We start from the raw sequence: 288358 nt of genomic DNA, 5'->3' as shown, positions 1-288358 counted from the left end.
AGAGTCCACGTACTGGCCACCTCTTCTATCAGGCTCTCACGCTCTGGACCACTATACACCTGCTCTAATCACCCCAGGGCCAGGGACCAGACGACTCAGGGCGGCCCCTACACCCCAGACCTCACTGAAATTATCCGCACTAGCCAATCCGACGTCTGCTCATCCTGCCTCGCCGGATCTTCCCCTACAGAAGCCACAGTAAACACTCCTGCGTACATTTCCCCCTTTTGTTCCCTCTGCCTCCCGCCCGACCCTGCTTCTTTCTTGTGGGCCTGCATGGCATGGCGTGCTCCTGCCTCTTGGGATCTGTGAGTAACAGACCATCTTTTCAAGGGCAATCATCTCCTGAGCTGTTGGTCTCACTATACCTGAATAATAATAAAACCTACGTTTTAAAAGACTTTTGCCTCTGCTCCTGGACCCCGACCTCCCTCAAGGCTACCACGTACCTTCTTTCTATAAAATAAAGCTTGCTATTAAGAATTCCTATAAGGACCTGCTCTGCTACCCACTCTCAAAAGCTCAAGGTTAGTCTAAACTTCAACAGCTCTCCAAGTGTGGTCCCCAGACCAGCAGCAGCGTCACCTGGGACCTTGCTAGAAATGCTGATTCTTGGGCTGCACCCCATACCTACTGAATCAGAAACTCTCACGATGGGCCCCAGAAATCTGAAGTTTTAACAAGTCCTCAGGGGATACGGATGCTCTGGTCCAAACTCTACCCTGTCGTACAAAGCCCACCATGATCTCGGTTACATTTTCCATCACTCCCATCAGCATCCACTACCCCAGCCTCTGCCCCAGTAAACAGCCTGCCCACTGGCCAAGCACCCCTGCACCCTGCATCTGGTGTGTCTCTGTTCCCCCACATCTACCTGCTTCACGCCTGCTCAACATCTTTGTAACTCAGCTCACCTGCTCTAGAACGGTGACTCCCAAACCCACTGTGTCAGAATACCAAGGAGCTTTGAAAACCTGTGAGTGGCCCAGGCCCCACTTGGGCCTCAAGGGCTGAGACCCTCATAGTCTTGCCATTGTCTGTACCCCATCACCTAGCCTGCATCCACAGCAATCAGTATATGTGTGCTGAGCAGTGGACGGACGTGCAAACAGGTGGCCAGGCTCAGAGGAGTGGCTGAGGGGGAGGATGTCTTACCTCCAGTACCTGCAGGCAACGGATGAGAGCGTCCATCACCACAGAGGGCTCAGTGGCGGCCTTCTCCCTGATGATCACTGAGGCCAGCATCTTCCGCATGTCAGGACCTGCCCCAGCAGCGTCCGTTTTGGTTGACTCGCTGTCCATGATGTTGAGGAGGTTTGTGACTTGCTGGAAGGTACCTGAGACAAAGGTGGCACAGGTGTGATGCCGAGATGACCATGACAGGGCTTGTTCCTTGTGCTCTGGTCTCCCTGATACTTGCACAGCTCTAGCTCTACCTGGGGCATGATTGGGCAGGGACCTGCCTATCCACTGTACAGATGGAGAAACTGAGATCTTGACCAGGACTTGCCCTCCAGGAGTTAGTGGCCGAAATGAGGCAAGAGTGCAGGGAGGGGGTGACTTTCTTACCACTGTCGTCTGGTTCCAGAGGTTCCAGGTCCTCTGTCTCCTCTGACACGTCCTCATTTGACTCTGTTGATGCTTCTGCCATCTCTTCCTCAAGCTCTTTTGAGATAATAAGATTTGTAAAATACTTGGTGTGTCATCCCACCATAAGACGACCCCCCATGAGTCACACCCTGCATAACCCCCTTCCCTAGAGTGTGGGAGGAACCCGTGACTTGGTTGGACCCATATTCTAGCCAATAGAATATGGCAAAAGTGATGGGAACCTCCCATCATGTGATCACTGCCATGATTACATTACGTCATATAAGACTCCATCTTAGCAGACTGGAGAGAGATTCTCATGCTGGCCTTGAAAAGTAAACAGTGGTGATATAAACTGCCTATGGAGGGGGCTATATCACAAGGAACTGAGGGCCTCAGTCCTACAACTACAAGGAACTGGATTCTGCCAACAGCCACACGAGCTTGGAAGAGGACCAAGCTCCAGAAAGGACGCAGCCCAGACAACATCTTGAGTGCAGCCTTTGAAACCCTAAATAAATGACCCCGCTAAGCCAAGCCTAGACTCCTGACCACGCAAACTGTGGCATAATAAACAGGTGTTATTTTAAGCCATTACATTTAGGTAATTTGTCACACAGTGATTGATAGCTACACTTGGTTAGGAACGGCCTTTCCTCCCTCTTTTCTGGACACTGAAGACTAATGATTAATGAGAAATCCCCCTCAGCAGGTCTCATCGCTCCTCTCAAGGGGCTCTCTGAACATCAGCAGCTTCTCAACGGCTGACAAACATCAACACAGACGTCAACACAGAGGCTTAAGAGCTCCCGGATCCTTTTTCCTCCTGTCCCAAGTTCCTCAAACTCCATCCCAGGGCCCTTCACCATCCTGTGCTCCCTTCCTCCTGGGAATCCTTTAAGGAACAAGTCTGGGACCTAAATACTGACCTTTTCTCAGAGTTCTCTCCTGGATGGAACAAAAATACACCACAAGAAAAAGCTCCGTTCTCTGCCTGATACACATCAATGGTAATGTGGACAATGGCAGGTTGGGTTGACAAAGGAGTGAGACCTTCGGGCTCCTCAGTCGTAACTCAGACAGGGAACAGGTTCCCTGACAGGGTGGGAGGGTTTCACTAGAATCATCACCGTTGGGTCCCAGACCCTTGGAACTCTCAGATCCAACTGTCTCCCTGAGCTCTGTGAACCCAGGGCTTTGAGGAGTGCACAGGGCCCTGGGATTTCAAAAACCCACATTATTTTGCTAATCAACATTTCTGTCACCCACATGTGGGGTGAGGTATGGTGGCCTGTTTGGGGAAAGGAAATGGAGGGGGGGATTCACAGCCAAGTCCCCTGGGGACATAGTCATAGGAGCCCAAGGTGGGGAGGTGTGATCCGGGCAGCTGGAGGAGAAGGGGGTGACAGAGGGGTCCTGAGAAGAGGATTTCTCTTCCCCAAGGCCTGGACAGCTTGCAGGATGGGGCAGTGTGGCCCTACTGACAGCCACTACATTTAGGTAATTTGTCACACAGCTATTGATGGCTACACTTGGTTAGGAAGGGCCTTTTCTCCCTCTTTTCTGGACACTGAAAATTAATGATTAATGAGAAATCCCCCTTGGCAGGTCTCATCGCTCCTCTCAAGGGGCTCTCTCAACATCAGCAGCTTCTTAAGGGCTGACAAACATCAACACAGACGTCAACACTGAGGGATAAAAGCTCCCAGATCCTTTTTCCTCCTGAAGATAAAGAATTTCAAAGAAAGACAGGGCAGTGACCCTGTTTCCCTGAACCAAAAGTGGGGCTCAAAGGATTTCTCTGTCAGTTGTAGCTGTGAGAGACAGTCCCGATCAACAGTCTGAGCAATAAAATAATGAATTTCTAGGCATCACAGGACAACAGATCAAGACCCAGAGCCACCTAGGTCTAAGACTGCTTAAATAAAATTCCCACGTAATTTCCCATTGTGCACACTGCCAAGAGGGAGCTCCGCAGCCCCTGCTTGTCACCTCTCATACCCCGGAGCTCATGACCCTCAGAAGCCCACTTCTACTTCACTGATCCCGGTGGTTAGAAAACGAGCTTCCTCTATGCAGCGCCAAACTCTCATCCTCACAAAATTCACGCATTTTTCCTCAGTCTGCCCTTTGAAGACGTGTAAACCATGATGGAACAGACACCAGAAGGCAGTTATAACATGCCCCTTCTTTCACAGTCCCCTTGGCTCTCCCTCCCACTCCCTTCTGGGCCTTCTTTTCTCTTTCAAAGATTACTCAGTGAAATGGCTGCAATTCCATCCCACAGACTCTAACTGTGTGCCTGCACCGTGCAGCTAAGCTTGGCTCTCCATGTTGTGGTGGCTACAGAGGTGGGTAGGACACATCATTGTCCTCTGAGAGTCAGAAGACACAGCACATGAAAGGTTGTGGACTTGGAGTCAGAAGTGAATGTATCAGTTAGCCGTTGCTGTGTAACAAGCTACCTCAAAATTGAATGACTGAAAACAATGGTTTATTATTGTTCACAAGTCTATGGGTCAGCCAGGTGGTTCCATTGATCTGGGCTGTGTCCAGTCAAACATAACTGGAGTCACTCATGCATCTGTGGTAGCCAGTGGGTTAGATGAGGGTTGGCTGGTCTAAGACGGCCTCACACACATGCTTAGCAGTTGGCTTCCTATTGGCTGAAGTGACTAGGGTGATCAGGAACCATGTCTCCCATCATGCAGCAGGGCTGGCCCAGGTTGTTCCCAGAGCATCTGGGGAGGTTTCCAGGAGAGCGGGCAGACACACCAAGGCATCTCAGGGCCTAGGCCTGAACTGTACCTTTCACCTCTGCCACCTTCTAACAGCCAAGGGAGGTCACAGGCAAGTCCGGACTCAAGGGGTGGGGATATAGACTCCCCTCTTGATAGAAGAGCTGCAATGTGACATTGTGAAGAACATGGCTAGCAGAAGGGGTGGAGGAAGGGGTCCTTTTTTATTATTATTACATACATGGTGGGTGTAAGCCATGGCCAAAAGTGGGGTGCTCCAAATACGTTATCTAGAGAGGATGCTAAGAGGATGAGATCCAGGAGAATGAAGTGGGTTCTGCTTGGTTTTCCAAATGAAAATACTTTTTTCTGAGCATGGCAGTAATATAGGACTCACGTACAGCGCACTCATAAACTCAGCCACACTTGGTGCTGTCGCTCAACGGAGCTTCCCACATCTGCTTCTACGGGAACCAACCTGAAAACAAGAAAACACGGTATTCGTAGAAACCTGTGAGCTTAAGTGCATGGAAGGGCCAGAAAGAAAGTGGAAAAAATGGAAATAGACTATGTATACAGTGAACACATTTGGGGGTACCTTACCGGCTCACAAGGCTCCCGCTTCCCTGACCCCCGGAGTCACAGTTACGGGGTCCTGGTGGCCATGTTTTCCGTCTATAATCCCTCCCCCGCTGCTCCTGATTGGACAAGGAGTGGACACCTGATCCAGCTGGACCAATCAAGTTCTTTCTCACAGGAATTTGGAACTCTGGGCAAGAGAGAATGCAGTCAGTCCCCTGTGAGATCTTGGGGATGAAGGTTCCCGGGACTGAGGAGCGGGGAAGGCCGAGAGGAGAGGGAGCCCTAAAGCCGGCGCCCACAGCATGCAGGGACGGGAGGGGGCCAGAGAGGCTCCACTCAGCTCAGCTCCTCTGGAGGCTCGGCTGTGAGCCTCTCACCCTTAGGAAGCACGTCTCCTTACAAAATGACCTCTTTTTTTGCTTAAGATATCCCAAGTTGGGTTCTCTTACTTGTAAACAAGAGGGTGTAGAAACTAGGAACACAAAGGTGCACAGGAGCATGAACTGGGGGAGGTCAGAGCAGCTCGGGGTCCCTGGGGGTTGGGGGGGTGAGGGGTGGAGTAGCAGGGAGACGTGGGCAGTGAGGCTGGGAGACGGTCCCTGGGTGGGCTGGGAAGGACCTTGAAGGAGGGGGGAATCACGAATCAACATGGGGCTCAGAGGTGTGGGATGGAACTGGTGTAAACGGCTTGTGTTCCAAAAGCCACCTAGGGAAGGAATAAATTGGGCTGGGGTCAGGAGAAATCCTAGCTAGCCATGACCCCAGCTCCAATTTGAAGCCCACACATCTGAAAGTTCTACATGTAACACAAAGCAAAAAACAAACCAACAAATGTGTGGACAAAATTAAAGAACAAGTGGAAGAAAAAAATGCACGTGACAGGAGGGTATTTTCAGTGATTCAGTAAGCACTCAACAAAGCATCAGGGGCAGGCTTCCCTGGTGGCGCGGTGGTTGAGAGTCCGCCTGCTGATGCAGGGGACACGGGTTTGTGCCCCGGTCCGAGAAGATCCCACATGCCGCGGAGCGGCTGGGCCCGTGAGCCATGGCCACTGAGCCTGCGCGTCCGGAGCCTGTGCTCCGCAACGGGAGAGGCCACAACAGGGAGAGGCCCGTGTACTGCAAAAAAAAAAAAAAAAACCCAATAAAAAGAAACAAAGCGGGGCTTCCCTGGTGGCGCAGTGGTTGAGAGTCCGCCTGCCGATGCAGGGGACGCGGGTTCGTGCCCCGGTCTGGGAGGATCCCACGTGCCGCGGAGCGGCTGGGCCCGTGAGCCATGGCCGCTGGGCCTGTGCGTCCGGAGCCTGTGCTCCGCAGCGGGAGAGGCCACAACAGTGAGAGGCCCACATAACGCAAAAAAAAAAAAAAAAAAAAAAAAAAAGAAACAAAGCATCAGGGGCTTCCCTGGTGGCTCACTGGTTAAGAATCGCCTGCCAATGCAGGGGACACAGCTCGAGCCCTGGTCCGGGAAGATCCCACATGCCGCAGAGCAACTAAGCCCGTGTGCCACAACTACTGAGCCTGCGCTCTAGAGCCTGCGAGCCACAACTACTGAAGCCTGCGCGCCTAGAGCCCATGCTCCGCAAGAAGAGAAGCCTCCACAATAAGAAGACCGTGCACCGCAGCAAAGAGTAGCCGCCTTTCGCCACACCCTAGAGAAAGCCCACGCACAGCAGCAAAGACCCAAAGCAGCCTAAATAAATAAATAAATGTATTAAAAAAATAAAAATAAAGGGAAGGAAAACAAGAAAAAAGTTTTAAAAAATCATCAGGGTAATACACCCCACAGGAAAACAGGCAAAGGATATTCTCCAAAAAAGAAATACAAATGGCTCATGAGCTTGAAAAAAAAACCAACCTTTAATAATAATAACAGGCAATTAAAAACAAAATCCCACTTTTGCCTTTGAAACCGATACTTAGTTTTTTCAAGGTAACACTTTATACTGAAGGGAGTGTGAGAACCTGGCTCCCTCATCCTTGATTGAACCTCTCTGGCACAGTTTGGGAATATCTCAAACCATTTGCCCAAGGAAACCGTGCATCAGTGCCCCACCCAGATCCCTGTGTTCTTATCTCTTAGTGCACAGGGCCTGACCTCCAACACCACACCTGCATTTCTCTCCCGTGGGATCTCTCTGGGTTCTAAAGCCCTCCTTGCCTGCTCTTGTGGCTGACTGGAAGTGCAGGGAAATTAATACCACCTGGGAGCAGCCAATCACCTACAGGGGCAAGTGCTCAGATCCCCAAGGGCCTTGCCCCTCCGGTCTGGGTAAGTCTGGCATGTTTTCTGCACTGGCTCCCAGTGTCAACCAGCAGGATTCAGTTCCCACTGCCCACAGAGAGCTGCCTTCTTTTTTTTTTTTTTTTTTTTGCAGTACGCGGGCCTCTCACTGTTGTGGCCTCTCCCATTGCGGAGCACAGGCTCCGGACGTGCAGGCCCAACGGCCATGGCTCACGGGCCCAGCCGCTCCGCAGCATGTGGGATCTTCCTGGACCAGGGCACAAACCCGTGTCCCCTGCATCGGCAGGCGGACTCTCAACCACTGTGCCACCAGGGAAGCCTGAGAGCTGCCTTCTTGATAGTCATCACTCCCCATCCTACTCCCCACTCCCCTTCAGGGTTTCCTTCACTTCCCAGATAAACTCCTTGCCTGTGGATCCTCACCTTAAAGGAACCGAAACAGACAACCATTGATTTGTTGTAAGGCACTTTCCCATGGAAATAGTCATGAATATGTACAAAGACTTAGCTACTAGGATATTCGGTGAAGTCTTTTTTCTAAAAGAAAATAAAAGTGAATACACCAGGAAGTAGTGGTTAAATAAATCCTGGTATATTCATGCAATAGAATATTCCTTGGCCACTTAAAACACATTACATATTATACAAAGACCTGGAGAGAACATTCACAATAGGATGAAGTGAAGGAAGAATGTTAGAAAACACTAGATATATTTGGTATCTTTGCAATAGTTTATAACTACATACATTTGCCAAAATATTTACTAACTGTGGTTATTTGCAGGGAACATGGTTAATGGTGAATTTATTTCCTTGTGTGTGTATGTGTACACCTCTATATTTTTCAAATTTTCTGTCAGAATCATGCATTACTTTTGTAGTAAGAACATGTAGTTTAACAATAAATAAATGCAACACCCATGAAGACACCACCTAATAATATAATTTATATGAATTTATTAATATGTTTTTAGTTATTACATCAGAGAAAATATACTTGCCAGTCTCTGTAATTTAGGCTTTTGTCAAACTCAGATCCATTTGGCTCAAGCACTGATTATCTGCTCAGGCATATCACCCATCAATTTTATACATCATTCTTTCCCCCCCAAGTCAGAAATCTATACCATTCACTCATATCATATCAAGTACAAGGAATAAACATTTCCTTACTGAAATGCACAAAGTGACATCTGGGAAGCATGAGCATAATTTAGAACCAGCCATTATTGGTGAAGGAATCTATCACAACCATCTACAGATGCCAGAAGATGAGGTTACAACTCATCAGGGGGTGGGGCGGGAGCGGTGGTGGGAAGTGGTGGCTCCCAAACAGGTCCCATTTCTGAGTAGGTAAAGTACTGCAGATTGAAGGAGGGACCTATCCAACCCTCTTTGCAAGTCATTTGAAAGATGACAAGTGTAGTCCAGATTAAAGACGCTGGAGGGAGCAGAAAAGATATTTAAATATCTCTACCTATATGTGTGACTAACGGTTAGATCATTTTTATTTTTTAAAACACGCTCTGGGGTGTTATTTTCTGGCAAAGTATTTCTTGAATAAGCATAACATGAATTTAACCTGACTCTTTTTGCAAGTTTCCAACCCAGTTCTCAGTGTGCCTTGGATTTATGAGATTTCTTCACTCGCTCTTTTTTCCTGAAGCATTTCCGGAAGGCAAAGGCACAGCCCTTAAAGATGATGAAGATGACTGTCAGTACGACCGCCAGGAGGAAGCCGATCACATCCAAAGAGTAGTACTGGTACCAGGTGAGGTCATGCGCCGCAGGGCGCAGGTGTGGCGCCCCCTTGTGCCTCATCACAAACTCCACCCAGAATACAGCCAGGTCTAGAGGCTCCATGGGGCGGTCCTTGTGAAGGTTAGAGAGGCGCATGATGTTTTCCTTATAGCTGAACACACAAAGACAGTTATGTGAATGCCTGGAACACCAACAGTAGTGAACCATCCTCTCTCTATGCTTGCTTCCAGTTAGGAACGCTACCAGATTTTCCAAACTTGGCAGAGTTTCTATTGTAACCAGAAAAGAAAACACACACTAAATATTCTTTATCGAAAGAAAGAAAGAAAGAAAGAAAGGAGGGAAGGAGGGAGGGAGGGAGGGAAGAAAGAAAGAAAGAAAGAAAGAAAGAAAGAAAGAAAGAAAACTGGAAGCCAAAATTATAATTTTAAATTATTTGAAACTTGCTTCCTACTTTTCTTCTTTTCTTTTGAGTGATATCTTTGTAGGCAGTTGATCATACTTTTTTGGTAACAAGATAAAGAAATAAAGGAAAGGTCATCTCAGAAATTATTAATGATTTCCCATTCAATGAGACTGTAAACAATCACTTCTAGCCAAAGTAAAACCACTTTTAAGTGCCATCTCCAAGACAGTGCTATACTTTCAATTCAACTGTTGAAACATCAAACCTCCAAGTGCTAAATTTTGCATGAGGCAGTGTCTTTGCAGCCTGTTAAAGAAAAATGGATTCCTGTTTATTTTGGACTGTGTTGATAGCTGAGTCAGAATATCCAAATCCAAAATGGGTTAGATACTTCAACCCTTAGTATGGATGCACTAAAAGAGGAAGGAGAAGGAGGAGGAGGAGAAGGAGGAGGAGGAGGACAAGAAGAAGGCAAGGGAAAGAAAAGAGAGAAGAAAGAGAAAAGTGAGACGCTTATTCAGGAGCAGTTATGATCATTGCTTTTCTTGAATATGTCCATCATTTTATTTGGATACATTATTATAATGTACTATTAATATTTGGCCATAAATTCTGTTAAACATCTTCCTTGTATATAACTCTTCTCTTATAAAATAGATTTTCTTGGACTTTCATTCATTCATTCAATATTTATTGAGCACCTGATATGGCCTGGTTGTATAATCTGATGTTGGAAATTTTTCCACTTCTTTTTATTTGATGTAGGTCCAGTCCCAGCTTAGAGTGTTGGGAACATGGAGATTCACAATCGGAGATGGCTCAGAAATGCATAGATGAAGTTAGTCAGTAACTTAAGCTGACTGATTAGTGTTTTTTTTTTTTAATGATAATGTACCAGAGAACTTCTACCAAGTCATTTTTAGGTTACAAGTAGTTGTCCATACCACTGAATGAAAGGTCAAAATTACATCCCTAATATGAGCCTCAAGCGTGAGTTTCCAGCATATGGAAAGAAATCGGGCTTTAATTGTGATATGTGAGCAGCACCACCCGATGCTGACATGCTGGGCTGCCAGAAGCCAATTGGAATGATGTATAAGAACCACACCAACTGCTCTGGGAAGGTTGTTGCTGACACTGTGAGCACTTTACCCTGGGGTTATGTAGACAATTCTTTTTATTCACAGGCATCACACACATGCGAGCACCATCATTTCTAGCACTTTTTCCTTGTCCAGGCTCGGTGTCCCCCTGTGTAGTGTGTCCTCCCATCTGAACACACTCCAGTCTTTTCACATCTGTCCTCCTTCAAAATGAAGCAAGTATGGGTGAAGGCTCCTGACACTGTCATAGATACATACACACATGCATGTGCACACGCACATACATAATTGATTATTGGATGAAACCACTCCTGGCAATCACTTCTTCTCCTAAGGTTTTGATCAGCCTATCACTTGTAGCAATACAATAAAGTTCATGCAGAGATAATTTGATCTGGTGGCTTTTTGCCTTTTGAATTGTTTTCATAGCCACATTTGAACAAACTTGACTTTGCTTTTATTATAAGCCTTTGTCATATCACATCACACACACACACACACACACACACACACACTAATAAACCTCATGGACAACATTTCTCACAGATTTCAGTGCTCGGAAAAGCCTTACCTTTAAGCACCTGGTTTGTTTTTATCTTACGGATGCTATGTTTCTTGTAATGGAATACTTCTCTCTTTGCAGGAACTTATAGATCAGACATCTATTATATTGACACTGTTTTTTTTAATTGGAGTTTTAAGTATACCAGGGGAAATAATATTTTAAATCACTTCTGTGATAAATTCCATAGGAATTAAAACATCTTTTTCTAAAAGGAATAATAATAACCCCAATCATCTTACTTATAAATTAGATCTTGATGTATTTGTTTTCACATCTGAATATTTATTGTGAAGCGATGGCCAAAATATAAGTAGTATTCCTTGGTAACTTCTCTCTTACCTTTTGTCACTGATGACAGTTTTCAGGGCCTTTTCTAAATCTTCTGAACTCATTTCCAGGATGTTCAAGGTTACTCCAGCTCCCCGGGTCTCCATGCGCTTCGCATTGTCCATCTGGTCACCAAACAAGGGCATCATCACCATCGGAACACCATTACATATTCCTTCATAAACACCATGGGAGCCGGAATGTGTGATAAAGGCCCGAGTCTTTGGGTGACCTGAGAAGCAAAACAGGGAGGGATGCCAGCAGTCAAGCTACTGAGTTTCACAACCTGACATCGTCTAGGTTCTGAAAGCACTCTCAGGACCCAGTGCCATCCACACGTGGCCCTTGCAGAAATGTGCAGAAGAAAATGTGAGTTGAAATGTCCTATTGGGTAAAAAGCTACGTGAGATACATTGGCCATAATATTTTCCAGCTAAACAATTCTTTAGAATAGCCCTGCCTGAGCCACTTTCTTAATTTAACCTTGGTTTGACCTACACATCAAATCCTCCCCACATACCAAGCAGATCATTTTGTGGCAGCCACTTGACAAGTTTTGTATTCTTCGCAAGATTCGGTGGTGGAGTCCCAGTGTACCGCCACAGGACCTTGCAGAAGCAAAAACACAAAAAAACAAAAAACAAAAAAAACCCAAAGTTTAGGAACATAATGTGATTTTTAAAACAAAGCAAGACATCTGCTATAGTAGCTAGAAAGTGGAGTCTCTGAATGAATATAACCTTGGCAAGGGTGGGAGGTATAGAGACTAAGAAGGCTTCTGGGGATGTGTAACATTCTGTGTCTTGTTCTAGAGGCTTGATTCCACGGGTATGTTCACTTTGTGAACTTGTGAACATTTATCAAGCTCTACATTTACGATTTTTGCACTTCTCTGCACTTCAAGGGAAAGTTTACTTAACAAAACGAGTGGCCATAGAACTATTAAAGCAGAAATATAAGAAACAAATCCAGCGTTCTAAGCAACAGCTTTTTGGAGAAATATTCTTATGCAATATGAAGAAACACTATCCTGCCCATTTTATTTTTAAAAATAAATTCTAATATACTTTTGAGTCACTTAGAGAGAAAGAGACCTCCTCGTGAAGTGGATCATGTTTTAACAGAGTAGTTGAGAGTGAAATTGCAAAAAAAGAACAACTTTGGATTAATAATTGGGAAGTGGCAGGGAAACCCAAGCCTAAAGCCCAACTCATAGAATTAATTTAGGTACTGAAAGCCTGGGGTTAGAACTCTTGTGAAGACAGATGAAAAGAAATCGTGTAGAATCTTCTTACTGTCTGAGGTATTTTGCCCAAAGCATCAGCAATTTCCGTAGCTTTCTGCTCTGGAATCTCTGAGATCATTGAGCCCAAAGAGAAGACCACAATACCATGTTCTCCAGAAGCATTTACATAGGCTTCAAATTCCTAGGACCAGAAGAGAAATTTCCAGTTAAACTTTTTTCTCATATTCTTTGGCGATAGCATACATTCAGCTATGAATCAGGTATCTTCCTCTTAAGAATGTGATTAAAGGAGTGTGTGTTTGTGTGTGTGTGTGTGTGTGTGTGTGATAGAGACACAAAGCATTAGTGTGTGTTAGAGCATCCCTCCCTCCCTAACTGCCTTCCATCCCACAGAAGGAAGGCTTCCTGCTTACAGAGTTATCACTTCGGTTCTTCTTTAAGATACAGAATCCAGGTAATGTGCCAAGTTTCCAAAAGAAAAGTGATCTGAGGTAAGACCAGATCCGCTTCCCCAGGGCTTCAGGCAGCTGGGAAAGTCTGGGAGGAAAGCAGGCCTTTAAGGGTGGGTGGGGCTGAAGCAGAGGGTTGAAGACAACAGGGAGGAGGGAAGAGAGGGAAAGGGGCATCCTGGAGAGAGGAGAGAGCCTTCCAGCAGATTCTGTGGAAGGAAACATTGGAGGAGAGGAACACTGTCCAAAGAGGACTTCGGAAAGATTTCCACGGACATTAAAGCTCTCGTATTGCCTGTCTAAGAAAATCTACAGTAAAGACCTGTATTACTTTTCAAGGTTTCTAGAATATTCTTTTATATTGAAAGAATGAATGGAGTCAAAGCCGAAAGCTACAGACAGCATTAAGGATTAGACTCACGATTAAGGAAAAAGCCTCAAAGAGCAAAAACATCCTTTCACAGCTCTTGCTTCCCTGCAGCCTATGGCAGTTTCCCATATGGCAGCCAAACACACTTGGATAATTAAATATCATATTCATGTCAACTCAGTGTTGAAATTCAACCCGTCAACCATGCATTTTTCCGCCTTTCCTGGAGAAGAGTTTCTAAAGAGTTTAAGTGAACTTGCCTGCTTGAGCAAGAAGAGTATACAGAAGTTTATTTGAATCTTTCTTTGCTGGTTCCTTAATGTACTGTAGAAAGTAAACTAGGTATGAAAAATACAAAATAGGGGACAGGAACTCTTGCCGAGTGTGTCCCAGCGATCTGAGTCCCTTCTGTGGAGTTCAGAGAAGGTCAAGGGCATGTGAGTAAACCCTGACTACCAAAGCCACTGGTGGGAAGGAGAAACAGGCAGAATCTTCACCCACCCAGCATATGACCCTCACAGAGTGCTCATGTCCTGTTCCAGAAGCTGATTCCTTATATCACTATGTCCATCACTGTCATCCAAGGAAGGCTGCAAATGTAAGGCTGCTCCATTGTCTCAGGAGGCATCCAACAAGGATCATCCGCAGGCGTTACGGCATTGGCTATTTAAGGACAAACCTCAAGATGAGGCAATGGGACTTTTTGAAGAAACTTCTGGGCCAGATGACACAAGGAATAAGGAATGAAGAACAGAGAGAGGGCTACATGCTAAGCCCTCTGCAGATTACACCAGCTTGTTGCCCTCTGCATGTGAGATAGCATCATTCAAAAATGAGGGGCTGAATTGATTCAAAGTCCTTCCCTTTGCCAACGGCGTCCTATTGCCATTAAGTCGAATTGTTTTTTAAGAAGGAATAATTTTTTTCTCTTTGGCCGCGCTGTGCGGCTTGTGGGACCTCAGTTCCCCAACCAGGGATTGAACCCAGGCCCTCGGCAGTGAAAGTACAGAGTCCTAACCACTGGACCGCCAGGGAATTCCCAAGGAGTAATTTTGTCAATCAAGTGAGTTTTGGTATATTTGAACTGTACACCGTGATTGATTTTCCAGTTAACAATGAATCTTACAACCACTAGAACACGAGCAATCTGTGGTTCCCTTGAATAAAGCAGGAAAACAGGATTTTAGAAAATGTCTGTGTGTATGCGGTGAGAATCAGAGACGGCAGGTATCCCAACTAGTAAATACAGATTCTAGTTTACCACCTGGCAAAGACCCTTCCCTAAAGTAATAGGGAATAGACTTAGAGACGGATGTCAAACAAAAGCTCTGAAAGGATGCAACAAAATGAGAAGAACAGCAGCATTAGCCATTAGCATTAGAACCTGGAGATGAGTGGTGGGTGTGTTTCAGGAAGAGAGGAAGGAAGCTCCTAGATTCAGCCCTCGACAATCATCTTAGCTCAGCCTGATCTGCTCCTAAACTTCAGAGCCAATGCCAGAGTGCTCCAGGCTTCAGGAAATACATGCACACACACCTGCATGCACACACATGCAGGGGCACACACATACACAGTGGGAATCCACTTAAAGGAAATACAGCAAGGCATAAGTAGGGCAATTTTCCCCAACTGTCAGTTATTAATGATCTAATTAACTCCCTGAGAGTCTCCAGATGGTTTTATATGTCTCCAAAGAGTGCCAAGGGCATTAGTGAGACTGTGTGATGTGGTTGGCTTTGCCCAGAACTGCGGGGTTTCCTGGGACTTGCAGTGTTAAAAACCAGAACAGTCCTGGACAAACCAGGATGCTGGCTACCCTGGATGTGAGCTAGGAGACTTCAGACGGGCTCAGCACACATGATTTTCAGAGACGGCTGCCAAGCTTGATTCCAAGCATGCCGGTAAAGCCACTGACCAGCCCTATTGCCAGCCCATCCCACTGTCTAGTCTGCCCCCACCAGCCTCAGGCCCTGTTCTAGGCCCCTGGCTCCTGGCAGCTGTCTTGGCCTTTCCCATTGGGCTCATCTGAAAGGTCAGAGAGCGGGTATCATCCTCCCCGCCGACCACGCTGAATTTCCTAAATTTCCTAGGACCTTCCCTCCTTCATGAAACCCACTCTCACTTTAACCTTGTCTAGAAAGGGCCAACGTCCCCTCCTTCCATACCCTTCCACAGCCACTCAGCCACAGTAGGATATGATTAACACAGAAGGAACGTGCAGGGCCATAAACACCCAAAGTTAGGTAATATCACTTGGCTGGAGTTTAAATGCCATGAAAGTCCGTTTACAGATCACAGAAGGGCAAGCTGCACAGCTTGTGTTATCATGGCCAGTGTCGATTCTGGTCCAGTACAGGATTCAGTAATGGTAAGGTCTACCTCCTACTTGGCAAAACTTCCCCTAAACCTTGCCCCGATTTCACAGTCTCTGGAATGGCCAAAGAGCGAAGCCACGTGTTGACTGAAATAAACCTCGACCCCCTACCTCTTATGCCATTCCAAAAAAATAAGGCTCCCCGAAACAAAAAGACTTGCCTACTCCAAGGAAGCTTTTAATATAAAAATCCTGACTTTTGCTGCAAGTTTAGTATGTTTAGTTCCAGGCTTTTATTAGATTTTTCCTTCCCAAATGCCTTTTGTTTTGCAAGAAGCCTCGTGAAACCCTTACTTGGTTGGAAACATGTTGCTTTCTCATTATACATTCAGAGCCACTTACAAACATTGCAGGCTTTCCCCGGTCAGCACTCTTTCTTTTCCTCGTCATCTTCAAGTATGTTCTCACCCATCTTCTGTTTGGCTGTTTTCCTCACAACTAATGTGGATGTATGGATGTCATCTCTGTATCTCTACATGTCTGTAAAGATGATCTCTCACCCTGAGAGGGGACTGACATCTTGGAATTCTTGAGTTTCATGCCTTTTCTCTCGACACTGTTCTATCATCTTTATTCTTTCAGACACCCCAAAGGTATGGCCAACACCAGGCTGTGCTTTCTCTATGGACTCTCATTACCAAATGAAGATTTTATCTTTATTCTTGAAAAGTTCTGGACCTTTACCAATAGCATTGGGAGTAGGATGGTCCCCACTGGAGGGAGGGAAGCGCAGAGTAACATTCTTTAATTAATAAAAAGGAAAAAAGATAACAGCAACGTGACAAACCAGCAAAAATCAAGAAAAGGGGAGATGACAAAGCAAAATAAAAATAAACTGGAAGAATTATAATCAAATCTATCAACTGTTAAGTACAAACAGGAAAAATTCAACTATTTAAGGAATCTGCCTGACTAGGTTAAGAATATCAGCTCCATGTTGTTTAAAGAGAAAGAAGAAGGTTGACGATATGGAGTAGTAAAGAGGCACTAGAGAAGTGTAGACAAAAATAATGCAGGAATGGTGATATTAATATCCAAAAAAGTGGAATTTCAAATTAAAAGCATTTAAAATAGGACAAGGAGAGCTACTATTTGGTACAACTTACAGAGACATTCTCACACCTAAGCTTATTTGCCCCAAACAAGGCAGCAACCAATACATACCCACTACAATTCACCACTTAGACAAATTTACAGGGGAAGAAATATATCAATAAATGATATAAAAATATGATATCAAGAAAGGTAGTTGATAAAGTTCTGCAGCCTCTCCCATTAAACATCCAAAATAAAGAAGGAAATCATTTAAATAAATAAAGACTGTTTGCCAAAAACCAATGGCAAACTTAACACAGAGCAATGAAATGAAAATCTCACTTGGATGTGCTGGCTAGCTTTCTTTCCTTTGACCTGAGATACGCCCATTGGTTTGATGATATTTCACCCCTTCCTTTTCCTCTGTCTGAAAGAGAATCATTAATGGTTTTCTATACTCTTAGGTTTTCTCATCTTGCCTTCAGAAAATCAACACCACCTCCTTCTTTCTTCACCAGACCACCCCATCAGACACAAATGTGTCCAACGGGCCATTTCTCAGAATCTTATTGCCATAGGACCTTTGAGGGATTACCAGATCTCTCTCCACATTACAGGGGCGGAATCAGAGCCCCACTCTGGAGACTCTGTCTTGCAGCAGTGAGGTGGAGGCATCCACCTGACACTTGATTTCTCCTGGTTTTCTTCCCACTGCCCAGAGTTTCTCCTGGCTGTGACAATTACATGATCATTTAAAATATGAATCATGTCAGGGGCACACTGGAAATAAGATTCATCACTCTCCAAGGGTGATGATAGCCCCTTAGTAGGAGCCAGACTCGGCACCTGGAAAGTGCCTGACCTACCAGCAGATCCTCAACCAATACTTGAAAAACAAATGAATGCACGCCCACTGAACTGTCATCTTCTTGAAGAATCCTTCCCAAACCCCCTTTTGAAGGAGCCCCTCCTGCTATTCTCTATCTCCTCTGTGGAGACTTGGAAGAGGATGTGAATGCTACTTTTCTGCATACTTGCAATGGTGTAGGGGAAAAAAATTTACATATAAACATTTAAGAGAGATGCATGAACTTTCTGCCCATTGTCAGAACCTGGCTATCTGGTGATTTGCTTAGTAGAGGAGATGGAACTGCAGGATTCAGCCTATCAGAATATCTAGAAATGGACCTTTAATCAGGAACATAAAGGCAATTTTCCCTGCTGGGATCTATAGATATCAAAAAATTATTTCAGCCATCTTGACTCCTGTGAGCCTGACCCAGTCACAGGCAAAGTGCATGAAGCACAATTTTGTTCTCTGCAAGGAACCCTGAACCCAGCATGCTGTGCTTATGGCATTTAAATGGTGTTGCATCTAATTGATTGTTATCTGCTGGAGCACACAGAATAAAGTGGCCAAAATACACTTTCCTGAAGTATCTGATAAACGAAATAACCCAGAAGATGATACCAAAGACAGCTATAAATTACAACTCAGGCCTAGGAGACTGGTGAGATAGAAATCAACGAGAGAGGACATTTGAGACTATCTCAGCATGCTCATTCAGCATCTGTGGCAAGCTCATCTACCCAAAGCACTTGCCAGACTACAGGCATCTAAAGTTCCCACTCGGGGCTTCCCTGGTGGTGCAGTGGTTGAGAGTCCGCCTGCCGATGCAGGGGACACGTGTTCATGCCCCGGTCCGGGAAGATCCCACATGCCGCGGAGTGGCTGGGCCCGTGAGCCATGGCCGCTGAGCCTGCGAGTCCGGAGTCTGTGCTCCGCAACGGGAGAGCCCACAACAGTGAGAGACCCGCGTACCGCAAAAAATAAATAAATAAATAAATAAATAAATAAAAATAAAGTTCCCACTCAAATACACACCTGAGATAGTGGCTTTTTGCTAGCGCAGTTAATCCCACCAATAAAAACTGTATTGGGCATGATGGGCCTTGGGTAATTATTTACAAAGTCACTTCTGAGAAGCCAGATAGATGCATAGCTCATAAGGTCCTGGATAGTCACGTCTTTCTGAAGGACTTCCGAGGCAAGTGGTGCGTACTGGGAATAAACCACACTGCACAGAAAGCTCTCTGACAAGGCAATGAGTATGTTCTTCACGCGCTGCAGGAAGGTCATGCGATCTGAGTTAAAGGACAGAGGCCTGGGCACATAGGACGGTGGGTTGGGGCACTGGGTACCCTGGAAGTCCAGGCTGCACGGCAGTCCGTTCAAGAAGAACACGGCAGGCACAGCCAGGTACTGGGCCACGATGGGGCCGCAGGGAAGGAAAGGGTCAGTCAATACAGCATCAAAGCTGCCTTCTGTCAGGGAGGACATCAACTCCTTGTTGTGCAGTAAATGGGAGCAGGCGGAAAACAGTAGAGCTGAGTCATCTTTGACTTTCTTGTATATTTTGACCACGCGCTGCAGAAAAGGATCGTTCTCGAAAACATTACGCCCAAGGTTTACAAAAGCCACTTCCAAGTCCTCCCTGCGGAATGGCACGGGATACCTCTTCAAGGTGTAAGATGCCCCTTCTTTAATGTACAGGGAGGCGTCGGGTGCGAGGACCACTATATCATGTCCCTTGTGCTGCAGCTGCTGGACGATCCTGATCAAACTCAGCCAGTGGCTGCCGTCTATGGGGACCACCAACAGCTTCCCACCCTGCGTCAGGGCAGGGCCAAGCGCACACAGCAGCAGGCCCAGGATGAGTGGACGTGGACCCTGGGACCCTGCTGTCATGGTGCCCCTGCCGTTGCTACCAAGACTGTCACCTGCCGGAGGTCTGCCCTCTCCCACTTACACAGCGCAAGAACCAAACTGCACAGCAAGTTAATGTTTGATTATTTCACATGACGATCCCTGTCAGTCAGCTAGTAGTACCTGGAAGTTTACTTTTAGAGATAAAGAGGGCAGAACTGGACTAGGTCTCTTCATAGGCAACAACAGTTTAACTGGCTGGAATTCCTTAACAATCACTTGAATCACATATTTTTATATCTTTGTTGGAGTATAATTGCTTTACAATCGTGTGTTAGTTTCTGCTTTATATCAAAGTGAATCAGCTATACATCTACATATATCCCTATATCTCCTCCCTCTTGCATCTCCCTCCCACCCTCCTTATCCCACCCCTCTAGGTGGTCGCAAAGCACAGAGCTGATCTCCCTGTGCTATGTGGCTGCTTCCCACTAGCTCTCTATTTTACATTTGGTCGTGTGTATACGTCCATGCCACTCTCTCACTTCATCCCAGCTTACCCTTCCCCCTCCCCGTGTCCACAAGTCCATTCTCTACGTCTGCGTCTTTATTCCTGTCCTGCCCCTAGGTTCTTCAGAACCATTTTTTTTTTAGATTCCATATATATGTGTTAGCATACGGTATTTGTTTTTCTCTTTCTGACTTAGTTCACTCTGTATGACAGACTCCAAGTCCGTGCACCTCGCTACAAATAACTCGATTTCATTTCTTTTTATGGCTGAGTAATATTCCATTGCCTGTTTGTGCCACATCTTCTTTATCCATTCATCTGTTGATGGACATTTAGGTTGCTTCCATGTCCTGGCTATTGTAAATAGTGCTACAGTGAACATTGTGGTACATGACTCTTTTTGAATTATGGTTTTCTCAGGGTATATGCCCAGTAGTGGGATTGCTGGTCGTATGGTAGCTCTATTTTTAGTTTTTTTTTTGTTTTTTTTTTTTTTTTTTGCGGTAGGCGGGCCTCTCACTGCTGTGGCCTCTCCCCCTGCAGAGCACAGGCTCCGGACGCGCAGGCTCAGCAGCCATGGCTCACGGGCCCAGCCGCTCTGCGGCATGTGGGATCCTCCCAGACCGGGGCACGAACCCGTGTCCCCTGCATCGGCAGGCGGACTCTCAACCACTGCGCCACCAGGGAAGCCCTATTTTTAGTTTTTTAAGTTACCTCCATGCTGTTCTCCATAGTGGCTATATCAATTTACATTCCCATCAGCAGTGCAGGAGAGTTCCCTTTTCTCCATACCCTCTCCAGCATTTATTTTTTGTAGATTTTTTGATGATGGCCATTCTCACCAGTGTGAGGTGATACCTCATTGTAGTTCTGATTTGCATTTCTCTAATGATTAGTGATGTTAAGCATCCTTTCATGTGTTTGTTGGCAATCTGTATATCTTCTTTGGAGAAATGTCTGTTTAGGTCTTCTGCCCATTTTGGGGTTGAGTGTTAGCTTCAGGTGTACAGCAAAGCAATTCAGTATATATATATATATATATATATATATATATATATATTCTTTTTCAGATTCTTTTCCATTATAGGTTATTACAAAATACTGAATATAGTTCCCTGTGCTATACAGTAGGTCCTTGTTGGTTATCTATTTTATATATAGTAGTGTGTATGTGTTAATCCAGCACTCCTAATTTATCCCTCCCCCGCTGTCCCCTTTGGTAAACATAAATTTGTTTTCTACATCTGAGTCTGTTTCTATTTTGTAAATAAGTTCATTTGTATTATTTTGTAGACTCCATATATAAGTGATATCATATGATATTTGTCTTTCTCTGTCTGACTTACCTCACTCTGTATGATGATCTCTAGTTGCATCCATGTTGCTGCAAATGGCATTCTTTCATTCTTTTTTATGGCTGAGTAATAGTCCATTGTGAGATAGATAGATAGATAGATAGATATACCCAGCCACCGCATCATTTTTTGATTCATTCATCCAGCCAACATCTATTGATTCCGGCACAGTACTGGGCTTGGAGTCTCCAGCAGAAACCAAACAGATGCGTCTCCCACCTCCCCAGAATTCATGCTCCATCTAGAGAGACAGACTGACAATCTAAACAAATAAACAGACACATCAGAGGTTGTGACCTAGCAGGCTAAGTAGGAAATGAATGCTGCTGGAGTAGAGAATGATGGGAAAGGAAGCCCAACTCAAGTCTGTGTGCACAGAAGGCCTTTCTTAGGGCAGATCTATATCCATTCAGGGAGGCAGTGAGAGAGCACTCGATAAATAAGAAACCAAAAGAGATCAGGCAGCAAAAGGTCAACTGTGCTCATCACACAGGCCCAATGTCTAGGGGAAAGAAGACACTCTGGGAAATTCTGATGATCAGTTGAAGGCGAAGGGGCAAGATGAACAAAACTACTAAGAGGAATACATATCTATTGAGCATATGCTATGTGCCAGGTATGACGCTTAGTACTTTACAACACATCTTAGGTAAACCCCAAGAACTGTGCTGTAAAAGCTGATACTCTTATTCCCATTTTACAAACAAAGACACTGAGGCTCAGAGAGATGGAGTGATTTGCCAAAGTCCTGTATTTACTAAGTGGCAGATCTGAGACCCAGGCCCTGGGTGTAGAAGCCTGGAAGCACTGCCTCTTAACCACAACTCCCCACGGCCTCAAGCAGGGCCCAGACAACAGTATTAAGACTGAGATGGAAATGGACAACAAACCAGAAGACAGAAGTAGAGCTGTAATCGCCACAGTCATTACCCAATCAAAATAAATGGAGAGAAGGCAGATGGCAGGACTTTGGGATTAAGTAGAATGTATTCCCACAGCAATACCCGGCACTAGCTGGTGCTCCAAAGATCGGGCGAAGGGTCAGGGAGCCAAGTATGGTAGTTGCTGAATAGAAGTGCCCCTCCCCAAGAAAGGGCAAATCGGAGTGCAGACAGAACTGAGCACCTCGCTCTTTCCTTTTGGGATCCGTTGTTGTCTGACACAACCCCAGGATGAAAGCACAGAGCCCGAAGTTTTCACTATGGACATCACTGGCCCATCACTGGCCCATCACTCTCCCATCCTTGTGGGTCTGTTAGGAGGTTCATGGAGAAACTGCTAACTTAAACTGATGTCCTGTTCACAGGGCCCCCCTCATCCTGGTACTTAGCGTAGTTACTTAGAGTCCCTTTTTCCTGTACCACCATCCTTCCTCCGCAGACCTCCAGTCTTGTGTGTGCTTACGTATGGGTGAACATGTGTGCACGTGCTCACACTCATGTACTCTGAAGCTCCCTGCCCTCCCTGCCCTGCCCAGACACTCAGCAATTCTCCAGGACCAAGATTCTGGGTGAACAGAAAAGAGGTAGCAATGCTTTTGCTCATTGGTGTGTGCTTATCTGCCATTCTGAAACTCATAGTCCAGTTTGAACAGTAAGGGCAGTAATTCTTCCAAAGTCTCAATGTTGTGAGAGTTCATTTGTAGATCACACAGAGCAAAGGGGCTCTAAGTACACACAGTCACCCCAGTAATGATTTTGTGGCTTTCCTGCACAATGCAGAAACTCAGAAATTTTTGAGGCCTCTGTGCCCTTGGATGGTTTGGGATCGTGGCTCTGCCCATGACCAGGAAATGTTCTTTACCATTATGAATAGCAGACAATCCACACACTGTCAAGAATTATGACCAAGAACCACAACTAAGCAATTCGATAAAGCTCCTGCCCTGAAACCTGTGAAGATCTGACACTCAAAATCCATTGTTAATTCCCCCACTCATCAAATATTTATGGGAAGTCTTGGCCCTCCCAGCACCATGCTAGGAGCTGGGGCCAGAAACCCAAGTTAGAAACGGTCTGTGCCTGTCAAGAGGGCTCTGGTGGACAAACAACCAGGCAATTACAGGGCAGAGTAAGATGTGCCCTGGTGGGGGAGCATGGGTGACCAAGAAAACTGAGCAGGCCAGTGATGTAGTCTTGCTTTAGGGGCTACTGAAGAGTGGGGCGTCTGCAAGAGCATTCCTGAAACCCATTGGAAGGTGATTTCTTTTAAAGCTGAAACCAATAGTTAAGAAACCCACCACTCCACAGACTCCTAGTTCTTTTGATGGAATCAGATTGGAGCTGCTTGCTACTAAACTAAAAGGGCTACATAAACAAGTCCTTTGCCCTCTGGATAATCTGTGGGACCCTGCAGGGGGAAACAAAGCCATCTTCCTTAAATCTCTGTAGCATTTTGCTTTATTCTGCCTTGTACCCCTTAGCATTCTGCCTATCTGTCTCTGCTACTAGACTCTCTCTGTGTCTCTGCCTCTGTCTATGTATCTATCTATTCACATATATATATATACACATATATGTCCACAGGTTCAGCTTTGGAACCACTCTCTCACGCAGGTGGCCGTCCATGGTTTTGCAGACAGTAAGACTCAGTAAATGTCTCTGTATGGATGTGACACCCCTTCTCCCTTTGCTCTAGGCCCCATGTCCAAGCAAGAAAGTGCCGAATCCGAATCATTCTACCACTGTTTCTCAGACCCACCTGCCATGGTCCTGCTTCAGGGCCTCAACCCCCAAGCCCCCTAATCCCTACCTGTCCCTTTTGGTTCCCTGCATCAGCTGTCCCCACGCCACCACCACCCCTGAAACCTTGGTCAACAGATCCCTAGGGCCCGGCATAGAATTCAGACTCCTCAGCCTTGCCCTCAGAACCCCCTGGGACGGACTCCAGCTCACTCCTCCTCTCCAGCCCTTCTGCTTGACCCCTCCCTCTGCCCCTTTCCCTCCTGCCATTCTGGATCACTTAACCCCCCCAAAACACACCTTGTATTTTTCCATATTGCTTTGTGTACACCAGACTGCTTCCTACTACTGTTTATTGCGTGCTTAGCAAATGCCAAGTTCAGGTCTTCAGTCTCTCCAGGTGATATGGAGTCAGCAGTTTGTCATGATGAAATGGTGCACCCTTTTGGATCCACTACCCTTCGTGATGAAATGTTGAGAGTTCATTGGTTAATCATTTCCTCTTAGAACTAAGTGACCTTTATTGGTGGTGCCTCACCATTTATGAAAGCAAAGAATATAGAGTCAGGGAGAGAGTAAGGAGGAGGTGGAAAGAAGTCAGATGTCAAAAAGAAAATCATGGTTATGACACAGCAGTTTGAGCAGAAGTAATCGTTGAACCCCAAGTTTACCCACAGCACTATAAACATAGCCAAACAAGCTTTAGTCACTTTGATATACTAGACGAGGTGTTCACAAACTATGGGCCAGAGCCCCCTGGGGATCCCCAAGATTTCATCAGAGAATTTCGCAAAGTTAAAACTATTTCCATGATAATGATATTTGACTTTCATGTACAGTAGAATTTCCCAGTGGCTACATGACACGTGATATAGCAATACATTGAATGTAGAAGCAGATATAAAAATCTAGCTCTCTGTTAAGCTCTCTGTTAAGATGAAAAAAATGTGAAATGAAACCACTCTTCATAAAATTTCTTTGGCTTGAAAACTAGTTATTTTTCCATAAAAATATGATTTATGTTAGCATGTAATGGGTTTATCGTTATTAAATTGACTAATTAACTTTGACTGTTTTAATTTTTAATGGAGTAAGTACTGACAGATATAACCCACATAAAATCAAGAGGGTCCTGAAGCCAAAAAGTTGGAGAAATGCTGTCCTAGACGAATGATACCACTGTCCTTCAGCCCAGGGTCGGACTAAACTCACTCCTGTTGCTCTATCCCTACCTCAGGCCGAGGGGAACCCTGACGTAAACCCTATTTTAAGGAAAGCATCTCCTAAGGCATTCAGAGCCACTGCCCCTATTTGGAGACCACAGGTCAGCTGAGGGCCGGGTGGGCGGAGCAAATAGGTGGGCGGGGCCTCCACGCCTGCGTGAAACACGTCACAGAGCGCCTCGTGGGGAGAGCATTCCGGGATGTGGCCTCAGCCAGTGAGACGTGGGCCTCGTCATAAGGGGTGGGCCTCGTCACAAGGGGCACCCCCTCCGGGCAGCCTGGCCTGGTGGGCACTCTGGCCCGTGCCCCAGGGCTGACGGCCGCACCGCTCACCCTGTCCCTGGCCTGCAGGCTGTGCCCGGCCGTCCAGCATGGTGGACTACTACGAGGTGCTGGGCGTGCCCCGCCAGGCCTCGATCGAGGCCATCAGGAAGGCGTACCGCAAGCTGGCGCTCAAGTGGCACCCGGACAAAAACCCTGAGAACAAGGAGGAGGTGGAGAGGAGATTCAGACAAGTGGCCCAGGCCTACGAGGTGTTGTCAGACGCCGAGAAGAGGGACGTCTACGACCGATACGAGGAGGCGGGAGTGGAGGGCGGCTGGGGCGGCAGGCCCTTCGGGGACCCCTTCGAGGGCGTCTTCACCTTCCGCGACCCGGCCGACATCTTCAGGGAGTTCTTCGGCGGCCGGGACCCGTTTTTGCCTCACTTCTTCAGAGACCCGCTTGAGAACATTTTGGGCGGTCGGAGGAACTCCCGGGGAAGCAGACGCAGAGGGTCCGCACCGATTTTCTCCACCTTCAGTGAATTTCCAGCATTTGGAGGCGGTTTTTCTTCCTTTGATACAGGATTTACCTCCTTTGGTTCCCTGGGGAATGGGGATCTTTCTTCCTTCTCCATGTCTTGTAGTGGTGGGACGGGCAACTTCAAATCCACGTCGACTTCCTCCGAAATCATTCATGGCAAGAAGATCACCACCAAGAGAATCATTGAGAATGGCCAAGAAAGGATAGAGGTGGAAGAAGATGGAGAGTTAAAGTCCGTGATAATAAATGGCAAAGAGCAGTTGCTACGCCTTGACACCAAGTGATTCCGGTCCACGTTTAATTCAGAGCACATTTTGAGGAAGAGCAGGACGTTCTTTTTTTTTTTTTTTTTTTTTTTTTTAAGATTGCAAGCGAACTCTACTTTCAAAACAACTGTACTCAAGAATTTAGAAACAGTTCAAGGCGATGCCTATTTGTTGTTGTTGGGACCACAGAATGGGACCTCTGTTTTTCTTTAAAACTGTGGTAAATATCTGTATGCACTTTGCTATTTATTAAACATCCCAAGGCTGACAGTGATTATTTCATGGTACTAAGACAGAACGTTCACCACCGCACTTTGAACCTTGCCTTTCAATTTTGTTTGAAGTGTGAGCCAAGTAGCTCGCTCTGAAGTTAACATTGTGAAGATAAATACATTTACTTCAGTTTTTTAGCACAAAGTAGTAAGAGATTTGAATATATGAATAATACTCCTGGCTTACAGATGGTTTTTAGTTCTACATAATGCTGGTGACATAGTAAGAGTTGACTGTTTAAAAATAGCGGTAAACCTAGACTTTTTAAAAACAGGGAAACCTGGCATAGGCGATGTATTAGTTTCCTATGGCTGCTGTAACAAATTACCACAAACTTAGTGGCTTGAAACAGTGTCTGTTTATTCTCTTAGAGATCTGGAGGTCGGAAGTCTGAAATTGGTTTCATTGGATTGAAGTCAGTGTTAGCAGGGAGCGTGTTCCCTCCAAAGGCTTAGGCAAAATATTTAAATTCCTCATGGTTACCATTAGTTAATAGGATCCTTAGGACACTATTAAGATAACTTGACTTAAACAGTAATTAAAAAAAAAAAACAGTGGTGATGACTCAAAAACTATTCAATTGTTAGCTGTACCCAAACTGGTTCTACAACTATGAATGCTGGAAATGTAAAAAAGCATTTCCATAAGGCTACACAAAACTATCCCATTGCCATGTGTATGATGTATTTCATTTCAAGTTAGATTGACAAAAGCCAGAAATACTGGAAGGATTGGAATAGTGGAAAGTTTGGAATATTGATTGAGTGATGAAACACACACACATCTGAGAGGATAGCTTTCTGTTGGCACAATTTATGTCCCCAAAGGGGGCATGGTTACCTTAGGATAGTCCACTGCAAAATATTCCATCCTCCTTGGTCATCTCTCAAGGAAAGGTTTGCGTAAGGCATGAGAGCAAAAAGACAACTGAACTGGACAGACTAAAACTGCAGCATGTTCTTAGTTCTTTACCGAAAAGTCATGTGACCTGAGCATATTGTTAACAAACTTAGAATATATGAGATGGAGTTTGGATACCCTTTGGTCCTTTAAAGTCCAATCCGCATGGAATGACATGCAAAAAATACACAGCAGGGACACAGGATTCAGCCACCACTCTCCTACAGGGACACGCGGAGTCTGTTAAAACCAAATAAACAGTCACTAGGGCTTCCCTGGTGGCGCAGTGGTTGAGAGTCCGCCTGCCGATGCAGGGGACGCGGGTTCGTGCCCCGGTCTGGGAGGATCCCACGTGCCGCGGAGCGGCTGGGCCTGTGAGCCATGGCCGCTGAGCCTGCGCGTCCGGAGCCTGTGCTCCACAGCGGGAGAGGCCACAGCAGGGAGAGGCCTGCGTACCGCCAAAAACAAAAAACAAAAAACAGTCACTGAAGTACCTCAGCAGTGCTGCTTATATACTCTGTACAAGCAGGATCAGAATAAAACAGACTACTTGGGCTTTTCAAAAATGAGTTCATTTGCTTGCCAGGCAAGGGAACACACTGTTGAAGACATTCATGGTTGTTGAGGGAGCTGGAAGTGATGGGGAGCAGGGAGAGAAGGGATGTTAGGAGTTTTGAAGTGATAGGAAGGAAGGTGCACAGTTTCATGGTGCTTATGCTAATTAAGGGTAGAAAATTACCATTCTGGATAGAGCAAAATAAGTGCATTTGTATACAAATGGTTAAAATAAGTCCCCATTGTTCAGTGGTCAGGTAAGTCTTCAGTTGAATCCAGTAAGAGTCAGGCACACCAAGATGACACAGAGGTCTTAGATCTTCAACCACTCTGGGTAGTTAGAATAGTTGAGGGCAAAGACAGCATTCAGTTTTGATATATCCTGGATTAGTACTGCTAAGTGGAAAGTTTCCCTTTTGCAGAAATAGAAAACATTTAAGGAATTTTCAGGGAATTCCCTGGTGGTCTAGTGGTTAGGCACTTTCACTGCCATGGCCCCGGTTCAATCCCTGGTCAGGGAATTAAGATCCCTGCAAGCTGTGAGGCGTGGCCAAAAAATTTTTTTCAAAACTGAAAATCTTTTTTAAATGTCTTGACTCAAAAAATCACACTGCTGTAGGCCTGTATATAAGTATTCCTCTTTTATGGAAAGGTTTGAATGGGTTTCAGAGTGGAAGAAAAGCATTTCCTCTGGTGCGAAAGTGACGTCTCAAGTCCCCTGCGTTGGATTCCCTCCATGGAATCACCAGCACCACCCCACAGAACACACCAGGAGGGAAAAGTGTGTTCCTGTGAGCTCCAAGAGACCTGGGGACCTGTAGTCGGCAGAATCCAGATAGACACTTCCCCGCTGGAGTGCCACACGTAACCAGTTCTAGTTTAGCTTATCTCACACAACAGAAAGTATTTGAAAGAAAGAATACTCTCTTCAAATAACCGTTAAGGATCAGTCTTCTTTCCCCTGTGATTCCATTCTTCTGTCTCCAAACAGGGAGGAAGTTCCTCTTCATCTTGGGCAATCATTCACCCAAATGCTTACTTGTCAGGAATTTCTAATTCCACTTTCTCAGTAAACACAGATTCATTTCCTCTTCTCCTACTCTCCTTTGAACCCTTTCTGTATAATTTCAGTGACCACCAATGAGCATACACAGCAATCTAATGTGACTACACTCTGGGAAAGAGTCAACGACCTCATTAATGAAATAGTCTATTCTCCATCTTTAACCCATGCAGCTGAATTTTGGACTTATTAGTAACTTACAGAACTCTTCCCTCCTATTAATATGCAACTTGTAGAATACCCAATCAGAAATAAGCTTTGTTAAGGTGGAGCTCTCTAAGGAAAGCTCCTTATTTGTTTTTTTGTTTTTGTTTTTGTTTTCCACTTAGTGGATGAGAATACTTAATGTAAAATCAGGGAGAATGCTTCATTTGAGGTATCTATATTTGGCAAAATAAAGAGGAACTCTTTACCTTGGAACTTTATGAAAACAAAACCATTTGTTGAAAATGAGTATATTCATATTATGGGAGGGGCAGTAACTAACTTGAAGGAAGCAAAAGAGTGAATTTCTTTAATGCATATTGAAAGCAGTAAAGATCATAATTGATAATGCAAAAAGTAAAATCAGTGTGGAAGTATGCTCTTCCAGAGATCATCTCCCAGAATGCGTCAGAAAAATAGAGTAGTTAGGATTGAAGAGCAACATGAGAGCAACAGAGCCTGGAAAGTAGAAATCTGTGGGTGACAGATGTTCCCCAAGAAGAGATCAGAACAAAATTTCAATAACTTAGAGGAAAACTTTCAAGTTTTCAATAAGATCTGGGTTTAACTTTAGGCTGATGGTGTGTGGTAGGCAGAAAAATGGCCCTGCAAAGAAGTTCACATTCTAATCTCTGGAAGCAGTGAATATGTTGCCTTACATGGCAAAGAGACTTTGTAGATATGATTAAGTTAAGGGTCTTGCCATAGGGAGATTACCATGGATTATCTGGGTAGTTTCAACCTAACCCCACGGGCCCTTATAAGTGAGAGGGAGGCAAGAATGTCAGAGATCTGGAGATGCTGTACTGCATTTACATGGAAGTGGAAAAGTACCAGAGAATTCCCAAATTAACAACAAATAAAATTGTTTATAAAAAAAAGGAAAAAGGAAACACAAAAAGAATGAGCTTATACTAAATAGAAGGAATAAAATAATTATATCGTGTGAATGAACAGAATTCTTACATCAAAAGAAATAGATTGGATGGAGTTTTTTTTATATTTTTTAAATTTTTAAGTAAAGTTTTAAATAAAGTTTTCAAGTTAAAAGAGATAGACTTCACATACATGGTCAAGTTACTTTTTTCAAGGGTTCAAAGAATATTCAATAGGGACAGTCATTTCAAGAAATGGTGCTGGGAAAACTAAATATCCAAATGTAAAAAATGAATTTGTACTCTTACAGGTGTCATATAAAAAACTAACTCAAAATGGGTCAAGGATCTAAAACTATAAAACTCTTAGAAGAAGACATAGGACAAAACTTCACAACATTGAATTTGGAGAAGATTTCTTGAAAATTACACCAAAGGCATAGTTAATGAAAAATAACAAATTGCTGATAGTTTTGGTTTTCTTTTCGCGGGGGGACATGCCACACAGCATGAGGGAACTTAGTTCCCTGACCAGGGATCAACCCCATGCACCCTGCAGTGGAAACGCAGAGTCTTAACCACTGGACCGCCAGGGAAGTCCCTAAAAAATTAACAAATTGGACTTCATGAAACAATTTTAAATGTGTACATCAAAACATATTATCACAGAGTTAAAAGGCAGACCATAGAATGGGAGAAAATATTTGCAAATCATATATTTGATAAGGGATGAATATCCAGAATATATAGAGAACTCGTAAAACTCAAAAACAACAAAAAGACCTGATTCAAAAATGGGCAAAGGACTTAGACATTTCTTGAAATATGTGCAAATGACCAATAAGCACATGAAAAGATGCTCAACATCATTAATCATTAGGGAAATGCAAATCAAAACTACAATGAGATGTCACCTCACACCCATTAGGATGGCTATCATTTAAAAAAATACAAAAAGCAAACAAAACAAAGCAAAAAATACAGAAAACATGCCTGGCAGAGGACGTGGAGAAACTGAAACCCTCGTGTACTGTTGGTGGGAATGTAAAATGGTGCAGCCATTGTGGAAAACAGTATGGCAGCTCCTCAGAAAATTAAAAATAGAACTACCAGATGATCCAGCAATTCCACTTCTGGGTATATACCCAAAAGAATTGAAAGCAGCATCTCAAAGAGATAATTGTATGCCCATGTTCATAGCAGCATTATTCACAAGAGCCAGAAGGTGAAAGCAAATTGTGTCCATTGGCAGTTGAAACGCAAAATGTGGTCTGTCTATACAATGGAATATTATTCAGACATAAAAAGGAAGGAAATTCTGACATATACGACAACATGAATGAACCTGGAGGACATGATGCTAAGTGAAATAAGTCAGTATCAAAAAGACACATACTATATGATTCCACTTATATGAGGTACCTAGAGTAGTCAGATTCATAGAGACAGAGTAAAATGGTGATTGCCAGGGACTAGGGAGTTGGGCAAATGAGGAGATGTTGTTTAAGGGACGTAGAGTTTCAGTTTTTCAAGATGAAGAGCTCTGGAGTTTTGTTGCACAACAATGTGAGTATAATTAACACTACTAAACCATACCTTAAAAAATGGTTAAGATGGTAAATCTTATATTAGGGGTGTTTGACCACAATTAAACATTTTTAAGAAGCAAACTTTATGAAGAAAACACAGCAGTCATAAACCTATGTGCACCAATCTAGCAGCTATATGTTTAAAGTAAAAACTACTAAAATTCCATATGTAAATTGGCCAAAATTCAGTTAAATGGGAAAATAATTTCAGACACCATTTTCAGATTTGGGTACAGTGAGGTTTTTTTTTTAAATAAAAAATTGAAAATATACATTTTTTGTTTTATCTATGGAACATTTACAAACGTTGATCATATGCTGTCTGATATAGTAGCCACTAGCTACACATGACTATTGAGCACTTGAAATGTGCATAGCCCAAACTGATATGTGCTGTAAGTGTGAAATACATACCAGATTTTGAAGACTTAGTATGAAATTTAAACATGTGAACTATCTCATTAATAACTTTATATTGAGGCAAGTGGGCAAGATGTCAGATTGGAAGGAACTTGAGCTCACTTCCTGCTGCAGGCACAGCAGCATTACAATTTACAGAGCAAATATTGAAGAGAAAGACCTGAAGACTAGCAGAAAAGATCTTCTACAACTAAATATATAAAGAAGAAACCACAAAAAGATGTGTAGGAGAGGTGGAGACAAGGTAGAGTCAAGACCCATACCCTTGGGTGGATGACCCACAAATGGGGGACAATTACAATTGCAGAGGTTCTCCCTAAGGACTGAAGGATATGAGCCTACATTGGGCTTCCCAGCCTGGGGGTCCTGAACCAGGAAGGAGAGCTTCCAGAACATTGGGCTTTGAAGGCCAGTAGGGCTTACTTTCCAGAGAGCCAGGGAGCTGTAGGATATAGCGACTCCACTCTCAACGGATGCACACAAAATCTCACATATACTAGGACCCAGGGCAGAAGCAGTAATCTGAAAGGAGCCTGGTTCAGACCTGCCTGCTGATCTTGGAAAGCCTCCCAGAGAGGCAGGAGGCAACAGGAGATCATCCTGGGGATATACATACTGGCAGCAGCTCTGTTGGGGAGCTCCGTTCTACCACGGTAACATTGTGCTGGCAAGTGACATTTTGGAATCTTCCCTCTAGCTTATTAGCATTGGGACCCAGCCCCACCCACCAGCCTGTCAACACCAGTACTAGGATGCCTCAGGCCAAGTAGCTAGTTGAGTGGAGCCACAGGCCCATCCACTAGTAGGCCAGCTTCCTTAGGACCCCCTGAGCTCGCAGCCACCTGGGACGTGGCCCCATCCACCAGAAGGCCCAGGATCTGGCCCTGTCCACCAGAGGGCCCAGGACATGGACTCTCCTACCAGTGCATTAGCACTAGCCCAGGGACACCCTGGGCCTCACCCCACCCTCCAGCATACTGATACCAGTTCCAGGACCCTCAGGCCCTGCAGCCAGAGACTCCAGGATCTGGCTCCACCTACCAGTGGACCAGCATTAGGTATATGCATAGATATATATGGCCCCAACATAGGAGAACCTAAATACAAAAAGCAAATATTAACAGACATAAAAAGAGAAGTTGACAGTAAACAACAATTTTAGAGTACTTTAAAACCCCACATACATCAATGGATGCATCATTCAGACAAAATCAATAAGGAAACACTGGCCTTAAACAACACATTAAGCCAGGTAGACTTAATAGATATAGATAGAACATTCCATTCAAAAGCAACAGAATACACATTCTTTTCAAGGGCACATGGAACATTCTACAGGGTAGATCACACATTAGGCCACAAAACAAGTCTCAGTAAACTTAAGAAGACTGAAATCATATCAAGCACCTTTTCCAACCATGATGCTATGAAACCAGAAATCAACTACAAGGAAAAAATTGCAAAAAACACAAACACATGAAGGCTAAACAATGTGCTACTAAACAACCAACGGGTCATTGAAGAAATCAAAGAGGAAATAAAAAAATACCTGGAGATAAATGAAAACAAAAACACAACAATCCAAAATCTATGGGAAACAGCAAAAGTAGTTCTAAGAGGGAAGTTTAGAGCAATACAAGTGTACCTCAGGAAATAAGAAAAATCTCAAATAAACAACCTAACCTTACACCTAAAGTAACTAAAGAGAATAAACAAACCCCAAAGTTAGTATAAAAAAAAATAAAGATCAGGGCAGAAATTTAAAAGATCAATGAAACTAAGAACTGATTCTTTGAAAAGATAAACAAAATTGGTAAACCTTCAGCCAGACTCATCAAGAAAAAAGAGAGAGGTCCCAAATAAATAAAATCAGACATGAGAAAGAGGAAGTCACAACAAACACCATAAAATATATAAAGGATCATAAGAGATTATTGTGAACAATTATATGCCAATAAAATGGACAACCTGGAAGACATGGACAGATTCCTAGAAATGTACAATCTCCCAAGACTGAACCAGGAAGAAATAGAAAATATGAACAGACCAATTACCAATAATGAAATTGAATCAGTAATAAAATACTCCCAAGAAATTGAAGTCCAGGACCAAATGGCTTCACAGGTGAATTCTACCAAACATTTAGAGAAGAGTTAACACTATCCTTTTCAAACTATTCCAAAAAATAGGAGAGGAAGGAATGCTTCTTAACTCATGCTATGAGGCCAGCATCACCCTGATACCAAAACTAGAAAAAGATATCACACACACACACACACACACACACACACACACACATACATTACAGACCAATGCCACTGATGAACATAGATGCAAAAATCTCAACAAAATATTAGCAAACCGAACTCAGTGGTACATTAAAAAGATCATACACCACAATCAAGTGGGATTTATCCCAGGGATGCATGGATTGTTCAATAGCTGCAAATCAGTCAATGTGATACACCACATTAACAAACTGAAGATTAAAAGTCATATGATCCTCTCAATAGATGTGGGAAAATCTTTTGACAAAATTTAACATCCATTTATTAAAAAAAAAAAAAACTCCACAAAGTGGGTATAGTGGTAAAATACGTCAGACTAATAAAGGCCGTATATGACAAGCCCACAACTAACACCATACTCAGTGGTGAAAAGCTGAAAGCATTTCCTCTAAGATCAAGAACAAGACTCTTGCCACTTTTAATAAACATAATATTATAAGTCCTGGCCACGGCAATCAGACAAGAAAAAGAAATAAAAGGAATCCAAATTGGAAAGGAATAAGTAAAACTGTCATTCTTTACAGATGACATGACACTCACTATACATAGAAAAGCCTAAAGGCACGATCAAAAACTACTAGAACTCATCAGTGAACTGGGTAAAGTTGTGGGACACAAAACTATTATACAGAAATCTGTTGCATTTCTATACACTGACAATGAACTATCCAAAAAAAGAAATTAATGATACAATTTTATTTTCAATCACATCAAAAAAGAATGAAATACCTAGGAATAAATCTAACTAAGGAGGTAAAACATCTATACTAGGAAAACTGTAAGACACTGATGAAAGAAATTGAAAATGACACAGATGGAAAGATACACTGTGCTCATGGATTGGAAGAATTAATATTGTTAAAATGACCATACAACCCAAGGCAAACTACAGATTCAACACAATACCTATTAAAACACCAAGAGCATTTTTCACAGAATGAGAACAAATAATTCTAAAATTTGTATGGAAACAGAAAAGACCCTGAATAACCGAAAAAAAAAAAAATCTTGAGAGAGAAGAACAGAACTGGAGCAGCAACAAGGACGGACCTAGAGATTATCATACTAAGTGAAGTTATGTCAGACAGAGAAAGACAATAATCATGTGATAGTACTTATATGTGGAATCTAAAAAAATGATACAAATGAACTTATTTACAATACAGAAACAGACACAGAAAAGAAACCTATGGTTACCAAAGGGGAAGGAGAGGGGAGGGTTAAATTAGGAGCTTGGGATTAACAGATACACATCACTATATATAAAATAGATACATAGCAAGTTCTTACTGTATAACACAGAGAACTGTATTCAATACCTTGTAATAATCTATAATGGAAAAGAATTGGAAAAAGAATATATATCTGAATAACTTTGCTGTACAACAGAAATTAACACAACATTGTAAATTAACTACCCTTCAAATTTTAAAAAGAGAAGAACTGGAGGCATCATGCTCCCTGGTTTCAAACTATACTACAAAGCTACAGTGATCAAAACAGTATGGTACTTCAGTCTATGATTGAAGGCAATTTGTGGGATGATACACATAGAGGAAACACCATGTAAAAAACTCCTTCTTGCTGTTAATGTTAGTGTATGGTAGCTGTGAGTGCTGCTCCAACTATGTTTGCAACTGTACATGCCAAATCTAATAGCCCAGAAACCATCACAAATGAACTTCCCTTGATGGAAAGAATAATTATGATCCCAGTGAGGGCTAAAAAAGAAAGATAAAGAAGCCAAACACAACTGGTAGAATCTGGACATGTAAGTAATAAAAACTGGGGATTATTTAAAGTGCTCATTTGGAAAAATGAAAATATGGTCATATTCTCCACTGCTATTATTTCATTTTTTAAAAAAAAAAACATGTTATTTTTTTTTTACTATTTATTTTATTTATTTATTTTTGGCTGCATTGGGTCTTTGTTGCTGCGCGTGGACTTTCTCTAGTTGCGGCGAGCAAGGGCTACTCTTCATTGTAGTTCGTGGGCTTCTCATTGTGGTGGCTTCTCTTGTTGCGGAGCACTGGCTCTAGGTGCGTGAGTTTCAGTAGTTGTAGCACGAGGGCTCAGTAGTTGTGGCTCATGGGCTCTAGAGCACAGGCTCAGTAGTTGTGGTGCATGGGCTTAGTTGCTCTGCGGCATGTGGGATCTTCCCAGACCAGGGCTTGAACCCATGTCCCCTGCATTGGCAGGTGGATTCTTAACCACTGTGCTACTAGGGAAGCCACCCCCGCTATTATTTTAAATAAAAATGTTGAGAATCACACACACACAAAAACAGGATGGTACTGGCACAAAAACGGACGCATAGATCAATGCAACAGAATATAGAGAAGAAATAAACCCACACTTATATGGGCAATTAATCTATGACAAAGTCAGTAAGAATATACAATGAGGGGAAGACAGCCTCTTCAGTAAATGGTGTTGGGAAAACATGACTACATACAAAAGATCAAAGTGGATTACTCTCTCATACCATGCACAAAAATAAATTCAAAATAGATTAAAGACTTAAATGTAAGACCTGAAACCATAAAAATTCTAGAAGAAAACACAGGCAGTATGCTCTTTAACTTCAATATTAGTAATTTTTTTGGATATGTCTCCTCAAGCAAGGGAAACAAAAGCAAAATAAACAAATGGGACTATAACAAACTAAAATCTTTTTTTTCATGTAATAATGTATATTTTAATATCAGATTGGTGTAGTGATTTAGAACAATAAACATTACACAGTGAAAAATTTATCATAAACTAAATGCAATAACAAGAGGAAACAAATGCTTATGTACACATTACCAAGGTATTTACAGTAAATTATAGTGTAGAGTTCCATCAGCATATTTGTGTACAAAGCTGCTAATGTGAACACTGAAAGAAATCTGTCATGTAGCTCTTTCATCTTGATTTAATAAAGTTTGTACAGTATCAAATAATATCAAAAGTCTAAAAAAATGCAGTGAGTTTTTATATCATGTTTATAAATTATTGTTTATATACCATAAAAAAATAAGGTCAAGAGTGCAGTTTTAAAAAAAGTAGAAATTGTTATTCTTGGTAAGAACTAGAAAAATGTATTGTCCCAAATAAGAAGCAATCTAAAGGCTTATACAGTTTCTTAGGCATTTTCCTTTAACTCTCATACAACCTTGGTTACCGTATCCTATAAGATAAACCAACACAAATGGAGTGAGATAATCTTTTTATTAAAATAATAAAAGACACAGATCTAGTAATGAGAAACACTGAAAGTAAATATAATGATAGGTCTCCCCCAAAATGAATTAAATGACTTTTTGCTTACAGGAATGAATGGGCTATCACTGAATGTGATAAAACTTGGGAAATTTCAAAGCATTTCTAAAAATTTTAATCTTTTTCAAGTTTTTAGGTATAACTGGCAATGGTGCATACATCCCAGGATTATGAAACTTTCTCGTATAATATAACTAAGACAAAATGTGACTTAAAGGTGCTAAATCATATCACAGAAAATAAAGATTAAGGATCCAGTAATTAAAAGGCAGCAGTATAGAAACCAGTCAAGAAGAAGCAGACAGACAGAACACAACTCTGTGTCTTAATTGGCACTTACCACAGTAACTAGTTATATTTTGACAAATTCTAGAACAAATGCCTATATTGAAATACGTGTGATACATGAACCATTTATATAAGAAACTGAAAGGGTAAAATTACTGGCTTATAAAACAAATTAAATTTAGAGAAAAGAAAAAAATAAAAGGAATGTGAAGAAAAATCTTACTTTTAAACTTACTGTGGGATCAAAATATTGACAGAGCTGTATCAGTCAAGAGCGGTCTTCCTGCTGCTGAGACAGGCAGGCAGCTGAGCCTGGTGCACCACTACCCCTCCTCTCTCCAAATGCTACTATGTAACTGGTGCTTTGTTTGTAGGACACTGAGCAATAGAGGCTTTTTTTTTTGTTTTTTACTGAATGGAGTAAGTTCCTTGGTTGGGTTAACATATATAGACTGCCCAAGACAATAAAAACTTCACCATTACATTAGGTTAATGGGGAATGAAGGCCTTCCTAGTTCTGACAGGAGAAAAGGGTTGGCTGCTGAAGACAGTATGCGTGCTCTGTAGGCTACATACGTACATACTTAATAATTAATCACCTTCAGTAGAAGATTAAAAATTGATGGCTAGGGTGGGAGGGAGGGAGACGCAAGAGGGAGGAGATATGGGGATATACGTATATGTATAACTGATTCACTTTGTTATAAAGTGGAAACTAACACACCACTGTAAAGCAATTAGACTCCAATAAAGATGTTAAAAAAAAATCAATGGCTATGGATGCTTGTGCAGAATCTTCCCTCCCTCTGACAAATTTCACAGGTAATCTCTTCTATTACTCTGTCTTCTAGGGCCTGTTCAGGGCACTCATGTGCCTGCTTGAAAGTGTAGCTTCTCTTTTTGAAGATGCTATTAAATGTTTTCATTGGCTGCGGTTGTGCAAAACCATTTCGGAAGGGAAGTTCCATGGAACTCATGTTGTTCCTGCTTTGCTTGAGGCTGGGTGCCTGCGATCCACAGTGATGGTCGTGGATGCACAGCGATGCAGTGGAGGAGCGCCACGCCTTCTGGTAGCTGTCCAGTTCCTCCGACAGGTCTGCAGACATCTCCTTGTCTCTCGGTGAAAACAGTTCATAATGAGGAGGATCAAACTCTTCTTGAAATCCAGTTTTCTTAAAAGCAGTTTTGCAAGCCATGACCTTTTTTCGAGGCTGTTTCACTTGTACTAAAATAGAAATAATGAGAAGGACCAAGACAATCCCTGACGCAATGCCAACAACTGTTCCGTGAGTTTCAGTGATTTGTTCAAACAGTCCTGTTTTTTTTCTTTTCTTTACAATGATTTTCATCCCAAGGGTATGCACAGTTTTGAACCCCATTACAGACTAAAGAATTATTGATGCACATGTTGCTATGGCAAAAGAAAGTGCTGTCTGTGCAGGGAGGCTCCACAAAGGAAGTAAAAAGCATTCTGAACGTGCTAAGCCGACTACCTTCATCAGCCCACATCCGTATCACCCCAACTCCTGTTTTAAGCATTACATCATGGGCCACAGTGCCGCAAAACTTGGCCTTCAGATTTTCAATAGAACTGCTCCCATAGTAGACTGCAACAAAGTTTCTCTTGCATTCATCTGAGTGCTCCATTTGATAATCTAGGAACCTCAGATAAATCTTATCTTTTGGAGTAGCTTTAATCGTCCACACGCAATCAACTGCTTGGCCGGGTTTTGTTTTCTCCCCTTGTTCTACCCGACTCAACGTACTATTCCGTCAGCTCCTGACAATTCAAACTGGCCATCTCCTAGGTAAGTAAAGTCTGGATCTGGAATAAACGAATATTTTGCTAGAAATCGCAGTCCTTCAAGTTCTTCACCAGAACTGAACTTAATCCACATGAATCTCCCTGTTGATCTAATTAATGGATCAACACGTGCATGAGAAACCAAATGGCCCGCTCCAACTTCCAAGTGATCAAACCGACATTCAAATGATGGTTCTAATACAATAACGTTCATCCAAGGTCAGCTGTGTTTTTTGACGTGGAGCAGCTTCCAACATGTAGATACAGCCCTTGTTTGGTGGATATGAGTCAGGATAATCTGGTGAAGCAAAATGACCTCCGTTGCTGGTTCGAACCCAAAGGCCACGCTGGGTTGCAGGAATGTGCTTGATTCCAATATTTTGTCCATCTTGGGTCTTTGGGGCCACAGCAATCCCTTCCACTACAAGTATCGTTATTCACCACACAGGACGGAGCACAGCTGCTCCAGGGCCATGATCCCGAGCTACCCGGCGCTTCGCTGCGGGGCCGAGGAGGCGGCGGCGGCAGCCCCGCTCCATCCCCATCGCCCGCCACCAGGTTGCTCCCCGAGGGGTAGGGCTCAGGTCCTGCGGCCCGCCATGCCCGAGCCTCCCGCGGGCTCTTGCGCTGCCCCAGCCCCGCGACGGGCGCCGCCGCCTTGCTCCGCGGCGCTCCGTCCCATCGACCGCCTCGGAGCCGGGGAGCGCGGACCGGAGGGACCTGACCTGCGCCGTCCGCCGCGGCGCAGACCCCGCCCAAGTTCAGACTAAAATCTTTTGAACAACAAAGGAAATTAGTAACAAAAGGAAAAGGCCACTTACCGAATGGGAGAAGATATTTGCAAATGATGTATCTGATAAGGGGTTACTATCCAAAATACGGAAAGAAAACATACAAGTCAACAACAACAACGACAACAAATAACATGATTAAAAATCGGCAAAGGACTCAAATAGACATTTTTCCAGAGAAGACATACAGATGGCCAATAGGCACATGAAAAGATTCTCAACATCATTAATCATCAAGGAAATGCAAATCAAAACCACAATAAGATTATCACTGCACACCTGTCAGAATGGCTATTATCAAAAAGACAAGAAGTAACAAGCGTTGGTGAGGATATAGAGAAAAGGGAATCCTCTTACATTGTTGGTGCAAACGCAAATTGGGGAAGCCACTATAGAAAACAACAGGAAACGTCCTCAAAAAGTTAAAAATAGAAACCCCATACGATCCAGCATTTCTACTTCTGGGCACTTATCCAAAGAAAGGAAAGCACCAATTAGAAAATATATATGCATCCATATGTTCACTGCAGCATTACTTACAATAGACAAGAATACTGGCTATTGCATATTACTCAGCCATAAAAAAGAATGGAATCTTGTTTTTGCGACAACATGGATGGACCTGGGGCTATTATGCTTAGTGAAATAAGTCAGATAGAGAAAGATAAATACTGTATGATTTCACTTACATGTGGAAAATAAAAGGCAAAGCAAATGAACAACATGAACAACTATAACAAAACAGAAACAGACTCATAGATACAGAGAACAAACAGGTAGTTGATAGAGTGGAGGGGAGTAGGGGAAGAAGAGAAATGGATGGGAGGGATTAAGATACAAACTTCAGGGCTTCCCTGGTGGCGCAGTGGTTGAGAGTCCGCCTGCCGATGCAGGGGACACGGGTTCGTGCCCCGGTCCTGGAAGATCCCACATGCTGCAGAGCGGCTGGGCCCGTGAGCCATGGCCCCTGAGCCTGTGCGTCCGGAGCCTGTGCTCCACAACGGGAGAGGCCACAACAGTGAGAGGCCCTCATACCGCAAAAAAAAAAAAAAAAAAAGATACAAACTTCAGTTGCAAAATATATGTCACAGGTAAGAAATTAGAGTGTGAGAAATACTGTCAACAGTTATGTAATATCTTTCTACGGTGACTATCATAGCCTGATTTACTGTAGTGATTATTTTGAAGTGTATGGAAGTACTGAATCACTATGTAGTGTGATAGGAGCTAACATAGTGCTATAGGTCAATTATACTTCAAAAAGAAACAAGCTTATAGACATAGAAATTCGATTTGTGGCCACCAGAAGCGTGGAATGGGGGGAGGGGGAATTGGATGAAGGCGGTCAAAGGGTACAAACTCCCAGTTGTAAGAGAAATAAGTGCCAGGGATGTAATGTACAACATGGTAAAGATAATTAGCACTGCTCTATGTTATCTATGAAAGTCGCTGAGAGTAAATTCTAAGAGCTCTCACCCTAAGGAAAAAAAAATTTTCTGTTCCTTTAATTTTGTATCTATATACGATGACGGGTGATCACTAAACCTATTGCGGTAAGCATCTCATGGTCTAGGTAAGTCAATCACTATGCTGTCCACCTTAAGCTTATACAGTGCTGCATGTCAATTATATCTCAATAAAACTGGAAGAAACAATGGCAAATGAGTACCTGAAAAATTTTTTATATTGAGTATATGTTTAATGGATCATGTTTTTGATATATTTGATTCAATAAAATATATTATTAAAATTAATTTTAACCCTCATTTTGCTTTTTGTAATATGTCTACTAAAAAGCTTTCAATTATATATGTGGCTTGCATTATATTTCTATTGGATAATTCTGCACTAGACCATAAAGAAAACCTATTAAGAAAATTTTTAAAGCAATGACCCCAAAAGAAACATTCTCTGATTATAATTCAAAATCATCAGAGAAAAATAAGAGAAAGATGGCTACAAAAAATCTTAACTATATGGGAATTAAGAAACAACCTTGTTTAAATAAATAGATAGCCACTGACTCAAAGAGGAAATCAATAATGTAAATTTAAGGGAAAAAAATGAGAGCAACTCGTACCAAAATCTAAGGATTCAAGAAAATGTTTTATGTACGACCTTCAATTCTTCATTATTAAGAAAACATAAAGGAACTTAATGCTTACCTAAGGAAATTAGAAAAACAGCTATAACATAAATCAAGGGATACAGGGATGATAGCATTAATAAAAACAATAAGCTGCAGTTAATGAAATAGAAAACAAAAATAGTAAAAAGAATAAGCAAATCCAAAAGTTATTTCTTTGAGAAGACCAATAATATAATTCAACCCATCATAAGCTTTAAGAAGGAGAAGGAACAAAAATATTAAAACTTTAGACTTTAATCTTTCATATTTTGAGAAGAATTTCCATAAACATTTAAAGGAGTCATATCTAAGGGTAAACCAAACCAAATAAATAAGAATGACAAAATCTCAAAGTAAAAAAAAAGCTAGTGGAACAAAAAAGATAATGCTGTGCTTACAATGTATAAATCTTGAGAATTTCAGTGTAAATGATCTTTCATGTACCAAATAAATTGGCACAAACATATCTACATGCCTCCAAATGACATGCCTCCAGATGACATACCTTGTCTTGCTTGGCACCTTTTAAATAATGATAATAGATAATATTTGTGTGCTCTCTGTGACAGTATTAAGGTCAGAATGGTTAGGTCACCCACCCAAGGTCATTCAGCTATAAAATGGTAGTGAGGATTTGAACCAATGCAGTCTACTCTAGAGAATATATTCACACAGAAAAAGTAAAAAGAAAAGAGCGGCAATTGTTTTTTAAATGCCTCCCTACTTTCCCTTTTTACAAATCTAATAGATACATACATATTTTATAATTGGTCAAATGCATTGCATATAGGAAGAAAAAACAAGTAGAATAGATCCTTTATGGTGTGAGCAAAAAAGAAAAATGAAGTTAGAGTCCTGTGCAATAACATATACTACATTAATAAAAAGAGATACAAAAGTAAGAATACAAAAACTATAAGAGATCTAAAGTCATGGAAGTTAATATAAATTCAGTGACTATTACATAAAAGGGCAAAAGAGATGGCTAACTCAGTGGATTAAGAAACAAATCTGGCCCCCAAGAGTCCTGTTTCAATTAAACCCAAATATTCAGGGTTAACCTAAGAAGACTCTGAAAGGATGGGGAAAGCAGTAGTTCCTGTCATGGAAACTCGGGGTGGGGTGGCTTTGGCCGGGGTAGGTTTGGTGATGTGGTCAGCCCCTCCTAACAAACCCTTCCTCTTTGAGACTCATTTCTTAGCATCACTGTCCCCACCTTCACTGAGCTTATAGGCTCAGTTTTACCACCTCTCTAGCCCCTGCCACTATCCTTCGATGCCCTCAGTGTCCCAAGTAGAAGACCTATCTGACATGCCATCAAGTTCAGGTACATCCCCACATTTTACTCCAGACACCAACTCCTGGTCAGAAGACTTCTCATCAGCACAGCTCCATCTCTGAAAAGTTGGACTCAATTATTTCTTTGCCTGATCAGAGAGACCCCAACTTCTCTCTCTGGCATTGTCTCACTTCCACTTAATTTTTCGACCCCTCTGAAACTTCTGCTTCCTTTTGGTGTTTAGGTCTCCTGTGACCACACCTCCGTCCCTTCCAAGACAAAACCACTAAGAACTATCAGGTTAACAAATGTAATTTGGGACTTCCCTGGTGGAGCAGTGGTTAAGAATCCGCCTGCCAGTGCAGGGGACATGGGTTCAAGCCCTGGTCTGGGAAGATCCCATATGCCGCGGAGCAACTAAGCCCATGCACCACAACTACTGAGCCTGTGCTCTAGAGCCCGTGAGCCACAACTACTGAGCCCGCATGCCACAACTACTGAAACCCATGCACCTAGAGCCCGTGCTCCGCAACAAGAGAAGCCACCACAATGAGAAGCCCGCGCACCACAACGAAGTGTAGCCCCCACTTGCCGCAACTAGAGAAAGCCAGTGCACAGCAACGAAGACCCAATGCAGCCAAAAATAAGCAAATTAATTAATTAATTAAAAAAAAAAAACAACAACAACAAAAAAGCCAGACTTGTAAAAAAAACAACAAAAAAGAAGTGTTTAAAAAGATTTTTATAACAAATGTAATTTGCCAGCTCTTTCTTCCTTCTTGAACACCCTCAAGCAAAAACCCCTGATGGATGGATTCACAGCTCAAGTTCTCTGCTCCTACTCAGCTGGAGAAAATTGCACAACTGTTACGAATGTGCCTTTACTAAAGGGCGATCACGGTTGAATCACACCATTGCTTGTCAGTCCTATTATGGACCCTCACCCCTTCCTCTCATTCCTCTCAAAGACCATCGCAAACCTTTACTGCACTACTGGAGGCACTTTAACAATTTATCTCACCAAAGACTGTTAGAAGGAGAATGAGAGGTGGAAATCTTTTTTTTTTTTTTTTTTTTTTTTTTTTTTTTGCGGTACGCAGGCCTCTCTCACTGTTGTGGCCTCTCCCATTGTGGAGCACAGGCCCCGGACGCGCAGGCTCAGCAGCCATGGCTCACGGGCCCAGTCGCTCCGCGGCACGTGGGATCTTCCCGGACCGGGGCATGAACCCGTGTCCCCTGCATCGGCAGGCGGACTCTCAACCACTGTGCCACCAGGGAAGCCCGGCGGAAATCTTTGAAAAGATCAGTAGATAAATAAGCACCTGCAAGTAAGTTTTTTAAAAAACTGTGCTCCACTTGGAACATTGATTGAATAAAAGCACCAATACAGACCTGAGATAATGGTTTCCTGTTGGCACAGTTGATACCCCCAATGAAGACCATGTTGGGCATGATTGGCCGGGGGTAGTCCATCACAAAGTCTCCTCTGAACAGCCAAATGGATGCAGAGCCAAAAATATCCACCAGCGACACCTCTCTGTGAAGAAGCTCAGAGGCCATACGTGCATAAGGAGTGAAAGAAACTTGGCAAATGTACTTGAGAGTCAAAGGGTAGAGCATGTTCTTGATCCTTTGGAAGAATGTCATGTGGTCTGAATTCATTGTTAGTAACCTAGGAACATATGAAAAAGGGTTTGGGCACGCTGTGCCCTCAATATCTAAGTCACATGGAATGGAACGCAAAAAATACACAGCCGGAATCGACAGGTACTTAGCCAGCACCGCTCCGCACGGGTAAACAGGGTCTGTTAAAACCACATCAAAGGAACTGGCATTCAGGTGCCTGATCAGGTCCTTGTTATACAATAGTTCCTCACAAAACCTTTGAAAGACCAAAGACACATTTTTCAAAGAGGCCATAACTTCCAAAAACAGTGTTAGAAAATGTATTCTTTCAAAAAGCAGATGAATCTTGCCTGTCATGATGTAATCCAATTCATCCTGGGTGTATGGAACGGCATAGGTTTTCATGGTGAAAAAGTCCTCTGCCTTGATGTGTATATTCACCTCAGGAGAAAGGACCACTGCCTGGTGGCCTCTGGCATGGAGCTCCCGCACGGCCTCCCGCATGCTGAGCCAGTGGCTGCCCTCCATGGGGACCACCAGCACCTTCCCAGCCTCGGCCCATTGCCCGACGCACAGGCAGAGCAAGAGGCCAGGGAGCACCTGCCAGGGAAGCTGCAGTCCCAGGGACATCTCTGCAGAAGCCCAAAGCAGCTGACTTTCCGTTCAGGCTGTGCCGCCTGCATTTGTTTTCTTTATCTTATCATCAGGCCACTTAAGCAAAATGGCATGTAACTGGAAGGCAGTGCCCCCTCATTACATTAATCATTACAGAATAAGTCTATCCCTGTGTTTCATCACCTCTGCCTTCACCCAGGGAAAGACCACTCCCCCTTATCTTGGAAAAACTCATCTGACTCTGCTGCTCCCTCTGGGGAGCATTCTAGTTCACTCTCTTGTTTTTCATCCAATGCCCAAAACAAGGCTGTGCCCGTGCATTCCCTTTGATCGCCTCCTATTTCTCTGTTAACCATGTTCTATGGGGCTGTGACTGAGCTCTGCGGGGTCACCTATGCCCTAGTCCCAGCCAGAACCTCTCTGCTGGATGTGGCCTTATTTGATAACTCTTTCAACTCTTTCCCCCAATCATGGGTGAACACAGAGCACATCCAGGAAAATATATAGCATTGCCAAGACAGCTTTCTCTCAGCGGGGAGGGGATGCCGGCTGTCCGTTTTGTTCCCATTCCACATGGGGACACCTCTTGCAACGTTCAGGGCAGAGTCTATTGAAGTGGCTGTCAGCTATGGAAATATCTGGAGGAATTCCGGAGGAAGGACAGCAGAAGGGTTGGTTGAGAATTCTGTATCTACCTCACGGAATAGGGGTTGCCGTTATCTAAGGCGTCAATGGACAAGGCAACCCTTAGCAATGACAGAGTGGAGTCAGAGAGTGCCGTCCCCTGGCCTCGGAGCAGGCTCTCTGAATTCCTCTTCTGATGCTGGAGGCTCCAGTCTTCTGCTACTCTGTTTAGGGACTGGGGTGTACATTAATCTGGGCCTTTGTTACATCTTATAGTTTATGTTCAGATTCTGCTCCAAGGTCATTTACAGTCCTAAGTCCTGATAAGGACAGATTCCTCCAGAACGGAGGGGCTCCATAATTTGTGGGACCTTCTGAGGTGGGGCCCATGAGTCTGGCCCTGCTACAGAGACTGATGCCCACACGTGCTCAGCAAGACTGACATCTCCGTGTCCCGTCTGCCCTGGGGATGGTGCGGGAGGGCTCCTTGGGCTGCCCAGCTCTCTCTCTCTCACTGAGCACGCTCTTCTACATCCATGGCTTCTGCCATAGCGACATCCTGTCGCAGGCTGCAGGACCAGCCAGGCTGAGGCTTCCCTTTCGGAGAAAGTTACCCCCATTAGGGATCCGCCACTGAGCAACGCGTGCACACCAAGACGCCTCCTGTGTCATACCAGCTGCCACTGTGCAGGGAGCGTTTGCTTCAACCGTCCTTGGAGGCTGTGAGTCCAGGGTCCTGCTTCTCTTATTTCCCCTCCAACAGCAACATCTATGCTCTCTTTTTCTGGCTCCTCTTTCTCTCCCAGCCACATCACTAACTGCATGTTTTCCCCAAGGCTCAATTTCTGTCCTCGACTCCCAGGTTAGATCCTATCGTTTCTGTCCCCCATTCATTTCCACAAACAGCCATGCAGAATTTCTTGAGAGTGTAGGATCAAGGCTGCTCATGTGCTACTTTCAGGGTATAAGGAAGGATATGCTAGGGAAGGGAGCAGGGCCGCCGGGAGGGTGGGACTTCAAGTTTGGTTTTGCTGCTGCAGCTGCTGTCAGTGTTGTTGGCAAGAGAAGCTGCTGTTTGGGTTTCCAGCCACCAGTGAATCTAGCGACACCCTATCTGGTGGCAGAAGCAGCAAGTTAGGAGAGTTGTACCCCCTTCATTCTGCTAAGAACTCAGTAGCCCCTGTTACTGGTCTGGCTCTAACTGCAATGGACACCTGTCAGTGAGTATCCAGGGCAACATTCTGGCTTTCCTCACTGTGATCAGCTGCCGTGTGTTTGCCACTCAACCTAATACAGATGCTATAAGCCAAGGAAGGATACACAGTGCACTTCGGGGATTGGAAAGTGTGGTGGTGTTTTCTCTGCTCCAGTTAGAGGTATCAATCTAGACTAGAATAAAATAAATGAAGAGGCATACAACATCCCACGTGGGAAGATTTAACATTGCAACACTCTTGATTTTGCCCCCAATTAAGCTATAGATGTAATGGCAGGCCAAGCAAAATCTCCCTGGGATTTGTAATATGACCAAAAATATATATATTTTTCAATTCACCTAGAAGCATTTCTATCAGTCCAATGCTCCCACACATAATGATTATAATCCCTTGGGAAATTTTTTTTTTTTTTGCCCCTGCCACACGGCTCGTGGTATTGACTGGGGATCAAACCCTGCCCCAGCAGTGGGAGCTCCAGGTCCTAACCATTGGACCACCAGGGAATTCCCGGGAAATATTTCTTTTTGAAAGGCTATCTGAAGGCACTGGAGAGCAAGCCAAAGCAGTGGAGGTTGAAAGGGAGGAAGGAGACAGCAGATGGCATAGGAGCCCCAGGGTGGCCAAGAGCCAAAGGAGAGCTTCCCCGCTCATCAGAGCGCCCAACTCTCCTACTCTGCCCTCGCCCGATGCACCAGCTCCTACCTCTCAACAGGGAGAATATCCACAACCCATCTGTGCCCATGTGGCCAGAAAGTAGCCAGCACCTCAGTCAGCCCATCACCCCCAGGGAGCCGGCATCACCCTGGGGCAGTGGACTTGACAAGCCCCTAATGTCTCCACCAAGCTGTGGTGTGTTTCCTTGGCAACCCTGCATCGTCCTTGGAAGCTGTGCGTCCATGGTCCCGGTTCTCTTATTTCCCCTCCAACAGCAACATCTATGCTCTCTTTTTCTGTCCCAGCCACATAACTGCAGGTTTTCCCCAAGGCTCAGTTTCTGACCTCTACTCTCAGCTTACATCCTATCATATCTGTCAAGCAGATTACCGGGCACTGGTCACCAATCCCAGAGCAGGACACCAACTACCTGGAGAATAGCAAAGATCATCACTATGCCAGCCACCAGGAATAGAAGTACAAACACCTCTGCCCACTGCATGTCGGTATCTGAGTCGCCAAGAAGAACACAGTGCAGTCACACACTGGACGGGACAACACTTTAGTTATGTAGAGAAGACACAGAGCAAGATCAGCTCCAACAGTGGGCATCAGTCTTCCATGGCCACTCCGTCTCCCCTGATGCCTGATGCAAGGCAATTTGCCTACATGCATCCCCCCTGTGCCGCGGTGGAAAGACCCCATCCCCTCTCCGAGGAGGACAGATATAACAGTAGGGTTGGCCAAGTGCCATAAGATGCACGCACTTCAAACAAAGACAAAAGAGAAGTCATTGAAACTGAAACAGGGAAAGATACTCCCACACAAGGTGATAAGCCCAGCATAGGCTCTTGGTAAGGAAGAGTTCTAAGCCAAGGCCCATTCTTATGCCACCAAGTGAGGGCCAAAACACTGCATGCATGAGACTGCCTTTCCCAACACAAATTTTTATGGCTTTATGCAAGAGGGCAAGCCATATTTGGTGCTTTGATGGGCCCCACCTGCACAGAGGCATGGACATGGCAGGAAGCATTCCTAACAGCAAGAGAACTGTATACCTTGGGAAACTCATGAAGCATACAAGCGCAGGAAGCAGGAGGCTGAAAACGGAGAGGGCTGTATTCACCTCTAGGGCTGCTGTAACAAAGTGCCCCAAACTGGGTGACTTAGAACAACAGAAATTTATTGTCTCACATTCTGAAGGCACAGTCCAAATCAAGGTGTCAGCAAGGCCATGCTCCCTCTGAAGGAGAATCTTTCCTTGCCTCTTCCAGCTTCTGGTGTTTGCCTGCAACCTTGGTCTTCCTTGGCTTACAGGTGCATCACTCTTCCCATCTTCCCCCTGGGTCTTTACATTATCTTCTTTCTGTGCATGTCTGTCTCTGTGGCTAAATCTCTTTTCATAAGGACACTGGTCATATTGGATTAGGGTCAACCCAAATGACCTCATTTAACTTGACTACCTCTGTAAACACACTGTGTCCAAATAAGCTCATATTCTGAGGTGCTAAGGGTTAGGATTACAACATATCTTTTTCGAGGGGGCCACAACTCAACCTATAACTAGGGACCACAAGCTGGGGGCTTGAGCTTCATCCCGAAGTCTCGGGCAACAACTAAAGTTGTTGTGGCCTGGCCAAGTTTGTGTTTTTTAAAAGTCTCTTTTGCAAAAGAAGTAGGGAATAGTTCAGAGGGGTCACCCTGGACCCCAGGTGTCATATTCAGAGGCTGTTTGTGTGAGGTGAGGGCCTGAATCAAAGTTGCAGGAGCACTGGAGACAGAACAGATGTGAGAGGCAGTACAGGAAGCATCTGCTAGGGGGCGCTCACAGAGGACAGCGCATGAAGGATGGGTCCAGAGAAGGCAGGGACAGGGCTGCAGAGGGCATCCCGCACTGCCCAGGGGAGGATGGTCTGGATCTGGAAGTTGTGCGTAGACTGGGCACTAGAAAGGGGTTCTTAGCTATGGGTGAAATATGTCAGCCCCTGAACTATTCCCCCAAACCAATTAAAATATCTGTGAGTATTGGGGTGAGGGCAGGAACACACCTGCAGAGGAGTGAGACTGTTCTTGTCCCATTAAAGGGCTCTCTCCCATTCTACATTAATGCAGTGGCATTTTACTTAGACGTTGGTGTCATCTGATCTCTACTTGCACTTCTTGTACTTGGAGCCCCTGGGGAGAGCTGGACCCCTGGGAGGATGGTGGTACCTTCACAGAGATGCGGGCCCTGGGGAGAAGCAGGGCTGTGGGGAGGGAGGAGCCTGTGTTCCTCGTGCCTGTGAGGATATGTCCAAGCTAGTTGGCTTCACGGATCTGGAGCAGCGGAGGGGCCTGGATTCCACGGATGGACTTGGAACCATCAGGATATGGTGGTGATTGAAGCCAGGGGTGTGGGTGAGGTCACCCCAAAAAAGGCCAGAAATAGAAAGCGACATCTCTCGAGCTTGACCCCTGAGAGATGGTATTCCCCACTGCCACTCTCATAAAGCTAAACAGAAAAACTAAAACTATTTAAACTTTTTGAAGAAGACATAGGACCAAATCTTCATACCTTAGGGTAGGCAAAGATTTCTTAGGACACAAAAAGTACAAACTATTAAAAAATTGACTCGTCGGACTTTATCAAAATTTAAAACTTTTGCTCTTTGAAAGACATTATTTTAAAAATATAATATAAACCACACACCAGGAGAAAACATCAGCAAAACATGTACCTGACAAAGGACTTGTATCCTGAACATATAAAGAACTCTTACAGCTCAAAAAGAAGAAGACAACTACCCCAATAAAAATGAGCAGAGGATTTGAAGGGACACTTTTCTTTTTAAAGATATGCATGTGATCAGTAAGCACATGAAAAGACATTCATCAGCAGCAGTCATAAAGAAATGCAAATTAGGGAGTCCCTGGTGGCCTAGTGGTTAGGATTCGGCGCTTTCACTGCTGTGGCCAAGGTTCAATCCCTGGTCCGGGACCTGAGATACCGCAAGCCGTGCAGTGTGACCAAAAAAGAAGGAAGGAAAGAAAGAAAGAAATGAAAATTAAAGCCACAGTGAAATTCTACTATGCATCCACAAGAGTGGTTAAGATATAAAAAACTGATAATAGCAAGTGTCAGCAAGAATGTAGGGGCAGGAATGTAAAATAGTACAATTACTTTAAAAAGCAGTTTGGCTGTTTCTTATAAAGTTTACATACACCCACCATATGACCCAGCAATCCTGCTTCTAAGTATCTACCCAAGAAATACAAAACGATTCACTCACATAAACACAAGTACTCAAATATTCATAGCAGCTTTTTTCCATTCATATTTGTATAATTCCATTCAGATGAAACTCTAGAAAAGATTATTCTAATCTCGGTGACAGATACCGGATCAGTGGTTGCCTAAGGTCTAGGGAAGGTGTTGGTTGACTGGGATAGAACACAAAGCCAGTTACTGGAGTGATGGAAGTGTCCCATATCCTGACTGTGGTGACAGTTACATGGGTATATAAAATTATAACTCAGAAATGTACAGTTAAAATGGTGCATTTTGTTATATGTAAATAATACCTCAATAGCATTAATTATTTTAAAAATAGGATAAATTGAAAAGATACAGTGCAATGGCAAAAGAATAAAACTTTCCAGAGCTGATAAAGACCAAAATCTACCACGGAAAGACATATATATTCTAAGAAACATTAATAGAAAAATACCGGACTTCCCTGGAGGTCCAGTGGTTAAGACTGCGCTTCCACTGCAGGAGGCTTGGGTTTGACCCCTGGTCAGGGAAATAAGATCCCACATGCCACGTGGTGCAGCCAAAAAATAATAAAAATTTAAAAAGGAGACGGCTGCCCTTAAAAAAAAAAGAGAGAGAGAGAGAAAGAAAAATACCCATAGCTAATAGTATTTCTTTCACTTGCTGGGGAATTTGTTAAATTTCAAGTTTAAATTTAAAAGCATCTATGAGTAACACAATAGGGAAAAAATACCTAAAAGAGAACAAAGATCAAAGACTTCAAATACAAAATGCTTATAAGTCCCAAAATGATTGCCTTAAAAGTTGACAGATCATCCTTTCCTGGGGACATTCCTATTTAGTACCCACCCACATTTTCTTAAAATAAACTCAGATTAGGACACAGAGAAATCTATATGATAATAGATTCATAAGATAAACTAGCAATGAAAAACCTGACATCTAAATTGAAAACATCTTTAATTTGTCCAGTGTGGAAGGTCATTAGGAAGTGACTCATCCCAGCGACCTCCCCTGGACTTCAGGTGAGGCTCCGCGTGAGCTGCTCTGGGATAGAACATGTGACCTAGACCTCAACCGATTAGCACATATCATCCCTTCGGCCACAGTGATTAGAGCAGAGATGGACATGTCACTTAATGAGACCCAGTGAGGCAGAAGAACTTTACTAGGAATGCTGGGAAAAGGACTCTGGCTAGAGCCCCAGGTGCTTGGGTATCATGACACCCAGAAGGATATCATCAGAAGCAGATACAAGAATTAAAGGTGAAAAATGGGTCCTGGTGTCATGGTTTCATCCCTGGAGCAAGCCACACCTAATCAGTATACCCTGAGATTTTCCCAGTATTTGAGCCAATAAAATTGCAAGCAATGAAAAGCCTTCCAACAAATTCACTGAGTCAAGAATATGGTGGGGTTAACCGAAGAGCTAATATAATCAGAGGCTGCATCAGTTATATTCATTGAGGGAGGTCAGCTCCAGCTCTCTTCTTCACTGGTAAAACAACTTAATTTTTTTAAAAAGATAAACAGTTAATGAGAGAAATGCAAATTAAGATAACCTTGAGTTTTTTCACCTATTGGATTGGCAAAAACTTAAAGTCTGAAGATAAGTGTGAGCAAGAATTTGAAGAAAAGGGTAAATGCTCTGCAGGTGTGTTCCTGTCCTCACCCCAATACTCACAGATATTTTAATTGGTTTGGGGGAATAGTTCAGGGGCTGAAATATTTCACCCATAGCTAAGAACCCCTTTCTAGTGCCCAGTCTATGCACAACTTCCAGATCCAGACCATCCTCCCCTGGGCAAATTTCACTGCATATAACTTCCACAAAGGTCACAGGCAAGGTGCTTCCCAGGAGTTTCCAGTCTGCACAGGTAGGCAGATAGGGGAAAGGTTAGGCCCTTGGCCTCTAAAAGCTCTATGTCTGGACTCATTGTACATAAATGTTCATAGCAGCATTAGTCATAATAGCTAAAATAGTGAAAACAGCCCAAATGTCCATCAACTGATGAACAGATGAATAGATATGCATACCCATACAAAGGAATATTATTCAGCCATAAAAAGGAGTGAAATACCAATACATTCTACAAAACGAATGAACCCTGAAAAGTAGATGAAAGAAGCCAGTCACAAAGAACCATGTATTGTACGATTCCATTCTTCTGAAATACAGTAAGTTCCCTACATACGAACCTTCAAGTTGCGAACTTTCAAAGATGAGAAGGTGCGTTTGCATGTCCAATCACATAAGTTAGTTCGTGTGTCTGGCATACATTGTCACATGCATGTATCCCCTACAAGTGGTTGTGCTTTTGTGTACTTTACTGTACGGTACTGTATAACATACAGTAGTACAGTATCTTTATTTCAAACCCAGGATGTGAGTGAGTGAAATGGCACCTTGCCCTCCGTCTCCTATTGCTGTCAATCCTTCAGCTCTACCATCTCCCACCTCCTCTCCCTCCTCCAGTCAGTACCTCTTCTTGCCTCTTCACTCGATGCCCACCCCTGGATGCCAGCTGCTATACTGTACTACTGTACTTTCAAGGTACTATATAAGATTAAAATTTTTTTCTTTATTTTTGTGCTTGTTTTTTATGTATTATTTGTGTGGAAAGTATTATAAACCTATTACAGTACAGTATTATATAGCCGATTGTGTTAGTTGGGTACCTAGGCTAACTATGCTGGACTTATGAACAATTTGGACATATGAATGCACTCTCAGAAAGGAGCTCCTTTGAATGTAGGGGACTTACTGTATCTGGAACAGGCAAATCCATAGAGACAAAAAGTAGATTAGTGGTTGCCAGGGGCTGGAGAAGAGGGGGAGTGACTGCCAAGGGACATGGGGTGTCCTTTTGGAGTGAGGATGTGACCTAGAATTAGACAACGATGATGATTATTCCTATCTTCGAATATACTAAAGACCATTGATTGTATATTTTAAAAGGGTGAATTATGTTGTAATTTTTTTTAAAAAAGAATGTCTGCATTGGAATCCTGTCTTCCCCACTTACCAGAGCTGTGACCATAGGCAACTCGCTCAACCTCTCTGTGCCTCGGTTTCATTATCTGCAAAACGGGGCTAATAACAATGTCAACCCATGTTGGCTTTTGTTATATTTAATTTCTAAACTCTCCCTAAGGGGACTCTATCCATCTGAGGGTTAAATAATTCATAGGAGCCTCCCAACAAGCGGAGAGTATTGACATCTGATCATGTTGTTTTGAAAAGAGCCTGATCTCATCGTTACTGTTAATATTGTGAGGGTTGGAAATAATCGTACTGGGAAATACCTAGCACCACGCAGTTATGGCAGTTACAGCTGTCACTGATTCTTTCCCACACACCTGGCATTCTACATGCATTATCATTTATGATCTGGAAAAGAGCTGTGTGTGGTGCTACTATTTTATCCCTATTTAACCTATTTAGAAACAGTGGTTCTTACCCAAGGTGATGTCGCTGCTAAGTGTCAGAGCTGGGGTATTTACTGGCATGAAAAATCTAAAACATTTACTTTCTGGCCCTTTACATAAAGTTTGCCTGATATAACATCTTGAATATACATGAACAAAATAATATGTTCTCTGCTCCAAAAACACTTAAATTCACTTTTAGCACATGTATGATGGTAAGTGCTTAATTATTTTTATTCCAAAAAAATTTCCTCGTAAGAATGGGGTGCTTTATACAAGTCTGTACATTCTACAGCCCAACCAATATTTTGATTCTCGTTTTCTTGCATTCAGTCATGCTAAATAAATCCAAACATTATCACCTGTGTGTGTGTGTGTGTGTGTGTGTGTGTACCCAGTCTGGGTGAAACTTCCTCAGCTGTATGAGGATCCAGGGGTCCCCAGTGGGCAAGGCAAGGTGAACAGAGGCCCTTATAAAATGCTGTCCTAGCCAGACTTGATTCATGCTCTAAGTAGTAGGAGTTACATAAGCAGAGTGACCATAACATATATTCACTGAGTACATAATCCATCTGTAACCTCTCCTTAGTTCGAAGGGAAAAGTAAGACCCCCAATATGTGAGAGAATATGACTATATTATAAAATGTACTGAGCCTTATAAGCAGCCAGATCAATAGATAAAAATAAATAGGACTTCCCTAATAAAATAATAGGCTGAGATAAGCATTTCATCTGGATTTAGAGACTCTGCATTTGCCAGGAATATTACTCCTGTATTTGAAAATACCTTTTCAATTGCAAGTGATTGAACTCCAATTCAAACTGTCTGGACCAACTATTCAACATTATTCATAAACTATTGAATAATTGTTATTGAACTAATGACTCAATGATGTTTTGAAGGTATATTTTTCAGTGAAACAAAATAAGAGGTATGAATATGAGAGGTTATTGTTTGCAGACGATATTGTATACCTAAAAAAACTTACAAACTACTAAGAGTAATTAGGAGTATGGCTAGATCAAGATAGATGTGCAAATGCAAAGCTATACTTTAATTTCCACTACAAAATAGAAATGAAAATATACTCTGTTCACAATAGTTTCTAAAGTAATAAAATGCCTAGGAATAAATTTTAATAAGAGAAAATAAAAGACATACAAAGAAAAATGCAAATTTTCATTGGTAGACTTAAAACAAGAATCTCTGAATAAGTAAAGAGAAGTACTATATTCTGAATAGGAAAAGCATAGCAAAAAGATGTCTCTCATTCTATTTATTGGGTCAACCAGCCTTCTGGGATTACTACCCCACCCGTTTACACCCACCTTGCAGCTCTTAATAAATGTGGAACAGCCGTTCCCCTATGAGCCGGCACCGTGATTACAGGTTTCCGTAACAAAACAAAAGCATTTTGGGCCCACTTCTTAGCACAAGGCACACTCACCCCCCTCACCCCTATGCTAGTGATTATCGAACTATCAGCCTGTTTATCCAGCTGGTACACTAGCTGTGTGATTAACAGCCAATATTACAGCAGGTCATGTATTAATACATCTAATCAGAGGAACAATCTTAGCGCTAAAAAGCATCAACACCATCACGGCTCTCATTACATTCATTGCTCTCACCCTACTCACTATCCTCGAATTTGCCATTGCTATAATTCCAGCCTATGTATTTACCCTCTTAGTATGCTTAGATCTGTATGACAACACATAATGACCCACCAGACCCACGCGTACCACATAGTAAACCCCAGTCCTTGACCCCTTACAGGAGCCCTTTTCATAACGTCGGGTCTAATCATGTGATTTCACTTAACTCAATAATTCTACTAATATTAGGCCTACTAACCAACACTCTCACAGTATATCAGTGATGACGAGATGTTATTCGAGAAAGCACCTTCCAAGGCCATCACACGCCAATCGTCCAAAAGGGACTTTGATACGGAATAATCTTATTTATCGTCTCAGAAGTCCTCTTCTTTTGAGCCTTCTATCACTCAAGTCTCGCCCCTACCCCTAAATTAGGCAGGTGCTGGGCGCCAATAGGCATTCGCCCTCCAAACCCCCTAGAGGTGCCACTTCTCAACACTTGCATGCTATTAGCCTCTGGGTATCTATCACCTGGGCCCACCACAGCCTTATGGAAGGAAATCGCAAGCACATACTCCAAGCCCTCTTTATTACAATTGCCCTTGGCGTCTATTTCACACCCCTCCAAGCCTCAGAGTATTACAAAGCCCCATTTACGATCTCAGATGGGGTATATGGGTCAACTTTCTTCATAGCCACAGGATTCCACAGACTGCACATAATCATTGGGTCCACCTTCCTTATTGTTTGTTTCCTGCACCGATTAAAATTTCACTTCCCATCCAACCACCACTTCGGCTTTGAAGCCGCTGCTTGATACTGACATTTTGTAGATGTTTTATGACTATTCCTTTTCCTATCTATCTATTGATGAGGCTCATCATTCTTATAGTATTAATTGGTGCAACTGACTTGTAATCAGTTAGTTTCGGTACCCCCCCGAAAAAGGATAATAAACTTAATACTGACCTTATTAACACATACTGCACTGGCCTCATTGCCTGTACTCATCGCCTTCTGACTCTCCCAGCTAAACACTTACACAGAGAAAACAAGCCCTTATGAATGCACATTGGACCCTATAGGATCCGCCCGCCTGCCTTTTTCCATAAAATTTTCCCTAGTAGCAATCACATTCCTCCTTTTCCACCTAGAAATTGCCCTCCTACTGCCCCTCCTCTGAGCAACTCTAACAAGTAATCTAAAAACCATACTCACCATGGTTTTACTTTTAACCTCATTATTGGCAATTAGCCTGGCCTACGAGTGAACTCAAAAAGGACTGGAGTGGACTGAACTAAACTGTATTTAGTTTAAAACAAAACAAATTATTTTGACTCATTAGATTATGACTAAACTCCTAATTACCAAGTGTCTTTAGTGTATATAAATATTATTATAGCTTTCACTATATCCCTTATAGGATTACTAATATATCTATCTCACCTAATATCCTCACTACTATGTCTAGAAGGCATAATATTATCACTATTCATCCTGGTGACCCTAACAATCCTAAATTCACACCTCACCTCAGCCAGCATAATACCCATCATCCTGCTGGTGTTCGCAGCCTGCGAACGGCACGCAGATTAGCCTTATTATCCCCACAATTATACTAACACCCGTAACTTGACTATCAAAAAGCAACACAATCTGAATTAACTCCACAACCCATAGTCTGCTAATTAGTCTCACAAGCTTACTTGTGAGACTAATTAGCCTTAATTTCTCATTAATAGCCTTAATTTCTCATTAATATTCTTTTCGGACTCCCTATCCGCACCATCATTGATCCTAACAATGTGGCTCCTTTCCCTAATACTAATAGTCAGTCAATCTCACCTTTCTCAAATGAGTAAAAATATTTTACATAATATTAACAGAACCCTAACGGTTTATTTTTATATTTTGGACTAGATAAAACAATTTTCACTTTTGTGAAGGAGAATAAATTATAAGAATCACTAAGAAAACTTGGAACAAAAAGAATAATGAGTATGGGGCATGCCCTACCAGATATTAAAACTTACTACAAAGCTACTATAATCAAAATATGGTCCTGGCACATGAATAGATAAATAAATCAGTGGAGCAAGACTGGAAGTACAAAAGCAGATGCAAATAAATATGGGAATTTAAGATATGATAATGATGCATTTCAATTCAATGAATGAAGGAGGATTTTTTATTAAATGATGTTGGGATAATGGACTATCCATTTAGGAAAAATAATGAAGTTAGATCCTTATACCATGCAAAGTTCTTATTGTAAGAAATAAAACTATTAACATTGGTGGAATTAAAACATTAAGACATAATATGGAACAAAATGCTTATATATGTCAGACTTGGAAAGATCTAAACAAGCTGAAATCCAGAAGCCATTAAAAGAAAAGTCAACCAGTTTGACCACCCAAAAATGAAAGTCCCGTATGAGGAAAGATGAAAGACAGACAAGGAAAAAAATATTTACAGCACATATAAAAACCTAAGTATTAATATTCCTAATACTCAAGAGACATAATAATTAGCTATAAAAAAGAAAGTTCTGGGGCTTCCCTGGTGGCGCAGTGGTTGAGAGTCCGCCTGCCGATGCAGGGGACACGGGTTCGTGCCCCGGTCTGGGAAGATCCCACATGCCGCGGAGCGGTTGGGCCCGTGAGCCATGGCCGTTGGGCCTGCGCGTCCGGAGCCTGTGCTCCGCAACGGAAGAGGCCACAACAGTGAGAGGCCCGCATACAGCAAAAAAAAAAAAAAAAAAAAAAAAAGAAAGTTCTATAAATATGATTAGAGAATGTGAATACATAACTCACAAAAGAGGAAATACAAATGGCCAGTATATCTAAGAAAATAGGAAACAAAAATTGATGCAGCTATGTAGAATTATTTTGCTAAAAATTTTAAACTTTGACAACTTCTGGAGGTGGAGGGGGTATAGAAGAACAGACCTCTTGTATACTTTTGACCAAAGTGTCAGGTTGTTCAATATTTTGAAAGCAATGTATTGAATTCATTAAAATATAGTATGTACATACTATTTGACCCAGCAACACTACTCCTATGGACTCTAGCTTACAGAGATAAGAGCAAAGAAACATAGAAATATATGAAGGTAAAGAAATTAAGAATGTGAATACAGTCTTGCTTATAAAAGAAAAAATGGGAAAAGCTATCAATATCTATCAATATTGGTTCGTTGAGTAAACTATGGTACATCCAAAGTAAAGACTTTTATGCAACCATTGAAAAGAATGTGACAGATTTGTATGTACGGACTGTAGATGTCCACAATTTATTGGCAAGTGAAAAAAAAGCAAGGTAAAGGACAATATATCTGGTCTGATACTAGATTGTATTTTAATAAGTGAGTGTGAGAATTTACATTAGACATATGCACTTATATTAAATAATATTAAATAATTTCAGAAAAATTGGAAAAGATACATACAAAACGGCTAAAAGCATTTTCCTATAGGGGGTGGCATTGGATTAACAAAAGAGAAGTTTCATTTCTTACTGTATTTTTCAGTATTTTTCCTAAAACAGGATTTAACAATGCAGCCTGGAAATTATATACAATTACATCAATTGTCATCAATTGTATACACATACATATCAAAGAAGACAGCTTTGTAAAATTTGATGATGCACCATTAAATGAACTGGCACAAAATAGTTTGTTCAACCGGAGAGAAATTACAAATGCAAAGGATCTAAAGGACCAATCACAGTTTATTTAGTAAGGAATCTTTTTTTTTTAATGTCCAAAGCCTGATTAATTCTGACTATGCTAAAGGAGAAGTAACTTACCTTCGACAACGGCTTTCCCTCATAGCAGTTGATGCCACCAATGAAGACCATGTTGGGCATCACAGGTTTGGGATAGTTCAAAACAAAGTCACGTCGTAACAACCAAATTGATATTTGGCTGAAGAGATCAGATACTGTGACAGTTGTCTGGAGAACCTCTGAGGCAATTTCTACAGCAGTTTTGAAAAGATAGTGGCAAAGTAAACGTTCCTCCAAGTGTCGGATGTGATTCCACAGTCTCTGTCCGAAAGTCATGACATCAGAGAACCCTGAGAAATCTCTAGGAACGTAAGAAAGAGCCATGGGACACTGAGTGCTTTCTTCAAGATAATGGCAAAAGACTCCCCTGGTGAAGACCACAGATGGGAGGGAAAGATATCTGGCTACAATTAAGCCACACATATCAAAAGGATCTAGAAACACTGCATCAAAAGAACTCTCTTTTAAGTATTTTACTAATTTTTTGTCTTCAAATAAACTCTTACAATGTGAAAAAAAGTAGTCAAAAGCTTTGTTGGACGGACTCATCAACAAAGAAAGTAAACTTCGCGGCTGTGTTTTCCAGTGAAAATCAGTGAACTTCTGGAACTCACTATTCAAATTCTCCAGAGTGTAAGACGTGGAATAAGTCTTTACCGTAAAATTGAATGAACTTCCCAGGTACCAACTCACCTCTGGTATGACTAAGACCACCTCATGCCCTCTGTGGGCAAGTTTCTCCACGACTGGACGCATGGTAAACCAGTGGCTCCCATCCATGGGCACTACCAGCAGTTTGCCTGCTTCAGCAAAGCCAGGTGTCAGCAGCAGACACATGCACAGAGGAAGGAAGCCGGTTAAAATCGCAGGAGCCATCTGTTAACTACAGCCCAGAGCAATCCAGCTGTCTGGATTCCAAGCTCATGTAACAGGAGCGGCATAAGTACAGGCACAAAACCTGCTTCAGGAGAGGGCGTGTATTTAGACATACATAAAAAAAAAATTATACTCATTGCCAATGAATTACTCATAAGGATGATAATGAATGAGAAGCATTTGCTGAAACAGGTAGTAGTATGTTTTCCAGATGAGATAGCTTTTGATCTTTACCATGAGCAGAGACATTGCACTGCAATGCCCTTTTAGAAACAGAATCATTAAGCAATGTTCTTGGAACCTAAGGACTCAGAATGATAAAAAAAAAAAAAAAGAGGGTAAGTTTCAATAAAGCTGGTATATTTGCAATTTGTCCCAAAGGAAAATTTGGATTTTATCTTCAGAGTACCAAAGACTCTTTGCCCAGAAAGTGATTGGCATCCCAGATTCCAAGGAAAGATTTGAAGCACCTTGCCACTGACCTCCTCACTGGCAGTGAACTTGAGGTCGACAAGAGTCTCTGCAATGCTTGATGTTACTGCTTGTCTTATTCCATTTCCAAACCCTCTGAGGCTTCCGAAATGTTGAGATAAGATTGACAACCCCACCTCCCATTCTAGGGACGTGATGGAATGTGTTTGTCATCTATTTTAAATTGCTTTCTCTAGATATGTCACATAATAGGGTTACCCACCGAATGTTTGTCTGAAGCACTCTGCTGGGACTGCTTTCTCTTTCCTCTGCTTCCACAGTCCTCTGTTTAGACATTTGCTGTGGGATTGCCCCAATAGGCCTGGTATCCTCCATCAGGAATCTCTGTATCTGTCTCACACTCTATCAAGCACTCCTTGAGGTCAGGGGACATATCTTCATATTTGTACTCTCCTCCCACAATACCCATGCTATGCCTCGTACAGAGAAAGCACACAAGGAAATGTTTGTTGCATCGGACCAAACTACACTATGAAGGTTTTCTAGACACCTTCATGGGTAAACTCATTGGTGTCAGATTAGATCTTGAGGACCATTTGGTGAGGGATTCTAGAGCCAACCTAGGGGCATAAACTTTGTTAGGGGTCCAGATGGCTCCGTCCAGGACACCCAAACTATAACTGGTGACATTTGCTTAGTCACCATTTACCTTGGTGACTGGAAAAGTTTCAGATAAATGTCTGAAAAATAAAAATGGTGGTGAGTGGTCTACCTGCAGGTAGGCTTATTTTAGAATAGATATCAATGAAATAGAAAATAGAAAACAGTAGAGATAATCAATGAACCCAAAAGCGCGTTCTTTGAAAAACTGAATTAACTTGATAAAGCTCTAACCAAACTGATTAGAAAAAAAGAAAAAGAAAAAGAGAGAGAGAGAGAAGAAATGACCAATATCAGCAATGAGAGAAGTGGCATCGCTACAGGTTCTATAGATATTAAAAGAATAAGAGAATATCATGAACAGGTTTATGCCAATATATTCTACAGCTTAGATGAAATGGACAAATTTCTTAAAAGATGCAAACTACTAGAATTTAATCAAGAATAAATAAATAAGCTGAATAGAAATAACTTATGTATTTTAAATTTAAATTAAATTTGCAATACAAACTTTCCCACAAATAAAACCTCAAACTCAGATAACTTCACTGATAAATGTACCAAACATTGGAAAAAGAAGTACTACCAATTATCATTCCAGAAAATATTCTGGAATATAGATACAATATACTCCAGTAGAAGCATAGGGAATTTCCTAATTCACTCTATGAGACAGTTACCGAGTCCAGGCTCACTCTGCTCACCCCACGACAGGCCAGTAAATAGGGAGACAAGGTGTTCAGGCAAGCATCCCCCAAAAAACTCTTATCGGGGTCTGGATACCAGTTTCTTTTACAGAACAGAGAGGGTGAAGAGGTGACTAAGTCAAGTAAGAAGGCCATTAATTTCACAAAATATCTCCTGGCTTGGCCAGCATGGGGGAGAGGATGTGTCAATTTCTTCTTTGCTGCAGCCATTCACAGGTGGGCAGGGTCAGATTGTCTCCCTGAGAGCTGAACAAAGGTCCTTTAGTTTAACATTCAGGCAGAGGGGTAGGGTTCCCTGAGGCAGGCCATTGTGTATGATTATAATAATAAAAGTAAATGAAAAGCAAAGGTTAGAGTAGCAAAGGTTAAAGTAAAAGAAACAGATCCAACATGGAGTCGGATTTTGCTCTTCCCTGTTACAAGACCATAGAATTCGTCTATGAGACCAGCATTGCCACATAACAAAACTAAATAAGGAGTTTGGAGCAGAGAAAGGTTTACTGCAAGGCCATGCAAGGAGACGAGGTGGTACATGCCCTGAAAAGTCTCAAGCTCCCTGAAGGGTTTTGGCAAAGCATTTTTAAAGGGCAGGTGAGGTGGGGCTGTCACAGGGTACTGTCAGCTTGTGCACAATTCTTTTTTTTTTTTTTTTAACGGTACGTGGGCCTCTCACTGTTGTGGCCTCTCCCGTTGCGGAGCACAGGCTCCGGATGCGCAGGCTCAGCGGCCATGGCTCACGGGCCCAGCCGCTCCGCGGCATGTGGGATCTTCCCAGATCGGGGCATGAACCCGTGTCCCCTGCATTGGCAGGCGGACTCTCAACCACTGCGCCACCAGGGAAGCCCCAACTTGTGCACAATTCTGTGATGGGCTGATGGTGAGGCAGCAAGGCGGTGTCACAGGGGTTAAGATTATCAGTCCTTAGGCTCCAGGAGGCCTGGGGGTCTGTGCTCATGGTCAGCAAGTAGTTTTTCCATTTGGTGGGGGGGTTTCCACATCTGCGAAACAGCGCAGGAAATTTGCATCAAATACTATTATCTACCCTGGCTTTTTTGTTTGTTTGTTTGTTCTGGCCCATGAAATTCTTTTGTTTGTCATGGAAATGTAAGAGTAGAATATTAATACATTTCAGTTTAGTTCTGTAATGTCAGGAATTTTTCAAAAAAATTAGAAGATGGACTGGAGCTTTTTCTTTGTGAATAGAAACTGAAAAAAAAATTACTATTATGTAGGTACTTCAGAGAAGAGCTAAAGCAGAGGATATGGGGGAAGGCATGTCCTGGGAAGGCCCCATAGGGCCCTGCTCGGTTACACTATAGACCAATACCCCTCAAGAACATAGACGCAAAAATTCTAAACAAAAATTTAACAAACCAAATTCAATAATATAAACATATATATGTACCATGTAATACATAAAAATATAATACGTCATAACCAAGTGAGATTTACTCCAGGAGTGCAAGACTGTTTTAACATTAGAAAATCAATCAAGGTAATTCACCATATAAATAAACTAAAAAAGTAAAACCATGTAATCATTTCAATAGGCACAGAAAAAAATGTTTGATAAAATCCAACATCCATTTCTGATAAAAATTCTCAGCAAACTAGGAAAAGAAGGGAAGTTTCTCAACCTAATAAAGGGCATGGATCAATATGAGAAACCCACAGTTGGGGCTTCCCTGGTGAGGGAAGTTCGCACCCTGCAATGAAGAGTAGCCTCCGCTCGCCGCAACTAGTGAAAGCCTGCGTGCAGCAACCAAGACCCAAGGCAGCCAAAAATAAATAAATAAATAAATTTATTTAAAAAAAAAATAGTGTTTGGACCATGGTGGAATTTCTGGACTAGATACCAGAGAATCACCAAAGCCTCTTTGGTAGAGAAATGCGAGCTCAGGGTGTGCCTCAGATGGATCTGGTAGTGACGTGCATGATGGGATGGAGAAAGCGGCAGTCCACCTAAAATGTTGTCATTCTAACGTGGGTGAGACTTAATGAGGGTCTGACAGGCAGATAGGGAGCCATGGAAAGCAGAGAGGGAGCCATGGAAACAGAAGAAGCATTGTCCAGGTGATACTTTGAGTTACAAATGATTGGATTCATGGAGAAAAGATGAAGTTTCAAAGACAGCTCCGAGACTTTGATGCTGGATGAGGGGAAGGATGGTGGTGTTAACAGACCTTTCATTCATTTAACACATATTTATTAGAATCCTGTAATGAGCCAGGCACTGTTGAGATGGCCGGGATACAGCTGGGTACAAGGGTGAGCCTGCGTCCTCAGAAGCTAAGCTTCCAGTGCTAATTCTTGGGCAGGGAATGGAACTTTGAGGAATATTCATTGTTAGGAAGAGGGGAATGAAGCACAGCGGGCAAAGAAGAAGCAGTCAAAAGGCAGAAAGAGAAGCAGCAGGATAGAGTGCCTTGGAGCCAGGGATGAGAATCATGAAGAGGAGGCTGCCAAGGGGGCAAGGTGGCCGAGGGAAGACTGATAAGAACTGAGAAGATGCGATTCCCACTGTGGTTTCCTGGTCTAGACCTCCAACCTTTCAGCTGGTCCCCTGCCTCCAGTTCTTTCCCTACCGACACTTCCTGAACATTTGCAGCCACAAGAATGTCGCTATGTTCCAAATACAAATCCCTTAGGCTCGCATTCACTTTGACTCCTGCCTTGTGGCTTCGTCTATCGCTATTGCTGTTCTCAATCTCTCAAATCTTTAGCTGAAGTCAAGATGATTTTCTTCCCGTCGTCCTCATTCGACAGGAGGGACGGCCAGAAGAGCCTAAATAGGCTATTGAAAGAGTCCACCAAAGGTGCTCAAGAGGGCAAGAGAGGAGATTTTGAAGTATTTTTGGCGTACTCTTGTGTATGAGAGTTGGCGCAGACAAAGTAAGCACTGAGGATGTTATAAAGGATCAAAGTTACTTGGAACATTTTTCACTGGAGATACACCTGTAAAATGTCTCTGTAAGTGCACGGCACTCTTGAAGCCCTACACAAATGTTTCCAAGGTTTAAGTAACTTGGCATTAGCCGGGCCAAATGACAAGCGATCTTTGTAATCTCTACTGCAACTCACATGAGTTGCGAACAGAAATAAAAATAAACTTTAAAAAGTGAACGAATGAGTGGCCGGCTCACCGAGCGGACTTGCGAACCCTCCAGCAGACAAGGAAGCGAGCACTGTCCACCCAACGCGACTCCCGCATTCTCAGGCCAAAAGAACTACATTGCCCATAAGGCCCCGCGCCGCGGGCCGGCGCTACCCCGCCGGGCATCCTGGGAGACGTAGTCCGTGCGTTCCATAAATCGCTCACGCGCTTTGCCGCGGGAGAGCTACCCACGTCAACATGGCGGTCCCCGGTAGAGGCGTGTTCTTTCGCTTCGAGTTTTGGCCGGGGCGGGGGTCTGGGCTTTAGGCAGTAAGTGGGGCCTGCGACCGGGGAATCTCGGGAGGGATGAGCGGGGCCGAGGCGAGAGGCTGCCCGGGCCGGCCCCGGGATGCAGCGTCCTCCTGGTGTGGGGCTGCGGTCCCCCGCCGCGGGGACCTCTGCCTCCTCGCGCGCCTGGGCTCGGTGGCTTGGAGGGCTTGAGGGCCTGGTCTGACCGTGGAGTGGAGGAGACCGGAATCTAGACCACGCGCTCGAGGCCGCACTTTCAAGTTCCATTTTTTGTGCTTTTCTTCTGAGGAACGGGTTGAAAAGGCAAATAATAGCATTTCAGCGTTTCCTATCGCTTAGGAACTGTGCTAGGCGCCTGGCCTTTCTCGTCTCCAGGTGACCCGCCTCCACACTCGATGTGAGACCTTGAGTGGATTCTTTAGATCCCAGGAGCTCATGTTGGGATCACTGGATGGATACATGTTGAAAGCCCCCGAGGCTCCATGATTTAAATGGCAGTGGGATTTTTTTGTTTGTTTTTTGTGTTGTTTTTTTTTAATGGCAGTGTTTTTTTCCCACTGAATCTCCGCCCGGCTGTCCGGCTTCGGGGACATGTACTAAACTACTATAAAGATTAATTTGTTCCCTTTAACTTATTTAAGTGTCATAATCTGGTGCAAGGAGTTTGAGAAGCAGAGATTTTAGGAAGTGACTCATGGTCCCTAGGCCACTGTCAACGCTCAGAATCTAGCTGTGGCTCTGCTACCTGAGCAGATTAGGTGTATGGATGGGTTGTCTTTCTTTTTTCACAAGTGATATCAATATGCCTTTTTAAAAACAGCTGTCATTTATTGTGGGCTAAACCCTGTACCCTAAATGCCTTTCTTTCAATATGTTATTTGATTGTTTAAATGACCCCGCGTGACAGTTGGTATCGCATTTTACTTACAAGAACGCGGGTTAAGTAACCTGCCCACGGTCGCACAGGTAGTGCGGAGCAGGGATGAAAAAATTCAGGTCTTGCCGCCTCCAAAGCCCGAACTACTGTCTGTACTTTCTAAAGAGTGACTTAAAATGGAGACTCCCAAGTATAAAAGGGAGATGTGGGGAAGTTTTTTTTTTTTTTTTTAATAAAAACGTTTCTATAACATGTTATATATTTTTTAAGGGTAGTATTTAGTTTCACAATGTTTGGGGACCTGTTTGAAGAGGATTATTCCAGTGTGTCAAATGATCATTATGGAAAAGGGAAGAAATTAAAGACCAAAGCTTTGGAGCCACCTGCTCCTAGAGAATTCACCAATTTAAGTGGAATCAGAAATCAGGGTGGAACCTGTTACCTCAATTCCCTTCTTCAGACTCTTCATTTCACACCTGAATTCAGAGGTATGCTATGTTACATGCATTTGGCTGGTAATATGTATCCTCGTATCTCCCTGTAATTAATTATGCAGAATCACAAATAGACAAAGTATTTTAAATGTGTATTCGACAGTGTGTGTTAATTGTTGCTAATGAGGGACTTAAATTGGTAATTCTGCAGAGGAAGATGAAGCTTAAATTATGAATACTTTGTGTGATCAGTCATGTTACGTAACAAGATAAAAAAAAATAAGGCAATGTATTTCTTTTCGAATTCCTATCATTTAAAGTACACCATAGACAATTTTGTCATGAGTGCCAGCCTTCATTATTGTACACCATTTGTATTTTTGAGTTTCTCAAAGTAATAAACACTCAAACCAGAGTTACTCAGTACAGTTATATGCTTCCTTTTGGAGTGGGGAGGGATTGTCACATTATTCATACAGTCCACAATCGTTTATCTGAAGTTCTGAAATCTGGAAAACTCTGACAGCCTGACCTAATAATCTGAACTTGTTTGGCCTGAGAGCTTGACCTGCTGTGAGACTGTTTATAGCCTTAATTATCTCACTTGGTTGAGCAGTCATACATTTGTTACAGGAATATATTTTTTTTAACTTTCACATTTTTTTTTTATTCTCTGGAATTGTATAATGCTTTAGGCTAGAGACTGCCTAAAGTTTTTTTTTTTTTACATCTTTATTGGAGTATAATTGCTTTACAGTGGTGTGTTAGTTTCTGCTTTATAACAAAGTGAATCAGTTATACATATACATATATCCCCATATCTCCTCCCTCTTGCATCTCCCTCCCTCCCACCCTCCCTTGTTACAGGAATATTAAGTCCTTGATTAATAGATACTGTTTGTCCCAGACTCTGCTGGGGATGTAACGTTAACATATTGGACCCTTTCTTCGTATTACCTTTCTAAAATCTGGAAATTCTGAATTCCAGAGATCCAAGGTGTTAGATAAGGGACTGTGTATAAGGAACAGAAACCCACTCAAAGTAGCTCAATTAAAAGGGAGGTTTACTGTAAGAATATAGAGGAATCTCCTAGAAATCACCTACAGGAAGCCACCCTGACCTCCTTGGACCCTTGATTTCTTGCCCCTATTTTTCTCTACATGTTTGTCCCATTCCTCCTCTGCAAACCAGCCTCCTCCACAAGGGTCTTAGTCTCTGTGTTCCCTTGATTTCAGTGTGAAGATTCCTCTGCCTTCACATGGCCCTGACCGGGGGCCCCCAGCTATGAAGCTCCATGACTGTAGCTCAGCTCCCCACCATGTCTCCATATTCCGAGGACAGACAACCTGGCTCATCCTGTATCCAGTATCTCATCCCCCTTCCCACCACTACCAAATTTAGCAAAGTTTTGTGACATTTTCTGTTGCTTCTAAGCTTACAGAGACGTCCTGCCTCCAGAGATTTAGTGTATAATTACCATTATCCCCTTCCCAGGACCATTCTAACGGGTCGAAGTGCATGTGGATTTGAGTGTTGCCTCTTGTCTGTGACTCCATCCACTCCATAAAAATATCCCCCCAGTGCCTTCAGTAGTTCCACCGTTAGAAATTTGGAGCATGAATAAGCGGGTCCCTAGGGAGGTTAAGTTTTTCCCAAGTTTTAGTATAATTGAAGTTCAAGGGCAACTTAAAGTAGAGAAGTAGCCTTAAGAAGAGGGTGAGGAAGGCGACTGTTGGGGAAGGCAGGCAGGTCATGGAGAGTGCCGCTGAGAAGAAAGGGCTCAGAGCCCCGGGCCCCCTTCTCTCTAGCTAAGGGGGTGGCCAGCCAAGCACATGGGCCGACACCTTAGTGTGACTCGCACACTCCTAGTAAGGCGTAGCGCAGATCCTGAAGCTTATTGAAGAAGGCGTACAATTTGGAAAGGGTAAGGACTGGCAGAGAACTGAGGGGAAATTTTTGCAACTTTTTGGAATCATATTTAAATGAATAGGAGTAGATTGGGTTCCACTGTACTCCCAGATCAGTGTACCTGGGAGTAGTGGGAGATGACTGTGGAAGTCTTTGTATGGTTTTTATGCTTTAACCTTTATGTTTGTAACCTTCATGTAGTGTCTTTCCCTGTTCCTGCCGGGAGCTCAGGAGGAATATAACATAACAGTAATCACTAAGGCAGCAGTGGTTTTCAGTGCAAGGCCACACCCGTCCCATCCCTTATCTCCCTGGAGTATATCGGAGTCTCCCAGTAGGTGTTCCTATCTGTTTGAATATAGACTTCCCAAAAGATTCAGATACGCCCCACTGGGTGGCGTACCCAGACATTGAATTATAAACAAGTTCTGGAGACCGGCACTGGGTTGCCAACGTCTTTTTCCAGGTAAGGTCACCACCATCTGTTATTACCCTCAATGCAGAAAAGATATTTTCATACCCAAATGGGAAGGGCGTTATCTCAGAGTTAAAGGTGCTCCTTCTCATGAAAGAATGGTTGGAAGTCTCACATGTGGCTTGTTAACAAACACGTGTGACACTATTATATATTGTGTATTTCCTAGTATTCCTCATGTGGCTTTTGGGACCCACTGCCATAGGCAATAGGAAGCCACCAAAGATTTCTGATGTTACGGTTTTTATATGTATAATTTTCCTTTTACAGCTCTCCCTTGTTGAAACCTTAGCTTCCCACTTTCTAATAGGGTCAGTGGTTAAAAATAACAGTACCAGAAAGCAAGATGTATAGGGTAAGGGTGTAAATATTGTCAAGTCATATTTCTGAATCTTTAACTGATTTTTACTTACTGGTGGCCTTGGCTTTCTAAAACAGTTTTCAAAAATGAGATAATGTCATTTACATCTGTGATTCTACTTTTTTGTTTAGAAGCTTTATTTTCTCTTGGCCCGGAAGAGCTTGGTTCGTTAGAGGATAAGGATAAACCTGACGCAAAGGTATTAAAATCTTTGATTCACAGGGGTTTTCTGGAGTACTGAGGAAATGTTTTAAGGCAAGAATGAAGTTGCTTATTCGTAGGAATCAATAATTTTATTAATTACCAAATATGATCTTTATTTTCAGAAAGTGTCTTGGCCTGTACCTTACTGTTAAGGGAACTGCCCTTCCAACAGAGAATTACTTATGCAGATGCAGTGCCGCTGCTGCTTTTTAGACATACCTCTCTCTCCATTAAGGACATACTCACGAGTTGTCTGCACTAGCACACCAAAAAGTCCACTTAATGCACTTACTTGTAGCAACAACAAAAAATAAGGGGCCAGTATTCTTTCAGTTTGGTATTCTGGAAGTAAATTGAGTGAGGGATTGGTTTACTGTAAATGCGTATCTAATCATGTTTCTCCCTTGCTTAAATATCATTCAGAACTTCATCACCCTCAGACTAAAATCTGTAGTTTTTTTTTTTGGCCATGCTGTGTGGCGTGCAGGATCTCAGTTGCCCGACTAGGGATCAAACTCACGCCCCCCAGCAGTGGAAGCGCTGAGTCTTAACCACTGGACCTCCAGGGAAGTCTCCTAAAATCTGTACTTCTTTTAAAATAAATTTTTTAATACATTTATTTATTATTTACTTTTGGCTGCGTTGGGTCTTTGTTGCTGGACGCGGGCTTTCTCTAGTTGTGGCGAGTGGGGGCTACTCCTTGTTGTGGTGTGCAGGCTTCTCATTGTGGTGGCTTCTCTTGTTGCAGAGCACAGGCTCTAGGTGTGCGGGCTTCAGTAGTTGTGGCTCGTGGGCTCAGTAGTTGTGGCTCGCAGGCTCTAGAGCACAGGCTCAGTAGTTGTGGTGCTCGGGCTTAGCTGCTCCACAGCATGTGGGATCTTCCCGGACCAGGGATCGAACCCACGTCCCCTGCACTGGCAGGCAGATTCTCAACCACTGTGCCACCAGGGAAGCCCTGTACTTTTTTTTTTTTAAATATATTTATTTATTCATTTATTTATTTTTGGCTGCCTTGGGTCTTTGTTGCTGAGCACAGGCTTCTCATTGCGGTGGCTCTTCTTGTTGCGGAGCACAGACTCTAGGCACGTGGGCTTCAGTAGTTGTGGCACACAGGCTCAGTAGTTGTGGCTCGTGGGCTCTAGAGCGCTGGCTCAAAAGTTGTGGTGCATGGCTTAGTTGCTCCGCGGCATGAGGGGCCCTCCCGGACCAGGGCTTGAACCCGTGTCCCCTGCATTGGCAGGCAGATTCTTTTTTTTTTTTAAATAAATTTATTTATTCATTTATTTATTTTTGTCTGAGTTACGTCTTTGTTGCTGCGCACAGGGTTTATCTCTGGTTGCCACGAATGGGGGCTACTCTTCGTTGCAGTGCGAAGGCTTTCCATTGCGGTGGCTTCTCTTGTTGCAGAGCACGGGCTCTAGGCGTGTAGGCATGCCGGCTTCAGTAGTTGCAGCACACATGCTCTGTAGTTGTGGCTCGTGGGCTCTAGAGCGCAGGCTCAGTAGTTGTGGCGCACAGGCTTAGCTGCTCTGCGTCATGTGGGATCTTCCCGGACCAGGGCTTGAACCCGTGTCCCCTGCATTGGCAGGCGGATTCTTATCCACTGCGCCACCAGGGAATCCCGTGGCAGGCAGATTCTTAACCAATGCGCCACCAGGGAAGTCCAGCCCTGTACTTCTTATTAAGAGTCTTTCATGATCCAGCCCAATGCTTCTCCAACTCCCCGTGTGGCAAAGAGCCCGTTTTTTTTGTTTTTTTATTCGCAATCTGTTGCAGATCAGACTTTCACTGGATATAATAAAAATGCTGTGGCAATGCAAAATTGCCATAAAGTTTTCTAAAGGCTTATTCTTACTTTAGATATTTAAGTCCAGTCTTCAGATCAGGCTCCAGGCAGCCTTCTCAGGGCCCTGGCCCAGAGCACACAGGCAGGAACGGGCGTGGCGCCAGTAGGAAGAAAGCAACGGAGGGTGCAGCCAGCCCTGTGAGATACTTGTGACTGGAAAATTCCTCATAGGGAGTATGTCTGTAACTGAGGTATTTTGGAGAAAGGATGAACTATTAGAGACTTGAAATACTGTCATTCTGTAAATAATCGGGTGGTTTATTAGGGCCTGTTTGGGTTTTAATACTGATCTGTGATATGTCAGTATAGCTAAGAATTGTATTGAATTAAAATTTTCAAAGAAAAATGAATCTTCATTCACCCTTTACAGTATTTATAAATTTTCTCCCAAGTGAACTAAATGAACTAGGAGGTAGGAGAAAATTAGTATGCAGTTCTTTTAAAAAGGCCCAACCAGCATTTGAAAGATATTTAGAAATGCATTTTTTTCTCATTCAGGTCCGAATCATACCTTTGCAGTTACAGCGGTTGTTTGCACAGCTTCTGCTCTTAGACCAGGAAGCTGCGTCCACCGCAGACCTCACTGACAGCTTTGGGTGGACCAGTGATGAGGTACGAAGGTCAGCTTCTCCAGGGAAGAGTGACCAGCAGTAAAGACTGAACACTGGCTTCATAATGTTATCTAACTTCTCCTTTAATTTTGTCTTATGGTCTCAAGATATTGTTTAAATATTTACTTCTAATATTAGATAATTACAAACCAGTAAAACATTTTTAGACACTTGGCTGTATCCAGGATTTTATGAATGAGTGTGATTTGGGGTTGAGGGAGAGGGTTGAAGATACAGGGAGAAGTATAAGAGCTGGGTTTTATCATTTCTACCATTTGTATAGTCTAGTTGAGATATACCACCTGTTACATTAATGGAAATTGCCATTTTTATAGCAAACTGCGTATCAACTTAAAAAGCTGACTGGCAGTAATTCTGTCTGCCTTTATGGCATGCTTGTGTGTTTGAATCTGGGTGTTCCAATTTGAACATTTGCTTCAAGCAAAACAGTGAAACCATTCTCAGCAGGTCTTTTCATTTTCACTGTCCTGCCTTTCTCCTGACTGTCTTCATTTTCTTCCTGTATCCTACTGTGTGTGGACGTCCTCTTGTTTTTTTGTTGAGTTCCTAAAAAGTATTTCACTGTATACAAACACTAAACATTTGTCAGCACTAAGATGTGTGTTGTCGATATTGATGAGCTGTTAGCTGTATAAAATCAAAGCTAGGTCTGCGGTTTTTTATGGAATAGATGCAGAGATGAAGGTATGGGAGACCATCACAGAATTTAAATAGACAATGATCAGAATAAGGGGATGTTGCCTTCAAAAATAAACTATAAACTCTTGTCTTTTAACCAGAAACACTCATTAACTAGATGATGCCATGTGGTTAGAGAGGTGGGGCTTGGGCTTGGGAGTACAGTGGGGTGTAATACATTCCCTAAAGAGTGTGTGTTGAGTTTCTGGTGTAGGGCAGGGGCTTAGGGTTAATTCTCTTTTTCTTTCCTTGTTTAAAAAAAAAACTGCTTTATTGAGATATAATTCTTATGCCCTAAGCTTCCCTCTTTTAAAGGGTACAATTCAGTGGGTGTTTTTAGTATATTCACAGAGTTGTACAAGCATCACTACAGTCAATTTTAGAACATTTCACCACCCCAGAAAGAAACCCCATACCCATTACCAGTCCCCCACACCCTGCATGCCCTTTCCCCTGAGTCCCTGGCCACCAGTAATCTCTCTGTCTCTGTGGATTTGCCTGTTCTGGACACTGCACAAAAATGGTATTGTATAAGATGTGAACTTTTGTAACTAGCTTCTTTCACTTAAAGTAATGTTTTCAAAATTCATTCGTGTTGTAGTATGTATCATCACTTCATTCCTTTTTATTGCCAGATAATCTTCTGTTGGATGGGTATGCCACAGTGGTTTGTGTTTTTTTTTAATCTAGTCATCAGTTGATGGATTTCCCTTTGTTTTTGATAATGAGCTTCCTCTCAATTGCTGGCTTCATACTTCTTAAAAAACTGTGAAAACTTGATTGATTGATTGATTTCTAAATAAAATCATGTAGTAAACCCTCTAGGACTGGACCTGCAGTGGTAGAGAGGGTCTCTGAGTCACCTTTGCCAAATTTAGGATCATTCAGAAACAGATTTTGAAACTTCCACAAGTTTTCTGTCCCATCAGAACCAGTGATATTGCAGAAATTTATATCATCTAGTGTCTTGTGTGTTAAAACTAAGAAAAAGATCCTGAGTCCCACGTGTTACTCCAGCTTCCATCTACTTTATCAGCTTCTCTTCATATGACACTTATCTTCAAAGTCATCGTCCCTCACTGCCTCTACTTCTGCGCTTTCCATTTGCTCTCTGCCCGCTTCCTGCCTTCTTGTGAAAGTCACTCACGGCACTCTCACGCCAGGTCCTGGAGACGCCGCTCGTCTCTCCACAGCCCTCAGTAGTAGCGCCCACCACCCCTCCGCTGTTCCTGTGACCTCGCTCTCCTGGTTCTCCGCTGCCTGGCTCTTCCTCGGGTTCCTGTGCTGGTTCTTTCTTGTTTTCTCCACTTCTAAGTGTTGGTGTGCCCCTTGGCTTTGGGTTTATAAATGGCTCTTTGGGAGTAGTTCAGCCTGTTCACATACAGTTGCATGATTCTTAGATTAAAGCAGGTTCCATCAGAATTTTTCTCAGTAGCACTGTGTTAGTCTTCCTTTAGTTGGTCTGTATATCAAAGCAGCAAATTCTAGTTCTTTTCAAATGCTGATAATTCAGAGTGTTTACCAGTCCCTCTGAGCTGAGATTCCACTGTGCACACACTGCCGGCTCTTAGAGAGACTGCTCTGTGCCTGTATGTTCCTTCTTCCCCTCTCCTCTCTGTGGCCCAGCCATGTGTATGGTGTCCCACAGAATAAATACACTTTCCTGTTTTCAAGTGAATTGAGTTATATGTACACACTGAACACCGTCTGTTTATATTTTCATTTTGTAGTAAAAGTAGAAATAGGTGCTGGTCTCTTAGCTGCTCTCAGCTTGTTTAGCACAGTCATCCTTACATTTGATCGAGGCTTACCTTTGGATTTCTAGATACGTCTTGTGTTTTTAAACTAATATCACTTTAAAAATCTGTTTTTAAAAATCTGAAGCACAAAATTACATTTAAAAGTTACCTGTTTTATAGGAAATGAGGCAACATGATGTACAGGAACTGAATCGCATTCTCTTTAGTGCTCTGGAAACTTCTTTAGTTGGGACCTCCGGCCATGACCTCATCAATCGTCTATATCACGGAACCATTGTTAACCAGATTGTTTGTAAAGAATGTAAGAATGTCAGTGAAAAGCAGGTGAATATGCAAGAGTATTTTAGTAATAAGTTAAATCATAAATTATAATTCATGCAATTCAATCTGTGATCTATACCACATGAGGATTAATGTGTTTATTACTAGAAATAACTTTATCAGTTTTTTTCTTGTACTCTAGCTACACCCAGATTATAAATTTATAATCCAGATTTTTCCATGTAAACTGAAAGAAGTAGATATCTTAAGATGTAGCTTTAATCATTTATTTAGTACTCTAATATTTAGAAAGTAGATTTGGGGGGTGTTTACAAGTAGGGACCAGTGACCTTATGAGAAAAGCCAATATCATCATGGTTGGTGGTTGGAATATTATAAAGAAAGTTACTTAGAGAAGTAATAAAAATAGAGAATACTGAGGAATGTTTAAATTGACAGTTAGATCTGTAATTAAATATTGAATTTAGTTTATTGACACCCCTCAGAAAGTTCATTTGTATGTGTGTGCTTAGGTTTAAATATTATTTATATAAAGATATTATAATCCTGTTTAAGCTAGTGTAACCTTCAATTCTTTGTCATAACAGAGATTGCCCATTTCATCTAATTGGAAATTTGCTCATATAAATATAATAATCACTACTTGCACTACAAATCTTATATAGCAAATGATTATCACTGAACAGTTGTCCTTTAATAAAAATATTTTTTATGGCAAGAGTTTTAGAAAGTTTCTGTATTTGACTATATGAGTAAAATAATTAAATGCCATTTTCTAAATGTTGCATTAATTGCTTTTTTAGAATATATATATGTATATATATTTCTATTTTTTATGAAAGTGTTGGGCATAAAAAAGACTTTTTGGCCCTTATTGCCTATGCTAATAGAAGGTTTGGCCAGCCTAGTTTGGAAATATTAAGATGTTGTATGTCTTTGGATTACTGTATGATTGACCAGTATAATGTAATGATTCACAAAGTAATTTCAAAACATAACATATATGAAGGCATGTTATAAACTACAGACATTAACTTTTCACATATTTATATTATAAATCATATATGAATGTTACTTTTATTACTTGAGATTTCCACCTTGAACTAATTAGTGCTATTATTGTACAATCCCCATAATCCCTTAAGGTAATGCTGTTGCACAGACATGCACACAAAATTATAAATGTGCTTTAAACTTGTCAAATTGTAACTGTTTATTACTAGAAATATGTTGTAATTCAAATGTACTTTTAGTAGAATTGGTAGACTCGCATTTTGCAAAATACACTCTTAATTTTCGTAAAAATACCTTTGTATCCTGGCTCAAAATAATTTTTTTCTTAAACCAGCCCTAGCAGAAGAGGAGGAAGAAGAGTTTACATGAAAGAGTCCAACCCTGGCCTTGCCATGCCAGCCTAGAGACTAAGACAGCACTAATAACCCTGCACATACACTCTTTTCAATTCGTGTATTAAATGGTTTGTCTTATTTCCTGATGAAATAGGTTTCGTTGTGTCTACAGTGAACTCGTAAACTGGTTCCTGATGTATTTTAAGCTAAGTTATAGTTTGGTTTAGAAAGAATGATTTATTGTTATGAATTTCACAGTATCTAATCAGGAGATCTCTACCTTCATATATAGAAAAAATATATGTGTTTTAGAAAAAAATATATCTGATTATTCCCAGTGTATGTATGAATTGGTGATGTTTGTGAACCTCTGTGGAATAGTTTTTTCAATGTTATATTCATGTGTATTTCAGGAAGACTTCTTAGATCTCACAGTAGCGGTCAGAAATGTATCAGGTTTGGAAGATGCACTCTGGAACATGTATGTGGAAGAGGAAGTCTTTGACTACGACAACTTGTACCACTGTGGGACTTGTGACAGGCTGGTTAAAGCAGCAAAGGTAAAGATAGATCCCTGCCTTTTCTAAGGGTGCCTGCTCAGTGTTTGGTAGCAGGAAGGTCCGTCAAGGGAAGTCAACTTGTATGAAGTGTCTTGAAGATATACATGAAGCTCTTAATTAGTACTAAGGATTGAAAAGACATTTATATTATATGTATGTGTGTGTGTGTGTGTGTGTGTGTGTGTACTTTAATTTTTTACAGTAAAGCATTTTTTTAAGCTTTCAACCCAGCAGTTCTCTCAGCTTCTTTTTCTCACAGGAAAAAATTATTTGTACCTCAGTGTTTCTTAAATAAACCTTTTTTTTTTTTTTTTTTTTTTTTGCAAGTTACCATTATGAAGAAGGCAATATATTTTTATTTCTGCCAACCAGGAAGCTCGTTGAGCTTTCCTTTGTTTGGTCTACCACTGTACAAATGGCTTTCTTTATTTTCACATTTGCCGTTATTTTACAGTATTGATGTGTGTATATTTCCTCCCTGACTAGCAAATCCAATATGGCCTTTCCTCCTCCCCCAGTTGGAAGTACGTATCTTGCTAATTACAGGGATTGACAGAGCGTGCCAGGGTTTCTCTCTGTGCAACAGAGCAAAATACAGGAAAAAAGGAGGACAAGATTTAAGCAAGTGATTTCTTTTGCAACATGGCATCAACTCAGCTGCTATTATTATCTGCAGTAGGAACTAATTCACTGCTGGCAGATGATATGACAGGCTGTTCATTAGCGTGATAACCTTGAACTCAGTTGAACCAGTGGTTATTGAGCCCTGGCTTAAAGAAATACCACTAAAGATGTATCTTTGCAGTTACTCTGTTAAGACAGAGTGTTAGCACTATTCCTAGAGTTGACAATATTGAATTTTCCAACAAAGAAAATGAGGGTTGGTTTAGATAGCACACAACATTGATTTGGATCCTGGGGATTATAGGTGAAAATGTAATTGAAAACAATAAACCCCATGCCTGTAGCTTTCACAATAGGATTTGAAACCAGGGTGAATTTTATATTGTTTAATATTTATTTCCATCTAGCCTTTACCCCTTTATGAAAACCAAAGAGGGGTTTATTTTTTGCTTATTTATTTTGTATTTCCTCTTTAGTGTTACAACTACAACCTAATAAAATAAATATAAAATTCAGAGGATGAAGCATCTTGGAAAGACACTTAAACACATTCTTAGTTTTTGGTTGACCTTAATTTGCACATTAGTAAAATAAGAACTTTTTGTTAAACAAAAGCAATTCTTGTATGCACCTTTTCTATCATTGGTTTAATTCTTTTTCAGTGGAAGTGTTTTGACCTTGATACTTTAAAACTTGCCTTCTAGCTGGGTTAGATTTATTGCATTCTAAGGTTAGGCTTGGTTGCATTACCTAAATTAATGCAGATCATCTTGTTCTGAGCAGTCTTTCTTTCCTGAGCCACATTATAGTTGAGTTACTCACTTTTTTTAGATTTTTTTTTGAGCTAGTTTGAAAATCTGCCATGTTGTTAGGTTGCTGTATTTTCATTTAACTTTTCTTTTCACCCACTAGATTTGTAGAATTGTTTTAAATATATTTTTAGGAATGTTAGATGTTTATGATTATGGATAATTTTAAATGTGGGGAAGGATTCTTTTTGCCTCCTCACATGCCTTTAGTGCAAGGGGATTGAGAAAAGCTGATGCCTTTTAAATAAAAAGTAGCTCAGTTTAGTGTTTTGTTTTAAAGCAAGGCATTAAAAAATATCTTATTATCTGCTTTTAAGAACTGTGAAACCCCAGTCAATGGATGTCAACATTTGAAGAGTTAGAGTCCTTTTGAAAGTCTAGTGAAAGCTGTGGCTCTTCTCCCCAGAAAAATACATATACACATACAATTTTCATATAATTTCAAGGGTTCAGATCCATTGAAACACGTTCCCAGGTCACAGGTTAAGAGCTCCGGTTCTTCAGTAAATAAGAACTGCGTGTCTGCTAGGTAAAGTAGACATAGCGACCTAGGGGGAAAGTGAAAGGTGAAAGGCCAGGGCTCGGGCAGGAAAGAAGCACTATTAGAGGGGCTTCCCTGGTGGCGCAGTGGTTAAGAATCCACCTGACAATGCAGGGGACACGGGTTCAAGCCCTGGGCCAGGAAGATCCCACATTGCCGCGGAGCAGCTAAGCCCGTGCAGCACAACTACTGAGCCTGTGCTCTAGAGCCTGCGAGCCACAACTACTGAGCCCATGTGCCACAACTTCTGAAGCCGGCACTCCTAGAGCCTGTGCTCCGCAACAAGGGGAGCCACCGCAATGAGAAGCCCGCGCACCGCAACGAAGAGTAGCCCCCACTCGCTGCAACTAGAGAAATCCCACGTGCAGCACCGAAGACCCAACACAGCCAAAAGTAAATAAATAAATTAATTTAATTAAAAAAAAAAAGAAGCAGCACTGTTTGGACTTCCCTGGTGACACAGTGGTTGAGAATTCGCCTGTAAATGCAGGGTACACGGATTTGAGCCCTGGTCCGGGAAGATCCCACATGCTGCGGAGCAACTAAGCCTGTGTGCCACAACTACTGAGCCTGCGCTCTAGAGCCCGTGTGCCACAACTACTGAAGCCCGTGTGCCACAACTACTGAAGCCCATGTGCTTAGAGCCCAAGCTCTGCAACAAGAGAAGCCACCTCAATGATAAGCCCACGCTCCACAACGAAGAGTAGCCCCCACTCATCGCAACTAGAGAAAGCCCGCGTGCAGCAACGAAGACCCAACGACGAGGACCCAATGCAGCCAAAAATAAATAAACTGATTAATTAATTAATTCTTTTTTTTAAAACACTGTTCGAGGGGGAGCACCCTCATCAGATAGCTTTGTTAGGATAGTGACATTAAAACGTACAAATGGGTTGTGAATTTTTAGTTGTAAATATAAGTGAGTGATATCACCTTTAGCCCCATAAAAATAGATGAGTTTATATCAAGAGCTATATTGAGTCCATGGTGATTAGTTTATGTGACTTAAGGACATATTTCTCTTAAAACTGTGTCATAGGTCACTTTTTTATATCTTAAGAAACATTATGTATTCTTCTATATGATTCAGCTTTTAAAAATTAAAATTTTTTTCTTTTGACAGTCGGCCAAATTGCGTAAGCTGCCTCCCTTTCTTACTTTTTCATTATTAAGATTTAATTTTGATTTTGTGAAGTGTGAACGATACAAGGAAACAAGCTGTTATACGTTCCCTCTCCGGATCAATCTCAAGCCATTTTGTGAACAGGTTTGAACTATTTTGTATTGAAATTCTTTCTTTTACCCTCTCAAGATTGAATCTTTTATTGACCTGATTTACAGTTGGCTTAGTGCAGAGTCTCTCAGCCTTGGCACTGTTAACATTTAGAGTTGCATAATTCTCTGTTGTGGTGGGATGTGCCCTGTATGGATTTGTTCCCAGTTCTTTTTACTAAACTCTCCTTGAAAAAACTTTGAAATGAAAATTTAAGAACAGAATTAGAAATGACCCTGCATTAGGAACAATTACCATTCCGTAGTACATTCCTATTTGGATTTAGTTTACTTTAGATGCAAGAATGAATTACACATCTAGAAAGTGAACAAGAAATTGGAATGTCACTAGTGTAGAATTTGTAATCCTTAAGACACGGGAAAGAAAAAGTTTTAAACACAAATTAATGACATAATCTACTTACTTTATAAGCTATTTAGAAATATTTTCTATGTAATTGTATACATGCCAAGATCAGAGTGATGAGACTGATGCATTTCTTACTACAAATCATTCTTTATATGTTTAAGTCCAGAACATTTATTAGCCAGCTGTTGAATTTCTATGTATAAAAGTAATCTTTTTTTCTAAATGGTCTAAAATTCAGGTGGGGCTTTCTCTACTTCAAGCCTAATTACTGAGCTTTTTGGTTTCGTTATTATATTAATTTCCATTCAAAGCTTCTAATGTGTTGGCCCTGAGCCTGTTACTGGCACGCATAGAATAAACAGGTTTTCCAGAGTACTTCCCCTGCTCCTATTTGCTGCCTGAAAAAAAAACTTTGTTTTCGGAATAATTGAGTTAATTCTCTTTTTTTCTTCCCATTTTTATTGAGAAATTATTCACATACATCACTGTGTAAGTTTAAGGTATACAGAATGAGGGCTTGGTTTACATATATTATGAAACGATTACCACAATAAGTTTAGTTAACATCCATCATCTCATAGAAAAGTTTTTGTCCTTTTCTAAAAAGTAGTTTGTCATGGGAGTTCCCTGGTGACCTAGTGGTTAGGATTCCTGGCTTTCACTGCCATGACCCGGGTTCAATCCCTGGTTGGGGAACTGAGATTCTGCAAGCTGTGCAGTGCAGCCAAAAAAAAAAATAGTAGTTTGTCACATGATTTTGACATACGTTGAAATAACAAAACTGAAAAAAGCAAAACAGCACTTATCTGAGAAATTTACAATAATTTTACTTTCTGATTTCTGTATTAATGAAAAAAATTATCATTTTGCATCTTTGTTTACATCTCTCTTGTTTTTTCCCTAAGCCAGACATTTTAAAAATGCTGCTTACTTAAAAAGTACAGTTTAAGCAAATAAGTTCTTAAATAATTGGCACTCCCTCAAGTAGCATCCATATGCCAAGTGTCCCTTAACCTAAAGGGGATTTTTGTAATGCCAGTGTAGGTGTTCATAATTACAGAGCACGTTACTTGTAGAAGAGATTGATCGTAGAATTGATAAATCAGGAAAGAACCTGTTCATTCCACTAAACTGCCTCTAAAGGAAACCAGCTAGTATTCATGACTGCTGAACTCCTGTTATATGCAGAGGACTGAAGTATCAGGAGGGGTGATAGATAGTAGATACCCCTTTGACTTTGAGGTGCATGACAATCTAGTTAAAATATAGGATGAATTCAACTGCTAAAGAGCACATTTATAAAGCAGCATAATAGGTTTAATACAAGATGGTTTTTTCTTGCTAAAACTCTGATAGGGTAGTGTGTGTTTTGTTATCACATGGGGTTACATGATTTTAGCCAAAGTACATAAAAATAACATCTTGTTTGGATATATATATATATATATATATATATATTTTTTTTTTTTTAATGTTTATTTGGCTATGTCGGGTCTTAGTTGCAGCTTGAGGGATCTTCTGTTGCGGTGTGCGGGCTTCTCTCTAGTTGTGGCGCACGGGGTTAGTTGCCCAGTGGCATGTGGGATCTTAGTTCCCTATCCAGGGATCAAACCTGCTTCTCCTGCATTGGAAGGTGGATTCTTAACCAGTGCACCACCAGGGAAGTCCCTGGATATATGTTTTTATGTTTAACTCGGAGGCAGAATTTGGCGTAATGTGATTGGTATTAGATCAACAATAGATAATTTTCAGTCTAAGAATTACGAATTTCAAATTTTAAAGCCGATTAATCAAATTTATCTTAATTTACCCTAAATAACAATAATAGTGAAGTTTCTTACTAACTTTAATAGTTGAAATTTTTTTTCCGCCTTTGGTTATGTATCTTCTTATTTTATGTAAACTGTATCAATGTTTGTGCTCTTTCTTGTAGAGTGAATTAGATGACTTGGAATATATGTATGACCTCTTCTCAGTTATTATACACAAAGGTGGTTGCTACGGAGGCCATTATCATGTGTATATTAAAGATGTAGATCATTTGGGAAACTGGCAGTTTCAAGTAAGTATAGAAATTAGATGAAAAGTATCTTTGCAACTTTTTCCTTTCCTAGTCCCATTATTTTGGTGAGGCTAATCTTTTGCCATTTCTTATATATTCACTCTGCAGAAAACTTATAGGCACTGAAAGTTAATACAGATAGAAGTTTAAATTTTTTATTTCTAAATAATTTCACACTTACAGAAAAATAACCAGCATAGTACAAACACCTCCTGTATACTCTTCACCGAGGTTCTCCAGTTGTTAAACATCTTGCCACATTTATGCAGGCACATCCTCTGTGTACAGAGGCATGTGCACACACACACAGTTAGCATTATCAGCGCTGACCACTAGAGATAAAGTGGAAGACATGAGACCTCCTTGCCCCTAAATAACTCAGTGTTTATCTCCTGAGAACCAGGACATTGTCTTACATAAGCGTAGCTCAAAATCAGGAACTTTAACCCTGATATAATATTATTTATTATCTAATGTATGTTTTATATTCAGATTTCACAGCGGCCTCGTCCAAATCCTTGAGATCATTTTCTTCCCCACTCTAGTATCAAGCCCAGGATCATGCATTAGATTTAGTTAGCATATGTCTTAAGTCTCCTTTAATCAGTAACCATTCCTCAGCTTTTCTTTCTTTCATGGCACCAACCAAAGATTTTCCTCCTATATTGTCTTCTAAAACTTTTATAGTTTTGCCTTTTACAATTGAAACTTCAGTCTTCCTGGAATGCTTTGCTGTGAATGTTGTGATGTTGTTTTTCCATCTGGGTACCCAGTTGCCCATTACCATTTATCGAATGATCCATTCTTTCCCCACCAGTTTACAATGCCAGTTCTGTTATATCAATTGTTTTCTTACATTTGAGTCCATTTTGGGGCTCTGTGTTCTGTTTTTGTTGTTGTTGTTATTGTTCTTTTTTTCTATTCCTAGGCAAATACCACATTGTTAATTTCTGTAACTTTATACTATGTTATGATAACTGGTAGGGCAAGTCTCCCTATGTGTTATTATTCTTCAGGACTGTTTTGCCTGTCTTGGATTTTAATGCTTTTCTGAACATTTCTAGAATCACCTTGTCAATATTCTCACTCATACACACACATAAAAGTAGTGGCATTTTGTATCTACATGTGTAAACAAGATACATCTTTTTGGTTTTTAGAGCCTCTTTAATGTCTTCTACAAAAGTTTCATAATTTTCTCTAGAAAAGAAAGCACTAATTGGGAATCCACTTCCAGTTATTTGCAGTGGGAAAAATTATAATCTATTACACACCAGCACCAAACTCTCAACCAGTTTTCTAAAATGTAACTAAAACACTGGTAAGTTCCAACCCATCATGTTAGGATGTAGAATGCTTAAAACCTACCTTCAGGAGTGTCAAACAGTTAATATCGTTGTGAATGAAAAATTGCTCCACATGTAATAACATGGCTTCTCTGAGTGCCAGCAGTATTCAAGATGCTGTGTTCCCTTTGTTGACATTCACTTTGCCTTTCAGAACATCTACCTGTGTTTCTGATGCTCTATCAGTTGTACTTAGAATGTACTGAGAGATAAGTATGTTTTGTAAAGTTTGGGTATTTAAAGTCTAAGTGTTCTAGTGGGAAAATGTTGATCAGGGAGGTGTTCTGTGGGGCTGTGTCTCTACTGTATTTTTTGGACTATTCATGGCTGGTGTATTGAAGTACAGTTATCTTTAGTACATTGATTTTATCATCAGCCATCTTGCTAAACCCTCTTACGTTGTAGACATTTTTGGAAAAAGACAGTTTTATTTCACTCTTTCTGGTCCTTAACCTTCCATTTCTTTTATTTCTAGAACTGGGTTTATCCAGTTCTGGGTTGAGGAAGCCATACAAGCCTCTCTCAAATGCTTGTGCCCTGTTTGCCAAGACACTAGCTTGTTTGGGCGCACTCCGGTCAGGTGGAGTGAAGCCCTTCTCATCCTCCTCTGGTCTGAGTCCGCCCTCCCTGTTTCCATCCTTCGCTGCTGCTTCTCACCCTCTTGCCGTCCTTCACGCTGCTGTCTGACAGCCGCAGGGCCCCGTAGTAGCGAGCCTTACTCTCTAGGGCACCCCCAGCCCTTTCCAACGATTATTTTAACTTTCTTTCATTCTCTCTAAAAGGTGAAGTTGAAGCCTTTTATTAGATTCTCATAGCAACTTGCGAACAGGCCTCATAAATAGTTATGATGTTGTTCATTTCTTTTTTTCTCTTTGCCTTTCCCACTGTGGTCAGGTTTTGTCCTTCCATTTGTGGTAGCCTTTTCTTCCGACGTTGCCCTCTCTCTCTTCAGCCTCAGAGAGTGCTCCCGCCCTCCACGTCGGTTCAGCTTCCGCCTCGGGAGTGCGTCTCTGCCTTCCTCCACGCTGGCTGCAGACATTTCTTCAATTTTGCTCAGCCACTGTCAGATTTCAGGCACTTCTCTAGCTGGTGGGATTTATCCTCAGTATTTTGAGGCATAAAATATTTATTTACACTTTCCTATTTAAGTTTATCATCGACGTCATGCACAGAGGTAGCTTCACACTGTGTGGTGAGGTAGCGTGGCTCAAAAGTCATGATTCTTTTCTTCGCGTCTTCCTTCTGGTTTGTGCTTCCTTGCACTTCTCTGCAATTCTGTGTTCATTTCTTTGGAAGTGATCAGCAGCGTCAGGCTCTTCTCCCGGTTCCGTCACGTGACTTGAGGGCAGGCAGGCGTTCTTTCATCTGGTTTTGCCCTCTGCTCTGCTTCTCTGGTCTTGAAGCTCTGGTACTTTAGCAAGGTCTTCCTCGGGGCTTAAAGAACAATCAGAAGATTGCTTTCTGTTTGTGCTTGTGTATTTCCTTATTCACGGCCTCTATGAAGCATCCCTTTTTTTTTTTTTTTTTTTTAATTCTGCTCTTTAAGAATCACGAGCTTTGTGGTGTTCACATAACGATGAGTGCTTTAAGAATTGCAACTTCCGTAGGTACACCTGCTGGACACTGCTTGTCTCTCTACTACCATTATCCTGAGAGATCTCTTATACCTAGAGACAGAGGATTCCAGATACACTAAACGTAGACAGGTATTGTTTTTTCTGCTTATACTTTAGCAATTTCTTCTTCCCTTTCAAGGAGCTGTCTGCAAGGAACAAGTTTCATGACCCACCCCACATAATGCTCCCTGGGTGAAAGCCAACATCTCAGTCTCTCTCATCCTAAGTAGAAGATGATCTCTTGCCTCTTGCTTGGAGGTCATTAACTATTCAAAATGTGGCTCTCGATCTGGTGTAAAGAGGAGCCTCACCTGTGCCTTCCAGGGTGGGGTCTTTTGCTTCACTGATGGTTGAAATCACTTCAAACATCATCTTGCACATTTGAGGATGTGGGACAACGAGGCTTTACAACAGCTCCAAGTAGGCAGCCCTGGGACTGGTGCCTCCTGGACCAGCCTGTCCCCACAAGGCCAAGGTTGGACACCGGCAGAGTGCAGGAGGACTAGGCCCAGCCCACGTGTCACCTGCACCAGCGTGTTACACCCTAGGCAATGCCGGCCTGCATCTCCCCTCCTACCATTTTTAAATCTCTTGTTCCTTAGCCATAAATGTTTTTAAACATTAAACATACTATTTTATTATTCTCTGATAATTGCGGTATCTGAAGACTTTGTGGGTCTTTGGATATCTGCTGATTCTGTTTCCTTATGATTTTGTTTCTTAGACTGTGGTCTTGGTTGGCTGGTTGGTTTTTTAAGAACACGGTGTAGGAGTAATTTGCAGCCTGAGTTAAAAGTACCTTCTTCCATGAAAGATGTGTATTTGTCTCTACCACATGCCTGGGGTCGCCTCCAACCTTTAATACCTTTAAAATAAGATCTAGACTTGGTGGTTCTAGAGCCGTACAACTCATGTGAATTTGGGCCACAAACCCACATGAAGACCTGTTTGTGATTACAGATTATTAGAGGAAATGTTTTTCCACCTTCATCTAGTATCAAGGTCAAAACAAGCAAGTTTCTCATTGTCCTTTGTTGTGGGGTGGACTTTTTGGTAGGTCATGCTTATATCGATAGCATAGTCCTTTCAGGTTTCTAGCTTTCCGCTGGAATCTATCTTTGTGGTATAATAAAAAATATATACTTGGTCCTTGTCCCAGGTCCCTGGCACAGAGCTCCTTGAAATTTCCTGAGTGATAGGCATGTCTTTTCTTGTTCATAATGAACCCCTTTCAACCATACCTGAGTTTATGCTAATGAGATTTCCTGCGGGGTGAGGGCTGCTCATCAGAGAAACCAACCACATGATTAGAGGGTTGGAACTTTCAGACCCACCCCCTCACCCAGGGAGGCACAGGGGCTGGAGATTGAGTTTGGTCACCAAGGGCCAATGATTTAATCAATCATGACTGCATAATGAAACTTTGATTAACACTCTGAAAGAAGAGGACTAAGGGAGTTTCCAGGTTGGTGAGTACATCCATGTGCAGGGAGGGTGGCCACCCCAACTCCACGTGGACAGAGGCTTCTCCACTCGGGACCCTCTCCAGCCTTGCCCTGTGTACCTTCATCTGGCTGTTCGTTTGTATCCTTTGTAATAAACTCTAGTCCTGAGTATAAGTTCCTGAGTTCTATGAGCTGTTCCAGGAAAATTATCAGACATGAAGTGGAGCTTGTAGAATTTGTAATCAGCCAGGCAGAGGTGCAGGTAGCCTGGGAACCCCATTTGCAGCTGGTATCTGACGTGAGGGCAGTCTCGTGGCACTTAGCAACATTAGTGTCAGAATTGAATTAATGGACAGCCAGGTGGTGTCGAAGAATTGGAGAGCTGGTTGTTTAGAAAACCAGCCATTCACCTCCCCACTTTGGGTAGGTCCTTACGCATTGTCTCCCAGACCCTGTCCTGTATGAGCATCAAGGTGGAAGCTGTGTGTCAGCAAGGTTGGGCGGCTGGAGACCTCAACTCTGGATTTCTTCCCTGGATTCCTATGTCACTTGTTCTCTGAGGATTTTCCCAATGTTCACTTGCTAGTTCAGCATGTGTTTAAAAAGATATTTTCTTTTGTTGTGTGTTTTACTTTATCCAGCATTTTTAGTAATTTTACAGCAGGATGGTTGTATTTCATCTGCCATATTCTTCTGTATTTCGTTATTATTTTTATCTTATGTTAACTGTTTAGGTCTATTTGTGTTTATGATTTTAAGCCAGTTTAAAATACCTTTGCAAGATGCCATGTATGAAAAAAAAATAATACAAATACCTTATCAGGGGAATTTTGACATGTTTCCAAGTAACTTCATAAGATGGGGTGAAAACTTGGGTGATCAGAAAATAGGAGGGAGGGACTTCTCTGGCGGCGGAGCGGTTAAGAATCTGCCTGTCAATGCAGGGGACACGGGTTCGAGCCCTGGTCCAGGAAGATCCCACATGCCATGGAGCAACTAAGCCCATGTTCCACAACTTCTGAGCCCGCGTGCCACAGCTACCGAAGCCCGCGCACCTAGAGCCCGTGCTCCACAATAAGAGAAGCCACTGCAACGAGAAGCCTGCACACCACAACAAAGAGTAGCCCCTGCTTGCCCCAACTAGAGAAAGCCCGTGCACAGCAACGAAGACCCAACACAGCCAAAAATAAATAGATAGATAGATAGATAAATAATTTATTAAAAAGAAAATAGGAGGGAATGTTTAAGCTGAGCTTGCAGAGGTTGGTAGGATTTTGTTAGGCCAACATGAGTGAGAATAAATTGGGTGGAGACCAGAAAATATTTTGAACTGAATGATAATGAAAACACAACATATCAAAATTGTAGGATGCAGCTAAAGTAGTGCTCAGTGGGAAAATGTTGGAACCCGCTGTGTGTATTGTGCTAGAAGCTTTCCTTATCTCACAATCCCAATTTACAGATAATGCCAGAGAGATTAGGTAATTTGTCCAGGATTATTCAACCACAGTTGAAATTTAAAACCAGGCTGCCTGATTCCAAAGCATATACAAATTATTATGATGTTTTTATCATCATTTCTCCATCTTGAAACCTCCGTGGCACGAACACTCCTATTTCGTTAACTGCTTTTTAAGGGATTAGTGATAGAAACTTTTTTTTTTACTTTTATTTGCATTTATTTTTTGTGGCATTTATTCCTGGGCCATAAGTTTTTGTTTCTTCAGTTTCTTCTGGGATATTTGTTTCTTCTGGGCAACCTCCCCTTCTGGTTTAGGAACAATCTGTTCTTTTTCAGTAAGGATCATCTCAATGTGGCAGGGAGAGCTCATGTATGGGTTGATCCGACCATGAGCTCTGTAAGTCCTGCACCGCATCTTGTGGGCTTTGTTCACCTGGATGTGCTCAATGACCAGAGAATCTACATCTAAGCCCTTAAGTTCAGCATTACTCTGCGTTTTTGAGCATGTGCAGTAGAAATTCAACACTCTCTTTGGGCCACGGACCCTGCATCCAGCCCCACTGTTTGGCCTGGGCACACCTACCAACTCCACCATTGTAATGACGGAATGGCACACACTGCTGCTTTAAAGGGACATCCTTCATATACTTGGTGGCTTTTTGGTTATGCATATCCTTAGTGGCCTGGGCAGCTTCATGCGTGTTCTTAAAAGTGAACACAAAGATTTGAGTCTCTTGACTTGCATGATTTTGTGGGGTTGTCTGGGTCAGATCAATAGTGAACCATTTTTAGAGGTCACCTCAGGCCACTTACCAGAAAAGCGAAACTTTTTTATTGTTTTCTTTCTTAGGAGGACAAAAGTAATCCAGATGTGAATTTGGAAGATCTTAAAAATGAAGAAGAGATTGATGATCCATTGATGATTCTAAAAGCAGTCTTATTACAGGTAGAGAGAGAGTGTGTGTGTGTGTGTGTGTTTATATTTGTGTATGTATATCAGATCTATGATTCAGTTGGCAGAAGTGACATTTTTACTGTTCATAGTCTTTTGGGAAATTCTCTATTTAAAAAAAATTTTTATTGGAGACTTTCTGGTTACAAAAGGAATACATATGAATAGTAGAAAATTTGAGGGGAAAAAATTAGAAAGTATATAAAGAAACAAAGTTTAAATAAACCAAATGTCCAGTCATTGTTAACACTTTTGATATATATTCTTTGCATTCTATTTCCTTTGTGTTTATATACATACATTGGGATTGGGTTACAGGTTTTTTGTGATATTGTTATTTTAAATAGAATTGGGATTTACTTTACATACGGTTTTGGAATTCACTGTTTTCCCATATTATCCTTTTAATGTCTATAGGACCTGAAGTTATGTCCCCTTTTTCCTTCCCAATATTGATAATACCTCACGTATATGACGTTTAATGTTTGCTTCGTACCTTGTTGCAAAGATGGTAGTCTCATTTCATTTATTCATTCATTCTTAATAAACAGTTTTTTTTCTCAATTTCTTACTAGGGACCTAGGTTGAGTATTGGTCTATGGCCACTCTATTAGTCTACTAGGGCTGCCATAACAGAATCCCACAGACTGGGTGTCTAACGGAACAGAAATTTATTTTCTCATAGTGCTGGAGGCTGGAAGTCCAGATCAAGGTGTCAGCAGGTTTCTTCTGAGGCCTCTCTCCTTGGCTTGCGGATGGCTGCCTTCTTGCTGCTTTCTCACATGGCCTTTTCTCTGTGCATGCGCATCCCGGTGTCTTTGTGTGTCCAAATTTCCTCTTCTTATAAAGACACCAGTCAGAATGGATAAGGGCCCACCCTAAAGGCCTCATTTTAACTTAATCACTTCTTTAAAGGCCCTATCCAAATATAGTCACAGTTGAAATTTTGAGGGTAGGAATTCAGCATATGGATTCTGATAGTAGAGGGACACATTTCAGCCCATAATAGTCACTTCTTACCCCCTTTTAGAACTTGGTTATACTTCAAAACATTCAGAAGAGGCAGTCTTTTTGCACTAAAGTATTTCTTCTAAAAATCCCACATAATATCAGGAATTTACCAAACCTTAGAATACTCTTTGGATATTGCTCTTGAAATGTTTAAACTTTGCCACATGGAAAGTGGCAAAATTCAAGTTTTCTAAACTTAGGCTTAATCTATTGTTCAAAAAACTTTTTATTTTGAAACAATTATGGTTAATCCACTTACATGTTTGCTGTTACAGGCACATTTATTAATCCTGTTGGGTCCGTCGAACTCATAAGTATTGAGGTTATATCTTATCAGATTTTCTTAAATGACTTTCTTTTCTTTCATAAGGAGGAGAGTAATCTAATTCCTGTTGATCAGCTGGGCCAGAAACTCTTGAAAAAGATAGGAATATCTTGGAATAAGAAGTACAGAAAACAGTATGGACCACTGCGAAAGGTAATACATGACATCCTTATAAGAAGTCCTATTCCCAGGAAATTTTATTATGATTTTGGCAACATGAATTTCTTTGGGGAAGGAAATTTAAATTAGATGGAAATACAATTAGTATTTTTGTTTAATGGTTAGAATTCAGTTAATTATTAAGTAATTTATAGAATCAAGAAGTAAGCAAAGAAAGAATAGAGGAGGGGCTTTTAATCACAACAGCAAAAAATGTCACAAAGTTCATATCCTAAAGCTTATCATCTTATTTATAGAAACGTCTTCAGGTATTCACCCAAATTTCACTTTTATCTTTCTTTGACACACAGTTCTACTAAACTTGGCAATCTGGTTTCCTAGGCTGTAAGGTTAGGTGCAAAAACTGGTACTGCCAGACTTGGGAGACAAAAACTTGACTAAAAACAAGCAAAGCAACAGAACAGTTAGTCAGTATTTTGGAGCTATTTCTTGTAGAAGCAAAGAGGGTACACAATATAGTCTGTGTTTAAGTTCATCTTTTAATTAGACCACAGTTCATAAATGAAGTTAATGACCATGAGTTCATAGACAGTCTTAGGTTTTCATTTAAAATGATTGGATCAGTGTTTCAATATTTTACTGTTAAGTATGTTATCAGCTGTGCAGGGACTTTTTTGTCTTGTTTTGTTTTTAAATAAAAATATCCTTCATAAGTTTGAGGAAGTTAGCTTGTATTTATAGTTGACTGATAGTCTTATCTCTTTTTTCTTTGAGGTTAATTTGTGCTTTTATTTGCCAGTATAACTTAACTACAATGGCTTGCAAACTTTTTTGACCTAAAAAATGCATCTTACATCACAATCCAACCAACACACACGTATATAACTTGTATACATATGTGTATAACTGAAATGAGTTTTGCCAAAAATACCTATCCTAACACTGAATGTTCTTTTTTTTAAGACTTTTTTTTTGAGTAGTTTTAGGTTTACAACAAAGTTAACAAGAAGGTACAGAAATTTCCCGCATACATGCGTAGGTGTTATCAGTATCACTCATCAGGGTGGTGTGTTTCTTTTTTTTTTCCCTAAACCAAGGATGAACTACATTGACACATCATAATGGCCAAAGTCCACAGTTCACCTAAAGTTCATTCTAATGGAGTAGATAGTATGGTACATTCTGTAGGTTTGGACAAAAGTATACTGACATATATCCATTGTTATAATGTCATACAAAGTATTTTCACTGCGCTAAAAAACTGTACTCTGTATTCATCACCCCTCTCCCCCAAACTCCTGGCAACCACTGAACTTTTTATTGTCTCCGTAGTTTTGCCTTTTCCAGAATGGCATATAGTTGGAACCTCTCTCTTTCTTTCTTTTTTTTTTTTTTTCTCTTGAAAAGAGAGGTTCAAAGCCTTTTTATTTATGAGACCACTCATGGCCCACCCATTCATGGGCTGGACGGGCTCTAAGTGGCAGGACTTCCCCACTAAATGCTGCAGCTTTTCTTCCAATATTGAACCCTGTCCCACTGGTCTTGCCCAGCAGCCACGTGAAGTACAGGAGGACACATGTAGAGTATTTGTTCATAGGAAGGCCAAAAGTCTTATGCCCGTTATCACAATGAACCCAGATTCCTTTCGGGTGTGATATAAGCAGCTGATAGTTTTATCTTGAATAGAGGTTGGATTTTATCAAATGCTGTTTTGTTTACATTTATCGATGTGATCACATGGCTTTTCTCTTTTATTCAGTTAATGTGGTGAATTCTGTTGACTGACCTTTTCAATGTTAAAGCACATCTTACATTTCTGGGGTAAAGCACACTTGGTCATGATATACTTGTATGTATTGCTATATACAATTGGCTCATATTTTACTAAGGATTTTGTGTCTATGAGAGATATGGGTCTTTAATTTTCTTTTTCTATAATATCTTTGTCAGGTTTTAGTATCAGAGTTATGCAGGACTCAAAAGAAGTTAGGAAATATTCCCTTTTTTATATTCTTGGAAAGGATTTCTCTGAGATAGATTATTATTTCTTTCTTAAATGTTTGGTGAAGCTAGTTAGACCTGGAATTTTTTATGGCAAGGTTTTTAAATTATAGTTTTAATTTCTTTATTTGTAGAGTTGTTTTAGATGTTTTATTTCTTGAATTATTTTGGAAAATTATATTTTTTAAAGAATTTGTCCTTTTATCTATGGTGTCAAATTTATTGGCATGAAGCTATTCAAAATGTCTCATATTATCTTTTCTAGTGTCTGTAGGACCTAAATTTCCTCTTTTTAATTCCTGATATTAATAATTTGTGTTTGCTTACTTTTGTTTTTCATAAGCCTTGCTTAGGGCTTATCAAGTTTATTAAGCTTTTCAAAAAACAACTTTTTTGCCTTTGTTGATTTTTCTCTACTAATCTGTTTTCTACTTCATTGATTTCTTCTCTTGTTTTTAATTATTTCCTTCCTTTTACCTTTGGGATTTAATTTAATCATTTTTTTCTAGCTTCTTGGGTTGGTATCTCAGTTGTTTTTTAAACCTGCCTTTTTAATTTTTTTTTTTTTTTTTTTTGCGGTACACGGGCCTCTCACTGTTGTGGCCTCTCCCGTTGCGGAGCACAGGCTCCGTACGCGCAGGCTCAGCAGCCATGGCTCACGGGCCCAGCCGCTCCGCGGCATGTGGGATCTTCCCAGACCGGGGCACCAACCTGCGTCCCCTGCATCGGCAGGCGGACTCTCAACCACTGCGCCACCAGGGAAGCCCTAAATTTTTTTAAAAAATAAATTTATTTATTTATTTTTTGACTGTGTTGGGTCTTCATTTCTGTGCAAGGGCTTTCTCCAGTTGCAGCGAGCGGGGGCCACTCTTCATCACACTGCGCAGGCCTCTCACTGTTGTGGCCTCTTCCGTTGCGTAGCACAGGCTCCAGACATGCAGGCTCAGTAGTGTGGCTCACGGGCCTAGTTGCTCCACGGCACGTGGGATCTTCCGAGACCAGGGCTCGAACCTGTGTCCCCTGCATTGGCAGGCAGATTCTTAACCACTGCACCACCAGGGAAGCCCTAAACCTGCCTTTTAATTCATGCTTTTAAATCTATAATTTCCTTCTTAGCGCTAATTTAGCTGTAGCTAAATTTGACATGTTATCATTATCTTTCAATTCAAAATATTTTGTAATTTTTCCTTCTGATTCTTTTATTGACCCATGAGGTTTTTGGAGGTGGATTGCTTAATTTCCAAATATTTGGGGAATTTCTAGTTATCTTTTTGTTATATCTATAAATTGATGTCTAATTCCATTTTACTCTGAAAACATGCTCTCTATGATTTCACTTATTTTGAATTTTTTGAGACTTGTTTCATGCCTCAGGATATGGTCTGTCTTGCTGAATGTTTCTATTCACCAGTAAAGTTATTAATTTTCTGCAGTTGTTGGGTATCGTGTTTCATAAATGTCAGCTAGGTCAAATTGGTTAATAACATTCTTTATTTCATCCCTATTCTTAACTAATTTTTCTGTCTTTTTGTTGTATCAGTTACTGAGAGAGTAGTTTTAAATCTCCAACTGTAATTGTACCTTTGCCCTTTCATCCTTTTACTGTTGACAGTTTTGCTTCATGTATCTTGAAGATATATTATTAGTTGCATACACGTTTTGGATTGTTAATGGCCTCTTGACATATGCCCTTCCTTTATCTCTGCTAATAGTCCTTACCTCCACATCTACCTTATCTGGTATTAATGTAACATACAAGCTTTCTAATGCAAGTGTGTCTCTTGTAAACAGTATGAAGTTGGTTCTTGCTTATTTTGGAAAATTGTGATTTTTAAGGAATTTGTTCTCAAAGTGTCAAATTTCTTAGTATAAAGTTGTTTGAAATATTACCATATTGTCCTTTTAATTTCTGTAGGCCCTGTAGGACCCTATTTCATTTTCTGATATTGGTAATTTGTGTTTCTTAGCTTTCTTTTGCATCAGTCTTGCTAGGGATTTATCAAGGTTATTATACTTTTCTTTTTAAAAAATAATTAATTAATTTAACTTTTGGCTGTGTTGGGTCTTTGTTGCTGCATGCAGTCTTTCTAGTTGTGGTGAGTAGGGGCTACTCTTTGTCGCAGTGCACGGACTTCTTATTGCAGTGGCTTCTTTTGTGGAGCACGGGCTCTAGGCGCACAGGCCTCAGTAGTTGTTGCACACGGGCTCAGTAGTTGTGGTTCGTGGGCTTTAGAGCGCAGGCTCAGTAGTTGTGGCGCACGGGCTTAGTTGCTCCACAGCATGTGGGACCTTCCCAGACCGGGGCTCAAACCCGTGTCCCCTGCATTGGCAGGTGGATTCTTAACCACTGCACCACCAGGGAAGTCCAAGGTTATTAAACTTCTCAAAGAAACAGCTTTGCATTTGTTGTTTTTCTCTATTGTTCATCTGTTTTCTATCAAATGATAGAGTTTGACAGTCTCTTCCTTTAAATTAGAATGTTCAGTCCATTTATTTTTTATTAATTTTTTAAAAAATTAATTTATTTAATTTATTTATTTTGGGCTGCATTGGGTCTTTGCTGCATGTGGGCTTTCTCTAGTTGCAGTGAGCGGAGGCTGCTCTTTGTTGCAGTGCGTGGAGTTCTCATTGCAGTGGCTTCTCTTGTTGGGGAGCACAGGTTCTAGGCCTGCGGGCTTCAGTAGTTATGGCACGTGGGCTCAGTAGTTGTGGCTCGCGGGCTTTAGAGCACAGGCTCAGTAGTTGTGGCGCATGGGCTTAGTTGCTCCGCGGCATGTGGGATCTTCCCAGACCAGGGATTGAACCCGTGTTCCCTGCATTGGCAGGCAGATTCTTAGCCACTGCACCACCAGGGAAGCCCCCATTTATTTTTAATATATTAAATTAAATTGTGTGGTTGAGTTTGAATTTATCATGTAGCCATTTGTTTTTTATTTGCTTCTTCTGTCTTTCTTGCCTTTCTTTCTTTCTGTCTTTCTTATCTTTGGATTAATCAAGTAATTTTTAATGTTTGATTTTTGTCTCCTCTGTTGACTTTTTAGCTGTACTACTTTAACTTTTTTACTCTAGGGATTACAGTATACATAAGTTAATATTATAAATTACAGACCAGTAGTGTAACACTTCATGTACGAGGTAAGATGTACAAGGTACAATAGTATAATTCCATTTCCCGACTTCCATCCTTTTCTGCTGTTGTCTTATATTTTACCATTATATGTAAATTCACCATTTGGGTATGTATGTATGTATGTATGTGTTTACTTTAAACATTTAAGCAACTTTTATTTGTTTGTTTTTTTTTGCGGTACGCGGGCCTCTCACTGCTGTGGCCTCTCCCATTGTGGAGCACAGGCTCCGGACGCGCAGGCTCAGCGGCCATGGCTCACCTGCCCAGCCGCTCCGCGGCATGTGAGATCTTCCCGGACCGGGGCACGAACCCGTGTCCGCTGCATCGGCAGGCGGACTCTCAACCACTGCGCCACCAGGGAAGCCCCTTAAGCAACTTTTAAAGAAATTAATGAAAAAATCATGTTTTATTTTATCCATTCTGGTGTTCATTGATCCTTCTTGCATGTCCAGGTTTGCATCTAATATCATTTCCCTTCAACCTAGAGAACTTCCTTTAGCGGTTCTTGGGCATCCAGAACTGCTGGCAAAAATATTCTCAGCTTTTGTTTGTCTGAAGTTTTTATCTTGCATTCATTTGTTTAAATGGTATTTTTGCTGGATATAGAATTCTTTTTTTTTTTTTAATTATTTATTTTTGGTTGCATTGGGTCTTCGTTGCTGCACACGGGCTTTCTCTAGTTGGGTCGAGTGGGGGCTACTCTTCGTGGTGCTGTGCAGGCTTCTCATTGCAATGGCTTCTCTTGTTGCGGAGCACGGGCTCTAGGCGCGCAGGCTTCAGTAGTTATGGCACATGGGCTCAGTAGTTGTGGCTCGTGGGCTCTAGAGCACAGGCTCAGTAGTTGTGGTGCACGGGCTTAGTTGCTCCATGGCATGCGGGATCTTCCCGGACCAGGGATCGAACCCATGTCCCCTGCATTGGCAGGCTCCTGTACCACCAGGGAAGTCCTGGATACAGAATTCTAGGTTAATAGCTCTTATTGGTTTTTTCAGCACTTTAAAGATGTCATTTTATTATGTTTTGGCTTCCTTTATTTTGGCTGAGAAGTCAGTGTTACTTAAATGGAATGTGTCTTTTTTTTCTGTCTACTTTTAAGATAATCTCTTTATCTTTGATTTTTAGCCATTTAATAACAGTGTGTCTCAGTATGGTGTTCTTTGTGTTTATTTGCTTTGTATTTGCTAAGATGTTTTTTATCTGTGGCTTGAAATCTTTCTTCAGTTTTGGCCATTATATTTTCAATTTGTTTTTATGCCCCATTATCTCTCTCTTCTTCAGAAATTGCAGTTACATATATATTGGACCATTCAGTATTTCCTCACTGGTCTTAGATATTCTAGCAAGAGGGGTTTTTTTTCCCCTCACCTTCAATTTGGATAATTTCCATTGATCCGTCTTCATGTTCATTGATTCTTTCTCCTACTGTATCCAGTCTTCTGTTAAGCCCAGCCAGTGAATTAATGAATTTTTTCATTTCAGATATTGTGTTATTCAGTAGACTTTTTTCTTAGCTCTTATTTAAAGTGCCCATTTCTCTGCTGAAATTCCCCATTTGAACCTACTCTGTACATCCTTTCCTGTAAATTTACATATTTCAATAGCTGTTTACTCTTATAACATCTGGATTATTTCTGGGTCTGTATTTATTACCTTTTTTTTTCTCTTGTGAATTGACCGTGTCACCTCTTGGTTATGAATCACATTGTCCTTTTTCTTTGCATGTCATATACTCTTATATTGCCTACTGGACATTGTGGATGATGTGTTTTAGAGGCTGTGGATTATGTTACTGTTTTTTAGAAGGTTTATTTATTTATTATTTTTGGCTGCATTGGGTCTTCATTGCTGTGCGTGGGCTTTCTCTAGTTGCAGCAAGTGGGGACTACTCTTTGTTGCGGTGCACAGGCTTCTTATTGCAGAGGCTTCTCTTGTTGTGGAGCACGGGCTCTAGGTGCGTGGGCTCAGTAGCTGTGGCTTATGGGCTCTAGAGCACAGGCTTAGTAGTTGTGGCTCACGGGCTCAGTTGCTCCGTGGCATGTGGGATCTTCCCGGACCAGGGCTCGAACCCATGTCCCCTGCATTGGCAGGCTGATTCTTAACCACTGCACCACCAGGCAAGTCCTGTGTTACTGTTTCTAAAGGGTTTTTCATTATATACTAACAGGCCATTAAGTAACTTTGAATCATGTTGATCCTGTGGGAGCTTCATTTGGGGCTTTGGTAGGGTGGATCTGTTGCATTTAGCTGTTAGTCCTAGGGAGTAGCTGTTAGTCTTGGGGCCTGGATGGTCCTCCCTCTTAAGGCAGAGGTTAGCAAACATGGGGAAACTATGGCTTGCTGCCTTTTTTTGTACAGCCCCCAGGTAAGAACTGTCTTTATATTTTCAAACAGTTATCTTTAGAAAGGTGCTCAAGTTTGCCTCTTAGCCCACAAAGTCTAAAATGTTTACCGTCTGGTCCTTTATAGAAAAGTTTGCCAATCCCTGACCTGAGTCATGGCCCTTCTAGAATTTCAGTGGAAAGCCTGAGGTGTTTGTCATATGCCTCTAATTTGGCAGGACTTCAACTCCATGCTCTTTCTTTTTTTTTTTCTAATCTATCTTAATTTATTCATCCATTCACAACATGTTTATTTAACTCTATGCTCTTTCTACCCAGCAGCAGGGCACTAAAATCTCTACTCAGATCTTAAATCTCCCAGCTTTTGCTTTCTGCTCAGTTCCTTGGGTCTCAGGCTGTCCATGTACCATTTAAGACTCAGCCAAGGATTTGAGGAGGATTTGATAGAGATTTGGGGCTCCTTTATGGGATTTTCTCTTTCACTTTCTAGGCTCTGTGGCTGTCTCAAATTCTGTTTCCTTAGTCCAGTAAGACTCTTGCCCTTTGCTTGAACTCTCTTCCGCCATGCTCTGCTACAAACTGGGAAGTGGTGGGTTAATGCAGGACTCACCTAGCTTGTTTCCCTTTTGAAGGATTATGTTCCCTCCACATTATTTTTTATTATTTTTTATTTTTTTTTTGCGGTACGCGGGCCTCTCACCGTTGCGGCCTCTCCCGTTGCGGAGCACAGGCTCCGGAGGCACAGGCCCAGCAGCCATGGCCCACAGGCCCAGCCGCTCCGCGGCACGTGGGATCCTCCCAGACTGGGGCACGAACCCGTGTCCCCTGCATCAGCAGGCAGACTCCCAACCACTGCACCACCAGGGAAGCCCCGTTCCCTCCACTTTAGGTCAGTTTTGGTTACTCTCCAAACAATTGTTTTCATTATTTTGTCTAAAGTTTATAATTTTTAATCAGTGGGGTTAGTCCAATTAAAAGTTCTCTGCCATTACTGGAACCAGACTACACTGAAGTTTGAGGTTTAAGAGTTTATCCTCAACTATCAAAGAAAAGATTCGCTATACAGAAAGTATTCAATACTCAGAGGTTTCAAATTATTATTTTATTGTACTTAAATTAGCTACAAAACTATATTACCATCTGTTATACACAGTGTTAACAATAATGCCTTTGCATATGCCCTATACCCTTCTGTTTGATTAGAGAGTATACGTTATCATAAATTCTTCCTTTCCAAGAAAAAATGAGAAAATCACTTTTCCATGTTGATTGTGATCTAAGCAAATGTTACATATACCTCCCAAGTGATTTTCTACATAAAGTAGTTTGTACTGAGAGAAAAGGGGGAGATACAAAGCCACATAGAGATTAGGGAATGAAAGAAGAGTAAAGTAGGGGATGGGGAGGTGGGATAGGCAATGGGGGAAGAAGTTTTTTTTCTTCCTAATCCTTTAGGTAGAGGAACCTGAGAAATAATAGTCTTTGAGATTATGACTTAAGCCTTTCAATGTTTTGATTTCCTGAGCTAGCTTGTCAGCCTCCGGGACAGACAACACTTAATTTAGTTAATATAAGCTTATAATTATGACTATATCCCAACAGTTTGTCTGAGTCACTAGTTTTGAAATTATCTTCTATAGTACTTCATTGTATAATTGCCTTTGTTTTGTGCTCTGTTTGGATTGCTTTAAACATTTCAAAAGTGTTTGTTCTACCTAATCTGTTTCAGTAAAGACTTTTTAAAAACAGCGTTGCGAGGTATAATTAAAATATTTTTAAGATTGTGTCATGACAGCTTTCTCCCTTGGTGTAACTGTTAGACTATTTAACAGAAAGCACTCTGGTTTTTATTAGATGTTTTATTATGGCCCGAATGAAATTTTGTTTCCTCTTAGCTGACCAGGCCAAAAAGTTGATGTTAAAATATCTAATCACAGAAAGGATTGTAAAGATTTTGTAATCATGTCAATGAAATTTTTTTTCATTAACCTAATGTTTGTTTTTTTTTTTCTGTATAGTTTTTACAGCTTCATTCTCAGATATTTCTGCTCAGTTCAGATGAAAGTACAGTTAGTCTATTGAAGGACTGTTCTCTCCAGGCTGAGTCTGATATACGAAGAAATGATCAACAACTTTTGAAGACACTTACTTCAGAACCCCCAGGATTAAATGATAGACCCTCCTGTCCCCACTGGTTTGATATAAACGATTCCAAAGTCCAACCAATCAAGGAAAAGGATATTGAACAGCAATTTCAGGGTAAAGAAAGTGCCTACATGTTGTTTTATCGGAAATCCCAGTTGCAGAGACCCCCTGAAGGTATGGAAAGATAAATGTCCCTATTTGTTTAAGTTGATCACTTTAGAAGATAAATATTGAATGTTGTTTGAAAGTTTACCCTTTTAGAAGAAGGTTTACTCTTGAAACATTTTAAAATATTTTCAAGCTAACCATAAGAAATATACCAGAAAAAATTCAACATTCTGTCCTTTTATAAAGATTATATATTTCTGGTTTTTTTCCCCTGTAATAGTATGAGGCTATAGTTAGATTTTCAAAATTGCATTTTCTTGGATCACATCATGTTTTCTTGTTGTGTGGGCAGACATGACTGTCCTCTGCTGAGGCTTCTCTCTGCAGTTTGGCCATGTGTTGTCTTTGAGTTGCAAGTGGCCTTGGTCTTAGTTTCATGTGTTCTCTTTTATTTTCATTTCTTTTTTCCTTTTCCTCAAGGTAATAAGTCTGTAAGCAATTGAAATATCTCTGAAGCCCTCTGTTGAATCTTCTAAGAGAGTTCATACCATGGTGGAGGTTAAACACTGAGCCCCACAGTGATACATTTTTGAACTGAAGCTACTAACATGAATCAGTCTGTAAGACTTTATTTGATCACTTCCCAAAATTTATGCAAAAGTAAAAAATCCTAACTGGGAAAGCTCTTTAGATTGAGACATATCTGTGATCAGAGATGAGGTTACTGTTTTTAGAGAGTGAGCATAGTGATCATTTCTGTAAAGAATAAGAATAAAGCAGTTACCGATTTGCAGATGAATCAAAGGAAATTAACTCTCTGGATCTGAAACAGTTACATAACTGCTCTGTTGACCAGAAGGGGCTTTGTTTTTTTCTGAGGGGAAAAAATATGGTAATCGTTCTGATAAAAATATTGGGGAGCTGGATTCACAGTTACAGAAATATGTATCAATTTCTTCAGATGACATATTGTCCTTTTCACTGAATTGAACTTCAGTGTGTACATGATTGGAATATGTACTAAGTGACAATTTTCCAGTTAGCTTAAGATTTGAATAAAGATCTAACCAAAATCTTGATGGACTTTTTTGGGGGATGAATGGATGGAACTTGGCAAAATGATTCTAAAATTTACCTAGGAAGATAAATTAATGAAAATTGAAGAAGGGCCTACTCAAAGAAAATTTACTGTATCAGTATAAGCATATTTATAGTGCTGTAGCAATTCAGACAGTGTAGTGCTAGTGCAAAGAGGTGGGCAGACCATTGAGCAGTAAGCCCAGAAGTTGATCTAAGTATCTTTAAGATTTTAATCCATGAAAAGGTAGCTTTTCAGATAAATAGGGGAAAAATGCATTAATAAATACAACTGAGAAGTTGGTTAGTTGCTAATCACTTGAATTAGCAGTTAGTACAATCAAGTGATTATATTTATCACTTGCCTGAAATTATAGTTCCTTTAATGTTTATGTAAAAGAGCCTTCAAATGCATAAAATATAAATATTTTTCTGATCTTAAGATAGAGAAGACCTTTCTAAGCATAAAAGCAGTGAAAAAAAAATTGAGGAAAAGTGATATAAACCTTATTACGTAATACCAAAAGGCAAATGACAAGCTAGTGGAAAACAGCAAAATATATGACAAATTTATTTCCCCTATCTGTAGAGTGCTCTTACATTTATTCCATTGTGCTCAGTAGTAAATTGGGAAAAGGATATAAATAACTCACGTACAAAAGAAGAAATAAGGACAACCAATAAACTGCAAAAAAAAAAAAAAATTCCATCTGGCCCATAACCAAAAAACATGAATCATAACAGCAGTGAGTGACAACCTTTTTCCTACCAAATCAAATATTTCTGTTAACCTGGTTCTCAACAGTTGGCACTACCTCTATATTTGGTATGTATATAAAGTAATACAACCAATTTGGTTGTATGTACTTAAAAACCTTAAACCAATAATACACTTCCACAAATTTGTCTTGAAATAATCAGGACCGTGTATACTTATTTATGTTCAAAGATGTTTGCCACCCCCGTTATTTTATAGTAATGACTAACAGAAAATCACCTAAATGTCTACCAGAAAAGGATTGGTTAGATTAATTATGCTATTTATAGAATGGGCTACTATGCAGTCATTTAAAGATTTGGAAAAATATTTACAGCATATGAAATGAAAAAGCAATTTACATGTTTGTTGACTATACTCCTAGTTGCTTTAAATAAGCGTGGTGTGGTGTGTGTGTGTATGTGTATGTATAGACACATTGTGTAGAATAGAAAAAAGACCAGAAGTATATAGATCACATTTTAGCAGTATTCCCTAGGAGTGGGATTATAGGTAATATTTATTTATTTTACATTAAAAAAATCATTTCCAGAACTTTCACAGTGACCAATTATTACATTTGTTATCAAGAAGAAAACAGCAGGTGTTCTTTTTAAAAAGTATATTTAAAAAGAGTTGAAGAAGTGGAATTCTCTAGCTTGGCTTAAAGAACTGTTTACCTTTCATATGTTTTAACGTTTTCAATTTGAAGATAGGAAAACTGAGGTCCAGAGAAAATTCATGTTCACACAGGCAGTAGAAGCTTTCCTAGCTCCCAGTGAGGTCCTTTCTAGTTTTCTATGCCACCTCTTCAGCAGCCAGTTTTTATGTAGTCAGCACAAGTTAATGGAAAATTTTGTTCACAGCTCGAGCTAACCCAAGATACAAGGTTCCATGTCATTTGCTGAATGAAATGGATGCAGCCAACATTGAACTACAAATAAAAAGGTAATTTTAAATTACTTTTAGAGTTTGAATAGTTTTTCTGGGGAACAAGGATCTAATTTAGGTCTTAAGTATTCAGTAATGAAAATTAAAGAGGAAAAAAAGTCAACTGTTTAATGCCAGTGTTTTTTTATTAGCTGCTGAATTTTTATACTGAGAGTATCTTTTACTTTGAAATTACTCAGTGGGAGTGAATGAAATAATGACAAATGCCCATCGCTAAGTAGAGATTGAAGCCTAAGAAAACTAGAGAAATCTGTGAGCACGTAGTTGTGCTCAATGAATTGTGTCCTGGCCTGTCAGGTTATTCCCTCGGCACAGACAGAGCCCATTGTGAAAATTCACCCTCATGTGTAAGTGGTTTGTGAAGAACTGGCCCGTAGTGACATCAGACCAGAGGTGGGCAAAGGGGAGGAAATGTGGAGTCTACAGACTGTTTGGCTTAATGTCAATCTTGGGCAAAACCCTACAATGGATTATTAAAGGGATGGTTTGTGAGAACTTGATGATCTGAACATTCCCTTTTGAGGTCTAACCTTGGACCATGAAGAACTAACTGGTTCTTTATTTGCTCTCTGGGTCGGTGGGGTACTGTATTAGGGAAATGGATGTTCCCATGGTCTCCTTGTGGACCCGAGGGGCTGATTACATAGCAGGGACGTGTTCAACATTTTTTATCATTGATTTGAAGCTGAGAAAAAAAATAGGTAGATTGAATGGCAAATTAAGATCAGAGGAGATCTCAACAAAAATCAAGACACTAAAAATATAAAAATTTAACAGAGTAAAATATCTTAAGTGCGAAAGATAACCAACTTGCATGCGTGGTGTGGCTTAGCAGTTGGTATTAAAACCAAAAACAACCTATGGGGTTTTAGTCAGCGGGCACTGAGCTTTTTAATGTGGTCACCGAAAAGCTAGTGCTGTCCTTGACCACATTCACAGAACTGTGCCTGAGGTACCTGAATGGTGGCTGTAGCTTCATCCAACTCTCCATTGGTGGGGCTGCCTGAAGTGTTTTTGGTGCTGTGCTTCACAGCAGCTGAATGGGTTCAGAAGAGTGTAGCAAGCGCCTGGCTGCTGCTGAGGCCATCTGACTTGGAGAGAGCAGACACCAGGGATCATGAGGCTGACTTCAAATAGTTTATGGGAGAGTCTGTGGGGTCTAGTTGAAGCAAGGAGAAAATAGAAGCTGTAAACCTAGCACTTACCACGGTTATAGGAACGTGTTTCCAGCATTTTGTTCATAATTATAATCTCAGTATTGGACGAGTTCAAGTGTCAGTATTTGTTCAAAGTAACATTGCACAGTGTGCATTAAAACCATCTTCCTTGGAATTCACGGCGGCAGAGCTATTAATTGAGAAACTAAACTGAGTTATTTTGGAGCATGGAAGAAAAGGATGTTAATTATAATTAGGTGGAGTGGAGAACGTCTTTATATTGTAAATCAAATATTTTTGGTTTGAGATGAAACAGTATCTGTTGTAAAAACATGGCATTTATGTATTTTTTATGCCTCTTTAAAGGGCAGAATGTGATTCTACAAACAATAATTTTGAATTGCATCTCCACCTCGGCCCTCATTATCATTTCTTCAATGGGGCTCTGCACCCAGTAGTCTCTCAGACAGAAAGCATGTGGGATTTGACCTTTGATAAAAGAAAAACTTTAGGAGATCTTCGACAATCAATATTTCAGGTAATTTAGCCTCACTTACTCTTAATAGACATTAAGGTCTGTCTTAAGCTGGATCCTCCTTTTCAAACTTCTGTTTAGGATACAACTATTTATTTTTCACAGCTGCTTAGGAAAATCCTACGTCTCCCACTTCCATAGAGGGATGGTCCAAGTGTTCTCCCCTCACTTGTAAGTCTCTTAGAGAGGCTTTTCTGCACAAGCAAGACTCACAGAGTCCTGCCAGCAGGTTTTCAGGGGAGAATCAAGCCTGGTATATTTAATCTGGGGGAGAGAAAGAGTATAAGGTTGTCTCTTTTGGGGAAAATAAATGAAAGAGAATTGTTTTTTAAAAGGAGTGAAAAGATAGATAATTATATTGCCTAAAACCAAGAGCTACTAAACAAATAAAAGCAACTAACTTTTCTACCTTTCAGTATAGAATAACATTTATTAATAAGATTCCTAAGTGAAGGACAATGTCTGCTGGTCTATAGTAAAAGCAAACAGCATTGTAATCTTGTCTCTAAATTATTTATCCAGTCGTGTTTTAACGACGACAACAACAGTGCTCTTTATTTTACTTACAGTGTTTTCATATAAATTCTGTCGTTTGATTCTTTAACCTCATGAGGGCAAGATAACCCCATTTTAAAGATGAGGAAATTGTGATTTAAAGAGATCTAATGGCTTGCTCAGGGTCAGACATCTAGTTAGCAGTAGAACTAGGACTCCAGCCCTGGTCTCCCTACTCTTTCTTTCCTTTTAATTATACTTCACTCCACACTACTTCCTGATAGAGGAAAAGGGAAATAGAAAATGTAAGCTTCCCCCTCCTCCCCCAGAATTAAGTGAATTTTCTGAAAAACTATATCATTTACCAAAATTATTAGCTTTCTTTTGATTTTCCTCTTGTACAAAGAAAAGCAGACCAATTTCTTCTTTAACTTTAGTTGATGTGAATGTTTAAATGTTGGATCAGGATCAAGATTTCTAAAATTATCTACTACTTCTGAACTTTTCCACTGAAAGTTTATTTTTGAGCCAATCCCGGCAGTGATGATATAGGTGGACTTGGGGATTTGACCCTGCCTAGGGTAACGTTTCAAGTGGGAAAGACCTTGGTCACCTTTATAAGGTTTAGATTTCACGCCAGTCTGGTTTTTGATCGTTTAAGTGCACATCTCTGTTATCTTAGAATTAAGCCACTGTCAAGAGGCTGAGAGACTGACAGTTAAGTAATCATGTGTAAGTATGAAATTCCTTCTTAAGAGAACTATCTTGTGATATTGTAGAGAGGGACGAAGTAGGACTGACCTTTATTGGTGACACGGTTTTGGTGAGGTTACCACAGTCCCCAGAGTCTTGGAGCTAGAAACTTAAAAAACAAATCCCTGGTAATCTATTGAATAAACTGGTAATGCTACTTTTTAAACTTACAGTGGGAGACATTCCTTTCTAGAAACAAGAGTATTTGTGTCTGCTGCTTTTCCCTGAATAGTACTGATTAAACACGTAATTTTTGCTCTTTTGGACCAGGATTCCTGGGCTGGCACACTGATCATTTTGCCTTCTGATAAAAGTGATCTTCCCATAAATTAAGTAGAAATGGTTGTTGTTTAGATGGTCATTGTGCTCTTTGTGTATGTCAAGGTTCTTCAGTCACTAATGGATGTGAGATTAACCGTCTTTGGATTTGACTGATTTAACACTGAAAGATGTCTACTTTCCTCATTTTTGGTGCTGGATGGGGATTGTCGTATTCATTTTCTGGTTCCCTGTATCAGCTACATAAGTAAATTGGCACAGTGCTCTTCTTACTTAACCTGGAAGAGTGATCTATATGTGATTTTTCATTGTTCTCTTTTCTTTCATTCATATTCTGCAGCTGTTAGAATTTTGGGAAGGAGATATGGTTCTTAGTGTTGCAAAGTTTGTACCAGCAGGACTTCATGTTTACCAGACACTTGATGGTAAGAGAAATATTAAAACACAGCAACTTATTGTGTCTATGTACATTTTGTGGGGCTCATCTGTGACTTTCTGCTCTTGGCCAGTCTTTCCCCTACATACTACTTTTCTTAGCTATGAAGGTTCTCATCACATTGGTTTTAACAAATAATATATTTAGTTTTTCATATTTAATAAAACAAATAATTTATTTAGTTTATAATGTATCCAATATACGTAATGTGTGAAATTTTGCTAACATGGAAATGTTTTATATTTTCTGAAATTAAAGCTACTTCTCTACCTAAACAAATTTTTTCTTAAAGGCTTTGGAAATTTTTTTCTATTACCACAAACTTCTGAGCAAATGGTTTGAAACCATTTAAATCTTGTTAAATATGGCTTGTTTTTTTAATCCAATCTCAGCTTCAGACTGTAGCAAAACAAACAAAAGTACTTCAGGAGCTTAAAAGTACTTCCTTTAAATAACAACAGAACAGTAACAGCAGTAGCAGCAGTAACATTTATCTTGGACTTCATGGTGCCAGATACTGAGATAAGTGTTCTGTGTAAATTATCTAATTTGATTTTCACAAAATTCTTTTATCCCCATTTCATAAATGAGAAAACTGAAGCATAGAGGCTTGAAGTCCACAAGGTCTTACAGCTCATTAGTGGGTGAGTGAGGACCGCTTGATGTGTAAGCCTTCCCCGTGTTCACAGTGTCAAGTACAGTTGACCTTTTATATTAACTTTTTTTTTCCTGCTTTCATGCCCGCAAATCTTATGGGGGAAATGCTTACATAAAATGAAAACAGAGAGAAAAAAAAAAGGCTAAAGAGTGTGATGGAAGGAATAAAGATAAAAATAATATAAAATAATATCAATGTAACAAACATAATTACTCCCTTTTTCTTAGTTTTCCTCAATGAGAATGCTTTTTTTCAAACAAATGTTTGTGTCTTGGCTGTTGCTTTAGTTAAATTTTTTTTTGATGTTCATGAGAATGGTTTCACTGATAATCTCATCTTCCTAGGAGATCACCTGACACTGTGTGAAATTGAAATTGCTGATGGGGAAGACATCTTTGTATGGAATGGGGTGGAGGTAAATAAGTGTTGAAGAAATGTTCATGAGATTTTTGTATATTTTTTAAGTTATTTTGATAAAATTTTATTCAGCATACGTGACGGCACTTACATATTAGAAAACTGCTGAAATATCCAATAAATTTTAAGTACAATCAGTGTTGGTTATATATTCAAGAGATAGTTGTAGAACACCTCCATGGTGCCAGGTTGTGTGTCAGAAGCTAGACACAAAGGTAAATAATCAGTTTGTATCCTTCAGGCATGTAGTGTGGGTCACTGCACTAAGATAAGTGAGCAGGAGGGTTGTACACACTCTTGATGAGGATTCAGAAGGAGTGGTTCATTACACTGTTAGGGCTGGAGGTGACTTAAGGGAGCACAGTCAAGAGGGCAGTGAGGAGCATCTCACCCACTCAGTGGGCGTCCTCGGTGCACCTCATACATTTACCACTGCTGAGGACTCACAGTCTGTCTCCACTTCAGATTCCTCTCCTAAAAAGTAAAAGATGGCTAAGAAAAAGCTTCAAAAATCTAAAGCTGTTCTTGTGATATTTAAAAGACATTTGTGAAAACTTTATTTCACTTGAAAAGAAAAAAAATGGGAATTGTTCTACAAGAGTCTTTTACTATATTACTGTGTTGACTTAATTTTGGCAAATATGAACTATACTAATGGCTGACTTCATCTTGTTATAGGTTGGCGGAATCCAGATTCCAGCTGGTAGTGACTGTGAACCTCTGCTTTTAAATGTTCTTCGTCCAGCAACAAGCAATGAAGAAGAGGAGTGTCAGCAGTTGATAGACTCTCCACATGTCTTTCCATCTAATGCAGAAATAGGTAGTGTATTCACAGCCTTTGCAATCCCAGACGGAGTCATCTTAGTCAACAATGCTGAGTCTGTAGGTGAAGAGAGCTGGACCACCATTCCCAAGGAAGACTTGAAGAAGACATTCAGAGAACAAGGTCTCAGAAATGGAAGCTCAATTTTAATTCAGGATTCTAATGATGGTACCAGGTAACATGCTAAGAAGAGAATTCTTTTTAAACTTATTTTAGTTACAGTGCTATATCTTAGAACTCTAAAGCTTTATGTTAATAATGATGAGAGTTAAATGTTTCTTTTTATTTCTAGACATTGTGTTCTATATATTGTAAATAGGAATGTTCGTGGTTAGGCAACCTGGAGAAAAATGATATTGTAATGTGATTTTTTTTTTTTGGTAAATGTGATAACTGAATAATATAGGTATAGGCTAGATATAGTGTAGATTAGTTGGCAGTAAAACAGAATCTTATCAAATAAGTCTGATTAGCACTCATTATAAGATGGAGGGCACATTCTCACAGAGAAAGTTCCTAAAATTTTTCATGAGGAAGGTATTATCACAGCTAAATTTGTCTGTCTTGTCACAAGACTCTCAGAAGGCAATTCTGTTTTTTGTTATAATCCTTTTTATGATGCCTGAGAGCCTCCCAGCTGCCCAGGTAAGGCAATTACTTGAGGAATTGCAGCCTTGGTTCCTGTAAGTCACATTTGAAGCTCAGGAGTGCTTCCTCTCTTCATTTTTGTTATCCATGTCTGTGCCAGTACGTTTCTGCGGTCAGCATTATCATACACGGTAACCCCCCCAACTTCCATACATTGCAGACTTCAGGTTATGACCAGTGAATCAGGTGCCTGCTTTATCAGTGCTGTGAATATACTTAGATTACAGAGGCTCTGTATTACTGTTTATTAGTGGCTGTGACATAGAGAAACAGAGCACGTGTGAAGTGTGTTTATTTTGTATCACATTTATCACTCTGGTTTCGACAAGTGTTTTCCAGACATTTATTTCCCTACCTTGTTTATTTAATTTAAAAGTTTATTATATATTTCTTTTTAGAAGGTAGTATATATTCATTAGGACTTGGGAAATATAGAGGTGAAGACAGGAGACCCAAAACAGCATCACCATACCACTCATGCAGTGTCTGTCACTGTTAGCTTTCTGAGCTCGAATAATTGGGTTTTTGTTTTGAAGGGCTTTTTTCTTATTAATTAATTATTTATATATATATATATATATATATTTTTTTTTTTTTGGCTGCGTTGGGTCTTCGTTGCTGTGCGCGGGCTTTCTCTAGTTGCAGTGAGCGGGGGCTACTCTTCATTGCGGTGCGCGGGCTTCTCATTGCAGTGGCTTCTCTTGTTGCAGAGCACGGGCTCTAGGCGTGCGGGCTTCAGTAGTTGTGGCTCGCGGGCTCTAGAGCGCAGGCTCAGTAGTTGTGGTGCACGGGCTTATTAGTTCCTCTGTGGCATGTGGGATCTTCCCGGACCAGGGCTTGAACCCATGTCCCCTGCATTGGCAGGCGGATTCTCAACCACTGTGCCACCAGGAGAGTCCGGTTTTTTCCTTTTTAAACATAATAGTGATGATTTTGTAGATAAATAGTTATATCCTACTTTCCCCTCACGTTTGAAGGCTCTTCATAAACCTCATTTCTTGGCTGCATAATAACCTATGTTGATGTTATAGGTTACCTGACTGCTCCTGTGTGAGGAGTGGGTAGCGACAAGGCCTTGGGGGCCAGCTGCCTGGCTTTGTTTCCAGCTTTATCACTTACTAGTAGTGTGAACATGGGCAAGTTACATCATCCCTCTCTGCTTAATTTCTTCTTCTGTAAAATGAGCATAATAATTAGTACCAGCTTCATACAGTTGTAAGGAAAGAGTTAAGAAAGAGTTAAGAGCTTACAAGTGTTTACACATAGTAAGTGCTAAATAGTTTAGCTAGCATCCTTGTTATCATCCACTTTTTCATTATTTTAAGGTAGTCTTCAGGGAACGTCTTTGTGCTTAAAACTTTGCTCTATTTAAGACTGCTAACTCAAGGTGGAGTCCCAGAGTGGAATAACTGAAATGAAGAGTAGAATTGTGGTGTAGGGCTCTGCTACGCACTCCCAAAGAGGGCTCCCGCTCGCCCACTCAGTGCCGCTGTGTGAATTAGTGAGAAGCCACTCCTTCCTCAAGAACCTTTACTATTATCTGTAGGAAAATCTTGTTAGAACAAGACACTCCACTGCCATCTGCTATCATAAAATTTTTTAAAACCTCTATAATAAAAATACAAATATACAGTGTATATGATGTGAATGATATCCATTAGATGTGGTACTTTTTTTTTTTTTTGCGGTACGCGGGCCTCTCACTGCTGTGGCCTCTCCCGTTGTGGAGCACAGGCTCCGGACGCGCAGGCTCAGTGGCCATGGCTCACGGGCCCAGCCGCTCTGCGGCATGTGGGATCTTCCCGGACCAGGGCACGAACCCATGTCCCCTGCATCGGCAGGCGGACTCTCAACCACTGTGCCACCAGGGAAGCCCAGATGTGGTACTTTTATTCAGCGTCAGTCCGCACGGCTGTGCATGCTGTACTGCTGTTAAACTACTATGGGTGGGCTTTTGGCGTAGGTACTCTTTTAAAGCTCCCCTAGTGATTGCAGCGTGCAGGTACACGTTAACAACTGATTGTTCAATTACAACAGTTCTCTTTGAAAAATGTGGCAACAAATTATTTGTATAAATCAAAGAATATTTGGAATCATGAATATAGACTCCGTGGAATACTGTCTTAACACTACCCTAAAAAGATAGTGAGCTTTAAAAAACCCAACTCAGTAGAATTTGGTCGCCTTTAATTAGTCACATTAAGTGACACATGCAGAATTTTAGAAGTGGTGCCTAAAGAAAAGCATGAATTTTCCAATCCTCTCTGATCCATAAAAGGGCTGTGTAAAGACACATTTTTTAAATGTCTTTTTACCTACAGTTTGTTGACCAGACAAGGGAAATGGATCACCAGTGTGAATGAGATTGACTGGCTCCAAGTTAAAAATTTATGCCAATTAGACTCTGAAGAAGAGCAAGTTAAAATATCAGCAACTCTTAACACAGTGAGTAGAATATTGATTTAAGTGTGGTTGACAGTTTTTAATTAATACAATTTTATTTAGAAAGCAATACCTTAATCTTTCAGAACAGTTGTCTCAGTAAACTTCTAAATCTTAAGAAATCACCTTTTTATTTGTAACATTTGATTATTGCTTATTTACCTTTGTTAGCCCTTGGCATATTTCAAGAAAATATATGCCTTTTTTTCCCTCCAAAGCCTAGAATTAGAATGTGGGAGTTACCTTTTTAATTAGTTCATGGAATCTTCTGACTTTGATAACTGTGAAATGCTATTTTCAAGAGTCTTTTCTATATTTTTAAAACAAGGTATATATGTTTTGGTTTTGTGTTCTTTGGTGTTTGGGTTTTTTAAAGTTTATCTTAAATTGCTCTACCGTATACTCTGTGCTCTATATAAAGCCAGTTGCTCTTCAAAGGGATTTTTTTCAGTTTTCCATTTAAGACTATTATACTGGTTTCCTTAAACATTATTTCAGGAAACATCTTTTTATATTTATGTAGTCTCCATTTATTAAGTTTTTCTGTAACATTATTTTAAAAATTTAGAGTGTTTTCTTTTATATAAAATTATAGTTTCTTAAGGTTTGTTTGCACATTAGTGGGAACAGTATAAGGTCAATGCCCCAAAGCTCAGGAGACCTACCGCCCTGACCCCGAATGGGAGGCTGGTGCAGTCCTTGATTACTGCAGGTTCTGTTCCTTCTTGGCATAGTGGGGGGCACCGGTGGGGAAGTAGAGTCAGTGATCTCTGTCGTCAGCTTTACCCCTAAATTTCCATGATTTTATGCCCTAGAGGCAATTACTCTAAATTTTAAAAAAGAAAAGAAAACACAATCTAAAATAATTTAAGTCAAAATTTTAAATAGTACCCTTGGATTAGTACATTTTTATATTATTAATGCTTATTAATTATTAGTACAGTTTTATATTATATTATTAATGAAGATGTGGGATCTTCCCACACGAGGGATCGAACCCGTGTCCCCTGCACTGGCCCTGAATTCATCATTCTTAACATAAACCTATAGTTTCTTTTGTTTGCTATCATCAGAAAAGTTAACTGTCAGCTTTTGCCTTTCGCTACTATTATGTCTTTGGTTTTCTAAAGTTTTCTGTAGGCGGCCTTCCCATTCCAATTATTATCAATTTGGTGAAAACTTAACCAAGATCTAAGTTTTTGCCTTTGACTTTGTAGAAGAGAGAAAATAATTTCAGGGATGGAAAAAAATTTTTTTCAACTAGGCAAAAATGCTAAATGTAAGGTAATTAATAACTCAACCTGTATATGCACACTGACAGTCTTCATTTTCCTCTTCTCCCATTGTTTTTAACTTATACACAGTCATTAGTTTATTTCTCTATTTTAGGTGGTGTTTGATATTCGAATTAAAGCCATAAAGGAATTAAAATTAATGAAGGAACTAGGTAATCATTTATGTTTGCTTTTGGTTTTTTGGCTTAATTTAGTTTTGTTTTGATTTTTAATTGAAAAAAATATGGGAGAGTACAAAAAATAATTTAGGGAAAACTCACGTATCTACCACCCAAAATGGACAAATGTTAACATCTTGCCATGTGTTTGTTTTTGCCTCAAACATTACAAATAAAGTCCTCTATGTTCTCCTCCTCAGACCTATCATCCCTCCCCAGGTGCAACCAGTATATCTGATTTGGGTGTGTATCTAGTTCGTGCATTCACATTGTACTATATATATTATACCTCTCTATATATATGTATGTGTGTATATTGTATTTTTACATTTATGTAAATTCTATCTTAATGAATATAACATTCCACAAACTCACTATTCACTCGGCATTAAGTTTTCTTTTACAGCTTTATTGAGGTATAATTTACATATCATAAAACATCCATTTTAAGCATAATTCAGTGATTATTAGTAAATGTATAAAGTCGTACAACCATCACAGCAATCCAGTTTTAGAACAGTTCCGTCACTCCAAAAAGATCTCTCGTTCCCGTTTGCATACCAAGCCCCTGACAGCCATTCATCTACTTTTTGTTTCTTTTGACTTGCTTTTCTGGACATTTCATGTAAATGAAAGCATGTTATATGTAGTCTTTTGTGTCTGGCTTCTTTCACTCAGCGTATCATTTTTGAGATTCATCCATGATTTAGCATGTTTCAATAGTTTGTTCCTTTTTATTGCTGACTGGATAAAAAAAATACATTGTATGGATTGTATGGATATATCACATTTTGTTTGTTCATTACCAGTTGATGGACATTTGGATTGTTTGCACTTTGGGGTTTTTATGACTGATTCTGCTATAAACATTATGTCTTTGTATAGATCTGTGTTTTCAATTCTCCTGGGTAGACGTACAGAATTGGAATTGCTGGGTCATATGGCAAAGTTATGTTTAACTTTATAAGAAACTGCCGTACTATTTTCCAAAGTGGTTGAATCATTTACATACCCACTGACAATGTATCAGGGTTGCAGTTTCTTCACATCCTTGCCAATATTTATAATTGTCCTTTTTTTTAATTTTTATATATTTATTTAGTTTATTTTTGGCTGTGTTGGGTCTTCGTTGCTGCGCACAGGCTTTCTCTAGTTGCGGCGAGTGTGGGCTTCTCATTGCGGTGGCTTCTCTTATTGCGGAGCACGGGCTGTAGGCGTGCGGGCTTCAGTAGTTGTGGCTCAGAGGCTTCAGAGTGCAGGCTCAGTAGTTGTGGCGCACGGGCTTAGTTGCTCCACGGCATGTGGGATCTTCCTGGACCAGGGCTTGAACCTGTATCCCATGCTTTGGCAGGTGGATTCTTAACCACTGTGCCACCAGGAAAGTCCTATAATTGTCTTTTTGATTGTAGCCATTTTAGTGAACATGAATTGGTATCTCCTGTGTTTAATTGCGTTTTCCTGATGCAGTGATGGTGACCACTATTGATGTGCTTATCATCTATTTGCATACTCTAAGGACCCTATTAAAACTACTAGAATTAATAAGTGAGTTTAACAAGAGCTCAATCAATATATAAAAATCCATATGTTTACTAGCAACAAAAAAATGGAAAATTAAATTAAGAAAACATTTATAATAGCATAAGCTATCATGAAATACTTGGGGGTAAATTTAACAAGATATGTTGAAGACCTGTACACCGGGAACTAGAAAACATTGCCATGAAAAATAAAAGAAGACCCAAATAAATTAAATGATGTACCATATTCTTGGATCAGAAGACACAGTACTATTAAGAGGCTAATTCTCTCAAAATTTATTTGTACATTCAGTACATTCTCATTCAAAATTCTGGCAGGGTTGTTTTTTTCCCTTTGGGTAGAAATTGACAAGCTGATTCTTAAATTTATATGGAAATGCAAAGAACCTAAAGTATCCATAACAATTTTAGAGGAAATAAAGAACAAAGTTGGAAGAGTTACACCATCTGATTTCAAGACTTACTCTGAAACTATAGGAATCAAGACAGTGTGTGTGGTCATGAGGGTCGACATACGGAGCAGAGTTCAGCACGTGTGGCCTACAGCCTGCTTCTGCACAGCCAGTGAGCTAAGAATAGCTTTTACATTTTTTAAGGGCTCTTTTAACAAGACACTGAGAATTAAAATGTTTTCTTTGTAAAAACCACAAGACTAGTTTAAACAGGGATTGCTTTTGTCTCGTAGAGCTTGCAGTACAGGGTGGACATCTTCTCTAGCCCCTAATGATACTCTAAATTTGGATCAGCTTCCAGTATTTTATGTTTTGTACTTTCAATTTCATGAAATATCTCCAAGAGCTCCTTTAATATGAAGTTTTTCTGCCAGCGTTGACTCCTCTGGGATACCTTCATATACTTTTCGTCACAACCACTTTCCTCACTCCTGTGAGTTTATGTTAAGTTCCTCTGGCTGCACATCTGGATTCTCTCAAATGACGGCAGTGCCAGCATTCCCACAGCCAGCTATTTCTTCTACAGCTCCATATACTTTTGTTTCTCTCTTGTTAAAATAAATTTACTTATTTATTTATTTATTTATTGGCTGTGTTGGGCCTTTTGTGGCTGCGTGCAACTTTCTCTAGTTGCGGTGAGCAGGATCTACTCTTCGTTGCGGTGCGCGGGCTTCTCAGTGCGGTGGCTTCTCTTGTTGCGGAGCACGGGCTCTAGGTGCATGGACTTCAGTAGTTGTGGCTCGCGGGCCCTAAAGCGCGGGCTCAGTAGTTGTGGCGCCTGGGCTTAGTGGCTCCGCGGCATGTGGGATCTTCCCGGCCCAGGGCTCGAACCCGTGTCCCCTGCATGGGCAGGCGGATTCTTAACCACTGTGCCACCAGGGAAGTCCCATACACTTTCGTTTCTTTCCTGCACTTTCACCATTGTTGGCTAATTCGATTATCCATTCTTGTAAAATGTTACCTGAGTTTACCACTGGGAGAAAAGGAGGCAATAAACTACACACTTTGTTGTCTATGTGGTAAAATTAATAGCAGCTGTGCACTGACCAACTACTGATAGGCTTTAAAGAGTGAAGTAACTGGTCACTGATCATGATGTACATGTTATTTCACAGTGATCTGTAGACTAAAGGGCCAGTAGCAAAGTTTGTACTTTATGCAATTACTCAGTTAATATCCAGTGGCAGCTGAAATTTGAACCATGCTGCTGGGTAACAGATAAACGGCGGTAACTGAAATTCATGTGTGTTAGAACTGCGCAGAGACTGCCTAGATTTAAAATAAGTCGGGTGATTTTTATGCTTAGTTAGTAAATGGATTAGGGCCAGTATGCCCTGTTTTTGAGGATGCAAAGACTCCTGCTTTGTGGGAAGAAGTATATTAGGTTTTAATTCCAAACAGAATTCTTACCAAGTTGCATACGAGGTGGGGGAATTCAAAGGGGTGGAGGCTTCTGAGAGGGCAGGAATGCCACGGGCCTTAGAAGTTCTAACTTTATCTGAACAGAACAGAATCTCTTTGAGATTCCTGAGTTCTAGCCCTTATACTACAGTAATGTGAAGCCAGCATAGAATTCTAATACAAACTCCTTGACAACTGAAACAGTTTATGTAAAAGAGTTCTCCAATTTAAAAAATGTTAATTTAAATACTGTTTTTAAAAAAAATTTTCACTTTCATTCAACACACGTCATGTATCTTCTATGTGCCAGGCACTGTCCTAGAAGCTGACAATAAGAAAAACAGCCATGGACTCTGCCCGCAAAGAGCCTCATCTAATGGGGGAGGTGGACGTTCATAACACAAAACACAGATAGTTACAGTGTAAGTGCTACAAAGGGAAGGACGGGCGTTAGAGTACGATAGACAGATGAACTGAGATTGTGTAGCCAGGGATGACAGAAATAACATTTCAGCTAAGACCAAATGAGTGACTGAAGTTAGCAGATGAAGAGTAAAGGGAACAGAGTTCAAAAAAGATTACAGGATTAAGAAGTCTCAGGGGGGCTTCCCTGGTGGTGCAGTGGTTAAGAATCCACCTGCCGATGCAGGGGACATGGGTTTGATCCCTGGTCCGGGAAGATCCCACAGGCTGCGGAGGAACTAAGCCTGTGTGCCACAGCGACACAGCCTGTGCTCTAGAGCCCGGGAGGCACAACTACTGAAGCCTGTGCGCCTAGAGTCTGAGCTCCGTAACAAGAAAAGCCACCACAGTGAAGAGCAGCCCCCGCTCTCCACAACTAGAGAAAGCCCACGCGCAGAAACAAAGACCCAACGCAGCCAAAAATAAATATGTAAAAACAAAAAAACAAAAAACCTCCCTCTGCTTTAAAAAAAAAAAAAAAAAGAAGTCTCGGGGGTGGAAGAGAGCCTGCGACCAGAAATTCCACGAAGTCACCATGGGAAGTATGCTGTGAATAAGCAGGTGAGTGGACTGCAAGGAGGTTAGTTAGGCAATGGCCAGACGAAGCAGGTTCCTGTAGGCCAGGAGCCGCAGGCAATACACTACCAAGTGCAAAGAGCACAACAGGGCTTTAAGCAGAGGGTGACATGATCTGATTCACCTACGTTTAAGAAGATCACTTGCTATGTAAAGAATAGTTCAGAGGGAAGGAGTGGAAGAAAGGAGATCTGTGACATGGGAAGACAACAAACTATTCATTTTAATAAACCATATATTCTTAAGTCACTTTATTGAGGTATAATTTACTTATAATAAAACACATCCAGTTTAAGTGCACAGTTTAAAAGAGGTCGATGAAAACACTCAGTAACCACCAGCAAATTGAGATATAATTTGCATCACCCCCCCAAATTCCCTCATGCCACTCCATAGTCAAGCCACCATCCCCTAATTCTGATCTGCCTCTGTAACTACAGCTTAGGTTTTCTTTTTTGACAATTTCACATCGATAAGTGGAATCCTAAGAGTATTACTCTTTTGTGACTAGCTTATTTTGCTTGGCATGATGTCTTTGAGATTCATCCATGTTTTGCATGGGGTGGTAGTTTACTTCTTTTATTGATGAATAGTATCCCATTGTATGGATACATCACAATTTGTTCACCTGCTCACTGACATTTGGATTGTTTCCCATTTTTGGTTATGAAAGTTTACAGTATTTGTAAGGATACATGTTTTAATTTTTCTTGGATAAAAATCCAGGAGAGCTGGTAAGTGAATATTTAAATTCACAGGAACTAATAAGCTAACTCCTTACCAAACGTCTTCGATATCACTTAGTTTTGTCAGCATTTAAAATTGTAATCATTCTGCTAAGCGTGCAGTGATGCGTCATTACGGTTTTAGTTTGTTGGCTAATGATACTGAGCGTCTTCTCCTGTGCTTATTGGGTGTTCATAGGTAGATTTTCCTTTGTAAAGTGGCTTCCCAATTTGGGTTGTCTTCTGATTAGGTTATAAGTATTTTTTATATAGCCTGGATGCAAGTCTATTGTCAAATACATGTTTTATAACTTTTTTCTCTCAGTTTGTGGCCTGCCTTTTCAAATGCTTTTAAAATTTTGTAGTAGTCCAATTTGCTTTTACTTTCATGGTTTGTACTTTCTAAGTCCTATCTTTTAAAAAAAATCTCTTCCTTATGGTAAAAGTAACAGAGATTTTCTATGTTTTCCCCCAGAAGTTTTACAGTTTTAGGTTTTAACATTGAAGTCTATGATCTTTTTTTTTTTAATTTATTTTTTGCTGTGTTGGGTCTTTGTTGCTGCTCACAGGCTTTCTCTAGTTGTGGCAAACGGGGGCTACTGTTCGTTGCAGTATGTGGGCTTCTCATTGCAGTGGCTTCTCTTGTTGTGGAGCATGGGCTCTAGAGCACAGGCTTAGTAGTTGTGGTCCACGGGCTTAGTTGCTCCGCGGCATGTGGGATCTTCCCCAACCAGGGGTTGAACCCGTGTCCACTGCATTGGCAGATGGATTCTTAACCACTGTGCACCAGGGAAGTTCTATGATCCATTTTGAGTTCATTTTTTACATGACGTAAGGCAAAGTTGGAGGCTCATTTTTGCATCTATTGATATCCAATTGGTCCAGCACTCTATGCTGAAATAGTATCTTTCCCCATGGAAATACCTTGGCACTTCTGTTGAAAGTCAACTGACTAAATATGTTTGCATCTATTTCTGGCTTTTCAATGTAGTTCTGTTGTAAATACTCTGGAACATTTCCACATATGATCTCTGTTGCACATTCTTCTTCTCCTTTTTTTTTTTTTTTGCTGTACGTGGGCCTCTCACTGTTGTGGCCTCTCCCGTTGTGGAGCACGGGCTCCGGACGCACAGGCTCAGTGGCCATGGCTCACGGGCCCAGCCGCGCTGCGGCATGTGGGATCCTCCTGGACCGGGGCACGAACCCGTGTCCCCTGCATTGGCAGGCGGACTCTCAACCACTGCACCACCAGGGAAGCCCCCTGTAGTGTTTTAAATTACAGTGTAAATATTAGTTTGCTATTTTTTATTTCACTGTACATGTATAACTGACAGAGTTTTTAATGTTTTGACAAAAAATGTTAAAGATCACAGTACAATCATAATTTTTTTTAAGATTTCCGTGCACAGTTTCAACTTGCACAGGCGTTCTTAGGGTCCTGCACTGCTGTGCAAAGGGAAGACTGCCTGATGTGTTTTTTTGTCGTTGGGTTTTTTTGCTTGTTTTTGGGGGGTTTTTTAGCTTCCTGCTAATTAACACAGAATAGAATCTCTCTTTGGTTTTCTTTGTCTGCTGCACTAACCAGCATCTTTTTATTTATAGCCGAGGACAGCTGTTTGAGACCTATTGATAGAAACGGGAAGCTTCTTTGTCCAGGTAAATCTTTTTGGTAGCCTTCAAAAGCTGACACCTACTCATGCCACCTATCTTTCTCAACACTTTTACCTTAAACAGTGATTTCCAATACCTAATATTCTTAAGTTACCTTTTAGAAACTGGTTTATAGAACAGACTTTCATCCAGGTGTCTTCCTTGTGAATTACAGAAAGTCTTAACCAAAAATCAAACACTTCTGTTTTCTAAAGGAAAACACCTATCTTTCTGATTAGCTGACGTGCATTTTAGTCATGGTTTTGCCCTAGTTGTATCTTTCTAGATTTATTATCAGAGTTTTTTATTTGTTTTGTTGATTTTATCGTGATACCAGTTATCACAGTAACCAGAGTCTTGGTTCTTACCTCTGTAACGCATCTTGTCATTAGACTTAATTTACTCTTTTGATGGTAGTCACCATAGCAGCTTTAAACTTGGAAGAAGCTGGTCCATCATGCATGAATCAATTCAGAATATTACATAATCCATGCAAACAACAGCTCTCTTTTGTTAAGTATGAATCTAGAACATTCATAGCTGCCTCTTATTTCTTAGCATTGCTGTACAGATAACAAGAGTATACGTCCTAGAGTGAGAAAATCTAAGATCAAACATAACTGTATATAATCCTTTTGCATGGAGTATAACTCAGTTTTTTTCTTTCTTAACATTCTTGATTTACAAAGAAAGGCTGATTTCAGTGTACTAGTTTGTTCAAAGATAGGAATTAATAATATTTACCATGTTATCAAAATTATTTTTAGTGCCAGACAATTACACTTTGAAGGAAGCAGAATTGAAGATGGGGAGTTCATTGGGACTGTGTCCTGGAAAAGCACCAACTTCTTCTCAGGTAAAAGGAGATCACCTGACGGACCCAAACCAACCTTACCATGATCAGAAGTTCTTAATTGTATGTTTCATTCCTTAACTACTGCAGTAATACTGTTTTTCTTAAAATTTTTCTTTTCCTTAAATGATACCTTTTATTTAGGAATACATCCATATAGTTCTCTGTGTTTAAGTCAAAAATACTATGTCAAAGTATATTCATAAGGTTGTTTTTCTGTGAAAATTTTGTGGTTAAGGGAGATCTTTAAAGTTGAGTGGCCACCAGTTTCAACCACCATAATTCATAAATTCTAAAATGTACCCTTTTTCTCCTACATTTTAACATCTGTGAGATTAAGATGCATCTTACAATCAGTGGCATCCTGCACTGTAGCTGATGCTATGCTTCCTTTCTTGGTAGTGCATAAAATAATAAGTAACAACTGGCAGCATTTTAGATTTAATGAAATACAGTATACTGATTTTGAACTTAATTACTCCCTGCAATAATATAATAGACTCACAGCAGATTTTTCTTTATCGGTATTAATTTTATTTACAGAATACTATGAGGTTGACCTTTGCCTAGAACCCTATCTACTTAATAAACTTTCATTACAGTCCAAAAGCCATAACGATGTCCTTACTGTTAAGACTCAGTGTCAAGGTAAAGCTAAACTCCTATCAGGAGCCCCATGGCTCCCAGATCCCTGATATGGAATTAATCCACTTCATTAGTTTCCCAACTACCTCCCCTTTAATTTGTTCTTTCCCAAACTCTAACAAATAGTAGTGCATGACAAGATCATAGGAGAAAAAACATGACAACTGTGGTTGAGTTAGAAAGGAAAAATAGGGACTTCCGGGTAAGATGGCGGAAGAGTAAGACGCGGAGATCACCTTCCTCCCCACGGATACACCAGAAATACAGCTACACGTGGAACAACTCCTACAGAACACCTACTGAATGCTGGCAGAAGACCCCAGACCTCCCAAAAGGCAAGAAACTCCCCACATACCTGGGTAGGGTCAAAGCGGAGAGATTCCCGCACAGAGGATCGGTGCCGAGCGGCACTCACCCGCCCGAGAGGCTTGTCTGCTCGCCCGCCAGGGCGGGCGGCGCTGGAAGCTGAGGCTCGGGCTTCGGTCAGAGCGCAGGGAAAGGACTGGGGCTGGCGGCGAGAACTCAGCCTGAAGGGGGATAATGTGCCACAGCTAGCCGGCAGGGAGTCCGGGAAAACTCTGGAGCTGCCGAAGAGGCAAGAGACTTTTTCTTCCCTCTTGGTTTCCTGGTGCGCGAGGAGAGGGGATTAAGAGCGCTGCTTAAAGGGGCTCCACAGACGGGCGCGAGTCACGACTGAAAGCGCGGAGCCCAGTGACGGGCGTGGGACGCTGGGGCTGCTGCTGCCGCCGCCAAGAAGCCTGTGTGCGAGCGCAGGTCACTGTCCACACCGCCCTTCCGGGAGCCTGTGCAGCCCACCACTGCCGGGGTCCCGGGATCCAGGGGCGGCTTCCCTGGGAGAACGCACGGCGCGCCTCGGGCTGGTGCAACGTCACGCCGAACTCTGCCGCTGCAGGCTCGTCCCGCACTCCGTGCCCCTCCCTCCCGCCCGGCCTGAGTGAGCCAGAGTCCCGGAAGAGGCTGCTCCTTTAACCCTGTCCTGTCTGAGCGAAGAACAGACGCCCTCCGGCGACCTACACGCAGAGGCGGGACCAAATCCAAAGCTGAGACCCAGGCGCTGTGAGAACAAAGAAGAGAAAGGGAAACCTCTCCCAGCAGCCTCAGAAGCAGCGGATTAAAGCTCCACAATCAACTTGATGTACCCTGCATCTGTGGAATACATGAATAGACAACAAATCATCCGAAATTGAGGAGCCAGGAGTCAGTGCTGTGCCTCTGAGGTGGGAGAGCCAACTTCAGGACACTGGTCCACAAGAGACCTCCCAGCTCCACATAATATCAAACGGCGAAAATCTTCCAGAGATCTCCATCTCAACACCAGCACCCAGCTTCACTCAACGACCAGCAAGCTACAGTGCTGGACACCCTATGCCAAACAACTAGCAAGACAGAAACACAACGCCACCCATTAGCAGAGAGGTGGCCTAAAATCATAAAAAGTCCGCAGACACCCCAAAACACACCACCAGACGTGGACCTGCCCACCAGAAAGACAAGATCCAGCCTCATTCACCAGAACACAGGCACTAGTACCTTCCACCAGGAAGCCTACACAACCCACTAAACCAACCTTAGCCACTGGGGACAGACACCAAAAACAACGGGAACTACGAACCTGCAGCCTGCAAAAAGGAGACCCCAAACACAGTAACATAAGCAAAATGAGAAGACAGAAAAACACACAGCAGGAGAAGGAACAAGATAAAAACCCACCAGACCTAACAAATGAAGACGTAATAGGCAGTCTACCTGAAAAAGAATTCAGAATAATGATGGTAAAGATGATCCAAGATTCTATTTCCCAGATCCAAAATCTTGGAAATAGAATAGACAAAATGCAAGAAACAGTTAACAAGGACCTAGAAGAACTAAAGATGAATCAAGCATCGATTAAAAACACAATACATGAAATAAAAAATACTCTAGATGGGATCAATAGCAGAATAACTGAGGCAGAAGAACGGATAAGTGAGGTGGAAGATAAAATAGTGGAAATAACTGCTGCAGAGCAAAATAAAGAAAAAAGAATGAAAAGAACAGAGGACAGTCTCAGAGACCTCTGGGACAACATTAAACGCACCAACATTCGAATTATAGGGGTTCCAGAAGAAGAAGAGAAAAAGAAAGGGACTGAGAAAATATTTGAAGAGATTATAGTTGAAAACTTCCCTAATATGGGAAAGGAAATAGTTAATCAAGTCCAGGAAGCACAGAGAGTCCCATACAGAATAAATCCAAGGAGAAATACGCCAAGACACATATTAATCAAACTGTCAAAAATTAAACACAAAGAAATCATATTAAAAGCAGCAAGGCAAAAACAACAAATAACACACAAGGGAATCCCCATCAGGATAACAGCTGATCTATCAGCAGAAACTCTACAAGCCAGAAGGGAGTGGCAGGACATAATTAAAGTGATGAAGGAGAAAAACCTGCAACCAAGATTACTCTACCCAGCAAGGATCTCATTCAGATTTGATGGAGAAATTAAAACGTTTACAGACAAGCAAAAGCTGAGAGAGTTCAGCACCACCAAACCAGCTTTACAACAAATGCTAAAGGAACTTCTCTAGGCAAGAAACACAACAGAAGGAATATACCTACAATAACGAACCCAAAACAATTAAGAAAATGGGAATAGGAACATACATATCGATAATTACCTTAAATGTAAATGGACTAAATGCTCCCACCAAAAGACACAGATTGGCTGAATGGATACAAAAACAAGACCCATATATATGCTGTCTACAAGAGACCCACTTCAGACCTAGAGACACATACAGATTGAAAGTAAGGGGATGGAAAAAGATATTCCATGCAAATGGAAACCAAAAGAAAGCTGGAGTAGCAATTCTCATATCAGACAAAATAGACTTTAAAATAAAGACTACTAGAAGAGACAAAGAAGGACACTACATAATGATCAAGGGATCGATCCAAGAAGAAGATATAACAATTGTAAATATTTATGCACCAAACATAGGAGCACCTCAATACATAAGGCAAATACTAACAGCCATAAAAGGAGAAATCGACAGTAACACAATCATAGTAGGGGACTTTAACACCCCACTTTCACCAATGGACAGATCTTCCAAAATGAAAATAAATAAGGAAACGCAAGCTTTAAATGATACATTAAACAAGATGGACTTAGTTGATATTTATAGGACATTCCATCCAAAAACAACAGAATACACATTTTTCTCAAGTGCTCATGGAACATTCTCCAGGATAGATCATATCTTGGGTCACAAATCAAGCCTTGGTAAATTTAAAAAAATTGAAATTGTATCAAGTGTCTTTTCTGACCACAATGCTATGAGACTAGATATCAATTACAGGAAAAGAGCTGTAAAAAATACAAACACATGGAGGCTAAACAATACACTACTTAATAACGAAGTGATCACTGAAGAAATCAAAGAGGAAATTAAAAAATACCTAGAAACAAATGACAATGGAGACACGACGACCCAAAACCTATGGGATGCAGCAAAAGCAGTTCTAAGAGGGAAGTTTATAGCAATACAATCCCACCTTAAGAAACAGGAAATATCTCGAATAAACAACCTAACCTTGCACCTAAAGCAATTAGAGAAAGAAGAACAAAAACACCCCAAAGTTAGCAGAAGGAAAGAAATCATAAAAATCAGATCAGAAATAAATGAAAAAGAAATGAAGGAAACGATAGCAAAGATCAATAAAACTAAAAGCTGGTTCTTTGAGAAGATAAACAAAATTGATAAACCATTAGCCAGACTCATCAAGAAAAGAAGGGAGAAGACTCAAATCAATAGAATTAGAAATGAAAAAGGAGAAGTAACAACTGACACTGCAGAAATACAAAAGATCATGAGAGATTACTACAAGCAACTCTATGCCCATAAAATGGACAACCTGGAAGAGATGGACAAATTCTTAGAAATGCACAACCTGCCAAGACTGACTCAGGAAGAAATAGAAAATATGAATAGACCAATCACAAGCACTGAAATTGAAACTGTGATTAAAAATCTTCCATCAAACAAAAGCCCAGGACCAGATGGCTTCACAGGCGAATTCTATCAAACATTTAGAGAAGAGCTAACACCCATCCTTCTCAAACTCTTCCAAACAATATCAGAGGAAGGAACACTCCCAAACTCATTCTACGAGGCCACCATCACCTTGATACCAAAACCAGGCAAGGATGTCACAAAGAAAGAAAACTACAGGCCAATATCACTGATGAACATAGATGCAAAAATCCTCAACAAAATACTAGCAAACAGAATCCAACAGCACATTAAAAGGATCATACACCATGATCAAGTGGGGTTTATTCCAGGAATGCAAGGATTCTTCAATATACGCAAATCAATCAATGTGATACACCATATTAACAAGTTGAAGGAGAAAAACCATATGATCATCTCAATAGATGCAGAGAAAGCTTTCGACAAAATTCAACACCCATTTATGATAAAAACCCTGCAGAAAGTAGGCATAGAGGGAACTTTCCTCAACATAATAAAGGCCATATATGACAAACCCACAGCCAACATTGTTCTCAATGGTGAAAAACTGAAATCATTTCCACTAAGATCAGGAACAAGACAAGGCTGCCCACTCTCACCACTCTTATTCAACATAGTTTTGGAAGTTTTAGCCACAGCAATCAGAGAAGAAAAGGAAATAAAAGGAATCCAAATTGGAAAAGAAGAAGTAAAGCTGTCACTGTTTGCAGATGACATGATACTATACATAGAGAATCCTAAAGATGCTACCGAAAAACTACTAGAACTAATCAATGAATTTGGTAAAGTAGCAGGATACAAAATTAATGTACAGAAATCTCTGGCATTCCTGTACACTAATGATGAAAAATCTGAAAATGAAATCAAGAAAACACTCCCATTTACCATTGCAACAAAAAGAATAAAATATCTAGGAATAAACCTACCTAAGGAGACAAAAGACCTGTATGCAGAAAATTATAAGACACTGATGAAAGAAATTAAAGATGATACAAATAGATGGAGAGATATACCATGCTCCTGGATTGGAAGAATCAATATTGTGAAAATGACTCTACTACCCAAAGCAATCTACAGATTCAATGCAATCCCTATCAAACTACCACTGGCATTTTTCACAGAACTAGAACAAAAAATTGCAAAATTTGTTTGGAAAAACAAAAGACCCCGAATAGCCAAAGCAATCTTGAGAACGAAAAACGGAGCTGGAGGAATCAGGCTCCCTGACTTCAGACTATACTACAAAGCTACAGTAATCAAGACAGGGTGGTACTGGCATAAAAACAGAAAGATAGATCAGTGGATCAGAATAGAAAGCTCAGAGATAAACCCACGCACATATGGCCAACTTATCTTTGATAAAGGAGGCAGGAATGTACAGTGGAGAAAGGACAGCCTCTTCAATAAGTGGTGCTGGGAAAACTGGACAGGGACATGTAAAAGTTTGAGATTAGATCATTCCCTAACACCATACACAAAAATAAGCTCAAAATGGATTAAAGACTTAAATGTAAGGCCAGAAACTATCAAACTCTTAGAGGAAAACATAGGTAGAACACTCTATGACATAAATCACAGCAAGATCCTTTTGGACCCACCTCCTAGAGAAATGGAAATAAAAACAAAGATAAACAAATGGGACCTAATGAAACTTCAAAGCTTTTGCACAGCAAAGGAAACCATAAACAAGACCAAAAGACAACCCTCAGAATGGGAGAAAATATTTGCAAATGAAGCAACTGACAAAGGATTAATCTCCAAAATTTATAAACAGCTCATGCAGCTCAATAGCAAAAAAACAAACAACCCAATCCAAAAATGGGCAGAAGACTTAAATAGGCATTTCTCCAAAGAAGATATACAGACTGCCAACAAACACATGAAAGAATGCTCAACATCATTAATCATTAGAGAAATGCAAATCAAAACTACAATGAGATATCATCTCACACCAGTCAGAATGGCCATCATCAAGAAATCTAGAAACAATAAATGCTGGAGAGGGTGTGGAAAAAAGGGAACACTCTTGCACTGCTGGTGGGAATGTGAATTGGTACAGCCACTATGGAGAACAGTATGGAGGTTCCTTAAAAAACTAAAAATAGAACTACCATATGACCCAGCAATCCCACTACTAGGCATATACCCTGAGAAAACCATAATTCCAAAAGAGACATGTACCAAAATGTTCATTGCAGCTCTATTCACAATAGCCCGGAGCTGGAAACAACCTAAGTGTCCATCATCGGATGAATGGATAAAGAAGATGTGGCACATATATACAATGGAATATTACTCAGCCATAAAAAGAAACGAAACTGAGCTATTTGTAATGAGGTGGATAGACCTAGAGTCTGTCATACAGAGTGAAGTTAGTCAGAAAGAGAAAGACAAATACCGTATGCTAACACATATATACGGAATTTAAAAAAAAAAAAAAGTCATGAAGGACCTAGGGGTAAAACGGGAATAAAGACACAGACCTACTTGAAAAAAAAAAAAAAAAAAAAAAAAAAAAAAAAAAAAAAAAAAAAAAAAAAAGAAAGGAAAAATAGGCTGTAAAGAACTGAATTGACGAGATCAGATTTACATTTTTCCTGTGGGTTCCAGGGAGTTAAAGTATGTGGGACCTCTGGACAGAAAATAAGATCACAAACTAATGACTCAGAAAAAAACACAGTTAATGCTTATAGTGTATAGTAATTGCAAATCTCTTTGAGGAATGACTGAGAGAGAGATGGAGATCATACTAAAATAATGTCTGTGGGAGATGTTTCTTAGGAGTAAAAACATTGGTGATAAAGAATCTTACATTACCAGGTAGTCAAGATTATTGTTTAAATTGTAACTTTAAAATACCCAACGTAGACTTGTTTTTACATAATTTGAGATTTTTATTAAAGTTTTATGACCATTGGCTTTTCAGTTTTGGAAATAAATATTTATAGAATTTTGAAATTCAAATTAAATTGCATTTATACCTCTATCTTGATCTTAGCTGTTCCTGTTTTTCGCTGTGGGGAGCGATGTTCAGCCTGGGACAGAGATGGAGATCATAGTAGAAGAAACAATATCTGTGAGAGATGTAAGGAATTTTACTTTGGGTGGCCGGGGTCTGTGGGTGTTTGGTATGGGGAGCAGTGGGAACCTGTGTTAGGATTTTGAGATCCTAAGGGTAGGGTTTACATAATATCCGTTAAAGAATTCTATGTATTCACTAAAAGAATAGTTTGGATTGCTTGAAAGGTGGTGAGCCAGCTGTGGTTTTAAAAATAAGATTATTCTTTTTTCTTGTCTGACTACTAATAATACATGTTTATTGTAGAAATTTGGGATATATAAAAACGGGTTAAAAGAAAAAAATTAAAACCCCTCATTATCCCTTATCCCACTAATGTTAACATTTTGGCATATTTCCTTCTGCTGTTTCTACATTGTGTATACACACATAATCTCACACACACAGGTGTGAACGTGTGTGTGTGATAAAGCAAACAATAACGTGAATGTCACTGAGAACAGGGACTTTCAGCCTTGGAAAATGGAGAGACAGATAATATCAGTGTGGTTAAAGAAAGCCTGTACTCCTGAATTTGTTTTTTTGTTTTGTTTTACATATTTATTTGTTTGCTTGTTTGTTTACTTATTTATTTATTTTGGCTGCGCCATGTGGGAATCTTCGTTGCACCATGCAGGATCTTTAGTTGTGGTGTGCGGACTTCTTTTTTTAATATTTATTTATTTATTTATTTATAATTTAAATTTTTTTAATTTTAAATTTAATTTTATTTATTTTTTTTATACAGCAGGTTGTTATTAGTTACCCACTTTATACATATTAATGTATGCATGTCAATCCCAATCTCCCAATTCATCCCACCACCACCACCCCCCGCCCCGCTGCTTTCCGCCCTTGGTGTCCATACGTTTGTTCTCTACATCTGTGTCTCTATTTCTGCCCTGCAAACCGGTTCATCTGTACCACTTTTCTAGGTTCCACATGTATGCATTAATATACGATATTTGTTTTTCTCTTTCTGACTTATTTCACTCTGTATGACAGTCTCTGGATTCATCCATGTCTCTACAAATGACCCAATTTCCTTCCTTTTTATGGCTGAGTAATATTCCATTGTATATATGTACCACATCTTCTTTATCCATTCATCTTTCGATGGGCATTTAGGTTGCTTCCATGACCTGGCTATGGTAAATAGTGCTGCAGTGAACATTGGGGTGCATGTATCTTTTTGAATTATGGGTTTCTCTGGGTATATGCCCAGTAGTGGGATGCCCATTCTAACTGGTGTGAGGTGATACCTCATTGTAGTTTTGATTTGCATTTCTCTAATAATTGGTGATGAGCAGCCTTTCATGTGCTTCTTGGCCATCTGTATGTCTTCTTTGGAGAAATGTCTATTTAGGTCTTCTGCCCATTTTTGGATTGGGTTGTATGTTTTTTAATATTGAGCTGCATGAGCTGTTTATATATTTTGGAGATTAATCCTTTGTCCATTGATTCATTTGCAAATATTTTCTCCCATTCTGAGGGTTGTCTTTTTGTCTTGTTTGTAGTTTCCTTTGCTGTGCAAAAGCATTTAAGTTTCATTATGTCCCATTTGTTTATTTTTGTTTTTATTTCCATTACTCTAGGAAGTGGATCAAAAAAGATCTTGCTGTGATTCATATCAAAGAGTGTTCTTCCTATGTTTTCCTCTAAGAGTTTTATAGTGTCTGGTCTTACATTTAGGTCTCTAATCCATTTTGAGTTTAGTTTTCTGTATGGTGTTAGGGAGTGTTCTAATCTCATTCTTTTACATGTAGCTGTCCAGTTTTCCCAGCACCACTTATTAAAGAGACTGTCTTTTCTCCATTGTAAGTCCTTGCGTCCTTTGTCATAGATTAGTTGACCATAGGTGTGTGAGTTTATATGTGGGCTTTCTATCCTGTTCCATTGATCTATATTTCTGTTTTTGTGCCAGTGTCTTGATGACTGTAGCTTTGTAGTATAGTCTGAAGTCAGGGAGTCTGATTCCTCCAGCTCTGTTTTTTTCCCTCAAGACTGCTTTGGCTATTCAGGGTCTTTTGTGTCTCCATACAAATTTTAAGAGTTTTTGTTGTAGTTCTGTAAAAATGCCATTGGTAATTTGATAGAGATTGCATTGAATCTGTAGATTGCTTTGGGTAGTTAGTCATTTTCACAATATTGATTCTTCCAGTCCAAGAACATGGTATATCTTTCCATCTGCTTGTATCATCTTTAATTTCTTTCATCATTGTCTTATAGTTTTCTGCATACAGGTCTTTTGTCTCCCTTGGTAGGTTTATTCCTAGGTATTTTATTCTTTTTGTTGCAGTGGCAAATGGGAGTGTTTCCTTAATTTCTCTTTCAGATTGTTCATCATTAGTATATATGAATGCAAGAGATTTCTGTGCATTAATTTTGTATCCTGCACCTTTACCAAATTCATTGATTAGCTCTAGTAGTTTTCTGGTGGCATCTTTAGGATTCTCTATGTATAGTATCATGTCATCTGCAAACAGTGACAGTTTCACTTGTTTTCCAATTTGTATTCCTTTTATTTCTTTTTCTTCTCTGATTGCCGTGGCTAGGACTTCCAAAACTATGTTGAATAATAGGGGTGAGAGTGGACATCCTTTTCTTGTTCCTGATCTTAGAGGAAATGCTTTCAGTTTTTCACCATTGAGAATGATGTTTGCTGTGGGTTTGTCATATATGGCCTTTATTATGTTGAGGTAGGTTCCCTCTGTGCCCACTTTCTGGAGAGTTCTGTTTGTTTGTTTTTTGGGGTTTTTTTTGTGGTATGCGGGCCTCTCACTGTTGTGGCCTCTCCCGTTGCGGAGCACAGGCTCTGTACGCGCAGGCCCAGCGGCCATGGCTCACGGGCCCAGCTGCTCCGCGGCATGTGGGATCTTTCCGGACCGGGGCACGAACCCGTGTCCCCTGCATCAGCAGGCGGACTCTCAACCACTGCGCCACCAGGGAAGCCCTGGAGAGTTTTTATCATAAATGTGTGTTGAATTTTGTCAAAAGCTTTTTCTGCATCTATTGAGATGATCATGTGGTTTTTATCCTTCAGTTTGTTAATATGGTGTATCACGTTGATTGATTTGCATATATTAAAGAATCCTTGCATCCCTGGGATAAATCCCATTTGATCATGGTGTATAATCCTTTTAATGTGTTGTTGGATTCTGTTTGCTAGTATTTTGTTGAGAATTTTTGCATCTCTATTCATCAGTGATATTGGTCTGTAATTTTCTTTTTTTGTAGTATCTTTGTCTGGTTTTGGTATCAGGGTGATGATGGCCTTATAGAATGAGTTTGAGAGTGTTCTTTCCTCTGCAACTTTTTGGAAGAGTTTGAGAAGGATGGATGTTAGCTCTTCCCTGAATATTTGATATTTGATAGAATTCACCTCTGAAGTCATCTGGTCCTGGACTTTTGTTTGTTGGAAGATTTTTAATCACAGTTTCAATTTCATTACTTGTGATTGGTCTGTTAATGTTTTCTATTTCTTCCTGGTTCAGTCTTGGAAGGTTATACATTTCTAAAAATTTGTCCATTTCTTCCAGGTTGTCCATTTTATTGGCATAGAGTTGCTTGTAGTAGTCTCTCAGGGTGCTTTGTATTTCTGTGGTGACTGTTGTAACTTCTCCTTTTTCATTTCTAATTTTATTGATTTGAGTCCTCTCCCTCCTTTTCTGATGAGTTTGGCTAATGGTTTATCAATTTTGTTTATCTTCTCAACCAGCTTTTAGTTTTATTGATCTTTGCTACTGTTTTCTTTGTTTCTATTTCATTTATTTCTGCTCTGATCTTTATGATTTTTTCCTTTTGCTAACTTTGGGTTTGTTCTTCTTTCTCTAGTTCGTTTAGGTGTAAGTTTAGATTGTTTATTTGAGATTTTTCTTGTTTCTTGAGGTAGGCTTGCATTGCTATAAACTTCCCTCTTAGAACTGCTTTTGCTGCATCCCATAGGTTTTGGATCGTCGTGTATCATTGTCATTTGTCTCTAGGTATTTTTCGATTTCCTCTTTGATTTCTTCAGTGATCTCTTGGTTATTTAGTAACATATTGTTTAGCCTCCACGTGTTTGTGTTTTTTACCTTTTTTTCCCTAATTCATTTCTTTTTTTTTTTTTTTTTTTTTTTTTTTTTTTTTTTTTGCTGTACGCGGGCCTCTCACTGCTGTGGCCTCTCCCGTTGCGGAGCACAGGCTCCGGACACACAGGCTCCGCGGCCATGGCTCGCGGGCCCAGCCGCTCCGCGGCATGTGGGATCTTCCGGGATAGGGGCACGAACCCGTGTCCCCTGCATCGGCAGGCGGACTCCCAACCACTGCGCCACCAGGGAAGCCCCCTAATTCATTTCTAATCTCATAGTGTTGTGGTCAGAAAAGATGCTTGATATGATTTCAATTTTCTTAAATTTACTGAGGCTTGATTTGTGACCCAAGATGTGATCTATCCTGGAGAATGTTCCATGCGCACTTGAGAAGAAAGTGTAATCTGCTGTTTTTGGATGGAATGTCCTATAAATATCAATTAAATCTATCTGGTCTATTGTGTCATTTAAAGCTTCTGTTTCCTTACTTATTTTCATTTTGGATGATCTGTCCATTGGTGTAAGTGAGGTGTTAAAGTCCCCCACTATTATTGTGTTACTGTCGATTTCCTGTTTTATAGCTGTTAGCAGTTGCCTTATGTATTGAGGTGCTCCTATGTTGGGTGCATATATATTTATAATTGTTATATCTTCTTCTTGGATTGATCCCTTGATCAATATGTAGTGTCCTTCCTTGTCTCTTGTAACATTCTTTATTTTAAAGTCTATTTTATCTGATATGAGTATTGCTACTCCAGCTTTCTTTTGATTTCCATTTGCATGGAATATCTTTTTCCATCCCCTCACTTTCAGTCTGTATGTGTCCCTAGGTCTGAAGTGGGTCTCTTGTAGACAGCATATAGATGGGTCTTGTTTTTGTATCCATTCAGCAAACCTGTGTCTTGTGGTTGGAGCATTTAATCATTTAAGGTAATTATCGATATGTATGTTCCTATTACCATTTTTGTAATGGTTTGGGGTTTATTTTTGTAGGTCCTTTTCTTCTCTTGTGTTTCCCACTTAGAGAAGTTCCTTTAGCATTTGTTGTAGAGCTGGTTTGGTGGTGCTGAATTCTCTTAGCTTTTGCTTGTCTGAAAAGCTTTTGATTTCTCCATCGAATCTGAATGAGATCCTTGCTGGGTAGAGTAATCTTGGTTGTAGGTTCTTCCCTTTCATCACTTTAAATATGTCATGCCACTCCCTTCTGGCTTGTAGAGTTTCTGCTGAGAAATCAGCTGTTAACCTTATGGGAGTTCCCTTGTATGTTATCTGTCGTTTTTCCCTTGCTGCTTTCAATAATTTTTCTTTGTCTTTAATTTTTGCCAATTTGATTACTATGTGTCTCAGCGTGTTTCTCCTTGGGTTTATCTTGTATGGGACTCTCTGCACTTCCTGGACTTGGGTGGCTATTTCCTTTCCCACGTTAGGGAAATTTTCAACTATAATTCTCTTCAAATATTTTCTCTGGTCCTTTCTCTCTCTCTTCTCCTTCTGGGACCCCTATAATGCAAATGTTGTTGTGTATAATGCTGTCCCAGAAGTCTCTTAGGCTGTCTTCATTTATTTTCATTCTTTTCTCTTTATTATGTTCCACAGCAGTGAATTCCACCATTCTGTCTTCCAGGTCACTTATCCATTCTTCTGCCTCAGTTATTCTGCTACTGATTCCTTCTAGTTTATTTTTCATTTCAGTTATTGTATTGTTCATCTCTGTTTGTTTGTTCTTTAATTTTTCTAGGTCTTTGCTAAACATTTCTTGCATCTTCTTGATCTTTGCCTCCATTCTTTTTCCAAGGTCCTGGATCATCTTCACTATCATTCTTCTGAATTCTTTTCTGGAAGGTTGCCTATCTCCACTTCATTTAGTTGCTTTTCTGGGGTTTTACCTTGTTCCTTCATCTGGTACATAGCCCTCTGCCTTTTCATCTTGTCTGTCTTTCTGTGAATGTGGTTTTTGTTCCATAGGCTGCAGGATTGTAGTTCTTCTTGCTCTCCTGTCTGCCCTCTGGTGGATTTTATTTATTTATTTATTCATTTGGTTATGTTGGGTCTTAGTTGCAGCATGCAGGCACTTTGTTGCAGCACGCAGGCTCTAGAGCACACAGGCTTAGTTGCCCCGTGGCATGTAGTATCTTAGTTCCCTGGCCAGGGATCGAACCCGGGCCCCCTGCTTTCGGACCACAGAGTCTTACCCACTGGACCACCAGGGAAGTCCCTGTGCTCCTGAATTTGAATTAGAAGAATTAGAATGAACCTGATATATTTTTTCTTTAAAAAATTATTTTTCTAGCTCTGTCCCCTGAAATCGCTTATAGAAACAGTGATCAACCTGGTAGTATCAAGCACCCCAGCGTTCAGATTGTGGTCACTAAATACCATTTCCTAGAGGAACTGGGGCTTCTTGGAGTAATGGCTGGTTCTGTATCTAGGTCAGGAAAGTGAATGATGAGCCTGGAACATCTCATCAGGACAGAAAACAGTATAGCTAGCAAAGACCTCTGGGATCAGCAAAGAGAGTCAGGAGCCAACCTGAAGATAAGAGTTTGAACCTCAGTGGGAATTGATTCACACATACATAAAATCCATGAGTTCACAGTGATCCTAAAAAATATGCTATTCATTGCTTACCTGTAGTGGATGCTAGGGAACCATAAATGAAAGAGTCAAGCATGTATCTTTTTCTTTGCAAACTATACCTCACATCAACCAAATAGATAATGAGAAGATTTTTTTTAATAGACACATCCCAGCTAACAAAATGGAGAAAGAATTTTAGACTACCAGTTTTTCAACTCCTAATGAATTAATGGATCTAAGCAAGGATCCTGAAAACCTGCTAACAGCTCCAAAAGAGCAACACCCAGACATTTAGAAGTTGAAAACAATACCCGTGCTCTTCTTGCCAAAAGAAAAAAAAACTGCACCTGAGTCCGATCAAGCCTGTAGGTCTGAGTACCAGTTTATAAGAAGTACAGGGGACAGAGGGACCTGCTAAGTGCACCACAGGCCTGCGGTAAGCACTGTCCTGACGTGGAAATCTCCTCCTCTTCAAGAAATCAGCTGCAGGGTGAGACAGCCTGTAGGTTAAAGGAGACTCAGGAGAAATAGCAGGTAGGTGCAATGTATGGAATTTATGTGGCCCTTGATTCAAACCAAAAGAACTGTAGGAACAGTTTAAGAGAAAGTAAGGAAATTTGAACACTGACAGAATATTTGTTATTTACGAGTTCTTAATTTTTTTAGATATTATAATTATTTAAGAGTTACGTTTTTTAAAAGAATCTTCATCTTTTAGAGCTGAGTACTGAATATCAATAAATGAAATGATACCTGACATTTGCTTCAAAAGAATGTGAGGAGCGAGTCAGAGGAAGTGGGTGGGGCACAGACAGACAGGACTGGCCGCAACAGGAGTTGAGGCTGGCAGTGGACACCTGAGGGTTCATTTTACTGTCCTCTGCATGTGTGTGAAATTTTCCATGATAAAACATTTTTTAAAATTTTTTATTATTTTTTAATAAATTTATTTATTTTTGGCTGCGTTGGGTCTTTGTTGCTGCACACGGGCTTTCTCTAGTTGTGGCGAGCAGGGGCTACTCTTCGTTATGGTGCGCGGGCTTCTCATTGCGGTGGCTTCTCTAATTATGGAACATGGGCTCTAGGCACGTGGGCTTCAGTAGTTGTGCACGGGCTCAATAGTTATGGCTCGAGGGCTCTAGAGCACAGGCTCAGTAGCTGTGGCGCATGGGCTTGGTTGCTCCGTGGCATGTGGGATCCTCCCAGACCAGGGCTAGAACCTGCATCCCCTGCATAGGCAGGTGGATTCTTTTTTTTTTTTTTTTTTTTTTTTTTTGCGGTACGCGGGCCTCTCACTGTTGTGGCCTCTCCCGTTGCGGGGCACAGGCTCCGGATGCTCAGGCTCAGCGGCCATGGCTCACGGGCCCAGCCGCTCCGCGGCATATGGGATCCTCCCAGACCGGGGCACGAACCCGTATCCCCTGCATCGGCAGGCGGACTCTCAACCACTGCGCCACCAGGGAGGCCCGGCAGGTGGATTCTTAACCACTATGCCACCAGGGAAGTCCCCAAACATTTTTTAAATAAAATATTTTTTTACCCTTTGTTACAAGCTGTAAATATTTACCCAGGTTTTCATTTGCCTTTTAACTTTAATACGTTTTTTGTTTGGGGGTTTTTTTAGCTTTAAAAAAAGGTTTATTATTGATTTACTGCCAACAAGTGATACATATCATAAAAATCAGACATTAGAGTGTCCCTGATAAGGTTTGGACTTGTGCTAGATGATTCTAAGGAGGGATAAGGGCTAATTTTGGATTGGATGCTATCAAGAATTGGGGGGCAATTTAGTATCTTATTTATGTTTGTAAGTTGGAAGTGTAAAGAGGGACTGGAAATATCGTTGGAAAGGCAGCAGTTACTTAGAGGAAAGACGGTGAGTCACTTTGTGCCTGGGATGTGGCCTTGGGTAACTGTAGTGTTTTTTCGTTTCAAAGAACGGAAACCACAAAACTTTTCAAAGGCGCGATGTGTATGTCTTTCTTCTGTTCTATCCTGAAGCCACTGCAGGCAGAGTCATTCCCTGTGCCCACCCACCCCCCTTCCCCCAGCTGAAACTGCTCTGTCAAGGCTGTCAGTGGCCTCCATGTCGCTGTGTCCAGTGAGCAGGTCTCAGCCTTCATCTTACTTGCTCTTTCAGCAGCAGTGACCTACTTGATGACTTTTGTCACTTGCTTCGAGAAGACCGCAGCTCTTTAGGTTTTCCTCCCACCTCTCCGGCCTGCCGGTTCTCAGTCTGTGTGTCCTCTCTCTCTGCCTTGTGAGCACCTCGTTCTCAAGTCGTAGACGCCATACTCATATGTCCAGCTACTCTCTGGTTGTCTGATTGTCATCCCAAATTATAGCACACCCACAACAGAGCTCCTGATCTCTCTCAAACATACTTCACTCACATTTCCCTTTTCTATTACGGTGGCTCCATTTTCTGCTTGCTTAGGCCAAAAACGTTGAAATCGTCTTTGATTCTTTTCTTTCTTACTTCATAACCAGTGTTTCAGGAAATCGTTTTGGTTCTACCATCAAGGTTTATCTGGGATCTGATCACATCTTATTCCTTCCACTGCTGTTGCCCCTTCACCTCTCATCTGGATTATTCCAGCAGCTTCCTAACCCATCTCCTTCCTTCCAGGCTGACACCTGCCAGGGTGTGTTCTTACAAAGAAGTGGAGTAAGCCTTTAAAGTGTAAGATCAGTCAGTCCTCTGCACACAGCCCTGCTCTGCTTTCCCATCTCACTCGGGGTCGGGGGGGAGCCCCGAGTGACCTTGCAGGGCCCCGTGTGATCTGGCCCTTTGGTATCTTTAAAAAAAAAAACAAAGTCTAACTATTACTCTCGCTTGTCCTACTCCAGCCACGTTGGTCACTGTGCTGTTCCTGAAACAGGCCTTTCCTCTGTCTGGAACACAGTTAGGCTGAATGCTCAATTGCTTGTTTTTCTTAAATAATGGAGGCCTTTGAGACTGCAGTTTTCTTTGAATATGGCTTTGGTCCCATTCTCTGTTTTTTTTTTTTAATAAATTTATTTTATTTATTATTTATTTTTGGCTGCGTTGGGTCTTCGTTGCTGCGCGCGGGCTTTCTCTAGTCGCGGCAAGCAGGGGCTACTCTTCGTTGTGGTGTGCGGGCTTCTCACTGCGGTGACTTCTCTTGTTGCACAGCATGGACTGTAGGCACGCGGGCTTCAGTTGTTACAGCACGAGGGCTCAGTAGTCGTGGCTTGTGGGCTCTAGAGCGCAGGCTCAGCAGTTGTGGTGCACAGGCTTAGTTGCTCCGCGGCATGTGGGCTCTTCCCGGACCAGGGCTCGAACCCATGTCCCCTGTGTGGGCAGGTGGATTATGAACCACTGTGCCACCAGGGAAGCCCCCATTCCCTGTTTTAACATACTGTGTTGTCATTGTCATCATTTTCTAAACAATCTTTAATTCTAGAGTCTCTTTTATTTTTAACCAGACAGGTAATTGTGGATTTATTCTTATTTTTTAAACTTTGGGGGGACTAAAAATCCCCCTTGGTCACCACCCTATTCTTGTCCCTTCCCCAGAAGTCACTGTTGTCATTGGACAGTATAATCTTATCCACATCAGTAGAGTGTATCCTTCCGTACCTTTGCCATGTGTGTACCAATGTGTGGGTATGTATGTACGTGTAAAAATAAGAGCTTGGCTTGTATGGTTTTCTTTAAAATCATAAATGAGATCCCAGAACTTTGTTTCACTTAAAATATTTTAAAGATCTTTTAAGACCAGTAAATATAAATCTCTTTTATCCTTTTAATTGTTTTAAGACCCCTCATAGTTTACTTAAATGTTCCCCTGTTAATTCAGGGATGTCTGGATTGTTTGCCATTTTTCTCCTAATCCAAGCAGGGCAGCAGTGATCATCCTTTGTACTACTCCCTTCTGCTCTATTATAGTATAAATGAAATTTTACATACTCCTTTGCCCTAAATTTTTTTTTTACATCTTTATTGGAGTATAATTGCTTTACAATGGTGTGTTAGTTTCTGCTTTATAACAAAGTGAGTCAGTTATATATATACACATGTTCCCATATCTCTTCCCTCTTGCATCTCCCTCCCTATCCCACCCCTCTAGGTGGTCACAAAGCACCGAGCTGATCTCTCTGTGCTATGCGGCTGCTTCCCACTAGCTATCTATTTTACGTTTGGGAGGGTTATATATGTCCATGCCACTCTCTCGCTTTGTCACAGCATTAAGAATGTCTTTCCCCTCAAGAAGTTGGGAGTTTTTTATGACTATTTTTGTTTTGTTTAAACGTCTGCTAATCGTGTCTTGTTTATTGAATTGTGCCATGAGCTCACAGTATGCATAGTTCTTCCCTCATGAGCTGATGTATGACCAGTTGTTTCTTAGATGATAAATAAAAGCTAATCTCCTTCTCTAGGTGTCAGAGTTCTGTGAAATCAGCCTAATTAATCACATCTGGTCAAAAATACACTGTTCTCATAAGAAGGGAATCATACTGCAGTCCTGGAAGCGGATGTACTTGTAGATAGACCTGGTTGCAAACACCGGAAACTGGTTTTCCCTGCTGAGTTGGCGCCACCTAGCCCTTAAGAAGTGCTTACTTAATCACTGCACCGTGTGTATCTTTATCTATTTGAGAATTACTAAATATAATCAGACTCAGATAGGCCCAGGGTCAAAAATGGGTGTTTCTCACAATACTGTAAGTCAGATATAGAACAACTAATGAACATAGTTTTTTTTTTTCTTACAGTGTTTAAAGGTAATGCTGGAGAAATCTGGCCTATCAGGTAAGTTACAGACCATGATGATACATAAGTTTATCCACATCCTTTACTTATAATAAATTTTCTATAAGCCTAATGAAAACTTTTCAAACCTTTTTTTTCTCCAGGGTTGTCAGTTATGCTTTACATTTCTCTATGTACATAATTCTCCTGGTTCTTGTTTGCAGGCTAAAAGAAAACTAGTTGGAGGTTAGCCTACTTCTAAGGAAATAGAGCCTAGATAGGAAACAACAAAGGTACAAAAGAGATTCAGTTAAGATTTAGACCCTCTGGAGTTTCCTAGATCTTTTGCTGAATTTCTTTTTTTAACCTCATGGATTCAGAATTTCAGTGCATTGTGTTTCAGATCAGTATTTCTGTGTATAGATTAGGGAATGTAATATAAATGAAAACAATCAACCCAGGGTATCCTGAAGTGGCTACCCAGGTGGAACCACGGAGCAAGCTTGAGGAGGCACCACACTGCTTTCATTGGAGTGAGTGCTTGCCATTCTCTCCACCAGAGTGGAAGCACGGGCCTCCGTTATCTGGCAGGGATGTTCACTTGCTCAACTTCTAGGAGTTTCTGTGTGATGCCTCAGGTCATCTCGACAGTAGTCCTCCCATGCAGGGATCATCCCCCGTTCCCACTTTACAGATGCTGAAAATGGTTAAACGGCTTACCAGTGTTACAGAGCAAGTAGCTAAGTGGCTCTGATTTCAGAACTCTGATTTCTTTCTACCATGCTGTGCTATGAAGTAATGGTGTTCACTCTTAACTTACTTTTTTTTTAAAACAAACTTAGATTAAGTTAAATATCGATATAAATCTTACTGCATTTAAAACTAGAACCGATGACAAAAGAGGGTCTACAAAGAACAGTATTGGGATTCAAAACCTGTGGCCTGTGCAGGATAAATGTGAGGTCTATGTTTCTTCCCTCGTCTGTAGCTTCTTTCGGTGGGTTGGGGGAGTTGACTGTTATAAAACATTGCTAGTTTTTTTAACCATCAGGATTTTCAACTTTTGCTCAGTTCCCTCTCCCCGAAAAAAATTCTCTCCCCATGTCGTGAGTGCGTAGCAAGCATGCTGAAAAACTGAAATCTGATTAACCTTCATAAATGTTCATTTGTACCAACTACAATGAAGCACTAAAGGACATGCTTTCGTTAGATCGCTGCTGACTGGATAGGACAGGTTTGCTGTACATGTTATCAGTTGCTGAGCGATGTTAGCGTGTATTTTCGTCTAAGTCAGTGAAATAAAATTCAACTTCATGACTTTAGGAGGGATTCTGTGCTATGTTTGTACATCTGTCTATGCTTAACGTGTGACGTGGATGCACGTGTGTACTTGTAAATAATAAAGGTGTAAGTAGATGTTGCATACTAGTACCAAGGCTTATTTTTATTTGCAAGTATACAGTTCTTGGTGGAATAGAGAGAAAATTAACCAAATTGGGGCAATGACTTAATTTTTTTCAGGCCCTGGAAGAGATAATTTACTTTAAAAATTAGTTAATACTTATTAGATCATATCCCATTAGATATTCATTTATCCAGAAGGGTCATTCCTGACAAACTCTTAAAACATTATTCTGAATTCTTTTTCATTTGATTTTGATTCCTTCATAGGAGACGCATGGCATTTACGAAAAATGGATTGGTGCTATGAAGCTGGGGAGGCTTTATGTGAAGAAGTAAGATTATTTCTATACATTTCATTTGTAAAGTGATTGTGTTTATTTTGTATTTTCATAAGGATACCACCCTACTCATGTGAATAAATTCTAGAGAAAGCTTTACTTTTTTTTTAGGATATACATATCCATATGTGGGTCTACTTTTTCCTTACTGCAGTTTTTTCATAGAGTCAGAGGGAAAGTTTCAGCTAAGTGGGAACATAACTAACATCTGTATTGAGTCTTCTTTTGATAAGAGAATATGTCTCTAGTAGTAGTTCTTCATTAACAGGCAGAGAACTACAGAGAACAAAAGACATTTGAACCAGTGAAAGAATTTGAAGATACACTCTGAATTTTGAAACCTGAATATTTTAATCTGAGAGTTTCTCTGTAATTTAGTGGTGGCAGAATTCATCTTACCAACCAATCACTTAGGCTCTGATTCAAACTGCATCTCTAAATCCAGCCCAGACTCTTAGGGTACACTTAGGAGCAGTGTTATCACAGGATGTTTGGAATCTGGTTAATCTTCTTTTTTCTTCTTCTTCTTCTTTTTTTTTTTTTTAATTTATTTATTTATTTTTGGCTGTGTTGGGTCTTCGTTTCTGTGAGAGGGCTTTCTCTAGTTGTGGCGAGCAGGGGCCACTCTTCATTGCGGTGCGCGGGCCTCTCATTATCGTGGCCTCTCTTGTTGCGGAGCACAGGCTCCAGACACGCAGGCTCAGTAGTTGTGGCACACGGGCCTAGTTGCTCCGTGGCATGTGGGATCTTCCCAGACCAGGGCTCGAACCCGTGTCCCCTGCATTGGTAGGCAGATTCTCAACCACTGCACCACCAGGGAAGCCCTCTTCTTCTTTTAAAAAATTTTTATTGAAGTGTAGTTGATTTACAATGTTGTGTTAGTTTCAGGTGTACAGCACAGAGATTCAGTTAAATGTATATATTCTATTTTAGATTCTTTTCCATTAATAAGATATTGAGTATAGTTTCCTGTGCTGTACAGTAGGTCCTTATTGGTTATCTCTTTTATATACAGTCGTGTGTATATGTTAATCGCAAACTCCTAATTTATCCCTCCCCCCCTTTCCCCTTTGGTAACCATAAGTTTGTTTTCTATGTCTGTGAGTCTATTTCTGTTTTGTAAATAAGTTCATTTGTATCATTTTTTTAGATTCCACATGTCAGTGATATCATACGATATTTGTCTCTTTGACTTCACTTAGTATGACAATCTCTAGGTCCATCTGTGTTACTGCAAATGGCATTATTTCTTTTTTTTAATGGCTGAGTAATATTCCACTGTATGTATGTACCATATCTTCTTTACCTATTCATCTGTCAGTGGGCATTTAGGTTGTTTCCATGTCTTGGCTGTTGTATATCATGCCACTGTGAACACTGCAGTGTATGTATGTTTTCAAATTAGCGTTTTCTCCAGATACATGCCCAGGAGTGGGACCACTGGATCATATGGTAGCTCTGTTTTTTAAGGAACCTCCATAGTGTTCTCCATAGTGGCTGCACCAATCTACATTCCCACCAACAGTGCAAGAGGGTTCCCTTTTCTCTACACCCTCTCCAGCATTTATTATTTTTTATTTTTAAAAATATATTTATTTATTTATTTTTGGCTGCACTGGGTCTTCATTGATGCGCGGGCTTTCTCTAGTTGCGGTGAGCAGGGGCTGCTCTTCATTGCGGTGTGCAGGCTTCTCATTGCAGGGGCTTCTCTTGTTGCAGAGCACAGGCTCGAGGCACGTGGGCTTCAGTAGTTGTGGCACGCGGGCTCAGTAGTTGTGGCTCACAGGCTCTAGAGCGCAGGCTCAGTAGTTGTGGCGCACGGGCTTAGTTGCTCCACGGCATGTGGGATCTTCCCAGACCAGGGATTGAACCCGTGTCCCCTGCATTGGCAGGCGGATTCTTAACCACTGTGCCACCAGGGAAGTCCCTCTAGTATTTATTACTTACAGACTTTTTGATGATGGCCATTCTGACTGGTGTGAGGTGATACCTCACTGCAGTTTTGATTTGCATTTCTCTGATAATTAGTGATGTGAGCACCTTTTCATGTTGGTTAATCATCTTATTGTTGCTCCAAGTAGCATCAAACCTCACAGTCCAAATTCATGGCCTTAGATGTAGACCCAGAATAAAGCTTTTTGAGAAAGCTTAGACAATTGTGCTCACTCCCCTTTCCCCCAGTCTTTATCACCTGCTTTCTGTTCAGTGAGACACTGGCGTTGAACATCAACAAAGCTTGATCTAAAGCAGGGCCCTCCGGGGAACAATGCTTGCTGTGGAACAGTCGGGGACAGTACAGAGAGGCTCCTCCTGAGTCCTGGACAGGAATTTGACTGCCTAGAGTAAAAAGTGAACCTCAAAGAATCTTCAGGACATACGGTTTGGATGTCAAAAGAGTATATCTAGTCAAATGGTTTCCTTATTTTCTCCTCTTATTAATTCCCAAATCAGTATCAAACAGTTCATCTAAAAGCAAACTCATTACCCTCAGAACTGGCTCCGCTTCCCAGATTTGCTTCTTGTCTTTCCCATCCTGATCTTTTTCAGCCTGAAATGTGGCTTACACTACTGACCTTATATCCGTCATATTTGGTCTCAGCCTTCAATCAGTTTTTCCACTCCTTCTTGACCATTCCCACTGCTGGCCTCCTGGTTCAAGCCCTGTTTTTTTGTGTTTTTTTGCCTTTTAACTAAGTTACTATAACTGGATTCCCTGAGCCCATGTGTTCCCCACTTCAGTATGTCACAGGTGTGGCAGCTTAGATTGATCTTTAAAAACCCCCTTCGCAGAAATCGAGTGGCTTTTTTTTTTTTTTTTTTTTTTTTTTTTTTTTTTTTGCGGTGCGCGGGCCTCTCACTGTTGTGGCCTCTCCCATTGCGGAGCACAGGCTCCGGATGCGCAGACTCAGCGGCCATAGCTCACGGGCCCAGCCGCTCCGCGGCATGTGGGATCCTCCCGGACTGGGGCACGAACGCGTGTCCCCTGCATCGGCAGGCAGACTCTCAACCACTGCGCCACCAGGGAAACCCGAGTGGCTTTTTTAAAGCAACTGAAAACTCTTTTTTTTCTGTTCCACATCCCTTTGACCTGTGACCACCTTTCCAACCCAGTTTTCTTTCCCGTTACTCTCCAGCAGATACCTCCCATTCTAATTAATCTAGTCTCTTAGCTCTTCCCCAAAACAAGTCATACTGACTCTTGACTTAACCTTGACTTCGCCATGTTCTTCTTTCCTTGAGAAATTCCCTCTTGTTTCCTCTGGCTTTCCCAAATCCAGCCCATCTTTTAGGCTTAACTAAAAGTTTATCTTCTGTAAGTTAATCTGTCATTTCTTATCTCATCCATCTCCCTTCCTTTAATCTTTTACAGTTCATAATTATACAGTTTTAATACATAATGATATATATATACTTTTTTATGGTTTTAGCTTATTTCCATCTCTTCAGTATCTGCTTTGTTATTCATTTGCTTATCTTGAAAGGGTAATAGAGGCATAGGGTTTTTTTAAAAAGATCGAATGGTCTCTTTCTTCCTTTCAGAAGTCATAAGTGACAAAAAAGATTTTCACTTTCTGTATTCCCAGGATGCAGCACTGAAAGAGCTTATGCTCTCTTCCGGAGACACTTTGCTTTTAACTGAAGGAAAACTTCCTCCTCTGGTAAGATTTTGCTCCTGAATAGACGTTTTGTAAATAACATTTACTATTTTATGATTGCAAGGATGATATGTTCTCATTGTGTGAAAATGGGGAAATATAATCATAAAGAGAATAGAGTACTTACCCAAAATCCTACCAATCAGACAGCTACCATATTTTACATCATTATATATTTTCTTCCTATAAAGTCAAATTGTATGTACAATTTAATTTCCTACTTTTTATATTTTATTTTTTAACCTGACCATAAAATCCAGAAACAATCATTATATCCAATATATGACTTACCACAGTTTTATTCACCTATATCCCTGTTGTTCGGATTTTAGCTTGTTTTAAATTTTTTGTTCTTATAGATAGTAATAAATATAAATCCTTCTAAAGACAATTCTAAAGATGGAATTAACAAGCCAAATAGTTTTCCCAAAGAGTCGTACCAAGTTTACAGTCCTAATGTAGGTCTGTGAGAGGGCTCACACCACTGCTCTTCCATAGACACTGTGTATTACCACTTGGAAAAGCCATTACTTATTAGTTTGTTTTTGTTTTTGTTTTTGTTTTAATGTGGACACATGTAAAGATGAAAATGACCCAGAATTCCAGCATTCAGATAATCATTTGCTTATGATTAGAAAACTCAGACAGTGTAGAAGGCTATAAAATGATAAACAGAAGTTTCTCCCATATCTTTCTCTCCAGAAAGAGCCACAATAAACTTATTTTTCCTTGTGTATCCTTCCAAGAAAAAAATTATGCCTGTTTGTATGCTGAATGTAAATATGTGCGTATCCTTTTCAAAGTTTACATAAAGGGGGTCATATTCTATGCACTGTTTTATACCTTTTGTTTTTTGTTTGTTTTTATTCATTTAATATATCTTGAGGATCTCACATCAGCACATACAGACCTACCTTATTCTTTTTCATGACTTCATAGAATTCTGTTGTATTTTATACTGTGCTCTTTAAAGTTAATTTTTGAATTGATAATATTCATGATACAAAATTCAAAGTGTATAAAAAGCTGGGCCAGGAAAGGTATCCCCCATCCCTCCTGTCCCCCTGCCACTTGGGGTCCTCCCTCCACAGGCAGCCAGCTTCCTCTGTATCCTTCCAGAGGCACGTGCTTTTTAATGCACACACACACGTATGTATGTGTATATACATAACATATATGTACACATTCATATGTATATACATATTTTTATTTACACAAATGATTATAAGCTTGACACCCTATTCTGCACCTAGCTTTTTTCATTACCCCCATATATATATGATATGATATGCCATATCAGGACCCATAAAGTTATCTCATTCTATTTGATATATATGGAGGTACCATGATTTATTTTTTAACCAGTCTCTTTTCAAAGAATATTTAGGTTGTATCCAGTCTTTGTTGATACAAATAACACTGCCAAAAATATCATTTATTTGCCATTTTGCACATATGTATCTACAGGATATTCCTAGAATTGAAATCGCTTTGTCAAAAGTTATGGCCTACCATAATATAACCAGTCTTCTGAAGAGGGACCTTGAGGTTGTTTCATGGTTTTTGCTACCATAAATGATTTACAGTGAATATCTTTGTACGCATGGGCTAGTATATCAGAAGGTGAAATCCTAACCATGGAATGGCTGGGTTGGTCAAAGGGCTCGGGCATTTTAAATTTTGACAGTACCAAATTACCGTCCAGAAACTTCGCAGCAGTTTATACTCCTGGAACCAATTTACAGGAGTTCAGGTTTACTTACAGTTTCACCAACATAGAATATTATTAGACTCCCTGGTTTTTGACAAGTGAAAAAAAATGGAGTTTTTTGCTCTGATTTACATTTATTTATTTACTGCGTGGAAGTTGAGTATTTATTAATCTTCACCAATTTGATAAACAGAAAAATATTCTCATTTTAATATGCATTTCTTGAAATACACATTTAAAATACTTTACATGGTTTTTTTTCACATTCTCATCTTCTGTTGTTGGAAATTGAGCACTGTAATAGCAACTGATCTTTCATTTAGTAAATCTATTCAAGTTCTTTACCCACTCAAAAAAGGGATGGGGAAGAACCAGTTAAATTAGTAAAACTGAAATTACAGAATGTGTTTAAGGAGATGAGTTTATTTCATGTAGTTGGTATATAGGAATGCACCTTAGATCAGTAGGTTGTTGGATCTCTATAAAGTTCCTTTAGAAACTTTTATAAATAAAAACTGCATGGGGCCTCCCTGGTGGCGCAGTGGTTGAGAGTCCGCCTGCCGATGCAGGGGATACGGGTTCGTGCCCCGGTCTGGGAGGATCCCACATGCCGCGGAGCGGCTGGGCCCGTGAGCCATGGCCGCTGGGCCTGCGCGTCCGGAGCCTGTGCTCCACAACGGGAGAGGCCACAGCAGTGAGAGGCCCACATACCGCAAAAAGAAAAAAAAAAAAAAAAAAAAAAAACTGCATGTAACTGGTGCTTGTGCTATGGTGCTCTTACAATGCCTGAAAACATTTATATAGTTTGTTCTGTCAAATGTTTTGTTAGTTTATTTATACCTTTCACTTACTGTAGCTACTAAGATATGCAGGGGGCCCGGGTTTGATCCCTGGTCAGGGAACTAGATCCCACATGCATGCTGCAACTAAGAGTTTGCATGCCACAACTAAGGAGCCCTGGAGCCACAACTAAGACCCAGTGCAACAAAATTTTGAAAAAGAAGATATAGAACATTGGTCCCAGTCATCCTAAAGACTGATTTTTATGATTTTAAACTTTGATTGCAAAAACAGTAAGCAAGTATAATACATGACAGTTAATACATATATCTTAAGGAAAAATAAATTCAGGAACATTTTCTGTATCAGGATGTTTCTTTCTGGGAATTCCCTGGTGGTCCAGTGGTTAGGACTCCTTGCTTTCACTGCCGAGGGCACAGGTTCTATCCCTGGTCAGGGAACTAAGATCCCACAAGATGCCTGGCGTGGCCAAAAGAAAAAAAAGTTTCTTTCTGTGGAAGTAGAAGTTGACTTAATCTATGTGCATCACAGCAGTTGGAAATCTCCATTCCTCAGGGTTTCCTGAAGTTGCCCATCTGGTGGTACCAGCCACGGGGTCCCTTGCATCACTGGAAGAGTCATCAGGACCAGAAAAACTGTACCTTTTCTCAAGGCGGGGTCTGGAGAGCTAATTCCATCCAAGGTGAGAACACAACAGAATTACAGCAGCCAGTGTGTCATAAAGAAAAGTAAAATGATTGCTTCTGCTGACAGGCAACTGAAATATGTATTTTTTAAATACAAGGTTGAAAATCAACATCTATTCCATAAGTCATAGTATAATAATAATACCATCCTATTTTTATACAGTGGTTTGTAACCTCTATAAAACACCATCTTTTTTTTTTGGCTTTACCTTTCATTTGCCATCTGTTATTTTTATTATCATTATTATTATAGCAATATATTACATTTTTTCAAGGAATTGTTACATAATATCACCTCTCAAGCACCTCATGGCAATAGGAATAGCGGCCCCAGTTACTGTAACAGACTAAGACTTTGAAGCTTCAGTCGCTTCCAGTGACTTCCCTGCAGTCCCAAGGGGCAGAGAGGCAGGGCTGGAGTCCAGACCCCAGGCAGCTCCTGTTCTTTTTGCTGCCGCCACCCAGGAGCTCCTTCAAGGGCGTTCCAGCTCACTGACTTCTGAGAAGACTCACAGACAGGGTATAAACATATCGTTTCACTCTGTCTAAGTTTCTTCTCCACAGGCAGAATTCAGCACACACGTCATGATGAGCAAAGGCAGGGAGTTTGAATTGCCATTGTAAAAAGTGGGTTTCCACTTCATTATAAGAAGATACAGGGACTTCCCAGGTGGCGCAGTGGTTGAGTCCGCCTGCCGATGCAGGGGACTCGGGTTTGTGCCCCGGTCCGGGAGGATCCCACATGCCGCGGAGCGGCTGGGCCCGTGAGCCGTGGCCGCTGGGCCTGCGCGTCCAGAGCCTGTGCTCCGCAACGGGAGAGGCAGCAACGGTGAGAGGCCCGCGTACCGCAAAAAAAAAAAAAAAAAAAAAAAGAAGATACAAGTTAATCTCCTTTGTAACTGTAGATAAAGAGAATATATTTTTAGTAGGACCAAGTTTTTATATTTTTTTCCTTTTATCATGCTTAATTATTTAGCTTTTTTAATGCCTTGAAGTATTATATACTTATAGTTCTTTTTATCTGTTAAAATTCAGTACTGAAACTAACATAAATGATCTCCTTACTTTTTGAAGTTAGGATTATATGTATAGAGCAATAAAATACTTCATGTTGAATTAGCTATGAAATTGGCATTATTATTTTTTGTTTGAGTTATATTAGACATGTTAAACAATTCTAAAAATGATTTTGTGATAGAATAATAGTTACAACTTAGAAAGCAGTGTGTTTCTCCATGAAAGTAAAGAAAACAGTTCATTTTTTTGGTAGTCCTTCTGTATCACAACATACGGCAAATATTTTTATTTCTGAGAATTTCCTAAAAGTGTCTTTCAGGTAATACCAGCTTACAGCATCCTTAAGACACAAGAAGGACCACTCATGAAGAGAGCTTTTTTACTTAATTTACTTATAATTAATTTTCTATTATGTATTAGCAGTGTGCCCAGCAGTAAGCAAAGACATTTAACTAAAGCAAAAATGAGTCAAATTACTGATTTCAAATTTAGTTATCAACTTTTATATCCAGAGTTTTATATGAGAGAGCATTTTGTTTTCCCCTTTTTAAAACAAATGTAGAAAGGCCTTCATATTGTCAAGAATTCTTTCAGTCAGTAAACATTTATTGGGCATTTATTGTGTGGCACCCACCATTCCTGGCACTGGAGAGACAAACAAGATAGATGACCTGTTCTCTCTTGAAAATCATATTCTGTAGGGGAGACAGATTAAATAATATATATATATATATATATATATATATATATATATATATATATGTAAAAAAACAGATGCATACACACAAGAAAACAGACAGACAAAAGAGTAACAAGTTGGGACAAGTGTTACGAGAGAGAAACGGGTTAAATAAAAGATGAGAGCAGGGCAGAGTATCCAACCAGCAGAGTCCTCTTTGAGGAGGGAGAGGGTGTGGGAAAGAGCATTCCAGGTAGACAGCACACGTGTAAAATTCCTCACAGCCATCCTAGTGAGAAGACCTGGTGCTGTGCCTACAGCATGCTCCCTGGCTGCCCATCTACTGGGTCCTGCTTCCTCCCTGTGAAGTCCTGAGGGGCTGACCCGAGGAATTCAGATTCTGAGTTGCTTGGATGGAATTGTACTAAACCCGTTTGCAGTATCAAAACGTGGCCTGTATTTCAGAAATAAGAGCTAAGTACGTCTAAAGCTCCTGTCAAACGTCTTGCTCTGTCCTTTGCAGATGCTCCCAGTGACGCACATGCAGAAGTTTCCCTCCGCTACTTGGGAGACGTTGAAATCTCAGAAGATGCTACCTTGGGGGAGCTGAAGTCTCAGGTCAGCCTTCCTCCTGCAGCGTACCTTAGTGGTGATCTGGCTGCTTCCAGTGAGATATTAATATATTCTTCTATTTCCTTTTCCCTCAATTACAGTCTGTTCTGATAGGGCATGTGTTATATGCCAGGTTCAGTGGTGAGTACCCAACAGGCCACACCCACATGTTGCTCAGACAGCTCCCTGGGTTGGTTTCTACCAGTTGCCTGTGGCTTTCATTTATCCCCTCTCTGACAGGCATGCTGCGCTTTCATTTGAAATCTCCTCAGTGACTTGCAGCTTATGTTCATTTTGATTTTTTAGGGAAACATTTGTTGGAACATTTGTAAAGCATTCACTTTACTCCTTTATTTACATTGTTTTTGTGTCATTGTGATTCATGTGTTAAATGTTGTTAGTAAAAGCTGTGTTGTCAGTTGCCCAGGAGGTCAGAATATCAGGTTTATGTTAGGATGTTAAACTAGATACTGTATTGTTTTCCTGGACATTAATACTCACAGACAGTGTTCTGTCCAAATGGAAAGGCTGGGTTGAATACAAAACAAAATGCTTAAGAAGCATCTTATTCTCACTGGATTAAAATGAGCATCCCTTCTTGCTCTTAAAGGAAAAAGTGTAGGTGCATGTAAGGTGACTTCTGTGTGTCTTCAATATCTGAAATACCTTCCTCAAAAAAAACAAATGGTCTTATTCTAATAAGAACAAGTAGAGACTTTTTTTCTTATATTAGATTAAAAGATACAAAATTGCTGTTTCTAGATTTAAAACGGATGAATATTGGCCATTTTATATACTACAGCCTAAGTATATAAATAGTTATCCACCCCTACAGAATTAGTCCAGCGGTTTGGGCCTAGCATTTGGATCCAGAGATTCTGAAATATTTCAAAATCAGAAGTTATTTCCATGGCAGAGCAAACTTTGTTGAATTATATTAGCACAGATGGAAGTTGAAGATGAGTCCTTGCTTTTATTAGAGAGGCCCTCTGCTCTTGAGTTATAGTCATATAGAAATTAAAGTTTCATTTTCTAAAACATAATCCTTGAAAAGGAGCTTTTGGCTCAGATTTAGAAACAGAAAAGTCACTTATCTCTCAGGCTGATTGCAGTAGGGAGGAATACAAAAATTACTCAGGGTTAATTTCATTTAAACGATATTCCTGTGGATTTTTTGGTAGATATTATCATTACCTAAGATACTCTTTCCCTTAAATGTCATTGTATGTGTAGCGCTTCATTTTTTTTTTTCCTACAGCAGTCTGTTTTTAAGAGTGCTTTTTCCGATGTCTGTTTCTTTTCTAGGCCATGACCTTGCCCTCCTTCTCGGAGTTTTCCATCCCATCGCCCGCCTTCCTTAGAGCCTGGACGGTGGAAAGTAGGCGCCCCTCCAGGCTCTTACGAGTCCACTATCGGCAGCTCAGGTACGGTTCTCAGTGAACGCTCCCCAACAGCCCGTTCTAGGTCATTCCACATTTGTCATGTTGTTGATACTTTTTACCGTAAATTAAACTCCGAGACAACTTCAGCTTCTCATATTAAGTATAAATGTAGTTTCATCTGTTTTTACTATGGTCCAGAGACTGTGAACAAAATTTTGATTGTTTTTCCCCCCAGCTTTATTGAGATATAATTGCCATATCACCCTTTATAACTTTAAGGTGTACAACCTGTTAATCTGACAGATTCTACATATATTGCAGAATGATTACCACCATAGCTTTAGCGAATAACCTCCATCCCATCATAAAATCGCCATTTCCTTTTGGTGAGAACATTTAAGATCTGCTTTCTTATTAGCAACTTTCAAGTATATAATTCAGTGTTATAAGATGAATATGTTCTGGGGATGTCAGGTACAGCATGTTGATATAGTTTATAACTGGAAGTATGTACCCTTTGACCAACATCTCCCCTTTACAGCCAGTCCCAGTCCCTGGTAACCACCATCCTAGTCCCTGTTTCTATTAGTTCAGCTTTTTTAGATTCCACATATAACTGCTATCATACAGCAGTTGTCCTATCTCACTTAGCATAATGCCCTCAAGGTCCATCCATGTCGTCTCAAACAACAGGATGTCCTTCTTTCTTATGACTGAATGATATTCCTTTGTGTGTGTATGAGTGTGTGTACACTACCTACATACACCACATCTTTATCCATTCATTGGTTAACGGACACTAGGTTTTTCCATATCTTGCCTACTGTGCATAATGCTGCAATGAACATGGGAGTGCAGATAATCTCTTTGAGATCCTGTTTTCATTTCCTCTGGTGAGGTACCCAGAAATGGGATTGCTGGATCATATGGTAGTTCTATTTTTAATTTTTTGAGGAACCTCCATACTGTTTTTCTATAGTGGCTGAACCAATTTACATTCCCACCAGCATTGAACAAGGGTTCCCTTTCCTCCACATCCTCAGAAACACTTGCTCTCTCTTGTCTTTTTGATGATAAGCATTCTAACAGGTGTGAGATGATACCTCATTGTGGTTTTGATTTGCATTTCCCTGATGATTAATGATGTTGAGTACCTTTTCATGTACCTGTTGGCCATTAGTGTGTCTTTAAAAAAAGAAGTCTGTTCACGTCCTCTGCCATTTTTAAATCAGATTGTTTGCTTTTTGCTATTGAGTTGTATGAGTTCTCTATATACTTTGAATATTAACCCCTTAGATTTGCAAATACTTTCTGCTGCTTCATAGGTTGCCTTTTCATTTTGTTGACGGTTTCTTTTGCTGTGCAGAAGCTTTTTATTTTGATGTAGTCCCACTTGTTTATTTTTGCTTTTATTGCTTTTGCTTTTTGTGTCAAATCCAGAAAATCATTGCCGAGGCTGATGTCAAGGAGCTTACTCCCCTGTCGTCTTCTAGGAGTTTTTTTACAATTTCAGGTCTTAACGTTCAAATCTTTTCATCTGTTTTAAGTTGATTTTTGCATAAGGTGTAAGATAGGGGTCTAGTTTCGTTCCTTTACATGAGACTTTCCAGTTCCCCCCAGCACCATTTATTGAAGAGAATCTTTTCCCCATTCTGTGTTCTTGGCTCCTATGTCATAAATTAATTGACCATATATGTATGCGTTTATTTCTGGGCTCTCTATTGTGTTCTTTTTTTTCTTTGGCCATGCTGTGTGGTATGCGGGATGTTAGTTCCCTGACCAGGGATCGAACCTGCGCCCCCTGAAGTGGAAGTGAGGAGTCTTAACCACTGGACCACCAGGGAAGTCCCTCTTTTGGGTTCCATTGATGTATGTGTCTTTGTTTATGCCGGTACTATACCGTTTTGATTACTGTAGCTTTATAGTATAGTTTGAAATGAGGAAGCATGATGCCATCAGCTTTATTCTTCTTTCTTTTTTTAAATTTATTTTTATTTATTTTTTGGCTGTGTTGGGTCTTTGTTGCTTTATGTGGGCTTTCTCTAGTTGTGGCACGAGGGCTTTTCATTGCGGTGGCTTCTCTTGTGAGCACAGGCTCTAGGCGCGCAGGCTTCAGTAGTTGTGGCTCACGGGCTCTAGCGTGCAGGCTCAGTAGTTGTGGCGCACGGGCTTAGTTGCTCCGCAGCATGTGGGATCTTCCCAGACCAGGGCTCGAACCCGTGTCCCCTGCATTGGCAGGCAGATTCTTAACCACTGCGCCACCAGGGAAGCCCTGTTCTTTCTTAAGAAAAGATTGCTTTGGCTATTCAAGGTCTTTTGTGGGTCTATACCAATTTTAGAACTGTTTTTTCTATTTCTAATTGAAAAATGCTTTTGAAATTTTGATAAGGATTGCACTGAATTTGTAGATTGTTTGGGGTAGTATGGACATTTTAGCAATGTTCTCCCAATCCATGACGATGGAATAGCTTTCCATTTATTTGAATCTTCAGTTTCTTTCATCAGTGTCTTATAGTTTTCAGCATACAGATCTTTTATCTCCTTGGTTAAATTTATTCCGAAGTATTTTATTCTTTTTGATGCTGTTGGAAATGGGACTGTTTTCTTAATTTCTCTTTCTGATAATTTATTGTTGGTATATAAAATGCAGCTGATATTTATATATTGATTTTGTATCCCACAACTTTACTGAATTCATTTATTAGTTTTAACAGATTTTTGGTGGAGACTTCAGAGTTTTCTATAAATATGATCATGTAATCTGCAGATGGAGACAACTTTACTTCATCCTTTCCAATCTGGATGCCTTTTATTTTTTTTCTTGTCTAATTGCTCTGGCTAGCACTTCCACCAATGTGTTGCATATGAGTGGCAAGAGTGGGCATCCTTGTCTTATTCCTGATCTCAGAGGAAAAGCTTTCAGCTTTTCACCATTGAGTATGATACTAGCCATGGGCTTTTCATATATGGCCTTTATTGCATTGAGGTACATTCCCTCTATATCCAGTTTGTTGAGAATTTTTAACGTGAAAGAATGTCAAATGCTTTTTCTGCATCTGTTGAGATGATCATATGATTTTCTTCCTTCATTCTGTTAACGTGGTTGCATCACACCAATTGATTTGCGAATGTTCAACATCTTTGCATCCCTTGCAGAAATCCCACTTGATCATGGTGTATGATCCTTTTAATGTACTGTTGAATTTGGTTTGCTAATATTTCTTTGAGGATTTTTGCATTTATGTTCATCAAGGATATTGGCCTTTAATTTTCTTTTCTTATAATGTCCTTGGTCTGGTTTTGATATCAGGGTAATGCTGGCCTCATCAAATGAGTTTGGAAGTGTTCCCTCCTGTTCTGTTTTTTTTTTTTTTTTTTTGGAAGAGTTTGGGAAGGATTGATATTAATTCTTCTTTTGGTAGCATACATCAGTAAAGCCATCTGGTCCTCAACTTTTTTTTGTTAGGAGGTTTTTGATTACTGATTCAATCTTTTTTTTTCCCTTAATGAATTTTATTTATTTATTTTTGGCTGCGTTGGGTCTTTGTTGCTGCACGCAGGCTTTCTCTAGTTGCAGCGAGTGGGGGCTACTCTTCGTTGCAGCGTGTGGGCTTCTCATTGCAGTGGCTTCTCATTGCAGAGCACAGGCTCTAGGTGCGCAGGCTTCAGTAGTTGCGGCACGTGGGTTCAGTAGTTGTGGCCTGAAGTCTCTAGAGCGCAGGCTCAGTAGTTGTGGCTCATGGGCTTAGTTGCTCCGAAGCATGTGTGATCTTCCCGGACCAGGGCTTGAACCCATGTCCCCTGCATTGGCAGGTGGATTCTTAACCACTGTGCCACCAGGGAAGCCCCCGATTCAATCTTCTTACTCATAATTGGTCTGTTCAGATTTTCTGTTTCTTTATGATTCAATCTTGGTAGGTTGTATGTTTCTGGGAATGTATCCATTTCTTCTACGTTGTCCAATTTTTTGGTGTATAATTGTTCATGGTAGTTTCTTAAATTTTGAGTGTTCTTATATGGTATAATATTTCACTTAAGAATACTTGAAATTGGTTAGAAAAAATTGAAAATATTAAGTGATATGTCATTCAATATTATCTTGTTTCATTTGTTATCAGGGAATATAAATTGGGACGGAGAACTGAGATCTGCTTAGAGCCCCTTCAGAAAGAAGAAGACTTGGGGTAAGGTGTCCTACTACACATGCAAAATTATACACTTGGCTGATCCCAGTGGATAGTTTCTTTACTATCGATTAAGGTGTTAAATTTTTAAGTGTTTTTTCCACTGCTTCTAAGGAGTCTGGCAACTTAAAACAGATTGTGTTCTAGAAATGTGTTTGTATGTCTGGTGTCTAGATCTTAGAACTCATTTTTCCATAAAGACAGAATTTTTCAGTAAGTCCCAATGCATGTTGAACCCATAATGATCTTGAAGTATAAGCAAGGTGCTCATCCCAAGCTCTTATCAGTGCCTACAGACAGTCTGTTGTCCAACCAAATGACAGTAACACCTGACATGCTGCCCCTTGTCCTACTTTTTTCATCCTAATATCACCTGACATACACTTATTGAATTATCAATTATTATCTGTCTCCCACTACTAGATTGTAAGTTTTTTGAGAGTGAGCACTTTGTTTTTTGGTCACTGCTGCATCCCCAGTACCTAGGACAGTGCCTTTGTCATAGTCAATAATTATTTATGGAATAAAGAAGCACCCCAAAGTTGTCCACGTTCAAACCTACCTATTGTTTTTTTCATTATAGGACATTCTTTTATAAGACATTTTTGTCAGTAACACCAAATATTAAGATTCCTTTTCCCTGATGTGACATGATGATGCTTGTTGCCCTCCTGTTGTATAGCAACTCTACTCTTTCAACCGTGTGACCTTCATTTGATCCCACTGTTTTATAAGAATGCATTCTTAATGCAAACTGTATTACTAGGAGTAGTTTCCTGGAGGGGCATTTCTGGATCAAATGGTATGGACATTTTAAACCTCGTATTTGTTAAATTCCTTTCCAGGTAAGTTATACCGTTATGTTTCCACAAGCTGTGTTTCTAAGTATTTATTTCACCTCACCATCAAACCGTCATGGAATGTTGTCATTGTTTAAATGTTTGCTAAATTGATAAATGAAAAATGGTTATCTTGTCTCATTTGCTTCAATGCTTCGATTGCTAGTAAGATTAGGGCGTTTGTTCAAAGGCTTGTAAACCATTTGTATTTTGTGAGTGAGTGAATCGTTTCATATATTTCGCCTATTTTTTATGGGGTCTTAGAAAAACGTCTAATTTGTGTGAAATACCATGTTACATAATATAAATGGACCCTGCCCCGGCCACGTTTGTCGTGAGCAGTGTCCTTTTGAAGACCGGGCTGTGCACTTCCTTAGCCCCCCTCCCCATCCACACTTCTGTCCCTGACTGACCTCCGGAGCACCCTTGCCCCCTCAGCGAGGACCCTGGCTCCTCGTGGTCCTCACCCAGACTCTGTCACCGCCTTGGCAGCTCCTGCATCTACACTGACCACACTTTGTATGCTCTGGGACCTCAGCTCTGCTCACTGACCTCAGCAACACCTACACCCTCTCAAAAATTCCTTCTTGATCACAGTCCCCCGCTTTCAGTCCAATCTCCTAATTCACTGGGCCCTCGCTCTCCCTGCGTTGCCTGTTTCCTCCAATTGTGTTACCCTTTCTTTCGATAAAAACACCAGTGTAATAGAAACACAGCATTAAAATCGTTCATTGTCTCACCATCCTTAAAGTTTCCATTTCTCCGCTCCACCTTCCAATTCTTATCTGTAGTTTTTATTTCACGTCCTATCTAAAACAATCTCCATACATCTAAATGTCTTTCCGACCTTTCTGAATGTTTCTCCTCTTTCTCTTCCTTCAAGGACCTCTTATCTGTGCTCATCTCCTGCAAAGGTTTCCTTTGCTCTTACAACTACACCCATCATCTTCTCTCCCTAACTCTAAGCCCTCAGTTTCTTCTCCCTGGCTAAGTTTTCTGCCAGCTTCACAGACTCTGGCTCTGAAATCAGCATTTCCTAGGAAGTCACCGTAGCGGGAAACCCCTCTTCCCTTTCATCGCCGGGATAGCCCTGCTGGCCCTTTCAGCTGTCTCCAGTCCTCTTCCCTCTGTGCCCCACCAAGGAACTTCTTCCTCCGCCTTCAGCCTTGCCTGCTCCCTCCCCAGGGACCCTGCTGAGGACTCAGAATGGGAGCTCACCTCCATTCTGGGTCAGGATCGAAGGAAATCAAAGTAAAGGTTTCCCACTAGCATTCAGGGTTTAAGGGAAATCTCTCCTTATAAAAAAAACCCAGAAGAGTCAGAGGAGAAGCTTTGCCATTCACGCCTGCCGTAGTTATTGCATGTTTCCCATTTTGTTGTAAATCTGACATGTGACTGTTTTCTGATGCAGCCCCCAGCATGTGCTGCTGAGGACACAGATGCGCCTCCCTGGCAAGAGGGCATATGCCTTGCCCATGGACTTGGTGTGGGACACTGCCCGAGGCTGGACGGCCGGCTCCCTGAGGCACCGAGTGGCCGATTTCTATTCTCTTCCTGTGGAGAAAATTGAAATTGCCAAATACCTTCCTGAAAAGTTTGAGTGGCTTCCAGTACCTAGCTGGGTAAAGTTGTGGGGCTTCCTCGGGGAAATCGGGCCTCACTGGCATAGTGAATAATTAACTGCAGTTTTCCACAGACAGGGAATTTAGTAAGAATTCGAGATTGAGTTTTCTTTATTCAACATACTTAATTTTTCTGTAGAACCAGCAAATTACCAAGAGGAAAAAGAAGAAAAAGCAAGATAATTTGCAGGGGGCGCCTTATCACTTGAAAGATGGAGATACTATTGGCATTAAGGTACGTTTCTAACAGTAAACTTACCACTTTGACAAAACACCAGAATCAAATGATTTTATAGAGAAGTTTTATCAGATCTTCAAGGCATAGATAATCCCATTTTATATAAATTGTTTCAAAAAGTGGGGGGAAAAAAGAGGGAAAGCAGACAACTCATTTTTTAAAATAAATAAATAAATAAATAAATTTTATTTATTTATTTATTGGCTGCGTTGGGTCTTCATTGCTGCGTGCGGGCTTTCTCTAGTTGCAGCGAGTGGGGGCTACTCTTCGTTGCGGTGCGTGGGCTTCTCATTGCAGTGGCTTCTCGTTGCAGATCACAGGCTCTAGGCACGCGGGCTTCAGTAGTTGTGGCACACGGGATCAGTAGTTGTGGCTCGCGGGCTCTAGAGCGCGGCCTTAGTAGTTGTGGCGCATGGGCTTAGTTGCGCCGCAGCATGTGGGATCTTCCCGGACCAGGGATCGAACCCGTGTCCCCTGCACTGGCAGGCGGATTCTTAACCACTGCGCCACCAGGGAAGCCCCCAGAGAACTCATTTTATGAGGCCAGTAGAACCTCAATACCAAAACCTTAATTTTGGGTCTGACTTGAATGAAAATGCTCTGAAGTTTTATCACTAAGTGTGTTGCTGTAGGTTTTATGTAGGTACCTGTATTGGGTTAAGACATTTCCTTCCACTCCTAGTTTACTCTAAGTTCTTTTTTTTTAAATCATGAATGAGCACTGGATTTTTAATATTAAATTTTTTATTCTGTGCTTTTCCTGCATCTGTTTAATTAGCCATATCGTTTTTCTTCTTCAATCTGGTAATGTAGTGTTATTACATAAACATGTTCTCAACACTGAACCATCCTTGCATTCCTTGGACAAACCTACTTTGTTTTGTTGTCATATAATAATATTTTTTGTATTAAGGGTGAATGATTTAAATCCTTAATTTAAGAATTAATAATTTATTAATATTAAATTATTGATTTATTAATAATTTGATTCTTAAATAATTTTTTATATTAAGGAATAAGTATTCCTTTAATCACCACTTCTGTTCAACATTGTACTAAAGAATGGGACCGATGTAATATGACCTTCCACCCAACGAAGAAAAGCAAATAAATAAACAAAAATTGAAAGATAGACAGGTAAAAGAAATTCTAAAAGGAAAATACAAAACTGTTCTTAGTTTTTCTACAGTCAAACCATCAGCTCTGTTTAAGAGATTTCAGAAGGTTGTAAGATCAACGTACATAAAATTACAGGGTACCTGGGAATATGCCCAACAGAAAGACTTGTAAGCCCTTTTTGGAGAGTATTACAAAAATAGTGAGAGGCATTAATGCTTCAGTTAGATACAGAATCATATCATGTTCTTGGAAGGGAAGCCTCACAACAGTAAAAATATCAGTTTTCCCCACATCTACCCCAGTGACTGACAAACCATGTAGATTAGATTAAAGAGAATAAATTCATGTGGAAGAGCAAAGGGCCAGAGAGCTAAGATATTTTTAAAGAACAAGCTCGGGGTATTGCCGTACCAAGAATTAAGACTGATTGCACATCTGTGGTGACCGTTTAGCTGTGGGGCAGGGGAAGAATTGAAATAGAGCCTCAAAACAGAATCACCCATATATGTAGGGAAACTTGACAGGTATTTGAGGGCAACGTTACAAATGGATTATTCAATAGTTACGGTCATAACTTTTATTTCATTTTCATAAAGAGGGTCGCCAAATTTGTGTAAGCTTTGGGCCCCATAAAATCCGTATCCACCTCTGCTCACACCTATATAACAATCAGCATGAAGACTTAAATGTGAAAAGCATTTCAACCATTAGAAGAAAAGATAAAAGAAAAATTTTTATGACTTAGTTCAAGAAGGATTTCTTAAAGGAAAGGATCAATAAATTTGACTACAGTTGACCCTTGAACAACACGGGTTTGAACTGCGTGGGTCCAGTTATATGCAGATTTTTTTTTTCAATAAATACATACAGTACTACGTGATCTACAGTTGGTTGAATCCACAGGTGTGGAAACCTCAGATACGGAGGCCTGCTCTGGACTTGAGCACCCCAGGAGTCTGGTTTCTGTGGCAAGTCCTGGAACCGGTCCCCTGTGAATACTGAGGGACGACTGAACGTTAAAAGTAAAACCTTCCTTTCACCAAAGGAGACCGTACAAAGTGAGAAAACAGGCCACAAATAGGAAAAGATACCTACAAGGATATGACCAACAAGGATTATTATCCAGAATATGTAAAGTACTTCTACAAATCAGTTACAAAAGAAGAATCTTTGCCCATCTCTCCCCTAACACCCGGCAATTCCCAGAAAACGAAATGGCCAGAAAGCAGATGAAAAGATAGCTTCCCAGTAACCAGGGACCTGCAAAATAAAGCCGGGAGCTGCTGGGCCAGACTCTTGGGTCTCCCATGCAGCACCAGGAAGAGGGCCAAGTAGACCGCAGTTGGCGGTAAGGGTGCCCGTACGGTGCGGCCAAGGAATTCCACTTCAGATATAAATCCTAGAAACATCCATGTGTATGGGGAGATGTACAGAAATGTGCATTGAAGGGCTATTTGATTTGTAATAGCATAGATTGGAAAGAACCGAAATTACCCTTAGAAAGGGAATACGTAAAATGGGAAACAGAAGTATTGATATGGTGGTAGAGAACACAGCAGATACAACAGATAAACCAGAGCTACAGATGTCAGTGTGAACATACATCCAATTATTTAGTGTTGAAAAAGAAAAAGTCACAGAACAGTCATTTATAGAAAGTATAAAACCAGGTAAAATGCTGAGGATTGCTGGGAGTCGTGTTCCTGTGTAGTGAAGACAAAAATGGGAACAATCACACCGAAGCCAGCGGAGCACCTACCTCTAGTGAGGGGAGGGGCATCAACAGACTGTGCCTCTTCCTTGAAAACTGAAAATGAAGCAAATATGGTAAAAGGTTAATACTATTAATAGGTAACTCCCTGGGCGTTTTGTATTTGCCAGGAGCCGTCCATGTATACATTTAATTCAGTTTTTCCTCATGACGACCGTAGAAAGTCGTGCCATCCTGAGCCAAAGAAAAGACGGCCGGGGGTTACGTGACAGGGGCCCGTGGACAGGGTTCGCCGCGCCCACCTCCTGCCCCCCGAGAACCTGGGCATCTGTCCCAGGGTTTCCGTATTTTCTCTGATTTTGTGATGTTTCAGTTTTATAAAGCACATCATAAATATCATTGGAACTAAAATTATACGATTTATCATGCCCCATTTATCGGAATAGAGATTATCATCTTTGTCGCAGTGTTTTTCCCGCCTGAGAGCGGAGAAGCAGTGAAGCCCTCCTGCAGCCCTTCAGCTGACGTGTCAGACGCAGAAGGGCCACTGCCCCTGTAATCAGCATTAACTCTCCCAGATCCGCACTTGGGAACACAGCCAGTAACCCTGGGGTCCCTAACGTGGGGGTCTGGCAGGCCTCAGAATTGCCTTGTTGTGACACTTTCCTCCCGGGCACGTGTCCTCAGGGTTAGCATTTTGGCTGGTGGATGCTGACGGAGACCAGCCTGTGGGAGCAGCGGGGTCTGCGGTGAATCACAGTCTCTGACCGACTGTGAGTCCCGGGAAGGCAGAGGGAGCGCCTGCTCCGTGTAAAGTACTGGGGTGGCTCCGGGGAGATGCCAGGAAGCCCAGAAGCTCAGGGCGCAGCTAGGGAGGCGCAGGGGACGCAGACGGCAGGGTCGCACTGGCTGTAGGCGGCCTGTGCCTGCGGCCTCGGCTACCTCGGGACCCCTTGCCCCCTCACTCGGGGAGCAGTGAACGGTAACCCCGCCTCAAGCGCCTCCGGCCACTAGCTCACTTTGTTTTCATCAAGCGCATCAGTTACTAATCTGGTTTATGTAAATTTGGATGTCCCCTTCTGTCAATTTAGGTGATTGTTTTACACACATCTCTCTCAAACATAGACTAAAAAGATGTGTGAAAACATTGCTCATTCATTATTTTGCAATGCAGAATCTCCTGGTTGAAGATGATGATGATTTCAGTACAGTCAGAGATGACATTGAAAGAGAAAAACAGAAAGAGTTCGCTCTGGGGAAAAAGAAAAGGTAAGTTAGGGTCCTCACCTACGTGACAGATTCCACCGCGACCTCCAGGCGCTGGCGCTCCTGCTCTCGCTGGAAAGCTCCTGACTGAGGCGTGGAGAGAAACAGCGGAACCCTCCTCCGTGCCTGCGCTTGCCCACCTTCTCTCCATCACCTCCTAGAGAGGCTTCCTGGGGACCGTGCGGGAGGAACCCGGGCGCAGCTCCCTGCGAGGAGGCGGCCCCTCCCCGAGCTCCGGGTCTCGTTCTCCCCCCGCCGGGGCCCTGTTCCTGCAGTCGGCCTCCCCCATCCCTGGGTCTCTTCCTTCGGACACCTGCCCTGGCTTGTCTAGGGTTCGGCTTCCTGACCCTGCTCCAGCTGTGTCCTCCTCCTGTCACCTCCATTGCTCTCCACCCCGTCCGTCCCCTCCAGGCAGCCAGCCAGGCTGCTAACCCAGCCGACCCTCCCCTTGGAGGGAGCTCCCTCCCCATCCATCTTCCTCGCTCTGCTCTGCCCGAGTCACGTCACCTCGGGTGGGCTCGCTCCTTCCTCCTCTGTACACAGCCCAGCTCTCTCCTGGCCTCCAGACCACATACACCTATCAGAATCTACTGGAACCTTCCACCAGTGCTGATACTTGAAACTCCACGTGCCTGGACCTGGCTCCCACCGCCACGGTCCGCATAGCTATCACCCCGCAGGCCACACCAGGGGCGCGGGTGGTCGTCCTAATCTAGCCCCACCTCCAGTCTCCTGAGGTCTTGTGTCCTGTCCCCGTTCTAATTGCTTCTGGCTTGATGGCCTCTCCTCTCTGCAGTAGCCTTTGAACCAGGCTGCCTGCCTGGTCCAGCCCCTGCTCACCTCAGCCTTCCTCTCCCCCCACCTTCCACAGCTTGGGTACCAAGTGTCAGGCGTTGTGACGGCAGCAAGGAGACATGCCCTCCGCCTGGCATGCAGGACAGGGAAGCGAGGGCCGGGGTGGAGGCGGTGTCCCCCAGGCGTGGGACCCTGTAACCATGTGCGGAGCTGGGCGTTTCAGACATGGGCATCTGTGAAGGTCACGCTTGGATTGGGAAGGTGAAACAGGAAAGACTGCGCTGCTCTGAGACACCTTCCCTCAGCAGCTGGGAAAAGCCCCGAGGCTGGACCGCTCTGTGGGGAGGGCGTGGGAATGCGCCCCGGGGAGGGCTACCCGGAGGCCCCTGAGGGAGCAATGCGGAAATGCTGCCCAAACTGCCAACGTGCGTCTCTGCGGCCCGCCCTGACTTGACCCTGAAAGTTGGAATGAGATGTGGAGTTACTCCTCGACCTGGTGGGGCCCTTGGCGTCTGGGATGTGACCCCATGATGGCCTCTCTGTCCCCGCAGCCAGGAAGCCCTTCGTGTGCGGAGCGGCGACGTCCCCTCTGGTGCAGAGACGCCTGCCCACCCCCGTGGACCAGAAGCTTCTCTCTCCATCCACGTCAGGAGCTTCAGATAGCACAGGGCCTCCACGCTCCTGCTGCAGGTCCTGGCCCGTTTCCTGGTTTCTGCCCGGTGCGGACACGGACTCAGAGCCCTGCTTTGTCACGAGCAGAGGGGGCGCTCCATCGCAGGCCAGGCGAGTGCGCTTGCCACCCGCTCCGTGGCGCATCCCCCCGGGCTGGCACGGACCTGGCCGCGCCACAGGTGCCAACCGGCTGACACCCTCGCGCCAACACTCAAGCCCCGCCACCATCTTTATACAAAAATTGACTGGTTTTGCATTAACTGCAGGCGTGGGTGACATGCCACATGGCTTATCCCTGCACACCTGTCTCTAAAGTACACCTGCCCCACTCTCTCTCTCACGCTGTTCAGGTGACTCCTTTGGTATCTGTGGCCGCCCAGGCTCTGACAACTCGGCTCACAGCGATGGGCTGGTCAGGCTCACGCTGTGACATAAACAGGAGTCTGTTTTCTGGTCCCCAAACGGCACGTTTCCACTTTGGTCTGAGTTAGAAGTGGTTCTGAAGCGTTACCTCTCTTTCCGGGATGAGGAGACCGACGGGGCATCCTCTGAGGTCGGGTGCTGCTGGGGAGGGGGCGGCATGAGCTGGCGTCCAACCCGTGCTGTCTGTGGTCAGAACATTCTCTCCGGGGCCTCTTCCTTCTGGGAGCCTGACGGGGAGGCAGGGTCGTGGCAGACAAGCCTGGGAAGGGCTGAGGGGACGTCCCAGTCCTGAGGAGCCTCGATTAAAATGGGAGAAAAAGAAAATGTGAACCAAGAGTCTTAATGCAGCATAGCTGGCTATCACATTTAAAAGATGTAAGTGGTATTTATGACAGCTACGTCACGTCCGTGTTACTGGGCTGAGTGATTTAGGACACCGGGGTGATTCACTTTCTCAAGCTCAGTCGGAAGCAGGAATTCCTGAGAAGATACAATAAATTCTTTACTTTCTTATATCTCAGTGATGCTTTATAGCGACTCTCTTGCTAAGTATGGTTATCTTCTTGATTTCACAGTTTTTCATCAGCCTTTTTTACCACTGATGATATTAAAATAGCTCTTAAATGTAAGGGATGGAAAGGAAATGACACATGTGGGTGGGCTAAGCCTCCGCCTGCACCACCGGCGTAAGGAAATTGCGTGAGTGTCGCTGCGCCCGCGCCGCTCTTCCGCAGGGCTCGCCACTGAGTGGGATGAATGCCCTGCGCCTCCTTCCTCCGTCCTCCCTCCTTCCCAACGGTGTCACCACCACCACTAGAAACTCTGATCTCTGCGCGTGCGTCTGAAACTGTTGGCTCGCGAATTACGTACTAACTTGTATTGAAGCAGTCGTGCTTTAAGACGTTGGACTTCGGCGAGTGCTTTCGGCCTCAGACACTAACTCTGTCTCAGGAGACGCGCACGTGGGGTCCAGACTCTCCAGACGCACCTGGCGGGCAGTGACGAGGCCGAAGTGTAAGCTCCCTGACTGACCGCCCCCCTGTGTAGAGGCTGTTGTGTCCCTTTTCCCGTAACTGACAAGGCTCCTTGGTGTGTCCCCTCACTCCACTGTAAGAAAACACGAATGTTCTAACTGAAAAGCCTTGCTTCTGAGAAGCCAGCGGCCTTGCTGGGCATCACCTACCACGACAGGCAGGGGTCGAGGTGCTGCGCGGTGTCCACGGTGAGCGGCCGGGGCCTCAGGTGGTCTCTGCTTGTCGGCTTGCTCCCCTCCTTCCTTCCTTCCAGTTCGGGGATGGAATGGGGCTCCAGGGAGAGAGCTGTAAGAGTTTGTTAAAGAAAAAATAAACTTCAATTTGTAACCTCCCGTCTCTGTGCGCTGACTGCTTCATGTTCTGGCCTTTTTCCCAAACGAACTTCAGATGCTAAGTCGCTGGGGTTTATGTTTAGAAATACCACTTCAGTACTGCTGTAGAAATAACAGAACTGTGTTCTGGTTTTAAATAAACTCAGACTCGTGGGAATAATTGTATTTGAAGAAACTGGAAGTGGTCTGGTTCTCTTTTCCTTCTAGGAAAATAGAACTGGCAGGGGTGCTTGTGTTACAGAAAACATATTTACTCAACTGTGACACTTTCCTGGCAAAAAGGGGAGGCGGGGCCCAACAAGTCCCTGATAACCCAGAATCCTGGCTCGGAGAGGTTAGCTTCCCTCTGAGACAGACTTGGCTGTGAAGAGCCGAGTCCTGGGCCCCTCAGCCCGGCTGGACGGGAGACGCGGCAGCCGCGCCTTCGGTGCTCAGTCCTGCCCCATCAGTAAAAGACATGACCAATCACCGTGGGTGTGTGTATGTTCTGGGAAGGCACCACACTGCAGAGAGGAGGGTGAAGCCATGACAGTGACACACAAGCTAGTTAAAGGAAGAGATGTCTCCCGCGCCCACCAGGGGCCCGATGCCTGCATCCTGGCTCAGGCTGCCTTGAGCGGACCTGACGCGCCCGCAGCTTCTCCCCCGGGGAGAAGGCGGCTCTAGTCCCGGGGTGGGGGGGCATTTTCCTATCAGCAGCCCCAACTCCCACAGCCCAGGGGCCGGGCCCTTGGGCCCACCGGCTCCTGCCCACAGCCTGGGGTCTGGGTTGGGCCCAACGGATGGAGCGCCTCGCGGTTCGGCCAGCAGCAGCTCAATGACAAATGATTCGACTTGGAACCAGCATACCGAGGGGGTGGGGACCACGATACAACGGCTCTTCTGGAAGTCGAGGCCACCCCAAGCGGTCACGGCCTCCACGGTGACGGGCGCTGCACAACCGCCCTGCCTGGCGCCGCGGAGGCCCGCCTGGCCCCGGGGGTGCGCCTGGCAGCGGCCACGCCAGGGCGCTTCCCTCCTGTGCGCACACGTCCTGGAGACCTGGGACCACAGGCAATTTTGTTCTCAGTGTGGGGCCCAGCTGGCAACATGACTTCCCGGAAAGCACAGCTCAGCAGGCTTTTTGGTCAATCTGCTTCCGTCCACGGTGCGAGCGAGAAAGCCTTCGGGTCCCCAGCTGGCGGGTTTTCCTCTGCGAGTTTTACAGCCTGCTTATTAGGCTTTTATGATCAAAACTGGCAATAGACGCCGCTCCGAGGCCGGCACCTGGGCTGGGCGGCCAGCGCGGTCACAGTTGCCATCCCAGTGTGAGAGGGACCACAGGCTCCCAGGCCAGGATGCCTGCGTGTGACTTAGGCCGTTCCCTCACCTGTCAGCGTGGGCTGGGGTGGGTGTCAGGCCTGGGACACAGGACCAGCATGGCCCTCGAGGTGTGATCTCCGGTACCCAACTGCCCCATGACTCCCGTCCCTGCCACGTGCTGCTGGGACAAGTTGTGAACCTCTCTGAGCCTGTGTCCTCATCTGTAAAATGCAGATACCCACCTCATAGGATTGCTGAGAAACACAGGTGAGTTAGGATGTGTGAAGTCCTTAAGCCAGCACCTGGCATAAAATAACAGAAATGTGTTAGGCCAGCAGCACCGTGATCAGCCATCACTTGCATAGCCCCATTCCCTCTGCACCCACTGGTTTAGTCATGAGTGTGTGATACAGTTCTAGACAATGAGACATTAGGGGAGGTCAGTGGAAGCCAGACTTTCTGAAATGTTTCCTTTTACCTTAAAAAGAGACGCAGGAGCTTCCCTGGTGGCGCAGTGGTTGAGAGTCCGCCTGCCGATGCAGGGGACACGGGTTCGTGCCCCGGTCCGGGAAGATCCCTCATGCCGTGGAGCGGCTGGGCCTGTGAGCCATGGCCGCTGAGCCTGCGCGTCCGGAGCCTGTGCTCCGCAACGGGAGAGGCCACAACAGTGAGAGGCCCGCGTACCGCAAAAAAAAAAAAAAAATTAAAAAGAGACGCAGAAGAGACAACCCTCGTATACACCCACACCTTAGCCTGGACATGGTCACGTTTGGATGTGATCCCTGGAATAGTGGCAGTTATCTTGTAAGCAGGAGGCCTGATCCTGGATGGCCAGGTGAGAGGAGCACGCACACCAGGACAAAAACGGGGCTCTACTAAGCATAGGAGAGAGAAGAAAGCTGCTGGGGAGGCAATCTACACATCCAAAGCCCACACAGCCCTATGGTACCCTGCCAGCCTGGTTTTCAACTCTGTGATCCCAGCCCCCATCCCTCACCCCAGGAAACTGGGGGATGATTAAAGTGACCTTGAGCTTAGAGAGGCAGCTCCCTTGTAATAAAGGTGCTATGATTAAACAGCTGTAAGTAGGAAAGCTCCGGTTTGCAGTTACACGTGAAAGACTTAGGAGGTTAGAATATTAGCTAAAATGACCCAGCCCTCAGTAGGTTGGGCTGAAGCTGCATGTGATTAACCCTGAGAACCTTGGTGCTACCTGGCCCCAAGGTTGCTGAATTTTTAATTCAACAGATCCTAGAACCTACACCCTAAATAATACAATGGCATTCATCCCACTTTGCTTTTCAGCCACCGCCAATTCAACCTGTTTTTAGAGCGGCTGAAAAACGTAATTCTGAACCCAGTTCGAGAAGATTTGGGGCAACGACATCTTACGTCCAAGTGCAAGGAACGGTAACAAGAAACCCGACAGTGAAAGATCAAAACCAGGCTTGTTTTATTTATACACAGAACGTATTTACAACCCCAGATGTGGATATGTACATAGCGATACAGGAGGCGTTTGCTTCCACGGTGGGCGCTGTATAAATTAAGATCATAAATATGGGGGAAGCCCCACCAGAGGGCACAAAACCTTTTCTCCAAGACTCCAGGGATCCCTCCTCCCTCCCTCTACACTGACAGGACCGTGAGACCCCGGGGGCCCCCGAGGGACAGCCATCCAGCAGCACGGCGGGGGCCCGGAGGGCAGCCCCACGCGCAACACGCACCACAACGCGCGTGGGACGCCGCCCCAAAGACGCGGCCTCGCGCAACGGTTGCGTTTATCCCACTCGCTCTCACTCACTACCCTCAGAAAGTGGTTTCACGTAAACAGTGTCGCTCTAATCACTGACGACGTTACCTTTAAACACCACGCTTGACCTAAACCTAAGGCTTTCCCACGGGAGGGCGCTGAGGGCCGCGGTGGCCCCCGAGCACCGGCCACCAAGCCCCGCGTGCGCCCTCCTCCGCCGAGTCCCCGCCTGTGCGTCGGCCCTGAGGGCCTCAGAGCCCGGGGTGCCCCCCGCCCGAAGCAACAGAGCAGAGGGCATCTGGCACCGCGGGCCGGGCCAGCCTGTTCTACTTTGAAACCCAGGGACTTGCGGCGACTGGGTTCCCTCCACCTCCCTCCACCCGCGGCGGCTCTGATGGGCGGGAAGGTCGGGGCGGAGGAGAGTGACACACTACCTCCGAGGGGCAGGCGGCTGAGCGCACGTGCAGAGCGCGGCCACCCCACCCGCGGGGACAAGCTGGCCTGGGGCAGGGCCTCGGCCGAGCTCAGCGCAGGGAGGCCCGCCAGTGGGAGCCCCCGCCGGCTGGAGGCAGCGGCCGACTGCGCGGCGGGCGGGGAGCCGGCAGAGCGTGTGGTGCGAAGTGAGCGGCAGGTCAGTGCTGCTCCGCCGCGCGCCCCATGGGCCCCTCGGGACGACAGCGCCCCCGCTCCCGGGCCCCTCGGGACGGCGACACACAGCCCCCGGGAGGCGGAAGGGGAGAAAAGGGCCAAGTCCCAGGCGGTGAGGACCGGGGTGCCGCCGGGGACGGTCCCGGCTCAGCTTCCTCCCCGCGGAGGGACGCCGACCTGGCCGCTCGAGACCAAGTCGCCCCGGGGTGAGAAACTCTGGGCGGCCCCTGACGCCCCGGCAGCCCGGGAAGCCTCCTCCACACAGAAAACACGGACCAGCCTCTGTCCGCGGGGAGACGACAGGCCAGGCGTCCTGGGAACAGAGGGGACCCCGCGCCCGCAGCCCAGGGACCGAGGGGCCGAGACGGACGGGGCGCGAGCTCGTCAGCCCCAGACCCTAACTACCGTCTGCTCGGCTTAAGGGGGACCCAGCGTCGCCTTCGTGTCAAACGGAACCGGCGGGACGGAAGGCAGCCAGGCCGCGCTCACACCAGGGCACTCAGACGCGCGGGGACACAGCGCGGGCCGGAGGGGGCGGGAGACAGTGCCCCGCGCTGCGCCGCTGAGGGCGCGCGGAGGAGCCCGGGCCCCGGACGGGGCGGGGGCGGCATCGGCTGGAAGGTAGCTGTGTTGCGGGTCGGGACCCGGGGCCCGGGCCGCCGGGCCGGGTCGGAGCGGCGGGAGTAGCACCATGAGCGGCGCCGAGCCGGCTCAGTCGCGGGAGGCGCGGGGAACGCAGGCCCAGAGGGCGGAGGCTAGGCCTCGGCGGCAGGGGTGCTGCGGCTCAGCTCCTTGATGCCACACAGGATCCTCTTCATGTGGCCCACCTTGGTCACGCCGAGGTCCTGCAAGGAGAGGACAGCGCTCAGGCCCGGCGCGCCGCCGCCCGCGTCCGAACGCGAGTGAGGGTGAAAGCGACAATGGGAGACGCAGCCGGAGACGATGCCCGAAACCAGCGGCCCGCGGCCGCCCGCCACGTCCCGGTCCCTGACGGGAGTCATCAAGGGCACACGGAGCAAGACACAGACGAGCGAGGCAGAAGAAAAATCAAAGGGCGCCACCCTTACTGGGCAGCTCGGCGGCCTCAGCCTCTCGGGACGGGACGCGGCCTGAGCGGCACAGAGAGCCAGGCTCCGGGAGCCCCGGGTCAGGGCGCCCCGCGTCCTCCCGTCCTCCCGAGGGCAGGGAGACGGGCGAGCGGGGCCACTGGGGGAGCCAGAAAGCGGCCAACTGGGGAAGGAACCCCGTCCGCTGGGTCCCCTTCACCCGGATGGCTGTCATCACAGAGAACGCTTCAGCTTGACTAGCGGAGGGCTGCATTCCCCAAAGGGTTTTTAGCGCTAACGTGGCTCACTGTCCAGTTAGGCTAAGAGAGCGAGGCTCCCCACGGGGTCTGCTCGGGCTTTGGCCGCAGCAGGTGAGACATCACGTCTGGGAGCCGCCGCGCATCACCCCCAGGTCGTCACCCCGGGTCGCGCACAAAGGCCTGAGAAGAACGGTGAGGAGACTGCTGACGCTGGGACGTGGCCAGGTCAGAGGGTGGGGACAGGGGAGCCACGGGGAGCGCAGGTGCGCCTTCCCAGGAGACGCTGTGGAAGTACCTTGAGGTCCCTGCGCTCCAGGTGCAGGAGCTCTGAGCCCCGGATGTCGTGCCGCGTGAAGATGTCCTTATACTCACAGAGACTGAGGTGCTCCAGCCAGGCAGCAACCTCCTCTGTGCCCCAGAGGTGAACTGTCGGAGACGGAAAAGCACGAGTGCAATGAGTGCCCAGAGCCCAGCGCGAAGCAGGCGGCGGCCCGCGCCCGAGACACCCCAGCATGCGGCGCCCGAGACGCCCCAGCAAGCAGGCGCCCGAGACGCCCCAGCAAGCAGGCGCCCGAGACGCCCCAGCAAGCGGCGCCCGAGACGCCCCAGCAAGCAGGCGCCCGAGACACCCCAGCGGCAGGCACCCACCACCCAGCCCCAGGTGCCGCCCCAGGCTGTGCAGAAAGAGGAGGGGAGCTGCCCGCCCTCGGGGGCATGAGCTGCCGCAGAAGCTGGTGTCTGTTCCTGCCAGGTCACTGGCAGCCTTCTGTCCCAGGAGGGACACATGGGTCTGACTGCGGCTGAGGTCAGCTTCCCTCTCCCTTCTAGAGGGGTCCATTTCACTTCCAGCCCACAGCAGGAAGGGAAACATACGCAGAGATTCCACAGAGTCAGAGCCACCATCATTCAAAGAAACCCAATTTTTGGACAAACATGCGAAGAAGAAAAATCAAAGGGAGCTACCCTTACTGGCAGCAAATGCCACCCCCAAATCCAGGCTTGGGGCTGCCCAGCACCTGAGAGCCTGGGGGCAGCTGTGCTCAGGGCCGACACTTTGAATGGAGATTCTAAAGCCCCAGTTGACTGACCCAGAGGAGAAACATCCTGTAGTGCCATTTTCTATTGATTTCACGGCCCAGGGCCACTGGCAGCCCAGGTTCCCGGCGCAGGGGCCTTGATCAATGAACTGATTAATGGGGGACGAGCAGCCCCGCAGAGGAAGCAGGCACAGGGGGCCAACGTGTGGCTGGAGTGTGAGCTGTGTCTCTGTCTTGTCACCTCTGCTGTCTCCTCCCCACCTCGGGCCCCAATCTAGCGCAGGCAGGCGGCTCGGTGGCCTGTCACCCCGAATCTGCACCGGGAGCAAGTTCAGGGCAGGGCGTGACACCGGTGAGCCTCCCACGTGGAGCGGGAAAGCCGGGGTGCGGTTCTGTAGCCACAGACGCGTCGGCGCAGGGCGTGACCGGAGGCCGTGGCCCCGGGACGATGGGGACAAGCACCAGGCCAGGGAGAAAGCAGAACCTGGGCCCCGCCCAGCCCGGGCGGCCAGGAGAACAGCAGAGGGCAGGTACCCGGGGCTCCCAGGCTGCTGCGAGCTTCTCTGTTCTTGTTGTTCTTCTCCTTCTTAAACTTGGTCACCAGGCGGAATTTACCGCTGCGGCTGCGCTTGGAAAGATCCAGCATCACGTTCTGTGTGGCAAACGAGAAACGGTGAGTCAGACCCCGGTTCACCAAGACCTCAGCCACCCCTCGACCAGACAGGCACGGAGCTAGGAAGACACGTCGTTCCTGATACTCTTATTCCCGGGCTTTTCCTTGACTTTTAGTCCTGTATTTATTGCTGATTTTTTAATGCCTTTAGAAAGCAGTTTCACCGTGATAAGTATCTATTTTCATATTCTTTTTTTTTTTCATTTTATAGTGTTTATTTCTCATGTGACTAGAAAGCTCTCTCTATATTATTTAAATATCAGGACCATTATATCAAGATTGGTAAGTTATTAGCCACTCTTCCAGCATGGGCGGGCTTTGACTATCAGCATCACGAGTATCTTTCTAAATAAAGCTTTTCCTGCACTTTGCACTGTTTCCTTGCGATCTGCTCCCTGAGGCAGAATCAAGGAGGGAAGGGAGTCAGAGGGACACGGGGACGGTCCCTGCTCGGTGGCCACCTCCCCACAGAGCAGTCCAGGGCACGGCGGAGCCATCGCTACCCCTTCCCCACGGGTCTGTGGACCTTCTCTGCTGATTCTCACAGAAGCTAGGGCAGGGGTCTCCGCCAGTAAAGCATTTTGTGCACACACAAACACGTACCTGTTCTGATAATGTGTATAAACCTATTCACAAATAAAGAAAGCGTAATTTCCTTATTTTTCAGGTGTGCCACTTTCTTCCTGGCCCTGCCGGCCTGGATTCTGCCCCTGGGCCCTGTCTACCTACATCCCCACAGCGACTGGCACAGTTAGGACTGCGCAGCTTTATGACACACTTTCAGATCTGACGGGGACATCAGGTCACACTGAAAAAACTCCACCGGCATTTTCACTGGGATTGCACCCAACCTAGAGCCTGGAAATACTAAGCATCTCCACACCCAGACTGTCGTGACCCTGCATCTTCATCACGCCCCTGCACGGTCATCTTCATGGAAAGAGACCTCTTACAATGACATTTTCTAGTCAATGACTGTGAGTACTGAAGAAACTTGTTTTCACAGATGTCTTATTCTTGGCAAAACCATCAAGCGCCCATTCTCGCACAGCTGCTCCACGCAAGAACTCCAGCTCCCGGGCGGTCAGCACAGTCACGGGCTCTCTGGCCCCAAGACGAGCCGCCCCTCACTCCTCAGCGCCGCCCGCAGGAGGGGCGGCCACGTGTGAGGCAGGTCCTCTCCAGAATCCACACAAAATCCGATTCCTGACTCTACAATTTCTTTCTTCAATGCGAACATGAGCTTTACATTTACTGCTAACTTTTTCAATATGCATATTTTCTTCCAGGAGGAGACTAGTAGAATGTGGCTGAGCTGTTATCTTATTTAACCTCCTCCGGCCTTCTAAAAGCAGATTTCAGACATCAAATTACTCCACCCATAAGTACTTCAGTATGCAACTCTAAGAATACTCTTTTGAAAACATATTCATGGCACCATCATCACACCTGATACCACTAACAAGAATTCATTTGGCTCTCATGAATCCATTTGTATCAGATCTCCCCGACTGCTCCAAAGGTTTATCCTCACAGCTGGATATGTGTGGGTAAACATCTGGAGCAAACCTTTGAATCAGGACCCTGACGGGGTTCACAGGGGACACCCAGCTCTTGTGGCTCAGTCTCTCCTCCTCGGGGCCACCTGTAGAGAGACCTGGCGTCTGCCCTGCAGGACAACTCGTGCTCTGGCTCTGACGGGCGTCTCCCTGCCTCCCCACTCCCCGTGTGGTCCAGAGCTGCTGATTCCATCAATCTCGTGTCCCCAGGGACGCAAAATGGCGCTTTAATCCTACACGCTCCAGCTAGAATTCTGTTATAAAGAACTTCTTTCATCAACTATTTGATTTAAAGAAATAACTTCAAGGGATCTACTGATAATACTGAAGTCTGGAATCCAACGTGCTGGTTTTTAAAAAATGAAATGTTTAAAGTTCTGGAGATCTGTTTCCTAACGATGTGAATATACTCAACACTACTTGAACTATACACTTAAAAATGACAAAGATGGTAAATTGTGTTTTTCTACCACAATTTAAAAAAATGAACCGGGACAATGTCCATCTTTTTCCAGCTTTGACACTTTCTTATATATGGAAATTATATATTCCTTGACATTTTCCCTTTGGAAGTAAAATTTATTTTTTCAAGTTGTTCTGTGACTATTCCTTTTAAAATATCTTGAAATTTCAATTTGTGTCATTTAAATTTTTTTCTGAAAAATCAACAGTTTCATCAAGATTGTAAGATTCATTGTCATTTCTTTGTATATGCTGTAACTTGATTAATGCTCATATCTGTTGTTATAGCCCCCTTATCATCTTGTTCATTTCCCCCCCACCCCGTCCCGCTGATTACATCTGCCAGAGGAGACGTTTTTTTTTTTTTTACTTGCGAAGAACCAGCTCCAAGACCTATCACTTCTTTTCCTTTCAAATAAATGATTTTGCTATTTTTATGCCAGTAGAAATACGGTGCCTCCCCCTCCAAGGTTCCCTTTGCCCCTCACACTTCTCCTCCTGCTGCCTTGCATGGGGACGAGCCGGAGTCCCAGAGGGTGGCAGCACTGAGCTGGAAGGCCCCAGCGGAGTTGGCTGGAGAAGCCAGGAGCCCGGAGCCAGCGTGGTTTTCCCTTCACTCCCGGGACCCCGGCCCTCGGTTGGTTTCTGGCCTCAGGCCCCATCGGGTGAATGCCTGCAGTAACACCTCCCCGGCTGGCTCCAGAGGGTTTCTGGTGTTGCGACTAAACCTCCGGCGCCATGGGTACTATTCCCCACCTACTACTGCAAGGACGAACACCTGCTCTGTCCCAGCAGCCCACATCCAGGAACCCTGGAAACCAGGGCCACTCTAGACGGGGCTTAGGGCGTTCATCAGGCAGGCAGCATTCAGGTAAGCCATCCAGGGAGGACTCGTGGTGCTCTGTGTTTGTTTCCATGGTGGCTGCATGGCATTTGGTGATAGCTGTTCTGAAAACACTTTTAGGCTTAAAGCTTTAGAGCCACACAATCCCTGTGACATGGGCTTTTACCACTAAGACCTGACAGTCCCAAATAAACTGAGGTGCTGGGTCACCGTGCAACTGGGCACCAGGCTGTGAGCCTCCCACCGCAGCAGCTGCTACCCTGCCCGTGAACTGAAGAAAATCCTTGCCCTCCCTGTCTTCACTGAAGAATCTGCATGGAGGCAGAAGCTACCCACCTGCGCAGGGCAGCGCACTGGGAGCACAGGGGCCATGGTTTACAGCTGGCACAATTTCGGTTCTGAGTTAGTATCTGAGGTTTCCTTGTGGCCTAGAGCTGTGCTGCTCAAACTACCCCTGGAAAAGAACCAGCGTTAAAAATTCCCATTCCATAGTGGACTGGTACTTTAATGAAAGAAAGTAAAACAAATTACTAGAAAAATGAAACCCCCAAAAGGCATACAAAATACAAACCTCAGTTTTTTTATCGGGACTTCCCTGGTGGCACAGTGGTTAAGAATCCGCCCGCCAACGCAGGGGACACAGGTTCGAGCCCTGGTCCGGGAAGATCCCACATGCCGCGGAGCAACTACGCCCGTGTGCCACAACTACTGAGCCTGCGCTCTAGAGCCCATGAGCCACACTACTGAGCCCGCGTGCCACAACTACTGAAGCCCGCGCGTGCCTAGAGCCTGTGCTCCACAACAAGCCACCCCGATGAGAAGCCCGCGCACCGCAACAAAGAGCAGCCCCCGCTCGCTGCAACCAGAGAAAGCCCAAGTGCAGCAACAAAGATGCAACGTGGCCAAAAATAAATGAATAAATAAATAAATTTATTTTAAAAAATTTATTATTTTCAACATAAAGTTCCCCTCTCAAGTGCTTCAAAGTTTCTAAACGCTTCCTCTCAATTTCTACAACAATAACAAAGAGTTTCATACCATCAGTAGTAGTCCCAGTTTAGAAAATGATCAGATTTTCTAATGTCCTATGGGCAACAGAAAAGAAAGCATTTTCCCTCTTTGCAGAGTATAAAATTCCCTCTATAGAGAAGCATGATATAGACTTGTATATATATTCTACATATACGCATTCTATCAACTTGCTTTGTTCAGATGTTGTGACCGTTTGTTGTACGTGATTAATCACGGACTGATAGGGATAGCTCACACTACAAAATTGGGTTTCTGACACTTCCTATCATTTCAAGAAGTTGTAGCTTTACATATTTTATGCATGTAAATTAAGATTAAAATTTTGGGGGTCATCACTAAAAGAACAGACAGAAGAGTACATATTTCCAGACTAGTAGAGGGGACAAACAGAATTGTGTGGGAAGGAGAGACTCATCAATCAAAAAGGAGAAACGAAAAGAAACAAAAAAATGGGACAGAAAGCGCAAAATATGGTAAAAGTATATCTAAATATCATAACCATAATAAATGTAAATAGACTGAACTCTCCAATCAAAACACAGAGTACTATACCAAATAAAAACCCAAAATTTAGCAATGCTATTTATAAGAGCGACACTCCAAATAAAGCGTGAAAGTGAAAGTATGAAAAAGTACGAAAAAGAATATACCAAACAAGTGGACTCGAAAACAAAAAGAATTAACAAAGGTCTTTATATAATGATGAAACTTGTATGCATCCAATAACATAACCTCAAAATACATATAGCAAATATACACAAAACCGCAAGGATAAACTGAGACATCTACATTCACGGTTAGAGAGTTCAACAGTAACTGACAGATCAAGAAGACACAAAAATAAAAAACAAAGTAAGGACTTAATGACGTAAATAATTACAACTGGATATAAGGTACGTTTATAAAAACTGACCACCTTTTGGGCCATAAAGTGAGTTTCAACAGCTTTCAAAGGACTGGTAACATACAAACAACTGCCTTTGAACACAGTGAAATTAAGTTAAAAATCAATAACAAAAAACTTATCAGAAGAATATCTCACATATTGGGAAATACATACTTTAACGCATTTAAATGTTATATTAGGACAAGATTTTATCATTATTATAACCATCATAAGTTTATCTCAGAATTATACAATATATAGTATAATGATATGGTTATTATCTTTTACCAATATAAAGTGATCCTCTATCATTTACTGCCTTAGGTATGCAATTCTATTTTTACAGTGTTACTTTGGATTTTTTATTGTGTTTTCTTGAAATTGTTTTAATCTTTCTGGGTCACAATTTTTTACTGAGGGTATGGAAGAGAAAACTGGGCTCCTGTGACTAGTATTTGGTTAGATTTCTTTTTTTTTTTTTAACACAATCTAAGAATAATTTGCTTTTAAGAGGAGCAGTTATATTATTTTCTTATTTTTATGCTGTTAGCTCCATCTTTACTACTTCTTTTATTTTCTTTTACGATACAGACTACATTTTGCTTGTGTCTTTTGTGGTGATTCAAAAAGACATACACCTTTTCAATTTTACTAAAAGCTACCTTTAAAACTACGTTTAAGTTTTTAAAACATAACTGACTCTACCTTTCTCTAATTATCGAAGTCAAGAACTTTCATTAACCTTCCTCCACCGTTAGAGGAGGGACTTAATGTGCCCTCACTCCCAGCCATGTCCTCTTCCCTGTCTCCCCACTGCACTGTCCGCACTTCACAGGCTCTGACAACATAATCTGGAATCACAGGCCTAGGTTACTGCTACATTTGTTGAATATTTTACGTATTATTATTTTAGTAATTTTCTTTAAATGAAATTTTTATAATTAACTACAAATTTTGATGAGCTTGGCCTGGCCCTCTGAACCAAAATGTCCTCATTCTTCAGTTGTTGAGTTTTGTTTCTTGGCTGGAAGGCCTCTGAGTCAGTTTCCCAGGCGGGGTTCACATTTATCAACAAACGCCTGCATGTTCAAGAAGAGCTCTGGACTGCCGGCCCCCCGTCCCCTTGCCCTATTGCTGCCCACGGGTCCTAACAATCGAGCCGGCAGCAGGGGCACCTAATGTGTCTAGCAGTTCTTTACCTGGTGAACTTTTCTCCCGGCCCACCTCTGTTCCACCCCTGAGAGGAAGGCCATCTGGGGTTTGTCCCTCTCCAGGTGCTGCCCGCAAAAACCAACCACCCAACAACAAGAGCCTCTCCAGGGCCTTCTTCCTGCCTCTCCTGCTTCAGGAGACACTACCCCCAGGGCGCATATGCCCAGGGTCCCATCTGTTGTCCCAGCTATAAGACCTGTGCAAGCTGGGGTCTCTAAATACGCACAACAGAAAAGCGTGACTGTGAGTTGAACACAGCAACTCTGCCCGTCAACAACAAACTCCCAAGAAGTTGCTGTTTAGCCAACCGATGTGCCTCCACACTGGGGGCAAATAGTGGGGCTGGGCTCAGCCTTCTTTCCACCTATGTCCTGGACAGCACCGCAGTTCTGTTGCCGAGGGCAACTTGTGCCCCAGTCACCAAGGGTCATTCTTAAGAGCAATTCCCAATTCCTTCCTACCTGCCGAAGTTCATCTCTGTGCCTTCAAGGCATCTTAAAAAAGAAGCGTGGGAGGCCAGATCAGGGGCTGCAGGACCAACACCATCTTAATCCCGAAGCTGCACAGAGCACGTGAGTTCAGGCACTGAAGGTTGTGCCACTGTGTCCGGGGACACCGCGCTGAAGCCCTGTGACCCACATACCTCTTCATCACCAGGCTCCATGGGCTGGCACAGCCAGGGCGTGTCCGCCAGCTTCCTGAGCTGCTGGTCCATCTCGACGAGGGCAGCCGTGAGCCGTTCCTTCTGAGGGGGATCCAACTGCTGCTCCAGGCAGGGAGGGAAGAGACACAGCTGGTTACCGGCAGGGAGGAGCTGGGGCCGTGGCAGAGCCCCACGTAGATGGGAGGTCTGCCCCAGGGGCTGGGCTGCTCTCAGAGAGTTTTCTAAAAACTTGCAAGGAAACTGAGTCCCAGAACGCCACTTAAGGGCCAGACTCAGAACCTCCTCTCGTAAGTAGTGTCGGGTGAGAGAATTAAACTCTCCTCTCGTAAATGATGGGGCAGGCCCAGCTTGTCTAAAATCGCATCAGCATGGCTGACAGGTCACCTGCTCTGGTTTCCTCGGGACCCTCTCTCGGAAGCGGGGGAGCAGCCCGCCTGCACCGGAGCGCAGGAAGCACGGTGGGGCCGTGGAGGCAGCAGCTGGAACGTGTCAGGACAGTGCGGCATTTTGCAATGAGAGCAGAGTGTGGAGCTGGACTCTGAGGGCGGTTCTCCAGTGACTTCGCCTCCTCGACCTCCCACCTCCTCGTTTTTTAAAACAAGGAGGTTGGCCAGGCGCTCTCTCGGGTCTGCCCTGCGCTAGCTTCTGCGATTCAATCCAACTCCAGCCGCACGCCTCCGCAGGGCTGACTCATCAGCCAGGCTGCAGGGCTGAGTGAGGAAGGCGGCCGACTCTGGGCGCGGGGAAAAGGCCGGCCAGCCTGGCCGCGGCGGTGGCCGCACACCTGGGGGGCCTGGGGCAGAGCGCCGTCTACGACGCAGGAGGTCCCGTCCGCCAGTCTCGGACACCCTGGAGATGACGTGGCGAGATGTGGCCAGAGGGTTTGAGCATCGCCACACCGTCAGCTCAGATGGCCTCTGAGGCCCCTCCGACAGGGGGCCTAGAATTCTCAAGGCCGGGGATCCTGGGCTGAGGCGGGCTGCCCTCTGTGCGCACAGCAAGCGGCCCCCCAGCTCACCAGGGCCAGCTTCCCCGCCAGCAACAGCTCCGTCTCGCTGCGCAGAGCTCTGACGTTATTCACCATCTCCAGCACGAAGCTGCAGCTCAGCCCCTGGGAGGAACCAGAAGAGACACCGTGGAGACGGCCCGAGGGCGAAAGGGGCCCACGGGAGAAAGGCCGGAAAAGCGCAGGCACCTCTGCGGCCCTGGGCTTGCCGTACACCCGGTCCATGGCCTTGGAGCTGGCGTTGACGGCGTGGGCGAGCTCCTGCTCCACATCTCGGTGGGACCGCGCTGCTTCCCGGATGCTGGAGGGAGACACGGCGCTCATCAGACCGAAGAGCGGCAGCCTGCGAGTCGCCTCGCTGGAACACAAGCCCAGGTTCGGCCCAGAGGGCCAACAAGACCACGACTCGACCGTGATGACCCGTGACGGCCGATCGTTTCCTGGCCGGTGGCGGAGGAGGCCTTAAATGGGAAATCTGACAACAAAATCCCAAACTTTTCTAGAAACTCAGCCAAGGCGGTAAATGCCCCAAATGAGACCTACACCTTGTAAAACAACGAGCGGGTAAGTAGCAGAAGGCAGAGGAGGAGAAAGCCAGGACAAAGCTAGACTGGGCCGTGGAGGGGCCCCAGGCCTGTGGCGGCTCCCAGCAGGGGCAGGGGAGGCACAATGCAGAGACACCGCCAGACGGTGGCTGAAGGGGGTCAGCGGATGTGGCCAACGAGAGGGCACAGGTCACCAGGCGGAAGGGCCATGCTGGAGCAAGGTGGGTGGACACAGCGGGGGGCGGGGAGAATGGACAGTGGGCAGAGCAGCGACCACTGTGCTGGAAGGTCCAGAGTAGGAGAAGGAAACGCCTTTGGCTGTTGGCCTTTGTTTTTTCAAAATAACTACAAGGTCTGCTTCTTAAGTGCAAACCCGCTCTCTGGGGGCTAAAGGAGGCAGGAGGGGTACTATTCTCAGAGATCCGGGATAGGCTGTAAAACCTATGAGCTGCCTCTGAAAACGCCGGTGGTGTGAAGCTTCCACCTGCATAAACCCCGAGTAATCCCTGGAAGACTGTCAGTGAAGATACCAAAGCCCGGGGTTAACAGAAACCGGGGCCAGGCCCTCGTGAAGGAGGCAGACGGCACATAAGATCCGGCAGGGACATCTCAACGCCTGCGGCCCAGCCGCGGACCTGGGTCGTCCCAGTGACGTCAGGGGGCCCGGGGGCTCTCGCGGAGGAGTGGACCACAGAGGAAAGGTGGCGCCCACCTGTGGATGAGGGCCCCCGCTGCCTGCCCAAACTGGTCCATCTGGTTGGCTTCCTCCTCGGACAGGATCTCCGGGTGCAGAGAGAAAGACGGAGGGCGGGGCAGCTCACACTTCTGCTTGTCCTCCCAGGACTTCAGGGTGTTCTCAAAGGCCTAGGGCACGGGAGCCAGCGTTACACTCTCTCCTGCCAGCACACACCTAACAACAAACACTGCTGGGACGCTAGCGGGATAACTGGCTAGAAAGGGAGACGTTCTTTTTAACGCTGGGGGGAGGGGGAGCGGTCCTAGAAATCAGAGCCCTGTTCACTTAATCTTAATCTTCAAAAAAAATAAGTAAATTCCTGGAACAAAACGTTAAAAACTCCAGGTCTTCTCCTAGAAGGGGCACATGTGTGCCACAGGCAGTCCGTCTTACCCGATCCCTGGTGAGCGTCTGTGCCCGGTTCTTGTGGATAATCCGAATGTACCCTGGCGGCTGGATCCAGGCCTCTCCGTCCACCTGCACAGGTACGCCCTCATCCCCCAGGATGGAGATCTTCACCGTGCGACACTGAGCAAACATCACAGCCGTCACCGAGCTGCACCCAGGAGCCTTCAAGTGCTGTCGGCACCACAGGCACCGTCCCGCCCTACACACCCCTGCATCGGCCGGCTGACCCCTGGGGTGACACCATACCCCGCCCCCCACCAGCCTCTGGGGCCAGAGCATCCCCGCCTGGGGCGCACGCAGCTCATGGAGCCCGGGGGGTCTGCCCCACCCCGCTCCCACTGCCCTGCACCCAGCACCGCCATCTGTGATCGCAGTGCAGAGAACTCGGTGCTCAGACACCAGCACCAGGTGCAGGGCGGGGACACATGACCACCAAGAGCTGCTGGGTCCCTGGGCACATGGGGACACTCCCAGGACAGAGCAAACACCCAACAAGTGCTCCTCTTTTCAACAAAAAATACTGCCAAGGAATTAAAATTGTGAAATTCAAGCAGCCCACGGTGGGGACAGAAAGGACTGGGGTTCAGAGGAGCATCAACTCCCCATCTCTGTGCCTGAGAACATCGCCCACCCCAACCCCACCGACAGACACACCCTTCCCAACCCATTACCAGAAGTACCGGATGGGGAGCCCACCCTGCCACCTGCTAGCCGGGCCTCCGAGCAGCCGGGCGAGGCCACGCACTCGGCCTCTGTTCCCAGACTCAGGCTGTGGCTTCTAAGAGCTGCAGGCCCAGGGGCCAAGGTCAGCCAGGCCCGTCTCATCTCACCCCACCTCAGCAGGGGTGGGCAGGAAACAGGTGGTACCCACAGAGTGAGTCAGGGAGGGAGCTCAGGGAGGGTACAAGCCAGCCCCAGTTTCGAAAGTATTTTTTAATTGTCAAAACACGGCAGGTGAGAACGGGCTCTGGACCAGGAGGCGGCCGGGGCGATCCTGGAAAAGCGCCCACTCCCCTGGGCTCTGCAGCCCAGGGGCCCGTTTATCTCGAGAGCGCGGCTCTGGGCCAGGCCTGCCGCCCCAAACGTGTGTGAGCCCCAGCTCCACCCAGGCCCCTCCCACCTCCAGGACCACGGCGGCACCTGGGCAATTCGGTGATGCTGCAGCTTTATGACACGGGAGACGGCCATCTGCATGCTGCCGAACACGGCGACCACCTCCAAGATCTTGTCATCGAACGACGGGGCTGCAAAGGTCTGGAAGGGCCGGCGTTAGAGCTGACCTCTGCTCCCAGCTTCCCTGAACACGCCCCTCGCCACGCGCATCCTTCTCACCTGGGGACCGCTGTGTTGGCGAGAGCCCGACAGGCCCACTAGTAGGAGAAGCTACGGGGTGAACACTTGCTGACGGGTCTCCACATCAGAGCCTGAGAGCAGCTGCCTGAGATCAAACCCCAGGCCTGCCACTCACTAGCGTGGGAGCTTGGGCAGCTTACTGTCTCTCTACCTGGGTTCCCTCATCTGTAAAATGGGGCTAACACGGGTACTACGTTCCTCACAGGTTCTCATGAGGGCCGTCAACAGGCACAGCACTGAGAAGAGGGACCGGCACACGCTCAGGGTGCAGCCGGTGTCAACTGTTTTTGTTAGCTATTATGTACGAAGGAAGTCAGGCCCCTGGTTAAAACCTATCAACGCCCCCAGAGTTCTCGGCATAATATGATTCCAAACTCCTCCCTGCCTTACACGACCCCACCACGGGAGCTCTGAGCTCTCCGTGCTCCGCCCAGCACGCACAGCACCAGTGAGCCTCCTTCCCGCACCCGGGCCGGGCCCTGCCCAGCTGCCAAGCCTTCACATACACTGTTCCCTCCTCCTGCCCCACACCCACCTGACCTGTCCAACCCCGAGTCACCCTCAGGTCTCAGTGTAGATGTCCCTCCTCCTAGGAGCCTTCCCAGATCTGGGCCCGGATTCCAAGCCACACCTGCGACCACGCCTGTCCTGCCTGGCATCCCTTTCTCGAGGCCACGGGAGCGGGGCCTGCCTGCCTTGCTCTCCGCTGCGCCCCCGCTGCCGGCACAAGGGCCCCACTCCACCCATCCCTCCGCCCCACTGACAGGGCACCCCCAGAGCGGGAGGCTCCACCACAGCTCCCGAAGGGCCCGCCTCTCTGGGGACCCCGCCCCCATCCCCTCCCCTGAGCGCGGCCCATGCCGCCCAGCACCCCCGTACGTACATCGTCCTCCTTGGTGCCCCCCCAGAAGTTGGTCCCTCCAGCATAGCTGGGAATGTTGAGGACAGCAATTCCCTGGAGACTGGGCAGTGGGATGGGTCGCCCATCACACTGAGTGGTAGAAATGCGTGAAAGGAGAGAAGAGAGAACCAGGCTTCAGCCGGGGGCTCCCTCCCCCTAGCACTCCGCCCTGGGCTAAGGCCGAGGGGCCACTGGGTCAGCAGAGGGGCCGGCAGGGGGCCGCCTGCTCACCTCCAGCAGGACCTTCTGCTCCAGGTTCTTGTAGGTTCTGTGCAGCAGCTCTCTGGTGCCGAGGACTCCGTACCACATCATGTTCTTGGTTCGACTCCTAGGGGTGGAAAGCAAAGGACTGACGTGGGTCTCAGCTTTCTCTGCGCAGCTACCTACGGCCCTTGCAGCCACCTCATCACAAATGGGTCACATCGGGCAATCACTCCCAGCAGCGACACCGTTAAGATGAGGAGCACATGCCCTTGTCACATGTCCACGCGAGATGGGCTAAAGAGATATATTATTCACTGACCGGAAATTCTGCCAAAGAGTAACACTGCCAAGAAAGTGATCATACCCTGAGAGGTAAAAAAGGTAAGACATTACAGAACCTCACAAAAAAACGTATAAATCACAATTTTTTTTCCAGCTATAAAATTATGCTTACCACAGAAAATTTGGAAAGGGCAGAAAAGCACAAAGGAGAATTCACAATCCCCACATCTGTAAGTGCTGATGATAAATGCTTCAGTGTATTTCCTTAGGAACTTGATTTACAGCTGAAATAGCGGTAACTGTGCACTTCGCCCTGCACGGAGAGCACCGCCCTGTGTCCTGAGCATGAATGACCACAAGGGGGCACTTCCCACCAGCACTCGCTGAATTAACCCGTGACGGGTCTCTACTTGTGCCCACCCCTGAGCTCTATAACGTACATGGCAGTGGCCCTTGGTAAACGCCTCCTTGCCGAAGTTCCCAATTACTTTTTAAGGGTCGATTTGTAGAAGTGGCATCTTCTAAGTAGACCTTCTCAAAGATACAAACTCAGGGAAGATTATATACCAGGATCCCACGTTTCTAAAAACATGTCACATGTGGCCTTGCTCCTCACCTGTTCTGCTCTGATAAATTACATGCATTTCAATGCCTTTTCAGTTGTATTCAAACTAACAGGGGTATCTTCAAATGACTTGGGCTCCCATCATGCGCTGTGTAACAGGGATGCCCCCTGGGGACCTCTGAGCCTTTTCCGACACTCGAGCCCCAGAGCTCCAAGGTTTTTGAGTTCTTATGCTTGATTTTGTTTTCCGAGAAAGGTCCAACCACACAGGAGTTGGGGGATTGCCAGGCAACTCCTCGGGTGTCACTGTGACCCCCTCCCTCCAAGTGACAAGGGCACCTGGCGGGGGCAGGTCTGCAGGCTCTCCAGCAAGGGGCCCCCTCCTCCTGCATCAATGGCTGTTCTCCGCCCAAACTCCACACCAGCTTCCCTGTCTCTAGTTCTAGAAAGTCACAGCTGAACAGTCTGCCCTCCAGGTGATGGCCACCGTGGGGTGGGGCGGGAGACATCAACTCCGTTCTTCCCTTGTCACGTCTCCCCGGAGGAGAGGACTTTCTACTTCAGCCAGGAGGAAACCTTCCCATTCCTCTCCGTCCTCTCCCCGGCCAGGGGGAGACAGTACGTGGTGATTTAGGGGAGAACCTGAACACCCCCGGAGAAACACCCCCCGGGGCCTCTCCTGTGGCATTTGCCTGCTCGAGGGCCTTGCGGGGGAGCACGCCCTGACCCCACCTGAGGGTGACATGGAGATGCCACTGCCGTGGCCACGACACACAGACGCGCCCCGCTTTCTGACAAGGCATTCGGGCTCCATGTCTGTACTCCACCTGAGGGCTCTGTGCGCCCCAGAAATCACCCCACGGCCGGAAGGAGAAGCCAGCCCAAGACCTGAGGACAGGCGTGCGCAGGAGCCGCACCCACCTACCCACCTGCACTGCTCCGGGTGCTCATCACGCTTGTTGTTGAAGTCCAGGGAGATCTTCGCATCCAGGCCGATGCCAAAGTAATTGTTCATGACGCACTTCTCGGTGTAATACTCTCTGCAAAGGGGTATTTCAGGCCATTTAGAACAACCCTGCGTGCCAGCCTCTGAGCAGTTCTTCCTGAGGGCAAAACTCAGTTTTTTTGTTTGTTTGTTTTGGTTTTTTTGGGGGGGAGCGGGGAGGTAACAGCATTACTGACATGTAGCTCACGTACCGTACAAGTTACCCATTTAAAACGTCCAGCTCCACAGTGATTGTCCATGTATTCAGAGTCACGACAATCCATTTTAGAACAGCTCATCACCCCAAAAAGAAAGGCCACATCCTTCAGCCATGAGCCCCAACCCCTCCCCAGTGCCGGCAACCACTAATCTGCTTTCTGTTCTCTGCGAACTTGCAGATTCTGGATGGTTCCTAGAAATGAAATCACACAGCGTGTGACCCTTTGCGTCCGGCTCCCATCACTGAGCACGTTTTCACGCCACGAGCACTGGGCTCATCTGAGTTCAGTGCTTCAGCTGGTTAATGGCGAACAGCGACGACCCAATGCAGGGATCCTCGGCTGACGGACCTTTGGGTTGCTTCACTTTTGAGCTATGATTTGTGAACCCTCATACACACGCTTCAGTGGGGACGTGTTTTCTCTTCTCTTGGGAGTAACCGTAGGAAGGCACCTGCTGGACCATGTGGAAACCCTGGGTTTTGAGGGACCGCCAGACTGTCTTAAAAGTGGCTGCACCACCTCATGTTCCCATCAGCAATGTTAAACCTGATGACATCCGTGGCACACACGCCCACATGTGCTTACACACCGGATCCCAAAATGTCCCTCAAACGTCCCTAGACCCAACCAAAGCAAAGTCCCCAATTTGAACATGTCCAGCCCAGTCCCACGTCCCAGGTCCACCGCGGGTAAGACTCCTCCCGGCCCCTCACCCCCGTGAGCGAGGCCCGGCACGCCACGCTGGGGAGGGAGGAGAGGAGAGCAGCTTGCGTCTCCCCAGGGGAAGGAGAAGCCTCTCCCTGAAGAAAGAGACCACAGGCCTCGCTGCCAGGTATGGAAATGCAGGGACCTCGGGTGACGGAAAGAGACAGCACATCTAGTTCCGGAGGCCTCTGTGGGCGCTGCTCATGGAAGGCTACAGCTCTGGCCTTGTTGGGGAGGACAACTCAGGAAGGGTCAGGACCAGAGCCCCCGACAGGCCCCGGCGTGAGGAGCAGACAGGAGGGTGGTGCCAGGCTGGGGACAAGGACGCGGGCCAGCACTGGAGCAGGTGTGGGAACCCAGGCTACCCCGCAGGAAAACTGGCTGCCACCGTGCAGGCTTGCAGCTCTGCTTCCCGAAAGCCAGAGTCTCTGAACCGCACATTTCTCACTGCTACTCTCCCCACCACGCCGGACACACATGGTGGACAACTTTTAACCAACTGCCACTAGCCACTAGCTGCCCAGAACTTGCTATCAGCCAGCAGAAAGGGAAATCTAGAAGGCTGGGCTTTCAAAATACCATTTGTCCCCGCAACGGTCTCTACACACATGAGAACAAGCTGCGCGAAAGGCCTCACTGCCTTTGACGCTGGGCAGTGGACACGGCACGTGGCGCGCAGAGCAGCGTCGGGACTTCGTTCCCCAGAGTCCAAGCCCAGGACAGCATCTCCCCAGGCACGGCGAGGAGGCGTTTCCAGCCCGGGAGCTACACTAACGGGAGCAGCAGACCCGCCGGAAGCAAGGCGGTCAGGAGGCGGCGCCAACGCGGGGCCAGCAAGGACCGCGGGGAGGACGACCGAGGACACGGGCAGAGCCTCCAAGCCTGCCGAGGCCCCAGAAGGTCAGGCACGCGCCAGGACGGCGCCTCCCTTCCCAGGCATTCCCAACCCACCCTCTGCCCCGGACGCCTCACACCTTATAGGTTTTCCTTATCGGCAAACGCCAGCTGGAAAAGGGTCACGCAGGGAGCTGCTGCTCACGATTTTCTCTAGTTAATTCCAAGCCAGTTTTCTACGCTCCAGCATTCAGCTGACAACATGCCCCCTTGGTTTACCCCGTACTCACAGGTTTTCTGGTTCGGAGTTAAAGGGATCGGCATTAATTAATAATCGACTGATGACTGAACCTCCAGGCAAGGAACCAGACATCCCGGCGCGAACATCTGTAAGGCAGAAAACAGGAGACAGCACTGCCTGGGGGCTCCCAAATGAAGAGGCCGTCGTGTCTTTGAGGCTGATGGTCCACAGGTTCTTCAGAAGGTTATTATAATAAGATGTTTCTAAAATACTGCATAAAAATGTCCAAACTTTGACAATTAATAGTCTCAGGGCAAAAATCACTATCGTAAATCCATACTCACAGAACAAAAACGAACACCGGGTGGTAACCGACACCTATGAGACACATCAGAAAAGAGCTCACAAAGATAGTTCTCACTAAATTTAAGAAAGTCCACCAAGATGATTCCTACTGCAACTAATCGTAGGGTCTAGTCACACAACGTTATAAGGCTAAACTCATGAGAAAAGGTTAAACCTCAAGGAACCCTCCAGGTGACCAGAACCCTCAAGATACCTGCACCCATTGTAAAAATTTAAATGATAAACAGTAAGGCTGAGATGGGGCCCTGCTTTTGAACATTCTGCCAATCCGTCCCTTCCAGTAGCGTCTTTGCTGCTTATTAACCAAATCTGTCTCAGCCTCTCTTCCCTAGAGCTTCCGCAATTTTCTTTCTATTCAGTTGAGATTCACCTAGAAATTGCCAAATCGCTTACAGGAGCAGCGCGTGCTCTAGCTTGCCCAGGAGGCCTCAGGAAGCTGGTTAAGGGAGTCTTATCAGCAATTTCGACCCCTCGTACCATTCCTTCCTACTGCAGACACAAAGTGCTATCATGACTCCCTCTGAGGGAAGAAGCAACAGGAGCTGCCTTGACATGATCCTGGGCAAAATGAAGGCAAGGCAAGGGGACTGGGCCCGACTCTCCTGGTGGCCAGCTGTGCTCCTTCTGCAATCATGCTGGAAACAAAGGGGTGACCCACCGGCTCCCCATCACGACCTGCCGGCCCTTCCCTCTTCACTCAGCCCAACTCCTATTTACCTATCAGCACCCAACTGAGTATCACCTCCTCAGTGACATCTTCCTGGGACCCCAGGGCGACGATTTGAATGCCGTCTGCTCTTTGTAATAAACAAGAGCACTTTTCATACCGTGATATGACTCTGAAACTCTGCCTGTCTTTCCCATGGACCTATGAACTCTTGGAAGACAGGGGCCCGGTCTCGTGAACCCCTCAGACTACTGCCAGGCAGAGCGAGTGACAGCTGGGTGCTGAGCTGGAAAGCTTAGCGCCTGGCCTGCACCCCTCCCCCAGACACACAGGCCTCTGTGCGGTGCCGGCAACCCCGGCCCACGCGGGGGAACACTCACTCGGGAACAGGATCTTCGTGTTCAGTGCTGGCAGGCTGTCCCGGTTTCCTGACTGCGAAGGAAGAGAGGCAGAACCACCCAGGGACAAGCTTCCTTTGCTTATCAGCTTTTCACACGGGGATTTGGACACTATGAGAACAGAACAGAAAATAGAACGCGACTGAGCTACTGGCAGCTTCATCAGAGAAAGGAGCAGGCGGAGGGGGGCCAAGGGAAGCGAGGAGTGGGCACAAGCGCCACCAGCCGCGGCCGAGTGTGCAAGACGAGGAGCGCGGCAGGGAGCAAGGAGGGGAAACGAGAAAGGGGACACAGAGGCGAGCGGGCTCGGACACCCGCCAAAGAGACACAGGCCCCTGAGGGGCTGGGGCCGCGGTGACGTGACGAGGCCGGGGAGGGGGAGGGGCGGCCTGCAACCGCAGTCAGGCCGCGGGGTCTGTGCACGGGCAGGGGCGAGTCCTGCACAGGAACGTGGTGGAGGAAACTCTGGGGCAGGATCTCCCGGTGGCTCGCAAAGGCCACGAGCGAGGGGGCCGCACAGAGTTGGGGCTGTTCCAGGAGGGCTAGGGGTCCGCAGGTGGTGGCCCGTACAGCTGGGTGGTCCCTTACCACCCGGAGCAAACGTGGTATGTGGCCGGCTGCAGCTAGGAGGCCCCAAGCCCTGGGTGAGGACCCCGGGTGTGCAGGGAGGGCCCGCTGGGTCTGGGTGCGCAGGGAGGTTCAGAGGGAAGCACCGCCCCAGCAGCAAGGTCGCCCCCTGCCCAGGATCCTGCCAGGCCTGCACCAGGCAAACTGCACACAGCAGGTGGTATGTGAGACAGGTCACCTGTTTGAGACTTTTTACACTTCCAAGTGGCCACAGAAACCGTCAGAAAGCACCCGTAAGCTTCCCAAGGCAAGCTTCTGAGCATCGCAGACAAAAAGGCCTGATGGCGGCGCCGCGGGTCACCAGGGCCACCGTACCTCTGCGGAGGCTCCTGCCCTTGGCAGCGCCGTGGCCCTCGCCGTGGCACGCTCTGTCGTCCGACTTCAGGTCCTTCTTCTCCTCCGACTCGGAAAGACCTAAGATGAACCCCTCCTGCTCTTGGGTCTGGGCGTTCTGCTCGTCCACAGCTGTGCAAGGCAAGGGTATTTGCAGCTGAGCGCACAGACGTTACCCCGCAGGCACCACCGGGCTGGCGGGGCTCCCACTGCACGCGGACCCCCTCCTCATCTCACTCATCTCCCTTCAAACGTCGTCTCGGCTGAAGGCTTAGACCCGAAGCTCCGACCCGTCCCACTTTCTCCCCGGCCCCAGCACACAGGGCACCGGGACCCTCGTGCCAGCTGGCTGGGGAGGAGGGCCGAGGGCTGGGAGAGACGGAGGGGAGGGGAGGAACGAGCGAGAGCACGCGCAGCCCGGAGGGAGCAGTGCACCCGCCAGCGCGCAGGGGCAGGTCACGACCTCACTGTTCTCACTGTAAGAAGCAGCAGGTCGACCTGCTCAGAGAGAAAAGGGTCTGATGAGAGCGGAAAAGGTATGAGATGGTTTCTGAAGGTACCGAGAGAGAAGACAGAAGCAAACTTGCTGGGGAGGATCTCAGGGTCTGGGTGAGGGTGGAGATAATGAAGTTCACAGGTCACTGTGGTTTTACAGCGTTCTCTTCAAAGCTTAGCAAAGAGTCTAGGAAAAGGGAGCGATCGACTGGGCGAGTCTTTAATCCTATGCGGGGGTGCCTCTCTCTCCCAGGCCGACTAAGGACAGTCAGCAGTGGCATCCTGGACACCAGGGCCGATGACCTGTCCAGGCCCCGGGCCCCTCGACCACTGCAGCCGGCGCCTGCCTCACACACCACAGCACAGACGCTCCCCCCGCCTTTTTTTTTTTTCTTTCTGTTAAAAGTATTTTGTCTTGTTTTAATATTTCATCAGCTTTACAGGGTTATAATTGTCTAAAATATTTCTGGTTTAAATACAATCTGCATATAATGTTATAAAATGTAAACTTTCAGTGTTCTTTCAATTTCAAAATCACACCTTTTTTTTCTTTTTTTGGTCTTTCTTTTCCCCCCTCCCTTTCAATACCTGAATGTCCTACAAAAAATAAAATAAATCGTCACAGGCTGCCCCGCCGCGGCCAGGGCGCGACAGGCTGGGCCCAGCCAGAGGTAGAGAGCAGTTTTACATCTTTTTATTGGAAGTTTTTTTCCCTTTAACCCGAGTTCAGGCGCGGTCCCCACGCCCTCTGACAAATCCCAGAGAAACTGAAATTTCACATGTCAGGAATGAAAGGCTGAAGTCGTGTTTGCCAACAAAAAAGGCAGAAGCAAAATTAAGGGGGGGGAAGGAAGAAAGGATGGTAGTGGGCAAAAATGCTACCAGTGAGAAAAGGGGCTGTACAAACGCGCAGTTACAAGCCAACCCACCCCCCCCAGGCCCCGTCCCGCCCCCCGCCCACCCCCCAGCCAGAAAGCTACAGCCCTGCGGCCGGTTTGGAGGTCACAAGGAAGCCTCTAGAAGCAGCCCATCCACAAGCACCTCCAGAGCGGGGGGGCCCCTGGAGCCCCTCTCCAGCCTGGGTTTGGGGGTCCCCGACCTCAGCGTGCTGCTGAGCCCCACCTGTTCTGGAGTTGGACAGCACTCAGCCCCCATCCCCTTACGTCCCGGTTTGCGTAAGGGGTGCTGAGTGGCACCCCGGAAACCCCCCAACAGGCAGCGGTGGGGCTGGGGGGCGCCCCAGGCAGAGGTAGGGCCCCTGGGGGCTGAGCGCCCGCTGGCCCCGGGCCCCCCTGGCGTCTCCACAGCCGGTGGACTCCCCCTGACCCATCCCCTACAATCATCAGCGTTGCCCAGCACCGCAGGCACACACTGAGTTAGACCCGGGGGAAGGCGCCTCCCCTGCGGGACACCCGCTCCCCCAGACACCCGCGGATGCTCAACAGGACGCACGGGGGTGGGACCCTGAGCTGGGAGCTGGTTGGGGCGGGCGGCTGGGCGGGGGTCCTGGCATCATTAGTCAGACCTGAGGCAGAAAGAGATTCGCAGGGGGGCCGCCCACACGCCCGTTCGCCCACACGCTGGCAGAATGGGGGGCGGAGGGCAGCCGCCCGCGCTCCTGCGGTCAGGTGTCCCCCCGTCTCTGAGCACCGACCCGGCTCACCCGGCCTCCGACCCCATCCTCACCTCTGTCCGTCACATCGTCCTACAGCCTGATCTCCCAACTCTGGCCCGGGCCCACCTCCCTCCTGGGCACAGGGCCGTCCTCCGCGGGTGTCCTCAGAGCACCTCAGGTCTCAGCACCGGGGCTCTCCTCGGAGCCCCCACCCCTGGGGACAGTCCCACCTCTGAGCGGACAAGGCCAGGCTGCGCCTGAGGTCTGGCAGAGCTGCCGCAGGTGAGGACACTTCCAGGGAGTGGGTCCCCCAACACGCTCCCCCGGTGTGCCTGCGCAAGGCACCTTTCCACCAGCTGGGGGCGCCCTCTCGACTCTGCCGTCCGCTCAGTGTCTTTCCATCGGGCACAGGCCCTGAGGAAGGAGGCGCTGGCCTGCGTCAGGCGGTCCAGAGCGGCTCTGGCCTACACGGTGGGTCCCTCTGCGTCTCGCGCCACGTTCGGGGGGGAAACTGGGAGCTCCCGGGGCTGGCCTGCAGAGAGCCCCGCGGCATCCAGAGCCCGGCTACCTTTCTCTGTGTGCTCTATGATCTGGCGAATCGCCTTCTTCAGGCTGTTGGCTCTCAGCATGAGCTGCTCCCGAGGACGGAATATCTGCGGCCGGGCTGGGCAAGCCGACCCCACGGTGCGGTCCCCGGTGGAGCTGGAGCCACAGCTGCCGCCCGCCCCCTCCCCGTCTTCCGCCTCCTCGGCGATGGTGGGGGGTGGCGTGGGCAGAGAGGACGAGGCCTGGGACTCATCATCCAGGGTCTTGAGGAGAGAATCCAGCTTCTCTTTCAGCACAGAGCACTGGGCGGGGAACAGAGGAGGGAGTGGAGGGGCTGCTGCCCCGCCCTGACACCCACCCCAGGTGCCCAGGACGCACCTTCCTGGCCATGACCTCCGACTCCTCGGAGCTCTCGGTGGTCTTCTCGTAGGCCTTCCCCACCCGAGCCACGAAGTCCTTCACGGTCTCACAGAGCACTCTGTGGGGGGGAACGCGGGGAGAGGCTTCTAGAGAGACAGTCCTGGCTGGGACCCTGGCTCCCCCGAGGCCGCCGGGCACTCACTTGGCCGAGGAGATCACCACCGAGTGCTGGTCGGAGGTCAGGATCTTAGAGAGGTGGGCCGCGACCGAGTCTTCATAGAAGAGGATCTGCTGCACCTGCCATTGCCCCAAACAGGGCGGGCGACTGTCAGCCCCACGACGGAGCCCGGTGAGCTCCACGCTAACCCCCGCCCCTTGCCGGCGAGCCCCAGCTCACTTCACGCTAATCTGACAGATTTCAAAAGCTTCACGGAGCTGTGGACGAAGGGGTCTTAACAGAAAAGAACACGGTGGTAAAACCTCGTGAATGGCTCGTGCTGCTTTCGTCGGAGATTCAACACAGCCAGCCTGTGCTGGGCTGGAGTCCTGAATCCTGCGTCCTCCTCAGCAGCACAGGCGGCAGGCAGAGTCCTCAGCTGAGGCTCCACTCGTATTTCTCTGACTGGCTGGAACTCGGCCCGGGCCCCTCTCCACCTCTCGATACAAATCACCCCCTTCACCGCTCACCCCTGCCTGCGGGACTGGGGTCGCTCACCCTGTGTGACGAGCCCTCTCTTTAGACCTTGGCCCTGGGTCGGCCAACTTTACTACTGGCCGGAGAGTAAATATTTAGGCTTTGTATACGTGCGTACGCTCCCTCTCTTAAAACGCGCAAACCATTCTCTGCTCACAGGCCAGGTCACAGCAGCCCAGGCGGGTGTGGCCTGGGGGGCTGTAGTTTGCCAACTGCTGCCCTTGACCCTCCTGAGGGGCAGACGGGCCCTGGCAGAGCCCTCTCTCCTGCTCAGCCAGCAGCCAGCTTGCCCAGTGGGGTGAGCACAGCTGGGCGCCCAGCGCTGCGCCAGTCTGGGCCCTGAGGGAACCACTGACGACACAAACCAGCGTAAAGTGAAAAGAAGAGCTGAACACTGAACTAGCACAGACTGACGGCAAGGGTGGGACGTGGAGGAAGTGGGCCCAGAGCGGGAGCCTGGGCTGGGCAGGGGCACTGGCAGCGGGGGGCGGCAAGTCCTAGGGGGCCATCGTCACAGAGGACCCCAAATCCGGCGACACCCCAGGAGGCCCCCAGATGACCACCAATCCTGTGGGGCAGAGGCCACGGGCTGAAGCTCCACCTCGGCTGGCCCTGCCCGTGCGCGGGTCTAACCTAGGGGAGGACGTCTACAGGTGGAGGCAGGGCCCCAAAGTGGTGAGGACAGTGAGCACGCGGCAGGGCAACTGGAAGTACCTCGGAGCCCTCACTCAAGTCTTCGGTGACAGTGGAAGAGGAGGCCGGCCGGGGGAGTTTGGTCTCGTAGGCCATGACGCTCCACCTGCACACACAAAGGAGCTCTCAGCAGGTCGGCTCGAGCCCCCAGGCAGGCCCCGTGCCTCTCCCACCTCCCCAACTTGTGGCCTGGGGGCTTGATCTCATGACAGCCCTAACTTCATCTGTAAGCCTTTATCTTGACTCCCGTGTCCCTAACCTGGCTCCTCACTTAGTCACAACCCATTGGACACTGCAGCTCCACTGAAGGAGGTGAAAGGCATCCCATAATGCTGCTTCCGGTAAAATGGGCTTCTCCTCTTCAGAGCTGAAATCACTCAGCCAGCAGCCAGCTCTCCCGCGGGGGCTGAGCATTTCACAGCCTCCAAAGGCACGTAGGCCTCCCTTCAATAGAGAAGAAACGGTAGAGGCAGCTGGAGAGGGTTCAAGACCACACCTGCTCGTTGCAGCGCAGGAGCCTAAGAGAGAATACGGGCGTTTCAGCAACACCAGGTCCCGCAGGCTGCGGTCAGGGGTTTCATACGTGAGCTCAGCACTAAGCAGCTCGCTCGAGAAGAACGCCCAAGTTATTTCTAAACACACAGAGGAGAGTTGTCCAAAACTTAAGATTCTTCTGGGAACACGGGATTGCTCAACTATGCAATAAGTCTTCCTTATTGCAAGACTCTGCTGACAGGTATCAGACGAGGCTGCAAAGGCCAAAGGGGACAGGGCCACCTTCTCTAACGGCCCAGAGGATCGGGCCTGGCTGGTGAGACCTGATCCCTCGAGGGCACAGCGCCAACCTGTCCTGCTCGTCAGCTGTTTCATAACCTGATCGCCAGGTAAAGCCCACCAGAGACAAGGATTCCTGCTCAGGCCGAATTTTTACAAGTAACTGCAGAGGGCCTACGGTTTCCAGGGACCCTGGGTTGAGAACACCTAGTCAAGGGGACTCGTGCGGTCCACTCACCTGTCCAGCATCTTGGTGCTGGCTCTTTCCAGCTTCTCCAAGATCTGCGGGAGCTGGGTGTCATCGTCACAGGCCGAGCCCCAGCCTAACACGCGAGCCAGGTCATTCCCTGTGCCGAGGGGCAGCACTCCCAGCTGACACTGAGAGAGGGGGGAAGACACGCGTCAAACACCCTCCTTTTCACCTACAAGGTGTGAGGTCTGATCTCACACAGTGTGGTGCTCGCATTCCAGGCAGAGCCAGTAGGCAGGGCAGGACAGATGTCTCTCTAATCCGACAGAAAATTCCTCTCCCACCCACAGGCCTGCTTCTCATCTGCTGCCATATCTGACAATCAATCCTCTACAACCGCCCAGATCTACATTCCCACCTTCACAGCTGTGGCCACAGTGCTGACTGCTGAGTATCTGAACCCCCGAAGAACCAGTCTATACGACTCCCCTCCGCCTGCTTCTCCGCCCTCTACAGCACCACACTAACACCTTCCTTCCCCTCACAGCACCTTCCACGGCTTTAAGTCCTATCAAGACAGGCGCCAGGACTTCCAGTCTGGCCGTCAAACTGGAGCACACCCCAGCACTCGGCCTGCACCCCTCCGCCTGTCACTCCCCAGAGACCCCCTGCACTGCTCAGGCCCCGCCCTCCACCTGGAATTACCACCCAGAGCCCCCTGTGGAAACCCCACCTCGCCAGTTCAGTGCTTAGGAAGCTCCCCAGACACCAGCTGCCCAAGAGCCTTCAACCTCCGAGCCCGACACGCAGGGTGGGGGAGGGTCCCTGGTCCCCGCTAAGCACGGCACAGCCCGTGGTCACCTGCCGCGGCCACTGAGGGAGGCCCTCCACCCTGCCAGGGACAGCAAGCTGGACCGAGCAGGTGAGGAGGACAAGGAAGCCCCAGCACCAGGGGGAGGGGACCTGGCGCCGGCTTCCAGGAGCCTTAAAGGAAAGGAACAGGCAGCACGGTGAAGGGACGGTGGCGTTCCGGAAGAGGGGACCCCCCGCCAAGTCAGAGCTCAGACGGGGAGGGCCGTGAGGAGAGAGCAGTCGGAGAAGCCGCGGAGGAAGAAGCAGCCAAACTGGGGCCTCACTGTGAGTCCGGACCTTCTCCTAAGCCAAGAGCCACCGGGGAGCACCCAGCAAGGTGCAGGAGCACAGCCGCCCCAAGGAAGGTCCTCGGGGAGGTGGGGACCGGTGGGGACCGGCGCGGCCCGAGAGGCTCAAGGAGGTGCATGAGCAGAACTGCCCAAGGGGAAGGCCCCCTCGAGGAGTGGAGAGATGGAGCCCGGGGCCAGCCCGGGCACACACGGCTGTGCTGGACACTCCAGGGTGGCAGGTTAACCAGAGACGAGGAGGGAGGGTGAGGGAAGGCTCAAGAACTACCGTCCGGTCTCCGGCTTGGATATCGGGTAGGATCACGGGCCACAGAGAAGCCAAAGGAAATGAATGCTCCCTGAACTCAGGAGGGTGCGGGAAAACCTGTCTTCCTGACTTGTGATAATGAACTTGGTAACGATCCTGGAAGTGAACAAAACCTAAGATTGGACCTAAGTGTACTGCTCTAACTTCACCACGAGGGGGCAGTGCTCTCTTTCCCGAGCAACTGGCCTCCCTAGAGCTGAGCAGTTACTTGCACACCCGGGGTCCCCGCTCCAACGTCATTCCAGGAGCTAAACGCTGACAGCAAAAGGTCCACCCCGTCTACAAAGACCACCAACGTGTTGAAGGACAAGTGACAAATGAGGAAAAATAAGGGCAACAAGGAGTTCACATCCCTAATATAACAATAATCCTTAGAAATCAATTTTTAGAAAAGTAAATACCCCAGTAGAATATTAGGTTAAAAAAAAACATGAACAGATGATTCATTTAAAAATTCATAGTTAATTGAGGATATGCTTGACTTCACCAGTATTAAAGAAATAAAAATGAAACATACCATTTTTTTGTCTACTAAGTTGGGCAAAAGCCTTAAGATGTACAATGGACAGCATATGCGAAAAGACAGTTTTATGAGCATTAGGAATATAAACTGGAGAGCAGTCTGGCAATACTACCAAAATTTAGATTTCGGTGCTCTTCAAAAGAGAACATAATTGGGACACTGTATACATGGTTTTCACCAGCACTGTCATTATGAAGCAATCTGAGTGTCCATCCATGGGGGGAGATGAGCTAAACCCAGGGCTGGCGCAGCCCTGCCCAGTGGAAAATCATCACATAGGCCTCCATTTAAACTGATGGATCAAGAGGTGCCCACAATGTGTTGGTTAAAAACTGACACTACACAATATACTGTAAGGGTCCCATGAGTCCATTTAAATTAAAACATCATCGCATACCGTGCTATATACATTTTGATAGAGAGAGGTCTGAAGGATAGTTACTGAAATGTTGGCAGTGGTTAATTATTGGGGGCGGGGGTGTGAGGGAGCTGGAGCAGAAAATAAATCAACACTTAAAAAACAACCCTACTCTGACCTGAAGCTCAAGTATACTTCTGAGCCCTGCTCGCCAGCAGGAGGCATCAGGCAGTAGGCGGCATCACTACCCAATAAGGAGCCGCACCCAGATCCGCCCGTGCCTCGGACCTGCGGGGATGGAAGTGTTCTTTTCGTTGGGTCCCTGGGCCCATGACGCCATCAAGCTACCTGATCTTCCCTCCAAGACCACCCCAAGGGGACGAGGAGTGCCCCCCGAGATGACACAGCCTCTCTGTAACGGTGGCGTCGCTCTCCCGTGGGGCTGGCCCCTCCACACCCAGGTACCTGTTTGTGAAGGTTGAGGCTGTCGATTTCAGAGAGGACCCAACCAACACTGCCATCTCCACCACAAACCAGAATCCGGAACGTATCAAACTTCTGGAATAAGCGTAGGCTGCAAAGAAAACAGAATGTCAATGAAATGAGGTCCACTCTAAGGGACAGGTAGCCAATGGCCAGTCAGTCTGGGGCTGGGGGACCCCCTCTGTGCTCCTCAAGGCCGACCCTGCGGCCCCTCCTGCGAAAAGGCCTCTCGGAGGCTGGAGCCGGGCTGTGCTTAGGCTCCGCCCACTGGGGCCGCCGGGCGCCTGAGAGCAAAGGCCGGCCCCCCTCAGCCCCCAGCCCACCCACCGTCCCCGCACTTGGCCAGCCCCGCACGTGTCTTCAGGAGCCCCGAGCTGCAGGATCCTGCCCACGCTGTCCCTGTCCTCTGGGCCACTCCGCCCGCCCAGGTGACCGACCCACCCCGCGCCCCTCGTGACTCCAGCTCCATCTCCTTCCTGTGCTCCTCTTGGCGGCCCTGGCCCTGGCTCGCAGCATCCCTCCCAGTACACCCGGCAGCCTTCCGTTCACTCCCCAGCCGCTTCCTGGGTGGCCTTATCCGCGTCTTGGCTTCAGGGACGACACAGACGCTGATGACCCTGAATGACCCTGACAATCCCTCGGCTCTCCTGAAGGACAACACCTGCGCTCGTCTACCAGAACGTGCCACTCGGTGTTACACGGGCGCCTCCTCGACCGACGTTTCCTTCCTCAGAGAAAGGCAGCGCCACCACCAACCCAGTTACCAGGCAGGCCCCGTCGTCCCCTCTCGCAACCCCTCCAGGAGCCTCCTACCTGCCTCCCGTCTCCTTCAAGATGCCTCCAATTCGTGCTACCAGCCTCATCTTCCCAAAACCAGTGTCGTCGGGTGTCCGGCTTTGGAAGGGGCCACTTGCTTCCAGGAGAGGTTCAAACCTTTCAGCAGCCCCCACGGCCCTCCCTGGCCAGGAGCTGCCACCATGTGTCCGCACCTCTGCACAGAGCCAACCCTCTGCCTAGAGGGCTCCCTGCCTCCCTCCCCACTACCACAAACTCTCCTCAAACGCTAGTTCGGCGGGGAAACTGAGACCCCCATCTGACTCGTAAGCCCCTTCTCTTGGTTCCCAAAGAACCTGCACACCACACTGCCAACGAGACAGATCGCCTGCCCTGGGCCTGGACTGTCCGTCCGTGCCCGTCCCCGGCAGGCAGGGCGCCCCCTTGGCCGGGCTTTGCATCCAGCACAGTCCGAGCGGGGGGAAGGCCTCAGACAACAAACAGGACCAGGTGACAGGGAACTCGGGACGTAACAGAGGGGCGAGGCTGCACCAGACCTTCAGGCTGGGAGAGAAGCAGCCACACGTGTCCTTTAAGAACACTGACCTCCCTCAGGCCTCCAGCTCTCTGGAGAAGATGGGACACGTCAAGGCCAGGAATCAGGAAAATGAAGCCGTATCTCTAAGTTTCCTTAGGAACAGTGTGAGAGCAAGGCTGCTTCCCAGAAACGGGACCTGTCTAAGCCAAGCACACCGCACCTCTGCGGGTCTGCACGTCCTTAACACCTACTACGAGCTGTGGGGCTTGCATGCTTCTCCAAAGGAACACATGCTCATTCCGCAGTCCTACTGTGCAGCCCGCCCTGCCCAACACCCCTTTGGGGCATTCCCCCAGCATCCCTGGCACCTTGGAGAGCAGCGGCCTGCACCTGTCTGGTGAATCCCCGCAGGGCCCCTCCAGGGCCCCTCCAGGGAAGGGGGTACTGTCACCAAGGAAACAGGCTAGAGAGCTGCCGCCGGTGACCATTTTCCAACAGCAGGTCTCTCCAACCAGACCCAGGCTCAGGTCACAGGAGCACCCGGCTCCAAAACCAACACCCTTCCGGGAGCCTCCCAGGAGCGCACACGCCCCCCAGAGAGCAGGCTCTGCGGGCACCGTCTGCTGCAAACATCCTGCACCACCTCCCGCACGTGCCGGGGGCTCGCAGAGCTCCCACCTGGAGCCGGTGCTCCCAAACGAGGAAGGAGTTGGTTCAAATGCCAGAATTTACAAAAGCAAACGTTTTCCACAAACCTCTGGATTGTATAAAACTAGAAAGCACACGTCAGGTCTCTTACTTTGCCAGATACACCGGGCCTTGCACATCTGCACGTCACGGCACCTGCAACTTAAGTAACCTCAAGTGCCCTCTAAAATGGAAAATCTCCCTTTTGGTCTCACTGGAGAAAAGCTTCCTACTCGATACTAAGCAGCCATTCAAAAAAATGAGGCAGATCTGTAACTAGTGACATCAGAACACATCCACACTGCTGTCGGCTGACACCCATAAATAGCACACCACACAAGGGCAGGTAACCTAGGCCCCCACCTGGTTTCAAAGTCTGTGTGTGCACACAACTGAAACACGCACTGGAATGTTGGAAGGACACACAACTCTATGAAACATTCAGAGTGGACACCTCTGCCAGTGGAATTTGGGAAGGGTAACTTTTATTTCCTATTTAAAATTTTCTGTATCTTTGTATCTTTAAATAAGATAATAAACTCCAAGAAAGATATATTTTACAAGCTTCCTACCCAAGGTGTGGTCCTCCATTCATGAGGTCAAAGACCTGGGCAGGGTTCAGCAGCTGCTTGAATCTTCTGAGGAACTTCACACCCTGGTTGTCCCCACTTTTTGAATTGACGAAGACCAACAATGGACTCGTGCAGGATGGAGGACACGTGGCCTTCCAGAAGCCTGGGTGTGAGGACGGAAAAGGACACAAGAAAATCTGAAAGCCACGAAAGACATCAGGGCGCCCTCAACCGTGCACCAAGTAGACTCCCCCCGTGGGACCTACAACTTAAAGGTACACGCCCAGGAAACCAGCAAGAGATTAATCCACGTTTCCACAACGCCATCCCCCGTGTAGAGGGAAGTGAGTCCTCATCTGGTCTGACCTCACCTTTGCAGGACTCTACATGTCAGACACTGCTCTCAATCTAGCAGAGGTGACTTCTGGAGACACGTGCCCCGGTTCCCAAGTTCCCACCAACACATGTTAATATGAATCATCAAGTACCACCTGGACAAGCGAGCGCAGAGGCGGAAGAGCGTGTAATTAATATCAGCTACTAGACGAGCCTAGTTGACGGACAGCCCACGTCAAAGACGGAGAAGCATCTTAGACTCGGTTTCTACTCAACAGCCAATGGACCCACCACCTTCAAGTAAGGTCCTGGCCTTGAGTCCAAGATGCCCAGAAGCCCAGCTGCCAGGACACTGTTCACCACCTCCTCTCCTCTCCCCGCAGGGGTGGGCCTGACCTCTTCCCAACTGCATCTCAAAATCACTGAGATAACCAATTCCAGAGCGGGGGAGGGGAGAAGGCCTGGAGAAGGAAGCACGAGGAAATGGCTGAGACGGGAGAGCGTGTGGCACCCACCATCGGAATCGATGCTGTTGAGAGCGGTGGGCGGGATGACCGACACTTTGCACAGGCCCAGCGGGCACTTGGTCAGTAAGGATTCTTTACACGCCGTGTGCACCTGGAACACAGACCCGCTCGTCACAGGGGGCGCCAGCCTCCCTCCCGCACCCCAGAGCTCTCCCCAGCCCTGCCGCCGCAGGAGCCGTGCTCTCGGACCCAGCCGGCCTGTGCCCATCTGGCATTTGCCCAGCAGCTGCGCTTGCTCACCATGGCCTTGCACCAGAGGCAGCGCCAGTCCTGCAGACGCAGCACGCTGCCGCAGGTCTTGTCGCACACCGTGCACTTGGCGCTCACAGGCAGGTTCCCCTCCAGCCACTGGTGAGGCATGGCGATCTGCAAGCCACGCAGAGACATGCACCGGGGGCGTCCTCACAGCCTCCACGCGGGCCAAGGGGACCCTCAGGCAAAAATGCTCCAAAATGAATTCCACGAGGGGGTGGGGCGGGGTCTGCAGAGCCCTGTCCCCCCCACTGCTCCCCTACCGGCATCCACAACTCACAGGGACTGGTCAGAGCTCGGGGCCCCCAGACACCAGCATAACCAACCAAAGGAAACGCTGCCCTCACGCTCCTCAAGAAAGAGACCTGAGCACAGGCGGGAGGAGGCGGGGGTGCCTCTCGCCCCGGTGCTAGGAGGGCCATGCAGGGTCCCCGGGCATACCCCGTCCTCGTCCTCGATGATGTCCTTCCCGATGGAGGCCAGCGTGGTCCACTTGCAGTTACTGGTCGCACGCACAGCACAGCGTTTGTGGGCCTTAAACTTACACACTGTGAGAGAATGAGCACGTTAACCCTCGGAGCTGCAGTCGTGGTCTGGGGTGAACTGCCCCGCTCTCCTGGGAAAGTTGGGAACCAACATACGTGGTTAGTTTACTCATAAACGAAACCACCAGGATGCGTGCAGAGACCGCTCACGGGGAGACCAGGCGTCTAGCCTGGCCAGGGGGCGGCAGGCTTTCTGTGAAGGGCCGGAGACGGAGCAGCTCTGGCTCCACAGGCCCACCGTCCCCGCAGCACAAGGGCCGCCGTGGCCACGCTTCACATACAGACACTGAAATTCAAGTTTCACGGGATGTTCTGTGTCACAAAACAGTTGCCTTCTTTTGATATTTTCCAACCTTTTAAAACTGTAAAAACCATTCTTAAGCTCACAGGCTGTACGACATCAGGCGGCAGGTGGGACCTGGGCCCGGGGCCACGGTTCACCTCTCTGCTCCTGCCCAAGCCCAGTGCTTCTGTCCGCTAGCTCTGGAGGACCATTTACCCAGAGAGGGGCTGAGAGACACTTGAACTCCTTCTTCCCTGTGTCCTCTATGTTTCCTCTTTGTGTCTCATTACTACCAATTCCCCTCTTTTTACTCTGTTCCGTTACTACGAGTAATAATTTATCAAAGACGCCTGAGCAGGCCCAGTAAACAAGGGTGGAGTCATACAAGACACTCTACTCCTAACTGACCTCAGGTGACTGTGCTTGGACTCCTAAGGCTTTGCCATGTCAAACCTCAGGCCACTCTTCCCAGCAGGAAACACATCGTTCGTACCTTCACAGGACAGTCCGTGGGACGTGACCCCAGACAGAGCCTCCCGGCACACATTGCAGTAGGTGGGCCTCGCGTGGGAGCAGGCGTACCAGTTGTGCATCCCTGAGAAGTGGTCCATGCTGTACTGGGTAGGCTGCAAACAAAGAACAAAGATGACAAAGGTGAGGCACCCCTCTGACCTCCCTAAACATGGTAACGTGGACGAGATTCAATAAGAAATCAGACAGGGTCACTGCTCGATGGCCCAAAGATGAGCAAAGCCTTAAGTTTGCAAGGAGCACGCTGAGAAAGTGAGCTCCAGACCATAACGGCCCAGCATGGGGGACATTCAGATGGCAGAATACAAGGGGGAGGGCGACAAAAAGGGAGGGCTTCCTCCCCTAACCTCAAAGTGCTCCCTGCTCTGGACGGTCTTCAGCGCTGCGATCCAGTCTTCCATCTCTTTTCTGTTATCTGCACATAGGATGAGTTTCCTACATGGAGTGATGACCTAGAGAAAGAAACAAGAAACATGCAACATGTCCACGAGCAGAAGACAAATGCTAGCAACTATGAAAACTTTTTAAAAACCTACCTTCACTATATACTTTCTTTTCTCATGAAAAAGTACTGTTTCATTCAAGTATTCAATTGAACAGAACATAAAGATGGTTGTCATGGGTCATTAAAAGTCAAGAACAATCTCAAACCAAAAAGACAATCAAATTTAGATTACAGATTCACCAAAATCAACTCAAGTGGACATTTACCAACTATCTACTACTGAGACATGGTAATCGGCCATAGGCAATTTTATTTGTTTATTTATTTATTGCTCTTTATTGCTGCATGTGGGCTTTCTCTAGTTGCAGCAAGCAAGGGCTACTCTTCCTTGCAGTGCACGGGCTTCTCATCATTGAGGTGGCTTCTCTTTGTTGTGCAGCACGGGTTCTAGGTGCACGGGCTTCAGTAGTTGTGGCACATGGGCTCAGTAGTTGTGGCTCACGGGCGCTAGAGCGCAGGCTCAGTAGTTGTGGTGCATGGGCTTAGTTGCTCTGCGGCATGTGGGATCTTCCCGGACCAGGGCTCGAACCCGTGTCCCCTGCATTGGCAGGCGGATTCTTAACCACTGCGCCACCAGGAAAGTACTGGCAATTTTTTTTAAAGGAAAAGAAAACACAGTTTCCATTGCTCCAAAGAGCTCACAAGCTGACATCTAGCACTTGAACAGTTTAGGGAAGTCTGATCCACAGTTACTGTAGGAATTTCCCGTGCATTTCAAGCATATCACACATAAATGTTCTTTTTAAAAAACCTTTTACTGTATGACAATGGAACAACAACCAGCTACTACAGTCAGGCCTGAACAATTTAACTAGAAATGAGGTCATGAACCTGGTAATAATCAACAAATGAAAATTATATCTACAACATATAGAGTTTTTTTATAAATCAATAGAAAAAAAGGCTATGAACTTGCATTTCACAAAAGAAATACAAAATGGCTAATAAAGGAATGAAAAGATGCTTAATCACTCTCGTAACTGGGGAGCACAAATGAAAACAGCAAACTATTTTTCACCTATCAGATTGGCACAGTTCTTAGAGACAATAATCCAGTGTTGGAAAAGGTGTGAGAGAAGAGAGTTCTCCTCAAGTACTCATAGGAGGGAAACAGAGTATAACCTTTTAGAGAAAAATTTGACAATGTCTATCAAAATTTTTTAAAGTCAAAACCTTTTACCTAATTATTTTTATAATGCTATAAAATAGCTACATGGTTCCAAAGTCAAATTGACAAAATAAGGCATTGATTTTATGTGTGTCCCCTCATCCTAGTTCCCTCCCTTCCCGAAAGGCAGCTTTAAAAATAAATAAATAGAAGTATGGTTTATCCTCCCATTTGTAAGATACATGCAAATACACGTATATATTCATATTCTCTCTTTTCAAAACAGTAGCGTACCACAGACCCTTCTGTCCACGCTCTGCTTTTTTAATTTAATCACAGTTGGCCCTTGAACAGCACAGGTTTGAACTACAAGGGTCCACTTACACGCAGGTTTTTTCCAACAGCAAATACTCCATGACACGTGGCTGGCTAAATCCACAGATGTGAACCATGGCTAGGGAAGAGCTGCGGCAAAGGAGGGCCGATTATAAATTATACCTGGATTTCCAACTGCACGGAGGGTCAGGGTCCCTGACCTCTGCGCTGTTCAGGGGTCAGCTGCACACATCCTGGCCATCGCTCCTTAGCAAAAGACCGCGATTCCTTATTCTTCCAAGAGCTGCCCGGTGCTCCACTGCACAGAAGCACCAGAGTCTGTTCAACTAGTCCCTATTCACGGAAGGTCTATGTTACGGAAAATCCTTCGTTATTTCAAACAGCGGCACAATGAACAGCCTTTACGTGGATCTTTTCATTTTTTTACTGGGGTATTTTTGGAATAAACTCCTAGAAGGAGAACTGCCCTGACACAGAATAACTGCATACGTAATTTTGCTGTTATTGCCAAATTTCCCTCCAGGGGGTTTGTACCATTTCGCATTCCCACCAGCAGTGTTAGGAAAATGCCTGCTTCCTCATGGATTCACCAATAAAATACGTTATTTAACTTTTGGATGCTTGCCCATTTTAGAGCTTTCATTTATATTAGAAAGATCCAATTTAGGAATACCCAACTTAAGTTATTAGATGATCATGTTTCTGGCTCAGAAAATTTAGAAATAGTATTTTATAGATTATCTCTTCCCTGATTTCCATAAACTACCTACAAAGCTTAATCACAGAAGGGGGTAAATAGAACTGGGTCACAAGCTGTTCATTCTTTCATGACTGGGGTAACCACGATAACTCCACGTAGGGACCAGGCTGGGTGTAAAAGAGTTAAGCCTAGGAGAGGGTGCGGGGAGACGGAAAGACAGAACACAGAGGCCTGGAGCAGCTGCGCCCTCCTGGGGTCAGGGTGGTGGGAGCTGCTCTTTCACTCCTGGAGAGCACGGCAGGCGGCTGCACCCCACCCTCCCAGCAGACGCCGGCCAGGTGTCTGTTCTGGACATGGGCTCCTAAGGCCATGACAGGCAAGGTTCCTACTCACACAGAACTTGCACTGGGGAGAGACAGACAAACCACAAAACCATTTCAGACACTGACAGGAAGCGGGTCGTGTGCAAGGGGGCTGGTGGGTGCTCTGGACCGGGTGGTCAGGGAAGGCCGTGGCAGCCTAGCAACCGCCAATGGCCTGGGGTCGGTGCATAAGGAATTTTCATCAGCAACTGTATGTCTACAAGATCTCAGCAAACACTTCTTTATTATTCACTCCAGGGTGAGTTTTCATACTTGAACGGTTTTATGAGCATAATAAATAGTTACAGAAAGATAGTACATTTATTTTGCATAACTCAGGGACTTATTAGGAGTTACTATGATATCTACAGAAGAGAACAATGAGATTTTTTATGCCCATCCTATTTTAGGTCTTGACCAACAGATGAATGTCCAAGAACCTGGTTTTCAGCCTTCTTTTTTTAAACTCTTGTGCCTGTTTGAAGATACCTCATACAGAATCCCACCTGGACACTGACTGTTTGGGAAACGTTTCCCTTCTGGAAAAGGAGAGGTGTTAGAAGTCACCTGCCAGGGTTGTCATGGGACTGAACGGGGCCAAATGTGCACAGGACCCAGCAGGGGGCCCAACACACCCCTGGTCTGAAGCCCTGCGAGATGTGTAACTTGGAGCAGCTGCCTGTGCCTCTACTTGCTCATCTGAAAACTGGGGCTATTAATGGCGCTGCCACATCCTAGCGGTGCTGTGACGTGTGGGGCAGGGACCACGTAGGGTGCTGAGAACAGCGCCTCGTATGTAAACACCCCACCACCATTACTCTTGGTGCTACTTCAGGCTCTAGGTCCTGATCTTAGGGTAGTTTCTCTTTGATGGAACTAAAAGATGGCTCTTCATGTGGACAAATCTCCCTGAGACCATTCTGGTGCCAAGAGTCCACCTCCCGATCATGAGAATCATCACAGAGGACGCCCACCGAAGAAAAATCAATCTCTGCTTCTCCCCGACTACGCCCTGCCACCTTGAGACAGAATCTGTATTTCTTAGTTGCCCACAAGATGGCTCATCACTCCATTCCCTTGAAGGCTCCGCCTCCCTTTGGTCGCCTGCAAGCTCCTCAAGAGCCCTCCAGCCCTGGGGAAGCTTCATGGGAGAGGTGAGGCTGGGAGGGTCTCCTCAGGAGGAAGGGAAAGGGGAGGCTGTTTCTGAGAGAGAAGTCTTGGACGGGACTTCCTACTGAATGAACCCCTTGGTTTTGGAGACACAGCAGGCAGGACAGGAGCCAGGAGAGAAGCAGGTGTTGGATGAGTCCGAGGCAGGAAGAAGGCAGGATTCAGGGGAGATGCCCTAAGGAATAATAAGAGTGTCCCTTTGTTTGGGCTGCAGCCAATACTGTAACTCCTAGAAACCAAGGAATGGTGGGAAAAAACTAGAACTACCTCCAAAACCTAGCCTTCACACAGAAAAGACTTTAGAGACTAAAAGTCTCTAAATTTTTCAAGCAGATTTGTATGGTAAGAAACAGTTCACACAACTCAATGAACTTAGAAGGTAAATGCAAATTAAAAGTAGGGTAATAACGTGAACTTAGAACAAATCAGCGACAGCACAGAGATTCAGCGGGCTAGGTCCACGACTGGAATAAGCAGACGTGGTATTAAGGGACAGAGCAGAGGAATACGATGGGGCGAGAAGACAGACAGCCACGTGGAAACCCACAAACTCAAGAGTGAAAGCACACCACACACCCTGAAATCGATATCCCAGAGGAAGAGCAGAGAAAACAGTGCAAGTAGTCCTCACATAATCCTGAGGAGGCCAGAAGCACAATAAACAGATCTGAATTCTTAGACACTTGCTGGAATTCTCCTGAGGTAGAAAAACTTAAAAATCAGTAAGAAGGGCTTCCCTGGTGGCGCAGTGGTTGAGAGTCCGCCTGCGGATGCAGGGGACACGGGTTCGTGACCCGGTCCGGGAAGATCCCACATGCCGCAGAGTGGCTGGGCCCGTGAGCCATGGCCGCTGAGCCTGCGCGTCCGGAGCCTGTGCTCCACAACGGGAGAGGTCACAACAGTGAGAGGCCCGCGTACCGCAAAAAAAAAAAAAAAAAAAAATCAGTAAGAAGAGAAGCAGACCAACTAACAGGAAAACAGACAGAAGACTTCAACAGTTATCTCACAACCGTTATTTCACAAGTGACCAATAAGGGACACGAAAAGGTGCCCAACTTGATTAGTCATCTGGGAAGTAGAAATTAAAACCCCCCATGTGGTACACCTTTCATGGTGGCTGAGCTAAAAAAAGTGCTCAGTGTCAAAAGACAGTATGGAGCGCTGGCGATGATGCAGAGCAACCAGAATTCTCATGCGGTTCTGGTGGGAATGCAATTTCGTACAGTCACCCTATGGCTCAGCAATTCCACCCATCGGCCCAACAGAAATACAAACATATCTCCTTCTCGTCGAGACACAGACAAGGACTTCATGGCATCACTACTCTTAAGAGGCCCGTACTAGACACAACCCAAATGCCCTGCATGGGTAAAGTGGATAAATAACCTATAATGTATTAGTACAATGGAATACTGCAGAGCAATGAGAATGAACCACCTGCTGCTACATGCAATAATGTGATGAGTTTTACAATGCTGAAAGAAGCCAGACACAAAAATACATATATACTATTCATATAAGTTCATTATGCACATACAAAGTTTAAAAAAAAAAGCAAAACTAATCTATAGGGTTAGAAGCTAGCTGCTTCCAGGAGTTGCTTTTGGAGAGAAGGGTACAAAAGAGAGCTACTGGAGGCTGCTAATGTTCTGTTCCTTGATCCGGAACATTCATCAACCTGTAGATGCTATAATCGATACACTTTTCCATATGTGTGCTATACTTCAGTAAAAAGAATACAGAGCTTGGAATAAAACTAACCATGTAACTGAATCAAAAGAAAAATGGCAGGGACTTCCCTGGTGGCGCAGTGGTTACGAATTCGCCTGCCAATGCAGGGGACACGGGTTCAAGCCCTGGGCCAGGAAGATCCCACATGCCGCGGAGCGACTAAGCCCATGCGCCACAACTACTGAGCCTGCACCACAAGCCACAACTACTGAGGCCATGCGTCACAACTACTGAAGCCCAAGCACCCTAGATCCCGTGCACCTCAACCACTGAGCCCAGGTGCCACAACTACTGAAGCCCGCACACTTTAGGGCCCACGTGCCACAACTACTGAGCCCACGTGCTGCTACTGAAGCCCGCTCGCCTACAGCCCATGCTCCGTAACAAGAGAAGCCACCGCGATGCGAAGCCTGCGCACGGAAGAACAGACCCCGCCCACTGCAGCTAGAGGAAGCCGCGCGCGGCAACGAAGACCCAACGGAGCACCCCGCACCAAAAAAAAAAAAAAAAAAAAAAGACAAACGGCATAGCTACCCAGACCCTCGGATAAAGTCTGTTTAGAAAACTAAATGTACAAGAGAGGCAAAAAAAGACAGAAGTGTATACATGAGAGACTGGCAGAGCTATATTAAAATAGTCGACAGATCTTAAACACAGGAAAAGTGGTCAGCCTTACTCATAAGATAAATGCAAATGAAAATTACAAGATACCTATTTTTTACCTACACGAGCTTGATAACCTGCTCTGTTGAGTCTCATACATCGAGGTGTAAATAAACTCCTACAGAGAACATCTGGTGAAATCTAGCAAACTTTAAAATATACATCTTTGTCTTAGCAATAGTGTTTCTACAAATATGTCTTCAGGAGCACTGACACAGAGTGTATATGAGGTAATTCATGAAAGTTCACTGTAAAGACAAAAGGAGCAACTGAAATACTGATCAAGGCATGACTGGCAGGACACTGGTGACATAGATCATGGCACCTTCATATATCAGGAGCCTACACAGCCTTAAACAGACTGAAGCTACTTACTCTTCATGCCCTTACAGGGATCAGCCTCTAAGATATATTGTTAAGTGCTCAGAACAAACTGCAGGAATAGTCTGGGTGTACAGGAAAAAGTAACTTAATCACCTCTGGGAGGGGACTTCTGAGGGACTGGGAAACTTACTTTATACCTTTCATCCTTTTGAGCTCTTTACCATGTGCATGTATTCATTATAATTATTTTTAAAATAAAGCCTTAAGTTTATAATATATGCTAAAAACAAAAAAAAGAACTTTTTAAGTTCTATATTTTTTCCTTATTAATTTTTGCTCCCATCCTTTCATAGAAATGATCTTCCTGGAAATATGAGAAAATGCTAGATACTCTAAATGAATCTAAGACACCCAAGTCAGATAAATATCTTCCAATATCCTGGGAAGAATTAGCCGGGGAGGTTACTAAACCCCGGGCAGTGATCTTTGAGAAATCAAGGAGAAAAAGGAGACATGGTGGAAACACACAGATATGATGTCTCAGTGGCGAAGGTGGACACTTGAGTTACACACACAGGAGCGGACAGGACAGCAAAGCAACCAAGAGGATGTCAGCAGTGACTCCCCTGGCCGGGCGCTTGGCAATGCTGGGAAATCTGCTAGGTGTTGACAGGTGTCTGCTTGTCCCAGCTTCCCCACCACGTGATGGAGGAGGTTATCAGGAGAGGAAACTGAGGCCTGCCGAGTGACTTGCCCCAAGTCCCACAAGTAACGAAGCAGGGGGCCGGGACCCTGGGCAGGCTGGCTCAGGCGTGGCTCCTGACCTCTACCCAACAGCGGGTCCCCACCTGGATTCCAGGCAAGACTGCCAGGTGAGCAATGCCAGGAATGGAGGGGCTGAATGTAGGGAAGGAACCGGCAGTTGCCAAGACTTCTCCTAGGCTCACTCGGAACAGGCAGTGTCTGGTGCGCTGCATTTCCATTTTTTTTGGCGGTACACGGGCCTCTCACTGTTGTGGCCTCTCCCACTGCGGAGCACACGCTCCAGATGTGCAGGCCCAGTGGCCATGGCTCACAGGCCCAGCCACTCTATGGCATGTGGGATCTTCCCGGACCGGGGCACGAACCCGTGTCCCCTGCATCAGCAGGCGGACTCTCAACCACTGCGCCACCAGGAAAGCCCTGCATTTCCCTTTTTTTTTTTTTTTTTTGCGGTACGCGGGCCTCTCAGTGTTGCGGCCTCTCCCGTTGCGGAGCACAGCCTCCGGACGCGCAGGCTTAGCGGCCATGGCTCACGGGCCCAGCCGCTCCGCGGCATGTGGGATCCTCCCGGACCGCGGCACGAACCTGTGTCCCCTGCATCAGCAGGTGGACTCTCAACCACTGCGCCACCAGGGAAGCCCCCCTGCATTTCCTTTTTGACAGGAATACTGGCCTGGAGGATCAGTGCAAGGATGACATGGACATCTCACTGAGTCACCCGACCGCTGCCCCTCCCACTCCAACCAGGTTTCCCAAGAGTTCAAAATAGAGGGTGGAGAAATACGATCTGGGGGACGATGACAAGGGCGGTCCATGATTCACCAGCAAAGTCCTGTCCAGCAATTCCTCACCACGGATTTCGATGTGCCTCTCATTTGTAAATGAGACCTTAAATGACAAAAAGATCGAGACCCTGCAAATTTTGTCATGCTGGGACTACAGGCCAAGCCAAACCTCCTTAGCAGTAATAAATGTGAGGCCCTGAGCCTGGAATGGGCCAAAGGCCACGACAAGCAGGGCAAGCAGGCAGGGCAGACATGCAGCCTGGGTCATCAGATTTCACAGATCCAAAAATAATAAGAGTAACCAGCAGACTTCTGATTCCGGGAAGAGGGTTAGAGATACTTTTCCTTATTCCTCTGGCTAAGTACAGCTAAAATCCTGGACTTAGATGTAAAAAAATATGCAAAGGCTCTGAAGGGTGGAGAGAAGAGGGCCTGAGGAATGACAAGGCACTGAGTTCTCTCGGGTCTCTGTTTGTCCCCGACATCCTAAACATGGAGCTGAAGAAGCCCAGCCAGAAACACCAAGGAGTACAGAAAGAATTTAAAAGCTCACCAAAAGCCTGCCCTCTCCGGCCATGGCCCCAGGAAAGGGGAGCCTAACAAGGCAGAATCAACAGTGGGAGAGCAGCCAATAACCACCCTACTCCAGCCAAACGGAAACAACTGTGGCCCCCACGCCCACCACGCAGGCAGCAATAAGGCTCCAGCACCGGCCGCGTGTTGCCCAGAGAACACCAGGTAGGGACTTTCACCCCTGCCAGCCACATCCCCACAGTGTCAGAGGGTATACAGAGGCAAATTAGCACAAGAAAAGGTATTCAACATCAACAGCCATTCAGAAAATGCTGATTAAAATCACAATATGACCACACACCTATGAGAATGGCTAAAAGAAAAAAGTGACAACACCAAATGCTAGAGAAGATGTCGAGAAACTGGCGCTTACTGGGGGGAATGTACACCCACTCTGCAAAACAGTTTGGCAGTTTCTTTAAAAACCAAATGTGAAACTACAAGACAACCCAGGGATTACACTCTTGGGCATTTATCCCAAGAAATGAAGACCTGTGTTCACACAAAATACCTGTCCATGAATGTTTATAGCAGCTTTATTGATAATCACCAAAACCTGGAAACAACCCAGATGTCCTTCAGTGGTAAATGATTAAACTCACAGTGGCACACCCATTCCATGGAACACCACTCTGTATAAAAAGAAACTTTCATACACACAGCAACCTGGAGGGATCTCCAAAGAGCTCTGCTGGGTGAAAAAGCCAATCCCGAAAGGTTACATACCACCTGATCCCATTTACAGAACATTCTTGAGATAACAAAATTACAGAACAGATTGGTGGTTGCCAGGGGATAAGAACTGGAGTGGGTGTGGCTATAAAAGGACAACCAGGCGATCCTTGTGGAGGTGGAAACCTGGATCTTAACAGTATCAATATCAACTTCCTGGTTGTGATATTTTACTTTAGTTTTTCAAGATGTTACCAACGATGGAAGTGGGTAAAGGACACAAAGGATCTCTGTATTATTTCAATTTCATGTGAATCTACAATGATCTCGAACTAAAAGGTTTAATTAAAAATAAGTAACCACAATCAACGTTTTCTAAAAACTAGTATGTTTAAATTAAATGTTAAACATTCAGAACAATGCTGTATTTCTTAAGAACAGGGGCACGTGTGGTCTCACTCAGCACAGATTAAAAGTACCTTGCTATAAAGTCCTTTATCTGTAGGTGGCACAAACTCTTGAAATTCACATCTGATTTGCCAAAGAAATATTATGCGGACAAACCCTGGGTACATAATCTCAAAGAAAACGAAATTGGGTCCTCCCCACGTGACATGAGGGTCACAGTGCTCGCGGTTTTCCGGCTGTGACACGTGGGCTGGTAGTCACACCTGCACAAGACAGAGCCCCGGAAATGGCAGGACTCGCTTCTGTACACAACAGCGCTTGAGAAATCAGTGAAGCCACGTCTTACGTCAGCTGTGAACCTCAGTCCTGCCTGCAAACAGCTCTGTACTTCCAGGGTGGGCCAGCCCCAGCGCCCGCAGACAGCAGGTGCTCTCCGGGAGCAACCAGAAACACCCTCAAGACAAGCTGCCCCCCCCCGCTCCAGACCCACAGATCCCACTGCCCACCGGACAGGCCCACGCACACACCGAGACACGTCCTCCTGCCAACTGCCTACCACCCCCGGAGGCCTCAACCTCACCTCCTCTCCCACGCTCAACCCTCATCTGGAGGCTCCAAACTCTTCCTTTCTTCTCAGAAATAAATTCAGTCAGTCTTCCGTTCCAGCAAACAGACAAGATCCCTGTTCCCTGGAGCTTACATTCAAATTCAGACAGGAAATAAATACTGTAATAAAGAAGTAAATTATATAGCACAGAGAGTAGTACTGGTGATAAAGTCTATGGGGAGAGGAGAGAGACCAGAAGAAGGAGGTCAGGAGACTGAGGCAGGCCTTGCTGGAAAAGACTGGAAGGGTGTGGAAGAGAAGAGCCTGAAGCAGGAGCGCAGCCAGTGGCTGGAGCGAGTGAGCCGGGGAGAGGGGCCGGGCAGCCTGGAGAAGCAACAGGGCCCAGAGTGCCCTGGGGGCACCTGTAAGAGCTCTGGCTTTTAGCCCCAGTGAAATGGGGGCCGTGGAGCTTTTGAGCAGAAGGCTGACATCTGACTTGGGTTTAAAAAGCATCGTTCTGGTTGCACTATTGAAAACTGGGCGCAGGGGGTAGGGCAGAAGTCGGGAGGCCTTGTGGGAGCGTGCTCAGCAATCCCATCTAGCGACCAAGGGGAGGGAGGGCGGGACTCGGACGCCTCCTGAAGACAAGGGGTTTCCTGACAGAATGTACAGACAGGAGCCACAAAGACCCCTGGAGCAGCGGGGGAGAGGCCGCCACCCTGGGAGGGGAAGGCTCTGAGCCGGCTTGGCAGCTGGGAGCCGGGGGTCAGCAGTGCAATTCTGGACGTGCTGGGCTTGGGGTGTCTACCCAGATGCTGGGCATGGCCAAGATTTTATCTCGTTCATGAGACTTCATCACCTTGCCATCAGCCTGGCTACACTATAAAAGGAAATAACATCACTCACAAGTTACCACTGTTGGCGGGTCGCTTAAAAAATTTAAAGTTTTTCAGAGCAACTTGACAATATCTCATCAAGCTAAAGACGTGCACACCTGGCAATTCTGGCCTTAGAAGCACACTCTAGAGAAACTCGTGCTGTGTGCCCAGGAAGGCTAGTATAAGACTGTTTGTTCCCTGCAGCGCTGTCTGTATGGCTGAAATCTGGGAAAACAAGTCAACAGTGGGACACATCATACGCTGGACCCCAATGTAAGCCACAAAACTAACCCTGGAGCATTGTGAGCCTCAACTCACTGTACCTGTGAAAAGTTCTGAGGCTCATGTCCCACTCCCTGGAAATTCTGATTTAATTCTAGAAATCAGGAATCTGTCATTTTAAACCTTGAACCACTTAACTAAAGATGAATGTATCCACATGGATAAAACTCAGAAACGCAATACTGGGTGAGAAAAAAGCAAGCTGCAGGAGATGTGTAGTGTGACACCATTTATTAGAAGTTTTTAAACTGATTAAACAATACTATGTATTGTTTATACCTACATATGTGAGTAGAGAAAGTATTAAAAAGGACGCAAACAAATGATAAACCGCAAACTCAGAATGGGGGTGACCTCAGGGAAGGGAGGGCAGGAAGGGAACAGGATAAGAAAGGGAATATAAAGGACTCCAAGAACATCCATAATGTTTCTTTCTCAGGCTGGGAAGTGTACAGAGTTGTTCATTATGTTACTTTTTGAATGCCTGAAATATTTAATAATTTTTAAAAATGTTAAATGTTTTGGCACAAAAATATGCTAAAATATCCAAGCTAGGGCTAGACATATACTATGTTTTGTACTTATAGTTTATAGTATTTACACACAAACACACACACATACAGAGTACGTACAATTTACTGTACTTATGGTTTACAGTATAAATTTATAGTTTGCCTTGTGGTTATAGCTTAGCCCCACAGAAGGGAATTGTGTCAGCCTGAAACCATGCCTGCAGACAGATTCTGCTGGTAAAACCGGGGAATCTCCAGCAGCCTGAACTTGGCGGTCGTGCGTTCATTCACTCACCACACAGAACGCCCTCCTCTGGGCACTCGCGTGGCAGTCACACTCGCCGCCCACCTCTGCTGGCTGCCGTGCACTTCATAGCAGACACAACTGTTCCTAATTTGCCTCGCAAATTTCTTATCTCAAAGTAGATTTCTGAATCCTAAAAGAGCTGGCTGCGTGTGTGAAAATGAAGTTGATGCTTTATGAAGGGAGAAAGGGGGAGGCGCTGGCTGGACGGCTCAGAAGGAAGCTTTTAGAGACCAACAAAGAACCTTCTCTCCCAACACACCCCCTGGTCAACCATTAGGGTGGCAGCTACCAGAAGCTAACATCAAACCCCAGAAACTTCCTTTTTGAGGATTCTCAAAGCACACAGAGATACATGTCCTGCTGCTCAAAGGACAAGCAAGCTCAGTAAGCCCAGGGATGGAATGAGAGGTGTGGAGAGAGGACAGTACAGCCCAGCAGTTACAACAGACTGAGCCATCAGAGGGCCACTGGGACAGATGCCTTGTCCCTCTAGTCCTCAGCTTCTTAACCTCAGGGTCATGGCCCCAGTGAATGAGAGAGGCCGTTATTGCTGTTCGTGCCTGGAGCTGTCACCTGCTGTCCTCCAGCAGGAAGGCATTGGTCCAAAGGCCAGCACAGCTCAGGGCATGTGAGGCGACGATGAGAGCAAGAGGCTGGCTCCCCAGCTGCTCCCACAGCGAGACGGCAGTCCCAGCAGACACCTGGGTACAAGAGACACCCAGCAGCCCATGTGGGCATCTGGTCAACACGTGCCTGAAGCGCCGTCTGACGCCACTGGGCAAAAATCACCCGCATCTACAGGCAGACTACTTGAGGCTCTGTGGTACTTGGGGATCTGGGTGAAACTTCTCCTGTGACAAAGCTCAGACAACGGGAATTCATCACCGAGAAGCTTATCCGACCTGCAGGCTTTCTACTCGGCCAGGTGGTGACCAAAGAGCGTTTCTAGCATGTGGGTGAAGTCACACCACCAAGCCCATGGCTTTAAAAATCCCAGCCTTCCGCTTCCGAGAAATAGAAGACATAAATCAGCCCTCTAGAGGTACTTACAATAACCTACAATTCACTCCACTTACTTCATTCTAAATCCTTATAATTTTAACTTCTTCCCCACACAGCTTCCCACGGCCTCATCACCCACCATCACCTAGAACACTTACCTTCCACTCTTCCCTCTTTCAGAACGTTTTCCAACTGCTCAAAATGGATCAGAATTGAAGTGACCCAGCAAAAACAAAACTCAAGTTTTAAAGCCGATGGGCAAGAACCTGTGGGTCACCGAAGTAGACCAGAGACGCACAGAAGCCCATCAGCACGGCGCAGTTTAGCCACCGACCCAAAGAGGGGCAAAGGGGCCGTGTCCGCGCAGGATTAGGAACCTGGAAATACTCGGCTAAATATAGCTCCCCGGTCCGCGGGGCTTGGAAAGGTGGCCAAGAATAAGCATCTGGCACGCTCAGTCATTTCTGTCACTTCCTGTTACTCACATCCTGCCATTCCGATGCTGCTCGAAACACTGGGTTCGCCATACACAATCCCCACCTGGAAGCCCCGATATACAGACTATTCACGACAGCTGGGATGTACGTAGACAAGGGACTTCCTCACAGAGTATCATACGGAACACAAAAATAGACACCACCACACAAACAAGCTCCTGGAGGGCCCTGTGGGAAAGCAGCCTGGGATGCTGGTCCAGACACCCAGGCTCCCCGCCCCACATCTGCCCTCCAGAGAGGAACCAGGCCTCGACTGCTGACAGGACACCCTCCTCTCTGAAGCTGCACCTCACCTCCAGTCACAAGGCAGCTTTGGGGGCAAAGAGGGGTCCCCACCACCACTGCTACTCAACCTACCCGGGGGCCTGAAGCATCCAGTCAAAGCCAAGCACCCTCTTCCCTGCCCACCTCCCAGTCCTCCTGAGGACACTGGCCACAGGGACTGCAGGACGCCCAGGCAGGGAGCAAAGCCAACCGGGCCACAGGTCAAACTCACATGTAACTTATCAGAAGACGGATTTTTCAAAAGGAACAAAAAGTAAGATGAAGCAAAAGGTAAAAGTTATACCTACAACTGAAATGGGATGAAAGTATTTCAAGTTACTCATCTATTCAATATTTCAACGGTGCTTCATTAGCTTTGAAATGGGTTCAACGTGAGGGAAACCTTGGAGATGAGAGGTGGCCCTGAGCAGGGTGGCAGAGGCAGAGAGCCCCTGGGGGGAGGGGTACCATTGCCCACGAAGGGCACCCAGGTATGGGGGTGGTGCCCCAGAGGCGGGAAACAGGAGACGGCAAGCAGAAGGCAAAATACAAACAAACAAAATCTAACATGCTTGCAATAGCAAAATGCTAGAAATAGCCTACATCTCCAAAAACTGGGGAGTGGTGAAATACATAACTAGTGACATGTTCCATATGACGGGATACCATCTAGCCAATTTTAACAAGGGCGATGACAGTGCATATTTATGTACAGAGGTGTTCATAAGATAATAAAGTTGAAAAGCAGGCTACAAATTAGTATGCATAACTGGTCTGATTTTTTGTAAAAAACTGAAGTGTATGTATTGATATTCACAGGAAAATGCCTAAATCTATGTCTATATCAGGGTCTCTGAACCCCAGCAATACTGACCCTCTGGGCCCCATAATTCTTTGTTGCAGGGACTGTCCCCCACAGCACTGGAGGGTGCTGAACAGCATCCTTGAACATGCCAGTAGCATGCCCTCAACAACCCCCCCTCACCTAGGTGTCACACGCCACAGTGTCTCCAACTGCCAAATGTCCTTCTGTGGGCGATTCTCACCTCCCCACTCCTTAGTCCCGCCCATGTTTGAGAACCACAGGGCTCCATAACAGTGTTTGCATCTATGATCTCAGTTGTAAGACTACTGAGGGTTTATTGTTCGTTTTGGTTATGTGTGCTTAATTATTTATAAGGAACGGGCTATTTGTATCAAAAACCAAATAAAAGAACAATCTGAGCACTGGTAAAACATTACAGGTGTTTTTGCTATAATGTAAAATTTGAGTTGCTGAAAATCCTCACATTCTACAAAAGTGCACAGTAAAAAGTTTAAGCCTCGTGGGAAAGGATGAGCTGCAGCAGACCACTGAGAACCTAGGCAAGGCTGTAGCCAAGCGTTAACAGAACAAGAATCTTAATAAAAACACTAGTACTGTACAAACTTTAAAGTACATAAGGAAATACTACAGTAAATATAGAACTTTACCTGTGAAAAAAATGAAGGAGCTTCATGGATGGAAGCTGCCGCAGCTGAGTTACAAATCAGAGACAGGCAAAGCGCACAGAGACCAAGATTCAATAAGCAAGTTGCAGGCAGAGCCTGCAGGCCTCGAGGGCACGGCTGTGCTCCTCTCCCTGGCTGGCCAGTGCTGGGTCAGTACACTGTTTGTTACGGAAACACACCACAGCAGAAAGGACTTTACTTGCATCTCCCTCTTGGATACTGCACAGAAGGAACGATTAGCTCAAACACCTAGAATTATGATTATCCCAGTGATAATGAACTCTAAACCAAAGTACCCTGGCAGTGGGTCCTGAAGGGACGTGAGGATGGAGGGAGTGGAATGGGAGTGCCTGGGCAATCTAACCTGGAGGCCACCATGCGGTCACAATTTATCTGTTTTCCTCTGGGATTATTTGATGATAAATCTGCATATACCCAGGTGTATCCACAGTAACCTTACAGTTAGCAACTATCAAGGGGAGGGGAGGGGAGGGGAGGAGACGCATAGCAACCTCTATAGTCCAAGGTCCGCCTGCCATGCACTTTTCTGATCACTGAAGGTCAAGCTGATTAGGCAGTCAGACTTCCAAGAGCAAAGTGGCCTGAGGTAAGAACACCTGCATCTGCTGACTCTCCAGGTGTCCGTCCCTGGGACAAAGTCTTGTGCACATCTTTACTGATGAGCTGATCTCAGGCTGTCTGTTTGTTAAGTAAACCAGGGACTAGCTACCAGGCAGCATGCCATGCCGCCAGAAACAAACAAAACACCGAAGGAAAAAACAAGGTTTACAAAGAATTTATTAAAGGGCATATTTATATTACACTTCTGTGTTTAAAAATATATATTTAAAGGAAGGGACACACATAGGCTGGAAAACTGGAAGTTGACACCTCAGGTTTTTTTCTTTTCCTTCTGGTTTTCTGTATCTTCCAAAATGTCTATAGTAAGGGATATTTTCAAATTATCTATGTTTCTTTTTTCCTACAAAATCAACATCTGGGACAAAAACTACTAGTTGCCTACACAACTAGCATTTTCCCTTCTTCCTCACGAACTGACCTTGCTGCTCCCGATGGCCCCTAGCTTGGCCCAGCTCACAGAGCATGTTCCACCGCCCCTGACCTAGGGACGCAAAAGAGGTACACAAGCTGACGTGCTGGGGCTGGTGGGGGGACCTCCCAGGAAAGTTCTTTGAGGGGACGACACAGTGGCAGACTCTGCCCACCCACTCCCTGCGGTCCCTGCTCCTGGCATTTGGCCCCCGGGAGGGGCCCTGAGACCCTGCCGACTGTGGGGCTCCAGACTGGCTAAGCCTGCTGGGCCCTAGTCTTTTCAAGGAGAAAAAAACAAACCTCTGCCTTATTTAAACCACTGTCACCTGGGTTTTCTGTTAAACACCCCAGACCTAAACTGAATTAAGACACCATCTCTATCAACACACAGAGAAGAAAACCGTGGCACAGAGACGGAGCCTTCTTCACGCTCCAGGTAAAGAACTTGATGTACTTCGTTCCATGCGAACTGCAAACTGCCCACTCAAATAGCAGCAGCACCGAGGGAGCCTGGTTTCACAGAGTAACAGTAAGGCTGAAAGAAGAACACCACAGATCAAACCTGACCACTTCCATCAGCGCTGGGCAAACGTCGGTCGGCCACCCGTTCTTGAAATAAAGTGTTATTAGAACACAGCCACACCTGTTCATTTACATACTGTCTCTGGGTGCTGCAGACAGCCACAGAGACCCAACAGCCGCCAAGGCCTGAAATGCCTGGCCCTTTAGAGAACTTTGCTGCTGACCTCTGATATACATCATTCCATACATCTTAGGAGGAACATAAAGAGAATTTGCTGTGTATAAGAGAGATAAATAACAAGGACCTACTGTATAGCACAGGGGACTATATTCAATATCCTCTAACAACCTACAATGGAAAAGAATCTGGAAAAGAATGGATATATGCAGATACGTGTAACTGCCTCACTTTGCTGCACACCTGTAACTATCACAACACTGTCAATCAACTAGACTCCAATTCAAAACTGGTTTAAAAAAAAAGAATTTAATGTGAAGGTGTTAAATGCAATTTGCTGCATAAAAGATGGAATTTGCACCTCGTCCCTTTTCTGACTCTGGTTCCTCTAAGGAGGGGGTCTCTGCTGTGTTCCCAGAGGAATCCCTGAGTGCCGGGCAGATAGTACGCACTCAATAAATAATGACGAAATGGAACACTTGCCCTTAACATGAAAGGTCACCTCTGAAAACTGCGTATATATGCTCACACTTACTAAGCAATATAGGATGAAAAACCTTACAAAGTGAAAACTACCACAACAATATATACTTCCTCAAATCTCCCCTAACACCCCCTCCCCCATTTTATGTGAACTATTTCAATGTAGTTTACCCGGTGGGTTGAGGATTCCCAGGTTCTCTGACCTTACTGTGACTCAGTCTGGGAGATAAAAGTTCTGGGAAAATGACCACATCTCACGCTGAGGTCACACTGCTACGTACATGAGGATGCTCTCAAGTTTTGCTCCCAGCAAAGGACTAGGCCAGCAGGTGTGGGTCCTTTCAGCCCCTCCCCAGTCCCCTTGGGTGGGGACCCTGGCAGTGAGATGGCCTCACCACCACCACCCCCAGGCAATGAAAGGGGTGGTAACTCCTCCTCTTGGAACTGATTCTAAGGAAAATGTCTTCAGACATGTTACCACTGCATTAAAAAAGTAAACACCACAACGTGAAGGTTTCCAATTCGACGGTGTGAAGCAAAGCTGGAGGAGGAGACGAGGTGAGGACGGCTGGACCCGAGCTGCTTCGCGCACAGCTCACAGCCATCACGTGGTCCTGCTTGGGTTCAGCTGGAAGGTGAGGTCACAGACTTGCACAAGTGTCCGTGACAGAACAACCATCTGTTCCAACAACCAACCCCATGTCACACACTAGGGGACGGATGCACAGAGAGGGAAGGTAGCTCCCCAAGGCCACACAGTTTGTAGGAGGCACAGCCAGGACCAGAAGAAGATGGCCAACACGTGTCCAGGGCACATCGTGGCCTGTGGAGCTCCCTCCTGGAGGGATGAAGTGCCCACCGACCTTGGGGCTTAGGGGAGCTGTGCAGGCTGGCACATGGACACGGCACTCTAACTAACACGGCAGGCTATGTCCTTCAAATCTAGACCCAGGATGGAGACAGGACCCTGAGAAGCACAGCCCTTGTTCTCAGCTCCCAGTTCTGCCAAGGGAGCCCTGGTTCCCACACCCAACCTCTGTAGCTGCACAGTAGGCACACAAAGACCTAGACCCTAAGCCTAAGATGCAAAGGGGGGAGTGAGCACCAGACCCCCTTCTAGATGCCAAGGACCTGAATGGAGTTTATAGCCACAGCGCTCATGTCCTCTCAGAGATGTCCAGTCCAGATCACCTGCTCTCTCTCACTCCCTGACTAATGTACTCAGTCCAGGGGCTGTCACTAGTAAGCAGTCCAGGAAAGGGCATCTCAGACCCATCCCAGTCGGGCAAGTAGGTCACAGGCAAGGTGACTTTCAGGATAATGCCCCCTCACCTATAACCACTCCCCCTCAACTTTACCCCTTTCCTCTGACCAAGCTTCCTATATTCCTCTGGTATTTCAAGTATATTTCAAAAATGAAAAGAAGTAATTCCAACCACAGGATTTAACATTTAAAAAAAAAAAAAAAAAAACAAGACAGAAAAAGGTTGAAGATATTTCTTCCCTCGGCAAGCCCTGACTCAGAGGGTCTGTCTACCAGAGCTATGGACACATCCTCATGTATCTGGACAGCTGCAGTGGAAGGGCAAGGCATGCGGTCAGCCGAGGCCATATGGCCTGACTCAGAAGCCACCTCCCCTTGTCATGACACAGCTATGACACAGTCCCATGTGGATGGAGGAGAGAGAAGTTTCGCAGAGATGCCGAGGGATGGAGACACAGCAACAACAAACCAATCAACCCAACAAATATTTCTAGAATGCCTACTTTGTGCCAGCATGTCTCAGGGTGCTAGAATGGAGAGAGAGTCAGCAAGCCCAGGACATCCCTTCTCTAGAGAAGTTGACACCTCTCCAACAGAGAGAAACTGGAAGGGAAAAGGAGTACGTAAAATGTCAATGTAGACAAGAAACAAAAAACCTGAGGAGCCTATATCCATTTAAAAATTTAATTTATTATCAAAAATTTCAAAAGGTATTATCGAAAACCTTCCCAAATAGAAAGATCCACACCTAGTTTCACTGGTAAGTTTAGCAAAAATTTAAGAAAGAAGTAACACCAAACTGTATCAGAAAATAGAGGGAGGAACAATGATCCTCCTTGTTTTATAATGCTAGCTTACATGTTTTATAAAGCCAGCTTACTCTAAGTGCCAAAACCTGACAAAAACAAAAGGATTACAGATCAGTATCTCTCATGGATAGAGATGCAAAAACCCCTAACAAAATAACAGCAAAATGAATCCAATAATAAGTAAAAGGATAATACATCATGAGGAAATAGGGTTTATCCCAGGAATGCGAGGTTGGTTTAACATTGGAAAAATCAGTCAATTTCATTTCTCCTTTTAATAAAATAAAGGAGAAAATCCATACGATCACTTCAACAGATACCAAAAAAGCATCTGATGAAATTCAACACCCATTCATAATAAATATTCTCAACAAACAGGAAAATCCTCAGTGATACAGGCTATGTTAAAAAGCCTACAGCTAACATCATACTTAACAGTGAAGAGCTTAACTGTTTCCTGTTAAGACTCAAAGAAATGAAAGGATTTCTGCTTTCACTCCTTCTATTCAACATTGCACTGGCAGTCCAAGCTTTTGCAATGAGACAAGAAAAAGAAATATAAGGCATTTGGGTCAGAAGGACATAAAGCTGTCCCTACTTTGCAGATGATATGACTGTTTACATAGAAATTTCTGGGGAATCTACAACAACTACTAGAACTACGAAGTTATTTTCCAAGACCACAAAAGCCATTGTTTGCAGCAAACAATTGGAAAACATTTCTATTTCATTTATTTAATAGGCACAAAAAACAAACTACACAGAAATTAATCTAAGAAAAGACATTAACGTTATCTGAAAGGGCTTCCCTGGTGGCGCAGTAGTTGAGAGTCCACCTGCTGATGCAGGGGACACGGGTTGGTGCCCTGGTCCGGGAAGATCCCACATGCCACGGAGCGGCTGGGCCCGTGAGCCATGGCTGCTGAGCCTGCGCATCCGGAGCCTGTGCTCCGCAACGGGAGAGGCTGCAACAGTGAAAGGACCGCGTACCGCAAAAAAAAGATATCTGAAAACTACAAAACTGCTACTGAAAACTACAAAACTTTGCTGGGAGAAATTAAAGAAGACCTAAATAAATACAGAGATATATCATGTTCATGGGAAAACCCAATGTTATTAACATATCAATTCTCTCCAAACTGATTTATAGGTTCAATGCAACCTCAGTCAAGATTCCAGCAAGTCCTTTTTAAATAGAAACTGACCAGTTAATTTTTATTTAAATAAAAATGCAAAGGGTGGGCTTCCCTGGTGGCGCAGTGGTTGAGAGTCCGCCTGCCAGTGAAGGGGACAAGGGTTCATGCCCCAGTCCAGGAAGATCCCACATGCCGAGGAGAAGCTAGGCCCGTGAGCCATGGCCGCTGAGCCTGTGCATCCGGAGCCTGTGCTCCACAACAGGAGAGGCCACAGCAGTGAGAGGCCCGCGTACCGCACAAAAAAAAAAAAAAAAAAAAAAAAAAAAGCAAAGGGTTTTGAATAACCAAAGCAATTTTAAGAAAGAAAAACAGAATTAAGAGGGCTTGCCCTGTCTGATTTCAACACTTACTGTAAAGTAACAGTAATCAAGAAAGTGTGGAATCAGGATAGGGGCAGACATAGATCAATGGAACAGAATAGAAAGCCTGGAGATAGATTTACAAATATATGGTCAACTCACTTGTGACAAAGGTGTCAAAGTAATTCAATGTGGAAAGGAAAGTCTCTTCAACAAATGCTGCTGGAACAACTGAACATCCATATGGGAAAAAAAAATGAACATCAACTCTTACCTCACATTATACATAAAATTTCACCATAATCCTAACTGTAAAACCTAAAACTACAAAACTTCTAGAAGAAAAATCTTTGCAATGCTGAGGTAGAAAGGGTTTCTTGGATAGAACAAAAATTTCACCAAAGACTCCATTCTTCTACAAATGCCATTAAGAGAAAGGCAAGCCAGAACAAGAAAAACATTCACAACACATATATCACAGACCAATATCCAGAATATATAAAGAGCTCTTACAATTCAATAGTAAGACAAACAAGTCAATACAAAAATGGACAGATGATTCTACCATACTCTTCACAGAAGAAGACATACAAATAGTCTATAAGTACATGAAAAGATGCTGACATCATTTGTCATCGGGGAATGGAAATTAAAACCACGAGACACTATTATGTATCTATTAGGACATGTAAAATAAAAAGATAAAATAAAAAGACTGACCACACCAAGTACTGGTGAGGATGTGGAAAACTGGAACTCTCGTGCACTATTGGTGAGAATGTAAACTTCCAAGTACTCTGCAAAACAGCTGAGCAGTTTCTTGAAAAGTTAAACATAACACCTACTATATGACCCAGCAATTCTGCTAGTAAGTTTTTACCCAAGGGAAATGAAAACATATGTCCACACAAAGACTTATATACAAATGTTCATGGCAGCTTTGTCTGCATTAGCTCCAAACTGGGAACTGCTTGAATGGCCACCACAGGTAAATGGATCAACAAATTGGGGGAAAAAACCAGATTACTGATACACCCAAAATAGAAAACTTCAAAATCATTATGCTAAGGCAAAGAAGCCAGATATATATATATATATATAAAGGACACACTACCATTATTCAATTTATATAGAATTCTAAAAAATGCAAACTACTCTACAAAGACAGAAAAGAGATCCTTGTTTGCCTGAGGAGGGATATGGAGAGAGAATGGATTACAAGGAAATTTTCAGGGGGATGGAAATGTTTGTTATCCTGACTGTGGTGACAGTTTCAACAGGTGTGGTGTGTGTGTGTGTGTGTGTCTGTGCGTGCACGTCCATGTGTGTGTGAGAGAGAGAAACTCATAAAGCTGTAACAGTGCAGTTCATTGTACAGCAATTAGGCCTCAAGTACGCTATAAAACTATTTTTAATGTTAATGTATCTTAGTGCACTAGAATATTCTTTAAGTTACAGGGTTGAACCTTTCTCTAAATGACTAGATGACCATAGGGTTTATCATCCAAGCCAGGAAGTTTCTGCAAGTGGGTGCTAAAAATAATTGACAAGTGTTAACTCATCTACAACAGGGTGTGTAAACTGGCAGTGCCCAGGAAAGCCAGCACTTACAGCTTTGGGAACAACAAATACCTAATCTATTCCTTGGTGTGATTAGATACCTCTTGCATACAGCAAACCATAAAGTTCATTCCTCAGAAGACAGAGAGCCAAGCTGGCAACAGCCTCAAGGGTCAGCTATCTTGGACCCTTATTTCCCAGGTCAAGGAAGCAGCCCTGGTTTTCAGTGTCAGGGACAGGACAGATGCCAAGGCTCCTGCCTCAAGGTCAGTGTCCCTTCAGCCCCTCCAAGGATAAGAGGGGAGCCACCCCCACTCCTAACGATTTTCCAAATGTCTAATTATTCTGATTCACCATCATTAGACCTTTGCAGACTGAGAACAATTAGGAAACAGAGAAGACAGTGCCCTGACACTAACCAGCTTTTCTGGATGGAGGTGAGTCTGGTTGCACCCAGAGCGGCTGGGTGCAGGGGAGTTCCCGGCCTTACCTGAGCACCTCTGCACCTGGCTGAGTCTTGAGGTTTAGCTAAACATCCTGTAAGAACTAGTACAATAGCTCGGGATCACATGTTTCTTTTTGAGTCTACATTTCAAACTAAGTGCTTCAGCTGTGGAGGAGGAGGGATTATTGAGTCAAAAAACAGCATAGTCTCCCCACCAGCAAGCAGGGAATTATCTTAGTTTGATAACAAGTCGTTTCAAGAAAATAAAAAATTCCACCACTCTATGCACTCTGAAATACCAGATTATTCTGGAACAGAAAAGCAGGATTTTTTTTAAACATAATACCCTACAGAGTGACACCATTTTCCTAACTTTCAAGGAAAAAAACAGACAGAGAGGACACGGCTCAATCACGTCCCTGGACATTTACCAAGTATTTATGAAACCTGGACATTTATCTGAACATTTACCAAAGAACACTGGGTAAGGAATGGCTAAAATTATTCATTTCCTGGACACCCCAAGAAAAACTGAATCAAATCTATGTTTCTCCACTGTTTCTTCTCTCAAAGAACTTTACAAAACTACTATGGTCAAACTACAGTCTCTCAACTGTCCTTTTTTGTTTGTTTCCTCTATCACTTGTAAATAAAGACAATCAGAAGTGTTGACAATTAACACACACATATATACACATGCATACACAACACACAACACATACACACATACCCCCCAATAGTATTGTGAAAATGGCTTCGATTTCATAAACACAACCCCCTACTCAAAAATAACACACAGCCCTGACAAGTAACAGCATCCTCCCGCACCCCAATTCTAAATATACTTAACAGACACCACAACTAGTTCCACCGCTCACCAGCCAGGCTGCCAGAAGACAGTGTTCTCTCTCTCTGCCTGCCTGGAACGACTGTAAGAACCAAATGCTAAGCCCTCACGTGGAGTACGCGGCTCTTTGGACCATCTGTGTCACAGAGCAGGTGCTGCCTTCAGCAAAACCCCACACTTAGCAAACACACAGCCACCAATTTGGCTCAAAGCCTGCTTCTTCCCGCTTCTTGAAACTGAGAACACAGAGTGGATTATAAAGCATGGAATTCACTGGATTAACTTCCTCCTGCAGCTGCTCTCCTAGTCCTGCTCCACTGTCCAAGGCGTGTTTTAACAATCCGAGCATTTAATTCACTAAGCACCTACTATGTGCCAGGTGCTTGCCCCTCCCCTCCCCAGGTGCGAGATAGTACTGCCCCGACTTTTTCCAATAGGAGAATGAAGCTACAGGTATAAGAAGCTGAGATCCCACAGCTGACGGCTGACACAGCCAGGACATGAGGTCAGGCCCTCCTGGAGCTCTGCGCTTGGGGAGGGACCAGGTAGTGCGCTCAGGCGGCAAGAGCCCGCTGTCCTAACATGGGGCTTCCCGTCTGGCACAGCTTCTATACGAGGACTTACGGGACAGCCTCAACCCACAAGTACAACCCTCCCCATCCCAGATCCAGGCCGGCAGTCACAGAAATTGGGAAGAGTTTCTTCCATGCAAGGAAATTTGCCAATTATATATATAGCTTTTCCTCTCTCTGAGCCAAAGTGACTGGTGTAGGGGTTTTGCCCAGGAAATATCTGAGCTCCAAACAAGCTGAAAAGGAAAACCGATGTTGAAATCTGGATAAAGGTCATGGTTGCTCACCAAAGGAGTGGTGCCTGACCACCCCACAGGCTGACATCTGCTGGAAACAGCTGAGAAACTCAGGTCCATGGTTTCACCTCATGCAGGCCTACAAAGGGACTCTCATTCATTCAACAAACTTGAATGCCAAATGCATAAGATTTAAAACAACTAAAAATACTACATAAATCCATCATATATTGTAGCTTCTTTTTTTTTTTTTAAGATGTTGGGGGTAGGAGTTTATTAATTAATTTATTTATTTTTGCTGTGTTGGGTCTTCGTTTCTGTGCGAGGGCTTTCTCTAGTTGTGGCAAGTGGGGGCCACGCCTCATCGCGGTGCGCGGGCCTCTCACTATCGCAGCCTCTCTTGCTGCGGAGCACAAGCTCCAGACGCGCAGGCTCAGTAGTTGTGGTTCATGGGCCTAGTTGCTCTGCGGCATGTGGGATCCTCCCAGACCAGGGCTCGAACCCATGTCCCCTGCATTAGCAGGCAGACTCTCAACCACTGCGCCACCAGGGAAGCCCTGTAGCTTCGTTTTTATTTAGAGTTATCAGGCTATAACTAACAGAAACAGGAAAAATAAAATATAAGGGAAAACCAAATGTGATTTAAAATAATCAAATTAAACAAAGATACCTTATATTTTTAATTACATTTGTGTTTCCTTTATATTTTATTTTTCCTGTTTTTATTAGTTATTTGCCTGATAATCCTTAAGGATAATAATTCTTTCCTGATACCTACTCTTCAGCTGCAGATGCTATTTTTAACACTGCCAAGAAAAGTAATCTCATCTGAAATCCTTTGGAATTTCTACAAATCAGAATAACTGCTAAGTGTTAGCAAGTTGACCCCTATTACTTTCCTACTAGTAGTGATAACTGGTAGTGGAGATAAAAAGTAGGAAACATTCAGAGGGCACTTTTTTGCCAAACCAATGACCAATGAGATGGAGTCTAGTATTATCCCCATTTCACAGATGAGAAAACTGAGTCTTAGATGAAGTATCTTACCCTAAGTCATAGAGCTAAAAAAAGAAGACCACCTTTATAATATACCTCACAAAACTTCTGGATACCATAAAACATTTCAACAATAGTACTGGGAGGAAAGGAAGTAATAAATACAGACATGAAAAATCACTCCTCTCTATGTATGGCATGGTTATTCTGACATGGTCATTTCAGGGCAACCATCAGGATGATGCTATGAGCAAAGCCTGCTAGGTCCCTATGCCAATGGTCATACGTTGTAGTCATTTGACTAACAGAAGTGCTAAGTCATTTTTGGGAAACCACACAAAATTTCAATATGGAATTTTGCAGAAAAGCCGCCCTCTAAACATGTATATCCTAAATGTAATTCTCATTCAATTTCTACTGAAATTATACTGAAACTTGGAATGTCTTTTTTGTGCCATGGACCCCTTTTGGCAGTCTGGTGAAGCCTATTGGACCCTCTCAGAATGTCTCTAAAGGCAGAAAATGAAATACCATTGCAATGAAAATCAGTTCTAATAAAATATAGTCAAACCCACTGACCCCTTGTGGGGAAGAAGGTCCATGAACCTAGGTAAAAAAACCTCTGCCAGGCAACACCCTTTCTTTTCTCCTCCCTCTCCCCCACCTCCCAAAAGGAGATAAGGGGGTGACTGGCACTCTAGCAGTCATCTTGGACCAGGAGAATCAAATTCTGGAGGGACCCAGATGACCCTGTAGAACTGCCATGCTGATCAAGGACTGCCTACCTCTGTATAGAAAAATAAATCTTCACGTGTTCACACCATTTTTATTTTGACAACTATTTTCTACAAGTAGACGTAGTGGGTTGAAAGATGGCCTCCAAAAAACTATACCCGTGTTCTACTGCCCAGAACCTGTGAATATGAGCTTATTTGGAAAAAGCCTTTGTAAACATATTAAGGATCTTAGGATGCAATCATCCTGGATTATCTGGGTGACCCTAAATCCAGTGACAAGTGTCCTTATAAGAGACAGAAGAAAGGACACAGGGGAAGGAGGAGAAAGTCCTGCAAAGATGGAGGCAGCGATGGGGGTGATGGAGCCACAAGCCAAGGAGTGCCTGGAGCCACCAGAAGCTGGAAGAGGCATGGAATGGAATCTCCCCTAAGACCTCGGCTGGGAGTGCAGGCCTGCCAACACCTTGATTTCACACTTCTGGCCTCCAGAAATGTGAGAGAATACATTTCTGTTGTTCTAAGCCATATGGTAATTTGTCGTGGCAGCCCCAGGAAACTAATTTAGCAGCCAAACCTATTTCTAATATACACACCTTTATGATCTTCTAAACATTAAATACTAAAAATTAAATGTAAACTCCCTTTCAGGTATGCAGTGCTGTATATGGCATTATGCAGAAATAGCTCTCTAAACACGTATATCCTAAATTGAATTCTCCTTCAGTGTATACTGAAAACTCTCTATTTTCAATCCCCATTATTTGGCCAATCCATTTTCCTGAAATTTAAGAATAAACCGAGGGCCTGTCCTTGCCTTCACTCTATCCTTACGTCACACCACTAAGCATTCGCTTCTTGCTTCCTGCCCTCTGCCCAAGCTCCTTCCGCCCCCTCCCAACCACCCCTCACCCCTCACGCCAGCGTGTTCTCGACTTCTCCACTGCCCTTCTCCAGGCTGCGCTGCCTGCAGAGCAGATGTTCCCAACTTTCTGCTCACGTTTCTTCCTCCAGCAGCTCGGTCACTGACACTAGGGTCCCTTGAGCTGTCTGTCCACTTCCTCATCATGAAACCCAGCCCAGCCTCCTCCTTTCCTTTACTACAGGTACATGACACACTCACCAGAGATTCTGGGGGTATAGGATAAGTTAAAGTTCCAGTTGTGACCCATTTAAAATAATGTGAAGTAAGCAGAAGCTGAAATACAGAAGTCCTCATGCTCAGAAACGAAGCTGTAAACCAGAACCAAACCAGAATCACGCAGAGCTGAAGGAAGTTTTATCTTCTCAACCTCAAATCAGGCGACAGAGGTGAGAAAGGCCCCACGACCGAGCAAAGGCCGCCCTCAGGAAAACCTGCACCCTCTGCTGAGCAAAGGAACCCAGCACGGGAGCTACTCTGCAGGAAGAGACCACACTCATTTTCCCAAATGTCCCTCCTGTGATCTAAGACGCTTGTGCTAGCATTATCTGCAACAGGAAAAACTGCAAACATTCTAAGTCCCTAATACTGCAGGAGTAAATGAAGTTTAACTGATCAGCTATGACTCATCTACATGATGAAATACCCACAACTAGAGAGGTGGTCATTATAGAGGCTCACAATGTGGCAACATTTATACGATGAAATAATAAATAAAGCCAAAATATAAAACTATACATATGTTGATGTACATAAAACATATGCAAAACTTAATGTTTGCCTATGAAAAAGTCTTAAGGGAACACGAAAAAAGAAAACAGCTGCTGAGCTACTGCAGAATCTTCATTTTTTCCACTTTAAATTTCCTTTAAAATCATTATCATGATTCAAACACTTTAAGAACTACGTTAATAAGCTGTCTGCACACTGTTGTTCTGTTGGTCTGTCAGTGAATGGGAGCTCCTGGGTGCTATTCCTGGAACATCTGACCTGCGGGCTCGCCCATGCCGTCTCTGCAAGAGGCCTGTCCCCCAGGTCCCGCTCACATATCCCCTTCTCAGCAGAAGTTTCCACTCCCCAGGCCAACTGAGACACTTCTTTCTCCTCTCTCTCACGGCCTTTTGCACCTTCCTCTGCATTACACCTGTCACAGGGCCCAATCATGATTTCTGTTCACGTCTAACAGCCCGTAAGAAGTCTCTAGGCACAGGGAACACACCTTCTACCTCCGTCCACCCCCGGGCACCTAACGGAGCTTGCCACAGCAGGGACTTCTTTCCCTTTGAAAGAAGGGAAGACAAGTCTTTCTAAAACATGCATCTTTTCCAACTGATCTCTACATGATTTCAGAAATAAGGTTGCCAGGGTAAAGTCTTACTTGTCAAATTATTCCTATATTCTCCAGCGGTAAGCAAGAAGCTTTCAAGCTGTCAAACCTGGAAATGCACACAGAGCAAAGGAGCCAGCCCCTCCCAAAGCTACTCACCAGAATCCAGAAGCACACAGCTCCAGGGAGCTCCTAGGTCCTGCTCACTCCCATTAACAAAAAGGGGCCCGGCCCACAGGACCACCTGCAATAATGAACGTCTGTTCCACTGGGCTTCACAAAGGAGCAAAAATTCTCTGAACAGAAAGAAGCAGCAGAACCGACTTCCTGACTCCCGCTCGCTCACACAGCTGGCACGTGCCCTGCACTGGGGCGGCAAGCTGTGAAGGAGAACCCCTGACCTCAAGTCAAGACACAGAAGGTGAGACCACGTGCCCAGATTACTAAGGAGCCTGCACTCAGCACTGCAGGAGTGTGGGTCCCAAATGTGGCTGCACCTCGAAATCGAGGAGAGCTTCGAAAAATCACCCATTTGTACATCAGCAGCGGAATCTCTGGGGATGGTGCCAGGAACCCTTTCTTTAAGTTCTAAAGGGTGATCAGGCATAGCCAAGGCTGGGAGCCACCGCCCTGAAGGAGAAGGCGGCAGAGCGTTCGTTCCCTTCTGACCACAGCATGAATAGGAAGGTCTTAGGGAACAGGGTGTTTTCGCCCTACCTTTGAGGAATGGACCGGGTTGACGGGGAGAGTTTGGGGAGAGGGCCTCAGACCGAGGGGCCCCGCAGAGACCACGGTCAGCAGGCGACCGTGCACAGGGCATTCGTTCCCTACAAAAAGAGCAGGCTGGACTGGAGAAGGTCCGTGTCGGGGAGAGGCTGGGAGGGTCGGGGAGCGCCAGATCCCCTGGATGGCATTAGATAAGAAACGAGGAGGCACTCGAGGACTTACAGTGCTTTTAAGTATGGGCAGAAGATGCCTCTTTTTAATGGTTTTATATTCAGGTATATTCCAGTAAAACTTGTCTTTCCTCTTCAAGGTCCAACTCCACTGCAGCTGCTCCTAGGGCCCGGGTAGGAGTGAACAGACTGCTCCAGGCCAGTGAGACCTGGAGTGATCGCAGGACGATCCATTTAAGAAACACAAGTATACCAAACCAAAGAAAATTTTCTAATTAAGACCAATGACACAGTAAATAAATTGGGTCCATTGCTTTCCATCATTAACTCATCGAATACTCACTTGTTATAGTAAGTGCCTATAATCATATTGTCATTAATAGCAACCACTTTCGTCACGCCTACATTACATTAATTCATTTAACCCTTCCAACAGCCCACAAGCAGGTACCATTACTATCCCTACTCCTCAGACGAGGAAACTGAGGCTCAGAGCCGTGCGGGATTTGCCCAAGGTCACTCAGCCGGTGAGAGGCCAAGCTGGGACTCACGCCCTGGCTTCCCAGTCCTTGCCTTTGCACCCTGCTTCTGTGCAAGGCCCTGTGCAGGCACTTTCAAAGATAAAGAAAGAACTATAACCCAGCCCTGCTGTCTAGGCTCTTACACCTGAGTGAGGAAACACAGATCCTGAACATTCAAAGACAGAGTCCCTGACTCCTCTGGGAAACCCGAAATTTGGAAATTCCACATAGCACGTAACTTCCATCATAAATTAAGCAAAATGTAACTGACCACGTCACAGCAAACACACAGGTGGAACCATCAGGCTCCTTGCTTCCTTCTCCACAGCGCTGGGCCTGGCTCTCTCCTGAGGGCAGCCTCCGTCCCTGCTCAACTCTGACCGTGTGGGGGCCCAGAGCCCCACCCAGGGGGGCCGTGAGCTCCCACCAGCCCCAGGACTCAGAGGTGTTGCCTCGGCCAAACCAGCGAGCCACGGGTGGTGCCGGTGTGGCCGCAGGTGCCCGGGGCGTCCCTGACTGAGGTGAGGGGCTTGGGGAAACATACCATCCTCTCCAAGAGGCAATGCAGGCTGGGAGCCTGTGAACCCCGCACGCTCCAGGCTCCTCGCCCTCGCGGGGACACGGCCGGGGCTCGGCACTCAACCTGCTCCCCAGCGTCCATCAGGAGCACCTGTGTCCACCTCAGATGACGCGGCCCTTTATCCTACTCGTTGAGAAAATCGTCACTAAATTGAATTTGGCTCTGATTCTGCCTCCCTCAAAAGGGACAGAGCCTCTGACACCAGCCACCATGAAGTCAGTGTCTGGGGTGAAATTTCTAAAAATGGAAGCGGCCAGCAACACACCCTGGTAAAGGGAGAAAGTACAGAGCTGCCAGAGGCTCCCCCTGTGCAATGTAACTGTGATACCTTGTGCAGAGCTGCTTTCTAGGAAGCGTCTAGAAGCATCTCTCATTGATTGCTCAATACCCGTTTTTCTTCAGTGCTGTTCCTGAATCATGCAGAGCAAAGAGCAGCGCTGCTAACAAAGAGAAAAGTGTTTAACCAAACTGCCTGCAAGGCCCTGTCCCCGCTCCACCTCCCTCACCTGCCACAGAAAAGGCCACCTGTCCAACCTCCTCACGCCCATTCTGGCCACCTCTTCCCTGCAGATCTATTCTCCAGCAGCAGCCATAACAAAAACCCAGAGGCTTTAAAAATCTTCCCAATACATATGGCAAAAAGGTCCAAACTGCCCACAGCCTGGAAAGCACTTCACCTCTGCCCTCTGCCCATCTCGCCACCCTCACATGCTCCACTCCCTCTGACAGGAACCACTTCAACCCCAGACACCTGGCATCGCTGGCCACGGCCCCCCTCAGCCTCAGGTCTCCGCACGTCTCTCCCGGCCATGCCGCAGCCATGGAAAGGCCTGCCCTGATACCCGCTCGCCGCTGCAGCCAAGCTCCTTCCTTCTTGGCCTGCTGCTCCTAACTGCTCAGTACCTGCCACTCACACAGGACTGCTCACTACATGAAGGGAGCTCTTTTACTGCTAGCCAGCACCTGTCCACTGAAAGCACTCTACTGAGTGAAATCAGTGAGAGGAACGGGGCCAGAATCATCCTGGAACTAGTGGTGATCAAGTCACTCTTCAACATATAATTATGAGCACCTACTGTGTGCTGGCACTTGGGTAAAACAGTGAACAAAACAGACAAAAATCCTTGCTCTCACGCAGCACAGCATTTAACAAAGTAAACAAAACTGCATGGACTCGAGCAGTGACTCTCAAGGGAGGGATGGCGGGGGTGGGGCAGTGCGAGAACAGAGCTCTGCTGTGCCCCACTGCTTTCATTTGTTTTTGCTGCATTCTGAAACTTCAAATAACTTTAAAGGAGTGCGATGACATTTCATCAAATATTTATCAAAATAGAACACAGGTTTAAAATGATGGAACACTGACTTGAAGAAATAAGTAAACGAAAGCACTCAACTCTAATGGCCCTACAATTCCTGGGCTGCTGTGGGAAGACTATAAAAGAAGCCATCATAGGACTTGAATACAACTAAAATCACTAAAGAAGGCTCAAAGATGACTAGATCAGGGATGGGGATGTCCAAAGTCAGTGAAGACATTTGGATATCCAAGAGGAAATGCACGTGCTCAAAGGACAATCTTCCCCTGAGGCAGGAAAATGACAATGTTAAACAGAAAGCGTTTAAAAAATATTTTCTCTATCAAACAAGAATAAGCCAAGATAAAAACAAAGTAAATTAATTGGTAGAAGCAATACTTGAAGAGATAATAACCAAGACTTCCCCCAAACTGACAACAGAAGGGACATATAGCTGCAGATTTCAGAAGTGCTAGGAACACTAAGCAAGATAAACACAAAGAACCATGACTGGAAAAATCACAGTAAAACAGCACAATGCCAAAGGAAAAGAAAAATCTTAAAAATAGTCAGACCGGGGTTGGCGGCGGGGGGCGGGGGCAAGGTATATTATCATCCAAGGAACAACAATAGGACTGACAAGTTACTTTTAACAAAAATAATGGAAGCTACAATACAATGGAATGACATTTTTAGATTGCTGAAAGAAAATGACTGCCATGCTAGAACTGTATAACAAGCAAGAATAACCTTCAAAAAGATGAAATAAAACAAAAGTAGAAACCAACACTAAACAAATCAAAGAGAATTTTTCACAGAAAGGATATTACCCCATAGATCACAGAAATACAGAAAGAAATGAAGGGCAACAGAAAAGGCAAATATTCACTAGAAATCTAAATGACTGTCGACTGTATAATAATGTCCTATGAGGTTTCAAATATATGTAAAATTAAAGTAAATAACAAACCAGCACAAAGGCAAGAGGTGACTATAGAGAGGTTTCCTTTTTTTTTAAATTTATTTATTTTATTTATTTATTTTTGGCTGTGTTGGGTCTTCATTGCTGCGCACAAGCTTTCTCTAGTTGCAGTGAGCGGGGTCTACTCTTCGTCATGGGGGGTGGTCTTCTCATTGCGGTGGCTTCTCTTGTTGCGGAGCACGGGCTCAGTAGTTGTGGCTCGCGGACTCTAGAGTGCAGGCTCAGTAGTTGTGGTGCACAGGCTTAGTTGCTCCACAGCATGTGCCATCTTCCCAGACCAGAGACTGAACAAACCCATGTCCCCTGCATTGGCAGGCGGATTCTTAACCACTGTGCCACCAGGGAAGTCCTGAGATGTTTCCTTCTTAAGTACCAGAAATTTATTGAAATTTCAATTATAATTTCAATAGCAGTGAAGAGTATAGAGAGTTTAAACGCTCTAAGATCCCTGCATTGTCTGGGAAGCACTAATCTGCAGTAGAAGTTATAAGTCAAGGATATATTTTGCAATCTATAAAATATCCACTAAAATAATGTATATGAAACAAGCTAAAAGAGAGGAGGAAATGAAATAATTCATCTATTTTAGAAAGAAAGATGTGAAAAAATATAAAATGTGAGACAAAGAGAAAACAATAATGTATTGGATTTGTACCCAAATACAAGAGAATCTAAAACTAAGTATAGATTAAACATAATCTAGTTAAAGGCACCATCCAATTAAACAGTCCAATAAACAATTTAAAAAACCACACAACTTTATGCTGCTTACAAGAGACACATCTTAAATATAAACAAAAAGGTTTAAAGTAAAAGGATGGAAAATTATATACCACTACTTACAATACAATTACTAACCAAAATGAAGCTACTGTAGCTACAGTAACATCAAAGTAAACTTTAAGGCAAAAAACATTAAGAGAAATAAAAGGTTATTTCATAATAAAAGGGTCAATCATAATAAAAGGGTCAATAGAAAGCAAAAATTAACAGAATGAAAACAAAAAACAGGTAAGTCCACTATCACAGTAGGAGACTTTAATAAATATCACTCAATAACTAACAGGACAAACAGAAAAACTAGTCAGAAGGTTATAAAAGATTTGAGAAAAATGATTAAACTTTTGTCCTAATCAACTTACAAGAACTAATGAATCCAAGTTCTGTTCAAATGCACATAGAACATTTATGAAAAGTGACCATTTACTGAGTCATAAAGAAAGTCTCAACAACTTTAAAGGACTGAAATCATTCCGAGTGTGTTCTCTGATCACAGCAGAGTTAAGACTAGAAAAATCGGACTTCCCTGGTGGCACAGTGGTTAAGAATCCGCCTGCCAATGCAGGGGACGCGGGTTCGAGCCCTGGTCCGGGAAGTTCCCACATGCCGCGGAACAACTAAGCCCGTGTGCCACAACTACTGAGCCTGCGCTCTAGAACCCGTGAGCCACAACTACTGAGCCCGCGTGCCACAACTACTGAAGCCTGAGTGCCTGGAGCCCGTGCTCCGCAACAAGAGAAGCCACCGCTGTGAGAAGCCCACACACTGCAACAAAGAGTAGCCCCCACTCGCCGCAACTAGAGAAAAGCCCATGCACGATGAAGACCCAATGCAGCCAAAACAAACAAAAAAAGACTAGAAAAATCACCCAAATGCCATGAAATTAGGAAACACACAGATCAGAAGCAGACACAAAAGAATATACACAGAAGAATATGAGCTCATTTACTCAAATATCTAAAACAGTCAACATGAATCTATAGTATTAGAAGTTAGGGTGGTGGTTACATGTCGCCGGGGGTGGGGGAGGGGGAACAACTGGGCGATATCGCAAGGGGAGCTTCCCAGGGCCTAGACATGTTCCACAGCTTGATCTGGGTAACGGTTACACATCAAGCTCTGTACATACATCTGTGCACTTTTCAGTTTGGAAGTCATATTTAGATTTTTAAATTATTTAGAATATACAAACTTTCAGTAAAGCAGAAATGCTGCTTTGACAAACTCCTTTGAAGAGTCATAGTAGTTAAAATATACGTTCAGAATACAGAAAATCTGTAAATTTTTTTTTTTTTTTTTTTTTTTTTTTTTTTTTTGTGGTACGCGGGCCTCTCACTGCTGTGGCCTCTCCCGTTGCGGAGCACAGGCTCTGGACGTGCAGGCTCAGCGGCCATGGCTCACGGGCCCAGCCACTCCACGGCATGTGGGATCTTCCCGGACCAGGGCACGAACCCGTGTCCCCTGCACTGGCAGGCAGACTCTCAACCACTGCGCCAGCAGGGAAGCCCAAGTTTTTTGTTGTTGTTGTTGTTGGGTTTTTTTTGTAAATTTTTTGATAAGGCTGAAAATAATTTTTAAATTATCCCATGAAAAGAAATTTAAGGGGAAAATGAGAAGTATTTTAACCTGACAATTTTGGCCTATTATTAGTGTGTGAAATCTAGTTTTTAAAAAAAAGGACCACTAAAACAAGCATAGCCAATGGGGGCAAACTTATGTAGATAAATAGAGTAAGAGAGAGGAGTAATTTTGAACCCCCCCAAAATACAGAGCTGACTATGCAAAAGCACATGAAAAATCAATTCATAAAGAAATTAATACAAATGGCCAAAAGACTGTGAGAAATGTTTGACCTCACTTTGATAATCAAAGAAATAAAACAAATTACCATTTTTATCAAAGTGGCAAAGAGGTTCTAAAATTTTAACACATGGTATTTGTGAAAGGATAGAAAAAAACCACTTTGTGAAGTCCTACTCATACAAGTTCTAAAGGCAATTTGGCAATAATATACCAAAAGCCTTTTAGTTTTCATAGATTAATATGAACATGTTTAATTATCAAAAACATATTTCATGTTATTTCAGAGGCTGGGACACGAAACTGGCAAATCCCCTTTTCCTCTTCATGCTGCTGTTATGCTCTGTGGCCTTGTAAGGGGTGACCCCACTTGCAGGTAAGAATGCAGAGGACTCTGTCTGCTCCTACTTCCCATCTTCTGAGAGTTCCCACGGCCAAACCTCCACCTCATCTAAAGGCATATCTGTGTCTTTAGCTGCATCCCACCTTCACTTTGTTCTTAAAGAACAGAAGACAAGCAGACCCCTCTCCAGTTACATAAGCCTCCTTCGTACCATTGCTGCCATCAAACCTGTATAAAAATCTCTCCTCTCCCCCAAGTATTTCCTCCCATCTCCCTTGGAAGTCTCTTGTCCCTGGATCCTTATTTCTTTATGATACACTTCTTTGGCCATTTTAGGGAGAAATTAAAATGGAGTCTTTTCTAATGTGGAGCAAATTTACTCATTCTTTTCCAGTTACAAAAGTGTCCCATCTGTTGGTTGATTCATGATAACAGCAACTTTCACTGCCTTGCTCTTTGTATCAGGCACGCAATTTTAATAGAAATTGTGGAATTTGGAAATTACTACCGGAATAGCTGGAAAACCAAATGAGATATCCCAGGAAATGTAGTAGCTTCTGGGCAAATGCATTAATTCATTCTGCACTCAGTTCCCTGAACACATGGGCCAGGCACTGGCAAAGTCCAAGGCCAGGCCCTGCCTCCTAGGACCTGTGTGCAGATTCCTGCAGTTTGCTGTATGGGAAGTGACAGGTTCAGAGTTCAGACCGTAAATACTGCACGGCCTTAGAAATGGGAGAGTCCAGAACCTACCGACCCTCTGTGGAAGCATGCCTCGGGGAAGTGGGCACCGGTCAACTGGCTCCAAACACTCCCCATGTATCCCCAAATTCCAGACGCCATCACGGATTGCTCAGAAATGGTCTCCTTATCTTGGGATATTTCTGGGGAACTTCATTATTAATCTTTCTCTTGTCCTTTCAGCACATCGTCAGATGAAAAAGTTTTTACAGCACTAACAAAATCTAAAATAAATGTGAAAGAATCAGTGCCTCTGCCCCAAGGGCTGGGAAACCGTCCATGACCGCCCCACAGGAACTGGCTGGACATCTGGAAGTCAACTATTTGGCACACATTTTCCCATAGAGACAGTATATAAATCAGGGTTCATTCTCAAATCAGACTGACAAAGCTCCATAATAACTCATGTAGTACCAAAGCACAGTGGCATACTATTTTTTATGGAGATATAATTCCCATACAATTCATCCTTTTACGGTATACAATTCAGTGGTTTTTAGCATATTCATAAAGTTGTGCAACCATCACCACTATCTAATGTTAGAACATTCTGCCACAAACCCCCAACTAAAATCCGGTACCCATTAGCACTCCTCCTTCCCACAGCCTCTGGCAACCACTAATCTACTGTCTCTACAGATTTGACTATTGTGCATTTCATATAAATGCGATCATAAAATATGTGGTCTTTTGTGCCTGGCTTTCATTCAGCATGTTTTCAAGGCCCATCCAAGTTGTAACACGTATCAGTACCTCATTTATTTTTCAAAAGCATTTTAAAAGTTCACACTTTCTACCTCAAAAGGGATTCCATTTCTAAGAACTTAGGCTATGGAAATAATCAGAAATATACAAAAGTATCTGTGTACAAGTGTACAGCACAGTGTTATTTTATACGAAAAAATGGAATATACGGACTGGTTAAATGTATACATTTATATGATGGAATACTATGCAACACGAATAAACAAGATTTGGAAGGATATTATAAGAAAAAAGGCTCACTGTTAAGTGAAGAAAGAGGTTAAAAACTATACTTTATAAAACACATTTGGTGGGAACGACATAAATCAATATATATTATTAGGTATCTTTGAGTAGTAGGAATGTGGATGGTTTTAAATTTCCTATTTTATTTATACACTTCAAAATTTTCTTCAAAAACTTTATCAGAAATGTAATTTATCTTGACTAACATTTTTCTACTGCGAGAAAAAACAACTTTGGAATGTTGGAATTTGAACAGAAATGCACTCAGTTAAATTCTGAATCCCTAATGTCTTTTAATTATTTATATATATGAAAATAAAAATGAGTTAATCAAAAGTTATTTTAAAAAGTTATGAAAAGCAGACAGAAGACAATAAATATAAATGCATAAAGTGAATTAGGTAATAGAAAAATGGAATTGTTCAATAATCTAAGAACTGGATCTCTTAAAAAACAAAATGATAGAGTTTAAGAAATATGACAAGACAGTCTCCCAAGGCAATAGAAATAAAAGCAAAAATAAACAAATGGGACATAATCAAACTTATAAGCTTTTTCACAGCAAAGGAAACTATAAGCAAAATGAGAAGACAACCTAGTGACTGGAAGAAAATATTTGCAATTGATACAACTGACAAGGGCTTAATTTCCAAAATATACAAACAGCTCATACAACTCAATAACAAAAAAACAAGCAACCCAATAAAAAAATGGGCAGAAGACCTAAACAGACATTTCTCCAAAGAAGACATACAGGTGGCCAACAGGCACATGAAAAGATGCTCAACATCACTAATTACTAGAGAAATGCAAATCAAAACCACAATGAGGTACCACCACACACCGCTCAGAATGGCCATCATTAGAAAGTCTACAAATAACAAATGCTGGAGAGGGTGTGAAGAAAAGGGAACCCTCCTACACTGTTGGTGGGAATATAAATTGGTGCAGCCACTATGGAAAACAGTATGGAGGTTGCTCAAAAAACTAAAAATAGAGTTGCCATATAATCCATCAACCCCGGTAAAACTATAATTTGAAAGATACATGCACCCCTGTGTTCACAGCATTATTTACAATAGCCAAGACATGGAAACAACCTAAATGTCCATCAACAGATGAATGGATAAAGAAGATGTGATATGTATATACAATGGAATATTACCCAGCCATAAAAAAGAATGAAATAATGCCATTTGTGGCAACATGGATGGACCGAGAGATTATCATACTAAGTCAGAAAGTCAGAAAGAGAAAGACAAATACAAGATGACATCACTTATATGTGGAATCTAAAACATGACACAAACGAACATATCTATGAAACAGAAACAGACTCACAGACATAGAACAGACTTGTGGAATCTAAAACATGACACAAACGAACATATCTATGAAACAGAAACAGACTCACAGACATAGAACAGACTTGTGGTTGCCAAAGGGGAGAGTAGGTAGGGGAGGGATGGAGGTTAGGGTTGGGAGTTCGGGATTAGCAGATGCAAACTATTATATATAGAATGAATAAACAACAAGGCCCTATTGTATAGGAACAGGGAACTATATTCAATATCCTGTGATAAACCACAATGTAAAAGAATATGAAAAAAGAATATATATATGTATAACAATCACTTCGCTGTACAGAAGAAATTAACACAACATTGTAAATCAACTATACTTCAATAAAATTTTTAAAAAGAGAGAAATATGACAAGAAAAACAAAAGCTAAACAAGTAAAATTAGGTATGTGAAAGGGGATCTAACCAGAGACATTTATGTTTAAAGTGCAGGACTTCCCCGGTGGTCCAGTGGTTAAGACTGCTTGCTTCCAATGCAGGGGACATGGGTTCGATCCCTGGTCAGGGAACTAGGATACCGCATGCCACATGGCATGGCCAAAAATAAATAAATAAAAATAAAGTGCAAACAATAAATGTTACTAAATTTGAAGGTGTGGAATAAATGGGAAAGTAAATACCAAAATGGACTCAAGAAGTAAAAAAGTTCCTATGATCAAAAAGCAAAAACAAACCTTTTAGGGACTTCCCTGGTGGTCCAGTGGTTAAGAATCTGCCTTCCAATACAGGGCACGTGGGTTCGATCCCTGGTCGGGGAAGTAAGGTCCCACATGCTGCGGGGCAACTAAGCCCACACGCCACATCTAGAGAGGATGCCTGCTGGCCGCAAGGAAGAGCCCGCGCTCCAAAACAAAAGATCCCACGTGCCACAACTAAGAGCAGACGCAGCCATAAATAAATAAATAAATATTTTTTTTTAATTGCAATAAACCTTTTAGGTTTATTCAGAGCCTTATTACCTCCCTGAAAAGTAAATTCTCTCAAACTTTCAAGAAATAATCAACTCTAAAGCTATAAAAATGTTCCAGAGCACAAAAAGTCATGGACAGTTACTAAATGAATTTTATGGGGCTAGTTTAACTCCGAAATCAAAACACAACAAAGGCTACCTCCCACCCAAAGAAAAGCACACACATGCTTTCAGAAAATTCTAAATCCAAAATTAGGGTATAACATTCAACATTACCAGGAACAATTTATTATTATGAAATGTACAAATACCTAAAACCAAATTGATCATCTAAATTAATGTTCAAAACACTCCAGTGAAATTCAACACCTACTCCTAGTAAACACTCTAAAAGCCATAAATCAAAGAATAATCCACATCCATAGTTGTCTCCCCAGCCAGTAAGTAAACAATAAAACTAATCCAGAAAAAGTAAAAATAGTCCAAATAAAACGAGGAATAAGGTAAAAGAGGCCGGGCTTCCCTGGTGGCGCAGTGGTTGAGAGTCTGCCTGCCGATGTAGGGGACACGGGTTCTTGCCCCGGTCCGGGAAGATCCCACATGCCACGGAGCGGCTGGGCCCGTGAGCCATGGCCGCTGAGCCTGCGCCTCCGGAGCCTGTGCTCCGCCACAGGAGAGGCCCCAACAGTGAGAGGCCCGCGTACCGCAAAAAAAAAAAAGAAAATAAAAAAGATAAAAGAGGCCGTCAGGGAAGTCTGACTAATTCGATAAGCCACAAAGTAAAACCAAGAGCAGTTAACTACATGAAAACAAAATAAGTAGAAGTTTAAATGAAGGAAGGAAAATTCCATTTGGAGCAGCAACATAATCAATCCATAAATAAACAAGTTAAAAAAACCCTGAAAGTAGCTAAAACTAATACTAACCCAAAATGTTAGATCCTAAACATGAAGAAAATTACCCACCTGAATGAGTTATAAAAGAATTGAAAAAAGGTAGGGAACATACTGTATTTCTAGATAAGATCACTTAATAACACAAAGAAAAATATTTTAAAATATTCCATTCCTGCTATTAGAGTCATACCTTACACATGAGGTTCTAAAGTCAGCCCCCAAAGCCAAAACTGTAAAGTCATACAAGAAATGCTGTACAGCTATTAAAAAATGTGATGAACACTTAGATCAATCAACATGGGGAAATGTCCACCATAAACTGTCAAGAGAAAAAAATAAAACCAAACATGTAAAACAAAAGGATCACTACGATCTCATGTTATATGTGGGTAAAGACATAGATATTTAGACATGAAGATAATCACTCTAAAGTGAGCAGCTGGGGCTTCCCTGGTGGCGCAGTGGTTGAGAGTCCGCCTGTCGATGTGGGGACACGGGTTCGTGCCCCAGTCCAGGAGGATCCCACATGCCGCGGAGCGGCTGGGCCCGTGAGCCATGGCCGCTAAGCCTGCACATCTGGAGCCTGTGTTCCGCAACGGGAGAGGCCACAACAGTGAGAGGCCCGCGTACCGCAAAAAAAAAATAAAAATAAAAAAAAAAATAAAGTGAGCAGCTGGCTACCTCTGGGTACTGAGGTCACACGATTTTATGCATTTAGAACTTTTGCAGAAAGTACAACATAATTTCTATAAATGTGTTGGGGGGAGGAGCTTTAAAAAGAAAAGAAGTACACCAAAATATCAATGATGGCTGTTTATTTTTAATATAAATTTACTTATTTATTTATTTATTTTTGGCAGCATCGCGTCTTCATTGCTGCGCGGGTTTTCTCTAGTTGTGGCGAGCAGGGGCTACTCTTCGTTGCGGTGCGCAGGCTCCTCACTGCGGTGGCTTCTCTTGTTGTGGAGCATGGGCTCTAAGCACGCAGGCCTCAGTAGTTGTGGCACACAGGCTTAGTTGCTCCGCGGCATATGGGATCCTCCCAGACCAGGGATCAAACCCGTGTCCCCTGCATTGGCAGGTGGATGCCCAACCACTGCACCACCAGGGAAGTCCCCTGATGGCTGTTTTTTAATTGCTTCAATATTTTCTGTATTTTCCAGATTTTCTATAACAATCATGAAAAACAAACCTCTGTGCAAAACTGTTAAAGAAATGTAAACTGTGCCCCGGTCCGGGAAGATCCCACATGCCGCAGAGCAGCTGGGCCCGTGAGCCATGGCCGCTGAGCCTGCGCGTACGGAGCCTGTGTTCCGCAACGGGAGAGGCCGCAACAGTGAGAGGCCCGCGTACGGCAAAAAAAAAAAAAGAAATGTAAACTACAACATGTTTTAAAAATTCATTTGGTCCCTCTTGTTCTTTTGTGTTTAATGTGCGAAATTCTCAGTTATTCTCCAACCATAGTATTATTTTGAACCTTAAATTCAAAATTTACCAGGAGTTGTTCCAGTCAGAGAGCAAAGGATGAAAAGTCTGAACTGCTCACACACATTTGTTCAAATTAAACAGGAAAACCAAATGTGGTGAAGAATCAAGAAAGGTGTGCGTCCAGAGGCTTACCGTAAAGCTGTTGTTGACATTTTTGGTGCTGGATTCAGCCACACTGGCGTCTGTCAGGTCCACCTCATCAAATATGATCGACTGGAGAGACACAGGGACTGCAGTCAGTGGGGGCTAAGATGCCCCTGACCCAGGGCTGCCCACCACACTCCCTCGAGCCCAGACAAGCACTTGAGAACTAAATGAACGCTGAGTGAGTTCACCCTACCTGCTTCTGACAAAGCACCGAGCTCACAGGTATAGCTCAAGACTTTTTTTTAGTCCAGGGAGTTCCCCAGTGATTGCATTAATGGAACCAAAAATACGTCCTCATACGAGTCCACCTGAGAGGGCAGGTTCCCGACTGAAGGTCCTCTGTCCTTCCGACTTTAGTTTCTCCACCTCGCACATTTGCGGGGAGAGGTCCCGGCTAAAATAAACAATTCTAGGGGAAGAGAGACTGACCGAAATAGAAGGGACCCAGCCATGAAAGAAAACAAGGGCGCAGAGCAGAGGGAATCTAGTCCTGGAGAGAGACAGTCAGGCTCCAGAAGAAGGGCTGGGAACCAGGCCTGAGACGCCCCCCTCCCCATTTTCCTCTCCTCTCTCTCCCAAATCCCCCCCCCCCCCGTTCACAGCCTTCACCTCCTGTTTACCTTTCCGTCCCCTCTAGGAGGACTCCATCAGGAACCCCTGGAGGAAACGCTAATAAGTTAGAAAAGAGACTCAGTCTTTTAAGTAACTCCCCCACCCCTCCAACTAAAACAACTGTAAGGGTTTGTATTTTTTTTAACGAAGGATGTGGTCAGAACCCTATCTAAACAAGTTATTCTGTTCAATTTCAAATTTTAATGCACTAACTCACTAGGGATACATCTCAAAATGTAAATTATTCAGATTCCAGATTTTTTTTAATACCGAAATATTAGTATTGACTGCAGTACTGATACAAAAAAGACTGGTATTCAGAACACCAAAAACTAGGTTTGCAGACACGCTAGTGTTTGAAGTGTACATGACACCACAGTCGTCTAAACTGGGCAGTGACTCCGGGACTCTCAGTGGCTCCTCCTCTGTCACTGGCATCTGCCTGGTGATTCTAGCTTTAAATCTTACAGAGATGGCACATGGGAAGAAGGATCATGGCTAGAAAGCCAGAGGCAATTTCTGTTCACACACCAAAAAGCCCAACACACTTTAAAAATACTTTTAGTTAGATTCACAGGTACATACACTCAACTCCAAACTCATCAAGTTGTATACATTAAGTATCTGTACAGCTTTTTGTAAGCCAATTATACCTTACTAAAGTGTTTTTAAGAAAAAGATATTTAGGCCGTAATAAGAGATTTTTACGCCAGTTACCCCCATTTTTTCTGAAAAAAAATGATATCTAATGGTAGCGTGGTTATTTCTGTGACCTTTTCTCCTTTCCCCATTGGTTACACATGACATTAAAGAAAAAGAAAATGAATTAAAAAATCAGTGTTCATAAGAAATAAAACATGCTTGAGACAAATAAAACCCAGCCCCCTAGAGTATTACAAAACTCGCTCAAAATAACAGATCTAGAATCGAAGGTTTTTCCCAAGATGAGGACGCAGAACCCAGTCTCTCCCTGAAGCTCCTCGGATAGTTTTCTCTCGTTAAGTTTCCTCCACTGCATCTCACCTTGGCGGTTTTTGCATAGTACAGCGTTCGCCCTCGAAGCTTAAAGTATCTCCTTTTTGATCGTTGGAATGAATTGTTCTGTTTGGTCAGCATCCCCTCTTTGATGACGGTCTGAAAGCACAGAAACGGATTCATGAGCATGTGTTTTCGCGGTGCCGTGCGCTTGTCCAGTGACTCCAGTTCATTTGTGTCTCTAATGGGCCGATGGCTTAACAGAACTATTTCACACTCTCCCCAAACCCTGACCTATGGACAGGCTGAGCACGCAGCCAGGGGAGGGTGACACAATTCTCCAGGGGGCAATGGCGTGCCAGAGTGGCGGGGGGAGGGGCATGGGGGTGTGTCAGAGGCCCAAGGTGTGCCCTGCATATGCCCCGGGGTGGGGATGGGGGGTTAGCAGAAGCAGGGCGCAGGACCACCGTTAGTGGCCCCAGGCCAGTGCTCTCTCCAACTTCAGCATTTGGTATTTTTCAGCTATTCTTGGCCCCGTCTCCGTGTTCTCTGGCTTCCTGCCATTTCTCAGGATCCTGTTGCCAAAACTGTCGATGTAGGTTGCTATGGGGTTCAGTGCAGTTCCAGGCCTGCCCCCTTGGGCCCTCACCCTTGTTCACAGGCTGGGCATGTGCGTCTACCCATACTGTAACAAGGAGAAGAGCCACTGCCAAAGTCACTAAAACTCCTCCACCTGCAAAATCTGACCAACCCACCACCAAGCAGGAGTTCAAAGAGAATCACGAGGTGAACAGCAGTCCACTCAGCTCAGCTCAATTAAAGCCAAGAACGGGGCATGGCTTCTCCTGAAGCTGCTTCCCGGGCACTTACCAAATGGGAGGAGGGAGCCCTATACACCACTTACAAGTTAAAAGTTCAAGGACCTACCTGATCATTAGATGTGTTGAACTACCCAGAGCCACTAACACAGTCAGTGCCCTGAAACAAGTGCCTGGCTTCCAGCATCTGACACACCTCAACAAATGTCCATTCTACACGGAGGCCCACCAGGCGATGGAGGCAGAATGTATAAAAATTCTGCTCCAGGACAAGAACATGGGTCCAGAGAAGCTTTTGTGTAATTACCCAATCCCCTAGAGCTCTGCACTTTAGGTAACTTTTTAAGTAGCTGTACAAAGCACTTGGGCGTCTGTGGCCACTTAAGACGACATACGATGAAACCAGACACAGAAGCCCTACGTCACCCCAATGTGTCAGAGGCAAGAGCAGATGTCTGTGCTGCCTGGTCCCTCCATCATCCCGCTCCTAACGGGGAGGGAGTGGAACCCGCGATGCACGGATACACCCCATAGAAGAATGCTGAAGACAACCCCCTACACACACCACCAGCATCTGGCTGTGCACCAGGACCCCCCGTGAGAGCCCCACGCTCCAGGTGTCCTGGGAGGCCGGCAGCGCTGCTCCTCCCCTTATCCCCGCCACACAACGTCCTCTTGGAGCTTCCTGGGCACAGTGGGCTGCACACGCCAGCTAGCGACGCCATGCTGGGTCTGATGGAATTTGCACTGTCAGGGCTGGCCCAGCAGCACAAAGAACAACCATTTCCACTTCCCTAGAGAATCAACTCTGGGAGGAAAAACCACTGAGGAACCGCCCTACTCATTCTGTGGCATGCACCTTCACCTTCACTTCTGAGGAGGCCACCCACTGTTCTTCCAGGTAATTAAGGAGAGAGGAACACATCACCCAAGATCAAGGTAAGAGACATGTGCCAATCCAAGGCAGAGAGAAAGTCCCAACCTCTGGTCCCAGGAGCTCCTGCAATACAGAAGGACTGTTAGGTTGTTTCCTAAGATTCTTTTCAGACCCAAGTGCACATGGTGATGCTATTTCAATGTGCTCCTCAAAGACAGGACAGCTGACTGTGCCCAGCGGGGCAGACACAAGACGCCTGCTGTACTCTCCAGGAGAGCCTTTCCTCTGGACCCCGCAGGACCCGCTCACAGACCAAGTCACCTCTCCTCGCCCCAAATGTCTTCCTTACCTCTGCAGAGGAAGTCATCACTTCCATATCTTTCCCAAATGCAAATTAAAGAAAAAAAGAGGAAAAAAGGCACCGAAACCAACAAGCCCAGACCCAGAAAAGTTATAAGAAGTTATCTTTAAAGGATAAATGCTAGAGTATTTTTCTTGCATCTCCCGCTACACATGTCACACATAAAAGAAAAGCAGAATTAAACCAAAATCCACTCCCACTCCCACACACACACACACACACAAATCTTTCAGAGAGCGGATGAGAGCTGCGATCTTGGGCTACCAAAGGAGAGCTGTTGTTCTATTTATAGAACAACAGTGTTCAGAAAAAGACTCTGGTGGGTTTCAGCGGAAAAGGCTGGGGAAAAGATAAAGACTAGTATTTCTTTGAAGCTTTCTCAGAAACTGCATTTCTTCTCCTATTCACTGCTAGTGGAAGACTATAGATATGCTGCAGAATATTTTTAACACTCAGTCAAAAGCAATGCACTAAAAGTGGTCAAGAAAAGAACACCCCTGACTAATCTGCTGTGCTTTGCATTTGGCAGCCTGTAAGCAGCACCCACAGGAAACTGCGCAGCTGGCAGGGCTCCTCCTCACGCCCACCGGAGCAGAGAACCAGAAGTCCAAACCCAGACCCAAGAGGGGCTGGTCGCTTATGCTGGTCAGCCAGGCTCTTAGAAATTATTTTGTCAAGTTCTTTGCACAAACGACAGGGCCAACTCTGTCCTTCAAGCCATCCGGGGCACCTTCATTATCATCGGGGACAAAGGACAGATTTGCAACACACACACAGGCACTGAGAATCAGAGCGGCAAGTAAGTGGGAAGTGGAGCATGTGGCCCACCTCCAAACGGAGAAGATGCAAATCCCAAGCTGGGTCGCAGAATGGAAGCCGGCAGGGTATTCAGCCTGAGCCAAAGCCACCCACTGACTGACAGAGACACGCCCAACCCACAGGTAAGGTGGCCCAGGCACCTGCCACAGGAGAAGCTCGAGTCCTAGTCATCCTGCTCAGGAGCAAAGAACGGAGTAAGGCAGCTCCGGAAATGCCCTTCAAAAGCCTGCAAACCAGTGGGCAGAGAAGCCAAGGTCAGGCCTGCCTTGTTGGGGCCCTGTTCACCCAGTCACGAGGGAGGATGACCCCTCTCTGCAAAGGCAGTGGGAACTCCTGCTCTCACCCTCCCTTCGTGCCCTCCCCAGACATGCAGCAGCAGTGGCTCAGAGGGCTCCAGGGACAGCTCAGACCAGAGGAGGACAGAGGACACAGGACGCCAAGGAGGGAACAATTCCCCCACAAGGGAAGGCTTCCCAGAGCAGGTCTTAGAAGATGAGCAGGGGTCTGAGCAGGCCAGGCAGAGAGGTCCACAGCCTCCTACAGGCTGCAGGCAGAGCCCAAAAGGGCTGGGAAGGTGGGCAAAGGGCCCAGATCACTGACAGCCAGACCTCCCAGTCACAGTGCCCCCAAATCAGGGGGCCGTATCTCAGGATGTACATTTTACTTAAGAAAGATGATTTTGGCCAGAATGCAGAGAAGAGGGAGTGGGGATGAAATCAGGAGGCAGGGAGAACACTCCAGAAACTCTTATAAGACGGCAAGCCAACGAGGAGCACCTGGGAGGATGAGGCACGGTCACAGGCATGAGAGCGTTTAAAAGAAGACAAACCATAGACGGGGTGAAGGGGACAACCCCGAGGGGTCTCCTGGGGGAGGATGTGGCCTTCGTTTTAGACGTGCTGACTCAGGACGCCGGAGACGCCTGGGGGAGCTGAGTGGAGGGCCAGCAGCAGATAATGCGGTTGGGGCACAAGATAAAAGTTTAAGGGGGAGACACCTCAATGAAGTCCCTTACGGGGCAGGAGTGGAATGAGAAGAGGCTCAAGGAACTGGGAACCCCAAGACACGAACATCAGGTACAGAGAGGAGGTGGGAGTCCAAAACGGAAGACAAGAAGGAAGTGGCACAAAACCAGGGGAGCAGGTGAGAAAGCACCGAGAAGGCATCGTGGATGACACCTGCTAAGGGCTGAGGTCGAGTGCACGGGTGAGGTCATCAGTGGGGCCCAGGAGGAGCCAGACGAGAGGTCCGTGAGGAGTCACTGAGGACCCGCCGCCGGAGCAGACTCTCGACCTGACCCAGGGCAAAGCCAGATCAAAGTGCAATGAATGTGACCCGGATGGGAGGAAGCAAAGATGGTAGATTGTTTTGTTTTGGGGTTTTTTTTTTTGCGGTATGCGGGCCTCCCACAGTTGCGGCCTCTCCCGCTGTGGAGCACAGGCTCTGGACGCGCAGGCTCAGTGGCCATGGCTCACGGGCCCAGCCTCTCCGCGGCACGTGGGATCTTCCCAGACCGGGGCACGAACCCATGTCCCTGCATCGGCAGGCGGACTCTCAACCACTGCGCCACCAGGGAAGCCCCTAGGTTGTTTCTTTAATTTGCATGTTTCTTAACTTTTTATGAACTTGGAATTGTTCTGTACATGAACTTCCTATTCCTTCTGTCCTAATGTGTTGTCAACAGCCTTCCGTATTAGTAAATATATTTTTGTCTGCTACAGAGTATTTCACTGTAGTGATGTGCATGTATCATTCAACACACTCCCACTGCTGGAACATTTAGAACGCTTCCTGCTCAATATTATCAACAATGCTTCAAAGATTAGTGCCATAATGGAACATCCCCACATGTCCTGGGCTACTCCTTAGAGCAAAGTACTAGAAGTAGAACTTGGGGATCCAAGCCCAGAAACAGATGCTCACAGGTTTGAAAGCGTGATGTATGACAGCAGGCTGGGGAGAGAGGGACTAGTCAGTGGAGCTGAGACATCAGGTCATCTAAGGGGAAAGGTGCAATTGGTCCCGTACCTCACACACCACACAGGAATCACTTCCGGGTGGCCTACAGATTCAGGGCAAAAGGAGAAACTTTAAAAGCTTCAGTAGACAATATAGGATCATTTCTTTATGACCTTAGAACTGGAAAAAATTTCTTAAATAGGATTTTTAAAATACTAAACATAAACTATAAGATTGCTGAAACCAACTTTATTTCCACGGAGAAACCTTATAAAGAAACAGAAGAGAGGGGCTTCCCTGGTGGCGCAGTGGTTAAGAATCCGCCTGCCAATGCAGGGGACACGGGTTCGAGCCCTGGTCCAGGAAGATCCCACATGCCACGGAGCAGCTAAGCCCGTGTGCCACAACTACTGAGCCTGCGCTCTAGAACCCGCATGCTGCAACTACTGAAGCCCGTGTGCCACAACTACTGAAGCCCGCACACCTAGAGCCCACGCTCCACAACATGAGAAGCCACCACGATGTGAAGCCAGCGCACCACAACGAAGAGTAGCCCCCGCTCACCAGAACTAGAGAAAGCCCGTGTGCAGCAACAAAGACCCAATGCAGCAAAAATAAATTTTTTTTAAAAGTGTTAATTTAAATTTGCACATCACTTGAAATTTTCATGAGCATTTTTATATCTATTTGCCTTCTTAAGAGAACAAACACTTATGGTCTATGAGACAGACACTAATATTCTGAGTGACAAATAAGAAAACTGGTCACTGAGTAATTTGTCCAAGGTTAAACAGCTAACAACAGACCACAAAAGAAATGTCAGGCCTCCTTACTCTTATCTCAAACCTCCTTCTAGGGCTTAGGAATACCCTAATAAATAAACAGGAAACAACCAGAAAATAATTTGCTCACAAAACACAGGCATGTATAGCATACCCAAGACCAATAGATTATTTTAAACGCTTACTAAGTGAGTGCCCACCGTATCTACCACATACATACAAGCCATTTTCACCTTTTAATCCTCACGCCGACTTTGGAGGCATGTAGTAATATTCCCATTTTATAGACTAGGAAACTGAGAGTCAGAAGAATTAAGTAACTCACTCAAGGCCACATGGCTAGTAAATGGAAGACCTGAAATTCAAACCTAGAACCTAGTCAGGCCAAAAATATCTGTTGGCAAGTCTATGACCCTCCATCATGAGGCTGTGTCCCTCACCAGATCTAGAGAGGCCCAAGGGCTATGGCTGTCTTATTGATCTTATTTATCTTAATTACCCAGTGCCCAGCACTGAGAATTCTGAGGAAACTTTCTGCAAAATATCATAAAGGGCTAATATCCCTAATCTATAAAAAGGTTCTTAAAAATTGAGAACAACCTGATAGAAAAATGGGCAAAAAATATGAACAGTCATTTCACAAAAAAATTAAAATAGTACATTTCACAAAAAAATAAATTTAAATGGCCCTTAAATACATGAAAAGATGCTCGACCTAGCTCATAATAAGAGAAAAACAAATTGAAACTAAACTAAAATACTATTCTCACTATCAGATTGGCAACAACAAAAAAAAGGCAACACACTCTGGGCGAGACTGAGGAAACAGGCTGGTCCGACTGCAGGATGAGGTAAACCTTGAGGACCAGAATCTGGCAAAACGCAGCAAATCAGACGTGCATCTACCCTCTGATCCAGCAAGCCCATTCCAAGGAAACTATCCCACAGACACTCTAGCAAAAATATAAAATGAGGTTTGTGCAAGGATATTTGCTACAAAATATTATAGCAAAAGACTGAAAATAATCCAAGTGGTTGAATAAACTATGGTACATTCAGGAAACAGAATACTACACCATTGTAAAAGGAATGAGGAAGATCTTTATACCGCTATGGAATGATCTCCAGATTATATTAAGTGAAAAAAGAAAGGTTCAGAACATGTATGGAGTATGCTACCTTTTGCGTAAAAAGGATATTTGTGTGTGTGTGTATAGAGAGAAATAAAATTAAAAGTAAATATGTGCATATATTATTTTTAAATTTTTCAAACAGAAACAATGAAAGAATAAACCAAAATAATAAAAATGGTTACCTATGGGGAAAGAGAAGGACAGAACAGACCAGACAGGGGAGGAAGGCACATCATCTTAAAAAGGACTCGCATGGGAGGGCAGCCCCTGCAGGGCAGAAGCACCTAGGGGCGCTAACACTGGCCCACGCCCACGGCTTTCCAAGGCCAGCCCCACTTCATCCGAACAACCACCTCCTAAGGGGGGCACTGCCAACATTCCCACTTCACAGAGAGAGGCAAGGAGGAGACGGCGTCGGTACCCATGCCGTGCCTGCTCTGTGCCAGGAACTTAGTTCTCATCAGTATTTCATCCAGTCTTCACCACCCTGTGAAGAGTTACTACCCCCTTTCACTTACAAAGAAACTGAGGTCCAGAGAGGACCTATGTCTGCAGAGAAGGGTCAGAGGTGGGGCTTCAAACCCAGGTGTGTCTGATTCCAACTCTCTCCACACTTACAGATTGAGTGAAAGGAACCGAGTCTTCCAGGGTGAGCACACGGACAGACGTGCATGTCTCAAGGCACAGCCATCTCCCCTACCCACAAGGTTGGCCTCTGAACACATGCGGAGGCTCAGTTAAGGCACCAAAGACTCACCCGGCCTCTGTGAGCCTAGACAGTAAAATCCATCTCCCCACAGACCTGTGGAATGACATGCACACTTTGTTCCAACAAATATTTACTGAACACTTAGTGCAAGCACTGCTAGGAATATGATGATGAAAAAGACAGGACCCTTGACCCTTAAGGAAACTGCATGCTGGTAGAAGGATACTTTTACAAAGTAAAAGGGACCCTGAGAATTTGCTTTTTAAATACTCAGAATAAAGCAGGGCTCAGGGCTGGGGATAGATGACACAAAAAAGGCACAAGGCTGACAACTGTTTGGACTGGCGATTAATTAAACTCCTCTCCCTACTTTTGTGCATGTTTGGAAATTTCCATTACAGGGGTACAGACAGGGTGCTCTGGAAACTCAGATGTGAACAAAACACAACAGAGGCTTGAACGCAAGGCCTGAAGCTGCTACCTCTTAGGCTAAAGGCAGCCACTGCCTTACCGCAGTTTCCTGATCGTTCAATCCCCCCGAGGAGGTGCTATACAGAGCGGAAAATGCCTGAGAAAACAGCTTAGACACTGCAAAGGGCTACACAAATGCAAGATAGTACTCTAACCATCATTACTCAAATTCCTCTTCCCTGGGCACACGCTCAACCCGATGATCCCTCACCCGTTTTCAGACATTAGGTGGAAATAAAGTCCAGCGTTAAACAGCCCAACTCGGGGCTGACGGGCTCACTGGAGGTTACTTTTTCTTTACTTGAGAACACTCAAGAGTCCAGCCACTGCTAACACCTGACACTAACATCCTGAGATAATATCCTTGCAGTGTGTTTTCAGTATATAAATAAAACAGAAAAGTGGGGTTATATAATGTACAGATTATTTAATAACCTGCTTTTCCAAACGATACATTGTGACCAGATCTGCTTTTATTTTATATTTTGTTTCTCTACAGCCTACTTCTACTTCATTTATTTAGATGCTTAAGGACACTGACATAATTATGAACAAATCTAAGGAACTGAGTGCTTCATATATCAAACAGTCTCAACCAAGCTAAACTGTACCTTATTTACACCAAGACCTTGAACTCTCCGCTTACATAAGTTGAGATTTATTTTCAACACAGGAATTAAAAGTTTAAACAAATGGGAACATAACTAAAATGTTCCACATAATATACACATTTATTAGGATACTATGAAATTTAAATCCTATGTTTTCACAAATCTGGCTCCTTAAATTTAATGTTTGACCCAACAGTTCAAACTGTTCAGCTGTGTCTTAGGACATTCCAGAGAAGCAACTGAGGGCAGACTCATCTCCATCTTCTACTAACACACAGCGTCCGTGGCAAGACAGACGCTCTTACTGTAAGGAATCTTCAATTGAAGAGTAACATGTTATGCTTTTTTGTTTTCTTCAGTATAAAATAATAATGCTCATTTTAGAAAATGCAGAAGAGAAATAAAAATAATCCCAACTGCACCACCAGCACGATCCCTGACATCAGTTTGGAAGCTCTCACCTCCTTGGCACACAGCTGAATGTCTACACACACTGCCTCTCTGATTTCCCAACATCACAGAGTACTGTCCAAAGTACCGCTCTCCTTCATCACCTGGATGGCTGATGAGGCCAAGGGCAGCTCCTTGCTCTGCCACTTCCCGGCTGTGTGGCCTCGTGCTGCTGGGTGCCTCAGCCCCCCCATGGCAACCTTCATGCAGTTGTGAAGTGCGTAAGACCACCCACGCACGGTACTCAGTGTAGGACCAGCACCAAACAGGTGTCAGCTAATGTCATTAACTCACTGAGTTGTTAAACTGAAGTGTTTCTGGGTTTGCAACTTTTTATATTTAATGGTGCAATAAACATGTTGCCCATGATGCTTTTTCATATTTAAGATTAGTTCTTCAAGGTAGGGTCCCACCAGTGGAATTACTGGGGCAAGAGTTTGCAGTTTCTTGGAGTTTTTCACTGTGTCACCAAATCGCTGCCCCAAGTGGTTATACCCATATGTGCTGCCAGAGGGCAAAGCAGCTACAAGGTTTCTATAAACAGCAAAATCCCAGCTCATACACAATACTGGTTAAATACAAAACAACACACAGAACATATTACAAGTAGACTGTAAAAAAACACTTAAACGATTAGACTCCCACCTCAGTCTTGACAAACCTGGGTCCTCTTAAAGTACATGAAAACTTTGAGCCACCACAGAGAGAATGGGGATAAAGAACAATTTCCCAGACTTCCTTTTCACTCAGCTTCTGAGTACTAGTTCATCTTTATCAAAGAGTTCAAATACAAAAACTATCAAATGGGATTGGGTTTAAGGAGGTGAGTATTTATTTCACATCTTCCCAAACCACAGAAAGAACTGAATTCACCCTCAAACGTGAAATGGAGAAGAGTTCTATGGCAGTAAAAATTCTGAAAAGCAGATATCTCCTTTTAAACCCTTTAAATGTGTAAATGTATTATAATCATCCATAACAATAATTCTACTAGGAACCACTTTACTGAGACCAATCCAAAATGGCTGGGACTTCCCTGGTGGTCCAGTGGGTAAGACTCTGCACTCCCAATGCAGGGGGCCGGGGTTCGATCCCTAGTTGGGGAACCAGGTCCCACATGCATGCCGCAACTAAGAGTCCGCATGCCACAACTAAAAGATCCCTCATGCCACACGAAGATCCGGCACAGCCAAAATAAATAAATAAACAGTAAATTAAAAAAAAAAAAAATGGTCAAGACTACCAACCAATCCTAAAAAGTTCATTAGCTAGTTTTATGTATTAAAAGGTATAGACCTTCAAAAGCAGAATCCAGTTAACAAAAAGAGGCCCTCTTCAACCACCGGTGCTGGGACAATTGGAGACTCACATGCAAAAGAATGAAGGTGGACCCCTACCTCACAACATATGGAAAAATTAACTCAAAATGGATCAAAGACTAAACATAATAGCTAAAACTATAAAATGTCTAGAAGAAAACTTAGGCGTACGTATTCTTGACCTTGGATTTGGCAGTGGTTTCTTAAATATGATACCAAAAGCACCGGCAAAATAAGAAAAAATAAACTAGACTTCATCAAAGTTAAACTTTTATGCATAAAAGGACACCATCAAGAGTGAAAAGACAAACTCCTCAACAAAATATTATCAACTGAATCCAACAACACATAAAAAGGATCCTACATCATGATCAAGCTGGATTCATCCCAGGTTCACAAGGATGGTTCAATATACGCATATCAATCAATGTGATACACCACATCAACAAAGGAAAAGACAAAAACCACATGATCATCTCAACAGATGCAGAAAAAGCATGTGATAAAATTCAACATCCATTCACGATAAAAAAAAATTCTCACCAAAGTGGGCATAGAGGGAACATATTTCAACATAATAAAAGCCATCTACAACAAACCCACAGCCAACATAGTACTCAATGGTGAAAAACTGAGTCTTCCCACCACTTCTACTGAACATAGTATTGGAAGTCCTAGCCACAGCAATCAGATAAGAAAAAGAAATAAAAGGTATCTAATTGGAAGGGAAGAGGTAAAATTGTCATCATTTGCAGATGACATGATACTACATATAGAAAATCCTAAAGACGCCACACAGAAACTATTAGAACTGATTAAATAAATTCAGCAAGGCAGCAGTATACAAAATTAACACAGAGAAATCAGCTGCATTTCTTTACATTAATAATGAAATATCAGAAAGAGAAAGAAAAAAATCCCTTTTAAAATCACATCAAAAAATAAATAAATAAAATACTTAGGAATAAACCTGACTAAGGAGGTGAAAGACACATATGCTGAGAACTATAAAACACTGATAAAGGAAACTGAAGATGACTCAAAGAAATGGAAAGGTATCCCATGCTCATGGATTGGAAAAATTAATATTGTTAAAACGGCCATACTACCCAAAGCAATCTACAGATTTCATGTGAGCCCTATCAAATTACCTGTGACATTTTTCACAGAACTATAACAAATAATCATAAAATGTATGTGGAACCACAAAAGACCCAGAATTGCCAAAGCTATCCTAAGGAAAAAGAACAAAGCTGGAGGCATAACCCTCCCAGACTTCAGACAATACTACAAAGCTACATTAATCAAAGCAGCATGGTACTGGCACAAAAACAGACATATGGATCAATGGAACAGAACAGAGAGCCCAGAAATAAACTCACACACTTACAGTCAATTAATCTTCAATAAAGGAGGCAAGAATATACCATGGAGAAAAGACAGTCTCTTCACCAAGTGGTGTTGGGAAAGCTAGACAGCTGCATGTAAATCAATGAAGTTAGAACACTCCCTCACACCATACACAAAAATAAACTCAAAATGGCTTAAAGACTTAAATGTAACACATGACACCATAAAACTCCTAGAAGAAAACATAAAACTCCTAGAAGAGAATATAGGTAAAACATTCTCTGACATAAATCATAGCAATGTTTTCTTAGGTCAGTCTCCCAAGGCAAAAGAAATAAAAGCAAAAATAAATGAATGGGACCCAATCAAACTTACAAACTTTTGCACAGCAAACGAAACCATTAAGAAAACAAAAAGATGACTTACAGAATGGGAGAAAATATTTGAAAACCGTGTGACCAAAAAGAGCTTAATTTCCAAAATATACAAACAGCTCATACAATTCAATATCAGAAAAACAAACAACCCAATCAAAAAATGGGCAGAAGACCTAAGTAGACATTTCTCCAAAGAAGACATACAGATGGCCAACAGGCACATGGAAAGATGCTCAACATCGCTAATTACTAGGAATTCCCTGGTGGTCCAGTAGTTTGGACTCCATGCTTTCACTGTTGAGGGCCCAGTTTCAATCCCTGGTTGGGGAACTAAGATCCCACAAGCTGCGTGGTGTGACCAAGGAAAAAAATAAAAAGTAAAATAAAATAAAACATCGCTAATTATTAAAGAAATGCAAATCAAAGCTATAATGAGGTACCACCTCACACCAATCAGAATGGTCATCATTAAAAAGTCTACAAATAATAAATGCTGGAGAGGGTGTGCAGAAAAGGGAACCCTCCTACACTGTTGGTGGGAATGCAAACTGGTGCAGCCACTATGGAGAACGGTATGGAGGTTCCTTAAAAAACTGGAAATAGAATTACCATATGATTCAGCAATCCCACTCCTGGGTAAGTAACCAGAGAAAACTCTAATTCGAAAAGATACATGCACCCCAATGTTCACAGCAGCACTATTTACAATAGCCAAGACATGGAAGCAACCTAAGTGTCCATCAGCAGATGAATGGATAAAATGGATAATAAGAACCTGCTGTTTAAAAAAATAAATAAAATTTTTTAAAAAATACTTTCACTACATTTTTTTCTCTCTTTAAAACTATAACTTTGAAAGGCCTGTTCTTGAAGGTCAGGGAGAATTCCACTGAAATTCACTGTGGTCAATATGATTTATAGTCTTCAGAGATTCAAAATAAATAAATGAAAAAAAGAAAAAAAAAGATGTGGTATATACATACACGCACACACAAACACACTGGAATATTACTCAGCCATAAAAAAGAATGAAATAATGTCACTGGCAGCAACAGGGGTGGACCTAGAGAGTATCATACTAAGTGAAGTAAGTCAGAGAGAGAAAGACCAATATCATATGATATAATTTTTAAGTGGAATCTAAAAAAATGATACAAATGAACTTATTTACAAAACAGAAACAGACTCACAACAAACTTATGGTTACCAAAGGGGAAGCGGGGGAGGGATAAATTAGGAGCTTGGGATTAACAGATACACACTGCTATATATAAAATAAACAACAAGGACCTACTGCATAGCACAGGGAACTATATTCAATACCTTGTAATAACCTATAATGGAAAAGAATCTGAAAAAGTGTGTGTGTGTGTGTATGTGTGTGTGTGTGTGTGTATGAATCATTTTGCTTTACACCAGAAACTAACACAACATTAAAAATCAACTATACTTCAATAAAATTTTTTTAAAAATAAAAAGAGTGGGCTTCCCTGGTGGCGCAGTGGTTGAGAGTCCTCCTGCCGATGCAGGGGACACGGGTTCATGCCCCAGTTCGGGAAGATCCCACATGCCTCGGAGCGGCTTGGCCCGTGAGCCATGTCCGCTGAGCCTGAGCATCCGGAGCCTGTGCTCCGCAACGGGAAGGCCCACAACAGTGAGAGGCCCACGTACCGCAAAAAGAAAATAAATAATAATAATAAAATAAAATAATTAAAGTTAAAAAAAAATAAAAAGAGTGAAAAGACAACCCACAGAATGGGAGAAAATATTTGCAAATCATATATCTGAGAACTGTCTATTATCTAAAATATACAAAGAACTCTTACAACTAAACAACAAAACAATAACCCAATTTTAAAATGGGCAAAGGACTGGAATAGACATTTCTCCAAATAAGATATATAAATGGCCAATAAGCACATGAAAAGATGCGCAACACCATTAGTCATTAAAGAAATGCAAATCAATACCATGAGATACCACTTCACACCCTCCAGGATGGCCGTAATCAAAAAAAAAAAAAAAGAGAGAGAGAGAGAGAGAGAGAGAGAGAGAGAGAGGAAGGAAGAAAGGGCAGAAAATAACAAGTGTTGACAAGTGTGAAGAAATTGGAACCCTCAAACATTGCTGTTGGAAATGTACAATGCTGCAGCCATTGTGAAAAAGTTTGCAAATTCCTAAGTAAGATGAACACAGAATTACCCAGCAATTCCACTCCCTAGGTGTACACCCAAAAGAACTGAAGACAGACATTCAAACAGTATTCCTAGCAGCTCTACTCATAATAGCCAAAGGGTAGAAGCAATTCAAATATACATCAACGGATAAACAGATAAAACAAATGGAGTATTATTCCATACAATGAATGTTACTCAGCCATAAAAAGAAATGAAGTACTGACACACGCTACAACATGGATGAACCCTGAAACATTATGCTAAGGGAAAGATGCCAGACACAAAAGGCCACACACATATTTTATGATTCCATTTACGTGAAATATCCAAAATAGGCAAACCCACAGAGATGGAAAGCAGGGTAGTGGCTGCCAGGGCCTGAGGAAGAAGAGGGAGTGGGGAATGACTTCTTAATGCGGAAGGGGTTTCAATGTGGGGGATAAAGAAGTTCTGGAAGTGAAAGTGGTGATGGAAGGGTGACCCTCTTCCATCCTACCCCAAGGACAAAGCACTGTTCATCCTGGAGCCTGAGGAGCCGGGCCCAGGAAAACCACCACAAACCAGGCACCCTCACCTTCAGATGCAGAAGAGCAGAGGCAGCCAGAAATGGGTGGCAGGTGACCCAAAACCTCGCACTACTCAGACCGAGATGGCGGGGAGAGTCACTGGACCTGGGCCCAGTCTCATATGGGACTCACATTTCTTCCAGAGCCAAGCACACAGCTAACGGCAGTTCAAACCCACAGACCAGCAAATACCATTCAAGGATCAATAAATCAAAACAAAAACAAAAACAAAAAAGTGGAGGTGGGAGTTTAAAGATAGACGATAAAGCACATACATAAATCTGAAATGAATTATTACAGAAAACGGAAGACCTTTTTAGAAAATATGTGCTTCCTGTAAAAGATTACAGGAGGACACTGCCTCTACTAAAAAATTAAAGTTAATTTTTTTTTAAAGAACAGGGAGCACCAATGTGAACAATATGAAATTAAAAGACAACAAGCCAAGATACAGGCCATGATTAAGATAGGAAGCAAAAATAATCACACTACAGCAGAATTAAAATCCACATGGAAGGGCCTACGGGGGAAATGCACACTGCTGAAAACGTCATTGATGGTGCACAGGACAAAAGTGAGGTGCCCACAGAATGCTGCTGGATACGGTGGAGAGGAGAAAAGACTGAGAGAAAAGCTCATGGACAGAGTGGTGAAGGGACAGATTATTTAACCTACAAATAATAAGAACCACCCAAAAGGAACACAAAATAAACGGAGATGCAATAATCAGAGGCAGGGAAGACAGGAGCTTTCCACCTCATTTATTAATACTGCCCCAAAAAGGAAAGCAAAGAGCTGCCGGCCTGATGTGCTGAAATCACGGGGCACTGTCTGTCCCAAGCACAGGAGACAGGACAGCATCCCACGTGGGCCATCCCCTCTGCCCTGCATCCCCACCTCTGGGCTCCATCCTGAAGACTAACAGACAGATCGTGACACAGCAAGCAAGCGCTCAGAGACCACAGAGCCAGCTTGAAGGGGCTCTCCTGGGAAAATGGGGACAATCTGAGCATGAAAAAGAATGACTATAACTGATCACAAAACTGAATAAAAAGTCATGAATCCACAGTGATAACCCCCCCTCCCCCAGCAGAGAGACAGAGAGAGAGAGAAACAAAACAAAACCATTTGCCTCCACTAGGGACGACTGTTCTACCAAACCCTTACTTTGAAAATTGGTAATTAAACAGAAAGAATCCAGCAATTACCCTGCCTTGGGTAGGAAGAAATGTAGTCGTTCCCCAGCTGAACTGGGAAAAATTTGCCAAATACCAACAGATAATTGTGGAAGAAACGACAGAAAGCTGAGGGAGGAGGTAGGTCCATTTTTCAAACTCTCTCAAGCTCTCTTAATAAAACCGATTCAGGTCAGTTAATTATGTATAAATGCTGAAAATCATTTGGTAAAAAGTTGTTGGATAAAAGGATTATTTGCAGGGTGTCTAGGAATCACCTCATAGATTACTTCCTAATCTCAAAGAAGGAAATCCACATTTCCAGTAGAAGTATCTAGCATCTCCACATAAACCAAATGATGACACAGCAGAGGAGACTGCCTGCCTGACAGGACATGGAACATCCCGCACCTAGGAGATTTGCCCAAATCATCAACCTGAATATAACTGAGTCTTCAAACCTCTCTTTCAGCTTATAGCAAATACAGACTATAAAAGAACAATGCAAAAGAAACCATGAGGAAACAATTAGACAAATCCAGAATCAGATTTTACAAGACAACTGCCCTTGTCTCGTCAAAAAGTCAATGTCGGAGAGGGGAGGGGAGGGGAGGGGAGAGATGGCGAAGGTTGCTGAGGGCAGCTATCCTAGGTTAAGAGACTAAAGAGATACAACGAATGCATGAATTTTGATTGGTACATGGTTCCCAAAAGGGAGGCTATAAAGAGCATTTTTGGTTCAACTGGGGAAAACTAAAAAGGATATAGATATTAGAAAATTACAATTAATATCTTAGGTATAATAATGTTACATAGGAAAATGTCCTTATTTTTTTAGGAGTAATTATTTGTAGTTCAGGTGTAAAAATGGACTATATAGGAAATGTCATTTTTAGAAGATACACATTGAGCTCTTTAGGGATAGACTGTCATGATGCCTACAAATGGTTTAGTAAATCAGTTATTTCTATATAATACATATAGATAAAGCATATTTGGCAATATATTATCAATTGCTGAATCTTGATAGTAAGTATATTAGGTACCTTTTTAATTTTTCACAATAAAAAATTGAAGAGCTTTCCTTGCAAGGTATTCTTCACAGAATATGTGGTACAACCATTACAAAGGATAAGAAAAAAGAGATTTTAATAACATGGAGAAATGCTCATAACATTAAAGTGAAAACTTACATGTAGTTTCATTTCAACTAAATTAAACATATCCAGAAAAATAGTCCAGAAGGAAACACCAAAGTAACAATAAAGCTAGTACTGGTGGACCTCCAGGTGCTGCAATCAGGGACTGACTTTCTTCCCCAGCCCTCGCCCAGCTCTCCTACTTCCTTCTCAGACTGGCCCTCCTCCTCCTCTACTTGCTTCCTAAAAGCCAATGGCCCCAGACCTGCCCAGACCCCCTTCCACTATCCACTATTCTCCCTTTCAGGCTCTGAGGAACCATTCCTACTGTTTGCGCATGACTGTTATGGGGCTGGACAGAACACAGCAGGAAGAGGTGTAATCTGGAATCTATGAGACCCAGGTGGCTTCAGGGCACACCCACAAGCCACCTGACTGCCTCTGTGTCCCTCATCTGTGAAGTTGGCATAGCTGAGAAGAAGAGGATCCTGGACACCATGCAGGAGAGCTCAGTGAGAGCAGAATCCCCAGAGCTGGTCCTCACTGGTCCTCAACCACAGCTCCTCACTGGAAAGAGCTCCATTCACCAGCCAGTCACGTGAACCACGAGCCTCCCCCCTCCTCCCCCTCCTCCTCTCTCTTCCCCTCCCCCTCCTCCCCAACACCCTCATCAAACCATCACCGAGTTCTCACAATATCAAATCCAACTAATTCTCTCCATCACCACTGCCACAACCCTGGCCCAGGCTACCATCATCTCTCACCACATGGGTCAGCCAGCATCCACTGAGGCGGCCACAACACAGCCAGAGCAATCTTTCCAACCTGGATCAGATGTCTCACTCCTTCCTAAAATCTTAGAGCAATAGTATCCCGTTATTACAGAGCTTCTACCCGGCTCCCCAGCCTCACGGCACAATCAAGGTCTCCTCAACTCTTGCTAACTCTATCCACACCAGCTTTCTTTCAGCCTCTTGATTTCCCCAAGCTCCCCCTGGCCACAGGGCCTTTGCATACCTCTTTGACCAACTACCTCCTCCTCATTCTTTTATTTACCTTTTTTTAAAAATCTTTTTCAGTACAGCACAGGGAATATAATGACTTTAAATGGAGTATAATCTATGAAAATATTGAATCACCATGTTGTACACCGGAAACTAATATAATGCTGTAAATCAACTATACTTCAATTTAAAAAATCTTTTTCATTACAGAATAGCACACATAAAGTCCACAAAACAAAAATGTACAATTATCACAAGCTGAGAACCCAATCAACCACCACCTAGGTGAAGAAACAACACTACCGGCCCTGCAGAAGCTCCCTCTCTCAAGGACCATCCAGTCACTACCCACCACTTCCCACCACCCCGACTTCTCTGGTAATCGTCTTCCTTGCTCGTAGCTTAAACACACAAGCAGGCAAGTCTAAACTCCTTAGTGTCCTACCTGATCTGAACTGGATGTAAACGGAATCATATAGAATGTACTCTTTTATGTCTGGCTTTTTTGGCCTGCAACATTAATGGCTGTGATTAATCCTTAAATCAGCAGGTAGCAGTAGTTCATTTTCACTGATGTACAGCATTCTCTTGTAACATACTATAGTTTATCAATTCTACTGCTGACAGACACTTGGGTTGCTTCCACTTTTGAGCTGTTACAAATAATACACTAGTAATATTCTTGTACATGCCTCTTGGAGTACATTTGCTTACATAAGCTATTAGATATATACCCAGAAGTAGAATTGCTGAAACACAGGGTATACATGCCTTCAACTTTAATAGATGCTGCTACAATATCTTGTAAAGTGGTGTTACCAATTTAATATTCCCACCAGAGCATTCCCTTGCTCCACATCCTCACTCACACCTGAAGAGACGCCCTATGGAAGATATATGTATAGGGCAAGATATTGGGAGGCGGGGGGTAGGGCATCCATGCCCGCTCTGGGTGTGCCACCCTCCCAGCATATTACTGCATTCACCAACCCAGAAGCTCCCCGAATCTCCTTGTTAAAGAGATTTTATAACTCAAACCTCCAGCCCCACTCCACTCCTAGGAAGCTGGGGGTAAGTTGGGGGGTCTCTATTTCCTGGAAGATTTTATGTAAAACTGGTATTATTTCTTCCTTAAATGCTTAGAATTCACTGGTAAAGTCATCTGGGCCTAGAGTTTTCCTTGTTGGAAGATTTCAAATTATGGATTCAATATCTTTAATAGTTATAAAGACAATTTACATTTCTATTTCTGTGTCAGCTTTAAGTCGTGTTTTTCTAGGAATTTGTCCACTTCATCTAAAGATTCAAATTTACTTGTATAAAGTTGTTTATAATACCTGCCTACTCTTTTTAACATCTGCAAGATCTTCGATGATGTCCCTTTTTCATTCCTAACATTAATTATTTGCTTTCTCTAATTTTTTTCTGATTACTCCTGCTGCGGTTTGTCAATTTTGTCAGATTTTTTTTTTCCAAAGACTCCATTTTTGCCTTTGTTTATCCTTTCTAATGAATATTTTTCATTTCGTTAAATTCTGCTCTTCATTATTTCCTTCATTCTATTTTCTTTGAGTTTAATGTGTTGCTAGCCTTCTAATCACCTGATACACAGCCTAGCTCATGGATTTTCAGCAGTCTTCTGTAACATAAATGCATTTAAAGATATAAGCCTCCCTCTAAACATGACTTCAGCTGTATCCCATTAGTTATATGTATTTTGCTATCATTCAACTGAAAACATTTTCTAGCTTTGACTCATAAGTTATTTGGAAACAAATTTCTAAATTTCCAGATACATGAGGATTTTCATTTTACTGATTTCTAGCTTAATTCCACTGTTGTTAGAGAACACAGTCTGTATAATTTCAATATTTTGAAATCTGTTGAGAATTGCCTTGTGGCCAGCACATAGTGAATTTTGACCAATGTGTCCTGTGCTTTTGAAAAGAACTTCGATTCTGCAATTGCTCAGTACAGTGTTCTATATACGTCCATTAGGTCAAGTTTAGTACTTTGTTGTTCAATTTTTCTTTATTTTTATAAATTTTTGTCTGCTTATCATAACAGCCTCTGAAACAGGTGTGTTTAATATCCCACTATGATCATAGATTTATTTCCATTACAGTTGTATTAATTTTTCTTCTAAATATTTTGAAGTTACGTTAGGTATATACAGAGTTTAAATTATTGTATCTAAAATAAAACTTTTATCATTTATCAGTATCAAAGCTTTATCTCTAATAATAAATTCTGCCCTCAAAGACTATTTTGTCTGACATTAAAATACTATAGCAACTTTCTTTAGGTTGATGTGTGCATAGTATTTTTTCCCATTCTTTTACTTTCAATCTTTTTATATCCTTCTGTTTTAAATGTATCTCTCTTAAATAACCTGGTCTACTTTTGTTTTCTGACCTGTCTGACAATCTCTGACTTTTAACTGGAGCATTCAAATTCACTTATATTTAACGTGATTACTGCTATACTGGGAGTTAAGTCTATCCACTTACTGTTTGCTTTCTCTTTGTTCTACTTGTTCAATGTTTCCTTTTCTCTCCTTTTTTTTTAAATTTTATTGAAGTATAGTTGATTTACAGTGTTGTGTTAATTTCTGCTGTACAGCAAAGTGATTCGGTTATACATATATATATACACGTTCTTTTTTATATTCTTTTTCATTATGGTTTATCACAGGGTACTGAATATAGTTTCCTGTGCTATACAACAGGATCTTGTTGTTTATCCATAACAGTTTGCATCTGCTAATCCCAAACCCCCAATCTCTCCCTCTCCCTTTTTTCTCCTTTCTTGCCTTCTTTCAGATTTGGAATTTCTTATTATTCAATTTTTCTTGCCTTTTAGCTTACATACCATATCATCTTCACAATTTAGTGGCTGCTGCACAGATTACAACATGTATCCCTGACTTGTCTAATATTAATTGGTTCTTTTTTCTTTTTCCTGGAATTGCAAGGAAAACTTTAAACAGTTTTATTCCATTTACCTCCTTTCTGACTTACATACCATTGCTATGTATTTTAATTCTATATATATTTCAAACCCAAAGACAGATGGAGAGATATACTATGTTCTTGGATTGGAAGAATCAACATTACGAAAATGACTCTACTACCCAAAGCAATCTACAGATTCAGTGCAATCCCTATCAAACTACCATTGGCATTTTTCACAGAACTAGAACAAAAAATTTCACAATTTGTATGGAAACACAAAAGACCCTGAATAGCCAAAGCAATCTTGAGAAAGAAAAACGGAGCTGGAGGAATCAGGCTCCCAGACTTCAGACTATACCACAAAGCTACAGTAATCAAGACAGTATGGAACTGGCACAAAAATAGAAATATAGATCAATGGAACAAGATAGAAAGCCCAGAGATAAACCCACGCACATATGGTCACCTTATTTTTGATAAAGGAGGCAAGAATATACAATGGAAAAGAGATAGCCTCTTCAATAAGTGGTGCTGGGAAAACTGGACAGCTACATGTAAAAGAATGAAATTAGAACACTTCCTAACACCATACACAAAAATAAACTCAAAATGGATTAAAGACCTGAATGTAAGGCCAGACACTATAAAACTCTTAGAGGAAAACATAGGCAGAACACTCCATGACATCAATCACAGCAAGATCCTTTTTGACCTATCTCCTAGAGAAATGGAAATAAAAACAAAAATAAACAAATGGGACCTAATGAAACTTCAAAGCTTTTGCACAGCAAAGGAAAACATAAACAAGACGAAAAGACAGCCCTCAGAATGGGAGAAAATATTTGCAAATGAAGCAACTGACAAAGGATTAATCTCCAAAATTTACAAGCAGCTCATGCAGCTCAATATCAAAAAAACAAACAACCCAATCCAAAAATGGGCAGAAGACCTAAATAGACATTTCTCCAAAGAAGATATACAGATTGCCAACAAACACATGAAAGGATGCTCAACATCACTAATCATCAGAGAAATCCAAGTCAAAACTACAATGAGGTATCACCTCACAACGGCCAGAATGGCCATCATCAAAAAATCTAGAAACAATAAATGCTGGAGAGGGTGTGGAGAAAAGGGAACCCTCTTGCACTATTGGTGGGAATGCAAATTGATACAGCCACTATGGAGAACAGTATGAAGGTTCCTTAAAAAACTAAAAATAGAACTACCATATGACCCAGCAATGCCACTGTTGGGCATATACCCTGAGAAAAACATAATTCAAAAAGAGTCACATACCACAATGTTCACTGCAGCTCTATTTACAATAGCCAGGACATGGAAGCAACCTAAGTGTCCATCAACAGATGAATGGATAAAGAAGATGTGGCACATATATATAATGGAATACTACTCAGCCATAAAAAAGAAATGAAATTCAGTTATTTGTAGTGAGGTGGATGGACCCAGAGACTGTCATACAGAGTGAAGTTAAGTCAGAAGGAGAAAAACAAATACCGTATGCTAACACATATATATGGAATCTAAAAAAAAAAAAAAAGGCTCTGAAGAACCTAGGGGCAGGAGAGGAATAAAGATGCAGACGTAGAGGATGGACTTGAGGATATGGGGAGGGGGAAGGGTAAGCTGGGAAGAAGTGAGAGAGTGGCATGGACATATATACACTACCAAATGCAAAACAGATAGCTAGTGGGAAGCAGCCGCATAGCACAGGGAGATCAGCTGGGTGCTTTGTGACTACCTAGAGGGGTGGGATAGGGAGGGTGGGAGGGAGATGCAAGAGGGAGGAGATATAGGGATATATGTAGATGTATAGCTGATTCACTTTGATATAAAGCAGAAACTAACACACCATTGTAAAGCAATTATACTCCAATAAAGATGTTAAAAAAAAATTTAGCAGTTGATAATCATTCAGTTTTCCATGTAAGTGCCCTTTTCATTGCTCTTCATTCCTTCCTGAAACACTAACCCTTCACCTAAGATCATTTTCCTTTAGCCAGACACAAACAAAAACACTCCTTGATGTTTCCTTCATTATGGGTCTGCACACAAAAAATTGATTTTGTTTATTTGGAAACATCTTTATTTCAGCTTTATTTCTGAAGGATCTTCTGGCTGAGTAATGAATTAGGGTTAGAAGTTTCTTCCAGCACTTAAATTTTGATTGACTTCTGCTTCCATGGCTTCTGTTAAGAACACAGCTGTCAATCTCACTGTTGCTCTTTTGAGGGTAATCTGTCTCCAGTTGCTTTCAAGTCTCCTCTTCATCTGTGGTTTTCAGCAGGTTTATTATGAAGTGATAGGTGAGGCTTTCTCTGTGTTCACAGGCTACTGAATCTGTGGGTGGTGCCTTTTAATAGTTGTGGGAAGTTCTCGGGCATTATCTTTACAAATGTTGTTTCTGCCCAATTTTCTCATAAAAGACCTTTTCACTGTTATCTCTGACTCCTGCCTTATCTGCTAATTTCTCCATTTTTTTATGTCTCCATAAGGCTTCCTTATGGGTAATTTTCTTTTGAGCTGTCTTCTGGGCCACTGAATTCTTTCTTCAGCCGTGTCTATTCTACCCTTCCTTTGAGAACTTAACTTTGATTATTACATTTGCCAGTTTTAGAATTTTCATTTGGTTCTTTTTCAGTTTCTAGTTCTCTGCCAGAATTCTCAGTCTGGTCTTTTAGCTCCTTAAACATAGTAAGCATAGTTGTTTCAAAATCTGTGTCTGATGTCTAGAGCCCCTGTTAATCTGTCTTTATAGTCTGCTGTTTCCATTGGTTTTAATTCACGTGGCCTTGCCTCCCCGTGTGTCTGTTCTTCACTGAACACAAAACAGTGAGTTTACAACATGGCTTGTGAAAATAACTGGATGACTGGATGATGTCATCTCCCTCTACAGAGGACTGAAGTTGCTTCTGTTAAGCACCTAAAAACAACAGCACGCTGGGATTACCTTAATTTCAGAGACCTGACATGCTATGAAGCATGACTGCAGGCCTTTGGAAGTCCTACTTCTAATCCTCCTCATTCCTTGGAAGTGGCTTTTTGGGATCCTAAACCAAATTGACGGAGCTCACCCAGGATTGCTGCCCTTTGGCAGATCCCAGTACCTCAGGTCCCACAGGCATTTCTGACTGCTTCACAGAGCTCAGCCTCTCAGCGTCCCCTTCAGAGTTAGTATATGCCCTACGTTAGTTTCCTGTGGCTGCCCCGTAACCAAGGCCACAGACTGGGAGGCTTAAACAACAGAAATTTGTTGTCCCACAATCCAGGAAGCTAGAAGTCCAAAATCAAGGTGTCAGCAGGGCCACACTCCCTCTAAAGGATCCAGGGGAGATTCCGCCTATTACCTCTTCTAGTGGCCCCACCTGGTCCTTGGTTTGTGACAGCAAAGATCTAAATCGCTGGCTCTGTTTTCACATGGCTTTTTTCTCTGTGTGTTCCTTTGTGTCCAAATCTTCCTCCTCTTTCTTTTACAAAGACACCAGACATTAGATTTAGGGTCCTTTCATCACCAAAACAACCCTACAGTACCTATGTGGTTATTCTATTAACGCCTTCTTCAGACGACTAGCTCTAGGGGTGTTCTTTGTTGTTCAGGAAGGCCCCCCCAAGTGCCAGCACACAGAACAATTTTAAGATCTCTACTATTTACTGAGTTAAACTGAATCTGTGAAATAAAGAAAATAACACCTAGCCCATGCTATTCCCACTAGTATTCAATAAATTAACAATTTTTTAAAAAGATATTCACTGTTAATTGTCTGCCAGATTTGTTTTTATTTGCTATTCTGGCTGCTAGAGATGGAGACTCACCCAGATCAGCTTGAGCTGGGGGCAGAGGGGTTCGGGGGGATGGCTACTGGTCAAGATATAAAAAGTGAACAATCAGAGAGACAGAAATAATCATAAAAGCAACCATTTATTGAATGCTCATAATATGCCAGGCTCGACGCTAGATAAGCGTTGCACAAAGACTACTCCACTTGTTTCTATGAGTTATCATCATCATTTTTATTTTACAGATCTGAGAACTATTATAATCATTTCTATTTTGCAGAGAGAGAAACTGAGGCTCAGGAACACACACCTAACATTTACTGTCACCACTCGTTACCCAAGAGCTAGTATTTTCCCTATTTACAGATAAGGAAACCAAGTCTTGAGAGGTTTGGAGACTTGTTCGTGACACCAAAGTTTAGACTCTTAAATACTGCTACATACTAGCTTTAAAAAAACCTTTTAGGGACTTCTCCGGTGGTCCAGTGGTTAAGAATCCATCTTGCAGTGCAAGGGATGCCACTTCCATCCCTGGTCAGGGAACTAAGATCCCACATGCCTCGGGGCAACTAAGCCCACGAGCCACAACTAGAGAGAGGCCCACGTGCCACAACGAAAGATCCCACGTGCTGCAACTAAGACCCGACACGGTCAAAAAAATAAATAAATAAATATTTTAAAAAACAAAAAACAAAAACTTTTATACCACTTCACACCCACTAGGATAGCTATAATCAAAAAGATAAAACAACTGAGGACATGGAGAAACTGGAACCCTCATACCTTACTGGTGGAAATGTAAAATAGTGTAGTCACTTTGGAAAACAGTCTGGCAGTTTCTCAAAGACTAAGAATAGAGTTACCATGTGACCCAGCAAATCTACTCCTAGGTATATATCCACCAGAAATGAAACATATGTACACACAGAAATATGTACATGAATGTTCATAGCAGCATTATCCAGAATAGCCAAAAAGTGAAAATAACCCAAATGCCCAGCAACAGATGAATGTAAATAAAACGTAGTAAATCCATACAACGGTATATTACTCAGCAGTAAAATGAAAAGAAGTACTGGCACAGGCTACAACATGGATGAATTTTGAACACATTTTACTAAGTGAAAGGAACCAGACACAAAGGGTACATACTGCATATTATATTTATATGAGATGTCTAGAATCGGCAAATCCACAAAACAGAAAGCAGACTAGCAGTTGCCTAGGGTTGAGAGAGTTGGGAGAAAACGGGGAGTAAATGCTAATGGTTATGGGTTTCTTTTTTTTTTGGTTGCATTGGGTCTTCGTTGCTGCACGTGGGCTTCCTCTAATTGTGGTGCACAGGCTTCTCATTGCAGTGGCTTCTCTTGTTTCGGAGCATGGCCTCTAGGCGCCCAGGCTTCAGTAGTTGTGGCATGCGGGCTCAGCAGTTGTGGCTCAAGGGCTCTAGAGCGCAGGCTCAGTAGTTGTGGCACACGGGCTTAGTTGCTCTGCGACATGTGGGATCTTCCTGGACCAGGGATCGAAACTGTGTCCCCTGTATTGGCAGGTGGATTCTTAACCACTGCGCCACCAGGGAAGTCCTATGGGTTTCTCTTTGAGGTGATGAAAATGTTCTAAAACTGACTGCGGTGATGATTACACAACCGTAGATATACTAGAAAACACTGAACTGTACACTTTAAATGAGTGAGCTGCATGGTATGTGAATTTTATCTTAGTAAAGCTGTTTTTTAAGTATTTTACAACTTGAACATTTTACTTAATTTCTACTAGCCTTCATTTCACAATGGAAAAAATACTTTGTTTAAATTTGAAATTAAGAATATAAGCACTTTAATGCACAAAGCCAAAAATGTTAACTTTTTTAAAACTTTTAAATAAATTAAGCTCCATCTTAACTGATAAGTCTTCACACAATCACACTGTTCTCTACTCAGATTTCAAAATACCTTATAATGTGTTCATAAGCTAATTTACCAGTGTATTAGTTCCATTTTCTTTTTTCCACACTAGCTATGTGGTCCTATAAAATCACTACTGTGTACTATGGTAAGGAAATGAAATGAAGTAATGTGTTTGCTGGGGACAGTTGGAACATGTGAAAATATCAGACGTACATGATATGCTAAACTAATAAACGACCATCTCAAATCTATACACATCAAATTTTCAAAGACTTTCCCCATCAAAGACTTGGGAAAAAGTTTCAAAAGAACCTCACGAATAAAGATTTTTTTTGGCGCTTGGTAAGGCTTCTCTTTACACATGTCCTCATGGTCTTGTTTCTCAAAGTCTGGTCCACGACCAGCAGCAGCAGCATCTCCTGGGAGGTGATAAATGCAGAACCTCTAGCCCCACTCCAGACCTACTCAACCAGAATCTGCATTTTAACAAGATCCCGAGGGGACGTGTCTGCACATGAAAATTCGAGAAGCACTGTCAGAAGACACTTCCTTTTCTTTTTCCATTAAGACAGCTCTAGCTTGCACTGGACTAATGTTTCAAAAACTTGACACACATACAGCTCTGGTCCTGAGCCAGCTTGTCCTCAGTTCCATTCCTCACTCTTCTGCTCTCCTCCAAGTTGCAGATGGGCTGATCCCCGCAGGCTGGGTTCCCCAAGCAGGAGGGGGCATGGGGTGAGTCTCCAGGAGCAGCTGTGTCCTTCCAAGCCTCCAGCCCCCGCCAGATGACCCATGGTGGTTCCAGCCTCTGGCGAGTCACAGTTGTTCCTGATACGCTGCCTCCCGGCTTGTCTTCCAGCTTCGGGGTGGCAGTGGTTTCCTGTTTGCTGCCTCGTCGCAGGGCTACCTCACTGCCCACTGTTTGCATTCTCAACTCTTCAGCACCTGTGCGACCACTCCCCCATTGAACTCCCTCTGTTTTAAATACTTAAAGTGGGTCGTTCCTTTTTCGACTCAGAATGATACCCCATACCATTCTGGATATTTCCCCTGTGCACCACATATACCAGAGGAATTTTCTGAACGGCTTATCTGCTTTAAAAGGGGGAGTGGGGAAGGGAGGTTGGGAGCTACCACACACACAGGAAACCTCACATTCCAGCAATCTCTAACAACCCAAAAGAAAACTCAACCTTAAGCTATTTGTACAGCAGATGTGACTGTATTCAGAAACTCAAGTCCTCGGGGTGTATTTTTAACACTCTACCCATCACTCCTCCTCAGCCAGAACAGCTGGTGTAACAGCTATTGTTTTAAGAGGGAAAAAAAAAGCCTCCTTAAGAACAGAATTCTGGACAAACACTGGAATCTCTGAGAGATCAAATCTTAATAACAGTTGTAAATCACATGATCCACCCCATACTGGGCACACACCATGCCTGAGGACCAAGCAACAGGTGAGAACAACTCCTAGCAGTACCATTTAGGGCTACTTGGAGATCTTTCTAAAAGCACCTCTGACCCATCACTCTCAGGCTCTGAATAGTCCTTAGTGGCTCCCTCTTGCCCAAGGCCACAAACCCAACTCCAGGGCTATCCTTTCAAAATCCAGCCTGATCTACTTTTCCAGCCTCTTCCTCATTCCTCTCAATCTGACCCACTCACCTTCTGACCATTCCCAGGTGTGCCTAAACCTGTAGATACAACATTCAACTAGGTGGAAAGTCCTCTTTCCTTACTTAGCCTGACAAACTCTTTCCCGCAAGATCCTGCCTCCCAGGGTAGCTGGATTCTCAGTCCTCTAAGCTTCCACAGCACTTACTACATCATACTGTCACATGGACAGATGTCCACCTCCTACAGGCTGGGAACCCCGAAATGGAGAAACTGCCTTCCATCTTGGGATCCTGACCATAGTTCAGATCCAGATCCAAGTTACTACCAGTGACACCCTGGGCAAGAAAGACACTTACCCTCTCCACCTCCAATTCCATAAGACGGGAATGACAGACAACACCCAACACAGTGGGTTATCACCAAGGCTAATGAGGTAACCCATGTAAAGTGCTGTAAAGTTAACCCAAGAAAAGTGCCTGGCACATAGTAAGCACTGGAGAATTGCTAGCGTTATAATTATTACTATTACTGTTATATCTGGAACAAAGGAGGTGTTCAATACCTATGTGCTGAATGACTGGAGCACTGCACAATAAAACTGTTTGTAACATTAGGACAAAAGATTACCCCATCCCAGGTATCAGAGGCTGACATAAGATTAAGAAATGGCTCCCACGGTAAAAGTACCAGCTGAACTCACTGGCCCTGGAGGAAAAGCGCACTGCAGCGGGATGAGATAGTCTGTGCCAGCTGGATCTGCCCAGGCTGCCCACAGACCCAGGCTGCCCTCAGCCACCTGTCCAACCACCTGCCTGAGGAAGCCGTGTGCTAACACAGAGGGCTCACCTGCAGCAAAACCCAAAAGCAGTTTGCAACAGAAACCGCAATGGGAAAACAAAGGGTGCAACTTTACTCCTGCAGAAAGGAAATGCGTCTTTCTGCAGCTAATACTTCGCGTCTGGAGTTCTCCACCGAGAGTGAGATGCCAAGCGGGTGCGCAGCCAGGGACAGCCCCCTCTCCCCTCTTTCCCGAGGAGGGAGAGAGAGACGGTCACGGGACGCGCATCCCTGCCCTTTCCCGCACGAAAATCCACGCGAGGGGAAGGAAGGGAAGAGCCCCATACCTGGGTCCAATCGGATTTCTCAGGGGCCACAGGTGAGTGCACAGCACCCAGCGGGAAAGAGCCCGATCCGTCCTCAGAAATGTGCAGAACCCGGGTCGGGGAGCGCTCGCCGGCCGGACGCAGCCAGGAGTCCCCATTTCTGGTGCGCTCGCCCCCCAGCCTACAGGCCTGTCCCCCCCGGTCCCCGCGGCACGGGGCTTCCTCGCGGCCCGCCCCGCCAAGCGCCCCGCCGGCCCGGCCCCGCGCGGCGCCCACCTGCTCCCCGGCCCGGGGTCCCCGCCGCCGCCCCGCCGGGAGGCGCGCTCAGCCCCGAGCGCCTGGTCCGTTACCCCGCGGAGCGCACTCCGTCCGGGCAGCGGCGCCCGGCGGGACCCTAGGCCGGGCCGGGCCGGGCCTGGGCGGCTGCTCGGGCCGAACTGCGGGCCTCACGGGGCTGCCGCGGCGTGAGGGGCGCGCGACCGGGCCGCCGCCGCGGGCTCACCTTCTGGCGGATCTGGCCCGACGTGGACACCTTGCGGATGAGCTTCTGCGGGGAGCCGGGCTCCGCCTCGGGCTCGCTGTCGGACGACTCCTCAGGCGGCGGCGGCGGAGGCGGCTGCGGCGGACCCAGCTGAGGGGCACCCGCCGCCGCCGCCATGCTGCCGGGCCAGCGCGCGCACAGCGGGCGGGGGCGGGGCCGGGGCCGGGGCCGAGCCGGGCTGGGGGCGGGGCCTTGAGGGGCGGGGCCGGGACCGCGGTCTCCAGCTCCGCCCCTCCGCGCCCCCTGCCGGCCGCGCGCCCAGCCGGAGGTGGCGCCCCTGTCGGGCGTCTCTTCGCCCCCACAGGTGGTGTCAGAACCACAGGTTTTAGCCTCTGTTTCTTTTCTTCCTGGGACACAATTTGTGTGGGTTTTTTTTATTTCTGTGTTCACTCTTTTTCATCTTTAATGTTCTCCTTCAAGAATGTAAGTGACCTCCAGGCGGCCCGGGACTGTCTTTCTTGCCCTGCATCGTGTCTCCAGCATCTAAAGGCAGGGTCTGGCATTTAGTAGTTAGTTGCACGACAAACAGTTCGAGGAGTGGGTGAATGCATGCATGAATGCAGGAAAGAAGGTACTTGGACAGGCCTCTGGGATGCCGGAACAGGGATACACAGTTCCATCCGAGAAGGCTTCCTGGAGAAAAAGATAAAGTGAGACGGAAAATGTGAGCCGGAGTTATCCCTAACCGGGGATCCCTGTTCCAGGCCAAGAGATGAGATTGTGCAAAGATCTGGAGGCAAGAAAGAACATATCTCTGGAAAAAAGGGAAACTGTAGCCTAAAGGAAGGAAAATACTTGAAGAGGTGAGCCTGGGGGCGGGCAGGTCAGACTGGGCCTTTGTAAACCTGATAAGGGGGTTGGTCTTTTAGGCTGAGTCCTGAAGGCAACAGGAAGCCCTTGAGCCATCTTAACCCTGGGCGGGGCTAAGTCACAAAGCTGAGGACTGCGATCCAGGCTTTGAAGCAATCGGGGCAGGTGGCTGCCCTGGATTACTGGGAGGGGCTGGGGAGACAGAGAAGTGGATTTAGGAGGGTAGCTGGAGGAGAGGCAGAGGCAATTTGGGATAAGCCCAACCTTCCCAGCTAAGACAGCTGGAGGAGAGGGAGTGAAGTTGGAGGTGAGTTTTTTCTGCCCTATAGGACATCCAGGTGGAGAAGGGTTTGGTGCCACCTGAGAAGGGCAAATCCTCTTTAAAGACCCTATCTCCAAATACAGCCACATTCTGAGGTAGTAAGGGGCTGCACAATTTTCCCCTTGCCCTTTCAAAGGGCTGCTCCTAGAGACACAGTGGCTCCTGTCCTGCCTGCGGGTCAGCATGCTCTGGCCCCCACTGCACTGGGCAATGCTTTCCAGAGGCAAAATAAGTGAGACCCCCCCCCAGGGGCCACAGAGGAGCATCTGGCGTGGGGACATGGCCAGGGGAATGGATTCACCGCCAGGACAGAGCATGTCAGGGCCTAATGCAGGAACACTCTGGGACACACTGGGGACCCCTGGTGAACCCAGCTGTGCTGCCCAGTGCTGTAGCCACCAGCCACATGTGGCTACTTCAATTTCAAGTTCAATTAATTAAAATTTAATTTTCAGTTCCTCAGTCACACTAGCCACATTTCAGCTGCATGTGGTCTAGCAGCTACCACACGGGACAGCACAAATATAGAACATTCCCATCGTCGCAGAAAGTTCCGCAATGCAGGAGGACAGTGATGGCTCCCATATACTGCCCACCGGCCACACACCAGACACTTGACCAGCGACTCCAGTCCACACACATGTCCCCCAGAGCAAGCTTGATGGTCTCATTCTAGAGATGAAGACCTGAGGTTCAGATACGTCCCCCAAGGAATTCATGAGAGGCAGAATTTGAACTTGGACTATGTGATTCCCAAGTCCTTGACCCTTCAGGGCTAGGCCTCCCAGGAAGCTGAGGCTGCAAGGAGCTCATAGGAGGAAAGAGGAGAGAAGGGTCTTGTTATGGGCTGACTCGTGTCCCCCCTCCCAACATTCATTCGTTGAGGTCCTAATCCTCTAGTACCTAAGAATGTGGCCGTATTTGGAGATAGGTAGGTAATCAAGTTAAGGAGGTAATCAAGTTAAAATGAGGTAATTTTAAGGAGGTAATCAAGTTAAAATGAGGAGGTAATCAAGTTAAATTGAGGCCATTAGGATGGGCCCTAATCCAATACAACTGGTGTCCTTACATCAATAAGAAGACATTTGGACGCAGACAGGCTCCAAGGGAAGACCATGCGAAGACACACAGAGAAGTCATCTGCAAGAAAAGGATAGAGGCCTCAGAAGAATCTGACCCTGCCGACACCTTGGTCTCAGACTTCTGGTCTCCAGAATTGTGAGAAAATAAATTTCTGTTGTTTAGGCCCCCAGGTCTGTGGTACTTTGTTATGACAGCAAGGAGCTGACTAATAAGGGCACAGAGGAGAGGGTGTCCTGCATCTCCACGGAGATCGGTGATTTTTGTATCAACTAATTACAATGTAGTGTGATACATAAGTGCAAAAATCTAAGGGTGTTATAGGGGGAGGGACGGTACAGCAGGAGAAAGAGTTATGACTCTGCCGGAGGTGTCAGGGGAACCTCTCCAGAGGACGGGTGACCCCAGCCTGGTTTGGAGATTTGAACTGAAAGGCGAGGGGATGGAGGGAATTTTCCAGGAAAACACAAAAAGGCAGGAAAACACAAATAGGCAAGTTGGGAGGATGACAGGGATCTGGATTTGCTGCTGAGCCACTGGTCAGGTTGTGGGGAGTCTGGAAGGTGAGCTGCACCAGGACTCAAAACAGCCTCTGTTTGGCTCTGGAGCAAGGACATTATCCTCTGGGCACCAGAGCCACTGAAGGGGTTTTGAAAAGCAGAGGAGGGTTCTATCCCTGGTCGGGGAACTAAGATCCCGCATGCCTCGCGGTGCGGCCCAAAAACAAAAGAAAAGAAAGAAAAGCAGAGGGACTAATGTCTCTGGGCAGAGAGTGATCCAGCGGAGAAAAGGCTAGAAACAGAGAGGGCATTAATAAGTGATTCACTGCAAACTGTTATAAAGAGAGTAGATATAAAACAAGGTATAGCACAGGGAACTATGTTCAATATCCTGTGATAAACCATAATGGAAAAGAATACAAAAAAGAATATATATGTATATATATATATGTGTATGTATATATTTATATATATATATATGTATTTATAACTGAATCACTTTGCTGTATGGCAGAAATTAACACATTGTAAATCAACTTCAATTTCTTTTTTAAACAATTGACTTACCGGGACTTCCCTGGTGGTCCAGTGGATAAGACTCCACGCTCCCAGTGCAGGGCGCCCCGGTTCCATACCTGGTCGGGGAACTAGATCCTGCATGCATGTCTCAAGAGTTCTCATGCCTCAACTAAGAGCCTGCATGCCACAACTAAAGATCCCGTGTGCTGCAACTAAGACCTGGTGCAGCCTAAATAAATAAATAAATAAATATTAAAAAATAATAATAAAGTGACTTACCAATCCAGGCAATGCTGATTTGGGCCAGAACTAAGGAGGTAGTTGTGGAGATGGAGGGAGGAGGCGACAGACAGAAGACGTAGTAGAGGGAAGAAGAGGGACCAGGTGCTCCCTGTCGGAAGATTAGGGAGCAGGGCAAGTCGGAATGCCTCCCAGATACGGGGCTTTCCAGGGAAGAACGCCCCACTGAGCCCAGTAGGCCTAGAGGAGAAGATGAACTTGGTTTGGAGCAAACTGAGCTTGAGATGCCTGGGTGTGCTGTTGCCTATGCCCGTCAGATGCTCAGGGGATACCAGGGTTCCAGAATCCATTATTTTATTTTATTATTTTATTTATTTATTTATTTATTCATTCATTCATTCATTTTTGCGGTACGTGGGCCTCTCACTGTTGTGGCCTCTCCCGTTACGGAGCACAGGCTCCGGATGCACAGGCTCAGCGGCCATGGCTCACGGGCCCAGCCGCTCCGCAGCATGTGGGATCTTCCCGGACCGGGGCACGAACCCGTGTCCCCTGCATCGGCAGGAGGACTCTCAACCACTGCGCCACCAGGGAAGCCCAGAATCCATCATTTTAGAGGCAAAAAGCCAAGGGCATGAACGTGAACGCAAGGGAGAGTTGGGAGGCAGAGATTGTGGCTGAATAGGAGTCTATTTGCAATTATAAAAAAGTGCTAGAAATTGTCACAGCCAAGAGGAGCCTAAGGAAATGTGATGACTAAATGTCATGTGGGATCTTGGAACAGAAAAAGGACATTAGGTAAAAACTAAGGAAATCTGAATAAAGAATGGGCTTCAGTTTAATAATAATATGTAAATATTGATTCATTCAGTGTGGCAAAGGCACCATCCTAATGTAAGATGTTAATAATTTAGAGGAAACTGGGTATGGGGAAACTCACTGTACTTTCTTTGCAACTTTTCTGTAAATCTGAAACTATTTGAAAATAAAAAGTATATTTTTAAAAAGAGGATTAGGCTTAGTAAGAACTATATTATGTTCTTAAATCAGAGGAACATAACTGCCGTATTTTCTCTGATGAGCAAAGAAGCCTTTGTGTTCTCTGGTGGCTGCAGAGTGCTGTTCCCTTGGAGACCACCCCCAAGGTGGCATGCCTGCAAGAGCACATTCTACCTCCTTATGCAGTGAGTCACGCTGTGAATAATCTCTAACAATATGCTGCTCCCCGAGTTTACCCCACCTTAAGGGCATATCAAGGTGGCAGTAATAACACACTTCACATCCAACCTAATCTTTCTTCTCGACCTGTCAATGTAGAAGTGCACCTCCTGTCAAAAAGAACCGCTTCATGTTAGAATAGATAAAGGATGCACTTGAAAACATGGGAGTTACCATGTTATCCTGAACTGCGGTTATGATTGACATCTGGAGCAGGACATTGCTTTACTGTGTGCGACATGTAGTTCCCCTGGCCCCCAGGACCTGTGTCAGCCAGATACCACCCCCATACATTTCCAAGTGCACCCAGCTTCCGCCCCCTCCCTGCGCACCCCCCAAGCATAAGTAAACTAAACCCTTAGGGTTGTGATATTAGACTGGGAGGCAAGCAGTGAAAAATGTTAAAGGAATAGGAAAACAGACACTCTAAAAAGAAGTTATCTACACGTGATAAAATTGTAGAGAACTAAATACACACACACGAATACAAGTAAAAAGGGGGGAATCTGGAAAAGATGGGTGGATTACAACTACATGTGAATCTATATTTATCTCAATAATATTTTCAACTTAAAAACAAACTTAAGGGCGGCCATTGTTGAATCATAAATGCTCCGACACCCCCCCCCCGCAAACTCTCATATACACATTCAGCAACAAAAGGTGAGCAAAGGGAATTCCCTGGCGGTCCAGTGGTTAGGACTCCGAGCTTCCACTGCAGGGGGCACGGGTTCAATCCCTGGTCAGGGAACCAAAATCCCGCATGCCACACGGTGTAGCCAAAAAAAAAAAAAAAAAAAAAAAAAATGGTGAGCAAAGTTCTGGTTGTTATAGACTCAGGGAAACCAGAGTTTAAGTCTTGACTCCAACTCTCACTAGCTGTGTGACCTTGGGTAAGGTACATAACCTCTCTGAACTGCAGTTTCCTCATCTAACAAATGGGAAGCATGGCTGGAATGGTTAGATGTAACAGGTGAAGTGCCTAGCACAAGGCAGGTGCCCAGTAAATAGCAGGGACCCCTACTTCTCCTTTGGTTGCAGGTTGCAGAACTTTGCCCCAAGTTCTCAGCTGCCGCTTTCTCCATGCAGCACCCTCAGCTCTTCTGCACCCTGTTTCTCCCACTGCACCTACCTAGAAAACCCTGCGCTGCACATCCAACCTGCACACGGGACATCCTGCCTTCCGACGCCAGAGCAGACACAACGCCTCTACTGCGCAGGCCCAGCCAAGGCGAGGTTCCATATCCCGTTCGGGGCAGCGGCTGTTCACTTCCTGCTCACACCCGCATGCCCTTGTAGGGGCGGCCAGCTGCAGATCGTAAACTAGCCAGCACGCGAAAGTCAGGCGTTTGGGTACCAGAATAACCTGGAGGGCCAGGGCTGTCCTGACCTCTGTTCTCCAGGGACTGGCCTTCCAGCTCTTCTCTCTGGCTCTCACACCCACATAAAGGTCCGACCTATTACTGCCCACCCTGACTTAGGATATCCTGGGGTCAAGCAATGCAGGAACCAACTGGCTGATCCTCTCACCAGGCCCTGCCAGGCAGACTCCCAAGTCCCTGGCTTGCCCGGCATCTCGGGCAGGAGCCAAGCACAGCCAACCTGTGGGCTTGTGGGGTAGGAGGGCAGTGGATGGGCTCATATTCCCAGAGGAGCATGCCGCCCTCCCTGAGCATCCTGAGAGAGGGCTGTGGCTGGAATGGAAGCCTGCCGAGGGGGAAATCGTGTCTGACCCTGCAAACCCACAGCTTTCTGCCTGTATTTTTTTCTTAATTTTTTTTGGCCGCATCACGCAGCATGCGGGATCTCAGTTCCCTGACCAGGGATCGAACCCATGCCCCCTGCAGTGGAAGCGCAGAGTCTTAACCACCGGACAGCCAGGGAAGTCCCATGCCTGTATTGTTATTATTGGTATTCCTCCTCCAGAAATGAATCCTCATCCCTGTCAATATCAGAATGCCTCATATCCAACACTCGAGTTCAAACCTTGCTTTGTGTGTATGGGATCCTGTCCAAGGTTCCCAAGTGGAGCCTCCGGTCTAAATCCCAGTCCCCAGGACACAAACCGGCCTGGAATCCTGCTGAACAAACCCAGATGTGGGAGCCTTCATATGCATGGAACCCACACTGTGTCTGGCCCTCCGCCACTGCTCTGGGTCCTGGAGACCTGACCCCGAGTGTCCAGCCCACACATGCCCCCTCCCATTCACCCTCGTACCTCCTGTGAGCGGGTTAGACTGTGCAGAACTCTCCAACCGCCCTTCCTCCTATTCCCTTGAGACATAGACCAGAGCCTACACGTCCCCCAAGCCCCTCTGTGGCCACCAAGAGAGCCATTCAGCCTCTCTGCCATCATTAGCAGGCCCCAAGGCCGGGGTACCACGGGCCGAGAAGGGGATTCTGCGAAGGACAGGGCCCTGGCATCACCTCCGTTATGTCTCCTCCTTTCCTCCTGGACGTGAGAGGCCTTTCCCCCACCCCTTCTATGCCCAGTCTCAACGAAGACAGTCTAAACAAGAAGCCTGTCTGATTCACAGTGAACCCCCTCTTCTGGGACAGCCCATTCCCGGGGCTGGGCTCTGCCATCGTTGGCCCCAGGGTACTGATCCCCTGACCGAAGCTGGGCCAGATTCTCCTGCCCAGAAACGGCACATGGGAACCAGAGGCTCGGAGACTAGGAGCATTTGGTTCTGAGCCACCACCAGGTGAATGGCCACCCCAGAGGGCAGGACCCTGAGCTCCTGGGCTGGGACACCGGGCTTTCTCTGATGTCCACCCAGCCCAGGTGTGGCGACTGGAGGTTCTTCCTTTAAGTCAGTTCTCTGAGCCACTCTGAGGTCCCTCC

At 44.3% G+C, this 288358-nt stretch overlaps 5 protein-coding genes and 2 pseudogenes across 17 annotated transcripts in view; 2 read left to right on the top strand and 5 right to left on the bottom strand.

The window, feature by feature from the left end:
• The window catches only part of MROH2A (maestro heat like repeat family member 2A), a gene marked incomplete at its 5' end in the record, with an annotated part of 8085 nt that extends 5490 nt beyond the window's left edge, over positions 1 to 2595 (bottom strand). Inside the window, 3 exons of the mRNA XM_081241767.1 lie at positions 1156 to 1337; positions 1570 to 1665; positions 2520 to 2595. Coding sequence (XP_081097893.1) covers positions 1156 to 1337; positions 1570 to 1665; positions 2520 to 2595 — 354 coding nt within the window. The remainder of the gene's footprint in view (positions 1 to 1155; positions 1338 to 1569; positions 1666 to 2519) is intronic.
• Positions 2596 to 8096: 5501 nt separating this feature from the next.
• LOC308621509 (UDP-glucuronosyltransferase 1A1-like) lies at positions 8097 to 61750 on the bottom strand (the record flags this gene model as incomplete). 4 transcript variants are annotated; one of them, XM_081242133.1, is made up of 6 exons in its annotated part: positions 8097 to 9066; positions 11329 to 11548; positions 11837 to 11924; positions 12612 to 12743; positions 18676 to 18722; positions 45489 to 46350. In XM_081242133.1, 6 exons carry the CDS (start codon positions 46315 to 46317, stop codon positions 8769 to 8771), a joined length of 1614 nt encoding a protein of 537 aa, XP_081098259.1. In that variant the 3' UTR covers positions 8097 to 8768. The 4 variants fall into 4 exon arrangements, with proteins under 4 accessions (XP_081098259.1, XP_081098258.1, XP_081098257.1 ...); XM_081242132.1 differs by lacking the exons at positions 18676 to 18722; positions 45489 to 46350 and adding an exon at positions 60896 to 61750; XM_081242131.1 differs by lacking the exon at positions 18676 to 18722 and having other exon boundaries at positions 45454 to 46350.
• On the top strand, positions 25639 to 26470 carry LOC308621630 (dnaJ homolog subfamily B member 3-like; the record flags this gene model as incomplete). The annotated part of the gene is made up of 1 exon (XM_081242288.1): positions 25639 to 26470. The coding sequence occupies one exon, from the start codon at positions 25639 to 25641 to the stop codon at positions 26353 to 26355; it is 717 nt and encodes a 238-aa protein (XP_081098414.1). The 3' UTR covers positions 26356 to 26470.
• Positions 38775 to 40338, bottom strand: LOC308621779 (neuropilin and tolloid-like protein 2; annotated as a pseudogene). Its single transcript has one exon. The product of its transcript is annotated as a neuropilin and tolloid-like protein 2 (transcript).
• A 5141-nt stretch (positions 61751 to 66891) lies between the features above and the next one.
• USP40 (ubiquitin specific peptidase 40) lies at positions 66892 to 166522 on the top strand. 5 transcript variants are annotated; one of them, XM_081242731.1, is made up of 32 exons: positions 66892 to 66973; positions 68100 to 68317; positions 71140 to 71207; positions 73557 to 73670; positions 76288 to 76452; positions 78173 to 78319; positions 81417 to 81560; positions 83869 to 83997; positions 90717 to 90812; positions 92200 to 92307; positions 101763 to 102063; positions 104698 to 104779; positions 106306 to 106477; positions 108342 to 108426; positions 109440 to 109510; positions 110191 to 110510; positions 113305 to 113428; positions 114815 to 114872; positions 121638 to 121691; positions 122453 to 122541; positions 130225 to 130311; positions 141672 to 141708; positions 143320 to 143384; positions 146975 to 147049; positions 150114 to 150240; positions 152464 to 152558; positions 153858 to 153976; positions 158053 to 158118; positions 160369 to 160579; positions 160719 to 160814; positions 164822 to 164916; positions 166260 to 166522. In XM_081242731.1, exons 2-32 carry the CDS (start codon positions 68119 to 68121, stop codon positions 166369 to 166371), a joined length of 3711 nt encoding a protein of 1236 aa, XP_081098857.1. In that variant the 5' UTR covers positions 66892 to 66973; positions 68100 to 68118; the 3' UTR covers positions 166372 to 166522. The 5 variants fall into 5 exon arrangements, with proteins under 5 accessions (XP_081098857.1, XP_081098858.1, XP_081098859.1 ...); XM_081242732.1 differs by lacking the exon at positions 166260 to 166522 and adding an exon at positions 165785 to 166252; XM_081242733.1 differs by lacking the exon at positions 76288 to 76452.
• LOC308621891 (large ribosomal subunit protein uL22-like) lies at positions 89420 to 90670 on the bottom strand (annotated as a pseudogene). Its single transcript has one exon. The product of its transcript is annotated as a large ribosomal subunit protein uL22-like (transcript).
• Positions 166523 to 170907: 4385 nt separating the features above from the next.
• DGKD (diacylglycerol kinase delta) lies at positions 170908 to 280945 on the bottom strand. 4 transcript variants are annotated; one of them, XM_081242729.1, is made up of 30 exons: positions 280786 to 280945; positions 250856 to 250966; positions 249206 to 249286; positions 206515 to 206619; positions 206130 to 206262; positions 205250 to 205356; positions 204797 to 204922; positions 204545 to 204647; positions 203694 to 203856; positions 201105 to 201213; positions 198340 to 198479; positions 197349 to 197433; positions 196143 to 196237; positions 195959 to 196058; positions 195603 to 195882; positions 192907 to 193056; positions 191947 to 192075; positions 190583 to 190679; positions 188477 to 188587; positions 186728 to 186824; positions 186479 to 186586; positions 185383 to 185496; positions 184228 to 184362; positions 183811 to 183962; positions 182743 to 182854; positions 182566 to 182658; positions 181527 to 181646; positions 174750 to 174867; positions 173474 to 173604; positions 170908 to 172717 (listed from the first exon to the last, which is right to left on the bottom strand). In XM_081242729.1, exons 1-30 carry the CDS (start codon positions 280939 to 280941, stop codon positions 172628 to 172630), a joined length of 3651 nt encoding a protein of 1216 aa, XP_081098855.1. In that variant the 5' UTR covers positions 280942 to 280945; the 3' UTR covers positions 170908 to 172627. The 4 variants fall into 4 exon arrangements, with proteins under 4 accessions (XP_081098855.1, XP_081098856.1, XP_081098853.1 ...); XM_081242730.1 differs by having other exon boundaries at positions 188477 to 188650; positions 280786 to 280897; XM_081242727.1 differs by having other exon boundaries at positions 182566 to 182854.
• Between the last annotated feature and the right edge of the window lie 7413 nt (positions 280946 to 288358).

Source organism: Mesoplodon bidens (genome assembly GCF_964165515.1).
Source record: "Mesoplodon bidens genome assembly, chromosome: 8".
Classification (NCBI taxonomy): Eukaryota; Metazoa; Chordata; class Mammalia; order Artiodactyla; family Ziphiidae; genus Mesoplodon; species Mesoplodon bidens.
The sequence above is the reverse complement of the archived record's forward strand: the minus strand, read 5'-3'. Positions and strand labels throughout refer to the sequence as shown.

Excerpts from the sequence above, each read along its gene's own strand:
- USP40 (XM_081242731.1), top strand. The coding sequence starts at position 68,119 with ATGTTTGGGGACCTGTTTGAAGAGGATTATTCCAGTGTGTCAAATGAT. Across the intron at positions 109,511-110,190 it reads TTGTATGGAATGGGGTGGAG|GTTGGCGGAATCCAGATTCC; the intron begins GTAAATAAGTGT and ends ATCTTGTTATAG. Across the intron at positions 160,815-164,821 it reads GAGATACTATTGGCATTAAG|AATCTCCTGGTTGAAGATGA; the intron begins GTACGTTTCTAA and ends TTTGCAATGCAG.
- DGKD (XM_081242727.1), bottom strand. The coding sequence starts at position 280,941 with ATGGCGGCGGCGGCGGGTGCCCCTCAGCTGGGTCCGCCGCAGCCGCCT. Across the intron at positions 206,263-206,514 it reads AGAGCAGGGAGCACTTTGAG|CCTACCCAGTACAGCATGGA; the intron begins GTTAGGGGAGGA and ends CTTTGTTTGCAG. Across the intron at positions 186,825-188,476 it reads GAGCACCCGGAGCAGTGCAG|GAGTCGAACCAAGAACATGA; the intron begins GTGGGTAGGTGG and ends TTCCACCCCTAG.